The 214,025-nt window shown below is 41.5% G+C and overlaps 3 protein-coding genes across 18 annotated transcripts; 1 reads left to right on the forward strand and 2 right to left on the reverse strand.

The window, feature by feature from the left end:
- Positions 1-1,847: 1,847 nt before the first annotated feature.
- HIPK3 (homeodomain interacting protein kinase 3) lies at positions 1,848-147,145 on the reverse strand. Of its 16 annotated transcripts, none has more exons than XM_005291529.5 (18): positions 147,006-147,145; positions 146,261-146,451; positions 113,908-115,009; positions 38,216-38,339; positions 33,672-33,791; positions 31,479-31,565; positions 29,992-30,176; positions 28,827-28,986; positions 28,310-28,433; positions 27,483-27,590; positions 22,735-22,856; positions 22,396-22,520; positions 22,129-22,287; positions 20,768-21,064; positions 18,016-18,156; positions 14,803-15,038; positions 14,400-14,527; positions 1,848-5,902 (listed from the first exon to the last, which is right to left on the reverse strand). In XM_005291529.5, exons 3-18 carry the CDS (start codon positions 115,005-115,007, stop codon positions 5,426-5,428), a joined length of 3,693 nt encoding a protein of 1,230 aa, XP_005291586.1. In that variant the 5' UTR covers positions 115,008-115,009; positions 146,261-146,451; positions 147,006-147,145; the 3' UTR covers positions 1,848-5,425. The 16 variants fall into 16 exon arrangements, with proteins under 16 accessions (XP_005291586.1, XP_065448321.1, XP_065448327.1 ...); XM_065592249.1 differs by having other exon boundaries at positions 20,768-21,079; XM_065592255.1 differs by lacking the exon at positions 27,483-27,590.
- LOC101949306 (basic proline-rich protein-like) lies at positions 146,217-161,643 on the forward strand. Its single transcript, XM_065594064.1, has 3 exons — positions 146,217-146,351; positions 146,768-148,904; positions 150,822-161,643. The coding sequence occupies exons 1-2, from the start codon at positions 146,217-146,219 to the stop codon at positions 147,704-147,706; spliced, it is 1,074 nt and encodes a 357-aa protein (XP_065450136.1). The 3' UTR covers positions 147,707-148,904; positions 150,822-161,643.
- A 38,879-nt stretch (positions 161,644-200,522) lies between these two features.
- Positions 200,523-203,062, reverse strand: LOC135983025 (uncharacterized). The gene is made up of 2 exons (XM_065592257.1): positions 202,087-203,062; positions 200,523-201,092 (listed from the first exon to the last, which is right to left on the reverse strand). Exons 1-2 carry the CDS (start codon positions 202,661-202,663, stop codon positions 200,617-200,619), a joined length of 1,053 nt encoding a protein of 350 aa, XP_065448329.1. The 5' UTR covers positions 202,664-203,062; the 3' UTR covers positions 200,523-200,616.
- Between the last annotated feature and the right edge of the window lie 10,963 nt (positions 203,063-214,025).

Genomic DNA, 214,025 nt, shown 5'->3' on the forward strand with positions numbered 1-214,025 from the left:
CAGCTACTACTGCATCATCTTTATTTACAGCAACATATGCTATTCTTCAGTTTCCTAAAAATTTGTGGCCTGTTTACAGAAGCATTTATCCATGTCAGGATTTTCCCAGGTTGGTAACAGGTTTTGGCCCTTTGACTTTTTTCTGTCCTTGGCTGGGAGAGTCTCCCCTTTCCTCTCCTTCAGAACAAGGTTGGAGAGAAATATTGTGAGTTAATTCAAATAGTTTGCAACTCCCCTCTCTCTTTAGGATAGCGTTTCCCTATGGGGACTATTACAGTTTAGTGATGCCACAGCTTCTCTTAGCCAGGCCCTTAGTCAAGTAGTGTGGGCATTGTAAATCTGCCCTCAGCTTTCAACTACTAAGAGAAACTACTGTGCCAAAGCAGGTTGGCAAATGAAGTCTCCCCATTCCATTCTCAGTTGAATGGAATGAAGTTGAAGAGGAATAGTCCAGGAATGTCCTTAAAAATATCGTGGGCCTTATCTGGAGAGAACAGAGAGCTGAATAGGATGCCAATGTTTCCTTGCCTATGGGGAATATAATTCCTGTAAGGATGTGTGGTGGGATTCTGCAGCCCTTTCTGAATGCAGAAATAGGTTCACAAGGCGGATAGGAAGCTGAGAGACTTTCCTCCTGAGCAGGGTTACAGTGTCCAGATCATCACTGTGATTGGGTATACCACCCCTTTGAGTCCTGAAAGGAGTTACTTGTTACTTCCTACAGCAGGAAGCAAATGACCTCCTCCCTGAGTGGAGAAGACTTAGCAGACAGGGCTGGGAAACACTTGAAGCCAATTAGCCTCCTGTACCTACTGAAAATAAAAGAAATCAGGTAGGAGAGGGGAGGAACTCTCTGAACAGATTTCACACCAGCAACTAGAACAGATGTTTTTATTTTATTTTAATTCAGTATTTGAATTCTGATTTCAAAGAGGAGGGATATCCATACTTCTTGTTTCATCCTGGAAAGGGCTTTGCAAGCCCACCCTGAGGGAGGAGAGGGTTTGGAGTCTTAGTTGTCTTAACAGGCACAATAACCAAATAAACCTGTTGGGCTGATACATGGCAACTCTTACGCTGATAGCCTTCGTGCATATTGTCAAGCTCTAACTACAATTAGTTACATGTGGCTGAAGATTATTATAGTAAAATAAATGTTTTTCATGGAAATTAGCACATAGGATCTAATGCAAGGCTGGATTAAGACTATCTGGAGCCCTAGCACACCGTAACATGGGCGTGGGGATCCTGTGGCTCCAGCCCTGTGGCACCGACTCCTCCCCTTTGGTGATGGCTGGGGATCCACTCTTCTCCCAGAGAGGCAGGGGTAGTGGCATGAAGCTGCATTCTGCCTCTCATGAGCAGCCCCATTCTTCCTCTCATGGAGCAGGAGGAGTATGCTTTCCCCCTTGGGGGGGGGAGGGGGTGCAGAAAGGAAACTTAGTACTTACCCCAGTAGGTGGAGTATATCTGCTTGAGTAGGAGGGCCAGGCTCAATGCACTCTTCTGCTGCCACAGACCGAAATCTCTGTTGGGGTGGTAATGGTGGGCTACCCCCAAAACAATGGATCTTGAAGTTAATACTCTCTGGAGATGCATGGAAGTGCCCACATCTCTCATAGCTAAAGTCTCTGGCTGTCTGCAGATTCAGGCATTGGTTACATTTGGTTCACATTTTCAGACTTTCCCCTGAGAACCACGAGAGTCAGAAACATACTATTTTTAAATAAAGCAAAGCTTTGTGAATATATCAGAATCTAAGAGCTGGAGCCCTACACACTGGTTTTATAGTGCCTTAATCTGGCCTTGAACTGATGTCGTGAAAAATAAAAGCTGCCAACAACTTCTTTGCTGCAATATATATTTTAATCCAAAGTGAATCTCAACAGTAATACACCATAAATTCTTATTTTGACACTCACCAAAATAGTCACCTGGAAAACCCGCTTTTTGTGACAAAGTACAGAAGGCTTGGTCACATTTAAATCACTGAGAACTAGAGAGAAATACTATCGCAAACTGTAAGAGACATTACATCCATAAAATTTTTTCCCAGTCCTCGTATTGTAATATTGCACAGTGCAATTGCTACATGGCAAACTAGTGTAGCATAGAAACCAAAAGCAAAAAAAAAAGAAAAAAAAAGAAAAAGAAAAAAAAAAGCCACAAGTCTACAAATTGTTAAACAGTAACAATTCAAACTTAATAATCAAGTCTATATCCTTGGGTAGTTCTAAAACAATCTTCCTACCGCTTGCAGTGTGATTTAACTTTTACTTAACACAAACCAAGTTAAAATTAGAAATGCAGAAAATTTAAAAATTTAAACCAAAAGAATTAGTTAATACAGTAGCATAGCTGATTAATAAAAACACCCTGAATTAAAGTTAAAAACTCAATACAAGAAATTCATATAAAATAATTCACAAATTAAAATAGTATGCAAATATGCAATTCTGTAGTCATGCAGTGTTTTATTTAAAAAAGGCATTAAAACAATCTGAGGTGTATATGCTTCACTGATGAGGGATGACTGTTTCCACAGATTTAGGCACCAATCCTGAAAGCAGTTCTATACATATGGACCTTTGGCTCCTGCACAAAATCCCATTGAAGTCAATTGGACTCCACAAGGGTGCAGGAGCTCATTGCAGGATCAGTACCTCACAATCATTTCATTATTCAGAATTTAGGTTGTGGCAGAATCCCAAATATTTAGTTCTTTGAAATTCAAACACATTTCTATTGTTACAATATATAAAGAGCAGCAGGCTTAATTTGGGGCACATTTACAGTACATTTTTCTTGTGAATTTATAGGATTATATTGTGCCATACAGGTAAATGTGTCAATTTAACAAGCATATTAGCTTTACATCCTAAGTACAGTAAAAAGAAAGCACAGTAAATACATTAAAGCAATGGAGATTCCCATGGCTCCAAATAAAGAGAACACAGTAATTTTTATCATCATAATACAAAAGTCAATTAATCGTTTTGTGCTGGTGGTTCTTGGTGTGTCCACTGCCTGCAATGGAAATAACACCAAGAGAACTCAATTCCCAACACTAAGGTGTTAACAGAGGATAGGAATCTGCTAGAACAGATAGTACAAGTTTGAAGTATCAAGGTGTATGACGAATTTACTTGAGTATTTTCTTGACTCCATATATTTAGGCTTTATATATGTGCTGATAAGATTTCAAATTAATCAGGCTACTCTTAGTTTCTAATGTATACTTTAGATATACATTTATATTTGTACAAAATGCATAGAGTTGATTACTAAAAACACTGAATCTTGTGGGAAAAGTTAGGTTTCTTTTGCAGTGTGATTAAAAATGTACTGCTGGTATTGGTTTATGATATAACACTGTTGTATTTCAGTTTTTGTTTTTTAAAAAATAACATCAAATATAGGCACAGTTATTTCATCTGGACATTCATTAAATAAAACACTGCTTGTAGTAATGGAGTAAAGAAAAAAAATCTACCAGTTATTAGCTTATTGACAGAGTTAAACACAAATACTTTGCACTCTTATTCCAGTCAATGCTGCAAATATTGTATTCCAGAATATTTTTGTTTAAAAAAAAGTTAAGTCAAGCCTGCAAGATACAGCTTCTTAAGTGTCTACATAATGCAATATGAAAACATAAAAAATTAAGTTACATACATACATACATACATCCACTTATATGCAGTGATGAGCCCAAAGTTAATGGAGATAAAATACTGATGCAAATAACACCCCAAAATAACATATTCAATTAAACTTCCATCATTTACAATATAGTAGTTACGACACTCCAAACATAAAAGCAAAATAAAAATCAAAACCCCCACTTCTATTTCATGTAATTAGACTTATACAGAAATTAGAAGGCTAAGAAAGAACTAGTTAATCAACTAATTTCACAGCTATCTGAAGTGGCAATCATGATATAGCAGCTTATCTATGATACATTCAAGATAATGATACAATTTATTACTTACCCATAAGCTAACACACAGCCTGTTTAATACCTTCTTTAAATCCCATCTCTACACTACAGTATACTTGAGGTCTATGAAAAAAGTAGCTACCTTTTATAGGAAATGGATGATTAAGTCTTTGGTGCTGCAAAAGCAACTTCATTTGAACAAAAACAAAAAACAAAAAAGACAAAACTTTCTAGGAAAAAAATGCAAAAAGCATGTAATTTACGTCCCTGACGGAATGTATTAAATAAGCAAACACCCCAACAAGCTAAAACAAATACTATAATGAAAAAGGCTAAAATCTCTCCCATGCATAAATGAAAAATTGCACACAAAGAACTCACATCTTTTCAAGCTTCAATAGTAAATATTCTGCTACTACTTATTAAATACTGCATGGTTTGCTCAAGCTAAGATGAAATCACATCGTGAATCAATGAGCATTTTGCTTTTTCTTTCATAATCTAGTCAAAGTCATGCCTACTGCACCTCTAAACATGTTATTAAATCCAATTAGACAAACACTTTGAAAATATACTACTTAGATTGTATTGCAGTTCCATTTAACAGTATAAAATACTGTTTTGTGTTTATCACTAAAAGCTACTGAATTGACTTTTCTTAAGCACTACTAAATTCTTCTCTTGAAGCTAGATCATTCTGAAAAAATCAGACAGCAGAATTCAGCTACAGCAAAACATGCTGCCTCCTTGACAAGGAAAAACACCCAATACTAAAATCATACCACACAAAACCCCAAATGAGCATTACTCTATCAAAAAATCAGAAGATCTGAATTTTAAGTGCTGCAGTCCTCAACATGTATATATAAGTAATAACATTAACAACCTCAAATATTTAAGGCACTATGTGTGGGAACGGTTTACAATGCAGCTGAGATTATTAGGACAACAACATTTAAGAGCAATGTCTAGGCAACTCTTCTTTGCCCATGCAAAAGACACATGCAATGTGAAGAACAACTCAACTTTTTAGATAAGTGACTCAACATTTAAACACCAAGATACACAATACAAACATTTTACTTGTACACTGTACTGCTGACATATGTGCATCTGTTGCTCTAAATCTGTACACTGAATGGCTTCCCAAATGTAGACGTGTCTTGCACTAGTTAGAAGGCAATTTTATAAAAAATAGAAGGAGCAAAACTGGAATTCTGCTCCAGTAAGTCACCTGTCTGGAGTTACTATATAAGAAGATAATATGACCAAAGATACAAGTTATACCAAATGTGCAAAACACATTAAAAGTGAGTTTTGTTTTGTTATTTAAAGCTCAAGGTTGTTTAAATTGCACCCAAGTCTACATGATTCAAAAAATAATTCTCTTGTTGTGCCATGGCTAATTTTTATTAAATACCATGTTTCTTCTTAAATCAAGCGTTTATCATTGAGCTTCCTCTACATACTGTACTCGAGTTCTCACATAAATGGATACTGGCTGAGTTTTGTTGGACTCAGTGGAAATCCTGTGTAAGCAGGTGATGCTGCAATGTAAGAATGTGGTGGAAAAATAGGTTTGTACTGAGTCTGATGAATGGTTGGGGAAGGTAAAAGACGGGGATTTATGCCCACTGGGACTTGGTGAACTATGCCATTGGGATGAGCTATATTGTAGGTTGGATGCTGCAATATAGGTCTTGAGGTACATGAGGAGGCTAGGAGGTGGGCTACAGGTGCAGCAGTACTAAGGGGTGCAGATGATGGATATGGAAGAATAGCAGGCTGTCCTCCAAGGTGTGTACTTCCAGCTAAATGTGCATGCACCGTACTGTGATTTGGACTTCCATGTGGAAGGGAGAACGGATGACTGGCAACACCAGCTGGAATGTATGTCTGCTGTCTTCGATGACTGTAGTTTCCATTCCACTCCTGAGGCCCAGATCCAAAGTGCTGAATCTGTCCACACAGAGAAATTGCTATATGTTAATTTTGAAGTACAGATAGAGTATGAACTCAAACTGGAGAAATGTTTAAAATTAATAAACTTAAATTCTATAAAGAAATAATCAAATGAACAAATACAGAAAGTAGAAAATACTAGCTATTGAAATAGTACCACAAACAGGAAATTTGAAGGTTATAACTCAATGCAGTCCTCTTGCAAGACAAGGACAAAATGGTATTCTGTTTTAAACACAAGTACCATATATCACACAAGCAAGGTGATTATTCCACTCTGCTCAGTTGTGGCTTTCACACCTGGCAAACTGCACTCACTACTCACGAAGACGTACACGCAGTGTGCAGCGGCAGTCAAAAAAGCAAACAGGATGTTAGGAATCATTAAAAAGGGGATAGAGAAGAAGATGGAAAATATCTTATTGCCCTTATATAAATCCATGGTTCACCCACATCTTTAATACTGCATTCAGATGTGGTCTCCTCATCTCAAAAAAGATATACAGGCATTAGAAAAGGTTCAGAGAAGGGCAACTAAAATGATTAGGGGTTTGGAACCATATGAGGAGAGATTAAAAAGACTAGGACTTTTCATCTGGGAAAAGAGTAGACTAAGGGGGGATATGATAGAGGTACATAAAATCATAAGTGGTGTGGAGAACATGAATAAGGAAAAGTTATTTACTTGTTCCCATAATATAAGAACTAGGGGCCACCAAATGAAATTAATGGGCAGCAGGTTTAAAACAAATAAAAGGAAATTCTTCTTCACACAGCGCACAGTCAACCTATGGAACTCCTTGCCTGAGGAGGTTATGAAGGCTAGGACTATAATAGGGTTTAAAAGAGAACTAGATAAATTCATGGAGGTTAAGTCCGTTAATGGCTATTAGCCAGGATGGATAAGGAGATGGATGGCAGGAGAGAGATCACTTGATCATTACCTGTTAGGTTCACTCCCTCTGGGGCACCTGGCATTGGCCACTGTCGGTAGACAGGATACTGGGCTGGATGGACCTTTGGTCTGACCCAGTATGGCCATTCTTATGTTCTTACTATGGGCACCACAATAAAGGCACAACCAGTAGAAACAGGAGAGAAAATTTAGAGGGGAGCAGGAAAAAAAATGAGGAATGGTTTGAAAAATATCTGACACACACACAACTAGGTCTAGACTAATGATCCATAGAATAGTGGTTCTCAAAGCTGGTCCGCCGCTTGTTCAGGGAAAGCCCCTGGCGGGCCGGGCCAGTTTGTTTACCTGCCGCGTCCGCAGGTTCAGCCGATTGCGGCTCCCACTGGCCATGATTCACCGCTCCAGGCCAATGGGGGCTGTGGGAAGCGGCGCGGGCAAGGGATTTGCTGGCTGCCCTTCCCACAGCCCCCATTGGCCTGGAGCGGCGAACCGCGGCCAGTGGGAGCCATGATCGGCCAAACCTGGGGACACGGCAGGTAAACAAACTGGACCGGCCCACCAGGGGCTTTCCCTGAACAAGCGGCGGACCAGCTTTGAGAACCACTTTTATAGAAGATGTGCTAACTGTTTACAATATTAGAGAGAGACTATTAGTCTCATTAAATAAGAAGGATAGAACAAGTAGTAGTGGGCTTCAACTACAGCAGGGAAAATTCAGATTAATTATTCATATATTAATCAGTAAATTAGAAATTAATCATCATAGTAAAGCTCTGCAGTGGAACGGTATTTGTCTAAAGGTTGAGGAATTTGCAGTCTTTGCAATGGTCAAAGTTAGAATAAGATGATCATTTTAGGGCTAGTTTAGGATTAATTAAAATCAATCCTTCCATGATGAGGCAGGGGGATGTACTAGATAATGCGGAGATCCTTTCCAATCTGAATTATTCTAACTAATAATTAATAAGCCTCCTATCTGTATATGGCAGACTTTAATATTTTGTTTTAATATTTACTATAAACAGATAAGCAGGGTTTTGTTTTTAAATGCACTGCCCCTCCAAATACCTAGATGTTATTTAAAAAAGAGTTTTGCTAATGTAGCTACTGCCCAGAAGCTGGGAATGGGCGACAGGGAATGGATCTCTTGATGATTACCTGTTCTGTCCATTCCCTCTGAACCACCTGGCATTGGCCACAGTCAGAAAACAGGCTACTGGGCTAGATGGACAATTGGTCTGACCAGTATGGATGTTCTTGTGTTCTTATGCCCAAAGTAAAATAATTAAAATAACTTAAATTTAGTAAATGTAGTTTTCTATATTATCTATGGGCTAGATCCTGGGCTGCAGCAGACAGATACTTGGTGTAGCATTAAGGAAGTAGTAAATTGGCTTTGTAGCTCTTGATCCTTGGGCCAACCTCAAGGATGCTGTAAATTACACCCACTTACCCAGGGCCACACAAAACATTTCTGGCTGCTGAAGAATTGCTGGAGAAATGGAGATTAGTTACCTGTAACTGGAGGTTCTTTGAGATGTGTGGTCCCTAGCTGTATTCCACGTGGTGCATGTGCACCATGCGCATTAGTCCAGAGATTTTTAGTAAGCAGTGTCTGTTGGTCCACACATGTATAGTTTGTTCTGCTTTGAACTGAGGGCATAAGGGGTCATGCAGACTGATGCCTCTCCAGTTCCTACTCATCAAAAATCCACATATAATCTGCAGCAGAGAGGATGGAGGGCAGACAATGGAATATAGCTAGGGACCACATGTCTCAAAGAACTTCCAGTTACAGATAACTAAGCTCCATTTCTTCTTGGAGTGATGGTTCCTACGTGTAGTCCACAGGTGGGAGATTAGCAAGCAGTAGTCAAAATGGAGATGGGAACGAGGACGCAGAAGTGATAGCGGAATTTAACACTGCTGTCCCTACAGCTGTATCTGCAGGAGAAGACTGAACCAAAGCATGAACTCTTGGTGAAGGTGTGCAAGGAGCTCCAGCTGCTCTACATATCTCCAACATGGTAAGTTTCTCAGAGATGCAGCAGAAGTTGTCTGCACTTTGGTGGAGTGAACCCTCATCCGCTCCGGGGAAGAAATGCGGGCTAGTTGGTAGCCAAGAATAATGAAGCCAGAGATCCATTTAGAAAGTTTCGGCAGAGGTATAGCTTGACACCTTGATCTCTCTGCTATAGAAACAAATAGTTTAGGTGTCTTTTAATAGCTTTTGTTCTTTGTAGATAAAAGGCCAGTACCCTTTAGACACCCAAAGAACATATATTCCTCTATTCATCAGAAGCTTGTGGTTTGGAAAAAAAAAACAATTGTAAATGGATGGTTTGACTCATGTGAAACTCTGAATTTACTTTAGGGATGAATTTCGGGTGGTGGCACAGTGAGACCCTTTCTTTATGGAGGGTAGTATATGGTGGGTCTGCCATGTGTGCTCCCAGCTTGCTGATTCTTCTGGCTGATATTAGGGCAACTAGGAAGGGAACTTTCATTGAGAGATGGGACATAAAACCTGAGGCTAAAGGTTCAAAGTTAGGTCTGGTGAGAGATGAAAGAATGAAGTTGAGGTCCCACTGGAGTGTGAGCTTCACCAATGATGGGAAGGATTGAAGAAGCCCCTGCAAAAATTTAGTTGTTGCAGGATGAGTGAAGATAGTATGGCTGTCAACAGCAGAATGAAAAGCACTGATTGCTGCCAAATAAATCCAAAGGGAACTAAAACAGATACCCAGTGTCTTATGGGTAAGTAGATACTCAAGAATAGCAGTGATCCCAACAGATTCTGGAGATTGGCATTGTTAAGCCCAAGAAGAGAAATGCTTCCATTTAGCTGAATAACATCTTCTGCTAAAATCTTTCCTGCTTTGATTGAGAATGGATTGTACCCTTCTGGAACATGAATGCTGTACATCCGATGCCCATCCAAATACCAGGCCTTGAGTTACAGCGGTTCCGGGTTGTGGTGCCTGCAGGTGCCTTTGTGTTGCGTTAGCAGGTCTGGAAATGGGGAGATGATTATGGGCAGATGAGCTGAGAGCTTCAGAAGATCCATGGATCAGAACTGTCTTAGTCAGTTGGGAGCAATAAGGATGACTCAAGCACTGTCATGATGAATTTTCCATAGCACCTGTGATTTTAATGGGATAGGAGGGAAGGCAAATCTGAGGTGAACCCTCCACGGTAACAGAAGGGTGTCTGCCTTTGAGCCCGTGCTTAATGCTCCTGTAAAGCAATACAGGGGAAATTTCCTGTTCACCTGTAAAGCAAAGAGGTCCCATGATGGCATTCCCCACTGTATGAAGACCTTGTTCAGGACCAAATTGTGAATCTCCCATTCATGGTCTGCAGAAGAATGCCTGCTGAGACTGTCTGATAGGGAGTTCTGCTCACCTGGTAAACATGCTGCTGAAAGGGTTATGTGATGGCTGCTGCATCAGTTCCAGAGGTTCACTGGATGTACACACAGAGGGAGGAATATCATTCCCGCCTGCTTGTTTATTCAGAAGACAGCTGTCATATTGTCCAACATTATTTGGATATGCCAGGATTGGATGAGTGGGAGGAAGACATTGCAGTCCTGACAGACTGCTCTCAATTCTAGTAAATTGATATGAATCCTGGACTCCCGAAGTGCAGTATGATCATCCATATGAGTTCCCCAGCCTAAAAGTGCAGTATCAATAATGATGATTGCATTGAGTGTCAGTGTGAGGAAAGGGATCCCCATCCATACTTTCTCCACCAGATGAGAGTGTCCGGTAACTTGGACACAACAGTCATTTTGACACAGATATTGCCCTTCTCTGGTGAGTAAATGGACAGAAGCCAGCTTTGCAGACAATGGAGATAGATGGCAGCATGTGTCTGAGGAGGGAACAGGCAAGTTTTGACTGAAGTCCGTGGCCTGAAGGTGACCTGGTTTATAAGAGTGCCCATGGTATGCAATCTCTCAATAGATAGATAGGCTCTTGCTGTGGTCAAGTCCAAGGTCGCTCCTATGAAATGTATGGACCTTGTGGGGGTTAATGTGGACTTCTCGTGGTTGACACACATGCCTAGAAAAGGAAGTCGGTGAAGCAACCAATGGGACTTCCTCATATGACCTGCCTGTTGGAGTCAGATGTCGAGGTATGGAAAGACGATGAACCCATTTCTTCTCATCCAAGCTATCACCACTGAAAAAGCTTGTGAAGACCCTGGGTGCTGTGGCCCAAATGGAAGGACCCTGAACTGGCAATGATCTTGACCGAAGAGGAACCTGAGGAACCTCCTGTGGGATGGGTGAATATCTGTGTGAATATACGAGTCTTTCATGTCGAGATCTGCGATCCATGAAACCTCTTCCAGAGATGGAATTATTGACGCCAATATGACCATGCAGAATTTTAATTTTGGGGCAAATATAGTTAGTTGGTGTATGTTGAGAACGGGTCTCCATCTCCTGTTCTTTTTGGAACTAAAAAGTATGGAGAGTACAATCCTTTCCCCTGATGTTGAGGTGGAACTTTTTCTATAGCTCTCCGATGGAGAAAGGAGTCCACTTCTTACGGAGAATTTCCTCATGAGATTGATCCCTCAAAAGGAACTTGGAAGGAGGTTTGTGGGTAGGAGTTGACATACTCAGTCACATAGCTGCAATGAATAATTTCCAGTACCCATTTTTTGACTATTAGAGCCCTCCAGCTGCAGGCAAATTGGGTAAGGCGGCCTCCAAAAAACTGAGTGGGGGTGGGATGATGTGGCATCAATAAAGGGACGTGGGTCTCACCAGATCCGTCAAAACAAATTCCTTAGTTGAGGGTTAGAGTGAGGTGTGGCAGTGGATGTTGCAGGAAATGTGTGTCTAGGACTGTGGATCCTGTATCATTTATTTGCTGAATCCTGGCGGCATTGATAGCAAAAAGGTTGAGAAGATGGTCTTGCTCTGTATCCCTGCCTAAGATACTTTCTCTTACAGACAGTGGTATAGATGCCCAGTGAACGAAGAGTTGTCCTTGAGTTTTTGAGGGAGTGGAGAGACTCATCTGTCTCATGGAACAGATTAACTGTATTGAAGGGCAGATCCTGAATGGCATATTCTGCACCTCCCTAGGAAAATCTGAGCATTGTAACCAGGAATCTTTCAACGAGGGCCGTAACCATCCCTCTGGACGCAGTATCTGCAGCATCTAGTGCAGCTTGGAGGGAAATCTTGGTCACCAATTTGCCCTGTTCAATTAAGGACTGGAGTGGGCTCTGTTTTCCTGAGGAAGCTTGTCTTTAAAATCTAAAAGCTTTGTATAATTGGTGAAATTATGTTTAGCTAGAACAACCCGGTAATTTGAAATCCTGAATTAAAGAGAGGTGGAGGTGAAGACCTTTCTTCCCAGGAGATCGAGCCATTTGCCATTCTTGTCTGAGGAAGTAGTTTTTAGCAATTGCAGCCTGGATCTCTCGGTAGCCACTTGTACCACCAAGGAGTTAGGCAGTGGGAGTGAGAATAGAAACTCTCGTGCCTTAGGTGAAACAAAGAAGTGATTCTCAGCCCTCTTTGGGGTGGTAGCACAAGAAGCAGGAGCAGGCCACAGCCTTTTCACTGCATCCATGATGGTCTGTTGATCAGGAGGGCCACTCAACGGGGGTCCAAGGGCTGCAAAATCTCCAGTAATCTACATTGGGGCTCCTGAACTTCTTCAAGATGTATCTGCAGCTCAGACCCCACTCTCTGCAGGAATTCCTGCTATTGCATGAAATAGCCAGGCAGAGATGGCAAGGATGGGATAACTGCCTCATCTGGGGAAGACAATGAAATTGCTCCCAGAATCATTAGATCTCATTCACCTTCCTCCTCCCAGTACTCTGATGGGGACTGGTTGGGGATGGCCAGGAGATTGTAAATAAGACTCATGTACTGATCCTTGGTGCCTAGGGTAAGGATCCCAAGGGCCCCAGATGTGCCAGGACAAGGGATCAACTGGGAGGGGAGGACCCCATGGCACTGCTCTGTCTCTTAGCAAGTCACATCTGGCTGGAGGATGGAACCCCAATCTTCTAGTGCTTCTGTCCCAGGCCATCCTCTGTCTGGTAAAGTAGAGACTCCTGTAGAGCTTCTGATCCATTGGACTACCAGCGGAACCGAGGGTACCAATGATCAGGCTCACTAGTCGGAGAGGAGGGCAGCCCTGCAACCTCAGACTAGCTTCCTCATCTGGGGTAACTATGTCTCTGAATAAAGGCAAACCAGAGAGGAGGGATGAGTGAATGTAGTAGAGAGCAAAAGTGTCCTCCGGGGAGACACAGATCTCTGACTGCCCTGCTGGAGGCGGCCAACATACAAGGTGATCTCCACGGTCCACATCTGATTGGGGTCTCATGGCCTACTCCATCCGATTATTAAGTCTTAGCTCCCAACCCTCATGAGTTCTGGGAGGGAGGGAGTGGCAAATGCTGCATTTGGCTGAGATGTGAACCTTGCCTGGCCAGTAGAGGCAGCCCTGGTGTTCGTCACTCACAGAAAACGAGCAGGGGCAGGAAAAACAATTCTTGAACCCTAAGACTATGGGCATAATCCTAGCTTTCTGGGAGAATTTCCCCAGAGTGAGATAAAAAAACAACTCACTAAAGGCTATACTAAGTCTAAAAGATTAAAATACCAAAAACAATTTATAATATATTTACAGAATGACGCAATTGAGGAAGAAGCTAGAGACACAGAAGATTCTTACTCAGGCCATGCCGCAGTAAGAAGGAACTGGAGAAACAGCACTCTTTACCCTCGGTTCAGAGCACGAGGAGATCAACTGCTCATGTGCAGACCAATGGACACTGCGTACTAAAAATCTCTGAACTCATGTGCACGGTGCCACATGTATACCATGTGTAGAATACAGATAAGGACCTCACATCTTTAAGAAACATGTACCACGTGTGGAATACACATAGGGACCATCACTTGAAGAACAGGTCCCTTTTTTTCCTCAGCCATGCTCACTACATACAAAAGAGATAGTGAATTACAACTGGGTGCATCAGCTCTACCACATTCTGGGATTCCCCTCAACTAACAGAATTCTCAGCTGGACAGATATGCTGGGTTTCCAGTTGCTTTGTGCCACAGGTGAGGCACAAAGCAGATGGAACAAGATTGAAAATATGGCCCCACACTTAACTCCATGGTACAAATATTTTACCATTTGGAAGGAGGAAAGTGGTCAAGTATATATGATCATGTCTCAGGCTTTTTCTAAATTTAATGTAGGTTGTAACAATTTTTCCAGTGCTGTTTTTCCATCATCTTTACAAACTCATCTGTTCAATCACTACCATGGCTGCTAATTTAGGGACAAAGTGGAAGATATTTCTGACTTGCACAATAGGCTAGAGAAGCCCATTTTTCAGGATTTCAGCAGCTTGACTACAGACGTTGGGCATATTTTTTACTGACTTGAGGCCTGATTTTTCAAACATGTGGAGGAGCCGTAGCTCCCATTTAGTTCAGTGTTGCAGGTGTCCAGCATTTTTTAAAATCAGGCCCTCAACCTTAAGACAGTGAAACAGTTTTGAGCTGTGAATGAATACACATACCTGACTGAAATTTATAGGTTGCTGATGGAATGCTGATGTCAATTTTTGCTGACGGTTACTCACACCAGGAGGCTGGTTTATTCTTCCAGGGACAGATCGGCCTTTTATCAGCGGCTGGCATGTGTTATCTGGCAAATAAAATCAAATACTAGTACCAAGGCAAACCTTCAATGCTTTCAACTATTCAACTAGACAATAGTTGTAAAGTAATAAACCAAGAAACTTAGAAAACATTTTAAAAATTAATTTATGATTAAGATTTAATAATTTAGGTAAAATATATGATTAAATAAGAGGGAGGTAGCTTAAATCTTATGTTTTGTGCATATACCTATTGAATAGACTGCTCAAATTTCTGACTTACTCATTATTATAAAAGAGAACAACTACTAAATTAGTTTACCTGTATTCACCATCTGCTCATCTAAATTTAATCTGTTTTCTATTCTTATTGGTGGCACCACAACAGCGCAGACAGCGGGTTTGGTTTCTGGGTTAACCAAGTTTCTGGTTTCTGTATTTTGATTGGTGTTGTCTACAAAACTGCTTTCTACAAATGGACTGTCATGTCCTGAAGAGTCTGAGGTCGGAGAACCATCCACAGTATCACAGCCACTCTCTTGTTCGTCATCTGACATACTATTAAAAAATATATATATATTGCATTATAAGTAGAGTGTTCTTCCATTAGCATTCTTGTAATGTATGACAACGTTATTTACACAAAATAAGTATTTAAAAATAAAAAACTGCAGAAAGAAAATTTACATTTTAGTTATGTTAAGTGTCTAAAGTTAAAACCACACAAGCTGGGAATTCAGATGGAAGCTAAAAGTCTAAACTCATCTTCCAGTCTTAAATGACAAGTTGCAAGCAGGGGTGGAAAGGATAAGGTCGCAGTTACTTTGTTAAAAGAAATTAGCGAGGGTTATGGTGAGTTGCACATTAACCTTGCTCTAATAAATCCACCTAATCTATTTTAAGTTTTAAATTGTATTCCCACCACACACATGCACACTAATTACTTCATTTTCTTCCTAATTCAAAGAATAAAAGCCTCCCCATGGTTATCACGCCATACGCAGAGGAGGAAATACTTTATGAAGAAAAAATAATGCTTCCAAAAACAAGCCACAGGCCTAGGGAGATTGTGCAAGTGTCTATCTAGCCCAAAGAGATGCAGTGTTATATGTGAGGAATCAGGAGAACACTCCTAGCTAGTTGTTGGATCAGCCACTAGAGAGGAAAAACACTGATATAGGACGTTACATATTGTGACAGACCCAGACCAGTGGAGTACAGGAGTCTGGTAGAGGACAAATATACTGGTCACTGGATGAGTAGTTTTCTGTTCCCTGAGTGACCAGAGCAGGGGCTGCACTAGAGTAATCAGGAACCTACTAGAACCAGTTAAGGCAGGCAGGCTAATTAGAACACCTGGAGCCAATTAAGAAGAAGCTGCTAGAATCAATTAAGGCAGGCTAATCAGGGCACCTGGGTTTTAAAAGGAGCTCACCCCAGTTTGTGGTGGGAGTGTGAGGAGCTGGGAGCAAGAGGTGCAAGAAGCTGAGAGTGCTGCTGGAGGACTGAGGAGCACAAGCGTTATCAGACACCAGGAGGAAGGTCCTGTGGTGAGAATAAGGAAGGTGTTTGGAGGAGGCCATGGGGAAGTAGCCCAGGGAGTTGTAGCTGTCATGCAGCTGTTACAGTAGGCACTATAGACAGCTGCAGTCCACAGGGCCCTGGGCTGGAACCCGGAGTACAGGGTGGGCCTGGGTTCCCCCCAAACCTCCCAATTGACCTGGACTGTGGGTTCTTCCAGAGGGGAAGGTCTCTGGGCTGTTCCCCAACCCACATGGTGAATCTCTGAGGCAAGAAAATCCGACAATAAGTGCAGGAACCACCAAGATAGAGGAAGAACTTTGTCACACTATACAGGAATAGCCTCATTTTACATATAGTATTGCCAAGCACATAGGTTTGACAGATTATTTTTGACAATATTTAGGTTAAGAGGAAAAGCAGAGCCCCATTCTCAAACTATAGTCTGTAGAACAGAGTTCTCAAAACTGTGGCCTGTGGACCACCAGTGGTCCGCAAGCTCCATTCAGGTGGTCCACAGATAGTTCCCTCTAAGGTGCACGCATGGGTGGCCGCACATGAGAGAATGAAGGGCCACCCGCCTAATTAGTGGAGATGCGCAGGTGTGACTCCACTAATTAGGTGCCTGGACCCTGGAGAAGATGCACATGTAAGGTGAGGTGGTTGCCTTGGGGGGAATAGAGGGTAGTTGGGAGGGGACAGTGGGGTGAGAAGGGGGAGCGGAGAATTTGGGATGTGCAGGGCTGCGGCAGCCAGAGAAAGAGGTGACTTTCCCAGCTCCAGGGTAGTGGCTGCCAGGAAGAGACGACCCTCCTTCCCAGCCCCAGCTCTGTGGCTACTGTGGAGTGGGAGAGAGGGCACATCATCACAACGAATGAGGCTGTTGTCTGCAGGCCCCCTGTATCATTTGTTGTGGAAGTCAGAAGGTGTATATAAGAGGAATAAGGTGTGGGATGAGGCAGGGGATTGCAGGCAAAGAAAAAATGGTCTCATGGTTAAGGCTGTTGAATGCTGCCCTGGAAAACGATTCTATCCCTGCCTCTACTACATAATTCCTACACAAGGATAGGCAAGTCACTTAAACTAAACTTTTCACAGGTGGTCACTAAATGCATGTTTCTTGTTTTCTGGGTACCTGACTGGAGACCCTGGGGTCTGATTCTGCAGAACTGCTGAGCACCACTGACAGCTGCAGCTAAATCAATGAGAACTGTGCTTTGAACATATAAAGTGCTCTATAACGCTAAGTACTTTGAAAAAGTCAGGACCAAGGTATCAATCCAGGCACCCAAAATCAGTGGAAACTTTTGACCTTGTATACCATCTCCTTACCTCATAAGGGTGTTATGAATATAAACTAATGTTTGTGAAACATTCAGATACCATAGCGATGAGTGTCACAGAAGGGGCCATGAAGAAATTAATAATTTTGTCTTCAGCGCAGGGTTTAAATAGTGAAGTAAGGAAGGCATGGGGCCATACACTGAACGAGAAAACAAAATATTCAATAGCTTCTCACTAATTGAGCACCATCCATTCTGTGCACTGCATGAGTGAGGTACTATGGAAAAAACAGTATGTGATCAATTAAAGACTGTATTATAATGGATGTGCACAAAGGGCTGAATTAAGGTTGCTTAATTCTGGCATTTCCCAACTTTTGAGTGCTTGACTTTGCAATCAATGTTCTTCTAATGGAGTTTTTTGTGTGTATTTTTTTTTTTTAAACACACTGTATGAATTACTGCCATTCAGTTCAACACTATGAAGCCATTCAATGAGATGAACACAATTTATCAGGAACAATTAATAAACTAGCTATAGTATATAAATAATATATATCATTAACATACATATACATCTCTTAGAATGATATAATTTTTTCAAAACATAAGTTAGCCTGTGAAAGAGAGAGAAATCTGGCGATGTAAAATACAATGAACTAAAAATGTCAGGAGTTTCACTAAAAAAAAGCAGGCTTCCACTGTATACTGGAAATAACATAACTTTTTACCTGTTGGGTCTTTTGCAAGGGGATGGACTAGACTGGCCAGAGGAGCTGGTGCTCAAAGTGCTATCAGGGCTGCTTAACGAACATACACGGTCAATATTCATAGTGCTCTGGCAGGCTTCACAATCTAGGCTACCTTTACATCTGAAACAAAGAAAAAAATTAAGACAAAAATAAATACTACCTGTCATTTGGCATGTCATTCATTTCTTTTACACACAGCTCACCTTAAAGTAATAGAGACAGATCTTTAATATGTTATTTAGTATTACACTGTAAAGGGAATGGAGCCTATCACCCAAAAGATAAAAAGCAATGATTTTTATTTCTGCTTATTGTTCCACTCATACACAATCTAAAGTTTTTTGGGGTCCCTTTGGAAATTTTGACCTAAATTTTTAAACTCTGAAGCCTAAAGTAAGGCTCCTGAATCCATATTTAGGCACTTAAGTTGAAAAAATTTAAAGTTCAGAATTTATGAATCCCAATTCAGGTATTCCTGCAGATACACAACACCGTTTTAATTTTGGTGCCTAAATATAAATTAGGAACCTTAGGCAGTCAAAGTAAAAAACAAAAAAAACACTGGTCATAGCCCAGACCAAATCTTGCAATCTTTACTTAAGTAAGTCTTCTGCTGGCTTCACGAGTTTGTTTTACGAAGAACTGTAGGCTATGGCCCTAGGTAATTTATAAAAAAAAAACCCTCTGTACCATCTCTGCCATAGAAGTAGCTAATTCTTTTCATAATCCCCACAACATGCAATGAAAATGAAATGTGGCATAAGTGGGGAAAGTGTAGATGCAAGCATGAAAAAGATTTTTAAAGCAGTCCAGGGTATTTAGTCACATATCTTCTATTAGAATTAATTTGAGCTGTGTGGCACCCTGGACTGCCTTGAAAAACATCAACCAAATGTGTGTGTATATAAACAAACACACACACATATGCCTACATATTCAATTTGCTGTACACTATCACTAGGCTTGGCAGGATTTGATTTAAATGGATAGATGTTGGTAAACATCTATTTCAGCTGCCACTGAAATCAACAACAAAAAATATCCTTTGGTAAGGATTGGATGTCACTGGCCCTGCGGCAGCGCACAGAGCCATCTGCAACCCTGCTGTCGCAAGAGTGAACGAGTGGGCCCATGACAGCAGAATTGCAGAGGGCTTCTTGGACTGCCATGGGTCTGGCAACATCAGATCCTGGCAGGCAGAATGCGTAAGGAAGGTTGTTGACCTGATGGGTCAGAGCAAAGACCCTCTCCCCCAGCCAGGGTTGCGAGCAGGAGGACAAGCCCCCAGCCCTGGGGGAGGCCACCCTGCTGCTGCATATCTCTGACCATGCATAGGAGCCATTCAGTAATGGGGTGGCCTTCCCCACGGCCGTGGGCTCGTCCTTCTCCTCGCGGCCCTTGCTGGAGGTCTCTGCTTTGACTCACAAGGGCCACAGACTTCCCCTGAACTTGTGCCTGCATGAATCTGGTGTTGCCAGCCCTGCGACTGTGCAGGGAATCTGCAGCTCCACTGTCACAGCCCCACTCGCTCACCAGCCAGGAGTGCAGGGGCCATCCCCGGGCAGGAATGGTCAGTAACAGGGTGGCCTCCCCCAAAGCCAGAGGCTCATTGTCCAACTTGCAGCAGTCTCTACTCTGCCGGGCCAAGACTGCAGCCTCCATGCATCTTGTACCTGGGTGTCTTTGGCCCCTTGGCCATGCAGAGAGCTCCTTGCAGTCCCACTGTCAGTGCTGCACTAACCCCAACCCTACCCCCCCTTAACTCCCCGCAACTGTAAAAATAGTTAAACTGGGGGGATGATAAAAATCTATATAGTCAAAACTTGCAAAAAAAAAAAAAAAAAAAAACCCAAACCCCAAATACTGCCAAGCCTAACTACCGCCACTGAACATAAATGCTGGTATACATACAAACCTTATTTGGACTCAATTTACACATGGAAGTGAGTATTTTATATGTTGAATCTATGGTTTGTGTGCACAAGCAATGTGCAAAAATTATAGGAATTAATTTTACATAAAAAACTGTACACCTACTACAATCATATTTTGAAGATATGGCCCTAAATTTTTATCTTCTACTTGCCTGTTTACCAGTTTCAGAATCACAGCCTGAACAATCAGATGACATTAGACTTCCTCAAACTTATGTTTAAGGAAAAGCCCCTAATTCACAGCCGTAAGGAATGTAAGTGCATTCAAACAAAAATGACATCTTTTCTTTGATTCATAGTAATTTAATATGGAATAATTTATTTAATAACTTATTAGAGAAAAATCATTTTAGGATGGAATTTCTATTGCCTATACTCAACATCCAATTTCATACACAGATACATTTAATGCTACAGAGGAGGGTACGTATGAACAGTGCAAGCCAATATTAAGAAATAAAATCAAACATGCTATACCTAAGAATAGTCAATTTTCAAACTTTAACAACTCATCTACTATTATAAAAAGAATTCTAAACAGTCAGTCCCTGTTATGAATGCACTGATTGCATAGCCATGCAAAGCAGAATTTTACAAGTAGCCTTCAGTTCCCAAACAGGATACTGCCATGGAGTTGCCTTTTCTACCAAAGAGTCGGAAGCATATTAACTGCCATTGTGTCTAAAATCAAATACTGACTACACATAGTAGCTGAACTAGAGAATGTTGCTGTAATCGCTGCACACATTTCTTAGTATAGATAAGTTTAATAAAACTAGACTTATTTATAATCTTACTCTCTTAGTGAATGTCTTTGTCCTGTATCGTCTTCATCTGTATCACTACTGATGGTGATCACACTGACTGCTGGACTTGGAGAATCTGCAATGATGATAGCCTGGCGCTGTTTGTTTGAAACAGATGAATCAGGGTCCTGCCTGACAGATGTTTTGCAACAGTTCCTCTCCTGTCCTTCTGAGTTATGATTGTCCTGTGCTTCTATACAACTTACTCTCTTGACAGCCTTCACATTAATTATCTTTGGAGATATAAATGCTGAATTTTGGATATTGGTATTTTGTAACAGATTACTCCTGTGAAGAAGACACCTTATTAGACAGTTAGTAGAATCTTTGTAACATACTTGAAAACTTAATTCTATTCTTCTCCCCACAACTTAAAAAAGGCAAGTAGACTAAAACATCATCGTTACACATCCATGAATAAAAATAAACAGTAAAATGTAAAGCAGTGAAGATTCAGGTAAATATATTGCGTATGTGGAATTCCATAATAATGATGGCAAATTTTCCAGGTAAGTATTGCAAATAGCCAAATAGGATTGTTCTGGATGCTGCAATATAAGGTCCGAGGCTGGGTTTACCAATTAAATGGAATACAATATGCTGAAAGCACCATTCTCTGATAAAGGAAAGAAGGAATGAAGAAATGCTAGCTTGGACACTACAGATATTTCAGTCCTGATTCATTGGAAAGCTTCTCACTGACATCAATGGGCTTTGGATGACACCTTGTCATAGCAAACACTAGAAAAGGAGTCAAGTAGTACAACCGCTACCATAATTGTTCTTCATAGCCTTGGTTTCTCCATTACTAAAACATCCCATACCTATACAAACCACTTATGTAGTGATGGGGCACATTTTCTCCAGTGAGCAGCTAAAGAGTTTCTCGCTGCCAGCAAAAGAGACTATTCTTAATACTAGTCTAGCCATATTATGACTGCTATTATATAACTTCTATTTATTTTTAATTCTTTGAACCTGATGAGTCCTCATGCACACAGATTTAGGAACATCAATTAGGACTATCTCAATATATTTTTAAACCCTTCCCAAAGTCTAGTTAAGCACGTATGTAGACAAAGCTGCTAGTATCACAGGCGGAGAGTAGATCAAAGGTAAAAAAAGTTTATTTCCATTTCATGTCTCCCATCCTATTTACCAAAATACTTCAGAGAAATTGATACGGCAGCTAGCTAGGTGTTTATTTTCAAAAGGGGCAACAGGACAGTTTGAGTACAGTCAATGACCTTAATGAGCATGCATTATTCATATCCCTCTTATCCACTGTACAAAGGTTGTGAAGCAATGATATCAAAATCTACACCAAATAAAAATAATACCATTTTACCAACCTGTTCTGGCACAGTTTATTTCTCTTGGTAGCTGCAGGCTGTGGCCAGACAACATGTGCAATGCCCACACTAATTGGCTGAGTGGCAGACAAAGTTATTTGATTTAAGAGAGGCTGTGGCATCACTGAATTGTAATGGCTGCCATGAGGAATCACTTTCCTAAGGAGAGAAGAGGGGAGTTATTAGCTGTAAACTCTTCAACTCAAATCCATATTCTTGGTTATGCAAAAGTCCTAAAAAAAGGTGTACAACATTTTTTGGACCTACCCCCAGTCTCCAAATCTTTGTGGACCAGCCACTGGATCAGAGGCTAGAGTTGCAGTAGAAGGAGCCACAGGTGTTATTTGTTGCCAAGCAGGAATCAATATTTGCTGAGTTCGATTAGACCATGGCTGTTGTGAAGTAAAGTAGATTTCATTAAGTGGCAAATGACCGGTATTTATATTAGCTTCTTAAAACTCAGCATAAATATAAAACAGTGATTGAAATGGGACACTTTAAGGATATATCAAATGTAATCTTTACAAATATAAGTTTTCTTAAGTGCCTAGTAATATAAAATTTGTAATAGCCATTTTTAAAATACACAATTCTAAATGAACCAACCTGAGACAGGACTCCTGCTTGTATCTGTAGTGGCTGTAAGGTAGGGGCCTGTGTCACCAATGGAACTGTATTATCTACCCTTAATGAGTAACCAGTAGGCTTACTGTGGTTTGTAGGAATTCCTAATGGGAAAAGGAAAAAACAAATGAATTATACAAGCTTTAAACAAAATATTATGATATAACTTGAGCAAAATGAAAAAACTGATGAGATTTTTAATCAAACTACTCATTTTTCTTGCTATGCTTATAATTTAGTCATACCACTGATTTAGACTTTTCAAACTGGATTAATCAATGTGATTTATCTTAGAGGAGATTTTGTTTCAGTACCTATCTGTTCAAGTGTGTGTTACCGTAATTTGTGTAATCACTATGAGAACACAAACTATAGAAAGAACCAATTATATTTTATCCTCAGCAGAATGACTCATGCCAAAAGTTTTCTACAATGCTGAGAGTTTTACTGTCTATTACAAATTTCCTCAGTTGCAGGGCAGCCAAGCAAAAACAACATCGGGGGGGGAGGGGGAGATCAATGGCTAACTTCCCTGTACCTAAGGAGTCCCATGGAACTCAATCACTTCCTACCCGCTGACATCTTTTCTTTCCACAAGGTGTCCTTATCAATTCCTCTAGTTATGCCTGTAAGGAAACCACATACATGTGACCCCTTCTGTCCATAGGTGGCATATGTGTTTAGTTTGGGAAGGCTACTCCAGGATTGCTGGAAGCACCCTACAAGTGTGGGGCCACCGACATGCAGACTGTGGCCCCGCCCCCTGCCCTACCCCTCCACCCTGAGGCCCCACCCCACCCCTTCCCCCAAGGCCCTGCCCTCACGCTGCCTCTTCCCCCAAGATCCTGCCCACCGCTCTCTCCACTTCCCACTCCCCTCATCGCTTTCCCTTAAGGCAGGAAAAAAGTGAAGGTGAGCCACATCCAGTATTTGCGCCCTGTATGGCCAGCCTTTTTTATTTTGGGGAGTGTTAGCCTCCTCAAGCCTCTTATACATGCCACCCATGCTTCTGTCTGGTTTTAGGATCTTCTGTGGGCAATATTTGATTCTCCCTACAGTCCATAAAATCTTTCCAGGGGAGCCCATAACAGTCAACCACAACCTGCTTCTCTTGTGTGTGTCCTGGCACTGTGAGCTGATGCACACCTGAAATATTACAGCAAGAGCAGTCCAGGAAAGACACCCTCTCTAATGTTCTATGAATGTCTTAATGGCTTGTCATCCCTACTGGGCTTTACCTGACTCAGATGGTCACAGATAAAAAATAGTGCAATGTTTACTCCCGTCAATAATTTTCAGATGGCCTAACAATATAAATAGGGAGGGGGGTAGTAGTTTTTTATTTTTTTCAACAGCGTTTTCTAATAGAACAGTTTTCTTTCACTGCAGGTTCTACTGTCAATGAGAATATACTAATTTTGACTTCTGGTCTTGCCTTTTACATGACTCACACTATAGTCATTTACTAAGCCATACACATATGGATGACAGGAAACTACTGCCTAAGATTATAAATTCATTTATTCATTAAGAGTTTATTTTTTTAATCTTTTATTTCAATCCACCGAAAATCTTTGAGCATGCCACGTTGCTATACTAAGTTTTAACTGTTTGATGAAAGGCTTGGAATTTAAAAAACTTTGAGTAATTTCTTCCACCCAGCCAAATAGAGCAGCAGCCCCTTAACTGCCAAGAGCAGCAAGACTCAGCACTTAGGATATTCTACACAGCAGTCAAATAGGGAATGATGAACAGCACCAAATATTGTTAACATTTCTCTCCCATCACCTCCACACCAGAAACTCAGCTTGTCATGTGGGTCTTGAAACCAATATGTTTGTTCCCGCCCATTCAAGCTATGCCTAAATCAGGACTCTAATTCAGCAGTTCAGCACACAACTGAGAGCAGGCAATGGAATCCAAAGACAACTATTTTTCCTGTACTGTCTCCTTTTCAATATCCAATGTATTAGGTATTACTAAAATAGTAACATGAATTTAAAAAAAAAAAACCATGTACCATTAGCGGATAATAAATTACTTACCTATAATTAGTATACTCAGAAGGAAATAATCTGTGCATAAAGTTATATGTTTGGCTCAAATAGTCTATATCATTTTGGACTGGTGTACTCAAAGCTTTCAGAAATTTCTGCAACCCAGGATAGAGGCAACAGCCATGAACAACATTGTTGGTAATACCTGCTGGCTCTATCTTTATCTTAAAAAAGGGCAAGTTTTCTTGGGCTTTGAATTTAAGCAGAAAGGCTTTTCCTCAGCCTCTGTCTATCAGGGTCTCAATGACTTCCAGCTGGTGAGAAAGAATTAAGCAGGACTTAGGATAATTTACAAAGAACACCTTAACACCTGCAGCTTTCATAATGATTTCATTTTCCCTTTCAAAGCCTGGCCATTTTTCAACAAGAACATGTGCCCTATCAATATAGGTGCATTGCAGCAATGGGTAACCTCTTCAGAGAAAAGACAAAGATGAAAGAATACAACCAAACTGAAATCCAACACCCAAGTGTCACCTAAACCACCTTCTCTTCTCCATAGTTGACAGTGATTTGAGATAAGAAAGACAGTTCTTGTCAACACAGTTTATAGCGGATGGGTTGATTTTAAAAAATACAAACAGCAAAAACTAGAGTCTCTTCACATAAATATCTACTACCAGATTCCAGATACTGTCTAATACAAGTCCTTCAAACAATAAAACCTCTGTTTACATGATGTGTATGTGCTTATTTAGGGAATAAAGCCTAATCTGTGTTCTTATATACATGTACAAAGGTACACATCCCTGTGGTATTCCAGTTATTTTCTAGTCTGCCTCAGAGGAAGTACTTGTATGCTAACATTGGCACTTCATAGGCTACCAAACATTTCCAATAACAGGGTATTAGGCATTATCTGAAGATTTCTTTTAAGGAATTAAAAAAAAATCCATCTCAAACAGATGTTACAAAATTATTATACGGAAAGGTTCTGCCAACTTATCTCCTTCCTGAAGAACAGTGCAATTTAACCAATATCTCCAAAGGTAAGGTGGAATAAATGTTATTGATGGTGCTGCCCTTAGGTGCATATCAAATGCTTAATTTTAGTGTTCATGTGATAACTGTAAATGGTGTTTTAGGTAAAGATAAGAATAAATTACTAAACTTGAAACTGATTGTCTCTCTTCATCTCCCACTTCTATTTTTTCTCTATAAAAATCCATTTTCCTTTTTATGTCCGGTTTGATTTCCCCTCCCCCTTTCTTTTTGTTATTTTTGTCCTCTTCTTCTGTATCTCTCTTGCCCTCCCCGCCCAGCATTCCTCCTATTGCTTTCCTTCCAGGACCCATCCTACCACACTTTTCTAAAACCCCTATCCATTGCTCACACTTACAGAGATAAGCCTTTGAGAGCATGAAGTTTCCTCAAGGTCCACTACCCCAATTTCATTGCTACTCCACGCTCCCAAAGATAGATTCCTGGAGAGCCTAAGGAATCTTCTGGGATAGCCAGTCTCCTTCGCCAGCCCTGCAAGGGCCGCAGGATTTTCTGGCCTGAAAGACCTGTTTTTTCCAGCAGCCCATAAGAGACTGGGATTGAACATGCCAAAATATCATGCAGATACATGAATCATTTGGGACTTGGAATCTCAGACTCCTGTGGGCTACAGTCATAATTCGGCTTTTAAAACATTGTTGGAATATTTGGCTAAAGCTGAATATCAGAATTTTGGTAAAATTCCTACCTAAAGCTGAAATTTAGAACCATCATAAAGCTAATACAGAAGAAATCAAGGAATCAGTTACGTGCTCTAGACCTGAATTTAAGGTTCTCATAGTAAAAGAAAAATTCATTCTGAGGGGGAACTGGACACAGATCCTTACATCTAAGTCACTGGCTCAGATCAGGCTTAGAGTGACTGTTCCTACCATTTTTGTATTTTTCAGTCTATTTACCCAAAAAGTAAAGCATTCTGCACTGAATATTTTGGTCTCGCTCGTTTGGGCGGCTACTAAGTACAATGGTGTCCAATGTTTGACTCTCAAGATTCAAGGTTGCCCTGAGGGCAACTCTGTTAAGATTTGTATTTAATTATGAATTAAAGATATTTTCTGTGAATTATCATTTTTAATCTGAAATGTTTGAATCGGCCATATTGCTACAAGGAAGAGCTAGATGGGTTCCCTACCAAGCTGTGGGAGCCCCTAAGACAGCAGGATAGGTGCTCAACTGGCTCTCCCAGAGTCTAGGGAAGCACCTAGCAAAGGATGGCCCCCTTCTCCTCTACAGTTACCAAATTATAGCCTAAAAGAGGAGAACCAACCACCAGTTTTAGCGCCCTGATCCTATTATCCAGCTCAGGTTAGAGCTAGAGATTGTTCAAATTGTTCAAGCTAGCTACAATCCGCAAGAGACCATGAGCCAGAGAGTAGCATGCTCAAGATACTCCTCTTCTCCACCTGACACATCTTATGCACCAAGGGCCATGGGGGAGGCATAAGAGCTCTATGCACATTGGAGATTCCCCCACATAAACAACACTCTACCCCCACCAAAGGATGCCAGTACACTGTTCATGCTAAATTGGGGACAGAAATCAAATCTTGTTCTCTGACATTACAGAGCACAGTATTATATTATTATTTATATCTATGCAGACATATCTAAAAACAAGAAAGTATTTCAGATTTGTGCTAGAAGCATAGCAGTTCCAGTTCATAGCAATACCTTTTGGCCTGGTGCTAGGATCTCTAGTTTTAAGAAGACAACATCTGCCCTGGAATCCCACAGGTAAAATGAGTGAATGAGCTCCTAAACTGCTGTAAGGAGAAAAAACTGACAATTGGATGTTAGGATATGGTATACAGACCTTCCTTTGGGCTGCCTTAATAGTGGTTTCTGTAACTTCTGAAAGCTTTGAGAGAACTCTAAATCATGTATGCTTAGAGTCACATAACCAAAGCTGAGTATATGTAACAACATTTACCTTCACAAAAATGAACATTATGAACTACACTATATTTTATGGTTTAACATCTGCTATCCCACCAAATGTGAAGGCATAAATGTAAAGGGTCAGAAAATTTAGCATGTATCTCTCAAATAAGATATGTGTGCAATGAGACCGTCTTAGTCAAATCTAGTCTGAACAGAGACCATGCTCTGCTAGTCTTACTCACATCATGAGTTAAAATATCTCAGCTTGATCTATACTACATATTACACTTCAAAAGTACAACAAGGCAGTGGCAGAAAGCTATCAAAACATTTTGGAGGGGCTAATAAATTCCTGTTTTAACATTCAATTTCATTCAGAGGGCTGTGGATTAAAATATGAGGCTAATTCACCTAAAAATGCAATGATAGGACTTCATTATTATCCAGATAGATTTACTTAATTAAAAACATTTCCAGTTTCAGTCTGGGGAGTTTTTTATAGCAGATTTGTAAATTTCTCAGACAAAGTTTATAGTAAAATACAGACAATTAACTACTCCAGTAACAGCTGCTGCTTTTCAAAATTCAGAAAATGAAACAATTTCAGTTAATCCTACCTTGGATAGGTGGGGGGCATATAATCAATGCCTGTTGAAAAGCATCATTGCAACCAAACTGAGCAGTTCCTGCCTGCAGTGGTATTCCATGATGTAAAACTGAATGGGCAGATGCTGTTAATGCCTGAAACAATAAATTTAGCATGGATGACCACATTACATTAATGTATATTTTATTATCATCTATCTCACTCTCTCACAGAGTAAATAATTAATAATAATTCCACTGAAATTGAAGTTTCAAAACATTTTAGATGAAAAAATACCATTTGACCACTGGAGGGCAGTGTAATAAAGCAAACTACTTTTAGGATGACAAGTCAAAATCTCTACATTTTTAAAAATCAGGTTTAGAAAACTAACGTTTTCAAACTGAACAAAGTGAACAACACTAGGAAGGGGGGACAAAATGTACATAAGATTTTTCAGCTACTGTCAAATACAATGATTCCTGGATCATATTTTGAAATCAAAATGAGAAACTAAATCAATAGAGTTAATAGCCAACAGGTCTTACCTGACTCCTCACTGTGCCAATTTTGGTGAAGTTTGCAGTCAGATTAGCAGCACTGCCTGAGGCAACTGGTCTCATAAGTGGTGTTTTATTGCAATTACTTATGTCATATGAGTTAGATCTGTATTTGCAGACATCCATGATATGGAAACAAGATTTCACTCTATTAAAAGGAGAGAAGAGTTAAGTTGTTTTGATTAAAAATTTCCATTTTAAAAAGTATAAAGTAATTCCACTGGAGGAAGGAGAAATGGTTCTGAAAACACAACTTCAAGATTAACATAATCCTGCAATTTGGAAGGGGGTTAGACTAGATGACCCTTGCGATCCCTTCTAACCCTATGATTTTACGATTCTGTAAGGCAAGATACAGCTAGAATTATACTTATGAGCTTCTCTTCTCTAAAAGCCCAAAATTCCTACGATTAATGGTAAACCTATCGAATCTATGGTTTAATATCAAAAAAGATAAACTGTAACTATTTTCTGCTTCTAGTGTCTAACAGTATTGTGGAGTATCTGCTAATAACTGGGGTATGTACCAGGGTTTCTCAAACTTCATTGCAACAAAAATTACTCTAAGACCCCAAGAAGGGGGACCAAAGCCTGAGCCCTCCTGTCCTGAGGAGGGTCCCAAAGCTTGAGGGCTTCAGCCCTGGACGGTGGGGTTTGGGCTTTAGCTTCAGCTCTGGGCCCCAGCAAGTTTAACGACAGCACTGGTGACCCACGACCCACTTTGGGGTCCCAACCCACAGTTTGAGAACCGCTGGATTAGACGTATGAAAAGTTCTCTCCTTTCTTAGATTTCTGTGTATCTATTTTATTTAGAAAACCATTGTTCAAGTATCTATTTCTAGCATTGTAAAAATACTTTAATTGGGCTTGGGAATTAGGGCCTGATTCTGTTAAGTTCTGAACACCAATTCTATGAGAATGGAGGGTACTCAGTTCTTTTCAGAATCAGGCCCTAAGACTATTGGCTCCTCAGCACGGGGAATTTTGTATTCTAGGCATCTCAACACTATATATACTTACAGCATTCTATACATTTTAAGCAACAGAAAAAAATATATATATATATATATACACACACACACCCCAATTTGACTGTAAAGCACTACTGTAGGTCTAACTCAACACTGCTTTATTATTAATGTATATAACATACTGGTTGCTATGTGGAAAATCTAGGAGATGCTTCATGGTAACAAAGGGATGATTCAGTGTCTCAACTGGAGTAATTCTTAAATCAGCATCAATCAGCAACATTTTCTTCAACAGACTGACAAATTCTCTTCTATCTGCCTTCTCTGCCAATAGGTCACTTCCTTCCAAATCCATCACCATGTTCACCTGGCATGGAATAATTAAAAAAAAAAGTCAGATAAAACAAACATGCATATTGATAATACTTCCTTTGGTTCCTTTCATTAAATTTTTCCACTTCAAAAGACTAAAATGTATTGCTTTTAAAAAGTAGTGCCAAATTAAATATTTGGAATTTATTAGCTTGTCCAAACATGTTTGTCTTGGGACTAATGAATCTGACCCAACAAACACCCTTCAAGATTTTACTGTATAAATAACTGCTCTTCTGACAGTATCTGTGCACCTAACATCTATTGAAAGCCTTATACCACCTGCCATTCCAAATTTGGGATTTGGAATTTAAGTCTGTTTAGGAGGTGGAGATTAGAATCCTTGAAAAAGAAACCCAATTATCATTAGTACTGGTGCTCCACCTGCCTCAAATCATCAACCCTGAAGTGTTTTCTTTCAACTGATACATTTTTAATCAGTGATGCTCACTCAGATTAGGGAACACATGTGCCTGACATATGGGACAGATGAGATTCTCTGTCTGCTTCCATGCCACTGGAAGTCTACAGAGGTGGTCTAATCTGTCTCCAGCTCTCAGAACTAAGTAAAAGTTTTTGCCAAGCTCTGAAAATAGAGGAATAAAAGATTCAAAATAACAAAAACCACCAGATCCTCTTACTTATTTTTGTCTTGAAGGTAGAAAATACTAAATAAATGCTAAGTATTACCCCTTTTTGTTTAAGATTGAGAACAGAGCTAGTACATGAAGAAGACAACTCCGAATGTGTATAGTAACACCAGTCCTGAAATGGAATTGAGTATCGTCTCAGGATGTCAAAGAAGAAAGAGGGGGAGGAGATTTCCTTTTATTAGTGATTAAGGCATACAAAGCAGTGGAAGTATAAGGATGCAGTTTAGTTAAAAACAAAAGGGGTTGGGAAGCTGTCAGTGTCTCTAGAGAAAGGATGAAGACAAATGATACTTTTACTATAGACAAAAACCTAGATTTAAGAATCATTTTACCTAGATTGGTAGATGTTACAGTAGAATATGGAATATACTGCACACTATTTAAGATCTTTTTCACCAGGACAAATGTAATTGCACAACAATCACACAACAACAAAGGAAGACAAGATCTATGCATCAAGGAACTAAATAGACAGGCATAGATGGATAGTTTCCACAGGAGCAGACTAGGCAGATATGGATGGATGGAAAATATTCCCAGAATGTATTCTAATTCACAAAAGATAACTGATAAAAGTTTTTAAATAAATCATTGTGCATCTCTCAGCTGTATTGTTTGCAAAGGAAAAATACTTGAATACTCACATGCACTATATCATCCAAACTGTTGAAAATATACTTTCTGGCCTCTTTAGACTTCATCCCTGTCTCTGTCTCATGCTCTTCCAGTGTCTTAAAAGGAAAAACAAACAAACACATTGTCAACTAAAAGGACACTGTTAGTATAAAATATTTACTGTTAGTAATTACAGTTTAGACAACTGAAAGACTTTAATTTGACATTTATTTTACTGTTATGCTTTTTGCTGACTTTTTGTATTTCAGTCAGTTTAGACAACAAAAATAGCCAATTTCACTTCCTGGCTCTTCTGAATAATCACAATGCTGTATTATAGTATCTGGTTTGAAAACAATACAGGAAATAGCTAACACCTAAAAAAACCTGCTTTATGAAAACTTTTTTATTGGTATTTGATTTCGTACATAAAAGATTTTTGTTTGTTTGTTGTTGGTTTATTTTACACATACATGTATCACTAACTTTTGGAACTAAACTAGGTGACAGTATCACTTTAAATAGAATCATGCCCCTTTCAATTTCTCTCTTCTTTTGTTTTGTTTTCAAGTACATTTTATTTGTTCACAGCTACCGTGACAGAGAAAGTATCTGAAATATTAAAACATCATAAACAAACTTGCTTAAAGGACAAGTCTATACCATGACAGTATCATAATGAAACTAACTTTCTGTTATAATTTCTCCAAAATAATATACCAAAATAAGTAAATAAAAAAAAAAGCCCCACCCAAGTCCCACCCTCATCCTGAAGTAGGTACTCTTGCACGATCCCAAAAGAAAACACCACTGCTATTTAAAAGTAAATTAAAGAGACACTTCCTCAGCATACTATCTAGACTAGATTCAGCAATGTTTTTCTTACTATCTGGAAAATAGTTCAGCTGTGATCTCCATACATCAACAAAATTTCCCTTTTCTCTCCCTCCAAAGAGTAGAGCAGGGGTAGGCAACCTGCGGCATGCAAGCTGAATTTCAGTGGCACTCACACTGCCTGGGTCCTGGCCACCGGTCCAGGGGGCTCTGCATTTTAATTTAATTTTAAATGAAGCTTCTTAAACACTTTAATAGCCTTAGTTACTTTACATACAACAATAGTTTAGTTATATATTATAGACTTATAGAAAGAGACCTTCTAAAAACGTCAAAATGTATTACTGGCACGTGAAACCTTAAATTAGAGTGAATAAATGAAGACTCGGCACACCACTTCTGAAATGTTGCTGACTCCTGGAGTAGAGTGTTTAGTCTGGTATGGGAAATTTAACAATCTTAATTTCCAGAGACAGAAGGGTGACTTGTCTTGTATCCAACATAAAAAGATACATTCTCTAGCCAATAAAAGCCTACATTCACATCCATTCATACTGAAAGAGATCAGATGGAAGTTAAAGTGAGATCCAACAGAAATATCAAAGTTGGAGACCAGGAATAACCACACTGAAGCACTTAGAAAGCTCTAACATAATCTGGGCCCAAAAGGCATTCATTTGTGGACAGTGGCACCAACAGTACACCCAGTTAGCAATCCTCACTTTGCATTTTAAACATACTAAGCAAAATACACCAAACAACATACTACGGAATGATATTTTATTTTGCTTCTATTGCTTCAGAATTTCATGACAATTCATCAAGATGTAACTCCATTTGTTATCTGTACTTGGCTCTTTACTCAATACTGCCTAAACCTTTGTGGGTCTCTCCCCAGAGATAACACAGGAGCTACTTAATTCTTTATACAGCAAAGAAATTAAACCACGTATGTCTGGGGGGTTGTCTCACATACAGCGCTACAGTGCAGCTGAACTGCTACAGTGCTTTAGTAAAGATGCTACTACGCTGAAGGGAGAGCTTCTCCCATTGGGGAGGAGGATTAGCTACGCCAAGAGACAGTAGCTATGTTGACGGGAGAAGATCTCCCGTTGACATAACCCTGCCTATGAGGGGGATTAGGTCAGTATAACTACATCGCCTAAGGGTGGATTTTTCACACCCCTGAGCAATGGAGTTATACCAATATAGGTTTGTAGAGTAGAGTAGTTTGTAGAGCTGGCCTACGATTATTTAGATAAAAGACATAATTCTATCTCAGTTTTGCAAATTTGTGAAGATCTCCATGCTGTAAATAAGAAACCTTAATTTGGCTTGTGTATGTGTATGCATTATACTATTTTTTTCAATTATTTTATACTTCTTACCTTTAACCTCCAACCAGAATATGGTGCATCTGTTTCTCTACAGAAAAATCTTGCAGTTTTCGTTCCCATGTTCAACAACTGCTCTCCTGGCAAACCTTGAGTCTGTGAAATGTAACGAATCTGGGGGAGGAAAAAGTAGAAGGAACTTAACTTCTTGTTTTCAAATGATCTACAAAGATAGAAACTTGCACTTCGTCATTTCCCACACTAAAAAACGCAAAGAGGACTGAGAGTGGGCAAACAACTCTTATATAGGAGAGAAACAGCACTTTAAAAAGTTTTGTATTAGTCTCTCCATCTATTAGCAGGAGAAAACCCTAAATATCCAAGCATCTAAACTGGTATAGTTAAACAAGGACATAATTTTGGTCAGCAATGAGTCTTTTATTTACATTACTTACTGGTTCAAAACTACTGCAAACTATGCAATAATCATGACTCCATATGTGTGGAATGCTCTCCGGGAGCAGTTTCACAAAGTCACCACCCTCCCCTCATTCAAATCCTTATTAAGACCTGTACTGAGGCCTTACAGATAAGCTCAGGAAAAATGTTTGTTCCATTCAGAAGAGGACAGAATGACATGAATACTCAATTTTCCCCCTTATAATTAACATACAAGGCACTATTCTTCTAATAATTCAAAAATCGTATTTGAAACCAAGTGATGCATGCGGTCCCAGCACAAGTAACATTTTACAGTGAGATGGGTTAGGTGTATGCCACAGTTCTTTCAACAGGTATTAAAAGAATTTCCATGTTGTTTAATGACAAGACCATTTATATCCACAGTGGTAAGAAGAGTTAATTTTTTGTTCCATTTTCTCCAAACATTCTGATGATTGCCATTTTGCAAACGTGCTATATAAAAATGTTAGACCCCTTTTGATACAGGTGTTAACACCCTACAGTCCAGCCAAATTTCATTTGGCTACTCACATTCTACCCATTTAAAATTGTCCCTGTGTTTTCAGTTAGATACAGTATTCTTTGGAAGTTTTTCATTTCCTTTATAAGTTGTGCTTTGTTACATAGTGAATATGTATATATGTTCCATTCTATGCACCCGATGAAGTGGGCTGTAGCCCACGAAAGCTTATGCTCAAATAAATTTGTTAGCCTCTAAGGTGCCACAAGTACTCCTGTTCTTTTTGCAGATACAGACTAACACGGCTGCTACATTGAAACCTGTCATAGTGAATATGTGTTTCACTCCAAAGAAGGCTGCATTTTCAGCAGTGAGTAAAATTTCAGGATATTGTTTGTCAAGTACTTTGGAATCCTTCACTATATAGGGCATGAGCCAACATCCATTTAGAACAATGGGAGTATCTCTGTTAACTTCAGTGGACATTGTATCAGGTCTATAACTAACTATATACCAAGATGTTTTACTGTAATTATCCATAAATTACCATTAGTGTAGAAGGTATGATGGGTGTTTTTATATATATATTTCTTTTCAAAAGAGTGAATATTATTAACGAGCCACACAATCACACTATAATCATATCATTTCACAACCATTTGTTTCTTTTAGGTACTGCAAATTTAAAATGTTGGATCATCAGAAATATTTAAAAGTGTCAAGGATTTGACTTAAATCCTTAAAAACATGATAGAGTAACCAAAGCTAAGACTGATATTTTTAACTTAACTCACATTGTTGTGCATGAGTATTGTAGGGATCTAAGAACATCATATGATGTTCAATATGTGACTACGTTACAGCCTTCTCTTTACATTTTCTTTCTGTTGTAAGTTTAAATCAGATCTTTAATGTTAGATGAACCTGAATTTTCTGTGTGGCAAATTATAAAAGAGAAAATATGATTTTTAAACCACAACCAGGTACTTCTCCACATTTTGTACATTTCTCATTAACTTTAAAACAGTGCATACAAAGAGGGCAACTGACTGATTCATTCCCCACTCAAGCAGCCTTGTAACCCACTGTTAACTCTATAGGGACACAGGTGAAGTTCTCCAGAATAAAAACTGTAAAATATAAGATTAAGAATTTCAGGTTAATTGGAGTCTGTATTATAGAAATAGATGAGCTGCCAAAAAATCCCAAAAGACCATTATATTTTTTCATTTTTTTAAATTTGCAAACTATATTAACAAACAGCAATAATTTTGGCAGACATCCTTGAGACCATGTAATGATCTGATGTCGGTAACAGTGAAGTTCTGGAATGTGTTTCCACTAGCAATATTCTGTGAAAGTGAGATTGCCATATTGGTATTTAAATCCTCCCTGTTACCTTTGTAATATTTCTAGTTATTTTGGGCCGATTTTATTTTGCAAAAAATATTTACAAATGGTTTGGGGGAGTGGGTAAATATAAAACAATGACAGTAGTATCTAGAAGAGCTCTTTAGGGGATTTTCACTATTCAGTTCTAGAATGCCCTAAATAGTACCTCTGGTCAGCTAAATATTGGGTGAAAAATAAGATCCACTTCAATTTAGGCTTAAACAGTTTCTTTTAGCCTCTATTTTGTACACTTTAAGATGAAGCTATTATCCCATATGAATTTCTTATACATGCAAAAACAGATAAGGCAAGAAAGATAAGAGATCAAATTACTATCCTCAGGGACAGGATGACTCTCTTTAAATCCCTAGTTTCTATGTTTGACTATTCTTCCCATGTCTCCTCCACTCTTTTTTTTGTCAATCACCTATCTTTTACCCCTTGTTCCATAACTTTACCGGGTTACCTCAACTGTGTACCTATCTATTCTAAACTTCTAATTAAAACATTCTCATGCATACATTACGACTAAACTAAACTAATATTTTTGCTTATCCTGCTAAAACTTCCTTTTATCTGTCTATTTCTATCGTCTATTCTCTGCTGTCAATCCCTCTGGTTCCATCCAGTTGCTTTTATCTTACTAGTCTGTTTTTGTGGCCTTGGGTTTTTATTTGTTAGCTGTCTTGGTGAGGGGAGAGGGGTGGGTGTACCTGGAGCTAATAATTCTCTCATAACACTTTCTTCATTCTGATATTTGCATAGATAGAGGATTTTACAGATAAGAGACACAAACCAGGTTTCCTGGTTTACACAACCCTGAAGCCTTTTAAGCTAAGTTCTGAACAGCTGCATCAGCAAAGAGAAATTCAAAAAGCAAAAATTCCTTTATTTTTTAATCATACTATATGTGAATATTTGTTTCTCTAACATTATTTTAATATATATATTCGACTAACAATTAATTACATGGTTTTCTAACATTTCCCTGCCTTGAGGCATCTGACCCTTGGGCAAGTGCCTCACTTTACTCAGAAGTGTGTGGTAAGGTTATATAACCCAGCGTTTGTTTGTTTGTGTCTGTTTAGCAGGTCTTCAAGCATGCATTTCATTTTATGACACAAGTATTAAATCAATAACTGGATGTTGTTTTGTAGATATTTATCTGTGCAGTTAGTGGTAGGGAAAGTGAGAAGTAAACCTGTGTGTCCCCTCTAAGAGTGCTGCAGTATAATGGTCAATATGAGTTCCCCAGTTTAAGAGCAATTATAGTTGCCTCGGGTGTAGGTGTGAGGAAAGCAGTTCCCACTCGAACGGTCTGTGGCTTTGTTCACCAGACAAGAGAGGCTAGAACCTTAGTCAGAGCTGTTATTTTAGCAGTGATGTTGACTTTTTTTAGTGGGCATATGGAGTGAAGCCAGGTTTTCAGGAAATGGAGATGGAGCCTGACAAAGGGCGGCACGTGTGTGTATAGAGACATGTGGCTAAGGAGGGAAAGGCAAGTTCTGACTGAAGTCCAAGGGAATAGGGAACTAAGAGGCCATGAATCCCGACCCCCAAAAAACTACAAAATGAAGTACCAGGAAAGGTACAAAAACCCCTCAGATTTGAGACAGAAAACTGCAGTACAGCTGAGGCATTCAAACACAGCAGCCATAAGTCCTTTAACAGTCAGAAGGAAATCTGGAGGTAATAGCATGTGCTGTGTCTCTACTGCAGAGATGGCGCTCAAAAACAGGGCATAACCCAGAAGTCTAGAGTTTTGCAGTAGGAACACAGACCCCACAGTGGAACAGAGATTTCAGCATGTATCTTTGAAGAAAGGATCTGTATGAAGACTTGCATTTAATTCCAATTAACAGATTGTGGGTTACAAAAATGAGAAAAACTTACAGTATTTTATGAGGGATGTATACCTATTTGTCTCCATATCAACAATATTTATCTAGAATGTTGCAGAGTACAAATATGGTCAAATTATCAGCTGCTTTAAATGGGTATAACTCCATTAAGGTCAATGGGGCTACACCAATTTACAGAAGCTGATAATGCCTACCACAGTACCTCAATACTTTGAACATTTAGTATTTTCCTTTAGAAAATTTTAATAAAAATCAAAAGTAAATTATTTAAGTGGACTCTTTCATGTAATCTAATTCCATTAAACAATGTGGTACAGGTTATCTTGCACATGAGAAAAATCACACCATATGAATTTAGCCTAGAATAAAGAAATGGTGCATTCTTTTAAAATACAAAGTCATTCATGAAGCTATTCTACTACCTGGTCATATTCCAGTGCTCCTGGATACAGTGGCCACCCAAGGAACAGCTCTGCAATCACACACCCCAGCGACCACATGTCTATGGCTTCACAAAACGGCAACCCCAGTATAATCTCTGGTGCTCTGCAAATTAAATAAATACAGTTATTACATTTTTGCCTTTAAAAAATTAAAAATACAATTAGGTAAAAAGTTTATCATTTGAAAATGTGCTATTTATATCTTTAAAAGTAAAACCTTAGGGTTTTTGTTTTTTTCTTTTCAAGACAATCCACATTAGAATATTAAAGTAGCATTGAAGAGACAATTTTTCCATGCAAGACCTATATGTTATGCTTAGGTTATTATATGCCTGCTTTTTCTACTCTGTACTACTGTGTCTTAACTTGCTGTGATTCTTTTCACAGTCTAAAAACTTCATTAAATGTGAAGGCAATCACAGAATCGACTTAGAAATTATTATTCTTGAATGATTTAATACTTTAACATGTCTATTTCTCCTCCAACATCCCCCCACCCCCAATCCAAACTTCCTACAGCTGTAAATACTGTATTCTGGGACATAAGCTTGACATAAATATTTTCTATATAAAATATTCCCTCTGACAATACACATTTAGCCTTTGTATACTACAAAAATGCATTGAAATCAATTTAATTACACAGCTGCAAACTCTAATGCACTTTATCTTGATCACCTTAACCTTGCTTGCACCCACTTAACTTGATCAATTTTTATATCAATTTAGTTAAACCAGTACACTTTTCTAGTGTAGATCAGGTCATCTTTGTTACCTAATACAAATGTATGTATGTGGACAACTACTGCAACCACAGAATCAGGGTTGCCAATCCTTCAGGATTGTCCTGGAGTTTCCAGGAATTAAAGATTAATCTTTAAATAAAAATTGTCATGTGATGAAACCTCCAGGAACATGTCCAACCAAAACTGGCAACTCTACACAGAATATAGAAAAAATTGTTGTAATAACGCTGCAAATGTTACGGGGCTGTCAACATTTCTATTTTCAGGAAACATGACTTAGTATGCTATGTTTATCCTGCAGCACTTACTTTAACCTGTGTCATTTTTTAAAAAGTCAGTTCATCCAAGTTATAAGAGGAAGTGAAAATATATTTACACACAAACACAAAAAAAAGAGCCCAGAGACAGCAAATATGATAAACTATTACACCCCAACATGGTCTAAATTAAAAAGAGCAAAGGATATTAAAAAGGTGATCTGCAAATTTAAAATTAAAATCCACAAAATATTTAATAAGAACATTCAACATAATATTAAAGAAAAAGTAAAAAATGCTTTTCAGCAAATTAGTAACAATGTTTCTGGAAATAAAGTTAACTATTAGTAATATGCTAAATACCCGGTTACCTTTTTATCTAGTACATAATGTTAACTTATTTTGCTTTTCTTTTTTAATTTGCAGGTTGCTTTAACATTAAAAAAACCAACAGAAGCAGCACACAAAACCCACTGAAAGTGCATATACTAGAATTTCTCCCCCTTCCCACAACCATAAAAGATTTTTTTCCAATTCCTTATAAGAAGAACAATAACCTCTGTTTAGATAACCTAACACTTTCCCTTATTAAAAAAAAGCGGTGGTTCCACATTCATGATCTGCAGCAGGACTTTCAAATTTAACGAGGGGGCAGTCCTGAGGTCAGGGAGGTGTCTCCTGCTAGCCTCATGAAAATCCATTCAGATATGGCTGAGTTAAGGCTGTTGGGGGGAAAAAAGATCACTATTTCCTATCCTGTAAAACTGACCCTGTTGCATCACTTCAGCAATCAGCACATGGAGTGGAATCTCTGAACAGTAGGGGCAACCAGGAGATCATGTGTTCTAGATTCACTTATTTTACTAAATGGTAGTAATAATTCTGTAATCTTCACAATCCTCATTATTGAGCATGTTGGAAATACAATCCACATCTCTTATTTGGGAGACCCACTTAGCAACATCTTTCAGAAAGTCTGCCAAACATTTGTCCCTGACTAGGCTTCCTATAAAACAGGACTACTCCTACATATGTAACTCTCTGTTTCTGTCGGTTATATTTTGTCATAAAGTTTGTAGTCCACAGAGAAAAACAACATTCTCTTGAGGCAGGTAGAGCAAGAATGTTTTTGTGGATAAGGCAGTTGAATGCTTTACAACAGAACTACATTTTATCTGTGTCTTTGTCACAGACTTCTTTGGGATGCTGGAACTCAACTTACTTCCATGGGGTGTTGTGATGCTCAATTAGTTAATGTCGATATAGCAGTTTGTACATGCAAGTACTATAAAAATATTTACTCTGAAAGAACAGGCCATAAGTGTCTGAGTATGGGGTGCTATCAGGAAATAAAACTAGGAGACTTTTGCAAATGTTGGCCTTAAAAAAAAAATCCGTGCCTCAGTTTCCTTACTTTCAAATAGGGATAACAGTCTATCATCTAACAAGGAAATTGTGAAGATAATAAACTCATTGATTTTTCTATCCTGTGCATTGAAAGAGGCAGATATCCTGTGAGAAAAACAGTATGTGATTATGTATCACTGCATCACTCAATAGTAGGATTACATAGCTAAAAACTGCACACACACCAAGGGAGTGGGAGGAAGGAATCAAAATTACACAAGCAACCTTAAATTCAGAATTTCCTAACTTTTGAGCATTCAGCTTTGCACCCTAGCCAACACTGTATTAGTAGTTCTTCATGTGTAACAACATATGTACTGTCTGAAATAAAATACATATCAAATAAGTAAAAACACTTTAAATATGTTAAAAACGTTTGACAGCCATTTCTATGGTCAACATTGAGGAATTTAAATAAGCCATTAGCATCCATCAAGTAAACAATTATAAAAGTTGTCACATTTGCACAATAGACAAAGTGGCTCTGCTTCTTTAAACCCTGGTCTATTCTGAGGAGAAAGAAAGATGAATTCATCAAAAGTCATTCTATCAGAGCTTGATAAATCCTCTCTCAGGAAACTTTAATGTCAAGGTGAGTTGTACCGATTACTTTCTGCAGAAATTAAGTTTTCATTAAAAAAAATAAAAATCTAGCACTTACTGTTACAAAGAAACCTACTAAATGCAAAGTGAATGGGAATTGACACTGTGTTACCTTCCTGAATCTACAGAGAGCCAGCCTTTCACAACAGAGATTTGGACTGCCTGAAGCCCAAATCCTGATGTCATTGTGTAACCCCGGTTGTCGGCGGGTACGATTGAACCGGGGACCTCCTTAGTGCATGAGCCTGTACCGCGTGAGCTAAAAGCCAACTGGCTGTTAGCTAAGACTGTACAGCAGACTCATTTAACTCTCTCTAAGGCTTGGTCCACACGGGGGTGGGGGATCGATCTAGGAAACGCAACTTCAGCTATGAGAATAGCGTAGCTGAAGTTGACGTTTCCTAGATCGAATTAAGTTTACTTACTGCGGGTCCACGCGGCGCAGGCAAACTCCCCCATCGACAGCGCTTCCTCCTCTCGGCGAGCAGGAGTTCCGCAGTCGACGGGGGAGTGCTTCTGGGATCGATTTATCGGGTCCAGATGAGACGCGATAAATCGACCCCAGAAGATCGATTTCTACCCGCCGAATCAGGCGGGTAGTGTAGACCAAGCCTAAGTGGTCTTGGTACCACTAGATGGGACAAACCACCACACCCAGAAGGTGTGTGGGTTACAATTGCACACCTTGAGTGGCATCCTGTGTGCTGATGATTCCCTCTGAAAACAGAAAGGGAAAGAATCCTCCCCCTCAGGTTATTCTGTGGTGACACAGTCAAAAGTTTGTTGTTACAGTCAAGAGTCGATGCATGGGTAGCCTCTGTCCTTTTTGTGTACCCATTCATTCCATGAGGGGCAAGTGGAAATGCATAGTAGATGCTGCGTAGAGCTGAATCCACCAGCTCAGGCACTAAATCCCTGCTGTGCATTTGCTTAAAGCCTTCCAATTCTATGGGGTACACATTCCCTGGAAAGATTCCCCAAATTCAGCCCGACCCTTGAACAATGGAACTACACTCCTAAGAGGGCCTCTGTGGCTACAGAATCATAGAAATACAGGGCTGGAAGGGACCTCAAGAAGTCATCTAGTCCAGCCTCCTGAGCTGGGGCAGAATCAAGTAAACCTAGACCCTCCCTGAAGGTGTTTGTCTAACATATTCTTAAACACCTCCAATTACGGGGATTCCACAACTCCACTTAGAAGCCTCTCCCAGTGCTTAACTATCCTTAGAATTAGAAAGATTTTTCTAATATCTAACCTTAATCTCCCTTGCTGCAGATTAAGCCCATTACTTCTTGTCCTATCTACAATGGAGATGGAGAACAACTAATCATCATCCCCACCCCTTAATGTATTTGAATACGGTTATCAGGTTCCCCCGCAGTTTTCTTTTTTCAAGAGACAATATGCCCAGTTTTTTTAATCTTTCCACACAAGTCAGGTTTTCTAAATCTTTTATCATTTTTGTTACTCTCCTTTGGACTCTCTCCAAGTTGTTGACTTCTTTCTTAAAGTTTGGCACCTAGAACTGGACACAGTTCTCCAGGTGATGTCTCACCAGAGTGGAGTAGAACAGGACAATTACCTCCTGTGCTTACATATGTCACTCCTGTTAATACACCCCAGGATGATATTAGCCTTTTTCGCCACTTATGATCCATTATAAACCTCAGATCCATTTCACCAGTACTACCATCTAAGCAGTTATTCCCTATTTTGTACTTTACATTTGTCTTTATTGAATTTTACCTTGTTGATTTCAGATTAATTCTTCAATTTGTCAAAGTCATTTTGAACTCTACTCCTATCCTCCAAAGTGCTTGCAACCACTCCCACCTGGGTGTCATCTGCAAATTTCCACTCCAAGTTTTTAATGAAAATACTGAATACTACCAGACCCTGGACATACCCAGTCTGATTCCACTAGATGCATTCTACCAGTTTGACAGCGAACTATTGATAACTACTTTTTGAGTACAGTCTTTCAACCAATTATGCACCCATCTTATAGTAATTTAATTTAGACTTCATTTCCCTAGTTTCATTAAAAGAATATCATGTGAGAGTGTGTCAAAAGCTTTACTGAAATCAAGATATATCACATCTACAACTTCTCCCATATCCAGTAGGCCAGTAACCTCGTCAAAGATAGAAATTAGATTGATTTGGCATAATTTATTCTTGACAAGTCCATGTTTGCTATTACTTATTACCCTCTTATCCTCTAGGTGCTTACAAATTGATAGTTTAATAATTTGTTCCAGTATTTTCCCAGGAATTCAAGTTAGGTTGAATTGCCTATAGTTCTCCAGGTCCTTTTTGTTCCCCTTCTTAAAGACAGATACTATATTTGACCTTCTCTAGTCCTCTGGGACTCTCCCATCCTCCAGGAGTTCTCCAAAATTACTTAGATATATTCAAATTGGCAGGGCCAATAAGGAACTATAACTTATCTAAATATACTTTAACCTGTTCTTTCCCTATTTTGGTTTGTGTTCCTTCCCCCTTGCTGTTAGTATTAATTTTTTTTTAACTACTCACAAGTAACCTCTTAGTGAAGACTGAAGCAAAATAGGTATTAAACACCTCAGTCTCCTCGATGTCATCCATTGTTAGCTCTTCTTCCCCATTAAGTAGTGACCAACACACTCCTTTCTCTTTCCCTTGCTCCTAATGTATTTAAAGCACCTCTTCATATTACCTTTTACACTCCTTGCTAGGTGCAACTCATTTTGTGCCTAGGCCTTTCGGATATTGTCCCTACATGCTTGCGCTATTCTTTTGTACTCCTCCTTTTTGATTTTCAAGTAATACAAGAGCTCCTTATGCAGCCATATTGGACTCTTATTAGTCTTCCTACCTCTCCTTTCCATTGGGATAATTTGTTATTATGCGTTTACTATTGTCTTTCTTTCAGAAACGGTCAGCTCTCCTGAACTCCTTTATCCCTTAGATTTTCATCCCCATGTGACCTTACCTACAGTTCTCTGAATTTGCTGTAGTGCTTTTTTGAATTCCATTGACCTTATTCTGCTGTTCTTACTTCCTTTCTTTCCTTAGAACATGAAATCTATCGTTTCAAGATCACTTTCACGCAAATTGCCTTCAACCTTCAGATTCACAGCCAATTCCTTCCTGTTAGTCAGAATCAAGTCTAAAATGGTTGTCTCGCTGGGTAATTCCTCCACATTCTAAAACAAAAAGTTGTCCCCAATACATTGCAAGAATTTATTGCAAATGTTGTTTTGCCATGATACTTTTCCAACAAATGTCTGGGTAATTAAAATTCCCCCATTACTACCAAGTCTTGTGTTTTGTATATTATTTATTCTAAAAATGTCTCATCTCTCCTGATGATTTAGTGGTCTAATAGACCCTCCCATGATGCCAATCCTGTCTTTTCCCATTTTATTGTCACCCAAAGACTTTCAACTGCTCTGTCTTCCATCTCCTTCTGGACCTGAGAACAACTGTATATATTCTTGGTATACAATGCAACACCTCTTCCCTTTTTCCCTGCCTGTCCTTCCTGAACAAACTATGACCCCCTCTACATCATTAGATTTACTCATCAAGTCTCAATGATGCCAATTAAGACAATTTAGCTTACATTCCAGTACTTCCCGTTTTTTTTCTTTTTATCCCCCTACTTCTTGCATTTGTAAACAGACATCTCAGATGCTGAGATTTCCCCATTGATTTCCTTCTTGTTGCTCCTATGACCCTACTGTAATTTTCCATCCCCCACTACCCTCCCACACCACTCTCTCAAGGTTGCCTTTTTGTTATACCTTCCTGTGAGTTTTTGTCACTTGCCTCCTTGAAACCTAGTTTAAAGCCCTCCTCACTAAATTGACAAGTCAGTGTCCAAAGATGCTCTTCCCCTTCTTGGTCAAATGAATCCCATCTCTTCCCAGAATAGCATCCTGTGGTCAAGGAAACCAAAGCCCTCCTGTTGACACAATATGCAGAGCAATGCATTCAGCTTCAGGAGGTGTTCCTCTGCCTGGCCCCTTACTGTTTATCCTCCCGGTTGAGGGTACTTGCTACAAAAGAATAGTTAAACTACCTCCATTCATCTCAATGGTTTTAGTTTTCACTGTAAACCCTATGCACACTTTCAGCACTGGCACCCGTAGGATAAGCTTCTGGGTAGTGGCCTACTGGATTATTTCTCAAAGGCTGTCTTCTACTGCTTTCAAAGATTTGACCATGCTGAATGTCTAGAGATGCAACATATGGAATTTTTTTCTGTAATACATTAGGTTATGACATGCAATAAACATTGGTGGTTTTGGCAGCTGAGTAATAAATTAAAAATACCTAGATGCCACAAGACTAGAAATAGTGATAGAAATGTCTACATCCCCAAATGGTGGATGGACAACACCCCATGTATTGCTGTTTATCTCTATTAAAATATTTTTGTATTATATCAGATTACAAATCTGAACTGTCATAATGACTACAGAGCTTCTGAATATAGTGAATTTAACAAATGCATCTGTTGAAACTATATTAAAATATGTTTTATTTAATCTTTCATAGTATCTTCTCTAAAATAGCCACCAGTCAGTCAGTCTGTAGGCCCTTCTTCTGAGGACAAGTACAGAAAGAGAGAGGAGAGGTGCTGAGGTACAGCAGAGAAAGGGAGCTCACTCTAAGGTCCCAAATGTACCAATCTGTGAGTTTTTCAACAGGTACAAACTACTTTTATACTATATATAAAAATGCTAATAAACCATAGAGTGGGAATAATCAAACAGAAAAGGGGAATCTAAAATCCTTTGCTTGTCAGCATCTGTTACTAGAAGAATAGGAAATAAACGGGTTCCCAAAATGAGCTGCCTGACAGGCTAGTAGGGTACCAAAGCAAAAACAAATCTTCAAACAGCTGAAGGCCAGGAAGATGAACATAGTCAGCTGTTATGCTACAATACTTTAAAGTCTGTCGTCTCACTAAAATAAATAAATTTTAAAACATCAGCTCCCTCCGTGTCTGCCTAAAAATTGTCTCCTAAAATGACTTGACTGTCACATGATCAGTATGTTGCTAGGAAGACAAAAATGGAGGTAGAAAAATTATTTTTAATTGAGCTATTTTCTATGTGTTGATTTTAAATAGCTCCAGTACTTTTGAAAGGAACAAATGTCTGTTAACACAATTATACTCTGAGGCACACAATAATTTTCATTATTAGCCATTTAAAAAATCAGTTTGATCTAAAATTGGCTTCACTCTTTAAAATGAGAAAAATAAAGTGCTCTAAAATGGTTTAAAGAGTTCCATAGTTTCATTTTTTAAACTGTAAACTACATGTGATATAAAAAAATTCCTATGAAGAGCAAAATCCTGCACTTACCAATTACCTGTGGAAATTTGGTTAGGAGATAAAGGTGCCAGCTGTCCTAGCACCATCAGGTTCAAAGAAGAATGACTCATGCAAAAGAGAGGAGAGGAGACACATAATAGGGAACCATGCCTTTAGTACTCCTGAGACAAACAAGACAAATGATCATTAACTAGAGGTCTTGAAGACCATAATCTGAATTTGGACTTCAAAATTTTATATTTATATGTATATAAATATGTGTGTATATATCTACATATACACATACAAGTTAATGCACATACTAAAACTGAACTGTATACACAAGTAATAACAACTCTAAAGGAATTACTAATGTTATAAAAAATTCTGCCTGAGTCATGAATAGTTGGGTCATAGTGATTTTTTTTTCCACTTCAATAAATAATTGAGTACAGATTAAGGACAGATTCTGATTCACACTTAAGGCGCCTTTCACTGCCACAGACAGTCTCTTTTGTCCACTCTGTTATTGTTTCCCCATGCCTTAGAATACTTAGAATTCCAAGTATTTTAATCAACTGAATATAGTCACTACCTTTCAGATGGGTGAAAACCTGCTAAGAAAATACTCCCTAATACATCTATACCTTAGGCCCAAGAAATTACCATCCACCTACAGAAGGTAAATTCAGTAACAAAGATACATACCTCAGTGCAAAGTACAGTTAGTTAGTTACCTCTCTGCACTCTGTTCTTCAATATAGGCTCTTGGACACAGAGGAATATTAGGCTTCTTACTAGAGTGCTATGTCCTGGCACCCATCCTTGATATTGGCCATTGCTAGATGTATAGAAAATTGTGAGCTTCTTATTCACTCTTTCCTTTTCTCTCCCCAAATGTTGGAAAGAAGAAACAGTACATCTTCACTATAAAGATCCTGGCTGCCATCTATCAAAATGGTATGATGTGGAGGTGGGAGAGGGGAGAAGGGCATTTTTTGCCTAAAATGAAAGGATGACGACACCTATAAGCAAGACCTAGAGTATGACACTTATGAGGAAAGCTCAACACATACAACACCAACTACCTTCCAATTTAGTAGTGAATTTTCATGATAGCTTATATTTTATTGGTAACTCAGCTATTCTATTCCCACTTCATTCTTAAGCACCTTCCAAATCCTTCTATGAAAACCATCCAGTCCTGATGATTTTCTGCAATTTGTAATTATTGATCATGTGTTCCAGTACTTACTCTTTGAACATTTTGACCTGTGATAATGCCTGATATTTTCAAAGTCTAGCTCCGTACCTCCTACTGTACTCTGGTTAAGACATGCAAAAAGTTATTTAACTTATTTACATTGTCCTTATCCTCTTTGATTGCTCCTATCATATGCCCAGGCCCTCAGCCATACCTCAGTTTCCCCTCCTGATTATATAAATCAGTCCCAAGTCAGACATTACCTTCATTAATCCCTTGTTTAGGGGTGCGCCTTTATTTATTAATAACCAATAAACTAACAAAGAATTCAGTTTCCTCTTCACTGGAGTCGTCTTCTTCTTCTCACCACTGTCAATAAATTGCCAGGAGCACTTCTTGCTTTCCATACTCAGTTGCTCTGTCCCCATCCATGATAGGGTTCAGTCTCTTGTTCTGTTATTCTTCCTTGGAGAGCATCTTAGTTACTTGCTCCCTCTCCAGTGTCTCTCCCTCTTTGCCAGCACACTCTTCATCTTCCTACTCTCTTTCCAAGAGCCAGGCTCAAACCATAAGCCTCAGGAACTCCCCACGGTCTCCCTTTCCTAGGGACTCTGACAGTTCTCTTAGATGTGACAGTAAGAACCCTAAGACATTATTCAGGGCTTGTCCCAACAGAAACCTATTCTACCTCCTGTGGGTTCCTCCAGCCTGCAAGAACTGCAGGGCTTCTCCAGAGAGAGCCTTCCCCTCCTCTGGGCAACTTCCTCTTTATATCGTTCTCCCAATCTCCTCCTAGCTCAGTTGTTCCATTTCTAATTGGCTAAAGGATAGCCAGTTGGAGCACCTCATTGCTCCCAGGTACTCCCCACAAGGTCATCAAGGGCCAGTTAGGCCCTGATACTTACTGAAGGGCCACTGGCCCATTACAGCTCCTTTTATTCCTTAATTGTCTTGCAAACCAACTGAGACTCTTGCAGGCTTCCTCCTTCTAATTAACTTAAATAATATCTTGTTTGTTTGATTTTGTATTTCTGACTAGTTGCTTTTTAAGTCCCCTCTTAACTCTGCAAATTCCCATTGTTGTTGGGGGTTTATACTTTTTTGGTGAGCTGTGCACATCTTCCCCTGCTGAATCAAAGGAACTTGTGTAAATACATCCGATTTGACTTCAGAACCAAAACCACCCGCAAAGATTTCTGACTGGAAGACTGTTTTGGGCTGTAATTACAATTGCAACAAGAACATATAGCTTGTCAAAGAGCAGTCACTGGAAGCTGGCTAATGGTCACCAGAGACACTCAAATTACTCCAAAGACAGGGCTCTTTCCTTGGGCGGATTAGAGGGTGAAGAATAAAAGGCAGATTAGAGACAGCAAAAAAATTAGTAGGAGTTGATCATGGGAGCTCCAGCAGAATGAAGTTCATCCTCTGCAAGCACCAGTCAGTATTTTTGACACAAGGGACCTCAGACTCTCTAAACTACGTTGGGAGGACTTCAGCAAATATTCCAGGCTGGAGACCAGATCCCAAAGCAAAAGAGGTGACCCCCTTTCTCAAGGGATACAGATTACTTGACCCTGTCATCCTCAGAAGCACTTGATTCTTTGCCCCACCTGGGCAAAGTGAGGGGACTTGCATAATGGTAAACAATGGTTTAATTAGGGTAAGATCCAATCCCACAGGAAAGGAGACTTAACTGCTTCCAGAAAGCACTCCACCTCCAACTACATCATGCATCCTCTCATATACCCCTATCACTGAAGTCCCTTACGTGTAGCAATAAGTACCATTATCTACAAACCAACATTTATGTACCCAAGAATGAGGTTTTTTGCTACTAAATGCTCATTAGTTGTAGTTAATATGTTGGCTTTTGTGTAAAGTGGATCCATTCCCTTGGAGCGTTAGGGAAAAATTGAACTGTAGGGTTTTATATAATTAGCCCATTTGCAATGTCTTTGTTTATCCATCCTTTGTTACAGTTTGATATTTTCAGTTTCTTTCTGTTACTTTTTAAATAAAGCTGTTCAGGATAGACTATCCATCTTCTGTATTTTAGTGAGCCCTTAGATTGCAAACACTGTTCTCTTAGCATAAGTAGGTTACCATAGGTTTCCATGATAAAGTTTCCTGGGGAAATAAAACCTGCAATCAGAATGTGAAAATTGTTCTCCCATGTGGACGTACTGTGTGTTCGTCCATATGGGTTTGTGTTTATCTGCCTGAAGAACCCTCACAAGATTCTAACCACGGTTTCTAACCACTGATGGGTTCTAAATAAACTAACTTCCCAAGGAAAAAAACCTAGACTTCTTTGTGGACACTTCAATAAAAGTATCTGCTCAAAAGAGCAGTAAGAATTTAAAATGCAAACAAGATATTAGCATGTATTAAGAAAAAGATAAGAGAATAAAACTGAAATTATTATGTTTTACATAAAAACTGGTGGTATTCCCTCACCTTGAATAGAATGCTCACTTTTGAATTCTGTGTTCAGTTTTGGTGACCCCATCTGAAAAAGGATACAGCAAATAGAAAAGGCCCAGAGAAGGATAATAAAATATCTTAAAGGCTTACAAAGATTTCAACATGAGAAGAAATGTGATTAGGACTATTTAGTTTAAAGAGAACAGGAATGACAGATAAAATATTAGAATTATATAAAAAAATAAAAGCTAGCAAGAAGGTCAATCAGGTGCTTCTATTGCTCTCCCTTGATGATACAAGACCAACAGAATATCCTTTGAAATTAAGGCAAACTTAAAACTGATAAAAGCACATGATTTTCTAACCCAAAACATTATTATCCTCTGGAATCCATTGACACTATTTGAAGCAAATAGGTTAGTAGGATTAAAAAAATATTAGAGATGTATATGGATGAAAATATCCACAGTTCTTCGAGGTAGGATAAAAATTAATGCAATCAAGTTCATAACCATGAACAATTCAGATAAGTAACCCTAAACTACCTGGGATTAAGAAGAAACTTCCATAATAGGCATATTACAAAATAATTTTCCATTATGGGGGATTTATAGATCCTTTAAAGAATTTGGTATTGGCTCTTGCTGGAGAAAAGATACCAAAATATGTGAACCATTGGCCTGACACAGTATGCATCTCCTTTTTTCCTATATCATATTCAAATTTACATTGTTACACATTAAGACAGGTTATTCAAGCACACCTCCTCTTTGCTCCAAGCTAAAAATACATTATTTCAATTTTTCTTTCATGTTTAGCTTCCTTCTGCCATTTTATTTGATCAAGAGCTAAGTAATACCCAAAATATTGTGTCTTAAAAAAACGGTTACTCACCTTCTCGTAACTGTTGTTCTTCGAGATGTGTTGTTCATGTCCATTCCAAGCAGGTGTGTGCGCGCCGCATGCATGCCAGCCGGAAGATTTTACTATAGCAGCATCCGCAGGATCGGCTTCGGCGCCCCCTGGAGTGGCGCCTTCATGGCGCTGTATATAGTGGCCAGCCGACCCTCCACCCCCTCAGTTCCTTCTTGCCGATACTCCGACAGAGGGGTAGGAGGCTGGGTATTGGAATGGACATGAACAACATCTCGAAGAACAACAGTTACGAGAAGGTGAGTAACCGTTTTTCTTCTTCGAGTGATTGTTCATGTCCATTCCAAGCAGGTGACTCACAAGCTCGAATCTAGGCGGTGGGGTCGGAGGTTACTGCAGACTGGAGAACTGCGCGGCCAAAAGCAGCAGCATCTCTGGCCTAGTGTGTGATGGTGTAGTGCGCCGTAAGGTGTGGATTGAGGACAAGGTGGTCGCTCTACAAATTTCCTGCGTCGAGACCTGGGCCAGGAACGCAGTGGAAGAGGCCTGCGCTCTTGTGGAGTGGGCCGTGATAGACGGGGCTGGTATATTGGCCCGACTGTAGCACTCCCGGATACAGGTTCTGATCCAAGCCAAAATTCGCTGTGACGTGACCGGGAGCCCTTTTATCCTGTCGGCCACAGCAATGAAGTTGGGTTGACTTCCTTGTGGAAGACGGTGTACAGGGGTTCAGATGTTAGAGCTCTGAGTTCGGACATCCTCCGGGCTGATGTGATAGCCACCAAGAACGCTACCTTATATGAAAGATATAACAGCGAGCACGAACCCAGCGGCTCGAAGGGAGGCCCTGTGAGGACGGACAGGACCAAATTGAGGTCCCAAGCCGAGACAGGTTGGCGGATGTGTGGGAACAGTCTGTCAAGGCCCTTAAGGAACCGCGTAACGAGTGGGTTCACAAACACAGAGGTACCCCCCTCTCCCGGGTGGAACGCCGAGATTGCAGCAAGGTGTACTCGAACCGACGAGAGAGTTAGTCCCAGATGTCTCAGATGTAGCAAATAGTCCAATATGAGGGGGACTGGGGCGAGCAAGGGGGCCTGACTCCGTTGTGTGGCCCAGAGGGAGAAGCGCTTCCACTTGGCCAAGTACGTGGTCCTTGTAGAGGGCTTCCTGCTACCCAGAAGGACCTGCCTGACCTGATGAGAGCATTGCAACTCCACCGGGTTTAGCCATGGAGCATCCAGGCCGTAAGGTGGAGCGACTCCAGGTTCGGGTGAAGCAGGCGACTGCGATCCTGTGTGATCAAGTCCGGCAGTAGGGGCAACCTGAGTGGCTCCCGCGTAGACATGTGCAGGAGAGACGTGTACCAGTGCTGGCGTGGCCACGCCAGCGCTATCAGGATGAGCCGCGCGTGATCTCTGTGGGCCTTGAGAATTACTCGGTGAATCATGGGAATCGGGGGAAAGGCGTAAAATAGCCCGTCTGCCCAAGAAAGGAGAAAGGCGTCTGTTAGGGACCCCGGACTGTGTCCCCTGAGGGAGCAGAATTGGTGACACTTCCTGTTCTCGGTGGAGGCAAACAGGTCCACCTGGGGATGACCCCAGAGCCGGAAAATTGAGAGAACTATATCCCAGCGGATAGACCACTTGTGACCCTGGAACGAGCGGCTGAGTGTGTCCGCGAGCCCGTTTTGCGCCCCCGGGAGGCAGGATGCTGTCAGGTGAATGACGTTCTGTACACAAAAGTCCCATAATGCGAGGGCTTCCCGGCAAAGGGGAGAGGAGCAAGCACCACCCTGTTTGTTGATATAGAACATCGTTGGAGTATTGTCCGTGAGGACAGAAATGCATCTGCCTGCCAGCTGGGGTTTGAAGGCTATGCATGCGAGACGCACAGCTCGTAATTCCCTGACATTGATGTGGAGCGAAAGGTCCTCTCGTGACCAAAGGCCTTGGGTTCTGAGATCGCCCAGATGAGCACCCCATCCCCGATCCGATACGTCCGTTACCAGGGAGAGGGAAGGTTCGGGGTCGAGGAAAGGAACTCCTGCGCAGACCACCCGCGGGTCGAGCCACCATTGAAGGGAGTCCAGCACCGGCCAAGGTAATGTCACCACCGACTCTAGGGAGTCCCTGACTGGCCGATAAACCCATGCCAACCAAGACTGGAGTGGGCGCAGTCTGAGTCTGGCGTGTCTCACCACGTAGGTACATGCTGCCATCTGCCCTAGTAATTTGAGGCTGCCTCTTGCTGTGGTGGTGGGGTAACGTTGGAGGCCGAGGATAATGTTGGATATAGTCCGGAATCTGGCATCTGGGAGATATGCCCTGGCGTGTGTCGAGTCCAGAACCGCTCCTATGAATTCGATTTTTTGGTTTGGAGATAGTGTGCACATGGCCTCATTGAGTAAGAGGCCGAGCTCGAGGAAGGTTTGCCTGGCAAAGACCACCTGAGCCTCCACTTGTGCCCTGGACCTGCCCTTGATGAGCCAATCGTCCAGGTAGGGAAACACCTGGATCCCATGTCTGCGCAGGAAGGCAGTCACGACTGCCATGCACTTCATGAAGACCCTTGGGGCCGCTGACAGACCAAAGGGCAGAACCGTAAATTGTAGGTGAGCATTGCCCACGAGAAACCTGAGGTAACGCCTGTGCCGAGGGATTATCGCAATATGAAAGTATGTGTCCTTTAAGTCGAGGGCGGCATACCAGTCTCCTGGATCCATGGAAGGAATGATGAAAGACAGGGAGAGCATGCGGAACTTGAGCTTTTTCACAAACTTGTTGAAACCGCGCAAGTCTAGAATGGGTCTGAGGCCCCCTTTCGCTTTCGATACTAGGAAATATCGAGAATAGAAGCCCTTGTCCCGTAGCTCCTGAGGAACCTCCTCTACTGCCCCTGATGCGAGGAGGGACTGAACTTCTTGAAGTAGAAGTTGCTCGTGAGAAGGGTCCCTGAAGAGGGACAGGGAGGGGGGCTGGTGGGGCGGGAGGGAGGAAAACTGGATAGAGTATCCCTCCTCTACAGTGCGAAGCACCCAAGCGTCGGACGTGATCCGGGCCCACGCGCGATAGAAGGGGGATAGACGTGACGAAAAGGTAAGGGTGGTAGGATCCAGAGTTCTGACCGGTAGGTCGTCCTCGACCGGGCCATCAAAATGGTGGTCTAGGCCCCTGTGTAGGCCTTGGTTGGGTAGAAGACTGGCCGAAGGGCTGTTGTTGTTGCCTCCTCCTACCAGTCCTTGGCCTTCTGCGCGAGGCATCCCCTTAATTTTGAGGTTGGTACGGCCAAGGGGCCTGCGGTGGCCTAAACTGTCTACGCTGGGTGATAGGTGTGTGGAGGCCTAGTGAACAGAGGGTGATCCGTGAGTCCTTTAGGCTATGAAGCCTCTTATCGGTTTTCTCTGAGAAGAGCATGGGCCCTTCGAAAGGGAGGTCCTGGATCGTTTGTTGGACCTCATGAGGGAGGCCGGACACTAGAAGCCAGGCTCCACGCCTCATTACCAGACCAGTCGCCAACGTGCATGAAGCTGAATCGGCCGCGTCCAGGGCCGCCTGTAGGGAATCCCGGGTAATCAATCTTCCCTCCTCAAGGGCGGAAAACTCAGTTCGCGACTCCTGCGGAAGGAGGTCCGTGAACCTAGACAAAGCCGAGCACGTGTTGTGTCCATACCGGCTCACTATGGCTTGCTGATTGGCAATGCGCAACTGCAGGCCCCCCGTTGAATAAACCTTGCGCCCGAACAGGTCCAACTTTTTGGCCTCTATTTTTAGGCGTAGCCCCTTGAAACCCCTCTGGTTGGCAGCATCCACCACTAGGGAGTCCGGGGGAGGGTGTGTATAAAGATGTTCATAGCCCTTGGTTGGAACGAAATATCGCCTCTCAGTCCTTTTGGCCGTAGGGGCCAATGAGGCAGGGGTTTGCCACAAGGTGCGGGCTGTGTCCGTAATGGTCTTTATGAGAGGTAGGGCTACCCTGGATGGGCCTGACAGGGTCAGGATATCAATCACTGGATCCGTGTCTACCTTGATCTCCTCAGTCTGGATTGAGAGGCTTTGGGCTGCTCAAGTAAGCAGTTGTTGGAGGATCCTATTGTCCTCCAAGGCCGGTGCCGCTGAGGTTCTCACTACCACCTCATCCGGAGATGAGGAGGAAGAGATCCTTTGAAGAGGGCCTTCATCTACCCCTTCTCCCTCCACGAGGGCCTGCGGCACACGGTACTCAGGCTGCGCGGCCGGTGCAGACTTGGGATGCGGCACCGCAGCCGGTACCGCGGTCGAAACCGAGCGACGAGGTGTGCTGGACGGTGCCTGCGGTGTTGGGAGCAAGGTGCCCGTCGGTGCCGTCATCTGGCTAGGCGGTGCCGTGTCCCTTTGTGGCACACTCCTGTCAGACGGCGGTGCCGGTGGTGGTGGCATTAGCGGTGGTACCGCGGACGCTGAAGAGACGGATGCGGCTCGTGAGCGGGATCCGTATGCCTGACCCACTGACTGGTGGTAGGCCCACGGTGTCCAGAATGGCCAGTGGGGGGGCGGTTGCCACTGCTGCTGCTGCCACTGTGGTGGGTATGACAGGGCACTCATACGCGAGGACGATCACCTACTTCTCAATCTGTTAGAGCAATACGAGTCTGCCTCCGCGTCCGAAGTTTCTGAGTAGGAGGACATAGGAGGCGCGGTACCCACTGTCGCCATAGAGGGTGCTGTCTGCACCGGTGCTGCTAGACTGGCGCGGCGTGGGGAATGCAGCGAGAGCAATGCTGGCTTACCCCTAGATTGATAATGGGGCCGAGCGGTAGCCAGAGGTTCTCTGCACCGGTGCGGCGACGCCGGCACCGGGAGGTTCAAGAGGTCTGAGGTGGCCTTGAATGCCTCCGGCGTCGATGGGAGGCACACTTCCTCCATCATGTCTGGGGATCTGGGCCTTTCCGGACTCGACCGTACCCTCTCCAGGGCAGGAGTCAACGGGATGGCCGGGTGGTTCTGTGGCGCGAGTTGTCCTGCAGTAGACGTGGACGGCGCAGGCCCTTTAGAGTCCCGGTGTGGAAAACAATCCCTCACCAGCCTGTTCTTTTTAACCGACACCGGAGATGGGGAACGGTGTCTCATAGAGGCTGGTTTCTTGTGCGACTCTCTCTGGTGCCGAGGTTTGGCGGCCTTGGCCTCTCGACTCATCTCCGGTGCTGGAGTACTGTGCACCGAGGATGAAGTGCTCGGTGCCGTCTCAGTAGGCCTGGGATCTGATTGCGGTCACAGGGCCGCCTCTATTAGGAGGACTTTAAGTCTCTGCTCTCTATCTTTGAGAGTCCTGGGGCGAAAAGCCCTGCAGATACTGCACCTGTCTTTTTGGTGGCTCTCGCCTAGGCACCTCAAGACGAAGAGTGCGGGTCACTCTTCGGCATGAATTTCCCGCAGTCCCAGCAGAGTTTGAACCCCGGGGACCCGGGCATGCCCCAGCGGGGCGACGAAAACTTGGGGAAACCCCCCCCCCAAGTAACAACTAACTAAGCTAACACTTAACAACAAACTAACTATTTACAACAACGACGGAACACTGCTAAGATTGCAGAAGAGCAAGCAAAGTTCCAGGTAGCCGTCACCAGCGGTAAGAAGGAACTGAGGGTGTGGAGGGTCAGCTGGCCCCTATATACAGCGCCATGAAGGCGCCACTCCAGGGAGCACTGAAGCCGACCCTACGGATGCTGCTATAGTAAAATCTTCCGGCTGGCGTGCACGCGGCGCGCACACACCTGCTTGGAATGGACATGAACAATCACTCGAAGAAGAACAGCACATTTCAGTGAACATGAAAAATCATGGTATTTCTGCAACTGAGTAAATATTTCTTCTTCAGAAAGTCTGGCCGGTTAGGTGTCTCTTGTTTTTAAGTGTATTTGGGCATTAGAATCCAGACTAATGTCACATATTCCCTACACGTTTGCTCTTTGAAATGTTAACAACACTATGAAAAGCCAGAGCTAACCCAGTTTTTCCCGGTCATGTGGGGAGGACTATTATCTTGATCCTACAGAGTCATTACAATTAAACTACTTACACATCCTGGGTTTCTTTTAAGGTGAACAATAGCATATCAATTTGAGTAATAACTTTACATTAAAAATGACAAAACACTGTCTTGTATATAGTTTGTCATTTCTAAATCAAAAACTACTAATACAAAGTGAGAGATTTTGGTCTAAAAGCAAATCGGTTTCAAGGTCCTAACCTCAAGGAAAATCAATACAGTGGGCAAGGGCACGTGTGTGTGAGGTTTCAGGAAGGAACCTGAGTCACTGCTCTACAATTTAGGGGTATACACACCCGATAGCCCAATCCTTAGAAGGAACTGAAATTCAGTGGATCTCTGCTTGAAGGGGCACGAAAAGAAGAGTCCCCACCATTATTGCCTCCGTGCAGGTGTACGGAGGGGTGCAAGATTCTTAGATGCAGAAGAATGGTGAGGAAGGGAAGATGGGAGGAGGAGGCATCATATCCCCTGGAAATCCACAGGACATATGGGGGTAAGTTAATACTATGATATTGTCTGAAATCTTGTACACAATGCATTTTCATCTTGTTGAAAACTTAATTTTAGGACAAAATGACTTTTTCATTAAACCTGATGATACTAAAGGGTTAGAACAAACTGTTAATCATCACAATTCTCAATTTTCATATACGCTCTGACAAGACTATGTCAGCAGATGCCAACTTTGAATCCTGACCCAGATCTGACCTAGAAAGAAAGAAATGTTTCTGATATAACAAAATATAATGAGGCAATCATCCAAAATCTGGATCATTAAGAGAAGCAGTATCTGCAATAAATACATTTTAAAAGTTGGGCTCAATTTTACAACTACACAAAGTGGAAAATTCTGATTTGGAAATCAAAATAGATTATTAGAGTGCTGCAATGGCTGGTTTGGGTAAGGAAAACAAAGTAAAGGTGGAAGATCATCCCCATCCAAGGTTACCAGAACTCACTCATAGTATTGGCTGGAAGGAATTCATGTGGAAATGGCTACTGGAATCCAAATCTATAATTATCCTGCTACTGTTAAGAGAATTACTGAGGACCAGAAATCTCTATTTATAATTTTGCTTGCCTGCACCTCAGTTTGTAACAGAAAATGAATTGAGAATGACAAGACAGGTTGGAGATATAATTTAAAATGACTTCTGTGAGCTTCCTTCCTAATTACTCACCATACCTGGTGAAAAGACCCACCTTTTATTGATAGCACAAAGTGTCTATGTTTTGGGTTTTGATTATGCTTTTACTGGTCTCAGCAAAGGTGCAACTTATCAAGGGATTTATTTATGTTAACTACCCTGAGGATGCAGTTTTGGAAGGCATCACAGCAGGCAATGACATGGAAACTTAACAGGTAAATGCTGATGTGGCAAGTTAATGAAGGAAATAGCATGCATAAACAAGACTAGTCAAATAGTCTATTCCCCAGGGAACTTTTGTAACTTGTTACTGATAAAAAAAAGATGAGCTCTTATATTTGAATATTGTTGCCATATTCTAAATTTTGGTTCTGAATATTCAAAATGTAAAGAGAGGTTACTTACAAGTAACTGTTCTTACAGACTCTCAATTGTGTGAGAGTGGCAAACTGCAAAACTATCTTGAAAAGTCATGTCTCTTTTGGGGGTGCATAAGAGATCTTGTACATCGGCAACATCATCGCCTACTCTATTAAAGAGAGTGCATCTCCCTTCCCCAAACAGCCTTAGTTCTTCTCCCTAACTGCAGAGTTCCAAGGCTACATAGAACTCTGAGGTAAAGCAGAAGGTAGGCAGGCAAGGTGAATGCACAGAGGTGACTCTCGATGAATATAAGTTACTGGTAAGTAATCTCTGGGAGATCAGCAACGAATTACCTACTGGTCTTTACAGGTAAAAAGAGCACCCTCTAAGTTATGAAGAAGAGTTTCTCCTGGATAGGAATAAGGGCTGAGGAAGAATAAAGGCAGGGAAGTACATTGAGATGTGGAAACGGGAGACTTCTTTAGGCGTAATGCTGGGATAGAGCCTCATGATGGCTTTGTTTTTGTTGATCACAGTAGAACAGGGGTCAGCAACCTATGGCACGCGTGCCAAACACGGCACGCAAGCCGATTTTAAGTGGCACACAGCTCCCTGCCACGGTCCCGGCCCCCAGCCCCATTCAGCGCCCCCGCCCACCGCTCTCCCCTGACGGGGCAGGAGGCAGAAGCTTGGTTCTGCGGCAGCCAAGCTTCCCCCCTCCCCCGCTTCTTCCCCCAGTGTGGTACTTTCCTGCCCCTCTTCCTCTCCTTCCCTGCGCCAATCAGCTGATGGCCCTAGTGAGGGGGAGGGGGAGAGGGAGGGAGAGGGGGCAGAGCAGCAGCGTGCACACAGCTCCGTAGAGGACACAGAGAGAGGTAGAGACGGAGCCTGGGGGAAGGGGGTGGAACAGGGCATATCCCTCCCAGCCCTCTGCCATGAGCCGCTCAGGGCAGGGGGCTGGGAGCACCCCCATGAGCCGCTCAGGGCAGGGGGCTGGGAGCACCCCAGCCTTCTGCCCTGCACCCCCCAACCCTCTGCCCTGAACCTCCCACACCCCAACACACACCCCAGCCCTCTGTCCTGAACCCCCCCACCCCAACACACACCCATCCCTCTGCCCTGCACCCCCACAGCCCCATCCCTCTGCCCTGAACCTCCCACACCCCAACACACACCCCAGCCCTCTGTCCTGAACCCCCCCACCCCAACACACACCCAGCCTTCTGCCCTGCATCCCCACAGCCCCATCCCTCTGCCCTGAACCCCCCCACACTCAGCCTTCTGCCCTGCCCCCCCGCCCCCAGCCTTCTGCCCTGAACCACCCACACCCCAAACACACACCTAGCCTTCTGCCCTACACCCCCCACAGCCCCCGGCCCTCTGCCCTGATCTCTGACCCCCCCACACACACACCAGCCTTCTGCCCTGAATCCCCTCCCGCAGCCCTCTGCCCTGACCCCTGAAACACACCCCACCCCCCCTAGGTCTGGGGTCCCGGCCGCAGGCCCTGATCAGCCCTCTGCTGGCCTAGGTGAACAGAACCCCAGGCTGGCAGTGGGCGGAGCAGGCTGGTGGCGTAAGATCAGCATTTTAATTTAATTTTAAATGACGCTGCTTAAACATTTTGAAAACCTTGTTTACCTTACATACAATAGTTTAGTTATATAATATAGACTTATAGAAAGAGCCCTTCTAAAAACGTTAAAATGTAGTACCGGCACACGAAACCTTACATTAGAGTGAATAAATGAAGACTCAGCACACCACTTCTGAAAGGCTGCCGACTCCTGCAGTAGAAGGTGCTGTTGCAGAAGGAGTGCTCATGCTCTAAGTTCCCTCTAAACTGTGTGGCCCGACAGCTGCCCAGCAAGCTATCAAGTGACGCACACTTCAGGTGTCCCTCTGCCCACTGCCATGCTGCTCCTGCCTTCTTCCTTGGAGCTGCTCCTGGGAGCCTCCTGCTTATTATGCAGAGCAGAGAAAGGGGGGAATTGCTGATGTCAGTGTGTCCCCCTCCCTCCACCCCTGTACCGCATCTCTGCGGAGCTGGGGTGGGGCGCAACAGGGCTCAGGAGTGGGACAAGGGAGCTTGCTGGTGGCTGCTGCGTCTGCTTTGAGTGCTGATCTACTTTAAAGGGCAAAGTACAGCAGCAAATCATAGGGCTGAAAAGAAACAGTAACACTCAGGATTTAGTGAGGCTCTACCATTTGGGCTGCATTTTGCCATCGTCTGAAATTCAGTACTTAAATTAAAAACAATCCTTGAGTTTCTATCTTTTTCCATTGTGAATATAGAGTCATAACATTGTAAATTGATGTGTAAACACTAGAATGACAGTAACCTCCACAGAGCTGCCAGTGGTAGAGAGAGAGGGCTGGGTCCTCCGTAGAATAAGAAAAAAAAAGGGCCCCTTTCAGTGAGTAATGTGGTCTGGGAGATATGTTCTCCCACCTTGGATCCATGTTGCCTGGGACTGGGGCAACGGCCTGACCTCTCTATCGGCATGCAGCTCCACGTCAGAGTTGTCAGCCAGGACTCCACATTTTAGGTGTAGGGAAGTTTTAGTCCCATGACTATAACTCAGAATGGGAAGAAGCCACTCCACTTCTCCCAGAACTCAAGGGGATGATGTATATACACACTTCTTCCTCAATATCTTCCTGGTGTGCCCATGTATACACACTGGGGCTTTAAGGAAAAGCACCATATAGCAGTATTGATTACATGAAGGGTGCCCCAGAGCCGCTACAGTCCACTAGGGAGTCCTGCGAGGCTGTGAACGTACTTCTCTCTCTCTCTCACACACACACACACACACACACACACACACACAGTCTCTCTCTCTCTCACTCACACAAGCACACTCACCTCCCAACACCTACTTGTATTATTGTTGTAGTTGTTACTTCTTGACACTTCCTGCAATGTACATATAGTCTCTGTAATTTTATTCTTTCAAAGTGCTGTTTGAGTTTTTTGACTGGTCTATGCATTTCATAATTTTTATTTCACTCTTGCACTTAAATTTAATTCTTTGAGTAGTGAATTCTAAAATGCCTAACCTGTCCTGGCTGAAGTAATTAGCCCTATGGTAACTTTTAAAAATATATATTATATCTAGGTTTTGTGTTTCTACTGGTGGTGCACAACCACACATTATCTACATAACAAAATTAATTCTGCACATGGATTGAAAAAATTAGAGGAACATTGCTTATGCTCATGCTCAGGTCAGTGCTGGAGCTAACCTCCAATGGGGGTTTCACAGAGTCCCATATGTACAGTCACATGAGGAGCTGAAGAGGGCCCTGAATACGGTCCATCCACAGTATCTGGTTTGGAGGCAAAGGGAGTGCACTGGGATCTTGAGGTCGAGTCAGGAATCCTCCAGGCTCATCTATAAAGGTAACCCAGGGAGATTCCAGATCAAGACCAGAGAAATCAAAACAGGCATGGAGTCAAGCAGTGGAAAAGCATGTGATGGGGTGGCTAATAGCCCTGACGGTGAACTCACTCAGGCATGGAGAGAGAGAAGGCATTAGAGATACAAACTGGTGAGAAGTCCAGGTTAATGAGTGCTGACATACAGCTCTGGAAGAGCTTGGAAAAGAGGTGACAGCAGAGCTATTTGAGAGTTAGAAGCCCTCATGGTCAAAGTGTACAAAGGAGAAAAGCATGGTGCTTCTTTTTCTTATGTCCAACTTGTGAGATTTGCTTCCTCTTCTCTCTTTGACCCTAATAAGTACCTACATGGACCTTTGGTGACAAGACAGATGTGTTAGCACCAGAGGATAGGTCCAGAGCTGGTGCCAAGAGTAATGGTGCTAAATGAGTAGGAGCAAGCACTGAGGTCGGTGCTTCCAATGTCATCACCAAGGCTACTAAGGCCTTAACAGGCAATGCCAGTTTGGTCTTTGCTGCTGCTTTTGATTTAGCTAGTGCCAGCGATGCCAAGTCAGATTCGCTTCCAGAATAACATCACTTATCTTATTCTGTTGGACTATTCTGTATTACACAAACTGGGCTGGAGTTTACATTATATATTTTTCTGGTGTTAGTATTCTGTGTTAATAGTATTAAGAGTAAGAATGACATCATGATGAATAACATTCCCTTCAGTAAACTGAAGTTTGTTGACCACAAGTTAGAGTTTTTCTCTCAAAGAAATATTTGTCAGAAGTTTTCATATCTTAAAAGAAAAAGCACTAATTTTAGAAAGCAAAGGATTAAATACTTTTATTACACAGCACTCACAATTTTATATAGTAGTGTTATATTAATTCTTGTGCTATTTGTTAATCACAGTGTATTCAGTGGCATACGTGATCCAAAAATTAGAGATTGAACCAGTCCTAATAAGCTTGCAGCCCAAAAAGATATAAACAAGGTACCTATCGGAGGGAGATGGCATTTGTATTGTAAGTATTCAAAATTAATTAAGATTATTTTTAAAAAATGTGAAATACTGTTACCATAGTTCTCCATATAAAGTTAATGCTCTGTTCACTGAACTAGTGAAACAAGGGATCCATTTCAACGTAGCTCACTTGCATGTTCTCCAATGTAAAGTTTTAACTAGAGCAGTGGTGCACAAACTTTTCCGGTCACTCCCCCGCTTACCAGTAATGAAATCTGTCTGCACCCTCCCTCCATTACTGCACAGTTGGCTCAGCAGAGGAGCTTGGACTGAAGGCAGAGCTGGAAACAGAATTTGGGATGGGTGTGGAGAGAGAATGAGGACATGGCTGACCTGGGAGTGGAGCAGAAAGCGGAGCCGGGGACCGTGGCTGGGGAATGGAGCCATGGTCGGAGTAGGGGACCACATCTGGAGGAAGAACTAGAGGCTGAGGGTCTGAGAGCAGAGCCAGAGGTCAGAGAGTGGAGCTGGGTGTGGGCGGCTCTCCCTCCCTTCCCCACATCAGGGCTGACCTGGGCCCTGCCATGCCCCCTCCCAATGTTCCTCTGTGCCCCCCGGGGGCGGGGCACACCCCACAGTTTGGGGACCACTTAACTAGAGAAACAAGGAGAGTGAAGTAATATCTTTTCTTGGACCATCTGTTGGTGAGAGAGACAAGTTTTCAGGCCACAGAGAGCTCTTCTTCAGGTCTGGGAAACGAATTCCCAGCAGCAAAATGCAAGGTGGATCAGATTGTTTAGCATAAGCAGTTACAATATGCACTAAGGGACCAGCTGGTCCAATAAAAGTTATTACCTCACCCATCTTGTCTCTCTAATATCCTGGGACCAACACGGCTACAACTACACTACATACAAGTTTTAACTAGTCATTTAATAGGTATGTCAGCTGCTACACGGGAAGAAAATGAACAGACATAATAAGTACCTGATGAGGGAGTATCCACAATAACTTGATGGGCTAACTTTACAAATAGAGAACATATGCTTATTTAATATCCATGTTATACAATGACTAGTGTTCCACAGTTATTGTGGATACTCCCTCATCCGGTACTTTATGATGCTTCTGTTCATTTGTGCAGTAAAACATTTAAAACATTTTAAAAACCTTTTGAGCTAGATTTAAATCTACTGCTATTTAATAATTACAAGCATATCTGGCATGCCTTCTAGTTGGGGACTATGGTCCTAAGTCAGCAAAAAAAAAAAACCCAAACCTTAAACATATGCTTAACTTTGAGTACGTGTTTAGTTCCAATGAATTCAAACAGCAGTCAAACATATGCTTAAAGATTAGGTGTGAGCTTAAGTGCTCTGCTGAAATGGGGCCTGTACCCTGCACTAGCAAGCGAATGGAATGGATGATCCAGAAAAACCTTTCCATCTCTAATTTTAATTATTAGAAGTGTGTCTCTGCAAATTACCGTCATTAGGCAAAAAAAACCCAAACGCTCAACTTGTTACTAGTACTGTCTTTCCACTAAGATAATCACTTAAAATCGCCCTTCTGAGACGAGACATTTAAACACTTTGAAAACAGATTTTTACATTTCAGAATTAAAGGAAATACTGCTTTTACATCCTCTGATAATGTTTTGTCAAAATGAAGAAACTTCATGAGACAGATAAACATCCTTTGAAGTTAAACCTACAGACTGTTTGTAAGGAAAATCATTTACCATAAAACTCAAGTCTGTTTTGGTAGCCTAAAATTTAAGCTTCAGCTTTCCAGTCTGATATATTATGTTTGTCACCATATTGTGGAGTTTGCTTACAGAATCCATAAGTAACAGCCATCCCTTCATGCATTTCCCCACTGCCTTCACCCCTACCACTATAAATTTATTTTAATTTTTCTCCCCTCATGTTTCTTACTTACTTACATGTTTTCTCCTATGTGCTTTTCTCCATTTTTCCTTTTTTGGTTTCATGTTTTAATTTATCTTTCCTTTCCCGTTGAAAGAAGAGCTACTCTATTCTTAGAGCAGTTTTAGATCCCAAAATAAACTGCTTAACTATGTATCTATTACAACTGGATTGATGTAATATCAGAATCTGACCACAACATGCTGCAACAGGAATGTGACTACAGTAAAGAAACTGAATATTTCTGCAAGTTCTGTTTTGCAAATATTTTTAAAATTAGTACTTTATGCAAATAAAACGTAGCTTAATTCTTCCTTTGTATCTGTTTGCAAAGTTTATTAAAGCATCTGTTTTGTGTGGGTCTTTTTTTAAATGCTTAATTTTTTTAAAAAAGTATTTACCAAACATCCACAACTCAAGAGCAGCTCAGCAACAAATGAATATAATTGCATTGTGATGGGAAATTTTTGCTAAAAAAATGGATAAGTTTTTGATGGCTATTATAAAAAATGAAAGTTAGAAATTGACAGACTGGTGTAATGAAAGACTGGGAATAGGTCTGAGTGGTTTTCAACTCTGGGTAAATCCTCTGAGTCCAGCCAAACCCAGTAATAATTGGAGGTGGTTACTATTTGATAGCTATGATCTCCATCCAGTTCCTAATATAGTTAGATAGTCACATAACAAAAAACACCCCTTATGACACCCTTGTTGACAGAGGCACCAAAGATCAAATGGTCATGAAGACTGAGCTATCCTCTCACTTCAAAGAAGTGGTCTTTTCAAAATAGGACTCCAATACATTGACAGAACAGCAGCTTATGGTGGTGTTTTATTATGATTCCTTTATCCAAAAGAACATGAATGGAACTTCAGCACCAGTGCATAACTTTATTTTAAAATATAGGGAAACCATTATAAAAAAATACTTTCACTATGTCTTGTGAAACAAAACAAAACAAAACCAACATTGTTGCCAGCTTAAAGTGTAAATAGAAACTTCAAAAATCTACTGGGTTCAAAAGAGTAGACACCTGCAAAAACAGAAAACCAATTACTGAAATAAATACACTTTATAAAATATGAGAACCATTAGGCAGATTGTTGTTGTTTTTAAAACTGATACGGATATAATTTTGATAACTTAAGGAACTCACACACACACTAAGGACCAAAAAAATCCAAACCACATATTCTATACTTCCAAGGAAATGTTCAATTTTAAACTGTTTATAGCAAAGTACACCTACAAAATTTATCAGCTGAACTCTGGACTTGATCTTGATTTACTAAAAATACCACCTGCAGAAGAATTACAGAAATGACAACAATGTTATGTCCTCAGCCAATTTTATACACAATCTGTATCCCTATGGCCAAAGCCTAAACTCTGTTCTAAATGCTAAATGCTTCTGGAAACCTAAGTAGTGGATTTTTAGAACTACTGTTCTTTGATTATAGGGGGAGCAGATGGCAACCCCAATATTTAAGTTGCCTGACACTTTGTTATAAAAGATTCTTGTGATCTTTGTTAGAGAAGTCTAGCATCCCTACAATTTTCAGTTGGTCTTAAATATCTGAAAATTGCTGTTTCCCTTCTGTCACTTGAGTTGCTAAGGGATGCCCTAGTATTGTGCTAGAGGGCACTGTGCTACAGGAAATGCCATCTTTTGGGTGAGAGGTAAAGCAAAGAGGTGTTTACCAATTTGGTAATTAAAGATCACAAACAACTTTTTAAAAAATGAATAATAAAAATGAACCTCAGTGTCTGGCCACATTCCAACTTGGATTTTTATATTCTACCTACCATGCCACATTCTCCTGGCAGTTTCATAGACTCTGACTTTAAGGCCAGAAGGGACCATTGTGATCATCTAGTGAGATCTCCTGCACATTGAAGGCCACAGAACCTCACCCACCTATTCTTATAATAGACCCATAACCTCTGGCTTGGTTACTGAAGTCCTCAAATCATGATTTAAAGACTTCAAGTTTCAGTTTAATATGATAGGGGTTCACCTTCTAGATTAAAAATGTTATGTGGTGACACGGCACTGTTAAATAGTTACTAAATTCCCCTACCCTCAAGATGACTAGATTTCTGTAGGGTTCAAAGTGACTTTATATAACACTGTTATGGACGTGGTCTTCCAAAACCTGCATATTGATTTAAACTTAAAGCCACTGGGATTATTCCAGCTACATAAAATCATGTACATATGTAGATCTTGCAGGATCAGGGCTATGTTTGTAAAGTCTGTTTATTCTTTTAAGTGTCATGAAAAGATTTGACTATGACCCAAGATCTGCACATCTTGTCTGAGTTCCTGCATGTGTTCACAACAGATAGTTACAATTACAATTATAGCTACAATGATAAAATCATTTTTTTTTTTAGAAAGTGTAAAAATCAGTGCTTTAAATGTATTTTCAGATATCAATTCTGAGATCAGCTAGCGGTCGCAGAATTACAACTAATCTGCTTTTATTTTGATACTGTATCATATTTCATATATTACATAAAAATACTGGGCTAAAGCATGCCTGGCGCAGATGGAATTTTCAGAGAATTTAGCTGCCAAACTCTAACAAGTTTCTAGGGTGCAGAGGCCAACTGTGATTTTTCAGGTTTCAGAGTGGTAGCTGTGTTAGTCTGTATCAGCAAAAACAACGAGGAGTACTTGTGGCACCTTAGAGACTAACAAATTTAAAATTGAGATTTTTTTCAGAGGTTCATAACCTAACCTACTTTTGGCAAATTTTCATGAGGAAGCCAAAAGTCACATGCCTGACACCAGACTGAGCCCCCCCTTGCCCAATTTCAAGCCCATCTTCCAAATCATAAGGGTTCTAGAACTTCCAGAAACAGTTGTAAGGATATTGTTTTAATGTTGGAAAGAATGTATTTTTCCCTCCTCTCTCTCTCTCTCTCTCTCAGACATGGCTAAACCATTTCAGCTGGAACATTCAAAAATAATTCAGCCTGAGGCGCATATATCCAGCATAGAAAATTTCAATCCAACTGGCTGAAGTTTAATAAAATTATACACAAATTATGAGTGTCTTATAATGAAAAGTGTTAGGCAACTTTCACTACAGGTAGTGCTACCAACTCCACCTATAAAAACCCAGAAAAAGCCATCTCAAAAACAGGTTTTGTTTTACAGAATAAGGACAGATTCCTATTGCAATATACATCTTCATCTTTGACTGACATTATTACACTAATTCAAAACAGATAGATATTAAACTGAAAGGGTGCATCTCAGATGTTAGAATGAAGATTTTATCCACAGTTGTTATAAATTTCTATATTCAGAGGTTTATACTACAAAAAAAAATCAATTGAAATAATCACACAGGCTCTGAGTCTGGAAACTCTCTTTTCCTATTAAACAGTTTCAAAATCACTTGAGGATAGAGAAATTAATATCTGAATTGCTATTTTTAGCCTTTGTGAGGGAAAAAGCACTTCTGGAAGGCTGCTGTTAAATATAAAAAAAAAAATAATTAGCGCAGAGTTAAGGTTGCCTGGTAGTGTATCTTGTGTTCTTCCAGAATGTCCTTCAGCAAAACTCAAACTTGTGAAAACCAGGAAATACCAGGTTATGGTGAATGCCCATGCAAGCTTAACTCTACGCCCCTGGAACTGGCAATAATTATTGGGAATTATCTGCACTCCAGCTGCATGCCTTGTGTTAGATGTAGCTGTATTGAATGGTGAAGGAATTAGTTGGAGTAGCTTGGAAAAGCAGTGATTGTGTTCAGAAACAATCAGGGGGTAGAGGGTTGTGGTCCTCTGAGGCATATATGTGAACCCCTATCCCTGACCCTTTTGTGTGATCAACGGAAAGAGGTTCATCTGGGCCTCAAGAGATCCGGTATGTCTCATTTCAGCACGGAGTTGTGTAAGTTGTGTCACTAGCAGGGCACAGAGTTCTTGCCATAGGGATTGTCATCAGATGAGTGTGGTTTAATAAAAGGTAAGTGAAAGAACAGTGTTAGATGGCATTGTATGCATCTAAGGGTGAAGGGTTTATAAAAAGGGGTTGAAGAGGTTGTAAAATTTAGCAGATGTCGTGTTTATGTGGAGTCAGCTAATGTTTGAGTGTAGGGTGGGTGTAAATAGCTTGTGTGCAGTACAGAGCAAAGGCTGTCAGTATGGTATATGGGCAAACTGGGGTATCACTCGTAGAGGGCAGACATGAGATACACCATCTTGCTACCTTAACACTGCGTTGGTGAAGCTTTTTGGCCATTTAATTTCCTCAATTTCTGAACAGAAAGGAAAATGTTGTTGGTAGGAGTTAGTGGTCATTTAGACAGTCGTAATTATGTAGCTGTGCAGTTCAGATGCTACTGTGGCAAGGTAAAGATACTAATACCTAGCTCTTAAATAGCGCTTTTCATCATTAGATCTCATGGAGGGAAACATCATTAACCCTAAAGGACAGATGAGGAAACTGAGAGATAAAGAGGTAAAATGAGTTGGCCAAAGTCATCCCACAGGATAGTGACACATCCAAGAATAGAGCCTAGGTTTTCTGAATCCCAGTCCACTGCTGTCTCCAGTGGACCAGACAGATGCTATGTGACTGCTAAGAGTCATCTGTGCTCTCCAAGGCATACACTTTGTTATAATGGAATGTGCATAATGGTTGTGCTTTTAAATGTTTGCAATGTGTAGTTGCTATCATGGATCAGCGAGAGAAATCTCAGACAGTCTATATGTCTGAAGAACCTGACAATTTTATTACAGGTTGGTTACAGGAATTTTAAGCACGTGAAAGAAGATTGATGTCTCTTTCTTTCCTGCCCAATTCCCTATAATATATAGCCCCCCCATCCCCACCACCTTCCAGTTCACCCTCCCCTTTCTATCCCATTAAGCCATTAGCATTTTAGAAGGTATGCACAAAAGGTAGAATCTGTGAACTTTATTAAATGATTTTCCCCCCAATGAGACTGTAACTTGGGAACCCCTTGACCAAATTACCCCAAAAAGCATTCAGAGTAATTGTGCAAATTTTAGAGCACTTAGAAGAGTAAAGCTTTAATCAGAAAGCTGGTCCAGACCTCAACTATAGTAGACAAGCCCCTTACCTGAGGGGATGACTAAGCAGAAGGATTTTCAAGGGTATAGAATACAAACACACACAAGAAGAAATAGCTCATATGCAGAAAGGAAAACAAAACAAAGAAACTCCACTCAAAACTTGAACCATACTGAAGTCCACTAGCCTCTGAAGATCCAAAATCATCTTGCCGAATCCAAAAAGGAAAGAAACGAAATTTTACTCTGATTTTAAATAGCCACGCTGAACCAATCTGTGAAATTGACACGATTATCTTTTTATTTAAGCAATCAGGCTGGCCAATCGTGTCTCCATTCATCTTTTAAAAAAAATAATTGCAGCCCATTTGCTGTGTCAGGCAGGAGTGAGGGTGACATTCAGGTGTGATGTGGGGATGGGAGGGCATAGTTCGTCAGTCACTCCAAAGGAGACATGGTTGAAGCACCCAATAAATAAATAAATAAATAAATAAAGGAGGCACAGAAAAATGTGACCTGTAAGAGTTAAAGAGAAAAACCCATAGGCATCAACTTGTTTAAAAGGTAAATTAAAGACCAAAGTCACTTTTGGGGGGATACCTTGGCAACCACAACCATTTGTATCAATGAGATGTTCTGAACTGAAGAACACCACCCCATGGAGATGAACACAGTCTGCAACAATAGCTCTGGAGATGTCCGAACTGCTCGATTCATGTCAGCGGGCATTTCCCATCCCCATTCCCCAACATTTGGACAGAACCTGTGATAATGCAAACAAACAAATCTGTTCAACTCCTCATGCCACTGTCAGCAGTGTGATCTTGGTGCATGCTCCTAGTATACCTGTTCTCAGTTTCACACCCAGAGGGACAGGGCTCACCCATATCCTGGCTCACATGGGGGAAACGGAAAAGAAGGGTTCTGATCCTCCCACAGAGGGACACAGCCCCATATCTCAGCTCACGTGAGGGGAATAGCAGCAGGTCAGACATGCCTACCCCCTGCCCCCCAAGTTCTGGCATCCCCCAGATCCTGGCACACACATGAAGGTAGGGGCAGGGGCTCAATCCCCACATTTGGCACATCAGACTTAGAACTGCTTGGCACACACCATCTGGAGAACCAAACTTTGCTAATAATGTTGTGATTTGATTTCCCCTCAAAGGGCAAGTGGGAGGCATACACTCTGTTAGGGTAACTCTTGATTGTTTGAGAACCTGGTGTGAGGATCTCGGCCCCGGCACATAGAGGTCTGCTCAAGACTAATTTTTAGGCCTGCCCTAGACCCAACTCAAGTGGGTCTAGTCTTTTTGCAACCCAACACTTCCTGTTACTCTGAACCTGAATGGACACTGCCACTGCTCCTGCTGCCTCCTGTCTATGGGATCAGAGCAGCAGTGACTGTATGCCCTGTTCCTGTTTTCCACCACCCCCTCATGTTCTGGGTGCATGCTGTGGAGTGAAAGGCGCTGTCAGCAATTCCTTGGTACACTCACTCTGCAGCTCACACAGTGCAGTAGGGGACAGTGGACAGCAGGGGCAAGGCATGCAGCTGCTACCACACTGACCCCACAGGCAGGACAAGGAGAACTGACCTGACACAAACCAGAAGGGGTCCAGCTCTTTTCCCACCCAAACTGGAGCTGACATGTGTAGTCAGGTCCCACTTGGCTGCAGGGCTCTACTGGTTTAATCCCTATCTGTGCAAAAAATAAAAGGTGCCAAAATGTGTCAGCCTTTAGAAAAGCTGGAGGTTTGTTTGTTTTGTTTTGGGGAAGGAAGGGGCTGTATCTTTGGAATCCCGTGGTAAAATGGACCCAAATTTGGAACAATAACCAAACCTCATGACCCCATAAGGCACACCAAATATAAAGACAATTTGAGTAACCATTCAGCTTTTAGAGCACTTAGAAAAGTCAAGCTTTAAACAAAAGCTGACCTTAGCCTGAACTAAAGTAGACGTGGTGCTCTGCTAGAATATCAAATACACTGATACATAAAGAAATTTATAATCTATGAAACATGGGCAAGCAACCTTCTAAACTTCTTCAACCCACTCAGTCAATGTGCCCCAATACTAGGCTTTCAGGAAATCTAAAGGGCAAAGAGTCTATCTGATTTATCCTATTAATTACAAATATATGTGAATGCAATTAAATTAAAAAAAACACTTAAACATGACAAAAGCTAGGAAATTTTAAATTAATTTTGATACTGCCTTTCTTCTCTCCACATGGCCTCAGATAAAACCAGTGTAAAGTTTTAACCCAGAAACTGACAAAAGCCAGATACTTCTATTACCACTTCTACATTTTAGATTTCTGTATTATTGACATTGTCAATACATTTTTATCTGATAACCATGTCAAAGAAAAAAAAAGACATTGTGATACTATGTTTACAAGTTCTATGGTTACTTGTAAAGGCAATTTTACTGGCGCATGTGACTATCAATTTGCCTATTTCCCTATGAAAGGTTTTCTACTTAGGTGGATTATCGTGCTATTGATAGCTAAATTCTGCTGATACGGGCTACTGTCAAGTCATCGTTTCTGGAACAAACCTATAAAGCTATTTCTTTATTCAGGATGTCTATTAGAACTAGCTCACCATGAATTTGCTCCAAAAATGCATTTAAAAACAGCTGTAAAGAATATTCAAGAGATGCATGACATAGGATTAGCCATTTCAATGAAATCAGACAGTACAATTTAAAGGGTTTAAATATAATTTGCAGAAAGCAAGAGATTAACACCTCATTTTCCGGTACTTATTCTTTATGTTACAGAAAAGACTGTCCTGTTTTCATATCGCAGAAATAGACTGTAGGCCAGAAGACACCAAATCCTAGATGTTGTACTAGACCAAAAATTTAAAAACTGTATTTTAGAAATGTCATGAGCATCATTACAATTTCTCGTTTTTTAGATCTTTTATGTTTTTCTTCTGACATCTCAAGTTCACTCTGGGTGAAATTTACTCGCACCCCCACAATCCCTCTATCCACTACCCCACACGCAGTGCACTCAAGTAATCAGTTTTTACACAGGGAAGTCAGAAAGGTTGAAAGAGTATAGAATCCACACACCCTAACTCACAGGAAGGTCTCAGAATGGCACTCCCTCTGTACACTGCATATGGACATTTAGGAGTACTGCATAGGCACTGATATAGTAGCTCAGCCCCAGCAGCAGCATCCATGCATGGCCACGCTGTCTGCACCCATCCACTCCTGCAGAATAGTAATGTGGAGCTTAACTGATACAAAAGACCTTTAGTTGGATCTCCTCACTAAGTGAAATTCATCCAAAATTTACTCTAGCTCTCTCAATCTCTCTGGAACTCTTTCAATTTCTTGTTGATTTATTCTCCAGATAGAAGCAGAGATAGATGGCTTCATGTGGTTTAGTCACTATTATCCTTGACAAATATATATTAGAAACTTATCATACTCATTTATATATGAATCAATGAAATAATTCACTGTAAAAAATTTTAATCACAGTAAAAAAAACTTGTTCCAGCCAAATGAGGATTTTGGAGGACTATTCTCCCTCTGCCCCCACCTCCAACAGCACTGTATATCTGCAAACCTGAAAAGCTCTGCTTAAGCTCCAAACTTTCTCTCTCCCACCAATAGAAATTGGTCCAATAAAAGATATTACCTCACTCACCTTGTCTATCTAATATCCTGGGACCAGCAAGGCTACAACACTACTGCTTATAACATTATTAAAGTAACAATTCTCATCTCCAGATACAGGCCTCTACAAACACATGATGAGGGAAAACAGTGTATTAACATTCTCTGTCTAGTGTTCTGTTTGTAGCCAAGGAGGAGTCTCTGTACTCAGTTTTTAATTTGTAGGCAGTAACCAAGTTCATTTAATCACAAATTGAAACTTACAATAAACATTTTCTAAGAAATATTCTATATGAATTCTTGGCAAATGAAATCTAATCTTTCATATAACTTTTGCAGTATAGTGGTCAAGAAAATGAAATAATACAAAGAAACTAAAGATGTAGTACATGAAAATCATTTATTTCTTTACAGCACAAACTTCCTCTTTGACTATGTTACTAATATATTTTATCTTTAATTTAAGCAAAATTATTTGTAGAATCATCTATTACAGATGTTAGTTTCAAGGGATAAAGAATTGTAATTACATTGGTTTGCTGTTTATAGTTACTTTCATGACTACAGGCAGCAGACTGTTAACTCATTGTGCTGAGCAATTATGGATAGCTCTCTAAAACCTGTTAAAAGGTTATCATATTACTGAAGATCAGATGGTGACTGAACAAGAAAGGAGTTTCCTCCAGTTACAATCTACATGCTTAGAGTTTCTTAGAGAATGATGCAATGTGATCATTTAATCCTTTTTAATATCACGGTATATGTAATGGAGAGGTACCTCACATTATAGGGTTTCCATCCTTTTTTTAAAAAGGTTTATACGCTTCAGGAGAGCTGGACAAAAAAAATTGGCAAATAGTCCGTTTGCCAAAATATTCAGTTTTGATCAACTTGAAACTATTCATAAATTCATGTTGGGTTCACTGAATAGTTTTAACCAAACCAAGAAACCAAACTGTTTTGGTAATGTCAAAAAAAAAACCCCAAAAAACTATTTTGACATTTTTCAAGCTGAAGTCATAAAATGGCCAGAGGAGGTAGCAGAGAATGTAAGGTGCTCTCCTTACAACCTTTAGCCTGACTTTTAGGGAAGGGAACTGAACTTGGGTCTTCTCCATTGCAGGATTGTGCCCTAGCCACTGGGCGATGGGATATTCTGGTTTGGGTCTTTCCCAAGGTCTCTTGTTGAAGCTGTTCCACTTTATATAACAGGCAGGCAGTCAGGGACTGGCTTTCACTTGGGTCTCCCATCTCCTAAGTGAATGCCCTAGCTACTTGCTGCCAGTCTCTTTCCCTGGCCCAGTAACTATTCATCCTCCTCATTTTGTGAAATCTGTCTTCCTTAACTTCTCTTTTAAAATGTCCAAAATTGAAATAAAAAAAATTGAGAGTCAGATTGAATGAAACATTCCATTCCATCTAACTCAAAATGTTTTTACTTCAATTCACCAAAAATTTTGTTTTCTGTTTGACCTGGCACTAGACTTTTTTCAATTTTTCAAAACTGCCAGTGAACCAACAAAACTTGCCCACTCTACCCCTTCAGTTTTAAAAAAATGACCTTTGACTGTTTATTATATATGTATTCACATGCATAAAAAGGGTTAAGCTAGCCTCATCTGCATCAAAGATGGAACAGGGAAGCATCTCCATTAGCATACTGAACGAAGAACAGAGTTTCCAACCAAGAACTGCACTGAACTCTGGGACCAGAAAAGCAGGGAAGCACTGCATCATGGGGATCTCTGCTCCAGATGTTAATGAACCTACACCTGCACACATCCAGCTCAGCAGTTATCAAACCAATTCTAGTAATGAATCCTTGATTGATATCCAAAATAGTGAAGCAGCCTAATTGCACTGTGAGCTCCCTGGAAGAAACATCACCATAGCCAAGAGTGATCAGCTCCTATTGTCTAGTCTAAAGAAAACCCTTGAGTCATCAGTTTACCCATAAACAAATCTAGTGTTCTCCCTTGAACCATTATTGTTTCTCTACAAAAACCCCTACCTATGTTCAATTAAGTGTTCTGATGCATGGACCCAAACTCTGCATCAGTTCCACTGGGATGTAGTCTTGTTCTGACTGATCATGCTGGGGGCTCTGCCTGTCTCCAGCACTCAGGACCCTGAGCTACCACCATCACCTGGGAACACCGACCAGTTCAAGCTTCATGGAAGCAGTGAGATCCTCCTCTCTCTCTCTCTCTGTTTTCTTTTCTACCTCAGGTACTAACCTTCAATAATGTAACTGTTATGTTGGTTTAGACTCTCCTTGTGTAGTTATTATTATTCAATAAATAACTTTTATGGTTAAACTGGCTGCTTCTCTTTCTCTCTGAACTTTACTCTTTGGTGTTTTTAGCTTCCCCAATTACTCTGCAGCAATGCTTCTTTTACCTAAGCTAAAGTTCCCTGTAGCGCCCAAAAATACTGTGGGGTTTGCTCATCAAGTGGGTTACTACCAGTACAATTGTGACATGAAAGTGGGGATAGGGATGTGCTGAACCTGTGACATACAAGGGTGGCAGCTTGAAAGTGCTGCTTGACCCAGTCCGCTGAGTACAGGGGCATATAAGGGTGGCAGCCTGGAAGTGCTGTTCGACCTAGCCTGCTCAGGCTTACTCTATTCCAGTGCGGTACCTTTGGCACATAAGGGTGGCAGCTTGGAAGTGCTGCTTGGCCCAGCCTATTAGGGTGGCAGCTTGAAAGTGCTGCTTGACCCGGTCTGCTCAGACTTGGGTGGGTGTGTGTCCGTCCGTCCGTCGGCTGGAAGAACCCAGCCTGGGGCACCTAGGTCCTGCAGGATAGCTCCATTGGGAGGGGACTTGCAGAAGAAGGGGGAAGTAGAACTCCATATGAAAACACACGTGACACAAACAGTACCACTGATAGAATTACAGAAACCCCCACCCCCATCCCCAGAAGAGTAACCCTAATAAATGAGCATACCCCAAAGTAACGGGCAAATCTGGTAATAATCCTCACTGACATACATGGTGCAATCCGTTTTGTTGCATATGCAATGAGGCATTCATTTGTCTCCGTTTTCCAAACCACGAGTAACATGGTTGGCAAAAGTTGAATCTTTTCACAGGGTTACAGTCTAAAACAGAGAAGTTAGCCTCTCTCTGAGACTCCTCTGAAGAAGTTAAACCCCCAGCTTTAATGAAACCCTGGATTCTTCATTTGTACCATTTTAGGATCATCAAAATTGAAAACAATATCAGTGCAGTGCATGTGGCACTAGCTGATAAAAATGAAAATTGATTGCTTTTTGTTCCCCAACTATTCGGGCTCCCCATTCCTACAGTGGGGTTTTCCTTTGCTCTGCAACTTCCAGAAGCAGGCCTGAACTCAGTCACCAGAGAAGGATGCAAAATTAATAATAAATTCATGGGCCTAAAGGAAATGAACTGTAAAAATTGTATCCTATTCTGTCTCCTACCAAGCACACGCTTAATCTGATGTCAATCAAGAAGGGATAGCTTTGAATCCCTGCCTGAGTTTTATCAACAAATCAACACATTAATTACCTACACTTGGTGAGACCCAAGAGTAGGACCCACTATTGGAGACACATCTAGGTCATATAAAACTTGAGAATTAGTGGTTGTAATGGTCTGAATAGGATGGACAGGAAAGCTCCCTAAGATCAGAAGAAGAAATTGCTACACAAAACAACTGCCAAGGTGAACCTCAATGTCTCCATTTGAAAGTTGATGTTTTTACTGACCTATGGAGGTTCTTCAATCCAAATAGCTCAGGTACCTCCAACCCATATGAGAGAAAAAAGAACACAGTATTGGTCCTCCAAGCATCTCTCTAGCCTTGGTGCTGTTTCAATAGCCAGAAAGTAAGAAAATAGTCTCTATCTGCCTGTACTTCACCAGGTTCTGAGATACAGCGGGGGCGGGGGAGGAGGAACATCAGCTGCTGAAACATCAGGAGTCTATGGAATTCTATTGTGCAGCTCTTGCTGACTAGACCACTTCCACTGCCTATCAATCCAGGACAGTGCACTGGGCTGAGAAGTCTACTCCCCAACCTCCAGGAATCCCATTCTCCTCAGAACACAAAGAAAAAAAGAAAAAAAAGAGAGTCAAGCATTCTTGTTGCTGACAGAGGATTGTATGGAAATGTCACTTTTGGACAGCTGGTAGGCATATGGCAGCTGCTGGTCACTGATGCACATCTGGAGACTGTTGGCTGCAATAGTGCTGGACTGCTGTCTGTGCTGCTGCAAGAAACACCTGATGAAATGTTACTCCCCAGGCTGCCAGGTTCCCTTCAGTTTGGAGACAAGCTATAGAAGTTGTTGCTGCATCTGGGGATCCTATCTGGAACACCACTTTTTCCTCACTTCAGAGAGCTCTTAACTCTTACTGGGGAAGGGTTTTCTTGGTTTTAAATTTCTTCCACTGGACATAGCGGCAGACACAAGGCACTTCTGTCTTTCTCTCTGCTGCTGTATATTACGAATCAAACATCCTTTGCCCTGAAGAAAGAGGCTGCTGGAGAATACAGAATAGGTCCCAGCTGGACCAAACAGAGGAAGAAATCTTGATTCAAATTAGAATTAGATATTTCTGATGTCAAGAAGCTCAGGGAAAACAGGAAGCCTGGAGACCACCGGTTGCTTCTGCCAGGAGGCAGAGTACCCTGGGGAGTTTTCCAGAAAGCCCCTCTCTGGTGACTGACAGGTCTGATCCTGTCTCCTGAAGAATGAAGAGCCTGTATATGAAAGATAGCTTTGAGTGTTGTATTGTCACAAGAAAGGGTAAGAATGACAAAAATTGAAGGAATCTACTTGTACTATTTCTACTCCTCATTTTAAAACACAAACCTTTAGATTCCATCTTCGTCAATTTAACACAGAAATAAATCTTCCTAAAATATATCAATTCTTTCCCTACCACCACCAAAAAGAAAGAATCCTCCCCACCTAACCCACTTCTTCAGAAAAACCTTGAAATCAGCCCAGTGTCATAACCTGAAGATCAACAAGCTTTGCTTTTGTCAGAGGGAAGAGGGAAGCTAATTTCAGAGTTGAGTGCCCTTCACTGGAAACACCTTGTCAGTCAAGCATTCCATCAGCCCATTGAAATCTGACACACACAAGGTGGGTGAGGTAATCTCTTTTATTAGACCCATAAAGGAACCAATACAATATATTATCACTCCCACCATGTCTCTCTGACATCCTGAGACCAACACAGCTACAACAACACTGCAAACATTCAAATCTGGGCAGTCATCTTGAACTCCTCTGCTGATCTCAACTCTTGGAGAAGAATCTGAGGAAAGAGGAGATTTCTAAAGTAATTAGGACTTAAACCCCCAGAGACTTTATAAGTAAAAACCAAGGTTTAGAAATACTTCCAGAACTGAATTTGAAAGCCTATGTCTGGAGGACAATTGTATTACCCTTCATGTATCAAATGCACCTTTGCTTCCTGCAGCATTATGCTAGTTGAAACTATTGAATAGTCATCAGATTTAGACTCTGGTATAACTCATTCCAATGAAGATAATTTAACACCTCAATACATTAGGGATTTTGATACATTAAAAATGTATATAGTTTGGCCAATTTTTCTTCAAGAAAATGCACAACTAATTATGGATTTGGATCATTAAGGAAAAATATTCCTATTAGCTCTAAGACCTCATTCCAGACCCCTATGTGGGAGTGGGGCCGAAGAGAAGGAAGTTGAGTTGGGGGAAGAGAATTTTGTGCATCATAGTGAGTCATCATCTGCACCCAGAAGTTTTTTAATGCTCACAAAAGGAACTACGGAATCAGCACAACATGGAGCCTTTAAGAGATTTTTTTATTTTTATTATTTTTAAAAATATTTGGTTTTAATACATGAAAAAGTAAGTTTTTGTTCTGAAGTGCAGAAGTATTCACATTCTTGAAGATTAAAGATCAGTCCAGGCTTACAGACATTTCTTGTCAATTCTATTACAGTCATATCAGATGTGTTTCCTGTGCAAAGGCATTTTGGCTTTCACAGAAAGAAAGCCAAGGTACGTACATTTCCAATTTTAGTGATAGAATAAACCTATTTTCCTTGCATACCCGAAGTTCTACTTCAACAGGTAAGTTTGGGTGTACAGTGAATGTGGGACTATAGTGTAGGCCCCCAACTGGATAAGGTAGGGTTTGCTGCAGGGTTATTTTAAGTCAACAAATTATCCTTCAGTTGCGTAATTATGAAATAATTATATAGATGAGTGAACAATTACCAAAACTCTTCCCTTTCATGCAATTTAGTTGGTTTCTAAAAGCAGCTGAATACACTGCAAATTTAAAAAATAGTTAGCAAATGCAAGTAGTTTCTTGGCAGTATAGAGAAAACACGCATTAATTAGAAAGTAACATGATGAAGAAGCACTGCAAATTACTAGTTTTTTTTAAGTTATTAAAGCAGTTTCTGTAATGAGATTTACATAAAATACACTGCATCACAAAGCAAATTTTCTCTACAAAATATTAAACTGATAAAAGCTGCTATAACAGAAATTATATAAAATGTAATATTAACTGAGCAAAATATTTTAAAGTTAACAAAACAGATACTATTTCTCCAAATATTGCCACTCAAAAAGTTTTAAACAGTCTTTTCTAAATAATCTTGGAACTTATCTACCAACTGGACTCCACTGGCCAGAATACACATCTATTAAGTTTAGTCTAAGCTAGAAGCTAAAAAATATACCAATTAAAAATACACTCACTGCAAGGCTGTGTAATCTTTTGAGTATGGCTGGGAATAAGCCCAATAATGCAAAATAAATCCAGTACACTGAATAGCAAAGAAGTACAATTTTAATTATAAACACAATACGATGGGATCCCTGGGGTGCAACTTGAACTGTGGGACCACTGAGCCCTCTGTCCCTCCAACTTGGGGTATCCCTTTCATACTATGATGCTGTATCAATCCACAAACCTCTGGCAGATACTGCATTTGCACAGACAACCACAGGCAAGGGACACACCTAATGAGTTACATTAATGATCTCTCAGCAACTCATGAACCATCAATAGGGAGGCTCCAGCCAATTCCCCCCAGCTCGTAACCCCTGAACTATACTGTTTTGCCTGGTCTGAAGCCTGATCAATGTACGTTCATTAAGTTCCCCCCTCCCTCAATGTGGCGAGGACACACACTAGCCTTTGTAAACTGAGTGAGATTTCCCAAGCATTTCAACCAAAACGCACTGTTTTAGGTAAAATATAAAACAGAATTATTAACTACAGAAAGATAGATTTTAAGTGATTATAAGTAGCAAGCAAAGTGATCAAAGTTGGTTACCTAAGAAATAAAATCAAATCTCAGTCTAAGTTCTATAAACTAAAAAGGATTTGAATCAAGCAGTGTATCACCCTGGCAAATGGTACAAGCAGGTTGCAGATCTTCCATACACAGGCTGGGACCACCCTCCTCCAGTTCAAAGTCTTTGTTCTCCAGACATGTTTACAGGGTGTTGAGTTGTGGGGGAAGGGAGGCTAAATCATGGTGTCACTTCCCCTCTTTTATAGTTTACAATTTATGCTGTGACATGGTTTCATTATGCCACCCCCATTGGTCAAGCATTCTCCATTGTCTACATGCTCTCTCATCTGGGATGGCTGTTGGGAGAATGGATTCCAATTACTGGGCCATCAGCACGTCTGGCTATTCCATTGTTGTACCTGAAAGGCTGGTGTGACAGTGTACCCCATAAGGCTTTATGGGGAGGGGGTGCTTATAAATGTATGGATGACATAGCTGGATTATGTTTTGTGCTGCCTGTGCCATGTAACATATCTCCGTAAAGGTTATGGTCTACTATATCTATTCATCCTATTTGTACATATATATCATTTTCTACTCGAGGTTAAGAATATGGGCTATATGCTGGCTTGGTTTCTAAGTAAGCTCTGTGAGGCATTTGGTCAGCTTCTTTAGGAAGGAATTCGCCAGGTTAAGTACCTGATCAGGAAACACTTGGGGAACAATGCATCTTGGAATGCTCCAATCCACATGAGAAGTCTTCCTGGAGACATGCAAGATACCCTGGGGACAATGGCTTCAGCCTGTAAAGACTGAGTCATGCAGGGACATGTGACTTGCCCAGGTGACCCCAGAACTCCATCTTGGAGCTGGACTTTGCATAGGAGGGAGGAGTCTCCACCCACAAGAGAGAGTCTATTTAAACCCAGGGGAGACCCCTCCATTTTGTCTTCAGCTGGCTAAAGAAGGAGCCTCTCCACCACCACCCCCAGGATACTTTAAGGAGACTGAAACAAAGGACAGTAACTACAGGGGGTGTGAGTGATTGCTGGACCCAGGCTAAAAGGAGATTAGCCTGTAAAAGGGAGCACTCTGGAACTGGTGAGGAAATTATCTGTATTCAGTTTGATTAGGCATAGATTTGCGCATTTTATTTTATTTTGCTTGGTGACTTACTTTGTTCTGTCTGTTACTACTTTGAACCACTTAAATCCTACTGTCTGTATTTAATAAAATCACTTTCTATTTAGTAATTCACTCAGAGTATGTATTAATACCTGGGGGAGCAAACAACTGTGCATATCTCTCTATCAGTGTTATAGAGGGCGAACAATTTATGAGTTTGCCCTGCATAAGCCTTATGCAGGGTAAAACGGATTTATTTGGGTTTAGACCCCATTGGGAGTTGAGCATCTGAGTGCTAAAGACAAGCGCACTACTGTGAGCTGTTTTCAGGTAAACTTGCAGCTTTGGGACAAGTGATTCAGACCCTGGATCTGTGTCTGGAGCCAGACGGGAGTGTCTGGCTCAGCAAGACAGGGTGCTGGAGTCCTGAGCTGGCAGGGAAAACAGAAGCAGGGGTAGTCTTTGCACATTGGGTGGCAGCTCCCAAGGGGGTTTCTGTGATCCAACCCGTCACAGCTGGTTGTGGGTGTTCCCAACCTCACAACATATTTCAGTAACACACACATAGAAAAACTTCATAACTTCACATACAATGATAACACATGCAATCCAACAGGATATTAATGTTCAACAGATCGAGACTTCTAAAATGATACCTCATAAGGCATACTTTGTACAAAATATATCATAATTATATGACAGTGGTGAATATGAGGATTCCAGGGTGCTATTCTGGAGGTACAGTGTCACACACACAAACCTAGGAAAATCTAGAGACTCAACCCATTTATAGCAAAATATACTCTTTCTGCTACACTTATCTACTGATATATAGAGATACAGAATGCATTGGTATCTGCAATTAAAATGTATACAATTTATCAATATTTGTCAAACTATAAGCACCAGCAATGCGAGTCACTACTACAAATCACACCATTTTCCCTGTATTACATCTATTCTTCGAGGCTGAAGTAAGTTGAAACATTTACTTCACGAAACACTGGATCTCGAAACTAAACAATGAAGTAGTCTGCCTAAGTTTAAAGGAAGCTGAAACTTTTCAACAGCATTTTAACCTTATCTGTATGTGGTAATGAAATACAAACATAGAGGAAACAATATTTTAGAACAGTATGAACTAGCCATGTTTCTATACACCTTCTCATGCACCCAGACTACAGAAACTAAGGAACAATCCAGCCAAGTCCTGGCTATCATAAATGGGTCAGCCTTCAGGAAATGCTTGCTCCGGAAAAGAAAAGACTAGCATAGTTCTCGAAACAATTGCCAAAAGTAAAAAACTATGTTCAGCAACACACTGCTCCTAGTAGAATCCATGGATCTTCAAGTAAAACTGATGAGATTATGGAAACTAAATATGGGTAACTGATTATAGGATAAAAGAGCCAAAAAGATAGCGAAAAAAGGAGGTGGGAGCTGCTAAAACCATGGAAGGTTTATATGCCCATCTTGAAATGAAGGAGGGTGAGACAGAAATCTACAGACTGGCAGTGACTTGCAATAGGAGAATTAAAGACACTGGTGAGAGCAAAGTCATTAAAGATGAATGTGGAAATATGTTAATTGGAACAAGATTAAGGAATGGTGGAGAAACTAATCTGAAAGGTTTATGAATGAAAAGAATCCAAGAGAACCATGCCGTAATATGAAACCAAACCAGAGTCTGGTGGCACCAATCCTAGATGTAGTAGTTGCAGAAGCATTAAGCAACATGAAAAATAAGAAAGCTCTTAGCCCTGACGGCATACCAGCAGAAATATGGAAGTACCTGGAACAAGTAGGCATGAACATATTGACAACTTTTTAAATTTCATTATGAGGACTCAGAAGATATCTGATGCTTGGAGAAAGAGCACATTAGTACCAAATATTAAGAAAAAAGGAGACGCACACGATTGTGATAACTACGGCTGCATTAAACTCATGAGCCACACAATGAAGGTCTGGGTGAAACTTATGGATAAAAGACTATGAAGAGAAGTAAAGGTCAGTGACAGTCAGTTTGTATTCGTATCAAGCAAGTCAACAATGGATTCTATCTTTGACTTAAGATTGCTGTGGAAAAATATAGAGAAATACAGAAAAGGCACCTATTAGTCCTAAAAGTTCCCTTAAAAAAAAAAAAAAAAAAAAAAAAAACTACCCACTACAGTAGATCTCCTCAAGATTTACCTGTCAGTTTTGTGTAGACAATGCACAATCTGCAATCATACAACACAAAACAGAACAAAGAATGCTAAATTTCTTAAAGCATCTATATTTTAATGCATGCTAATTATGAGGCTTATTTGAAAATTCATTCACTACTCAAAGAGTAAGTGCTGTAATTTTGAGGAAGATACAGCATTCTTATATAACAAGACGCTTGAATTCCTTCTTCGAAAAGCACAAAACTCTACTCAACCATAACTCTGGAGCCACAAATGGCATCCCATGGTGGATGGTTGGTGTGTAGTAGTTTGGTGCATTTGGAGGGAGACTGGTAAAGAAAGGGCTAGAAAGATGGCATTCCTAAGGGAACAGAAATAAAGTTGTGGTGTACCACAGTTGTAAGGAGTGTACTTGTTAGTGCAGAAGTAGACAGTGTGTGTTATTAGGTAATGTAATTTTTCATTTCTTTACTTGCGTGAGCAGTGTTACAATCTGACCCAGTGCCACTCTGTGCAGACACCAATCTATTGAAAGTGGATCCAAGCACTGGCTTCAATATGCTTCTAAGCCAACAGGGTTCTTGGTAGGGTCCAGTTACTCTTTCTAGCTCTGGGATTCTAGGGTGCACTCCTAGGCTCAAGCCTCTTGTCCCAAGGAAGGGCTCCAACAAGGGACCTGGCAAGTCCAGCTGCTCTAGTCCCTGAAACTGGTGTCCCAAACCTCCCAGTTGCTTACACACAGTATGCATGAGTTCCACCTAGCTGTGGGAACTCTGACTTCTCGTTTAACATCTCTGGGGACAATAAAGCAAGAAACTCAGGCTTAGCAAAGGAATTGCATAACCACAATCACTTTAAAAAGCACTAGAGAATTACTGATCTTTGCAAAATACCAGAAGTCCTGAGATGCTGTCTCCCCTTCCGAAATTTGAGAGTTCAAAGTTTTGTCAGTGTTTCACACTAGGCAAAGCCCGTCCTGCCCCCTCCCTCTCTCCCCCCAGCCTGATCTTCTTGCATATGGTGATGGGTGGCCCCTTCTAAATAGTCTTGCTCACTTTGACCATGTGCCCAGACTGCAAACTGCAGATCCAACAGCAATGCTGGTGCCCGTGTGTAGAAAATCTACTGTTACATGGGATTGGGCCAGCAGTTGAGAAATAATCCAAACTGAGGATTCCAGATTCCTCTGTGATGGCTTCTCAGTCACAGTACTTCAACTGGATGTCAAGCACCTTTCCTGGGCTGAGAAGCTGCCAAGTATACATCATAACTACCCTGGCCTTGGGCAAGGTGAGAAATGTGTTTAACACACAGCAGTAAGTGGAAGTTGTAATATACAATGGAGTACACAATTTGACCCAGACACATCCCATTCGGTTATGAGATGTTGTGTGTGTAACAACTTAACTGTCACAACAAAGTTATTTTGCCTAGTTCTTTCCAATTTTCAGTGTAAAAGCAATAATGTTACATTCACACGCAAATTCAATCAATCTCTGCTTCTCGTTTCTCCCAGCCTCAGAAGGGAAGCTAGTAGCAGTCTCAAGTAAATACAGTTCCTGCAGACTGCCATAGGGGAAGTCCTCCTGCAGAAAACTATAGGAAGCTTGTAAGACTTAGGACTGGCTAGTCAAGCCCTGAGCTCTGCTTTTAGAGGAGTTTGCCTACCAGTCTCCCCTAGCACTTCATCTTTTATGGGATGGGACAAATCAGGGAGAGAAGAGAAGTGGAGATTGTAATGGAGGAGAATAAGGGAGAGTGAAAGTAGTACTGCCAAATACAAGTTTTCAAAAATCATGAGATTTGAAATGTCACTTATTTCCAGTTCTTCTGGTTTAAGTATTTAGGGCAAAGCTGCCAACTCCAAATTTCAGGATCAAAATTCAACCTTATGTGAACAAACAAAATATAAATTTCTCCGTTCACTGCTTGGAGGAAGTTGCCTAACTGCTATTCTAGCATTCTTTCTTTCAATCCTTCCCCTATCACTAACCTGCCACCTTGACCCACGTAGTGTTTTATCTCATTCATTTTCTTCATCCATGCCCCTCCCCAGTCTCTTGTTTTAATACTTCCCTCAGTCTCATTCCCCTCACATTCTCCCTCTTATTTCCCTCTGTGACACAGGCCCACTGGTCCCTAGCCTCTGTCTGCCAGAAGCTGGGAATGAGCGACAGGCGATGGATCACTTGATGATAACCTGTTCTGTTCATTCCCTCTGGGGCACCTGGCACTTGCCACTGTCGGAAGACAGGATACTGGGCTAGATGGACCTTTGGTCTGACCCAGTAGGGCCATTCTTATGTTGGTTTACTACTCTGTCTCAGCAACATAGCTTGAGATACTCACTACACCTAACCACTATTGACATAATATATACACAAAAGGTGGCATGTAATATATCATTGGAAAACAAATAAATCATTGATCATTAATATTCTTGTGTGATGTGTGTACAGGATGTGTACAAAGTGCTGTGGACAAGAGCTAGAATTATGTTATTAAAATGCGTTTGGGAAGCAACCCATAAATACAGTTTGTCCTAGACAAAAGGATGTGTATTTATTTGTCTGACCAGACTGGTCATCTGGCAGAGACAAAGAAGGCAATATTTACATAATAGGTAAACTAAACCATCAATCTGTAGAGCAGGAAAAAGAGTCTCTTGCAGAGGTCTGAATTGCAAATGATAAATAATCAACGGATTGTATACAATATTACCGTATTATACAAGTATCAAAGTAAGATATTTTCTGAAAGCTACGACACATTGGTGATTAATACTATTGTGAAATGTATATATTAGCACTATATGAGGAAATACGGGTACTTAATGATAGTATGCTTTAAAGTCTGTGGACAAATACAGGGAGAAACAGGTTTTCTCCCACATAGGAGGGAAGGCAGCTATCTATCTGTCTCCAGTGAAGTTAAGCAAGATGTGACCAAGAACAATGGAAGTCCTATTTACATATGAATGAGCAAGGGGATGGGAAGTCCACAGGTGGGGAACAGCATGGGGTCATACCGAGTCTGGGGACAAAACAGTGAGTTTGGAAAGATATACAGAGAAGCCATCTTGGCATTCATCACAAGGGGTCAGAGCACTCACAAGCTGAGAGAGATGGGTCCTTCAACAAGGGAGGTGACGTCTTTGGGAACTGAACATAAGTGAAAAACTTGCTTAGGTAAACATCTTTCACCTAGGAAGACAAGGGAAACCAGTACCTTGTGTATTTCTGTGCAAGCTCCTGAGAGAAAGTCAGCTGAGGCTGGAAAGAAAAAGATTGGTAAGACATCTACCCTGAACCAAGGCTGTAAGCTGCTGAGTTATGTCTTAGCCACTACAAAACGTTTTTTGTTTTTACTTTTATATGTTTTTAACCCTTTTAACTTTATTCCTGCTACTTGGTATCACTTAATCTATGTCCTTTTGTAAATAATTTTTTTATTTTTAAATAAATCAACTCAGTGCTGTGGCTGAAGGGAAGGGTTTATTTAGCCAGTTAAATTAATAAACTGTGTACTTTTGTCTCTTTAAAGGAGCAATGGACCTTATTACTCCTCTGAACATTCCAGGAGAAGGCTGGACATTTCAGGGCAGACAATTTTTGGGAAATTTGGGACTGGAGGTGTGTTGGGGCCACTTGGCTAGTAGTAACTAAGGCGAGTGGAGACGAGAGTGTGGCTGAGGTGTTGTAAGAAGGCTGGTGGAGTCAGAGTTTCTGAACCTAGGCTGCTTAATACACATTCAGTGCATGCTTGTAGGCTGGTTGGGATCACCCAGACAGGGAGCTAACGCAACAGAGCATTCTAAGGCACTCAAGGTTACAAGACAAGTGGTGACCAACTCTCGCTGGTCTGGGTTGCACTCCAGAACATGACACCCTCCCTCCATCCCTTACATTTCTGAGCAAATGCACAAACTAGAACAGTTTCCTATCCTGCTCTATACATTACTTTGTACATGGCACTTCTCCCCCATTTCCATCTCCTGCCCTTTCTACCTCCCACATGTTCATCTGTTTCTTTCAGTATCCCCTCTGAATCCAAACAGACTAAGGAGTTACCATCTTCCCTGAAAGAAGATACCTTCCCAATGGGAGTGAAGTCAATTAGCCATACTTGCTTAGCGCAGTCTAAATTTCCTTCAGCACAATCTGCAGGGGAAAGGTGAACAACTTAGCTGAGTGCAGCCTGAGCTCTCAGCCCCAGTGATAACAGTGGGAGATGACCGCCATTTTGAAAGAGGGAATTACTGGCAAGTTTCTCTGGAGATTTTATGTGCCAGTCTCTGCTCCAGGATAAACTTTCAGTTATGGAAAATAACATCAAAAATGTACATTTAATCCTGAAAATTTATTGTCAAAAACTACCCATTTACCAGATCTACTTAAGATTTACCACTTCACTTTTTGGGTTGATACATAATGTATTTTTTAGAAGTGCAGAAAAATGTTCTTATTGCATAACCCTCAAAAAAAGTAGGTGACAATGCACAAATGTTTTTGGAGAACTCTAAAGTAAGGTGAAGTCAACAAGATGATGTTGCTGCAGCAGACAAAATATTTTTTTAAAAATCTGCACAATTCACAAATCTCAAGCACAGGGACAAAAAGAAAGACTTGAGCAAAAGTTTAAAGATTTTAGCAAATTAACAATTACTCCCTAGCCAGCTCCACATGAATCGGAATATAAAAATGATTGAACACAAAAATACCATCATTTAAATGGCTAAATATTAAGGGGACAATATACTCTTTAAAAGGCAGTACTCCACAAAGTAACATTTTTGTTATGTAGAGCATTGCTTCTTTACAGACCCACAGTCTCTCCTATTCTTCTGAGGAGTCAGTAACATACTCACCTGTAGAGGATGGTAGAAGTTCAAAACAAGACTCAGCTATAAATACAAAATGGAAAATTGTGGCTATTTCATCCAAAAATGGGTATGTTTCAAAGGAAGTTTTTTATTTCTTTTATTATACACACACCACTAAGTAGAAAACTCAGATTTCAGGGGTAAAGTCTAATAGATGCTTTGCACTAATTTTGTCAGTAAGGTGAAAAATTGAAGATACACTTCTGATACTTAATAATCCCAATTTATCAAGTCTTCATTCTCTTTTTGTGACAAGGTCACGTACAGCCAATATACACTATCTGTTCTGGGTAATACAATCTAGACACCAGTTGATACCTGAATTATTTACTGGCCACTGCACTGGCATCATTCCACACAGACCTGCAGAACTTGCCCTGCCAATGGCATCATGGGAGCTAGAATCTGTGCCAATATCAAATGGAAATGCTGAAGTGTCAGGAAACTCACACACAAACACACAATTGCATAAGGGCATGAACTCAATCCAAACCCTGGTGTCAACTGCAAATCGGTTTTGCTAAAATGCCAGACTGGTTTTTATTTTATATTAGAGTGGATAGACCACTTTTCTAGAATAGAGGGGAACAAGTCATTTGATATGGTTTAGAGAACATGCTAAAAGCGTCTCCCTGGATATAAATATCACATCAACAAAACTGAGTTTGTCATTTGTTTGTCGCTACTTAACAGGTATAAGCAATCAAAAAAATTTCTCAGGTCAAACAGACTAATGAAATAAAACTAGCATTATCATGGCTTAAGTAGTTCTGCATTCGTTATGCATTTTACAGCAAGAGAACAGATAATTAATTCTATAACTATAAACTAACTTGGCAGCAAAATAATTTTTGAAGTATGTACTACACCACCCTAGTAATTGTTACTTCAGTGGAACACCCCATGTGACTATTTTTCCCAGCCTCTTTGACATCTGTTAGCTGGTGTTTATCCATCTGTATCTTAAAATATAGAAGTGTTACAATTTTTTTCTGCAGTTAAGTGTCTTTCAATTGTCTAACATCAACATCCTTCCATAGCACTTTGGCCCACAGTTGTCTAAAAAGATTGGTATGAAACTACTAAGTAAAGAATAGGGGTCCAAGCTCAATGGTAATATAAATAGTGGTGTAAGTTACACATTAGGAGTAATACAGTCACAATCGGTGTAAATGGTAAGGTAAGGTAAAAACCAGACTGAGCATATAAAAGTAGTACAGCTTAACACTGGCTGAAGTGGAGGATAGAAGGTAGAAACAATTAGTCATGGATGTCAATAGATGTTTTCTAACAGTGGCATCTATTAGGGCTTTTCACCACAGAGAAATTCATCACCATAATTATACTGCTATAACTCCTCATGTGGACATAATTGTTCTGGAATAAGAGTGTCCACACAGGGAGTTATACCAGTATAACCACAGCAATATAATTATACCAGTAAATTTTACCAAGTAGACAAGCCCTTAGACTGAGGAATAGTGCCCCAACAAAAGTTGCTGAAACCTCATCACTTGGAATAATTTAAAACTAAACTTAACAAGATTAAATGTACAATATAGAATGGGTTTGTAAGGAGAGAAGTAAAGGAAAATCAAAGAGGTTTTTCCCTACCCATTTCTAACATCTATGATTCTAATAACAAAAGGGTTAGATCTTGGCCCCTGCTCCACTCTCTATACACTGCTCCAGCAAAGTGAAGAAGGTGACAATTGATTGCATCTCTGCAGCTGGGAATTCCCCCAGCATGAAGGAGACCCCATTGAGCACAAAACTAACATAGCTAGATCCTAAATTATTCCCCTGCAGTACCTAGTGTAGGGGCAGGTAAAGGGTATGGATGGAGCATGCTGCACTCCAGCTACCCCCAGCTGGAAAAGGCCTGGGTGAGAGCAATTATCATCTGACAATGTAGAGCTGGACTGCTCTATTCTCCACCAGGGCTGACATCTCCAAAAAAGTTATTGGGGAGAAAGGGGAGGGGTCCCAAAAGCCTTGTATGGCCAATAAATTGCTTTATCTAATGCAGCATTTCTCAACCAGTGGGTCGCAACCCAAAACTGGGTCACCAGAATGTGTCAAAGGACTAGCTGGGCTTGGTCCCCGCTCCAGGAGTTAAAAGCTGGTTCATGGGGTCACAGTGTCACTCAAGTTTGGTCCATCCACCCCCCACTTATGAGTTGAGTGGCATTGAGCCTCCATGTGGTAGGTCACAATGCCACTCACACTAATTTGGCATGGCCAGTCCCCCTTCAAGGGAGCCATAGGAAACCTGAACGGTGCTTCTGCCCAAGAAATCACAACACCCAGAGCAAGGAGCTAAGTCTAATCAGCCTTGTGGGACAGGAACCCGGGAGGGAGCATTTGGTGTCTGTTTGCATTAGATGCAGCAGGTCACTCTGGGACATTGTGGGGGGAGATGAGTGGGGGGGGGGGGAGGAGAGCCAGGGATTTGTGGAGGGATGGAGCTGCTCCCATACCCTGCCCCTTCTTTCTGCAAGTGTGGGAAAGAGCAGATTTCTGCTTTAGTTCACAGATAACACATTCTCCAACCAGATCCCTGATGTACCACTTGCCCTTGAGCCAAGCAATGCCCCTTCTTCCATTCCCATCCTGCCCCCCAAGTCCCTCTAAAACAGGCCCCCTAGGACACTCCCTCCCCCACAGCTGGGCAACTCTCCCTCTGTCATACTACCCATCCTGGCACCCAGATCTTCCCCGATTGCACACCCAGACCCTTCTTCCCCCAGTCCCCTCCACTTTACTCCAAGGAACCAATACCCACCCTCCCCCTTTTTACGCTCTGCCTCTCCTAGGCCATGGGCAGGGGTGGGCTGTTTCGACTCGCTGCCCCTCCCCCTTGTGGGTAGTGAGGGCTGTTCACATTTGGCCAAAGCATCTGGAATCTTAGTACTGAAGCACCCCGCAAGAGACCCCAGCAGGAATGGGGAAGCATAGGGTTAGGTGGTGTCTCTGGGCTACAACAGGACGTCAGGGTTTACAAATAGGTGCTGAGCCCAAGAAAGCTGAGAACCACTGAGCTAATACGTGAAAATAAAGCTAGACATTAGACAGAGAGGGGAATGGGATGACGAATGGAAAGGGATTGCCTAAGTATGAAAATATGGGTTAGAAATTAATTTCAAAGTACAGTAATGACATTATCAATGATCCAACAGAAGCACTGGTTGTAGTACGCAGAGCTCTACTAGTAAGAGCAATGCAAGTATTTGAGCACATTAGTCATAAAAAAAACACCCATTGGCAAGTGTAGTCAATGCCACTTAATGCTTGATTATCTATAACTTGTCCAAATTCTCAATGTTTCATATACAAGTAGATTAAAAAAAAGTCAAATGTGTCCAATTTGCTCTCCGATAAAAAACGATAGTGACATTCACCTGAAAATTGCTACCTACATTGAAACTGTATGGAGAGCTTTAAAAAGTATGTAGCTTTAGAACCACTTGTACATAAGGGTTGTAAGTGCATGCAACAGTACATGCATTCTTTCAATTAAACTATGGAATACAATTTAAGATGTCAAAATATGACATTTGCTTTTCAAACAACATTTAAAAGAAAACGTGATAAGGTCAATACTGAAAACTTTATTCCTATTTCAATTTTAGTACCAACTAGTTTATGTATTTAGAAAGAGGAATCAATTTAAATTCCATACCTCTTCTTGTAACACCATTTCAAAAGCCATCCTTAGTTGTTAGTTCAGTTCTTAAGTTTATTCCATAAAACTTGCATGATTTCTTAAGTACTCAAATACAAGTACTTAAATATTAAAAATATTTAATCTCTTAATAACCATCAGGTACAGCAAACGTACAATGCTCTTTAAAAAAATATTTTTTGCTGTTTTCAAATAAGTCAATCAATGGAAGTGCAGTTCTAAATAGGCTCACCATGTTTTGACTGTCAAATTCACAATTGGCTATTGTTTTATTAATAAATGTGTTGTTCTTACCCAGAGTTGGATATTCCCTCATTTGCATTAAATACAAATTAGGTGTTTTTTCTGTTTCACAGAAGCTCTTATACGGCACTCATTGCCATAGTATCAAAGTGCCTTCCATTACCGCATTAAGTAATGTGACTAAAGTGTCATGTGTGGTTTGTTCACTGCCCTCCTCCCTCACCCCCAAAGAGGGAGGAGGAACTGTGCATGCAGAGTCATGTTATGTTTTGGTAGGGATGTGGGAGTTGTTTTTTAAATGTACATGCTGCTAAATGAACAGGAGTACTTGTCGCACCTTAGAGACTAACAAATTTATTAGAGCATAAGCTTTCGTGGGCTACTGCCCACTTTTTCGGATGCCCACGAAAGCTTATGCTCTAATAAATTTGTTAGTCTCTAAGGGTACGTCTATACCCAGCCGCTAGTTCGGCGGCTGGCAATCAAACTTCTGGGTTCGACTTATCGCGTCTTGTTTGGACGCGATAAGTCGAACCCGGAAGTGCTCGCCGTCGACTGCGGTACTCCAGCTAGACGAGAGGAGTACTGTGGAGTCGACGGGGGAGCCTGCCTGCCGTGTGTGGACCGAGGTAAGATCGAACTAAGGTACTTCGAACTTCAGCTACGTTATTCACGTAGCTGAAGTTGCGTACCTTAGTTCGATTTGGGGGGTTAGTGTAGACCAAGCCTAAGGTGCCACAAGTACTCCTGTTCTTTTTGCGGATACAGACTAACACGGCTGCTACTCTGAATGCTGCTAAATGTCTCTTAGATAATACAAGGTAAAAATAAAAAAGCATGCTCTGCACTTGGAGTGGAAGGTAATGAGATTTGTTATGGCCCTTCATTCCTGTGGGATTTCATCCCATAGTCTTGGACATGTCTCTGAGAAAGCTGTCTCCTGAACAGATAAGCTTTAACTATGTGGTAAAGCTCCATTGTCTTGGAGAAAGATAGTTGTCTACCATGATCTTCATCTCAGAGTTTTACTAATATTTTAGATATGGTGGGCCCTGGCCATCAAACTCCTTGAAGATAAGGGCCAAAACTTTGAACCTGATTCAAAAAATATTCTATGGGAAGCCAGTGTAGAAAGTGGAGGACAGACTTGATGGGCTCACAGTAGCTTACCCTGCTAAGGAGATGCACTACCGGATTTTGTAGTGATTAGAGTTTCCTGAGAGCTCATGGCTTCACTCCCAAGTATACAGCATTGCTGTAGTCCAGAAGGCACAATACACTGCTCTCCAAAATTACCTGATTTTGAAATTATCTTTAACAGAGAGACTTTCTGAAGAAACAAGCTTTTTTCAATCCTTTTTTTATTTAAATGGGTCCTTTGGAAAAAAAATTCAACCAACAAGTAATTCTGCAGTAATGAAATAGTTCTCCTGTTTATTGCTAATAAAAGAACTCAGACTTTTGGGAAACACAGAAAAATGAAATGAAGCCTGGTGAAAGGCAGAAGAACTGGTGCGGCTTGACTGAAAAATGTTTATATAAAACTAAGCTATTTCTCTATTGCTTTATTACCTATGGGCTAGATTGTGCTGTTTAGGGGAAGTGTGGAGCCATAGTATCCACATAGAAACGTTGGAAGGCATTCAGCATCAGAGACAAAATGTTTTCCACAGCTCATCCTTTGTGGAATGCAGTTCACTATTCCTCTGTGCTGCTGGCAAAAGCTCTACCAATCAGGATGCGGTAGACATTGCTATGGCCTTTTCCTCTTCCTTGCCCCTTTCAGGACATTGTGCTCCCCAGGGAAGCAGGGATAGTCCCTCAATTTTCCCTTGAGTGCAGAGATCGTACTCATCAATTTCAGAGTCAAGTATAATATGGCTCTATACCTATTTTCCCCCAATGCAGATGCAAAATAAGGTCTCGTGGTATTTTCAGCCTGCATTTGAAGATGAACCTTTATTTCATTTCTACCCTGCATACTCTAATTCCGTTTGTAACCATGTACTTCATTTGTAAACATGCTACACTAATCTGATAATCTACAAACACAATTTGCATACTTAATAATCATAATGAGAGGGGGAAGAAAAAGTTAACTTATCTGAAATCAGTTTCAACTATAAAAATGTCTCTCACTTCATTTGTCAGAAGGTACTTAACAAACCCTTTAAAATTAAAATACATTAGTGTGGTGAAGTCAAGGAACCACTATGATATTAGAAGTGTGAATATTTAGGACAATTTATTTTCATATAAAATTCTAGAACTGTATAATTACTTACCGGTTTACTTTTATGCCAGGCAGAGTCACCACCACTTTTGACAGTTTTGTGTATTTTAATTCTAATAAAGAATATATAATATGAAGTTTTCACATTTTTATTCATATTTTAGGTTATTAGTTTAGACCAATAAAAGTAAGTGTTAAACCAGTCTAAGTGTGTATACATTAGAGGTTTACATTGGTTCATCAGATTTTAGATCTATTTAAATTGATGCACTTTTCTAGCATAGATAAGGCTATAAGACAGAAGTACAGCGCTAGATTTCCAAAAGAGCTCAGCATTGGAAGCTGCTGGGCCCTGTGCACTTTTGAAAATCTGACCTTTAGTATTTACTATTTTAAATTTTTCTAAAATGAATTATAAAACAAGATTTCATGACATAGTAACAGAACATTTAAATTGGTATATAGCTCAAATTACATTCCATTTAAACTGTTCTTATTCTCTTGTTTTTCTGAACTATACCCAAAAGCTACTTCCCATCACTTTTCCTGTGACCAGGTGAGTAGATAAATCATGGTCAGCCTAGCAACGATGTATATGCAGAACAAAGAACTCCAAAGTCAAAGGAAATGCATTCCACTACACAGTCAAACTGTATCGCTCTAAAAACCAAGAAAATCCTCCCATGAATTCTGATTCACAAATCTAATCCCAATAACACTGGTAATTCAGAACCTATGGTGACATGCACTGAAACCCCCAGCAGGTGGGCAGTAGCAGCCATGAAGGAAACAGGAAAAGTTAATGCTCCTTGAAGTATCTAAATTCCATTTGGAAATCCACTAGATCAGAAAGAGACAATGCCACAGAACGAGAGCTTGGGCCCTGCTTCATCCACCCATCCCTGATGGGGAAGATTAATGTGCCATCTCAGACAGGGGAAGAGACACTGCAGACTTGTAACTTCCTCCCCCTTCCACATCACACAAGAAAGATCAATTGCATTTATACCTCTTTACATACAAAAATACAGAGGATGGAGCCCACCCTTAGATTTGGCAGAGACTGTATGACATTGGGCTGAAAACTTACAAATTAACTGAACCGCTTTAGCTGTGATGAATTAAGGTTCCTAGGGCTAGGAGACAGCTAAAGACTTTGCTTATGGCCTGCCAACTGTGAAATAAAAATTTAAATTATAGAGCCAGTTAAAACAGATTGATGAACAAAGCATAAGGAGCAAAGTAAGAAGACTGCCAGGCAATTACAGAAATTTGTTCAGCAGTTAAAGGTTACAGCACTTTCTTATGATAAAGCAATTTGTTTACATCTATACTTCCAGCCCCAACATTTGCAACTTTAGAGAAAAAATTCTTAGAACTGTGAACCTTTCTCTTCAAACTCATGTTACCAGTACCCTTTATTCATACAGAAGCCCTATATATTCCTGACAGTAACCATGCTCACAAGTATAACAGCTGACTTTGAGCATGCTGACCTTGAGCAAATGAACGCCCTTAGCAGTATGTACTTCTGGCTTATTTCACTGCAACAGCGAAACAGCCTCACCATCTATAGTAGTCAACAGTCTCTGGCCACCACTCCTGACTATTTTAAGATATCCCCACTACATTTCAGTGATGCAGAGTTCAAAGTGATAGAATAACATCTGCTACCATGTTCAAATGCAAGTTGTTTACAGTGGAATTTTGGGTTTGTTCTCATACTGTGCTTCCCTTACTTATAAAAAGCAAAACCTGATTTATGAACAGATCTTCACTTCCTGTTTACACTGTAAAATCCAAAAAATACTTTTTGTTCACAGAATACAGGAGACCATGAAATGTGAACAAATAATCAAGCATCGAATGTTTTCATATAAGGCATATTTGGACCAAAACAATGTATGACACAATATCTGGATTTTAAAAGGTAGTAATTTCCTGATGTTCACATTGAAAGCTTATGGCGATCACGTACAAGGTTGGAAGTATATTACTGCCAAGCAGTGGCAGATTAGCCACTGGGCCAACAGGCCCGTGCCCAGGGTCCCCAGTCAATTGGGGGGCCCTGGAAAAATGGATGCCCCCATGCCCCACCAGCAGTCCCTAGCAGGAGTGCCAGGTGAGTGGAGCGGGGCAAGCCCCCGAGCCCCGACCCAGCTCCCCAGCAGGACCACAAAGTGGGGGGGGCAGGGCAAGCCTCCACACCCGACCCCATTTCCCCAGCAGGAGCGCCAGCGGAGGGCGGGGGAGACTGCAGGTGGAAGATTTGGGGAAGAGGGGAGTGGGGAAGGGCCCCCACTTACTCTGGCCCAGGGCCCCACAAAACCGTAATCCACCTCTGCTGCCAAGATCTCATTTTTTCCATTATTCATTTTTCTTTTCAGTTAACATCTCTTGTATTCGCTTGTCATGAGTATTTTATTATGTATGTCAATGGAAAAAACATTTTTATATCTTTATACATTACATTCTTAAACTGTAGTAGAAAATTGAGTCTAGCTGAAAAATTTTTGTCTACTGTATTGTTACAGTAATATTTTCAAACAGCTCAGTACAATTATTATAGAGCATTTTCCCCCATTAACACATTATGGAGCATGCTGATTCTCAAGAAAGGTGGGAAAGGAAGTCCTCTTTACCTACAACAGGTACAGTATTGGCAGTGACAGAGCAAGTTTCCACATACTATTCTGCCAGCCCTGACCAGGAAGAGAGACAAGTGAGAAAGTAGCTCCATCACCCTGCCCATTCAATCTTTGGCCTCTCTACTGAGAACGCCAACAATGTTGATTTATTTTGAGATTTGTAAGTGCTGTCCAACAGACAACCTTTAGGCATATTTAAACTATACATTCACAAAAAAAGCAGACTCCACCTTCAGAAAAGGTGAAGTTTACTTTCTTATCATAATTTCTAAAGTGGGCACCTGTTGCCCCATGATTCAGTACAATTGATTCTCCCCAATCTTCCAAGCACGGAGGTGCCTCCCTATTTTCTTTCCTCCCACTTCCTTAATATTGTGCTTGCAGGGGGAGCTGCTCAGAATACTGCGCGCATCACAAACTGCCCCAACCAACTGCCATAGCTGAAAAGACACACTGTAAATTCTGATTGACTTGTGAAAGATTATTCATTTCTAGGCAGAATCCCTTGTTCTTTTCTATTTTCTTTTCAATAAGAGGAAATCCTAGGATTTCTTCCTCTCTACAATAAATGGTTTCAGAGTAGCAGCCGTGTTAGTCTGTATCCGCAAAAAGAAGAACAGGAGTACTTGTGGCACCTTAGAGACTAACAAATTTATTAGAGCATAAGCTTTGCATCCGAAGAAGTGGGCTGTAGTCCACGAAAGCTTATGCTCTAATAAATTTGTTAGTCTCTAAGATGCCACAAGTACTCCTGTTCTTCTTTCTACAATAAATGTTCCTTAAGGGGTGGGAGGAAGAGAAAGAAAATTATTAAGATATCTCACCCCTCTCTGTAATTCTGAACCCCTGACCTGAAATAAAAACAAATTAGGCAAAACTGAATAGAATCCATTTGAAAAAGGATAAAACCATAGTAAAAAAAAATAATTTTACCTTTCTCCCTCCTAGGCAAGGAAACAAACTTTAAAGAAACAGAGCCGAGACAAAGAGTTCAAAAGAGACATCTTTGAAGGTTTTTATGCAGGAAAACGTATTAAAGACTGACAGACATTTCATCTGATGAGATAGCGATCTATTTTATAGTGCTTGGTGAAAGAATGCACTGAAAACCAGTTTATGCTGTAAACTTTCTTAAATTAAGCCCTGTGCAATATTGCTCAAAGAATGGTCATGTGCCTTGCTGAATCAGTCCTCAGTGAATAAGGGAGACTTATTTGAACTTCTCACCAATTATCTATCCCTACTTTATCTGTGAGGAAATAGCAGATGTGGATCCTTTGCACCCTTCTTTCTAGTCCTAAAATGTCAGATTTTCTACAAGGTTGCTTTTTGTATAAACAGAATCTTTTCTGCTCAGTCAAATTCTAAGTGTGAAACGTTCTCCTGGATGTGGAAGGGCTTAGAATAGCAAATAAACTGACTGGTTAAAACAAAAAGCTATATAAATTTTGTAGGGCAGTAATTCTGGTGTGCGCCTGACAATCATCTCACCTGGAAAAGCTGCATATAAGCAGTCTGGACAGCTAAATCTCCCAAGTTTATTAAGCCTCTTTGCCAGTGTTACTGCTAACTGTACATCAATTTAATGGAAAGCCACCATTGGATAGTCTTTGTATATTCAGAAGGAAGATTGGCAACATCCTGTAGCACCTAAGTGCTCTTCTTCTCTCATGACTGGGAGTTTCTACAGGGATGGAGCTTTAAGGAACTAGGAAACATAAGGGTGCAGCAAAAACGAAGGGACCAAAAGTGGCAGGAAAAAGCCATAGTGCTCCTTACACTAAGATTTGGACCATCATGAAACTAGCTCTCAGATCCAAATACGGCACACCTAGAAAGAAATCCAATACATCACCTTGGTCATGAAAAATAAGTTTCTTGCACTTTCGAGTTCTCAAAATCTCTTGAAACTCTCAGATAAGCAAAGTGTTCTAGATTTTTGAGCACAAAGTCCATGAGCTCTCCTGAATATCCATCCTATTGGATGCAATCCCTCGTGTCCCTGGATCGGAAGGGTCCAAGGATGTAGACCAGAAATCTGTAAGAGTCTGGAAAAACACAGTTGACTGAGCCTCTACATTTCTGCTAACTGCTTGAAGACTCCTCAGTTTACTTCTCATTCTCCTGCATCTATCCATCATCTGCCTGTCCAGTCAACCTGTAGACTGCTCCTTGTTTGAATGTAAATGACTTTGATCAACGTGGTCCAAGACCACAAAAATTTCTTGTTTCATTCAGAGTTGTGGCGAGGTTTCGTTTGTTTATACTTTGCTCCATCCCGGTAATTCCATTTACATGTAATTGTCACTTTTCATATGAACGGCTTTTAAATCCAGAGGGAGTTTTAGGAGTAGAAAGAGAACATCCTACCCTAAACTGCATCTCCAGAAAGCAGTTGTGATGAGATCCCTGGGATGACCAATTTCCCTGAGATGAATGGGGGCCCATCTCAGCTCTCTCAGAGATGCAGAAAATAACATGCATCAGAGGGGTAGCCGTGTTAGTCTGAATCTGTAAAAAGCAGCAGAGGGTCCTGTGGCACCTTTGAGACTAACAGAAGTATAGGGAGCATAAGCTTTCATGGGTAAGAACCTCACTTCCTCAGTACTTGCATCTGAAGAAGTGAGGTTCTTACCCACGAAAGCTTATGCTTCCTATACTTCTGTTAGTCTCAAAGGTGCCACGGGACCCTCTGTTGCTTTTTACAGAAAATAACATGGTTCTTGATTCAGTAAATTTAATTGATAAATCAGGAAAATTTAGAGCACGGGATACAGAAGTACCATGAACCTGTTTCCACATAGGTCATCATCGGCCCAATTAACAGAAGACACTGGAGGTCAGATACCTGAAGAGTTCCCTGATCAAATGCCAGATTTTGTGAAATCTTTCCTTTGGCAATTGGGTTACAACCACGTTTGATAAGAACTGGTGCACCAACAAGTATTCTGGGAGGGCTTCTCTGAAAATGGATGAAGCAGCCTGGGACTCGACATTTAAAAAAGGCCAAGTCGTTACATAAAAATATAATTCCTATACAAATAGTGAGACTATATAAATGCCTTTCTGCCTTAGACTGGGAATCAAAACTACCATCAGCTTCATGAAAACCAAAGGAAAAGAAGAGAGACCAGTGGGCAACACCAGGAATTAGTAACACATCTAGTATTGTTGCTAAATTGAAATAGCATTAGTGGCATAGGCAAATCAGGGCAATGGAGTGAAAATCCTGAGGAGAAAACACTTAATTAGATGTGCCTGGGACTCCATGCAGAAAAGAGGGGTTACTCACTGGTAACTGTTCTGCAAGAACTGCCTCTGTGCATTCACACTAATTTGTCATGGAGCCTCTGGTGTCAAGCTGCAGAACTCTATAAAAAAAAAAAACGTATCTGCTGGGGTATGCAGGGAACACTTGCGTTTGGTTGATACGATCAGCTCCATCTGTGTACCCCATTCCCACCTCAATTCCCTCTCCTTAGACTGAAGAGTTCTGAAATAGAAAGAACTCCAAAGCAGAGAGGAAGGCAGATTGTTGTGAGAATGCAGAGAGGCCACTCTCAAAGAACAGTTAGCCATACATGACCCCCTCTTTATTCTTTGAGGGCCTCTGTGCATTCCCACTAATGGGAGATTAGCAAGCAGTGCCCCCATCAGAGAACAGAAGGCAAGGAGTTCTAGGTAAAAATGGACCGTAGCACCATTTTAGCAATTCAAATATCAGAACAGAATGCCCACTCTAAAGAATAGTGCTTAGTGAAACTATGGATATTGATGTTGCTGCTTTCCAAATCTTTACCAGGGGAACTTGTCTTAGACAAGCTAGGAACATAGCTTGTGGAGTGTCTCTACAGGAGTGTGTCTTGAACCCCATTTGTCCTGGCCTCCTGGCTAAAGAGGAGCAGTGTTCAATAAATCTCTTAATCTAGTGGGAAAGAGATTACTTACAACTAAATTCTCTTCTACATCTCTCCCTGTAATCCACAGTCTGATTTCCCACAGGGTTTGAACCTTTGTAAGCAAGAACACAGAGCTCTTTTAGCATTCAGCGAGTGGAAATGGGACTCCTGGGGGTGAGCATGGGATCTGGGGAAGAAAATGCAGAGGGAGACACATTGCAATGAGAAAATTGGAGACAACCCTAGGCAAAAGCTAAAGTGAGACATCATGACAACTTTTTCTCTGTGTACAACCACATAGGGTAGAGTGGTCATTAAAACACTAAAGCTCACAAACCCTCCTTGCAGAGGTGATGGCTGTTAAGAACGCTGTTTTGATAGACATATATGAAGACTGCCTGAGCCAGGTGCTGGTAGGGTGGACCCATAAGCATTGTCAGGGCTAGATTAAGTCTCAGGTAGGGGAGGTTCTACTAAAGGGTTTACACGTTACTCGATCCCTTAAGCAAATTTGGAACTGTGGGGTGAGAGAATATAGGTTTATCCTGACCAAGCTGTGGTAAGCCAAGATAGCTGTCAAATGAAACGTAAGGGAAGTTACCACTAGCCCCTGAGATTTCTAGTACAACAGACATTCTAAATTGCCGGGATACCCACCCATGACATGGTTAACCCTTTAGTCTTCACCCAACACAAACTGTGTCCATTTCAGTGTGTAGTACTTCAGGGCAGAGTTCTTGCTGGATTGCGGTAGTACTGACTGGACCCTTTGTCAGAACCTTCCCTACCTGAGACAATCTCAGAAGGCAAACCAGCAATTCTCTGTCCAATAGAAGATGATCTGTGGACCCGTTCTGTCTGGGCCACAATTGCTCTGTGCCGTCTGATTTGCCTTATGACTGATGATCAGAGGGTGTAAGGGGCAGTGAGGCATAGGGGAGATAACTGCTCCAATCCAACAGAAATGCTGATTGCAATTTTCTGTCCCTGTAAGCCCTGTTCAATTAGTGATTTCCCCCACCTGAGGAAGAATAATACTGTCACAGACTGGTTCAGCACCATTCATGTTGATCATACAACTTCCCATTTAGTGCATGCGCCTGTACATTCTCTTCCCCTGCTAGGAAGTTATCAGGTAAATATGATGGCAAATACTTTGCCTCCACAGACTGGGTCTGAGTGTGCTCCTCATATATAATACATAGACATAGTATTGTCTGTGGGCATCTATACCATGTGATTTTGTATGGAGGAGCAGAAGACCTTTAGGGCCCATCTCAACACTCCGAATTCCAGGACACTAATGTGGAGTTTGAACTCCCAGGTATTTCACTGGCCATGTACACAGAAGTCCTGGCAATGAGCACTCAAACCTAGATTGGAGGAGTCTGGGGTCATCATAATCACCAGACTCCTGTCTCTGGATAACTGTCTCTGATCTCTCACCAGTGAAGCTACTGAAGAAGGGGGTGGAGAGGTGGGGTTTGAAGTAGGGGGAGAAGATGATTACCTACTTTTTCAAGCTGTGAACACTAAGTATGTAATGTGGGGCCACTCACTGCTGAAGGGGCCGCACTGTTAAGCAGGCAAAAAATTTTACATAAGTTGATGAGGCCATGAGATGCAGGAGCCTTAGGAAGAACTATGGTGTTTGCAAACAGGATTGATCCTTGAGAGTTTGGGGAATCTCTTATTTTCAGAAATCTGTCTTCGGAGAGGAACAGTCTGGCTTGAGTGAAATCCAGGACTGCCCCAATAAAGGTGATTTGCTGTGTAGGTTGAAGAGAGGATTTCTGCCAATTAATAAGGAGCCCTAGAGACCACAGAAAGGATTCAGTGGCAAGCTGGCCTTTAGTAGCCAATAGTCCAATTAAGGGTAAATGAATATTTCCTTGTCTGAGGTGTACTACAGATAACAGGTATTTTGTGAATACTCTTGGCACTGTCGACAATCGAATGGGGGGGGGAGGGGAACATGGAATTTGAAGTGATTTGCTCTCACACCAAAACAAAGGTACTTGATGTGGACAGGTTTTATTACTACTACATGTCTTTTAAGTCGAGAGTGGACAGAGATGTGATATCATCTCCCCACTGTTAGCACCCAGAACTTCAATGTTTTTATATCAATGGTCTGTATTAGTGACTCCTTTCACACAGCAAGTCTCTGAGTGTGACCCCCTCTGATAAATTAAAACTATTTTTATATTGAACACTATATATATATACACACACATATATATATATATATATATATATATATATATATATACTGGAGGCAAAGCAAGGTTTGCAGTGGAGGCTGACAGCTCATGACCCCCAGTTTGAGAACCCCTGTTTTATATTCTGTTGAGGCTTCCAAGGTCCAGGATGGGTCTCAGATCGTCTCCCTCCTTGGGTATTTGGAAAAATATGGAGTAAAATCTATTCCCATTGTGTTGCACAGGAACCGCCTCTGTTTCACACTTTTGAAAGGAACGTATCTAGTCCAGTAGGAGTTTCTTGCAAGAGGGGCTCCCAAAGGGGTGGGGGAAGAGAGTGAGATCTGGTTTGAAATTGGATTGTACAACGGTCTGAAGGTATCTAAAACCCAATGATATGAAGTACTCACACCAAGCTAAGGAGAATGGGAGAAGAGGTCAAAACTACAGAAGAAGTGTATGGTTCTCTAGCTCCTGTCAAAAGTAATGGTTGGGAGGGTAGCTGGTAATGAAGATGAGCCAGGATGAAGATCCTGCTTTTGTATTGCATTCTTTTTACAGGAGCCATTGTAGAAGAGGCTAGAGACTGGGTACTGTGAGACTGGATACTCTGTTGATATTGAACAACAGGAGACTGTCTTTGAAATTGAAAGTGTGTATAATATAGCTCTTTTTTAGCAGTAGATGCAGACTGCAAGAGCCCCAGAGGCCAGGCTGTCGCTGCCAGTTTTCAACTTTTTCAGACTGTCATCCATCTTATTACTAAAAAAGTAGGAACCTTCAAAGGGCAAATCTTCAATAAACTTCTCAGTCTGGGGCCAGGCCTGATGTTCAAACCATGAGCATATTCTCCAAACTGTATCAGTGGCCAGAGCCCTAGTTGTTGAATCTGAGGTGTTATAGGTGGCCCTCAGAGCATGCCTGGCTGATGTTCTCCAATCAGCAACCAAGTTCTGAGCTTTGCTCAAGTAATGAGCCCGGGATGAAGTTAGAGTTCTATAAGGAGATGGGTGATCTGACAAGAGGAAAAAAAACCTTGTAATTTGCCATGTGCAAACCCAGGGAGGTGGAGGAGTAGATCTTTCTTGCAATTGCATCCAACCTATGCCCATCCCTATCTGAGGGAGTCCTAGTACAGAACACAGCAGCACCTTCAACTTCTTGCTATATTGAAAACAGTCAATTTAACTCCTGTTTATTTTCCTCTCTTATCCAGTTTCTGGAAATTTCACAGACAAGGAGAAAAATTCCATTTAAAAAAAATGTAACAACTCTTGTGGTCTAAAAATGCCTTGATCCTGAAATACGTACACACATGCTTAAATATTAAGCAAGTGATGAGTACCATTTACTTCAGTACTTCAAATTAAGTGTGTGTAATGTCTGAAGAATCAGGGCCTATATTCATAATATATGAAAACTGTTACACCTCAATATTTTAACTAATTGTTTATTAATGTAAATTGAAATTTTTTTATTAAAAACTTCAACAGCAGCATATGCAGATACAGTCACGTCTTGTTAATTTACATTTGTTTGGTGGTTTTTGAATAGGCATTAACTTAATATGATTTTACTGACAAGTAAGCTAAATAGTTTTTATGATCTTATATTGAAATTTCAGATAAATTTGACATTGAAAACTGTCATTTTGTAGTTCTACCCATTATTTTTATACAATACAGACTGTATTATGGACAGAATATTTTACTTTTACTTAGGAACTCGTTCACATCACTAAACCATTTGGCTAGGATAGAATTTTCTCAGGATTATATATTTTTCAAAGTAACTTTTTTTTCACTTTAGTAGGAATAGGTTGGACACAAACAAAAATTGGTAATTTGCTTAACAAAATTGACCATTTTCCTAGTTAGCAGAATGACAACAAAAAAGCAGCGAGTTCCCTGAAGTGGTGGAAAGCTGATGAGAAATTTAAGAAATAGAGTGGGTGAGAAAAGCTGATTCACTACCTGTACGGTAACTGTTCTTCGAGATGTGGGCACAAATGTGTATTCCACTCAGGTGTGTGATCGCCCAGCTCACTGATGCCAGAGAACTTTCGCTAGCAGCACCCGTGGGGGTGAGACCCCTGCCCTCTGACCCATCCCCCAGTTATTTATGGCTATGAAAGGGCAGTGCTGCTCCTTCCTCCCTCCCCACAGTTCCTTCAAACTAAACATCATGAGTTGAGACTCCGCTGCAGAGGAATGGAGGGCTGGTCATGGAATACACATTAGCACCCACATCTTGAACAGTTTCCATACAGGAAAATAACAGGCATTTCCTTTGTGGTTGCAGATGAATACTACAGTCTCTTGAAGCTGGATTAGTAGGAGATGGGGCTCAGAGTCTAACTGTCTTCCCAAAGTTTGCATTTGATCTAGACACAGCTGTAATAGCATAATGTTTCATTAGAGTATGTAAAGAAGACCAGCATGCAAGTGCAAATGTCAAATATCAAAAAACCACTGAGAAATGCAATCAGTGTCTCTTGGACCCTAGTTGAATGAGCCCATAACCCTTGTGGAGCTTGTGGTCTGAGCTACTCCATATGCCATTGTAGTTATCCACCTAGAAATTGCCTGGGCAGAGACCACGTGACCCTTCATCCAATCTGCATAGGAGACAAAAGGTAAGGTGATAAACAAAAGGTTTAGTCCTCTCCAAATAAATTGCCAGGCCTCATGTCAAATCCAACATATGAAAGCACTGCTCATCTGTGTTTGACTGTGGCTTAGGAAAGACTACTAATAAGTATATTTGGTTAAGTGGAAACTATGAAAATACTTCAGTCAAAAATTTTGGATGCAGCCTTAGGGTCACTTTGTCCTTGAAAATTGCATACACAGGGTCTCTAACATTAAAGACTGCAGTTCACTTATTCCCATGCACATGTCATAGCAACAAGAAAGCCTTCTTTTCGGCACTGAAAAGACAGAGAACATGTTACCACTGGCTCAAATGGAGAACCCCATAAGGGCAGCCAGCATTAAGGTCCCACAAAGGAACCATTTCTTTCACCAGTGGAAAGAGACAGATGATTCCTTAGATATCTCACCACCATGGAATTTGAGAAAATTGACTTTCCTGGGGTCAAAGGACAAAAACCTGAGATTGCCACTAAGTGGACCTTCAAGGACTGAGACACAGACCAGAAGACTGAAGAGGTAACAGATCCTCCGTTCAGAACATTTTGGAGTCTAGCATTGGTTGAATCCTATGGGCTAAAGAACAAATCAAAAACCACTTCCACTTGACCAATAGGTAATTCTGGCAGAGTTTTCTACTATTGAGTAGCACCTGTCTAGCAGCTTCCAAACAGCATTCCTCTTCTTCATCTATTCATGCAGCATCCATGCTGTGAAATCCAGACTGCTCAGCGCTGGATGCCAAATCTGACCATGGTGTTGAGTCAGTGGGTCGGGAAGAGATGGGGTAAACTCTCTCTCAGGTAAAATTACTTTGTCTAATTAAGAAAATGAACCACAACTTTAAATACAGTGGCTTAAAACATCCCTTAAAATTAAGTGCTGTTTCTTTGCCAATTTGCTAGGAAATTTGCAAAACAGATAAAATTAGTTAGAAGCTGAGTTCTAAAACGTCCTCAAATTCTGTTTTTGATAAGATTAGAAAATCAACACTGTACTGGCCAAGCTGATGGAATCAGATTTCAACTTCAGTTTGAGTGTTAATTTTGGCATGATTCAGCTTCAATTTGAGAATAACCCAAGGAATGAGTGGGACTGGGGGAAAAGCATACATCAAAATCCCCAACTGAGACGGAGGTTAAGGAGCTAGTACTAAGACCCACTTGAGAGCAAAACTGAGGACACTTCTTGTTGCCTTTTCTAACAAACAGATTGATGGTCAGAATGCCCCCATCTACAAAGATGGAGCTTAGCACACTGTTCTTCAGAGACCACTCATGATTCTGGAAAAAATTCCTGCTGAGGTGATTGACCAAATGATTCTGGAGCAGCTGTGGGAATGACCTTCTCCTTGATGGAGAACTGCCAAAACTTTATTGCCTCCTGACAAAGCTGCTTGGAGTAGCTCCTCCCTGCTTGTTCACTTAATACATTGCAGTGGTGTTGCTGGTGATCATATGAACTGCTGTGTCTTCAATAAAAAGAACAGGAGTACTTGTGGCACCGTAGAGACTAAGTCTCTACGGTGCCACAAGTACTCCTGTTCTTTTTGCGGATACAGACTAACACAGCTGCTACTCTGAAATGTGTCTTCAATCTAAATCCAAAAAGTTCTGCATGTATTGTAAATGGCCTGAAGCTCCAGGACATTCACATGAAGGACAAACCTTGGACCTTCACTGTCCTCAGATGCACTCTGCAACCTATTGTGGAGACATCAGTAATTATGGTCTTGATTGGAAGAAGACGAGCAAAGGGAAGACCTTGGCACTGATCCATCCACCACTCTAGGGATTCCAGGATGTGACTTTCCACTAGGCCATCCAAGGATTGAGGATTCAGGCAATATATCAACTTCAACCAGCCCTGAAGGGGACAAAGGCACAATCTTGTGTGCTGGACCATGTAAGTACATGCCACCATATAGCCTAGTAACTTCAGGCATACACAAATTCTAGCTGAAGGGTGAGAGCAGAGACACAGACACAGGCAAAAAATTGAAATCATTCATTCTGTAGAAACGCCCTCAAGAGGGCCAAGGACATTGACGAAGAAGTCACCACAGCTAAATGATCCTGAATTAATGAAGAGTCATGGAAGACAGGCAAAGCAAGTCAACTGGGTGGAAACAGTTGATGATGACACTGACTTCACTGGTATCAGATTCAACGAATGCCCCATGAATGGTACAGAAGTCAATGGTATGGAGTCCAATTGCTCTCGCCTCAGGTCAGGAGAGCAGGTGGACAGTCCTGTTCTATCCCGCGTACTGGAGGAAACACAGTCCCAGTCTGCACTCCCCTTAGAAGAGGAGGAATCTTTCCTAGCTCTGGAATGGCCTCAGTCTGTTTTATGAGTCCTTTTCCTAGAAAAACCAGACGAAGGAGAATGATCTCTCTTCCTCCTGGGAGAGGTATCCGAATCTGATTAAGTAACAGTCCATTCTGGTTCAGACACCCTGTGGCAGGTCTAACAATCGGTGGATGTGTCTGGTGCCACCTGCATCCTCTTCTTATTGATGGAGCACCTTTCTTTAACGTGCCCTTCCCCAGGCACAAACATCAAGTATGGAGGTCACCAGCAGGAATAGCCACCCCACACAAATGGCAATGTATAAAACCTGGCCAAGGCATCAGAGGAGGCTAAATTACACTAAGCTAATTCTAAGGTACTACTACAACTAATCATTTAACTTTATACACAAAAGCACAGAAAATAATGACAGAGAACTGTGAAGTAAAATACCACAAAAATGCTCCAACTCAAGCACTGGGTTGAGGGAGAAGGAACTTAAGGCGACTGGGGTGGAACCACCCTTAAATAGCTATGGGAGGGGCTAAGGGCACCATCCTAAGAGTGCCACTAAGCAAAGTTTTACATCTTTGGTGTGCTGGGAACACACATAAGTGAGTGGAATATGTGTCTGCAACTACTCAAAGCAGCAGCATAAATCCCTACACTCGTTGCACTGTTACTTCTAAAAGGCTGAGCAAGCAAACTAAAGAATTCAAGCAGGCACAGATCCTAGTACATGGGCAAAATGTAGAAACAGATTAGCCCCACTTTCATCAGTAAAGCACACATGTAGGATTAAAAAGGTAGATAAAGGATTAACTAGTTTAGCTTGGCTAAGAAAATATATGTGCTTTGTAGCTTATATAATATGTAGGTGGTTAGCAAAATGTAACAAGGCCTTGAAAATAATATGATCAAAAACTAGGAGAAATGTGGCATCTAACAACCAAAGTTTTGGGAAGGATGCTAAGCTTGTAAAAATCTTGTCTACTCCAGGCTTAAGGAGGGGGTCAACTCCAAACTGTCCAAAACAGTCAATCTTTTAGCTAGGATAAGTGTCAATATGACATCATTTATTTGTTGCATTGTATAAAAGAACCAATCTCTCGAGGGGGTATTTATCAGATCCTACCTGACTATACTGGAGCTAGGCAGGGTGAGGGGATTATCCCTGGGAATAATTCTTGTGTGAATATTCTAATCTAAGGTTTATAAATGTTTGTTACTGTATGGGTGTAAAAACTGCTTATTGCTTAAGCTTTTGGATATGTTAAGAACAATTATACAAATACCATTCAGACTTTAGATTTAATAAAGGGGTTTGGATGAATTGGTGTTATGGTAATAACCTGTATTCTTATTATCATTATTAATAATAATTCCAAAACCATACAACTTTAAAAATAGTATATGGGCAAAGTTTTCACCAACATCTAAGTGACTTGGGATCTTAAGTCCTATTTTCAAAAATAACTATACATCAAGATTGTATGTGCTTTGCTGAGAAATTGGGGCAAGTCTGTTCCTACATTTATATCAAAGCTCTTACAGTACAAACTGCATCTATAGTTCAAAATATACTTAAAAAACATTCTCACTACACTAATATTTGTACAGTTATTTTCTTGGTAAAATATGTTTGTTTGTGAGAAAAGTATCTGGGTTGAATCCAGAATCTCTCTTACCCTGCTTGCCCTGTTGGGCAGCTGTACGATAAAATTCTCCCCAGTGAGAATTAAACATACAACTCATGACAGCAAATGAAAGGATTAGCAAGTGACGAAGGCTTTGCACCAATGTATAATCAACATGATCACAATAAACACAGCAAATGAGAATGTGAGGAGAGAAGAGGGATTAAACTATTAAACAAAGACTCTATTTTCAAATTACTCTTGATGGACAATTCATTAAATAGAACCTCATAAAAAGAGAGCTAATCTCTATCAAATCCAATTACATCTCTATTAAAATTGAATATATTATGTTTGTCTATGTAAATCTAACAGTGCTATAAATTTGATGGAGAAAATAAAAGGATCTAACATTTAGAGAAGGCCACACTATTCATTTATTTATTAAAGATGCAGATCTTGGCCTGGATGGCAAGAGGCACTGTTTATTGTGAAATAAATTGTGTCTACTCCCCCCCACCCGCTCCCCTTTATGTGCTCTCTTATGCCATATAGTCTCTGAACTGCATGTCTCTCCCCTCTACTTCCTTGCTGTTCTCCACTCCAAATTCCCTATTAGAGCTCAGTTCTGTGAGGTGATGAGCACACTTGGTTCCCATTCAAGTCAGTGGGAGTTGAGGGTGCTCAGCAACTTACAAGATCAAGCCATTATCATCTAACATTAGTAACGTTATCTAAGTGCTTGTATAGCATCAAGGGTTATAGCGGTGCTATTCGCTTTAGACAGCAATGCCCTTAGTCAGACAGCATGCCAAGCTACCCAAAAGGAATTTGAATTGCTCAATGTCTATAGTGCTATGCACCCGCAATGCAACCCAACTTATTGAAATGAAACTGCAGTTACTGGAACCAGACAGAAAATTCAAAGTAATAAATTTCAAATCTCTTTCCAAAGGTTAGGTTTCTGGTTGGAGGATTAACACAATAGTTTTAGAATAGTATCAGCATTAACAGGTTTGGGGGTTCCCCCTCCTCTCCCAAAAAAATAAGTCCAATTCTCAATATATTTCAAATATAGATATAGCTATGAGATACAACACAGTATAGATCTGTTATAATTCATTTTGACCCCAATCCTGCAAGCTGCTCCATAGGTGGACTTGTGCTCACAGCGTGAAGGCTGCAAGATCAGTAGATCACACTTATTATCTCTGGAAAAAAAATTATTTTTAAAAATGTTTTAAAACATAGCTTTACAAGATTATAAAACTCTGGGAAGTAAATAATATAATCTTCTACTTTCTTAGCATGTGCACCTACATGCATCTGGCCATCATAATCTTTTGATATGAGGCTAACTCCTTCTCTCTGTGAGAAATTCTTAAAGCGACCTGACACTGTAGGCACACAAAAATCATATACCTACAAAATTTGAGCACTCTTAATTTAGAGATATTACTTTTTTCCTACATAGAAATACTTTTTAAATGCATGTATTCAACAAGCACTATACATACAAGGTACAGTGCTATACAACAGAACTAATATCTAAATTATAACTTGGGTAACAGGTTACATGTTGGTTTTCCAATGTACAGATCTGCTCCACTTGATGAATGTGTCCAAATTCTATGCCATGAAAATAAATATTTATGACAGTCTTACCTTTCCTTGTTTTACATGCTGTAATTTTTCCATATTCAAAGAAAGCTAGAAAAAAATGCTATTCTGATAAGAACTTTCCATAGTCCACATTCTCTCTATGGTGAGAACACAGCAAGTAAATTTCAATGGGTACACGAAAATTATAAAAACACTGTCAATTGGTTGATGTAACCACAAAGAAAATAAATACAAGACTAAAATGTTTAACAGGGAGCAGAATAATTGCGCCAACACAATAATGCTATACAACTGTCAGTGTTTGATGTACAATCTGAATCAGAAGCAGAAAAATGACTTAGTAGTATATCTATACAAGTTTCAGTAGGGTCATCCAGTCTGGATCCATCACTTTTCAAGGCACAAAAAATAATACATCAATAGCCAAAACTATAATATTCTAGCCAACATCAGAGCTAATAAAATCTCTAAGTAGGGAGCTATTCAACACCTTAAAGGATCAGACAATACCTATTGAATTGTGCTCTTAGCTATGCTAGACATCTAAATGTTAAGAGCTTGAGCCCCAGGCATGCTACCTGGGGACTGGCACTCCTGGCAGGTACCAAGTGACCTTTACCCTCTTCCAATCCTGAAGGCTGCCAGGGATTGAATTGGGGAACAATAAAGTGCATGCTTAGGTCACTTAATTTTTCATTTCCTCTCTTTTATGAGTTTGTGTCAGACACATTGTGTGTGTAGCAACTCTTAACTGCTTCCCATTGAAGATGTGTGTGCAGACATTTGTTGTTTTTTTTAGTGCTTAACTGGGGTCAGAGATTAAGCAACGGGGGAACTGGGAGGCGGAAGTGGAACTGCTAAAGGAGAACAGCAGCTATGCATGAGCCTCTCTTTATTGAAGGATCCTCACTGAGAAGATTTTGGGTATGTCTGTGCGTCAATAAAATATCTGCGGCTGGCCTATGTCAATTGACTCAGGTTCGCAGGATTATAGGGCTATAAAATAGCAGTGTAGATGTTCAGGTTTAGGCTGGAGGCCAGGCTCTGGGACCTCTACGAGCCGTATGTACAAGATTCACTTCACCAGTCCCTGAAGTTCACTGAAACTGACTCGAGTTGAGGGCACATAGCATCTAGCATAAGTGTACATATATGGTATTGAAAATATAAAGAAAGGGTATCTATATCTCTTCTATAGAAGATACCACTACAAATGCCAAATTATTTCCAGCTGCTTAAAGAGAGAAATGTGTATATTAGGAAAAATATTAGGAAAAAGGCACTCTGCACAGGAAGTTACGTGTAATTGATACATAGACTTTTGTTTTAATGGTTTTCAATCTAACAAAAAATATACACCATGAAGTTAAAAAAAAAAAAAAAAAAAAAAGTTCTCTTTTAGAAAGTCTCTGCTTGACAAATCAGAGATATTTGCATGTTGCATTAGGAGAGAATGCAACATTCAAATCATAATTCTGTAGGGAACTCACCATAATGTAAAAAACAAACCTACTGCCAGTGCACTAAATACTCTTAAAATCAGCAAATTATATCTAAAATCATGATCAACTATTTTATTTTAGAATTAATGAAATGATTACATGGTCAATTTGAATCAAATTACTATTTACTGTCTGAAAAAGTTGTAGTTTCAAAACACTTTGGCATTATTTTTCATGGAGGAGAATTTTAACATTCATTAAAAAGAAAAAACAAAGCAAAAAAATAGAATAAGCACCTACCTGTAATACCGAGACTGTAAATAGGTTGAACAAACAGTCTTTGACACATGGCTGGCAGATCCAAAGTCTATTACTTTAACCCGGTATGGCTGCCGGACAGGATCTACCAACATAATGTTCTCCGGTTTGAGGTCAGCATGGATTAAACCAAGACTTTTTAGCTTTTTCAGTGCAGTGGCCACCTGTTGCAGAATAGGCCGTATTACTTTTAGTTGTAGAGGGCTGAATTTGTTTTGCTTCAGAAAGTCATATAAATTCTGTTCCAACATCTCAAACACCAAGCAAGTATGGTTACGATGCTGAAAGCATTCATAAGCTCTCACGAAATTAAACTCATCTGCATTTTCAGTACTTAGTCTTGCTAATATGCTCACTTCTATTTGTCCTTGGCGTGCATAAGAAGGATGATTCTTCAAAATTTTGATTGCGACAATCTCATTTGTCCCTCTTGTCCAACATTTTACTACTTGTCCAAAGGTCCCTCGCCCAAGGAAATCCAGGACCTCATAAGTATTTTTCACAGAGCACAACACCTCATGCTGTACTAACTGATAATCTCCATCTCCACTGGTACCACTCTGTTTTGAAGTTGCAGTAGTTGTCACAACCGTCACCGGGTTTCCCATATTTGCTTGCAACATTGCAGGTAATATAGACAGTTCATCAACAATCTGCATTGCGCTACTTTGATTATTCAACTCTTCACTCTTACGCTTCAATCCACTTCGCTGGGATCCATCCAGTAAATCTAACCTGGTTCCCTGTGTACCTGTCTGAGATGCCTCAACTTGAGGTTGTTGCGCCTGCGCTGCTAATACATTTGTAGCACCTACCGTATTTTTTAAAGCAACAGCACTTGTCTGCAACAAAAAGTTCTGTCCTCGAGGTCTGTCAAATGGGTTCTTAGTCTGAAAATAAGTACTAACCCTGTTGGGAGAATGAGCAATTCCAAAGTTTTTACCATTCACATAGATCCGTGGGTAGATTCTTTCGTGGTACACACAACTGCTTGGCTCTACTTTGAGTTTCTTCACACTACAAAAGGCACTTGACTGGGTTTGATAAACATATGGTGGATAGACCAAGACTTGTGAGGCCATACCTGAAGAAGGAAGTTGGGGGGTGGGGGGTGGGGAAAAGAACAAACCACAATTTAAAGTTTGTAGCAATTTCTTCCCCTGAGAAATTAGAACACTCAAATTAACCACTTCAGTTTGCCGTTAAATGGTTTGATACTTAAATTACCCAAGTCAGTGGTTCCCAATTTTTTTTAAAACCAAAGCGACCCACCAACTCCATTTTGTCTATTTTGGCAACCCACACAGAGTCCAAATTCATCATAGGCCAGCATCCTCTCCTCCTCACCCCTCTGAAGGGACACTGACCACATGTGGCAGCATGCTCTGCCTTGGCACTGCAACCCTAATCCCAGCCCAGTGTGGAGAAAGGTTGGAGAGTGAGCCCGCCTCACATACACCCTGAAGCAGAAGCTCCTGTCCCATGAGGCTCAGCCCTGTTCACCAGTATATGGGATGGCAGAGCCATTAAGGTTTAGCCTGGTTTCACACTGCCTCCATTCTCCACCAATGTGTGTAATGCATACAGTTCTACCATTAACATTTCAGGAGTTTAGAGTTGTGGCTACTGTACATTTTGGACTAATTGCACAGGGTGGCACTGGGATGGTTTACAGCAGCTCAATAACACCATCCTTTTTTGGGAAGGGGAAGCTAATCTTCTTGCACTACAGAATCTAAGCTTTAGTTAAAGGAACCTTCTAGCTCTCATTGCTGTGAAGATAATCTTCAAGTTATGAGCAGAGAACAACCTGATACAGTGATGTCTGCCTGAGTCCACAGATAGCCTGCAACAATAGCTCTGGGTGTGAGCATATCCTAATACCCTGAAGTATTAACTCAAACTGGTTAATTTAAAACATCAACATTGCTACCATTTCACTATGATTAATGTATATATGAAAGAGGGATGAGCATCAGCTAACATCAGTGCTATCAGAGCACACAAGAGGTGAATTCTATTATGAAGATCTGCGCAACTCGCTGTAAACGGTATCTTTTTTTTGATGTGTCTAGTAAGTGAGACATGGGCTTTGTGTCCAGGATTTGCAATACACTCATTCTCTCTATTTTATTTATTTATTTATATATACACACACATATATACACACACACACACACACACACACACACACACACACACACACAAATTAAATATTCCAAAAACAAAGTATAATTTATAAATGTACCATCTAATCCTATTACAAAATGTAGATGCTTACTGTACTTCTGAACTATACACAAAAATGTGATTGTATAGCAAACAGAAAATCCCAGCTATTTGTTGTGTAGATAAAATATATAATTTATCTTACAGTACTATCTATTTAGGTGTACCCTAAAAATACAGCAGCACGTAAAACATTTAAATGTACTTTATAACCCAGCATTCCCAAGAAATTCCATGTGCGGTCGTTTTAAACAGACACAAAGGTACTGTACAACGAAAAAAGTTCTGATTTACATATACGCTGCATCAAGTTAAATCTGCCCTAAATCAAAGGTGGGCAAACTACGTCCCGTGGGCCACATCCAGCCAGCAGGACCCTCCTGCCCGGCCCCTGAGCTCCTGGCCCGGGAGGCTAGCCCCCTGCCCCGCCCCTGCTGTTCCCCCTCCCCCGGAGCAATGCTCTGGGTGGCGGGGCTGTGAGCTCCTGGGGCAGCACAGCTGCAGAGCCCGACCTGACCTAGTGCTCTGTGCTGGGTGGTGGCATGGTTGGCTCCAGCCGGGCGGCGCGGCAATAGCACCGCCAGCCACCGGTGCTCCAGGCAGCGTGGTATGGGAGTAGGGGGGTTGGATAGAGGGCAGGGGAGTTCGGGGTGGTGGTCAGGGGGCAATGGCGTGGATAGGGGTCGGGGCGATCAGCAAGCGGGGAACAGGGGTTACATGGGGGCAGGAGTCCCAAGGGGGCAGTCAGGAAGGAGGGGGGGGTTGGACTGTGGGGTGAGGGGCAGTCAGGGGACAGGTAGAAGTGGTGGTTGGATGGGGCAGGGGTCCGGGGGGGGGGGGGGGAGTCAGGAATGAGACGAGGGGTTGGATGGGGCAGCGGGGCAGCCAGGGGTGGGGGTTCTGGGGGCTGTCAAGGGACAAGGTGCAGGGGGGGGGGGGTTGGGGGAGGGGTTCTGGGAGGGCCAGTCAGGGGGTGAGAAGCGGGGGGAGGGGAGGGTCAGATAGGAGGCAGGGACGGGCCAGCCTGGCTGTTTGGGGAGGCACAGCCTCCTCTAACCGGCCTCCCCATATAATTTCTGAAACCCGATGTGGCCCTCAGGCCAAAAAGTTTGCCCGCCCCTGCCCTAAATAATACCATCCTGGTCCATATCTCTAGCTTCGTCTCTTATTACATCCTGGAACACCATCCCCTCTCCTCTGTAAAGAATACCAGCCTCAATGCCTCATTCATCTGTTTCTTCCACAACAACCTCCTTGTTTATGACATGCCTTCCTCAATCAGGGTGGATACAAATAAATGTGGAGTTTTAAATAACATTTTTTAAAATTTAAATTCTGTGTCTTTTCTTTTAAAAATAAACCTATTTAAAATTACATTTTAAAAGTATGACTACCTATCTGTTAAGGTTTAAACTTACCATAAATTATTAAATTATTTAAATTAAATTAAATATTAAGCAGTGCACATTTGCTGCCAAAGTTATAAAGAAAGTCAAGCCACTGAACTGATGGAAGTCAAGGTCTAAGCACACAGAAGCAGAATTTGCTGAAGTGCTAAACCAGCTTTACACAACAGTAACCTTTTATGCAGGTGCAGAGGGACTATTTCCTTCATTTGAGTTTATTCAACTAATTCAGTTCAATGATTAGTTCATTCAAAGTTGAGAAACTGATTAGAAGTTGAAAAAAACAGGAAAGCTTATTTTCTTTTCCAATTTGTGAACAAAAACTAACGATGAAATCTACTATTTCTAAAATCTTGAACATGGTAATCTGAAATAATCAATTCAACTCACTAACTACAGAGGATACTACTTTTGTATAATCAATCTGTTTTAAATGCAAAACTTGTTTTGATAAACTTTTTTCCTTATATGTCTGGCACATTTAAGGTAATTTTATTTAACTAATAAAAAAACTGAAATGCTAGTTTTGTACATTTTTAACTGAATTCTAATTTCCCTGGAAACAGTGCTGGATACAAATCACAAGTAAAAATTAATCTAGTAAATAAAAAAAATGCATCATTCACTATTTGCGAACAATAAAAAAATGTAAAAATTAAGAATCTGAATCAATGTAAATTAAGTGATATAATTGCTTAAACAAATGTTAACAGATATAGTGTATCCTCCTAGGTAGCAAAGGGAAACAACAGATTCAGTGTCGCGATTTATAATTACCGGTATATAGTAAAAATGAGAAAAATAAGTAATTTTTCAGCAATAGTGTGCTGTGACACTTTCGTATTTTTTTGTCTGATTTTCTAAGCTAGTAGGTAAGTGAGGTGAAACTTGGGTAATGCAAGACAAATCAGCCTCCTGAAAGGGGTACATAGCTGCACTCAAAAACGAAACAAAATGCAAAATTTTAGAGCCTACAAACAAGCCCACTCAGTCCTACTCATTCAGCCAATCACTAAGACAAACAAGTTTGTTTACATTTACAGGAGACAATGCTGCCCATTTCTTATTTACAATGTCACCTGAAAGTGAGAACAGGTGTTCGCATGGGACCTTTGTAGCCGACATTTCAAGGTATTTATGTGCCGGATATGATAAACATTCCTATGCCCCTTCATGCTTCGGCCACCATTCCAGAGGACATGCTTCCATGCTGATGACACTCATTAAAAAATAATATGTTAATTAAATTTGTGACTGAACTTCTTGGGGGAGAACTGTATGTCTCCTGCTCAGTGTTTTACCCACATTCTGCCATATATTTCATGTTATCGTAGTCTCAGATGATGACTCAGCACATGTTGTTCATTTTAAGAACACTTTCGCTGCAGATTTGACAAAGCGCAAAGAAAGTACCAATGTGAGATTTCTAAACATAGCTACAGCACTCAACCCAAGGTTTAAAAATCTGAACTGCCTTCGAAAATCTGAGAGGGACAAGCCTTAAAAGAGCAACACTCCAATGCAGAAACTACAGAACCTGAATCACCAAAAAGAAAATCAACCTTCTGTTGGTGGCATCTGACTCAGATGATGACAATGAACATTGGTCAGGCTGCACTGCTTTGGATTGTTATTGAGCAGAACCCATCATCAGCATGGATGCATGTCCTCTAGAATGGTGTTTGAAGCATAAAGGGATGTATGAATTTTTAGCACAACTGGCACATAAATATCTTGCAATGCTGGCTACAACAGTGCCATGAGAACACCTGTTCTCACTTTCAGGTGACATTGTAAATAAGAAGCGGGCAGCATTATCTCCTGCAAATGTAAACAAACTTGTTTGTCTTAGTGATTGGCTGAACAAGAAATAGGATTGAGTGGACTTGTAGACTCTAAAGTTTTACATTTTTTTATTTTTGAATGCAGGATTTTTTTGTACATAATTTTACATTGGTAAGCTCAAATTTCATGATAAAAGAGATTGCACTACAGTACTTGTATTAGGTGAATTGAAATATACTATTTCTTTTGTTTTTTACGGTGCAAATATTTGTAATCAAAAATAAATATGAAGTGAGCACTATACACTTTGTATTTTGTGTTATAATTGAAATCAATATATTTAAAAATATAGAAAACATCCAAAAATATTTACATAAATGGTATTCTATTATTGTTTAATCATGCAACAGCCCTAATATTTAGTCACATCTCTCACTTTACTTCACATGATGGGGGAGGGCCTCTAAGAAGTCTGACAAAATATCTTCCCCCTCTGAGAAGACTGTGCTCAGTATATAACTGTAGAAGTATTGTCTATGTGCCTTCTTTACTCCAAAAAGCTCATTTTATAGTAAAATAAATCCCATAGTCTGGGATCCCTGAAGTGATTGTTTCTTTTTTAATCAGGCATTGTACATACTATATGGCTACTAATCAAGGGAGAAAGAAGATTCTAATTTAGTTCTAATTTTAATACTAAAAATCCTGGATTATTAGCCTTCCTATTCCTAAACTCATGACTATAGTGACAAGAAGTCATGAGAGAGCAAAATTGCTTTCTTCCACTCCTTTACTGCTTTGGCAACATACCACTATTTCCTACATCAGACAAGGACCATGTCTCCATTTTCTCACCTCCAGGATAAACAGCTTCCTAATTATTAACACAAATTGACCTGGATATGATAGATTGCAAGGGCAGTTTGCATTAACAATTTTTGTCCCTTATGCTCAGTCCTGCTTGTGAAGAATTAAAATTTGGATTAGAAAGAAGGTCAATATTAGTAGCAGGATTCAAAACTGACTGCAGTGTGCAGAAAAGAGAAGTGTAAGGCAAAAAGCCTACAGGAGACAGAATAATTCTGGCAGGCATAATAATCTGTTGGCAGAAATCATGTCTATCTTACTGCAAAGGTAAAAGCCCTTGAGGAACTCATACGTGATGCCCCTTTTGCAAATGATTGTGCTTTACTTAGTCAAAGTGACCTTCAGATTATCCTTCACAGGTTCTGAGAGGCAACTAAACAGTTGGACTCACCATTAGCCTTAAAAAAACTGAAGTCCTCATCCATACGGTCCCATCAATGAAACTAAAGAACACCAATAACTTTACCACCTTGGCAGTACCATTTGAAGTGATGGTTGCCTGGATCAAAAAATATCAAACAGAATATGAAAGGCAAGCCAGGCTTTCGGAAGACTTGCCATAGGATACTCAACCAGCATGCTATCAATCTGTCAACAAAAGTGATATACAATGCAGTAGTGAGAGCATCCCTTTTACATGAGTGTGAAACATGGATATGTCTAAGGTAAACTGTCAACAACTTGTACTTGTACTGTCTTTGCTCTATTCTGAAGGTCCACTAGCAAGACAAAGTGTTAAATGTTAATATCCTTGAAAGAGAAAATACAACCAGCATCAAGGCAATGATTATCAAAGCTCAGCTTTGATGGACAGGTCACTTCATTAGAATGGATGATTATAGACTCCCGAAAGAAATCCTCAATGGTGCGCTGAAACTCAGAAAGCGCAGGAAGGGCAGGCAATGTAAATGCTCCAAAGACACCCAGAAGCCAAATCTTAACTCATGAGGCATAAATATTGATAATTTCTAAAACAGAGCAAAAGACAGACCTGAGTGGACAGCACTGCTTCAGAGAGTTAACAACCTTTATTGAAAGACAGGCAGGAAAAACTGATTGATAAAAGGGCAGAGCATAATGCCAAGTCCTCATGTAGCAATGTGTAGGCTCTCACTGAAATCTGTTCACAACCTTGCTCCTCACAGATTGGTTTATACAGCCACAAGAGAACACACAAGATGCGATACCATCATTGGATACAACGGACAGCAATACATATCTATCAAGGTAAAACAAGACTAACTCATTCTTCTGAAGTAGTATACTGAAAGTTCATAAGAATGGCCATACTGGTTCAGACCAATGGTCCATCAAGCCCTGTACAGTAACTCCTCACTTAACGTTGTAGTTCTGTTCCTGAAAAATGTGACTAAGTGAAATGATGTTAAGCGAATCCACTTTCCCCATAAGAATGAATGTAAATGGGGGGGCTAGGATCCAGGGAAATTTTTTTGCCATACAGTACTATAGTTGGGAGGTGCCTCCGCCTTACTCCACAAAGACACAGCCCACTGGCACTGGAGACATTGAGGCAGGCAAGGAGGCTGAAGGTGCTGTAGGCTAGGAGAAGCACGTTGTGCAGCAGCAGCAACAGCTTCCCCCACTCTGCAAGCCCCAGGGACAGGGGGCTCAACCCTCGGCCCACCCACGCCACCCCTTCCCTCAAACCCCCACCCTTAACCCGTCTCTTCTTCTCCCACCTCGTCCCCCTTTACTCCACACGCCGCGTCCTCACTTCTCCCCCCTCCCTCCTGCCCACGGCAATCAGCTGGCTTGCAACGTTCAGGGGGCAGGAGGGAAGGGGGAAGAGAGAGGACTCGGCGCGCAGACTTCCACCTCCCTCCTGCCCGTGGCAACCAGCTGGTTTGCAACATTCGGGGGGGGGAGGGGAGCCTGCGCGCCGAGCCCTCCCTCCGAGCCCTTCCCTCCTGAATGCCACAAGCCAGCTGATTGCCGTGGCCAGGAGGCGGGGGAGGAGGGGGAAGGCGCTGATCTGCAGGGTCTACCGGCAGGTGGGAGGCACTGAGGGGGCGGGGGAGATGATGGGGGGCTGCCAGCTGTGGACAAAGCAGGCAGCCAAACGACGTTATAGCAAAGCATTGCACAACTTTAAATGGAGCACATTCTGTAATTGAGCAAGGACGCAAGATCGAAACAATGTTACGTGAGAGGACATTACGTGGGGAGTTACTATATACTGTCTTCCGACAGTGGCCAATGCCAACTGGTTAAGAGGTAATGAACATCATCAAGTGATCCATCCCATCGCCCATTGCCAGCATCTGGCAAACAGAGGCTAGGGACACTTCAGAGCATGGTTTTGCATCCCTGCCCCTCCAGGCTAATAGCCATTGATGGACCTATCCTCCATGAAATTTAGTTCTTTTTTGAACCCTGTTATGGTCTTGGCCTGCACAACATCCTCTGGCAAAGAGTTCCACAGGTTGATTATGCGTTGTGTGAAGAAATACTTCCTTTTGTTTTAAACCTGCTGCCTATTAATTTCATTTGGTGACTCCTAGTTCTTGTATTATGAGGAGGAGTAAATAACACTTCCTTATTTACTTTCTCCACACCAGTCATGATTTTATAGACCTCTATCATATCCCCCCTTGGCCGTCTCTTTTCCAAGATGAAAAGTCCCAATCTTATTAATCTCTCCTCATACAGAAGTCGTTCCATACCCCTAATCATTTTTCTTGCCCTTTTCTGAACCTTTTCCAATATATCTTTTTTGAGGTGTGGCGACCACATCTGCATGCAGTATTCAAGATGTGGGCTACCATGGATTTATATAGAGACAATATGAGATTTTCTGTCTTATTATCTATCCCTTTCCTAATGATTCCCAACATTCTGTTGGCTTTTTTGACTGCCGCTGCACATTGAGCAGATGATTTCAGAGAACTATCCACAATGACTCCAAGATCTCTTTCTTGAGTGGTAATAGCTAATTTGGATTCCATTATTTTATATGTAGAGTTGTGATTATGTTTTCCAATGTGTATTACTTTGCATTTATCAACATTGAATTTCATCTGCCATTTTGTTGCCCACAGAGTTGTGTGAGATCCCTTTGTAACTCTTCAGTCTGTTTTGGACTTAACCATCTTAAGTAGTTTTGTATTGTCTGCAAATTTTGCCATCTCGCTCTTTACCCCTTGTTCCAGATCATTTATGAATATGTTGAACAGTACACGTCCCAGTACAGATGCTTGGTGAACACCACTATTTACCTCTCTCCATTCTGAAAACTGACCATTTATTCCTACCCTTTGTGTCCTATCTTTTAACCAGACACTGATCCATGAGAGGACCTTCCCTTTACAAAAACCAAGTTGACTCTTCCCCAATAAATCATGTTAATCTATGTGTCTGATAATTCTGTTCTTTGCTATAGTTTCAACCAATTTGACTAAGCCTAACTTCAGTACTTCTGGCTTATAATTGCTGGGATTGCCACTGGAACCTTTTTAAAAAATTGGCATCACATTAGCAATCCTCCAGTCATCTGGAACAGAAGTGAATTTAAATGATAGGTTACATACCACAGTTAGTAGTTCTGCAATTTCACATTTGAGTTCCTTCAGAACTCTTGGGTGAATACCATCTGGTCCTGGTGACTTGTTACTGTTTAATTTATCAATGTGTTCCAAAACCTCCTCTACCGACACCTCAATCTGGGACAGTGCCTCAAATTTGTCACCCAAAAAGAATGGCTCAGATTTGGGAATCTCCCTCACATCCTCAGCTGTGAAGACCGATGCAAATAATTCATTTAGTTTCTCTGCAATAGCCTTGTCCTCTGAGTGCTCCTTTAGCATCTCCATCATCCAGTGGCCCCACTGGTTTGTTTGGCAGGTTCCTGCTTCTGATATACTTTAAAAAATTGTTTTTGCTACTTTGAGTCTTTGGCTAGCTGTTCTTGAAATTCTTTTTTGTCCTTCCTAATTATATTTTTACATTTAACTTGCCAGAGTTTATGCTCATTTCTATTTTCCTCACTAGGATTTAACTTCCACTTTTTAAAGGATGTCTTTTTGCCTCTAACTGCTTACTTTACTTTATTGTTTAGCCACGGTGGCAGTTTTTTGGTCTTCTATATTTTTTAATTTGGGATATACATTTAAATTGAGCTTCTATTATGGTGTCTTTTAAAAGTTTTCATGCAGCTTGCAGGGATTTCACTTTTGGTACTGTACCCTTTAATTTCTGTTCAACTAACTTCCTCATTTTTGTTCAGAAGTATTATTTGTATCATTCATTCTGACTGTATACATACCCCATTTCTGAAGCCAGTAGAAATGAGAAATAGCAATGTTTTATTTTATGAATTGTAAACTTTACAGCAACTCTAAAGTTATGCTTTGATTTATAAAAAGCATCATGTGTTTACTGTAAGAAAACGCTTATTTTAATAATTATTACAGTGGAATACAACTGTTCAGATATTAAAAATTGTATACAGAATTTTCAATGCATCAGGAAGTTTCACTCTTGACAATATACTTAATTCTTAAAAAGGGACAGTAATATCTTACTTGTTATCCAGTACACGGCTGCAACAAGAAATCATCTCCAGGTCTCTAATTTATGTTTTTAGCACCCCTGCCATATTTGACAAAGCTGAAGTTGGTATTTTGAGACAATTTTTCTTAAGTGCTCTCCAAAAATGCCACACCTAACCACCCAGTTTTTTCAGGTTCTGAGTATGCACATTGCTGCCCCTATTAAATCTACAGATCCAATTTGTAATTGCTGACCTTTATATTACCACTGGCAAACAGGAAAACATCCCTTTTCTGTAATTTATTTCAACAGGTACATTAAATAAAATCTGTTCAAAACCTATGCCTTCACCAGTAGAAAGCATAGATATACAAACGAAAGTTCATACAGGACAAAAGAATGTAATACAACACTATCAAAAGCAAGGTAGTAACAGCATTTAGTCCAGTGAATTTGTTTTACAGGCTCACGTAGCAACTGTTTCTAATACACAATGATGTGAGTAAAGATACAAACATTTGGAACAGAAATTTAAACAATCCTTTTAAACCCTTACACAATTTACCTACTTTGGACCAACAGTTAATAACCAAAAAAACCCAATCGCTCTCCCTCAAAAGAGTTAGCCTACCACCTCACTTCATTTATTTGAAAGGACGCTCTCCTACAATGTAACACTGTATTAGAGATCAGAAATGTATACCTTTAATATGACTATGGCACCTTCTGAATTTCTATTTTTACTATCGTTTTATTTTTTTTAACCTTTACATTTCATTAAAAAAATGTTTACAGTTGTTATACTAATCACACAGAAGTTCTACTGAAAGTCTCAAAAGGAAAAAATAAATGTGAAAAGCAGAGATTTGCTTCTTTTCAACTATAACTGTACATAAGACAAAGTTATAATCTGAGTGTTGGATTCTATTAAAATGACCATATATTCATGTAAAAATTAAATTACCTTAATTTAAATATTGGAAAGTTATGGCTTGGTACAATACTGTAATCCTATCACAATACAAAAACTTGAAATTGTGAAACAGATCAAATTCTCTTTGTGATCCAATATATTATTTAGGAAGTGTAAAATATTAATAAAAATACACAAATTCTTTATTTTATATAAGCCATTCAGTTCTTTCACAACAGGTTTTAAGTGTACCATGGCTATGAAACTTTCTTCACTTGTAGGAAACCTTCCTTGCCCAACCTTGTGGTGTTGAGCAAGGGAACTAACACAACAGCATACTGTGAAAATCCTCAGAAGACAGAACACTGTCACTACCATAAAACTGATTAATCAAGGTTCTTGAGCAAACAGTACTATGCACATCTTAAATACTTTGCTGATTCAAGGCCTAGACCAGGGGTGGACAAACTATGGCCCAGGGGCCACATCTGTCTCTTCTGATGTTTTAATCCGGCCCTTAAACTCCCACCGGGGAACAGGGTCCAGGGCTTGCCCTGCTCCAACCGGGGAGCGGGGTCGGGGTCTTGCCCCGCTCTGCGCATGCCATGGTTCTGCACAGCTCCTGGAAGCGGGAGGAGCTTATTAAAAACAATAAAAACCTACACGCATGTTAATAAGCTTACCAGAATTAATCCCAACTCTAACACAGATTCTGGCAGGTGCAGTCCTTCAATGCCCCACTGAAGTGGATTCCTTTGCAGTCACAAGTTCATCACAGCTCCAGCTCAGAACAAGGATTGGGGTCCTCCATGTACCAGAGGTCCTGTCCATTTGCTGGATCAGGAAAAAAGCCATCAGCTAGTTTGAAGCCAGATTATTTATCAAAAAAACCTCTGTCTTTTGGTCCCTGGAAAATCCAATTTGAACTAGTATATGCTTGCCTCTCCAGTGGGGTGGCTTCAAAGGGATGATAGCAGAGGAAGTACATTAGCATACCTCTTTTCTACTAAAGAAGATACAAATAATGTCACAATAACATATACACTTTGCATTTGATACAATGTACCACAAAGGTATTAACCCTATTTCAATAGGGTACAACAATTCAATAAAGTTAATTCAAGGTATTGCAGGACATTGACAGTCTGTCACACCAGCCACTTTGAAGTTTCGAAATTAAGCACAAATATTGTCCTCCTAATTCAGGATAACCTGAGTATCACTAAGATTTGCTCACAGATTCAACACTCTATGGGCTAGTCTACACTGGCAATGCTAAAGCGCTGCCCTGGCAGCGCTTTAACATGCCTTGTGTGGTCGCGGCACAGCGCTGGGAGAGAGCTCTCCCAGATCTCTAAAAAATCCACCTCGACAAGGGGTGCGGCTCCCAGCGCTGCGGCACTGTTTACACTGGTGCTTTACAGTGCTGCAACTTGCTGCGCTCAGGGGTGTGTTTTTTCACACCCGACTGAGAAAGTTGCAGCGCTGTTAATTGCCAGGGTAGACAAGCCTTTAGTCTTGCTAGCTCACCAGGTGTACTCTGCACATAGCTTGTTGAGCCATACTGGGATAGGAGGGGGAGTCTGAAGGATGTGGGGGCCCTCGGCAGGGAATGATAACATAGTCTTTGAATCTTTGAATAGTCTATAGCTGCCATAGCTACACACATACACACATACTGCATCCCAACACAGGCAATGTTTCTAGGGAACCCCAAACGCTTGTCAAATCTCTACAGTCACACTGGTTCCTATGGTCCACTGGCACCCAGCACAATTCTGACCAACATGAGCTGCTATAAACTGCAACAGGAAACCAACCCAGGAGTATCAAGGGGACACAAACTCACTCTTTCCACTTCCCTTTCAGTCTAGTGTCAAACAGCTCAGTTGGAGAAGCCAGCCCTTCAAAACATGTCTAGCATCATCTTAACCTTGTAGACAGTAGTGCAAGATGGACCAGTCATTACAGCCTGAAGTTCACCACTCTGTGGACTCAAAACAGTGCCTCTAGAAAAAAAATCGAGATGTACAAAACTTAATCTCTCAAACTGGCTCAAAAAGCATTTTCAATACTTTTTGTCGTACAATATCCGTGGGAATTTTTTAAAAAAATGTTTAATGCATCAAGCCATACACAGAGCATGTTATAAGGGATTGCAGATAATCTGATATACTTTTGATGCATTCATGAGAGACTGAAATAGCTAACTGTCCATTAAGAAAATGTCATGTTTATCTTAGAAGAGTGAAGGTAGTAGTTAAGCAGTTTCTGTGTATGATATATCTAAAAAAATCCACACAAACCTTTTTGCACCAAAACACAAATGTCTCCCACACAAACTAAGTCTGAAGGTCTCCTTTTGAGACACTAAAATGACTTCGTACATTTCCTCAAACACCATGCCTCTAATGCTCTATTTACCGAAAAGACATGCCAGTAGGAAGAGGGATTCCCGACGGCAATGCCCTGGGTCTAAGTGATCATCTGTGGCCAGACTCCCAGATTGCTAGGAGCGGCCATACTCCAGCCATTTGAGGCTATTAACATCAACTTTTTGACTCGAGTTTGGTTTTGATTTTTGTTACGAAAGTATTAGTGTGAAGGCACCCTTGTAAACCCTCCTCCCAAATGCATGGAGATGGTATCCTTCACCCGTAGCATCTTTTCTTGATTAACATGAAAGAGTAGCAGATTAAGTCACCCAATGCAAGGGATTGCTGGATGTTTCAATTCTGAGAACCCAAAATTATTAATAGGATGACTTTCCTTTTGCAAATACATTAATCCATCCACCCATCCAGAGGACAGCTGCGATAAAATATTAAGCAGACAGGGAATTAAAAAATGACAACACTTCCACCCTCCATGGTAAAAGCACTGAAGATCCCTGTATTCTCTTTTGCAAAGTTTCTATTGTAATTAGTCAAATAGGTCAAAATCAATCGGAAGAAACCTGTGTCTCAAATCTGCATCCAAGGAAGACAGTACTTCAGCAAATGTTGGCTATATGTACTCTATGTTATTCCTCAAGTGAAGCTCTGTTCTTTTCAGCCTATATCAACTAGAAAGCTATTGAGATAAGTGTCTTTTTCAGCAGTCCAAGTAACAGTGTACTGGATTTTAGTATCAACTCAGGGTTGCTGTAGAGTTCTGCAGATGCTACAACATGTTCCAAAATTGTTTAAATAATAAAAGTAGAGGAATTGTTCAAGAAAGTAGATTTACTGGTGAAATTATGCTAAACCATAAGCCTTTAAATATAGCTCTGGCCCTAGTCCAAACACAGGCATAAATGTTTGCAGGAGTGATGGTGTCCCTAGTCTGTTTGCCAGAAGCTGGGAATGAGTGACAGGGAATGGATCACTTGATGATTACCTGTTCATTCCCTCTAGGGCACCTGGCATTGGCCACTCTTGGAAGACTGGATACTGGGCTAGATTGACTTTTTGGTCTGACCCAGTATGGCCGTTCCTATGAGTGGGGCTTGAGTGGTGGCCTTTGTAGACTCCTTTCATCAATCCATTAATAGTTACTAAAATTCTCAGTATTCCCTGTATGCAAGTGTGCATATTTTAAAATAACTCAGTATAAAATTTACTAACTTGACTTCTTTCATTAGGTTTAGTTGTCACCCTCATATGCATGCAAGAGCATTTCATTTTGAATTCCAAAGTCTGTTCAACTTTCCAGCTGCACTGTAACACAGAATCTAGAGAATATACTGACTAAACATATCAGCACGGCTCACTGTTAAATAGATTCATATAATTTAGAAAAATATTTCAAAGTTTGAACAGTAAATAAGTACTGGATTTTTTGTTATACACCTCTACCTCGATATAACGCTGTCCTTGGAAGCCAAAAAATCTTACCGCGTTATAGGTGAAACCGCGTTATAGCGAACTTGCTTTGATCCACCGGAGTACGCAGCCCCGCCCTCTCGGAGCACTGCTTTACCGCGTTATATCCAAATTCGTGTTATATCGGGACGCGTTATATTGGGGTAGAGGTGTAGGTGCTGGAATGTGTAATGCAATCAGTACAAAATATCAGTCAGAAAACTGTTATAAATACAACTAATTTTTCCAAAAAATATTTTATACAATAAAGGCTGACTTAAATAGGTAGCATGACCATGAGGTTAATTAATTATACAGTGGAGAAAATTTATCTTCATAAATTTAAAAAAATGTTAAATACCATAATCTTTTAAATAAAAAATATAAGAGCATTATAGAAAGAATTGAGATTTTTCATAAATGCAACTATTCAACCACGCTTATAAACTAGAAATTGAAAGGTGCCCTGTGAAGGAAAGAGAAAAATTATTTGTTCTACTCTTTTTCCTCCTTTCTTTGTAATGTATAAAGAAAGTCTGAAAGTTGCAAGTTTTTTTTAACCTGAAAATCCTCAAGAATGTTAAGTCCTGTCCCTAGGATAAAAGTCAAGCAAGGGGGAAAAAAGGGTTTTAAAAACATTAGGCCTTCTTTATACAACAGAAAGCAAAATATAAATAAATAAATAAATAAATACATACATACAAACAAGCATGCAGCATAAACCTGTGTTTCTTCTGCAAGTCACCTTTAGGGTGTCAGTATACAACAGATTTTAATTTTCATTACTAGCTTCCCTCATAACATTTATTCAGCAGCTTCCTTACAAACATATCCAAGTAATTATTTCATTATAAAACTTAGTACTTACACAGTGCCTTCCATTTTCAAAACATTGTACAAACACATACCAACCAATCATATCCAAGAGTCCCCAAACTGCTCCACAAAGCAGCAGATTAGAAAGTGATATTGCAGCAACAGCAGGGTGAATAAAAATTGGATTTTTATTGTTAAATTAGGTTTTTCTTTTTAAAAATAAATTTATTTAAAATGGAATCTGAATTTAATATAATATATATATTAAGGCCTAAACTTATTAAAATCTCTTAGAACATTTAAGTAAAAAAATTAATATGCTGAATTCATTAGCCTCTATCAAAAACTTTAGAGTTAAAGGCTGCTTTTCTATAGATAGAAAAAAAATCAGAGGAAAAACATCTAAATTTGGAGGTCAACCTTTATAAATATGGCACAATAGTATAAATAAGAAATATATCATTCACTATTTTCTAACATACTAAAAATGTACAATTAATATGTATCTGAAAATACTAAACTATATCATTGCTTAAATAAATGTATATAGCGATAGGGTACCCTCCTAGGTAACAAAAAGATGTACCATATCTAATGTAAAGGCTCTGTTTAGTTGTAAATCAGTATGTTATAATGGTTCTCAACCATTGAGAATACACCTTTCTTTAAAAAAAGAAGTGAATTACAAATGGAAAAGTTGATTAAAATTGATTATTTAAATCAAGGCTTTCCACTTGGCGATTTAAATCAATCCACACTGAGAAACTCTAGACTAACGTGGGAGCCATTAAGCACCCAGCAATAACTCAATCACAGCCTTTGTCGTTCAAATCTATTTTATCAAGGAAAAGTAATGTCAGCCAAAACACAAGGCTGGGAGAAAACTGCTTTGAAAACAGTAGCACTACTTGAAATCTTGAACCATAACCTAGACAGTCAGTAGAGTATGGTAAAAAAGAATTTGGTTCAGATTCTGACCAAAAAAGCCATATCTATGCACCTGTGGACAAGACAGGGTAAGGGGAAGAAAGGAAATGTTTACACTGTTGTTAGTAGAATTGCGTACAATGCCCACATCAGCCTGTTGTAGGACTCAGACTCACATTCACATTCATGTGGACCTTTTTGCTGAGACTATTAACAGGAGTAATGACTTCTTTGTTTCTTTTCTAAACACTAGAATACACTTCCCCCTACACGGAGTTAGTGTCCATTTTTTATCCTCTTTTTAGATGAGTTTCACTGAGCCTTTGCACATGTCTCTCTTCCCTCACAGTTATTTAAACTAGCATCCACCCTTTTTTGGAACCCCTTCCCTTGCTCAGATACCCTCATCAGCCACCCAAAGTTTCAGGTTACTAGAGAAGCTGATTTTGCTTCTTCCATATCACTCTCAAACCCAACAGTTCTCATTAACTGTCACTAAGCCAACAGAACTGCTTCTCTTCTCAGTCTGTTTGCCCCTTCCCTCCTGTTTTTATTATTCTTCCTTCTGTCTGTATGCCTCATTCACCTCTGCTCTTTCACATTTGTATAGTCTTCCTCCCCTGCTAAAGGAAGAGAATCATACCTATATTCCAGCACACAGATCATCTCTTGTGGCACTGGCATGCACAAACTGAATTAATCTCCACAGTTCATCTTCAGGTTCAAATGTAATAGGATAGGACAAGCCCACACTGGAGCAAGGCAAAAAAGAGTTAATGATCTCCCCTGGAAACAGGAGCTAACATTTACCCTGTCCCACAACACCTGCCAGAAACAATAAGTCTAGAGGGAGGGCCTCTAACTGAAGGAAATAAAACAAAAGAAAGCAGGCTTCAGAACTGGGTCTCCCTGACAGAAGGATTTTGGGTATAAAGCAGAGAGGTGCTGGCTGAGCAGCCAAACCTAGAGGAAAGGGCTGGACTGGTCATTCTACTAAACAAATAGTCAAACCACCGGAAGGCAATGAGTTTTGACCATATACTGAACATGTAGACTGTTTTGGAACAAATCAACTGGAAGAGTCACGTATTCACATATGTTCTGTTCAGGAGCACAAGAGGAATTCTCTCCAGGTTTACAAATTAACAAAAAGAGAGAAACAGGAGGTAGAATAGTACACAGGTCTCACAACCTTACACCAAGTTTGAAGTTTCTGTAGAATTTTACATGCAACTCTCGAACTTTTTACACTATGAAATGGAATACATTATATTGTTAGCTTCTGTACTAGTTGTTTAGGAAAGCTCAGCGGATCCCAAAGTTTATTACAATTATTTTTGCAGTCTTCGAAAAGGCTTAGAAAGTTTGTAAGCACTGCAAACTTGGCAGTCTTTGTGACAACCTTGAAAAGCATGGACTGTTCCAAGTTTTGCAACACTAATTATTAACTTCTTAATGACATTTGATTTCCCTATCCCAGAAAAAAAGAAAACTTATATTGCTGACAATTATGCACTTATATTCAAGAAACTGTTCACACTATTTTAGAACTGCTTTGACTAAAGTATGAACAGTTACTTAATATACAGTTACAGTAATAATCAGGTACAAGTTACTGTTGCTGTGGCAGAAACCATAATAATATGCAAAGCTTAACCACATGCTACAAAGCTAAAACAGTAGTTATACTTTAACAAAAACTTGTTTTCTAACATCTTTCAGACAACTTTTTTATTAGTGAGCATCTAATTCTAAATCATAATTGTTAAAACCATTTTGCTGTGCAATATTACTAAATACCTAAACAGATTTTCCCAGATACTACATTTGTTAACAAATACAAGGTTCCAATTACCATCAATTACTGACAGCTTACTGTTACATTATATTTTAAAACACACTGTACAAGACACCAACCTAGTATGTTATCCCCTATCTTAAAGTCACTTTAAATTTTCCAAAGGCATAATTCAGTTCTACCTTTTATTATGAGTGGTTTCCAAATAGTTTTTGTTCCAATTTAATTATAAAACAGATAGTTAAAATCAGTGTGATCCCTAGCATAGACATAGTTATACTGGTAGAAAGGTGCTGATAGAAGTATTGCCTATTTCACAAGTTTATGAAAATAAGCCACACCGACATGAGTCCCCTACATACTGGTATAACTCTCTACACTAAAGGATTGCACTGATTTAACTTGATCTGTTTCTAAACTGACAATTAAATTGATACAAAAACGAAATGTGACAAATCCTAAAAGATCTCTGGACACAGCACGAGAAATTTGTCTTTGGACATCAAGCAATCATAACAACCTGACCAAAAACGGGGAACAGAGAGCAGATTGCTTTCAAGAGATGTACGTTATTCACTTTTCCTTTCTCTCTGTTAACTACCTTAAAATGCCTTATTTAAGTTTAGCTTATGGAAGACATAAACCCAGATAGTAAGTGAATAGTTATTTCCTGTTTTTAATCAATCTTATTTTTAAGATTAATGTTGTATGGGTAATTTCAGGCAGAGGTCCCCAAAAAGAAGAGAACCTTGTAACCTGCAAGGAGAAGTACTGAAGAGTAAACACTTTCCGGAAACTACACCATCCTCTGATTCTTGGTCAAGGGGCACTAACAAATGTGTCATCTCACAGACATGTTCACCTGCTACAGCCAGATGGTAACACAAGGGGGGAAGCCAAAAGACCAAGCAAGACATTGAGTTGGAGTGGTATTGGTCACAATGTTATATAAAGCAGAGTTTCTCAAACTAGGGTCCGCGGACTACTCCTGGGGTTCGCAAGTCATGTCTGGGGCCGTCAGCCCCGCTGATCATCAACTCCCTGTCCCAGTGCCTCCTGCACGCCATGGAACAGCTGTTCAGCAGCGAGTGGGAGGCACTGGGAGGGAGGGGAGGGGAGGAGCAGGGAGGAGGTGCGCTCGGGGGAGGGGGCGGAAAGAAGCAGGGAAGAGGAGGGGCAGGGGTGGGGCTTTGGGGGAAGGGGTGGAATGGGGGCAGAGCCTGGGGCTGAACAGGGGACTTGGGGGTCTGCGAAAAATTTTAAATCGAAATGGGTGTCCTCGGGTTGCTAAAGTTTGAGAACCACTGATATAAAGTGGTTTAAGTTGAAGAAATACCGGGCTTCTGGATACATCCTCCTCTACATGCAAGCTTGCTGGCTATTCAAGATAACAGTAGTTATGCAAATGAATAAAGGGGATTATATTCACTTATACTTCTACCGTACTTTAAATTCTTTTAAGTTTTTACTCTAATAAAATTATGCAGCTTCTGCCCCAAACTGAAAGAAGAGGTACATGAAGGTGAATTCCCACACTCATGAAAGAAAGAGATGGATGGAAGAATACTGAGACACTATAAAACAAATGGACCATATTATACCCTCCATTTCCATTGGTGGAAGGGTAAAGGGACACAACAGATCCCATCCCAGGGAGATCTGCCTTTGTGCTGTCATTTATCCAACCCTATCATTTCTCTAACTTGGTAGAGGCTCTTTGAGCTTCTGAGACAAGGGCAAATAAATACTGGAGTCCAATCAAAGGCTACAGAGCCTAGTATCCTCCCAAGTCTATGGAGGCTGGTATCTTGGGGTATGTCTACACTGCACAGTTGTCGCCAAAACTTGTCTTTCGCAGGTACTTAAACCCCCACCTGCCCACGAAAGACAAAAGTTTTGCCGACCCAAGCAGCAATGTGAACGCAGGTATGTCGGCAGGAACGCTCTCCTGCCAACAAAGCTTATGCCACTCGCGGGGCTGGAAGTATTTTGTCGGCAAAAGTGCCGAAAAAATACCGCAAAAGTGTCAACACAGCCTTGTCACTAAAAGCTGCGTAGCGTAGACAAACCCTTAGTGGTGCTGAAGAGCCTGAAAAAGCTCCAGGGTCAGGAAATACTTTAGCACATACACTCCTACCTGACTGGAATGCAGGGAAAGACATAAAAGGATACTCAATGCAGGATAAGCACTGAGCAGGTAAAAGAGCCAGAACAGCAGGTGAAGAGATAAAGCTCCTACAGAAAGCTCATTCATTGAAATAACTAACTGGAAGATTATAAGTAGGGCAAGCTAAGAATGAGAGGAGGTGGCATGCAATCACGAGTTGGAGGGGGGAGGGTTATTGGTTTGCACAACTATCCAATACTAATCTCTTAGGGACCAACATCATTTCAAGCTCAAGAGTAGGACTGCGCAGATGATATATTGCATTTATCTCAATATAAAATTCTAATAATTGGTAGGCAAAAACTGATAAATAATCAGGAGAAGGCACAGAATGAGAATAAGGAAATCTGGGCTCTGTTCCCAACTTTGCAACAGACTTGTTATGGGGAAATGGACAAGACACAACCTCAGTTTCCCTATTGGTTAGGTAAGTATAGTATTTATTAACAGAATTAGAATTCAAAACAAATAGGTGAAGAGAATGATTTGAGCCATTCCTATCATGTGATTTTCAGTTCATAGGAAAAGATTAAACATTTACATTTTGAAGTAGACTAAAGTATTTCAATTACTGACAATGAAAGTTCAAATTAAATCAGTCAGAACTCCATTGTCAATACATAAAAAAAAATGTTTTAAATATAACGAGTGTTAAACTAATAAAATATAAAAAGGAAATTTTCACATGACTTAGTGGTATCCTAAATTATTTCTGAAAGTCATTCATACCAACAGTAATATTAAAGAAGGCACAAAGGCATAATCATTATATTCATGCTGTACACACATCAAAAGCTAAACTTTGTGATTCCAATACGACTTTAGTGACAAACACAAATAGGATGAACAAACTTATTTTTTCCATCTTTGCTTGCAAGCAATAAACTAGTATGCACAGTGAGAAAAATGAAATATCTGCCACCAGCTCTGAATCAGCATAGGCTATCCTCAACACAAAAGTAGATCTGAACTAGCTTGTGCATCTACACGCAGACCTATCAGTCTGATCTCTTTTTTAAAAATTAATTTATCCTTCATTAACCTCAAACAGCAGATTTACTGAAATAAAAAATTCTTAAATGACTGGATAGAACCTTGTGTGGGCCCTCTCCTGTATGGGTGAATTTCATCTTAAGAAAATAGCTTACATGGCCAAGAACGAGGCTTGAAAAAATCTCAACCAAAACAAATAGAAAATGTGGACTAGCAAGTGGTCTGAAGAGCTACTTGCATCTTGCATCTGAAGAAGTGAGGTTCTTACCCACGAAAGCTTATGCTCCCAATACTTCTGTTAGTCTTGAGGGTGCCACAGGACCCTCTGTTGCTTTGTATAGAGGGTGTACTCCTGGGGGAATTCTGCATCACTGCGCAATGCAAAAATCTTCCAGAAATCAATGTTGTGCATGCAGAATTTCCTTTCCCCCCACAGAAATGGGCTGCAGTGCTGCTGGCCACCATTAGGGGCAGCTAGACCTGGCAGAGCCCAGTTCACACCTAGAAGACACTGCCGGGGGTCGAGGAGGAGGAGCTGGAGGGTTCCCAGCAGCTGCAGTTCCCTGCACCCCCTGAGGGAAGGAGACAGCAGCACACAGGAAACTCCAAGCAAGCCTGGGACCAAGCATCAGGCTGTTTCTCCCTCTGGATCCCTGAGCTCTGAGAGGTAGGGGGGCAGGTGTGGGTATCTCGGCAAGAGGGGGCCCCATGGCTGGGCTCGGGGGGGGGGGGGAGGAATTGTGAGTATCTGGCCCCCCAGCTAGGCTCTGCAGGGAGGTGGGGGCAGAGAAACAGGAACTGGGTTGTCATAAGGGTTTCTTTAACTCTCTACTCCTGGGGGGATTTGTGTGTGTGTGTCTGTATTGTTACAGACATACTTGCTGACAGATATTTTGAAATAAATTACCAAAATAACAAACTGGCATGATTATGTAGTGTTATTTTGACAAATAAAATTTGCAGAATTTTAAAATACTATGCGCAGAAGTTTTATTTTTTTGGTGCAGAATTCCCCCAGGAGTAAAGGTGGAGAAGTCTGAATATAAGTTAAACATGCACAGCATGAAGGGAGAGGAAAATGGCACATGTTTTTGAGTTGTTGAGGCTAGCAGGCTCTATCCTTAAAATAATAGATGTTGGGTAAATTTAAATTCTAATAAAAAACCAAGATTAAAACCTATACAGTACAGACTATATAGGACACTGATAAAGGTGTTCGTAAATTTCTGCTTAGATTTAATGATAGTTTAATTGTTTTGAGATTTTAGGTTATAACTTTATAATAAACTCTATCCGGTCTATTTTCATTGATTTCTGATCATTAATGGTTATTGTGGTCCTACAATGGGGATTTTTTTTTATTTCATTTTGGATTTAAAATGTTGATATGTATTACTTTCCCAATAACTACAATTTATTTTCATTTTTATTTGCATTTGTTGAGTCAAATTTCACTGCAACAGTTGCATTTTATATGACGACATACTCATTTTAGGCCCTGATCCTGTAAGCTCCTATGTATGTACAGATGCCTGTTCCCCTGCAGAGTATCACTGGCTTCAATAGAGCTCTAAGCAGGCCTAGCGAGTTCTGTCTATGTGCATGAGTTTGTAGGATCAAGGCCTTAGTGATTTCTCTGATTCTAATTTAAAAAGAAAACATCTCTGCAATAAAAAGATTCCACCACATGTGAAGATGGTTATTTATGATTATAAACATTTTATAACTTTAGTTTATCTATTCTTTGTTCTATTTTCTAAGTTTTTTCAATACTGGAACCTAGACATTAATTGCAAGAGTTTCTTTATCATCCCTCATAATGAGCACTGTACAAATGAAATCAGCACCCATTATACAGTTCATATTCTTTACAACATTGCCACCAAGATAAAAACCCTTGTTACGACACAAGACAAGGTCTGTAAAACACCAAATTCCATACTTCGTTTGCCTCAAAACCATGAGCATTTCAGAAAATATTTAGTTCCATGACAATAACATTTCTACTATATATTTTAGATAACTAGTTACTGCTTTTATGTGTGTACCCAGTAAGTTATATTTATGGAAACATGTATCTTTTCTATTCTCTAACAAGTAGTCTACATTGTATGGAAAAGACATAAATCAAAATAGAAAATTAAGTTAAACCACACATTAAAAGTAATTTAAGAGGTACTAAACGGGAAATCATTCCACAGTGGCACATTAATTGTTTGAAAGCTGTGACACCACACAATGAAGATATTCTTTTCCAAAACTATTGATTTATTTTGGTATCACTAAATGGATGAGGGACTGAGATGTGCTCAGTTTTAAAAAATTACATTTTAAATTAAGAATTGTTTCCTGGGGAGGGGTTTAGCAATATATCCAATTTTCAATGAGTATTCTATAGATTACCCATTGCAGAGAAATTTAGCATTTATGAATCACTCTACCTCACTACTTTACTTTTAAAAAGGGCATTCATATTTTTACAGATATGATTACACTATCCCCTTAGAAACTAAAAAATAATATTTTCCCCTACTAATTTTGTTCTAATCCATTTTACCAGCAACTATTTTATTGCTGTGTTTTGAAGGAAGCCAAAATTAACATAGCTGTTTTGTTTAGCCCCAACTACAACTTACACAGCATCTTATTATGCCCAAATATTTTTGGACAGCATGGAATTGCGGGGTTTGGGAGCCAAAGTGAGTCCCCCAATTGTGGAGCAAATTTTAATAGCAATACTAATCATAGCCTTATTTTATAAAGGTATTTTTCTAATCCTTTTATTTGATAAAATAGCCTTAAATATGGAAAATGTTCACTAAGTTTGGAAGTATGTCATGGTAATTTTTCTTAACAATCCCTGGTTATTCAGTCTCACCAGACATACATACACAGAGTTTATTTTTGATGCCTGTGGATTCTGTAGCCATGCATTGCCCAGTTTTGCAGAGCCCTAAAGAATCATTTCTATGCTACCCCAAAAATCCTGAAATTGACTATGAAGCATCAGATAAGCACATGCAAGAATGTCTGATATATATACACAAACATTCAGTCAAGCCAGAAAAGGAACACAATACAATATTGTGGCACTCTGAGCCTCAAAACAGCACCCTGGAACCTCCATATTCACCACTGTCATATAATTATGATATGTCATGTATAAAGTATGCCTTGTGAGGTATCATTTTTAAAGTCTTGATCTGTTGACCATGAATATTCCATTGGATTGTATGTGCTATCATTGTATGCAAAGTTATGAAGTTTTGCTATGTGTGTGCTACTGAAATATGTTGTGAGGTTGGGAAAACCCACAACCAGCCTTTCAGGTACAACAATGGAATAGCCAGACAGGCTGATGCTCCAGTAAAGGGAATCCACTTTCCCAACAACCATCCCAGAAGCCTTCTCAGAGAGAGCATGCAGACAATGGAGAATGCTTAACAAATGGGGGTGGATTTTCCCACGTCACAAGCATAGATCTTTCCAGCAAGCTAGAAGAAACTATAAAGAGAGGAAGTGACATCATGACTTGGCCTCCCTCCCCCCACAACTCAACACCTAGAAGCATATCTGGAGGACAAAGACTTTAAACTGGGGGAAGGTGGTCCCAGGCTGGAAGAAAGTCTCAGCCTGTGTATTGAAGAACTATACCATCTGCCAGGGTTAGACACTGCTTGATTCAAATCCTGTTTAGTTTATAGAACTTAGACTGACATTTATTTTATTTCTTAGGTAACCAACTTTGATCTTTACACTTGCTACTTATAATTACTTAAAATCTATCTTTCTGTAGTCAATAAATCTGTTTTATATTTTACCTCAAACAGTGTGTTTTGGTTGAATTGATTGGGAAATCTCAGCTCAGTTTACAAAGGCTAGTGTGTGTCCTCAACATCAAGGGAGAGAGAGACTGGGTAATGAACTTACACTGATCAGGCTTCTGACCAGGGCAAAATGGTACAGCTCTGGGGTGCAAGGCTGGGAAGCTAGGGGGAACATGGCTGGAGCCTCTCTATTGCTGGTTCATGATTGGCTGGGAGAAGCATTCCTGTAACTCAGTTGGGGGTGTCCTTGCCTGTGGATGTCTGTGTAAGTACAGTATCTTTCAGAGGTTTATAGCTTGCCAACAGCACCACAGAAGGGATACCCCAGGTTGATGGGATGGGATAGAGGGTTCTGTCCCACAATTCAGATTGTACCCTGGCAACCTTGTCACAACTATATTTTAGTAGATCACATAACAGTAAGTCATTTTAAATAATCTCTGAAATAGAGAGGTTTTATATACATACACAATCGATTATGGGTGTACTCGAAATATGTAGTTCTAATTAAGAAGTTAGAGAATGTTCCACATAAGTTTTCAACAGTGTAGAAGTCAGGTCAAATGTTTAATCTAAAAGCCTTAAATAGCCAGAAATATTTCATAATAAAATTGCTGGCTGATTTAAGGTTTTGTTTTTAAAAAATAATTATTTTCTCTTCCACTTTTAAAGCAAAATAGTAAATTAGAAATTAACTTTTAGAACTAGAGAGTGCAGCACACAAGTCATGACAGTTCACAAAATGTTATTTCCTGGGTTTGTCTACACTTAAAACACTGCGGCAGTGCAGCTGCACCACTGTAGCGCTTCAGTGAAGACACTACCTACATCGACGGGAGGGGTTCCTCAGTCAGCATAGGTACTCCACCTTCCTGAGATGTGATAGCCAGTTCTACAAGACAATTCTCCCATAGATCTAAAGTGCCTACACCAGGCTTGGAGGGTTTAACTGCATCGCTCAGGGGTGTGGATTTTTCACACCCTTGAGCAACAGTTATACTGACCTAATTTCCTAATGTAGAACAGGCCCTCCTATTCCCAGAATAGGGTTTAACATGATTGGCTTTATACAGAAAGATGAATTACTTCAGATTACTATGACCCTTCAGAAGAGTAGTATAAAACAAAACTGTAAATGTTTCCTACCTGCCCTCAACCTGAGAGATCACATCTTGAGAAATTTCTGCAAGATGTCAAAAAGCAAATCCCCATTCAATTTGACTGTATTTTCTCAATAAATTGTACAATAGCCTTGTTAGAGGAACATTTTTAAAAGAACAAGCTTGAAGTATATGTAGAAATAAAAGCTTTTTCAAATGAACACCTGGTAGATCGGACTAAGCTTACAAAAAATAAACAAACTGCACCCATACAATATGGCATAAAAGACAAATGCAAAGTGCTCCACTTAGGAAGGAAAAATCAATTTCACACATACAGAATGGGAAAAGACTGTCTAGGAAGGAGTACGGCAGAAAGGGATCTAGGGGTTATAGTGGACCACAAGCTAAATATGAGTCAACAGTGTGATGCTGTTGCAAAAAAAGCAAACATGATTCTGGGATGCATTAACAGGTGTGTTGTGAGCAAGACACGAGAAGTCATTCTTCCGCTCTACTCTGCTCTGGTTAGGCCTCAGCTGGAGTATTGTGTCCAGTTCTGGGCGCCGCATTTTAAAAAAGATGTGGAGAAATTGGAAAGGGTCCAGAGAAGAGCAACAAGAATGATTAAAGGTCTTGAGAACATGACCTATGAAGGAAGGCTGAAAGAACTGGGTTTGTTTAGTTTGGAAAAGAGAAGACTGAGAGGGGACATGATAGCAGTTTTCAGGTATCTAAAAGGGTGTCATGAGGAGGAGGGAGAGAACTTGTTCACCTTAGCCTCTAAGGATAGAACCAGAAACAATGGGTTTAAACTGCAGCAAGGGAGGTCTAGGTTGGACATTAGGAAAAAGTTCCTAACTGTCAGGGTGGTTAAACACTGGAACAAATTGCCTAGGGAGGTTGTGGAATCTCCGTCTCTGGAGATATTTAAGAGTAGGTTAGATAAATGTCTATCAGGGATGGTCTAGACAGTATTTGGTCCTGCCATGCGGGCAGGGGACTGGACTCGATGACCTCTCGAGGTCCCTTCCAGTCCTAGAATCTATGATTCTATGATAATGAGGAGACTAGCCAGGAATATGAGAACATTCACTTTGAGCACCATCTTTATATTTTTCTTATTTGCTTCTGAAAAGTTAATGCCCCAAAAGGAAAGTACAGCATCAATGTGATAAAGACTAAGACAAAAAACAGGCTTTAAATTAAGATTTGTCTATAGACTAATGAGCAGTAGGATTTTTCAAACCACATGCTCCAGTCCAGGTCTGCTTTTGTCTACCTCCTCTTATGCTACAGAGAAAGCAGTTTAAGACATGCTAAAGCTGATAAATTACCAACAAAAAAAACATTCAAATTGCATTATCTTCCTGTGGGAAAAAATATGGAGGGCATCGCTAACAAGTTATGCTAGCTGCAGAAATAGCAAGAAAAAGCTTGAAAATAAAGCTATGCAAGCTGAAGTCCTGTAATATATAATGGAATACTAAACTGTTAAAAACTGTTTTGACTATTGTTACCAGGTATATATGGCCTACTCATCTTCTCTCTAAAACTGCCCAAAATTCTTTCCTACAATATTTCACAACTTGTTTTCTTGAACTTTGGTCTCGTGCAACTGGCTCATTTCAGCCACTGAACACACACTTCCTATTTTCTTTTCTTTCCAGTTCACCTTGTACTACTTCTTGCCCAAAAGTTCAAATACATTCACGTGGTCTGTAATCCTTCCTACTTTAGAATATCTTTCATGCTTCATAAATGTAGAAATGGTGTTCCCCCCACTCGTCCCTCAAGTAACATAAATCCTTTAACTAATTGCATCTTCCTAGTTTTCAATACAAACGTTTTTTAGAAGTAAAATCTTATATTTGTTTTGGAAACAAGTGCATTTGCTTCCACATAAAAATAGTTTTAAAAATACTGTAGAACCAAGTACAATCTGTTTCCACATTTTTAAAATAGCAGTAGAGTTAATATTTAGAACAGTCAGAAATTAGTAGCCTGACCTTCTGCAGACCACATTACCCATCTAAATGACCATCATAATCCAAGTTGAAGAAATAGTACATATCAGAACTCATTCTTCAATAAATTAACTTTAGGGCAATAATCTTAAATTCTCTTGTAACTGTGCAGCAGTCACAACAAGAGCTCCTCAGTGAATTCATCTTAAGGGGGTTTGCAAAGCTACAGATGACTAGAAACTCTTTCTTACACGGAGATATGGGTGCAATTTCATTAATCCCAACATGAAGTACATCATTGAAGAAGATTAATAGTCATTGCCATGTTTCATTTTTGCTCATTAGACTATTCTACCTACCTTTACTACATTTACTGTAGTATAAACACACACCAGGAAAAATAGGGTTGATAAACAAACACACACACACCCCATAACTTGTAGACTGTTTGACAAAACAGTGCAGATTAAAATGTAGACTTCTAAATTTATACAATTTAACTTTATTTTGTGTTTGGTAGTATTTTTCATCCAAACTTCATACCCTCCATGCCTGATGGAGCGTGCACACACACACACACACACACACAAAACCACCAATAGTTACAGTTATTAATCAATATATTAGCTGGAAGTTAAATAGTACCAGATTTCTGAAATTGAAGTTTTTCACCTGCATTTAACATTACTTCTGAAGTTCAGAAAAAATATGCCCAGCCAAGTGTAATCACATCATTGTCCCTGGCAAAAAGACTCATTAACTGAGAACTCTACAAGTGAGGACAAACTTGTAAAAAAAATTTAAACTTCAAAAGTCTGTCAGAATAAATAAGAACATCTTATAATTTATCAGTACAGTGGTAGCATGAAAAAAGAAAATTGTATTTTGATTTTTATTCTCTATACTAACATATTAAGGCCCCAAACCCACAAGCTCATACATGCAGGTGGACCCCTATGAATATGAGCTTGCAGAATCAAGTCCTAAGTTCACAATACATCTAGGGTGGGATTTTCAGAACCACTCAGTGTTGGCCTAACTGGTAAAACTCCTATAGACTTTAATGAGAGCAGTATAAAGTCCACACACTAATCACACCTCTAAGTCATCACATGTTGTTCCTTTAAAGCAGTCTAGTAAAACAAAACAAACACACTTGTCTAAAAATTTTCTCTAATACTGTTATAACTATGATTTCTCACCCTCAATTTATTTACTTTGTATATTTGATATCACTTTGTTTTCCCTGTTTGTGTGTGGGGATCTCACACAAAAGAAAGATGACAGAAGACGACATCCAAATATAAGAAACCACAGAAGTTGGCAGAAGGGCTCAAGGCAGATGTAGCTCCTTAAACCAATTTAATTTTTTTTTAAACTAACCAGATTTCAAGGTGATGGAGTCTGTCTAATTCTAAAATGTTTGGAAATACACAGAATCATATTAATACCACAAAAGCACCAGTCATAACTTCTACTCAAATAAATCAATGAAGAAATAATTTATCAACATAACACCATGCCATTGATGGAAAGCAAAATAGCATTACAATTGAAGTCTCTAACATTTAGCGTAGTAAACAAGCATAACTAGTCTAGCAAATTCTTCTACATGATTAGATAAATCTGGTTTACCATATACTCATTGGATTGTTTAATATACGCTGAGATAATGCAGTCATCAATATCATATCAATTTTCTACATTTAAGTCACCTACAAAAAATTACACATTGCTGTACTCTTTATTTGCAACCTCATCGTGCCACTTCATAATACAGTCCTGACCTATTTTTCAGCTGCTTAATTACTCTGTTTGCCGGCTGACACGCTTGTTAAAGTTAAGACAGTTTTTAGTTACAGTGTGTATTTCAAACATAGTTCCTCCTGTAACAATATTAATTTGCCAAAGGTTTCTATAAACCAAACCTCTGGAGACTAGCCAATATTTTTATTTTGCTCTCACATCAGCTGCTCTGTTTGAACAGACACTTTGTGCAACTGGTGTAATGGTATGTGAAAGTAATATTGAGAAAATACAAAACTATATTTAACTCTAAGTCTTGTTACTAGTGACCTGCAGCTTTAATATCTGTTACCCCCACACTAACAACGTACTTGGCCTGCATTTAAAGCTAGTGATCAAAGCAAAAACACATTTTAAAAATGGTATTTAAAAAACATTTAACATCTGTTAAGTAAATTCAGAAGTCTTAGCTATTGTATTAAATCATAACGTTCTAAGAATAACCTGCTGACCATAGGATGGAAGCGGTATACATTAGTTTCTGGCTTTCTAATTTTAAAAATTAGATATTTAGCATCTAATATCAACAGAACCTGTACAAAAATCATTTTAAAATACTACCTATAGCATTTCTAGCTCATTTAGGGCTTGATATAAAAGGAGTTATCAATATTTATCTTACAAAGTTAACTAATAAGTATGCAATAGCTGTTTTTATATGGTACAAGGGTGATAAGGCACTCAGCACCTAAAACCAAAATGGTGCTGGGATACAGAAATGGGGGGGGGGGGAAGAGTTATAAAAAGTAACTGTGGAGTCTGCTCAAAGTTTTATTTAAACAAGAAACCGGTTGTTGTTTTTTAATAGTAAAATTATAAATACAAGAAGACATTAGCCTACCAGTACTTTAAAAGCTAATGATTGGCAAATATTCCCCTTTAAAAATAAGTGCCTTTGTGATAGGTCAACATAAAATAAAAAGCACCTGAAACCCTGAGAAGAGTTAGTTTTGGCCACTCTCTAATCAAATGTTTAAAGTACAAAGCAGCAGCATATCCTATCTAATTTTTGCCAAGTTCCAATTTCGACTGATTTAAAACAGCCAAGGTATAGCTATTTGAAAACAAAACTGTTAAAGAGCCAACACAACAACAAATAAGCATTTTCGAAACGAGCTCGTCATAATAAACAGAATAAATATACCGTCACCTGGGAACAACAGCAGCATTTCACAGAGTTTGAGAACACCATACAAGGACTAAACTAACACTTATTACTAAATCATAGTGGGGGGAGAAAAAGGGGGAAGAAACCGCAGCAACCTAAGTTCCAAAGGAGCTCCACTGAATTGTCATCAGTCCCACATACCATTTTAAGCTATTCTTTTCCCCCTCTGAAATGGAAATAGACATACTCCTTCCCAAACTACATTTGCAAATTACCTCTGTGTTCCAAAGGGAAGCAATAATCGCTGTAACAAGAGAAGCTCGGCAGCCACGCCTTCCTGCTGGCCTGACAAGTTGCAAACGGAGGGTATCACATTTCTTCGATCACAACAACAATCACACACAGCTCCTCAGGTTAGTTTTACACACGTCAGACAAACCCATCCAAAGGGAAATTGCAGAGTGCACTGGAGAATGGGGCAAAGACAGGGAAAAGAATAAAAGAAGGGGAAGCTTTTGGGCCTAAGAGGAAAGAGATGATAAAAGTGGAACAACGGGAAAACAGAAGGGACACTCGCTGTGGGACCAGGCTGCTTGTTTACCACTAGATTTTTCGCGGGAGCGTCACCTCCTCCCTGGGCAAACTTCAGTGCCCGGGGAGCTGGAAGGGGAACTGCGCAGTACGTGTGCGAGGTGGGGCACCGCCTGCCCCCCGCCCCACGGGCTGAGAAAGAAGCGGGGGGAGGGGGACTCAGCCCATGGTTCAAAGTTTGTTAGCGCCAGAGTCGTCGCCCCCCGCCCCACACCCTGACTTGCCTCGGCAGGAGGCGCCTTCGGGAGCAGCAGGCTCCGAGCTGCTGCCACTCCCCAGAGACGGGGCAAGAAGCACCCGAGTCCTCTCCCGCCCGGACTCTCAGCTGCCACAGCCCCACGCCCAGCGGGGCATTTTGCGGGGGGGGCTCGGCCCCAGCCAGAGAACAGGAGCCGGGTCCCCCCTTCGGCAGGCAGGGCCGCCCCTCACCTTCACAGGTCGGGCAGCGCGAGTGTCCGAGCTGCCGCCGCCCTGGGCATGTCCGGGAGAGTCACGGAGAGGCGCCTCCCAGGCCGGGCTTAGCTCTTTGCGGCTGCTGCTCCTGCGGCTGCCGCCGGCGCCTCGGACGCTGCCATCTTGTCCTGGCGGCTGAGAGGAAGGAGCCCCAGCTCAGCCTGCTCAGTTCCCCAGGCCTCCGCCTCATCTTCCCGGGGAGGGACTCGGCCCTCCCCCGGCCTCCTCCTCCCGCTGCCGCTCCTCTCTCCGGCGGCCTAGGCGCTGGGGCCCATGGTGCACGCGGAGGGGCCCGCGGGACTCGCTGCACCTCAGTCCCGCTAGGACGATGGCTGGGCTCGGTTCCCAGCTATGGGGCCCTCCCTAGCGGAGACTGGGCGAGCTCTAGGCCTCCGCCGCAGCGGCAGCGCCACCGCCCGGGCCCTGCCTGCCGCGCTGCCGCCGCAATCGGAGCTGCTGCCCAGAGCCCCGGCCCTGACCCCCGCTCAGCCCCGCCGAGGGATCAGCCTCCCCGCCTGCTGCCCCGGTTCCCTTCCGCGCCAACCCCTCTGCCAGGCTCCTTGCTGGAGCCCAGGGAAGAGGCCCTTGCTCCCGCCCCTAGGAGAAGGTTGAATCTTTCCCTTTTCCCCTCTTCGGGAGCCCCGAAAGCCCCTTGCTCCCTCTGCAGCCGCGGGTGAGCCCCTTGCCTGCAGGGGAAGTGCAAAGTCAAACTCCCTGGTTCAGCCAGGGCCCTCCCCCGGTGCAGTAACGCCTAAATCTTCTAATCTAGCGCTCTTTCTAGCTGGGGCTATTAAACTCCTTCACAAAGGGGAGTAAACATCATTGGCTCCATTTTACAGCTGAGGAAACTGAGGCACGGGAAAGTGCAATGACTTTCCTGAACTTGTGTGTCGGGTCAGTGGTGGAGCCAGGATTAGCACACAAGTCTCCTGGTTCCAGTCCAGTGCTCTTTGAAGTAGGTCACACAGGACAGGCTGAAATGCCAGTGTGATATATCTACTGTTCATGCCCAGACTGCTGTGGGGTGGAGGAGGACAGATTTGTGCTCACTCTTTAGGGAGCCCCTGACAAATCTGGGTACCTTCCCCTTTACCACAGTCCTAACTGTGGCACCTTTCCCATTCCCACTCCTCTGGCTCACAGAAATAGAGCTCGGGGGAGGAACCCACCGATTTTTGGCTGGGGGGAAGTTTTTTGTTGTAACTTCATTTACATCAAAATGATACATTTGGTCAAAGCAGGAAGCATTACTTAATGTCTGGTCCAAATACACAGACTGGCAGGACACCTAACAGGAATGGCCATGCAGATGGTGGTAAGGACAAGGGATGGATTCTCGCAACTTACAAGCTCAGACAAGAAGAAGATGTAATGCAGGGAGTTCCTGAGTTGTTTAAACCAGCACTGCTGCTTTATAAGCTTCAAGTGTTCATGTTCTGTCAGAGACTTCCCATAGAAAGCAGCTCTCAGCAGCCAGGAGGGTCCACTGCCAATCACCAACTGCCTTGGAACCTTCTGGCTGCACTATTCCATCCCTTCCTGGTTAAATAGATCCCTGATGGCCAGAGAAAGAGAAGTTACTTACACTGTAGCATCTAAAGTTCTCTGAGATGTGCGGTCGAGATCTATATTCCACTGGTGGACGTGGATGTGCATGTGCTCTAGGCACCTGAGACTGGAAGATTCTTACGTAGTAGTGTCTATTAATCTGAACCTACACCCTTCTCATGATGCGAACCAAGAATATAAGGGGCAGCATGGACAGACCGCTTCTCCAATTCCTTCACCACCACGGACCAAGGCAGATGGGAAGGAGGACAGGTAGTGGAATACAGATAAGGACCACACACCTCAAATTACTTCAGGTATTATAAGGTAAGGAACTTCTTTTTCTTCTTTTAGTGCAGTGCCTATGTTCATTTCACTATGGGTGACTGACAAGCACAAAGGATGTCCACTGTGGAGGCTTGTACTATAGCATAGTGTCTCGTGAAGGTCTGAATGGAATGCCATGTAGCCACTTGGCTTATATCAAGGAGTGATGCTTCTTGAAGCAATGCTACTGAAGGTGCTTGTGGTCTGGTAAAATGGGTTCTCACCCCCTGTGCAGGAGGAAGATGTGTCAACTGATATCAGAACAGGATAATCTGAAATCCACTTAGAAAGTCTCTGACAGGAGATTGCTTGACCTCTCATTCATTCCACTAGGGAAACAAATAGTCCATGTGACTTCTGGATAGATTTTGTTGTTTGCTGGTAAAAGGCTGATGCACAGCAAGGAATGGAGTCTCTTATCCTCAACACTGGTATGAGACTTTTTTAGTAGTTGTCTTACCTGATTTACGTGAAATTATTTTAGGAGCTAGTTTCTGATGAATAACAGGGCCCCTGCTTCCTGAGCAATCCCCCATGGCCAGAGTTCCCTATGCAGCTACCTCCTTCTGTTCGCTCTCTTTTTCTTCAGGGCCCCTTAGGGTATGTCTATACTGCAATTAAAAATCCACAGCTGGCCTGTGCCAGCTGACTCAGACTCAGGCTATGGGGCTCTTTAACTGCAGCATAGACATTCAGGCTCAGGCTAGAGCCTGGACTGTGGGACCCTGTGAGGAGGAGGGTCCCAGAGCTTGGGATCCAGCCCAAATCCACATGACTAAACTGCAATTAAACAGCCTCACAAGCCCAAGTCAGCTGGTATGCCCCAACTGCCGGTGTTTAATTGCACTGTAGACATACCTGTAGAGACTCTCCACAGTCTCTTTTAGAAGTCCTGTTGCCCTTCACTTGGGGCTGGTTTAGTGCCCGCAAACCATTTCAAACAGTCCCACCAATTAAGTCCATCACTGCAATCCAGAGATTCATACTGATTTCTAGAGGTTCTGCCTTCCATACTGAGCTCTTCTACCAGCCTACTCTTCACAGGGTCATGTTTCATAGCTGTGTCTCCCTGGAGTTTAGCCTTCTAGCCTCTAACTTCCTTCTCTTACCAGTGTATCCCCCTGTTCTGAGCGAAAAGGCAGTCTATAGACTGCTTTCCTCCAGAGAGCTCCTCCTGGTCGGCTGGAAGACAGGGGAGGCCGTGCCCCATCCTATGTTACATGGCTTCTGATCCGGAGCCTTTAAAGGAACAATGCCTTAGTGTTTTTCCCCATCTGACCACTTCCTCTCTTCCACTATCAGGGCATTTCCTGGGACCTTGTGCATTCAAACTCCCTGGAACAGGGTCTTCTGACCCTTCCACTCTTAACAGTATACCCTGTTACAGGGTCCAATTGCTATGAGACCTTCTCCTTATGGAATACTGTATACAATGGGTCACCCATCAGCGGTCCAAGTTTTTCTATGCTTCTGGCAGAAGTGATGGCCACCAGAATTGGCGATTGTCATAAATAAATGAGACAAACACATTCCTAATGGTTCAAACAGTGGTCTAGTTAATGTTAAGAATACCAAGATAAGATCCCAGGTTAGAGTTGGTTTGGTTATTGGTGGAAAGGTTCTAATTACACCTTTGAGAAAACATATCATCATGTGGGTGAAGATAGTGTGGTTGTTAATTGAAGGGTGTCAGACACTGATTGCTGCCATCTGAACTTGCAGCAAGCTAAGGGAAAGGCCAGCAGACTTGAGGGTGAGGAGATAATCCAAGATAGCAGAAATCCCCACTTTCTCTGGGACATGTGATGATGCTGAGCCCAAATGGAGAATCTCTTCCACTTTGCTATATAGCATTTTCTGGTGGATTCTTTCCTGCTATGGTGAGGATGACTTGTCTTCTGAACATCTCTGTTCTAGGTTTGATGTCCATCCGAATACCAACTGTGAAATGGAGAGTGTGGGGGATGTTGGACCTTGCCATGTCCTGGGTCAAGGACTCTGGAAAGAACTGGATGCTGATGGATGGACAGATTGACAGGTGAAAAAGGCTGGAAAATGGGAGTCATGAGAATGATTATTGCTGTATCCTGTTGGATCTTCTATACAACTTGAGAAAAGAGTGGAATGAGTGGAAAGGCATCCATGAGATTAGCAGGGCAGTGCGCCATAAGCCCTGACCCAGAGTCCCTCTGGAGCAGTACATTTTGCATTTCCTGATCGCTTGGGATGCAAAGAGATCCTAATACAGGGCTCTCCACTAAATTGTGTATCATGGTCGGTCAAGAAATGTCCAATGAGGCTGTCTGCTGAGAACTGTGTTTTCCCAGAAGTGAACTGCTGATAGGGTAGTCTCATGTTGAATGCCCCAGATTCACAGACTGGCTGCTTCTATGTAGAGAGGAGTGGGTCTTGCCCCTTCCTGCTGCTTGATGTAGAACACTGTAGTTCTGTTAACCAGCATCACTAGAATATGATGGGATCATATAACTGGTAAAAAAGCTTTGCAGGCTTCCTGGACAGCTCTCCCTTCTAGTAGGTTTATATGCATTTTAGCCTCCTGAGAAGTCCATATGCTTTGTGCTGTATCCAGGTAGGCACCCTAAAAAGTAGGAATTCATCTGTGTTCAGCATTCTCTTTAGTGTGGGAGGGAGGAAGGGGACCCCTGCCACACACACATACACACACACACATATCGTTGTTCACCTACCACTTTAGAGAATCCTTCAGTCTGGGGGGGATCGTTACTACTGTGTCCATGATGTGTTTTCTTGGCACACAATCTGTTTGAAGCCAAGTTTATAGACATCAGAGATGAAACCTTGCAAAAGATGTCACATGGGTGCATGACACTATGTGACCCAAGAGGATAAGGCAGAAACAAACCGATGTCTGTGGACTCTTCTCGGTTGATTAAATTGTTCATTGACTGGAATCTGTCTAAGGGAAGATAAGCTTTTGCCCTGACAGAGTCCAGAGTTGCTCCGATGAATTCTATAGTTTGTGTTGCAGACAAGATAGACATTTCTAAATTCATACAGTTCCCCAGTGATGCCAGAAGACTCAGCAGAGATTAAGTTGATGTCAGAACTTTCGACCAGAACTTGCCTATCAAGGATCAATTGTCTACATAAGGAAAGACTATCGAGCTGTTGTAACGGACACATGCTGCTTCTACTGAGAATACTTTTGTAAACATTTGGGACTGCTTGTGATATTTCCACCTCAATGCTGATATATATACCCAAGAAACAGGAGGGTTGCTGTTGAGTCTTTTATGCTGTGTCTCCACTACTAGCTACAGGTTTCAGGTTCAGGCAAGTACATAGTCAACTAAGCCATGTCTCCGCTACCCATGCTACCATCCCCACACTACTCGTGCTAGTTCGATGTCAGGCACATGGAATGCATGCGTAAGACACATAAGGACCAGCACTAGAAGAACCTTCTGATCCCACTGTTAAAGTAATATCACCAAAACATTCACAGGAGAGAGCAAAGCAATATTTTTCCCACATGACAATAGCAGCACTTTCTCTTGCTCTCACAGTTCCTGACACAATCACAGGAATGCACACAGGAGGGCATTTTACCTCTCATACCACAATTACCTTGAAAATATCAGTGGCTGGCTGCAGGACTAGCCAACTGCTGCAAATTGGATTCTTGACTCTGGTGGTAACACTCAGCCCACACAGGGTGAAGAGGCAGTAAGAAGGAGGTACTGTTCCTCCAAATAACAGCCAACCCCAAGGTAAAATCTTGGATTAGAGCAAGTAACTGAGTTTTACATACTTATGTTCCCTTTTTTCATTTAATGTAACCTGCAATCTATACACGTAGCCAGTCTATGCAAACATGCGTATCCTTTTATTCTTGTCTTCTCCCCACAACACACTCCATTTTATTTGCAACACCCTCATGCATATTTATTTCTCAGAAAGGTACACCTGTTGTTGAAAATGAAGAACTTGTAAGCTGTAAATAAAAAACACAAGAATGCAAAGCCAAGCTCCCACATATTAACTACATAGGTTTTTGAATCTGCCCTTAAATACTGACACGTTTTTACTAATTTACTTACTTTTTAAGCACTTGATTTATTAAAACTTTTTGACTGACTCAGTGTGAATGTGCTAAAGCTTGGTTGAAGCTGAATTGTGCAGATCTTCTAAAAATTTACAGTATTCTGAGTTCAGCTGTCCTGAGTTCAGTGATTTTTTTTTTTTTAATCTCAGTTTTCCACCATTTTGATGCCACACACTGTGATATGACCTCCTCATAAACAGATTTGGAGTCAAAATCTGGATTTTAAATACTAGAAGAGAAGGAAGGAACTCAGGATTATAAAGCTCTGGGCTTACCTTTGAATTTTAGATCAGTCATTTTGGCTAAGTAATGGAAAGTTTCCAAAGCTTCTCTGCATTGTTTTTCAATGTTGTCCTTATGTTGTTCCAGATTTTTGTTAATTAGATCAAGCCAGATTTCCACTCAAACTACAACAGTATAATCATGAGTAAATAATCTGTCAAATCCCTCTGAAACCTCCTTCAATTGTTTTTTTTAAACATAATGCCTTTCTGTAGAGTCCTTTATTGTGTAAAGTATGTGCTGTGTTATGACTAAAGGCTGCCTTGTGTACAGTGCAAATTTCATCATACTTGGGACAGCTGAACATAAATTGAAGACACAGTCCTCCTGAGAGTTCTCTTGAGTGTTATTGGGAAACTGAAGCATCAAGCTCAGTGCTCTTCTCAAGGCTTATCTGTTTGGGCCGTCCCTAAGAGAAGTAGGTTGAGAGACTTGGGGCTGGTCCACACTAACCCCCCACTTCGAACTAAGATACGCAACTTCAGCTACGTTATTCACGTAGCTGAAGTCGAACTATCTTAGTTCGAACTTACCGCGGGTCCACACACAGCAGACAGGCTCCCCCGTCGAATCCGCTTACTCCACTCACCGAGCAGGAGTACCGGCGTCGACAGCGAGCACTTCCGGGATCGATTTATCGTGTCTAGACAAGACGCAATAAATTGATCCCAGAAGATCGATTGCTTACCACCGGACCCGGAGGTAAGTATAAACGTACCCTTGGAGTGATTGTTACAGGGGATTATTTATGGTGGGATTTTAATGAATTGTTATAGTGGCTTACTGTGTGATTACATAGGCTAAAGTATTTTGTGTCTAGGATATGTGTCCTCTTGTGCTTTCAGAATTGTTACAGGTATTTAGAGTTGTGGTAGATGCCTTAATATATTTAAAGAAATTCCCATGAACAAGACTGTGAGATTTTCAGAAGTGCTTAGCGCTGGCCTAACTCTGCCTTAAAGTATGGAAAGTCTGACTTAAAGTATGGAAAGTTAATTTGCAATGGTGTGCACTTTGAATTAAGTTTTATAAAGGCCTAATTCCTACTGAAATTTAACTTCAAAGGGAGCCGAGTTGGGCCAACGGTAATAACTTTTGAAAATCCCTCCTAAACAAATAAATAGAAAAGCAGGACATTTTAAAGTAAGGTTGCACTTCCAAAGTAAACCACAATCATTCTCAGATAACTACAATCTTAAGTCTGCACCACAGAGACAACTAAAATCAGTCATGCTCAAAACTTACAGAAATAGCATTCCATTACATTGAACAGCCACCAGTAAGTGCAAGTAAAGTGGTCATAATGTTGCATTATGAGTTGGGCCCTACTAAACTTACTTCAAAGTGCACTCCATTGCAGATTCATTTTCCATACACATCCAAAATTCTAGGTGCATACATTCTGTTGCTATGCACGTAGGGAAAACTACTTTCAAACTCAAAGCACTGTGCATTCGTAATTAAGAAGTTACATAATTTATTTTCTTAAGGTATCTTAGCATTAAAGTTATTTGGAAAATACAAGGCTGCATACCATTACAGCAGTCCCATTACTGTAGTGTCTACACTGGAGACACTTTCTAGGAAGGTTGGTAAATAAACAGTATATCAGAAAATAACCTTGAAGATCTCACAGGGTGGTGTTTTTCTATTGGAAAGGAAAACATACTGGGAATTACTGATGTTTCCTTGTTTTCAAAAACAGCATTATGGAAAGACAACACAATTGTAGTCTATAATGTTTTTGTCATAGTTGTCTATCAAGCAACAGAAAGCATGCAGAAAATGAGAGGAGCTTGAATGAAGTGTTAAGCATTGATGTCAAAGATTTCTTTTGTATTACAAAAACAATCACTACTAAAATAACTTCCTCAGATGTATATTTCTTAGACATTTGCCTTTTCAATATCCCTATTCTCTTAATTGTTGAGGACCAGAGTTGTTGAAAATGCCTGGTGGGACATTTACATTTCAAACAGACGATTGGCACCTTGCCAAATGTTACAGTATATTTCACACTGGAATATTGTAGAAATTTTATTTCTATGCATCTGTATCTTGTGTTAATATCACAGCAGTGAGTACTGACTTCGCATGTTTTGTTTTTTACTGTGTTTTAAAATTGATTTTTAGGTGATTTGAGCACACATACATTGGGGCTGTTGAAAATTACAGGCCACTCACAGTGACCCAGAATTATTTAGAGCTGCTCAAATGCTTTGACTCAACCAAGTATAAACTGATTATCTAATTTTGTAACTTGCTACTTTAAACTTTTTTGTTTAAAGCCTTTTTGTGGTATCTATGTATCTAGATTTTTAGGATCCAGAGCCCATTGAGGTCAGTGAACCCTGCATCAGACCCTTAATCTATGTCTGTTGCCCAGCTATACATGGAGATAACACTTACCTACCTTACACTGGTGTTGTGAAGCTAAACCCATAAATATTTGTGAGGCATTCCGATACTATGGTAATGAGGCCCATAAGGAGCAGATAGAAAGACTTCCTAAGTATTACCATTCCTTTTTATTGTTTTTACTCTGCTAAACAACGCAGACAAAAATGTTTTAGTAAAAAATAAATGGAGATGACAAAACATTGTCTCTCTCACCAACAGAAGTTGGTCGAATAAAAGCTATTACCTTACCTCTCTTATCTCTCTATTATCCTGGTACCTACAGCTACAACACCACAGCATAAAACATTCAAATAACATTTTGAACAAAAACAGTCCATTTCCTACTGTGACCGGAGTCCCAGGGGAGCCAACTGAGGTCAGTTAGGGTGAACTGCAAAGAATGGGGCAGACAATCCCCAAAGCTGGTGGATATTCCAATACTTAGATTTACCAAACCAGCACAAAAACGCTTCTATAATACCTCACTGGTTACCCAGAAGCCAACAACACAGTTCCCTTAAAGTAACCCAGCCTTAGACCTCCACCCAAGTCAAATATTATGAGGATTACTGAAAACCTTATTCATCATATAAGAAAGTTCTACCAATCTCAAAGGATTGGACACATTACCTCCGAGGTTAATGAATATTCCAGATCTTACCCAAGTACATGCTTATGCCAATTCTTATTAATTAAACTAAATTTATTAAAAAAGAAAAGAGAGAGAGAGAGTATTGGTTAAAAGATCAGTAAACATACAGACATAAGTACAGTTCTTGAGATTAGATTCATAGTAGAGACGCTGCACTTTGTAGTTGCAAAGAGTTCTTTTAGAAATAGTCCATAGGTTATAGTCCAAAGTTCATATTCAGGGAGATCCAGTCAAGACTGGAGATCTCAGCCTTATAGCTTAAGCTTCCCGTGCATGAAGCATCAAGCAGATCTGAGATAAAAAGGATCAGGACCCAAGGGTCTTTTATACAGCTCCAGGCCTTCTTTGACAGGTCAGAGTCCTTAGGCGAACAATAGGCAATTATGCGGGTTTTGAAGTAGATGTATTTCCTAAGCATCACCAGTAATTAGCTACACAAATTAACATAAGGCAGTTTATCCATTAGGTAGTCTATCACAAACTTTAAAGAGACATATAGACAATGACATTATTTCACCTAAGATTCATCTAAATGTTAATATTCCCTTTTGATCTTTGAATCAATAGCTATAGTGACAGACAGGAACTGTCTGTTTACATGGCGAACATTTAACAAGATATGAGTACACACATACAATTAGTATCACCTTTAATTTCTAACAACATAGGTTTGCATTTAAAAGTTCTAGCCTATGTACCATGGAATGGCCCTAATTACCATTCGCATTCTTTTCTAACATGTCTCTAAAGATTGAATCTGGATCATTTATCCTGCAGAATACTTAGCCCTTTCAAGGCACGTCTCACATTTGTATAAGTTTTGTTGCAATTATATAACGGTAGCTAAAATGATTTGCCTGGTCATATTTTAATTAGATAATGTCACACCTACTGTGTTTACATTACAATAAAGCCATCACAATTGGCACTAAAGTCTACTTTTCTGGTAGTTAAAGCAAAGAGAATAAGGACAAAGTAATGGAGCTTGAACTACACTATCACCCTGACGGTGGTGCCTTCAGAACAGAACTGAGGCTCATTGGTGGGACAATGTGGGAAAGCCTACACTGTTATTTATTTAGTTAAAAAAGTACAGAGAAGATAAGCTCATACCTTTCATGAGCATTCAACTAACTCAAAACAATTAAAAAATTAATGCAAGAAAAAAATTAGAAAGCACCTCAGATAAGAACAAATTTAAATACTACTACTGCTCAGCACTTGTACAGTATTTTGCAACTTCAGAGTACTGTACAAACACGTAGTCTTACAACACAGCTGTGATGTAGGTAAACAGGAATTATGCCTATTTTGTATATGGAGAAATAGAGATAGAAAGGAGAAGTAACCCAAGGCTGTGCAATAAAAGAGTCAGGATTAGAACTCATGTTCTATAGACCATATTGCCACTTTAAAAAAACAAAAAATATAGCTATTTACCTACTGGTATGAAATATGGGACTTTGTTTTACACACTAACAAGTGGTTTGAGCATTGGCCTCCTAAACCCAGGGTTGTGAGTTCAGTGCTTGAGGGGGCCATTTAGGGATCTTGGGCAAAAATCTGTCTGGGGTTTGGACCTGCTTTGACCAGGGGGTTGGACTAGATGACCTCCTAAGGTCCCTTCCAACCCTGATATTCTATGAAGTATGAGTTTATTAAAAAATAATCAGTAAGAAAATCAACTCTGAGAAATATTACAAAGTTCGATTAAAATATTCTTACCTCAAAAAGCAAACTAGAAAAGTACATGAGACTTTTTTCTAAGCAGTAGAGAAAACTGAATGATTAAATCAAAAGTAAAGAAATTTCAGTATAACATCATTGTTGCTTTTGCAATTCTTTTTTATAGAAATAATTGTAATTAATGTTATCTGGAAGTGTCTTCTGCATGTCACACAAAGCGTGACTATAAATAGGAGTGCTCTCCAGTAATATTACTGACCCTCTTTTTTTACTCGTTGACCGATCACATTCTTTTTTTAGTTACTGATCCATAGCGAGATCCAGACCAGGAGACAGGTGAACACCACAACTGTTCCAACTGACCTCACTTTCCTAAATGTATTGTTCCTGAATGTGAATGTTATTAAAGTAGCTGGCATAGGCCAGTCAAATTTTTCAATTAGAGCCTGATCATGTAAAATGTTATTCATGTGAGTAGTTTTTAGTGAGTAGTCCTGACTACTAGTGAGTAGTTTTACTGACTTCAATGACACTACTCATGTGAGTAACAGTTTACAAGAGTGGGCTCTTAGGCCTGATCCAAAGCCCACTGAAGTAAAAAGGAATCAGTTCCTTAGGAAGCACTGTCCTTTGCCATGTGGGAGTCCTAGTTTGGGCAGAGCTTGTAACCTGTTGGTCTGGTAGCAAAACACTGATGTAAGGCACTTAATCTTGAATGGGAATGAGTCACTCTTCAATGCCCCTTGGTAACTGGTTTTACAATATAAGCACATTACAGCATTAAAATAGGTAAAAGAATAGTGAGTACAGTATTCCAGGCACATAGGTCATGTACATTTATTTTGGAGGGAAAATGGGACTAAATAGATACATTGCAAACTGAAATCTGTAACATCTCTGTGAACCTATTTCTAAGGATACATTTGAGAATGGGGAAATATATACTTTCTTACCTCAGAACATTTTAGGAACAGGAAATGTTCCTTTTTCTTTTATTCTGACCTTTTTACTTTATCATCAGACCCCTCATTCTCATGTGTTTCTTAGCATTTGGATCTGTCTGCACAGCAAAGTTTTCCATGTTGAGGCCCCATGCTTTTAATATGATATGGTGTGATCCATTTTACGACATATTTGGGGCATGCCAAACTGTTATTGCCTTTACATGTATAGACTAGGAAGCAAATCCAAAAGGGGCAGTTGAAGGATTCCCCCGTGGAGGTGAATCTCTGGGTGGTATAAAGACAGTCTAGCAAGCTCTAAACAATCTGCTCCCGCCCCACCAAACAGCCAGAGCATTCTGTGTTCCAATGATACAAGGCCTTTGCTCCTGGGACAAGTTAGATTACTTCTGAGGTTGTTTAACTTATGCCCGGGGCTGACCCAATCCAAGCCTCCCATTGTCCCTTTCCCTCCTAATGTATGCCCTAAGAGTAACTGAGGATCTGGTGCTATAACATGGTTACAATAGTTCAATACCATTCCCACACACAAAAACCCTGCTATAATATGTTAGGGCCCTGACAGTAAATTTTGCTGTGTTGACACAGGCCCTTCTTGTTCAGCAGTTCTGTTTGAGACTTACACCACTTTTTCTAATGTACTTGATGTTCCCGAGATGCTGAACTCCTTACTAGTGGTAAAATATATTACTACTGTATGTATTGACTTGTTTTTATAATTTTGAAAAGCTATGTAAAAGCTACCTTAAAGTCACTCACCTTTTTTCCAATGAGATGTCATTAATGAAATATTAGTTAATGAAAACTGCTAGGGCTTCCCATTACAATTCTATAGACTCTCCTTTTGGCAGAAGCAACAACAGGAAAGATTTAATCACACAAGTTATGAAGCCAAGAGACTGACTTGCAAATGCTTAAAAGAAAAACATTTCTATTTATAGTAAAGAGCATATTTTCCTCTAAATTCTTGTTTATTCTGAGTTACAAATATTTTTAAAATACATTTTTCCGATATGTTACAAGATACCGGACAAGATTCACAGAATGGGCTTGTGTTTATGTTTTGTTAATAATTTTCATGTTCCAAACCAACAAGAGTCTGATTCCATTCCAAGGGGAAACGTGATGTCCAACAGCAGTTTAATGAATTGTTTTGACAGAGTGAAATACACCATGTCCACTCTTAGTAATGAGACATTTGGCAAAAAGTATCACATCACAAGAACAATAGCAGCAGATTGTCAGGACAGTCCACAAAATTCTTTAACCTCTATGCAATATCCCTTTAAACAATGGAGGGGAAGCTAGGATTACATTTCTTCCTTGGTTAACTGATTTTTTCCCTAACATTTTAGGTTTATAAAGTTTAGAGGGATTTCACTTCTTTTGGGGAAGAATTAATTTAAGTAGTATTTTTGAAGTTCCTGATCTTTTTTTACATCCTGTTAATAGTAACACTTAACTACATAGATGATTTTTTTTACATAGATTTAGATGTACAGAAACACTTTCTGGACTAAACAACTAATTTTTAAAATATATTAGAAGATCATAACATCATTTAGTGGTATCTGTGAAAGCTATGTTATATCTATGTAACATGATCTAAATTTTTATGGCAGAGTCAGGAAATATGGTTGGGTGCCTTTCTTTTTTATACTTTGATTTAATTAGTGCTCTCTGGCATTTATAAAGTGCGTGCCACATCAAATGTACACTATGTGGTGTTTGACTCTAAAGCAAGATAGCAAAGCAGCAGTGGAAAGGAAAATGGCAAATGGAAAATTCATAAGTAACCATTTAGTTAGATGTTACTTGATGCTCAATGCTAAAATAAATGAGAATAGGTTACAATAGGTGAGGAAATGCATGCATTATCTAACACGGATACACTAGTGAAGGCTATGTAAGAGGTTAGAGTGGGATTTTACTTAAATTGTACATGCAACAACTTTGATGATCTCTCTCAACACTCCACAATAACAATCAAATCGTCCTACTGCTGCTTCTTTTGAGAGGGGATGGGAAACAACTGGAAAATTAACGTCAGTAGACAGAAGCACAAGAGCAGCCCTGTAAAATTATCTTCAGTTTCTATGTGATATAGAGTTCTGGTTTTGAAAAAAAAAAAAAAAAACAGAAAAATTGGGATTCTTGCAAAGATACTATTTAAAGCCACAAATGTTCCCAAATTGACCTTCAAATATTTATGCTTAGACATCAGACGAGTTACAGCTCTCTCCTCAAAAAAGATTGCTTCCATAATAATACAACAATGTAAGCTATTACAAAAATAATGTAGCTCTCCTGGACTAAGAGGGGAAAAAACATGGACTTCCACTCAGTAATTGAAAACTAATTTTGTCCTTTAACAACTTAAATAACAAACATGCACTTTCAGATTTACAGATTTCTCTCTAAACCAGATTCTAAATCAGTAACAAAAATACACATCCAAGAGTCAAAGGCCTGGAGCATTAAGCTGCTTTGGCATTCAGTACAATTTCACAAATGTTAAACACTGTGTATAGTACACTAGGTCCTTCACAACAACATGTATACCATTTCTCATAAAATAGCATTTTACACGTCTGGATATTTCTTCAAAATGCCCCTGTTGTCCGATGGAAAAGGTTATGTATGATCTCAAGAGAGAAGAGCTCAAAAGAAGACACGATATATTAACAGCCATGTATGTAAAATATATTGGAATGTCTTAAGTAACTCAAAGGAGTAGTTTCAGAGAACAGCTTCAAATCGTTTGGTCTTCCCTGCACACGCATTTGGACAAGCGAGAAAACATTATTAACGCAATAGTTGTGGACTTTCCAATCTATTGCTGCTTATACATTTAAAGTAACATTGAATCGCCTGCTTGAAGATTTTAAACTATTATTTAATTTGTTTTGGAGCATTACAAACACTTGGTATACATATACATAAGGTTTTAGTATTGACTTTATTAGTTTGTTTTATATGTTACATTCATATATTAAAAATTGATGCAACACATTTTTTTAAAAGGCAGGGTCTTGCGAGGAGGCTTTACTGAATTTAGTTAGTAAGTGGAAACATCACTTGGATAGTGGCCTCAATGGGAGATTTGCATCTGAAAGTACTGAAGGTTTCCCCATACTACAGATGTTCCACATTGATACAATGGGTCAGTTTTCAGCAGTTTCCATGGCAACAACTATGAGAAATGCACACATAATTCTACATACAGTAGAGAATTGTGAATGTGCCCAATATGTGACACAGGGAATCCTTTTTCGTATTTGCCATATCTCTTCTTCTCTTTACACTTTTCACACAATCTCTCTAGACATCCTGCTTCTTGATAGGTTTTTAATGATGCAACAAGGATTACTGTTATCTTTAACAACATTATTAGCCATTAACTATAGAAGATTTGGGAATGAGCCAGTGAATTAACAGTAATGTGGTTTGAGCCAAGTTCAGGTATAATTTGTATCTTGATTTTAGTAAGGATTTTCACACAGTCCCACATAACATTCCCATAAGCAAACTAGGGAAATGTGGATTAGATTAAATAACTGTAAGGTGGGTGAAAAACTGGTTCAGAGACCCTACTCAGAGTAGTTATCAATGATTTTTAGTTAAACTGGGAGAACCTCACAAAGGTCTCTTCTAGGAAAATATTCAATATTTTCATTAATGACTTGGATAATGGAGTGGAAAGCATGCTTATAAAATCTGCAGATGACAGCAAGTTGGGCAGGATTGTAAACACTTTGGAGGACAGGATTAGAATTCAGAACAACCCTTGACAATTGGAGAATTGGTCTGAAATCAACATCATGAAATTCAATAAAGACAAGTGCAAAGTATTACACTTAGGAAGAAAAAAATCAAATGTTTAACTACAAAATGGATGAATAACTGGCTAGATGAAAAGGATCTGAAGGTTTTAGTGAATCACAAATTGAATGGGAGTCAACAAGATGATGCACTTGGAAAAAAAAGACTAATATCATTACAGGGTGTATTAATAGGTGTGTTGTATGTAAGACCTGGGAGGCAATTGTCCTGCTTTACTTGGTACTGGTGAGGCCTCAGATGGAGTACTTTGTCCATTTCTGGGGGTCACACTTCAAGAAAGAAGTGGACAAATTGGAGCGAGTCCAGAGGAGAGCATCAAAAATGAAAAAAGGTTTAGAAAACCTGAACTTTGAGGAAAGGTTAAAAAAACTGGACATGTTTCATCCTGAGAAAAGATGGTGGGGGGAACTGACAATAGTCTTCAAATATGTTAAGGGTTGTTACAAAGAGGACAACGATCAATTTTTCTCCATGTCCACTGAAGGTAGGACAAGTGGTAATAGATTTAATCTGCAGCAAGGGAGATTTAGGTTAGATATTGGGGAAAACTTTCTAACTAAACTGGAATAGGCTTCCATGAGAGGTTCTGGAATTTTTGTCACTGGAGGTTTTTAAGAACAGGTTGGACACTTTTAAGGAGAGTCTAAATATACTTGGGCCTACATCAGCACAGGGGGCTGAACTAGATGACCTCTCAAGGTGCCTTCCAGCCCTACATTTCTATGATCCTATGATAACTCAAGTCTCTTACTTTCTGAGATGAGACAGTAACATTATCTATCTACAAAAGAGGGTTAATAGATAGCTGTTCACAATATAAATAACCTGGCAATATTAATTATATGTTTATTATTATTTATTTGTATAATCATAGCACCTAGGAATCCCAGTCATAGACAAGGACTCTATGGTGCTAGGTGCTGTACAAAAAGATGGTCCCTGCCTCCAAAGAGCTTACAATTTAAGTATAAGACAAGAGGTGGATATAGGAAGACAGATGGGGGAGTACAAGGAATGAATCAATGAGACAATACTGGTCAGCATAATAGGTAATTGTGGTTTCAGCGCACCAGCACCCTAACTGTCTCACAAGTCCTTAAGACCAGAAGGTAGAGTGTTTGTTTGATCCAGGGTTATTTAGTATTTTATGGATCCCTAAATTTTTTCCTTCCCTGAATGATGAAATAAAAACACTGAGAACCTTAGAGAAATGTGCAACACAGCAGAAAACACTGGGGGTAAAAACTTGCACTGACATAAATGGGAGTTTTGCCATTGACTTCAGTGGAGTCAAGATTTCACCTGTTGCCTCCTTTTTCTCCATAAACAGACTTTACATTCTGATATTGATCATAGGTAAATGCTTGAAAAATATCCCAGACACCCACAACCCTGAGAACTAAACTTACTAACCAAAGTATAAAATGATGGCCCCTAACAGCCACCCTCCACCTACAAGTGGGCAGGTGGATTTTTCAAGCCCTGATCATGACTGTTACTAATGCCAACAGTTCCACACACGTTCAGATCGTTGGCAGAAGCACTAAGTTGGCAGCCAGTAGGCAGTAATTCTGCAGACCTACAAAAGAAATAAGAAAAATAATTTAAACATACGCGTTTCCTGAAATTGCAACTACAAATACCTGTTTGGGATCCCAGCTGCGTTTAGTAGGGTAGACTCAATGTTTCCCCTTTAGCGGTCACAAAAAACATGAAGCTCTCTCCAAATTGGCATTATGACAACTACTGACTTGTGAGTTTAGAAAAAGTATAAAAGATTTTTCTTTTAAAATACAAAAATCTTTGCCAATAATTACTCACACTTACCAATCTTATCAAATGTTATTCTGAGTATTTAATTGCATTTCTTCAATACTCACAGAGATAATTCATCTACTGTATTAGAAACTAATAACTACTTCACAGCAGGGCATGTGTTTTTTCATCCATCTTTTATGAAATAGTTGTATCTATTACATACTGTGTGAAAGGTTGATTTATCTGCTAATTAACAGGTTTTTAAACTAGAATAGCATATTGCTGAGGGGATGATGTTGAAGAGCTCTAGTTAATGTTTAGCAGTAACTACTTTAACACCTTTCTACTTCAATTGCAACCTCAAAATACTATGTTTTAATTCAAATATAGTGGGGAAATGCATACTTAATGCTTACAAATGTGTACTTTTTAGTTATATTCCTGGTACTTTACAAATAATTTTATCCGTGTCAGGGTAGTTGTTTGCAGACACATTTTTATTGTTAATGAATGAATATTACTACTCCCCTGTTGCCTCATAAATTTAAGCTGTTGCCTAGATATAAGTACTTGTCTCCTTGTTTTAAAAATGTTTTCAGCATAAGAGCCTGATCTAGCAAAGAGATCCACAGAGTGGCATTTCTTAACTTTTGAGTGCTTGCTTTTGCAATCTTAGTACTGTAATGTTCTTTTACTGTAGATTTTCTGTGTGTAGTTATAATAATATAATTATAGTATTGACACTCATTAAATGATTCCAGAATTGAAATTATTAGCTTCCATTCTGGGGCTATTTTTGACACACTCTCCCCTCTGACTTTCTGAAAAAGCTAACTTTCCATATTTCTTATGTAGTTTCTTCCCTGGTAGAATTTTTTTTTTTAATTTCAGGTTAATTGGATAAACTGTTTGGGTGTTATGAGGTTTCATAAAGGGATGTGTTTTCACTTTTTGAACATTTTTCTACCTTTTTTCATTTAACTCAACACAAAATTGATTAGTTAACCTTGTTTTTTCACACTAATCCTCAATGGTGCACAGAGGACAAATCAGAGTATAAAAGCTTATGATTATTAGAAATAATCTGTGTGGGGATTATAACTTGAGCTGGTCAAGACTTGGACTTTCTGGTTTATGGGAAATTCTAATATTTCAAAACTTCCTCTTTCCAGAATTGGAATGGAAAGTAAAAATTTTGAAGTTCCCCACAAAAAAAGTTTGAAAATCTTTGTTTTGGAAATTTGGAACATTTCCAACCAGCTTTACTTATAACTTCTCTAAGAAAGTTGGAAAGTGTTACGAACTTCGTTGTACCTAATCTATGCTTTCATTTAAAAAAAAAAAAAAAAAAGAGTGCCACAGAGGCCAAGGAATGAGACAATGCTGCAGCCCATTCAGAACAGGGGAAGCTGAAGGGCACACAGACCCAGTACGGTGACCAGGGCCGTCCTTACCCATACGCAAGTATGCAGCTCCGTAGGGCACCAGGGAATTTGGGGCACCACATTTCCTGGTGCCCTGCACAGCTGCATAATGCTCCAGCCCCCTGCTCCACCTCTTCCCCATGGCCCCCACCCCGCTACACTCCAGCCCTCGGCCTCTTCCCGCCCCTATTCCACCCCAGCCCGTAGGGCACCAAAATGGCTAGGGACGGCCCGGGGTGGGACCCAACCACAGCAGCCTAGCAAGTGTTCAACTCCATCTCAGGGAACTCTACCAAGGCTGAGACACATACTGGAAAAAGATGGGAGGCAGTTTGTTGACCAGTCATTGGCATTTTTACTACAATGACAGCTAGACGTGGATTGCCCTCTTTTAGGAATTCTGGCCCAGATCCTTTGGCTCCTAACTTCCATTTAAATCAATGGAAGTAGGAAGCCTAAATACCTTTGAGGCTCTAGGCCTCTCTTCCCTGCATTCTTTTGTGGGTCTGACCTTTTAAATTTTGCAGAGCCAAGCAGCTGCAATCTTAATGTGGCTATTTTGCAAAAGGTTGCTTTACCTCTCACTATTTCTGCTCATATGTATTTTCACCTTGAGTTATGTTTTTCCCCGTCTTCTCGAGTACAATGTAAGTAAAATCCATTTATTCGTGTCTGAATATTGTGACATCATAGCAGAATTTTTGGAAGCCTTCTGAATCCATTGCTAACTTCCCAAACTCAGCAGCTGACCTCCTAGTGATCTGTCACAAACCATGTATCTATCCATCTCCGTGCTGGTCATTCCCTTCTATGATAATCCACCACCATTCCTTCCATGATAACTTCTGAGTTTATTCCCGTGTACACCTGAAGTGATCATATTCTCAAGTAAGGAAGAGGAATTTAAGACAGAAGAGGGCTTTATTGAATCAGACTTAAAAACATGTACTTTAAATTTTAAAAGTATATGCTGTATATTAGCTAAACAAAATCCAGAATAGATTAATTAGATTTATCACTTTGCAGTGGATAAATCACAAAACTAATTTTACTAAAATTCAGTAGTAATATTCATCTCCGACATACTGCTCTTTATCCATATATCTCAAAGCAGTTGCAAGGAAAGGTAAATTTCTGATTCCCGTTTTCACATGGGGAATCTGAGGAACAGAGTAATAAAATGATTTGCCAGAAGTCATACAGCAAGTCAGAGGGTTACTGAGAATAGAACACAACTTTCCTACTTCCCAGCCTGATGCCCTCTATACTGTCTCAGTTGAATGGAAACTAGGGGAAAATGAACAAAGGTTACCAAAAATACAAAACATACTTTATAAACAGTATACTTTGGCAGTGATCTTATTTCCATGGATGGTGATTTACCCATCTTTGTTACCAGATGGGTATCCAAATACTCACACCATGAGAAGACTATATATTCTTGTACTGTTACTTTGTATTCATGCCCAAAATCCAGAAAATGCAATACTTCTTTTATCTTAAATTATGCATACAAAAATCCCCTTGATGAAAAAGAGCTAATAGTGAGTGCAAGTAATATAAGTTGGATGTATTATTGTTCTTTGCTTTGAGAGGATGTACATTTAATCTATTGTGCTTCATTTTGATGCAGAAAAAGCAATGATGCAGAAATGAAACCAGAGTAATCAGCTCTGACAGGAAAAAGACATTAATAGGAGCAAGCAATGAAAAAATAAACTGGAGATCTAAGTAATGGCTAATCAACCTAAGAGGATTTACCTAATTAATCCTGTGTTGCAGAGCTATCCAGATTGCTTCTCAGTCTACTCCATATGTAACTATTTGTTACTTACTGTTAGCTATCTAGAAAGAAGTAAAACATCTTGTAACCAGGAAGACTACATTACCTATTTTTGAACTGCTTTATTATTCTACTGCACAGGTAGTCCCCAATACGGCTACTGTACAGTCAAAATATTTCCAGAATTTCAGTAATTTTGCAATCATTCTTAATCATAGTCCAAATGAAAAGTGAAGAAAAATAATAATTTTGAGTGTAATATTTTTTATACTATTACCTATTTTCTTTAAAGAAATTGTGAACGAAAACAATAGTTAACTATCAGAAGGCTAGATTGCCTGGGACAGATACAGTTGCAAAATATAACCCTTATAAAAGAAATTTAAACTGTGGTCATTTTTTTTGTTTTGTTTTGTTTTTTCCTTTACATCATTACATCATTTGCTGAAGACAATCTCACAAAAAGTATTTTGTAAGAAAAAAAAGCAAATGGTTAATGTTTAAAGAACATTATTTTTTTTATAAATTTTAAATATCTTACAAAGAAGTTTCAGAATGTGGCAGATGTGTGTCATGTATACTTCTACAATCTAAGTAAAGCAACCATATGAAGAGATTTTAAAAAATAGATTAAGTGTTTTATAACCTTGCCTACACTAGCCAGCTGAAGGCTTTAAATAATTTAATCCCTACAGCAACTGCCAGTCCCAACTGGAATACTGAAACAAGGCCTGAATTCAGTTTGAAACCCAACAGGTGCAGTCTAATAGTGCTTCCTTAATTCAGCTACTGATCTGAGTTTATGCTCATGGAAGACACTATATTCTTAAATTCACCAGGGTATTAATTAAATTAGTCTAAGTGCCTCATGTTTTGTCCCATCTTCCATTATCAAATTTACCTCAAACATTACTCTGTTTTCTCCCCCCTCACTCCTAGAAATGCTTGGTTTTCATGCCAGATGCAATACAAATAGCTTTAAAAAGCTTTTTAATGTTAATATAGTCTTATAATTCTATGCTATTATGATGAATTGGGGCTATAGCTATACAATTTATGAATTCTGGTTGATACTGTGAAAAACTGCTGTGTCGTGAATGCCTATATGTATGTGGCTCCACTATTGCTGACAGGTCCTGTACAGTACACAAAGAGAGAGACACTGGAGTGGTGTTTAGGACTAATAAACAACGGGTGAGCTCCATCCTTAGAAAACCAGCTTTAGCTTAAATCCTCTGAAGGGGTGGAAAAGGCAGGAATGGTGGAAAGTTATCTAAAAGACAGAACAAAGGAAGCTGAGGCAGGGGAGTTGGGGGAGGATGTTAGATAGTAAGTAAATACATGCTCTCAGGGCAGCTTGCAAGTGGGCCCTTGTCTCAGTTTCCCTCAATTCCTGGCCTGAACTCAGAACAGCCTTCAGAGTACATGAACAGCCCTTTTTTGAGAAGTCTTTTTTTACCAAAACTACCACTACCATAAACCAGAATCCCCCCCTAGGGTGACCAGATAGCAAGTGTGAAAAATCAGGATGGGGGTGGGGTGTAATAGGCATCTATATAAGAAAAAGCCCCAAATATTGGGACTATCCCTATAAAATCGGGACATCTAGTCACCCTAATCTTCCCACTCCCAGTACAATGCAAACAGAACATTCATCCCCACATCCAACATCTCTCACCAAATCCCATCTTGGGTACAGATCTGGCATCTCTCTCACCATGGCTCAGCTCAGCTGAGGTATCTCTCACCTGGCTCACCCCAGCTCCTATACCTGGGATCTTTCACCACCCTGTTTCCTTCCCAGTTATGGTTCCAGGCAGCTCTTGTCTGGAGACATCTGCCAGCTCAGCCTTCCATCATTCACAGCCTTCAATGCTCTCTAGTCCTCCAACTTTAGGTCTCTAGCTCAGATAGCCAGCAAGCATCTCCCTCTCCAGCTCTCAGCCTTCAGCTCTCTCCAGCCCAATTGTGGTGTTCTAGCTTGGGCTTCCACTCAGGTGGACAGCACTTGGTGCTGGGCACAAAGTCCTTTTGTAACCTCCCGTTGCCAGGCGGATTATTACGAGTCATGTGACTATTTCCTGCTACAAGTTCCCACCAAACTTCAGAAAGAGCGCCAACTGGGCAATAAAGAAAGGAGACTAACATGGAGGGCAAACAACAACTCAGGCAAATCAAAATGGCGAAACCAGCCAAAATAGTGAAATTGGCCCTACTGAGAGAGAGGAAATCTTCTGGATGGAGTGGGCATGCCATCTGACTGGGAAAGAAAATAGCCTGATGCATGACTGAAGTGTGTTGTGCCCCTTGCAAGAGTCTCACATCCATTTCCAACTGGGAGAACCACCATCCTTTTGCAAGGTGCCTGTTGCTGAGTCATTGGTCCATCTACCTTGGGGGGAATTTATTTTACCTGAACCTGTTTTAAATATAGTTCCCCACTGAGTTCCCGCCCTGCTGAGCAGCAGCAGGAGCTCTGTGCCATTGAATGAGCTTGCTATCCAATCAGATGAGAAGTACAAGGTAGAATTTCATCATAGGCACGTGACCCACCAGCTGGGGGGAGGCTAGCCCCAGCCCTGCCCCTACTGTCTGAGGCCTCGCCCCTTCTACCCCCGCAGCCCCAGAGCCCTCCCCACTGCTGCTACCAGCCCCAAGCCCCACTCCAGGCTAGCCCCTCCAGCCCCGGAGCATGGGAAGGTGGGTGGCATGGGGCCCCAGCCCCCCCAAACCTCCAGTCCCAGAGCGCCAGGAGGGCAGGCGAGTGGTGCTGCTGCAGCCCCTCCAGCCCTAGCCAGAGCACAGGGGGACTGGAGGTTGGCGCCACACGCACGTAGAGCGATGGTAAGCAGGAGTGGGGGGGCCTGGGCATGGCAGAACGTGGGTGGGGCCACGCCTGGCTGTTTGGGGAGGCACAGCCTCCCCCAGCCTAGGGGACCCACCACCCATGGATTTCATTATTTCCATGAGTCAAGTGGCAGACAAAGCCAGGCAAAATCTGAGCTTAAGAATAACTTAATGGAGGGCTGCATGGCCCAGAGGATATATGAAGGGATACCAAATCTTCCCTTTCAGGTCACCAAGTCAGCTCTGACCCTGGTTGGTAACTACCAAAAGTCATGCTTGCAAGATTTATTGTATGAAATTAGTTGGTGGTCTCAGTCCAGTTCCCAGTGAATAGGTTCATATCAGTCTGAGCAGCAAGGCCAAAAAGTAAATGGAGGCTTGTGACGAAGTGGAGATTTCCCCTTGTTATGTTGTATGTGAGTTTTACTGTTGAGCCTATGTGAGTTTTACTGTTTTGCATGAATATGATGTGTGCCTCAGTTTCCCTGTGTGCTGCACCAACACCTCAGTGGTGGGAAGAGGAGTCTGTGACTTTGGCTGAGACCTCTGGGGCAGATGAAGCTGCTCCAGCTGCCTGCACATATGCTATGACCTGTGCCCTTCATAACCTGAGACCCAGGAGGGGGATGCAACCAGGTGACGACCAGGTGACTCTTTGCCCAGGAAGCGAAACAAAGAGAAGGAGGAGGAGCAATGTGGGTGTCTGAGGTCGGGTCACTGGAAGCTGGCAATCTGCTTAGGGGGACTGGAAGAGGGGGAGTCCAGGCCGCCTGGCCCAGGACTCCCCAAGATGGACTTAGCTGAAAGTCACTGATTTCAGTGCTAACACTGAAAGTTCTGTTCTCCGCTGTGTTCCTGTCGACTAATAAACCTTCCATTTTACGCTGGCTGAGAGTCACGTCTGACTGCGGAGCTGGGGTGCAGGGCCCTCTGGCTTCCTCAGGAGCCCCGCCCGGGCAGACTGGGTGCAGGAAGCACACGGTGTGGAAGGGGATGCTGAATGCTCCGAGGTCAGACCCTGGAAGGTTGAAGCTGTGTAAACTTCTTGCCCTGGTGACAGTATGCTCAGAGAGAGGAGACATGTTCCCCCAGAGTCCTGGCTGGCTTAATACAGAGTATTAAGCATTGCCCCGTTGACTCCGTGACAAGGCTGAGCCACCAATCCACAGATTCCTGCAAATCAGGGTGAGATACTAAAATAGAGCAAGTTGGTGCAGCAGCTATTCATGTTATAATATGAACAGAATAGCTGTAGTGACACTGTAGGATTATTAAGAGTCCGAACCCCAAAAGTATAGGCTTCTATCAGCTTAAAGTAAAACTATTTTTCACAAACCACTCCACGGGCAACCTTAAAGGAGAAGGTAAGTTTTGTTCCTAGCAGCTAGGAGGCAAAGGTATCTGGCTTCTTCATGTTTTCTCAAACCCCTTTCCCTTTCTGTTATGAAGAGTCATGAACTTCCTATCAGGGTTTCTGTGGGTGTATCCCCAGCTGGGAAAGTTTGGCCTAAAAAAAATTGCTTTCAACGCAAAATAGCTTGAAGGCTTTTCTCTGCATCTTCATTCAGGATCTTCTTCTTAGATCCCTCTGCCCCCATATCACCTCCCCAGAATCTCCTTTAGCCAAGTTCTAAGGACGTAAAACAGACTTTGTGGATGAGCACTGCTTTTTTTATACTTACAATCCTCCAATATCAGGAATCAGACTTCTTTTCGTTCAGCTGCCTGTGTGCCCAACGAAGGGACACTACTAACTATTCTCTGGTTAACGTGCACTTTGTTGAAATGTGCCACAATTTAAGATACCTGAGACTGCCAGATGATGCACTAAACACATGAAGAGATATGAAGGAAGACACAAACATGTGAGTTGGTTAGCATTACTAACATAAATAATAGCAGTAATTGTTTGTAATGTATTGTTTGTACAGTCCCAAAACTGTCTAGCTGCTTGTATAAACTGAATGTTTTGTTGGGGGTTAGCCAGCTAGTTAGGATAAAATAAGAACTGCCTTATCACTGTGTTATGACCCTAATATTTTAAAGAGACTGTGACTTTACCCAGGGTACAGTCTGGACTGTTGAATGGCTGTATCCCCTCAATCCTTCAGCCTGGGGTGCCTTTTACTCTGCTTTGCTGTGAGAGCAACCACTCCTGGTCTGCTCACACACAGCCTCCAGCATGTAAATCACTCCCAAATATACTGTGTGGGTGCTATGGCCAGCCACTGTTGAGTTACACTGCAGAGCAACACCAGCAAATTCCCAGTCCCACAGTTGCTCATATAAAGTCCGTCATTTTATTAATAGAAAATGATATGGACAAATCCTGTTATACCAAATGGAGTTTCCCAAACTCTTCAGTCCAAGCACACTGGTATTGATAAAACATAGATAAAACAATAAAACAAGTTTACTAAGTACAGAAGGATAGATTTTAAGTTTTTACAAGTAATGAGGCATAAAAGTCAGAATTGGTTACAAGGAAATAAAACGTAAAATGCAATTAACACCTGACTTAACAAGCAAAGTGAATTCAAAGAAAAGTCTCCCTCACCACATGTTCCTCAGGAAGGGCTGAGTCAGTTTAAACACAGCCTTTTGATATCAAACCCCCTTGTCTGTTGACCTCTGGAAAATCCAGACCGAACCAGTATATGCAAGCCTACCTGGGGCTGCCACTCTGGAGGTGCTTACAACCTGAGTGAGTCACCTTACTCAGCCCTCCCCACCGTTTATAGTTCATGGAGGAACTGTGGAAATCTTCCCCATGGCCCAAAGTGATATATAAACCATATATAACCTTAATGCAGTATGTTTCCCCTAAAGAGCCTGCATGTGGGTGTACTCCAAGTGCAGAAGCCCTCCCATCGGCATAGGGAGTGTCTTCACTGAACTGCTACAGCAGTGCGGTTGCACCATTGCAGCATTTTAAGTGTAGACAAGCCCTAGGGTTGCCAACTTTCTTATGGCACAAAACTGAACACCTCTGTCCCACCCCCTGCCCCTTCCTGAGGCCCTGCCCCTGCCCCACCCCTTCTCCGAGGCCCCGCCCCTGCTCACTCCATCTCCCCTCCCCCCTCACTCACTTTCAGGGGACTGGGGTGTGGAAGGGGGCTCAGGGATGGGGCAGGGGGTTGGAATGCAGGGGGGGCATGAGGGTTCCAGCTGTGGGTGCAGGCTCTGGGGTGGGGCTGGGGATAAGTGGTTTGGGGTGAAGAAGGGAGCTCCAGGCTGAGGCCGAGGGGTTTGGAGTGCGGGAGGGGGTGCAGACATGGGATGGGGCTCAGGACTGGGGCAGGGGGTTGGGGGTGTGTGGGGGAGGTGAGGGTTCCAGCTGGGGGTGTGGACACTGATGTGGGGCCGGGGATGGGGGGTTTGGGGTACAGGAGGGGCTCTGGGCTGGGGCTGAGGGGTTCGGGGTGCGGGAAGGAGTGCGGGGTGTGGGGTCCAGGTGGCGCTTACGTAAGGTGGCTCCCAGGAAGCAGCTGGCAGGTCCCTGTGGCCCCTAGGCATACGGGGGGCCAGGGAGGCTCCACACGCTGCCCGCGCCCATAGGCACCACCCCCACAGCTCCCATTGGCCACGGTTTGGAAAGAGTGATGGCCGGAAAGATATTGTGATCAAGGAAACTATCTCCTGTTTGATCCTACTGCAGCAAACCAGGCTTTTGGCATATTCTTTGTAAGTGAAGAGGATTGCAGCACAGACATACCTGACATTTTTATTCTAACAGAAATGAACCACAAGACCTGAATACTCGCTAAATGCAAAAAAGGGTAAAACTATGGAGCTCAGCAATCCCTTTGGGGGAAAAACCTTAGACAGAGAGATGTATTGTGGATATTCCTGAGAAAAACTGAGACAGCTCCAGCAGATCAATGAACTATACAACCTAAGGGAAAGTTACACCCTGGCACAGTAGCAGGTGTGCATCCACTGTGTACCAAGGCATACTGGACTGGCACTAAACTGCAAAATCTAGCCTGAGGTGCTAAGTAGCAAGTAGGAATGAAGGAGGAACCTGGTGTCCTAGCATAGGCGCCGACTCCATGGGGAAAAATTGGTGGGTGCTCTGCACCCACCGGCAGCTCCCCGCCCCACCCCACTGCTCCAGCTCACCTCCGCCTCCACTTCACTCCGCCTCCTCCCCTGAGCGCGCCATGCGCTGCTATTTCCCCCTAGCTCCCAGCACTTGCGCCACGAAACAGCAATTTCACGCGGCAAGCGCTGGGAGGGAGGGGGAGGAGGGGGAACGCAGCGTGCTTGGGGAAGAGACGGGGCCAGGGCGGGGATTTGGGGAGGGGTCCAATAGGGGCAGGGTGGGGGTGGAGTTTGGGCGGGGACTTTGGGGAAGGGGTTGAAATGGGGGCAAGGCAGGGGCAGGGAAAGGGTGGAGTCGGGGCAGGGCCAGAGGCGGGAGGCGTGAGCACCCACCGGCGCCGGGGAAAGTTGGCGCCTATCTGTCCTAGTGCAGCAGGCGCTTTGGCTGTTGCATTAAATAGTGTCCATAGCACAAGTCTCTGCACAGAGCACATAGATGTTGGCTGATGCCCAGGAGAGGGGTGGAGTGTGTTATGCTGCATGCTTTGGCAATATAGGAGAGTGGTGAGGTGGTATGTGCAAGGGGGCAAGTAGTGAGGAGGCATGTGATGTTGGTCCTTGTGTTGTCTTGTGGAGTCATAGGAAGGAAGGCTCTGTTAGAGCCAAAACATAGTTACATAGGAGAGCTATGTACTCCTAGCTGTGTATCTGATCAAGCTGCCCCTAGACTGCTTCCAACCAGTTCTCATTAGCATGTGCTCTGCTCTTAAAGGCATGGTATACACTTCGAAAAACAGTGGCACGGGAACTGGGAGGTGGTTGATTACAACAGGGAAACCACGTGTGGTAGGGTGACCACCTTTTCAAAAGGCAAAAGGGGGACACATTCAGGAGCCCTGGCCCTGCCCCCTGCTCCTCCTTCCCCTCCAAGGCCCTGCACCTTGGCCAGGCCAGAAGACAGAGTTGGGCCCTGGTAAGAACCATCCAGGGAGCTTGGGCCACGGTGGGGAGTCCTGGACCCTCCACCTGCCAAGGGTCATGGGGAGGTGGAGGGTGTCACGGAGTCACCGGGCAATGCTCTGGAACTACTCCATACGAAGCCAGTCAGGACTCCGGGGGAGCATGCCTCCTTTCTGTGAGCAGACTGTCTCCTGGGCAAGAGCTTACACAGATTCAGCCTTCCTGGGTCTGACCTTGGAGCATTCAGCATCCCCTTCCACACCGTGCGCTTCCCACAGCGAGTCCGCACAGGCGGGGCTCCGGGGGAAGCCAGAGGGCCCTGCACCCCAACTCTGCAGTCAGATGTGATTCTCAGCCAGCCAGTAAAACACAAAGGTTTATTAGACGACAGGAACATGATCTAAAACAGAGCTTGTAGGTACAGAGACCAGGACCCCTCAGCCAGGTCCATCTTGGGGGGCAGGGAGGCCAGAGCCCTATCTGGGCCTCCCTCCATTTCCCCAGCCAGCTCTAAACTGAAACTCTCCGGCCCCTCCTCTGGCCTTTGTCTCTCTCCCGGACCAGGAGGCCACCTGATCTCTTTGTTCTCCAACACCTTCAGTTGGCACTTGCAGGGGAAGGGCCCAGGCCATCAGTTACCAGGAGACAGGGTGTTGGCCATTCTCTGTACAGACAGCCTCATACTGGCCTTCTAGGGCTCTGCAACAATCACACACCCTTATCCCCCCACCAAGATAATTAAGAAATGCATAGGGGAAACTGAGGCACCCACACAGTACACAGAGAAAACATTAAGAACAGTCCCACTTCATCACAGAGTTTCCAAGGCTCCCCACAGCAGCTTGGGCTATCTGGGCAGCTCTTACTACTGCCTGGCTCTGGTTGGCTTCCAGCCTGGCCAGGGGGCAGGGCCTCAGCAGGGAGAGGAGGAGCAGGGGTGGGGCCTCATGGTGATAGGGGGCTAAGGCTCACCTCAGCCTCCCCCACCAGGAAGAGGCTAGTGCCGCCCCTGAGCCTCAAGTCGGCGCAGAGCGGTACCGCAGGGAATCCGGGACAATGCAATCCTGGAGTCAGTCAGCCCAGGACTGGGACTTGAACTCTGCATCAAAAATCATGAGTCGGGCCTCCCAAAATCATGACATTTTTAAACAAGCTTATAATATGTGTTTTAGGTGAGTCTCCTGATTTTTGAACTCTCCCTGCCCACACCCAGGGTGTGTGCATGTGACAAATTGTGTTGCCCACTCTCCCATGTACTAGATAAGGTGATTTTGGCCCCCACTGCAGGAGCTATCACCCCTACATCTGCCCAGAAAATAATCGTATCCCCCAGTCTCCCATCAGTTCTGTCCCCATCCAACCCCCATCAATTCAGCCCCCACTCAGTTCAGCCCCCTCAGCCCCCATCATCACAACCCCGTCAGTTCAGCCCCCCATCCCAGCAACTCCCGTCGCCTTCAATTCACTCTCCCAGCACTCACCCCACCTGCTCAGAACCCCCCATCATACAGCCCCCCCTACCCCATCAGCCCCCACCCTCTTAACTTCAGCCCTCCAGCCTCACCTCTGCTCCTTAGCGTTCTTCATTGTCCCCAGGCCTGGGGGGTACTGCAGTGGGGTCCCCTCTCCCACTTCCCAGGCTAGTACGGGAGCAGCCACCCGGAGCTGACAGTGGGAGCCTTTGCTGCCCTGCACCTGGGGCTTGACAGCGGGAGCCTGGCCCTACCATGCTCGAGGCTTGACAGCTGGAGTCTGGCCCTGCTGCCCTGTGCCCCAGGCAGCTGAGTACAGGAGCATGGACCAGGGCTGGCTGACAGCCGGAGCCTCTCCTTGCAGTAGCAGGGGCTCCCGCTGTCAGCCTGCCCTGTGAGGAGGGGATCCTGCACTCAGCCCCTGGCGGCTGACAGCAGAAGCGTGGATCGGGGCTGACTGACACTGGGAGCCCCGGCAGACCGGAGCTGGATGACAGCAGGAGCCCCCTAGCGATTTGTATGTAAAATTAATAATGAATCATGTTCTGGGGCTAGAACTCTCAAATGTCAGGATAAAAAAAAACCAAACAAATCCTGACATTTGAGAGCTCTATCACGCGATCATGAGTCAGGCTTACTTTTACTTAGAAATCGCATCACTCACAAGGAATTTGCGAGAGTTGGCATGTCTGTAAACTCCCCTTTCAGCCTTTTGAACTCTAACTTATAACTTCCAGGGGCAACATCACCCTCCTGATTACACTAAACTAGTGCACACCTCCACTGGAACTGGAGCGCAGTCTGAGCCCTGTTTCCTTTAATGGGCCAGCTACCCTGTTATAAAGCTATACAGGAATAGAATTCCCAGACAAGCAGAGAAAGCATTAGGCAGGAGAGAGAGAGGTTTCCCAGCATATAGCAGCCTAATGGGGGGGAGGGGGAATGTCCTGCCTGCCTTTTTTATCCCAAACTGCTCTAAGAATTCTAGACAACTCAAGAAACTCAGACTCCAACTGAAAAAGTGCCCTGCAGTGGTAAGGAAACTGAGGCAGGGACATACAAAAGTACATTAATGTGTTAGACTCTGCAAAGTGTGTTATATGCTTCACAACTGCTGTGGGTCCCTGAGGGAGTTAAACTATAAACCAGAGGGTTCACTTTTTTGCGGGGCAGAGTTTTCAGAGGGGTGTCTAAGTAACTGTGATATTTTGGAGGTTAGTGCTGGTCTTGGGAGGGTGTAATATAGGTCGATTCTCCATTTCCAAGAAACAGTAATAGACTAAGATTATGTCTACACTATCACTTATGTTAATATAGTTTATGTCACTCAGGGGTGTGAATAAGCCACCTTCCTGAGTGACATAAGTTACACCAACCTAAGCACCAGTGTGGACAACACTGTGTCATCGGGAGAGCTTCTCCCGCCGACATAGCCACCACCGCTTGTTGGGGGTGGATTAAATAAGTCAACAGGAGGGGGAGAGACAAACAGCTGAAGACATTTAAAAGTGACTAAAGATGCAAAGGCTCTAATCTGTGAGGGAAGCCTCATGACTACAAAAGGAAGAATAAACAGAATCCCAATCAGTTGGCATAGTCTTGACTCCAGAAACAGTCTGCAATAGCCACCTCAGCTCTTCAGGGAGCATAAACTAAAAATACTTCTGAAACCTGGTGGGAAAAGATTACATAGCTGTGTAAAAAGGTAAAGAATATTTAAAAATTGAGTTACTGCTGTTCTATTGACTATGTGAAATGAGTTTTGTCCTCTCAGGCCATTTCCCACTTTACAGTTAAATATCTTGAGTCTTACATGTTTGTCACTGTTTTTCATGATTCATGTTAATGCTCATTTAATCTAGTTTTATCTTTTGCAAAGCATTTGTTGATCTCATTTGGAGAGTATTTTACAGGTGCCATATGAACAAACTATTGAAGCATAGATTGTAACCTAGAGAGGATCCAAGGCTGGTGGTACAACTTTACCAACCAGGTAATAAGAACCTGAAATTAAAATTCAGATTAAAAAATGCCTTCTGCATGATCATGGATTTTGAAAGCAAGAAAATAAGAACTGTCATGCAACAAGAAAACAGCAGGGAAGATAAGAGGCCTGCTCTGGGAGAGGCCAGTAAATTATAAACACATTGTATCAACAATTAGATAACTTGGAAAGCTTTATTGCAGAAATCCATGGATCTCAAAAAATGTATAGTTTCAGAGTAGCAGCCGTGTTAGTCTGTATCCGCAAAAAGAAGAACAGGAGGACTTGTGGCACCTTAGAGACTAACAAATTTATTAGAGCATAAGCTTTCGTGGACTACAGCCCACTTCTTCGGATGCATATAGAATGGAACATATATTGAGGAGATATATATACACACATACAGAGAGCATAAACAGGTGAGGTGGTAAGACAACTCCCACCTGTTTATGCTCTCTGTATGTGTGTATATATATCTCCTCAATATATGTTCCATTCTATATGCATCCGAAGAAGTGGGCTGTAGTCCACGAAAGCTTATGCTCTAATAAATTTGTTAGTCTCTAAGGTGCCACAAGTCCTCCTGTTCTTCTTTTTGCAAAAAATGTATAGTAAGTGGGCATATCATCTAGGGCCCAATCATAAAAACACTGACAAGAATAATCCTTACATGAGTATTCCTATTTAAGTGTGATGTGAGTAAGGGATTGTGGCATCAGGCCTATATTGTGTGATAGACATTCTGGGCTTGATTATCATCAGGGTGGATTTTATTTAAATCAAATTGATTTAAGTCACTAGTCAGGAAGACTCTATTTAATCATGGATTTCTACATAAAAGTGCATTCTTGTTGGTTGTTATAACCTTAATACATATTCATCACAACTCAGAGATAGATGTAGATTTCATTTTTAGAAGATACACACTATACATTTTTAACGTGATTTATTTTAAAAACTTTTCAGATTAGTTTTACAGCTATATCAGAAAATGAATGATTATTTGGTTATTTCATTTACCAAAGATAATTGAAGCAAATATTTATGAAGTCCTTGGAAGTTGAACTATCTCCAATTAAACAGATTAATTATTAATATTTGGAGGATTTTCTTGCCATGTTGTATTAGGAGGAGAACATCACCAGACAGACATTTAAATTGTTTTATTTAACTAAAACAACAATGTTATGTATTCTGGATTTTTTTCCTTCAACAGCAAACATATATATTTTAACAAAACAAACATATGAATTTTTGAATTTAATTAAACATTCAAGTCTTTTTAAAATCAGGTTTGTTTTTGTTAAAATTGTTTTTAACTAAAATAGTTAAATGAAATATTTGTATAAAAAACAAAAATTAAATCGGCTGTGTCAGTCAGGTCAACACGAGAAACTTAAAATGTTGACTTCTGCAGCTAACTTAGTCGTCTTCACCTGCATTTTCCTGTTTGTTCATAATCTGGAAAAGAAAAACAAGCTTTCCTGTTCTTTCAGGTCCCAAACGATTTCTCAATTTGGAATGAATTAGTCCAAAGGAAGGAAATAAATATACTTTCTACACTGGCAGAAGAAGCTACTGCTGTTAAAAGTGAGGTTATCACTTCAACAGTATCTGAATCCAAGTGCTTAAGTGACTTCCACCAGTTCACTGGTGTGACTTTCTTTAAAACATCATCAGCAAACTTATATTTCTTGAATGGTTCACCCTTAGCACTGAAGTTTATTATAGTTGGCATTATGGAGGGATGATTTCTGGATGTCCATGTCATAACCAACTCCTCTTCTTCAGCAGTTAAGGTACCGAGTATCGAGAATATTTGCAAGAAAATGAGCTGGAGATAGTGCATGTCCCATTTGTTTTTTTAATGCTTGTAATTTAACTCTGTCATTGCATATTTCTCTTTTTAAGATCTCACTTAGTTCCTTCCAAATTTCAAAAGTGTCAGCAATAAAACAGCTATTTCCCTGCATTTTGTTCAAGGCTAGAGAAATAGGCTTCAGGGTACTCAGCATGTGTTCAACATTTCTCTTAAGCCCAATGTTGAGAACTTCGGCTGTGACAGTGCCATCTATTTTTTCAAGATTTTGTTCACAAACTGTCATCAGATTAGGCCAATTCTTGATAGAGTGCTCAAAACAGTCCACTACTGAGCTCCATCGCACGTCTTGTGGGAGGGTTAGCTTGGTTCCTCCCACTTTTTTCAGAGCAGCTGCTGCAAAGTGGTTGTTACAAAAGTATTTTGCAATTTAAACAACATTAGCCTTTATTTCTGGAACACGGAAGTCTTTGGCTAGGAGGTGCATCAAATGAGCACTGCAACCGTATGTTATTAGCTTCGGACTCTCTTTACTCTCTTCTAAATTTCTTCTCATCTTGGATATATTTGCAGCATTGTCTGTGACCAAACTGCGTACTAGACATTTGAATTTTTTTTCATATTTTGTTATACCTTTTACTGCTACATCTTGTAAGTATTCTGCTGAGTGTGCATTTCCTGATGTATCAATTGTTTCAGGAAGACATTCCCTTCTTCTTTTGTCACACAAGCACATACAACAGGATCATTGTGGACATTGCTCCGCCCATCAAGACTCAGGTTAACAATTTCACCCTCCAGACCTTTTGCACACTGCTCAATTTCTCTTTCATATGTAACCCTTCTGCCCATCTAAATTGGCAGCAACAAGGGCCAGGTTCTGTATCTAGGGGTTCTGTTTCAATAACACAATGCAAAACCGGCTCAAGCCCCCACCCAGTGACCTGGGACAATTCATACCACCCCCTGGGTGCCTCTAAGAGGCAATACTTCCCCTCTCGCAAGCATGGAGTTTGAGTGTAGCAGAAAATGTTTAATAACATGAGGTAAACGACATCAGCATTAAATTGGAAAAACACCACAAACAGGATTCATAACACAAACCATGAGCAAAAAACCCACCCCAGCAAATTGGGCTGTGTCCTTTCCCTTTGGGTTCTTGAGTCCACCCAGAGTCCCCAAAGTCCAACACCCCCAAAGTCTCTTGGGTCCAGCAACCACCCAAAGTCCAAAAAGTCCAACAAACCCCAAAGTCTCTGTCCCTGGTCAGTGCAGCCCCAGAGTAAAGGGAGGGGCACGCAGGGTGTTAAAGAGCACCTTACGTGATCCGAGGCCAGCCGTCTCTCTGTGGGGTTCCGCCACAGCCTTCACCACGAGCCAGTCCACTTCCTGCCGTCCCACGAACTGCTCCGCTCTACAAGCTGCTCCGCTCCGCTCCCCGACCTGTGAGCCGCTCCAGCCGTCCCCGCAAACAGCTCCGCTCGCCGTTCCTTGGGCCGCTCCAACCGGCCCCGCAAGGCTCCGCACCGCTCACTGCTCCTCCAGTCGTCCCCACAAATTGCTCCGCCAGCTGCTTAGCAATACAGCTTCAGGCTCCCCCGCTAGTCAACACAGCACTCAGTGATCTCAGCTCTTAATAACTTTAGCTCTTTTGTGATTTCAGCTCGTAGCGATTTCAGCTCATAGTAGGGGAGCCCCAGTGCTGGTGCACCATTGGCTCAAAGTGAATTCAGCTCAGCAGCCTGTAACTAGACTCCTAATAGAATCAAAGTTAGCTCTGACATTCAACAGTGGAGAGAGGAGATGGTGCAATTGGTGTGTCAAGTCCTCAGAGGAGGCCCATACCATCAGATACAAATACCTGTCCCCATCCTCTCTCCATTCACTGGGTTTTGTAACCCATGCCCCTTGTCAAGCAAGTGCTACTTAGGTAATGGTGAAGGACTCACTCAATCCTTCTGTCATACAACAGTTTCACTGGCCTTGATTCACAGAATCAAGGTAACAAAACTTTATTCTTCCTGCCCCAATAACAGAGAAACTGGGGATCCCACACCAGCCAAAGTAACCACTTTCAGTTGCTGTTGTTTCATGCCAGGCGAGTGGGTGTGCCTATGCAAACAAGAGCAGCCCCTGGAGTTCTTTTCCACACTCGCCATAATTCACCACCAGATGTCAGGGTAGAGCTTATCCTGACTCTGCTTACACATATACTTTATCTAGCAATTTGCCTGTGACATCTGCTCTGTTGGTGGACTGTATCCTGGTCTTAATGGCTGAACCATGTTAATGAAGTGTGGGTTCTCAATCATACGGAAAGGAGAGTTTGTTGCATAAACAATCCGGGCAATCTTTTAATCAATTACCTCTTTTTGCAATCTTCTGGTTCTTATCACAAACATATCTATGTTCCTGAAAAATGCAACTTTAAATGAAACAATGTTAAACGAATCCAATTGTCCCATAAGATTTAATGTAAATGTGGGGGGTTAGGTTCCAAGGAAATTTTTGGGGGGCAGACAAAAGGCATTATACTGTATATTATACAGTACTGTACTGTGGTTGGGAAGTGCCCCTGGCTTACCCCACACAGGCACAGCCCACTGCAGGCAAGGACCTTTGCAGCAGCAGCAGCAGCGGCAGCTTCCCCAGAGAACAGGCTCGGATTTTGCCGGGAATGCTCCAGGCCCACCTCTTCCTGTCCCCGCTCCACTCCAGGCCCACCACTTCCCACCCCCACTCCACCTCCTTTCTGGAGCATGCCACATCCCTCCCCCCCAATGTCCTAAGTGCCGCCAAACAGCTGTTTGGCGGCACTTAGGACATTCTGGGAAGGAGGGGGAGGAGCGGAAACGCCGCCAAACAGCTGTTTAGCGGTGCTTAGGATTTTCTGGGTGGGAGGGGGAGGAGTGGAGATGGGGGGCTTCCCTGCTCCTCTCCCTCCCTCCCAGTACTTCGCGCTTAGGACTTTCTGGGAGGGAGGGGCAGGAGTGAGGAAGCCCCAGAAGTCCCTTCCTCCCAGAAAGTCCTAAGTGCCGCCAAACAGCTGTTTAGCAGTGCTTAGGATTTTCTGGGAGGGAAGGGGAGGAGTGGAGATGTGGGGCTTCCCCACTCCTGCCCCTCCCTCCCAGCACTTTGCATTTAGGACTTTCTGGGAGGGAGTGTCAGGGTCGGGGAAGTCCCATGTCTCTGCTCCTCCCCCTCCCTCCCAGAAAGTCCTAAGTGCTGCCAAACAGCTGTTTAGCGGTGCTTAGGATTTTCTGGGAGGGAGGGGGAGGAGTGGAGACACGGCGCTTCCCCGCTCCTGCCCCTCCCTCCCAGAAAGTCCTAAGCGCTGCCAAACAGCTGTTTGGCGGTGAAGCTCTGGGAGGGAGGGAGAGGAAGCGGAGAAGCGGAACTTGTGCAATGCTCCCTTGTAAAGTCCCTGCTCTTCCACAGAATCTTACAAGCAGGCAGTCAAACAACGTTATAAGGGAGCATTGCACAACTTTAAATGAGCATATTCCCTAATTGAGCAGGGACGTAACATTGAAACAATGTTAAGTGGGACAATGTTAAATGAGGAGTTACTGTACCATAGAGTAACAACTATATTTTTTGCTCAAACAGGAGAATTCAAGAATAGTCCTGAAGGAAGACAGGCAGTCCTTAAGAAAGATGTATAAAATAAAAAAGTTTACCAACTTGAAGATCCTGCATGTTCAGACATGTTCCTTTCATCATCTTCAGTGCAGCTTCCTCCTGAGGAGGAACACTTCCCATAATGTTGTTTCATTCGAGAAACCAGGCCTTTCTTTGTTGCACTGTTTGCATTTTGCATGCATGCCTGTCTTACCCCCAGTTTAGAGGAACGTCATTAAAATATTCCCAAACTGTGTCTCTTTTACAGCCTGCTGCCATTATAGGTTTTCCCTTCTAGTGACAGAATGGTATGGTAGATCTCAAATCAATGAAGGCTACACTCAGAAAGATCTCAAGTCTTCTGGAATATGCTGCTCAAACAGTTTCACTTTTGTTTCTACTACCTGTCCCTCCATCTCACATTTATCTCCAGACTTCTTCTCCTTGTCCCGATCTATTCCGCCCCCAACAATCTTCTATTTATTGAACTTTTTGAAACTTTGCATTTTTAAAGAGAGGTAAGGGATTGACTCTGTGTATACAAATTTGCAGAGGGACAATAGGGTTGAGGTCTGTTATTTCTCACCTCTATATATTATTTATTTATTTGTTTGTTTATTTGTTTATTTTAAAACATTTTTTGCTCTTAACAAGACTGTTATCTCTGGAGACACAAATCCACAGTTTGAGAACTGCAAAACTAAGCATCGCTGATGGTATCTTCTAGACTGAGCACTGAGTCCCATTGGGTAGATAGAAAGATTAACCTAAATAATCTATACAGAAGCCCCTGGAATCCCATAAGATTGGGGCCCTAATCCATGAACTATTGGAACTCATTTACAAAAGTTTTCTTAAACATTACATGAATATCTTGTCTCCTACTATAGAATTAGAATTTATAATCCCTATTCCATGATGAAATATCTTTGAGCTATAATGTATCTTGATTAAAACTATCTTTAGATAGGTTTTTTCCTCAAAAAGCATTTTATCAAAGAAATCCGATGTTTTTGATTTTTTTTTTAAATCATTGATTTTTATCCACCCTGATTATCATGTACACAGAGGTCCCTTTATACTGCAGCAGTGAGCAGGTGCACAGCTCCTTTCCTGAGTCCCTGGGTGTGTGAAAGTTGCACTATCAATAGTGCCCATACCAAAAAAAATCATAACAATGACTTAAACCTCACTAAATTAAAATAATCAGTTGTGGGTTCCTTTTACTTGGCTTCTGGATTTTGAGCCTATAGAGCAGGGGTGGGCAAACTACAGGCTGCGGGCCGGATCCAGCCTGCAAGCCATTTTAAACTGGCCCGCAAGCTCCTTCTGGGTAGCAGGGTCTGGGGCTGTCCCCGCTCTGGCACTCCAGCTGGGGTGCAAGGTTGGGGGCCACACCACATGGTTCCTGGAAGCTGCGGCATGGCCCCGCTCTGGCTCCTATGCACTCCAATGGCCCTCTCCTGTTCTCCAATGGGAGCTACAGGGGCGGTGCTTGCAGACGGGGCAGCGTGCAGAGCCACCTGTCTGCACCTCCATGTAGAAGCTGGAGAAGAGACATGCTGCTTCTTCTGGGAGCCGCTTGAGGTAAGTGCCAATCAGAGCCTGCACCCCAAAGTGCTTTACAATAGTTAGCTAATGGTACATTTGGAAAGATCTTTAAGTGGTCCGCCGAGACCCTCGGCAATTTTCAAGTGGTCCGCGAAAAAGAAAGTTTGAGAACCACTGGTCTAGATAATATTTAGTTCTGCCATTAGTGCAGGGGACTGGACTAGATGATTTCTTAAGGTCCCTTTCAGCCCTAGAATTCTATGATTCTATGTCCCCACCTCCTTTGTGGCAATGTTTGTCCTTTGGGGTCAATGGAGTGAGAAGCTCCTGCTCTTCCCCAAGAGCAGAACTGTGGTTGTCTGGCACTAGTGTGGAGCACACAATTGGTGGGGCATGCTCTCTGTGCCCTCTCCCCCTTGTACGTTCACACAAGAGCCAGGCACAAACTAGCCTTAAATTGGGGAGCAAGGTACTAACTCACTTTTATGTATCCATTAAACTATTTCTGTTTGATTTTGCTATTAATTTGAATGAAAGATAGCACGGATGCAAGTGAGAAAATAACACCACTTGCTAGAGCCAGGCATGATGTGAACAGACACCATGCAGCTTCCCCTCAAAGCTCTGCCAATGCACAGCATTACTGACTAGTCTAGTCCTGGGAACTTCCTGAACAGAGGCTGCCGAACAATGGTGATTCAGCGGCCTAGGTAAATGTCCCAAACTCCTGCCATCCAAGCTACTCTGCTATACTGCAGAATTATTATTAATGCTGTAATCTTCTTTTTACTCTATCAGGTCTGTTTGAAGAGCACAGCCATTGCCTTATCTAATCTGTGATCAGTTTTAATTAACAGAAAGGACCTTGCCCTTCCAACTCCTCAGCTGAACCACAATTATTTATGTGTTGTTTTTGTTTGAGAGTGTTTTGTATGTTTATCTTTTATTCATTCGTTAGCCTTCATTATTGTAAAAGGCTATACAGATACGTGTTGCACATCATGCAGTGAAAATAGTCAGCCCAATGTAAACTGATCTCCAGTTGAAGGCCCATCAGGTAGAATGCTTTGCTCACTCTATTGTATTGTCTTTCTTGTAATGTTTTAATGGTTTATGGCCCAACCTGCAGGGTCCTGCGTGTCCTCAACTCCCACTGAAGTCAGTGGGAAATGAGGCTGCTCAGCCTCTCATAGAACCAACCCTAGAATATTTTAATCTACTTATGGTTTTTTTTAATATTCATTATGTTTTTGCTGTAATTTGTATATATCTCGGAATGATTAACAGATCATTTGAAGTAACAGTGCTTGTACTTCTGTTACTCGTTATAAAAGCTACATCAATGTATTTTAAATACTGTAAATACAGTATGAAATGGCAATAAAAACAACATCACAGTCAATTCCCTATCCATTTTTTGGACTATGAGAGCTCATATGGAAGCAGATGATTCCTCCCCCGGGGTTTCCAGATTTTGTGACAGGTAGTTTTCCACAACCCAACGGGGTGTGCCTAGTCTGCATAAAATAAGGATACTTTATACTTGTAAGGCATCTTTTTTCCAAGTATTTAAAAGAATTTTACAAATATGAATCTATGTATTTTAAGTATTTATAGTAGGGCTGTCGATTAATCGCAATTAACTCATGCGATTAACTCAAAAAAATTAACTGCGATTAAAAAAATTAATTGCGATTTAATCGCACTGTTAAACAATAGAATACCAATTGAAATGTATTAAATATTTTGGATATTTTTCTACCTTTTCAAATATACTGATTTCTATTACAACACAGAATACAATGTGTACAGTGCTCAATTTATATTATTTTTATTATAAATATTTGCACTGTAAAAATGATAAACAAAAGAAATTGTATTTTTTAATTTACCTCATACAAGTACCGTAGTGCAATCTTGTTATAGTGAAAGTGGAACTTACAAATGTAGATTTTTTTGTTATATAACTTCACTCAAAAACAAAACAATGTAAAACATTAGAGCCTACAAGTCCACTCAGTCCTACTTCTTGTTCAGCCAATTGCTAAGACAAACAAGTTTATTTACATTTATGGGAAATACTGCTGATTGCTTCTTATTTACGTCACCTGAAAGTGAAAACAGGCATTCACATGGCACATTCATATGCAGGGCCGGCACTTCCACTAGGCGACCCTAGGCGGTTGCCTAGGGCGGCAGGATTTGGGCGGCGACATTTTGCTGCCCTCGGCGGAAATTCGGTGGCGAGGGGTCCTTCCGCTCCGGGTCTTCAGCGGAAATTCGGCAGCGGGTCCTTCACTCGCTCCGGGACCCGCCGCCGAAGTGCCCTGAAGACGCGGAGCGGAAGGACCCCCCGCCGCCACATGCTCAGAGGAGGAGCGCTGCCAGCTAGGGCGGCAAAAATCCTGGCACCGCTCTTGTTCATATGCCCCTTCATGCTTCGGTCACCGTTCCAGAGGACATGCTTCCATGCTGATGACACTCGTTAAAAAAATAATGTGTTAATTAAATTTGTGACTGAACTCCTTGGGGGAGAATTGTATGTCTCCTGTTCTATTTTACCTGCATTCTGCCATGTATTTCATGTTATTGCAGTCTCGGATGATGACCCAGCACATGTTCATTTTAAGAACATTTTCACAGCAGATTTGACAAAACGCAAAGAAGGTACCAATATGAGATTTCTAAGGATAGATACAGCACTTGACCCAAGGTTTAAGAATCTGAAGTGCCTTCCAAAATCTGAGAAAGATGAGGTATGGAGCATGCTTTCAGAAGTCTTAAAAGAGCAACACTCCAATGCGGAAACTACTGAACCCGAACCACCAAAAAAGAAAATCAATCTTCTGCTAGTGGCATCTGACTCAGATAATGAAAATGAACATGCGTCAGTCCATTCTGCTTTGGATTGTTATCGAGCAGAATCCGTCATCAGTATGGAAACGTCCTCTGGCAGTTGAAGCATGAAAGGAGATATGAATCTTTAGCACATCTGGCACGTAAATATCTTTCAATGCCAGCTACAACAGTGCCATGCGAATGCCTGTTCTCACTTTCAGGTGACATTGTAAACAAGATGTGGGCAGCATTATCTCCTGCAAATTGTAACCAAACTTGTCTGTCTGCGCGATTGGCTGAAGTAGGACTGAATGGACTTGTAGGTTCTAAAGTTTTACATTGTTTTATTTTTGGATGCAATTATTTTTTGTACATAATTCTACATTTGTAAGTTCAACTTTCATTATAAAGAGATTGCACTACAGTACTTGTATTAGGTGAATTGAAATATACTATTCCTTTTTTTTTACAGTGCAAATATTTGTAATCAAAAGTAATATAAAGTGAGCACTGTACACTTTGTATTCTGTGTTGTAATTGAAATTAATATATTTGAAAATGTAGAAAACATCCAAAAATATTTAAATAAATAGTATTCTATTATTGTTTAACAGTGCGATTAATCGCACTATTAATTGCAATTAATTTTTTTTATCGCATGATTAATCGCAATTAATTTTTTTAATCGCTTGACAGCCCTAATTTATAGAGAACATGTAGATGATAGTGTCCAATACTGGCTCACTGAGGTCAATAAGAACTTTACCATTGACTTCAGTGGGTTCAGGATCAAAGCTCAAGTGCTCAGAGGAATCCTGTGAAGAAACAGAGGTATTATTATGCACATTTTATGGACATGGGGACTAAGGTTAAGTGATAATTTAGTATATTTAGGTTCTTATACTATATTCATCACCACAGTATCTGGGTGCCTTCCAGTAGTGCATTCAGTGATGTGACTAACATCTGTCACATGTGGTTTATTCTCCCATCCTATTCCCAGGAGGGGAATTTTGTGTGCAGTCGAGTATTTATTTTGGTAGGTTTGGGAGTTTGTTTTGTTTGAGGTTATTTTTTGGATGGGGGGGGTTGGTTAATGCACAGGTCCGGGGCTCCAGCTGTCTCTGCCGCCTTGGTCCTTTAAATAGCCGCGGGAGTCCCGCTGCTTCCGCAGGGCTCCCGCGGCTATTTACAGGGCCGGGGCAGTAGAAGCAGGGGAGCCGCGGGCCCTTTAAATAGCCTCCAGAGCCCATGGGTAGCGGGGGGCTCCAGGGGCTATTTGGGGGAAGGGATAGCTCAGTGGTTTGAGCATTGGCCTGCTAAACTCAGGATTGTGAGTTCAGTCCTTGAGGGAGCCATTTAGGGAACTGGGGTAAAAATCTGTCTGGGGATTGGTCCTACTTTGAGCAGGGGATTGGACTAGATGACCTCCTGAGGTCCCTTCCAACCCTAATATTCTATGAAGGGGCTCCAGCTGCCTCTGCCGCCCAGGTCCTTTAAATAGCTGCTGGAGCCCCGCCGTTTCCCCAGGGCTCCCACAGCTATTTACAGGGCTCGGGTGGTAGAAGCAGGGGAGCCCCGGGCCCTTTAAATAGCCCCTGGAGTCCCAGGCTGCTGCTGCTGCTGCTACCCCGGTGCGGGGGGGACACTTACCTTACAGGGTGGGTTGGGGCTGGGGCTGGGGCTGGGGCTGGCTCTCACTCCCTCAGCCACGGCCCTTCCACCCTAGGCCCCGCCCCTTCCGGGGACCATAGCTGGCACCAGCGTACCGGTAAGTCACTGGACTTACTTTCACCCCTGGATTCAGTAGGCCAAAGACCTTCAAACCCTTCCCTTAGGGTGGGGACCACCCTTAGACCAGAGGACCTGTCCATTTGCTGGATCAGAAAGAAGGCCCTGAGTCAGTTTAAACTCAGGCTATTTGACAAAAATCCTTTCTTTTTCTGTTGGTTCCTTGAAAATCTAGTTTGAACCAGTATATGTGAGCCTTTCCAGGTGGTGGTAGCTCTCTGGAGTTGTTAACAACCTCAGTGAATTTGCCTAACCACCCCACCACTGTTCTTAGTTCCTGGAGATCTGTGGTTCCCCTTCCCCATGGAATTACATATAATCCCATAATAGTAGGGTTACCATACGTCCGGATTTTCCCGGACATGTCCGGCTTTTTGGGCCTCAAATCTCCGTCCGGGAGGAAATCCCAAAAAGCCGGACATGTCCGGGAAAATAGAGAGGGAAGGGTCGTGGGGCTTGGGTCTGGGCAGGAGACTGGGGCCGGCGGTGCTCGGCCGGGGGCCGGAGCCGCTGGGGCCGGCGGTGCTCAGCCGGGGGCCGGGGCCGCTGGGGCGGGAGACGCCGGGGTCAGTGCCTCTTGGCCTGGGCCAGCCGGCTGCCGGAGGGAGCTGCTCGGCTGGGGGAGCCGGACTGGGCCGCGCCGCGCCCCGCCCCGCCCGAGCCCCATCCCCATCCCCATCCCCAGCTTATCTGCTGCCTCCCTGTTTCAGGCTTCCTGCGAACATTCGATTTGCGGGAAGAAGGGGAGGGGGAGGAATAGGGGGGCGGAGCGTTCAGGGGAGGGGGCAGAGTTGGGGCAGGGACTTTGGGTGGCGGGGAAGGGGTGGAGTTGGGGTGGGGCCGGAGTGTCCTCCTTTTTTAAAATTAAAATATGGTAACCCTACACAATAGTACGTAAACACTGGATTTATATTTTTAATACAATGAACTCCTGAAGTACCTATGCTCAATTCAGAAAGGATATTGTCTTATCTGTCACAAACAGGAACTTGATACTTATTTTTCAGGCCCTAGCCTCCACCTTTTCATGCATGTTGATACACTAAAACCTGCATATACAGGTACTTGGGTCTCGCAACTGTTTGTGCAAAAAATACTGGGTAGAGAAGGAAGTCATTTTGATGCCCCATGTAAAATCTGGCCCTCTTTATACACAACCTACACAAAGGGGATTTGAGGATTATGTTCTGAGCTTTTTGGGAACATATACATCATAGCATATTGTGAGGTGTTTTCTTTTCTTGCTGCACTGACCTCTTATTTAATTTAAACATGAGCATATATATACACACATCTACAAGAGAGGATTAGATTCCTGCAAGGAGTTTGGAGGCTCAACAAGGCCTATGCAGATCAAGAACTTTGCATCCCCAAAAGCAGACACCTCCCCCTGCCAAACTATGGTTAGCACCCCTCTGACCACACCTCTGTTTTCCCCTTTACTCTTGATTTTGCTCCAAAGTGAAGACCGGGCAGCCTGTAGTCACTCAGCAGTAACCTCTATGCACTGGGTTAACACATGCACCTCTGCTTCTTACTCACTGCTGTACCTGGATCCTCTACAGTCCCATGGCCCAGATACAAGTTTTTTTCTGGCATTCAGCTCCTGGATCCCTGTGCCTTTTACTACAGAATCTCATTACGGCCACTGGGGAAAACCATATTCTTTGGGCCAAATGCTGGTATTTGCCTACAGCCTAAGCAAACAGGCTAAGAACATGGGAACTACATGGAGGCTAGGGTACTAGGTTGCAGTGATATCTCAGGTCTCTCTGTATGAGTTTTAGCCATTGGATCCCTGTAGTTGTAGATCTACTAGTCATGCCCCCACCCCAAGTCTCTCCACAGCTGCTTAATTCTCCTGCATGGCCTCTCTGCTCTGTGCCCCTCTCTTTGAACAGTTCTTCCACCCCAGGAGAATTTACTATTAGAAGCATATAACATGTTGTGGCTTTGATAGGCACCAATAAAGTCAGCAGTTATGAAGGATGTCGTAGTCACACATTTTTTTCTTTTTTTAGTAAAACCACAGTGTAATTAATCCACAATAACTTGTATTTGTTGTGCATAAAATACTGAAGAGCCTACAGTATTTACAACCTAAAGTATCATACATGGAGATTATTTGTTTAATTACTTCTGTGAATGAAAGAAATTCTTGCTTGTTTATGGTTACTTGCCACACCTTTGTACAATAATCCATCATATACTGTTTTTGCTGAAGTGTCATATGGTCCAGATCTTCTGACTACTGAGTTTCAGAAACAGCATTAGCAGTATCAAGTCCACTCTAATGTCTCTTGCTGTCAGGGTCTTAGCAAGCATAATGTTCTCTATAGTGCCGTTACCATCACAGCCACTTTAATTATTGTAATCAAAGGTGACATCTGTGTCATTTAGATGTATAAGTGCATTTTATAAAGGTGATGAACAGTTGCTTACGGTAACAAAGGAAGCAACTGGACAGTGCAAAAACAGAGTACAAAGTTAATGGGATCATTAAGATGTTTAACTATGTTCTATTCTGGTGAGCAGAGATAACAACTTACAAAAACATAGAAAAACAAAGGACCAGTATGACAAATGTAACAAGTATCAATCTTCATATTTTCATGTATATTAATGGCTGCCTCTGATGGGATGATCTGACCGTTTAAGAGTAGTGGTGGCTAGCAGGTAGCATGACCCCTTTAAGATTTTGGGAGGTCTGAAATACAAAGACCAAGCAGATATTCCTGGGTCTGCTTCCTCTCTCCCAGTAACTAGTGTTTGGGAAGAATTCCATCACTGTTTCTCTAAGGGCCATGAACCAGGAGCCTTGAAGAGTGGGTTGGGCAAGGCTGGAATGAGCTTTAGGAGGGTGTCACAGGACTGGCCCTGTAAGGGAGTCAGATGCCGAGCCTGCCTGTAACAGGCTCCACTGAAGGGAATGAGCCAACCCAGGTCAATCTGGGCATAGTTGACTGCCTAAGTAGCTGGAAGGCAATTAATTAAGGAGTACCTGTACTTAGAAAAAGACTTAGGAGAGCTCAGTTGAAAAAAAGCACCTGAGGAGGGATGCTTCTAGGGTGACTGAACTAGGCAAAAGCTTTCCAGGCAGGGAGGTCCGGGAGAGGCTGCTGAGCTCACCAGGCAGCAGAGAAGCCTAAGACCTTACAGTAGAAGGAGCTGCTACTGCTGGAACACAGAGACGTGTGAGGATTTTGTAAGTTTTATTTGGGCTCTGAGGTAAGAGCCTTTAAACACTTGCACAAGCACTCCTTTCATAAGGCTTTATTAAAGGGAGAGAAACTGCTGTAGAGTGTTTGACTTCTCCTTCATTGGGCTGTTTATGTGGCCTCATTGTTACCTAATTAAGTGGGGGCACCCAAGGCAGGACATAGAGTCACACTCTACTGCCAGGGGGTGCTTAGGAGGTGAAAGTGCCCCTTCTACAGATAGGGAGCAGCATATATGCTGTCTCCTCCCTCCAACAAGGCAGCCACCAGGAGCAGTAGAGGGAGAAGGGGCCCCAGATGAAGGTGACGCTGGTTAAAGCCCTGCAGGTGCCTTAAACCACAAGCCCAGCTCCAGGAGGATGGCTGGGGGAACTGCCATCTGACAGAAGATGTTAATTGAAACCTTTTATTGGACCAATTTCTGTTGGTGAAAGAGACAAGCTTTCAAGCCACACAGAGCTCTTCTTCAGGTCGAGGACAGATACTACAAGTCTCAGAGCTAAATGTCAGGTGAACAGATTGTATAGCATAAGTAGTTAGCACATATTCTAAGGGAACATTCAAGGCAGATACTTGATACCCAAACATGTGACACACAAAATACAAATATGCTCTGCCCCACCTTGAGCTTTATTTTCTTTTTTAATTACTGGCTATTAATCACTGCTCAAACTATTCTAAGGCTATGTTTACACTGGCAATTGAATGACAAAACTTTTGTCTTTCAGAGGTATTAAAAAAAATCCCGAAAGACAAAAGTTTTGCTGCAACAAGCGCCAGTGTGAACAGTGCGTCCTGCTGACAACACAAAATGCCGCTCACTGGGGGGTGGAAGGAGAGCCGACAAACAGCAGCTACACTGAACAACTTTTAGTGGCACGGATGTAGCGACACACCAATGTCGCTTAAAGCTGTGTAGTGTAGACATACTCAATATTAGGAGCTGTTCCCCCTCTGAGTGACATTCAACCTTTAACATCTGCTTCCTCCCTCCCATATCCCCTCCTTGCTACTTTTATCTCTACCTTGAGTGCAAACAGCTTTAGAACTATCCTTCTGATATAAGGCATAGTTTGAATACTTAAAAAGTGACCCATCATTGCAGGATGAGTGTCCTGGAGGGGAGTCATAGAAAACCACATTCAATGTGACATAGGAATGTGAGAGGGTAGAGTTCTGGAATCTAGATATAAAACCACCAGAAATTACAGAGATTCCATTTTCCCTGTTGGACTATTGCCAGGAATGAGTTGAGTCTCATGACCACATGCTTTCCAGAACTAAACTAAATAGTTTTTGCTGGAGTTATGTTAGTCTGCCATCTAGTGAATAACACTGAAATGAACACTTGCCAGAATTCGAAGGGATGTGAGAAAGAAAAATTTGGTTATCACTTGGTGGGGGTAAAGATATGTTTTAATTACACACAAAAAGAATGTTATTTAGGTTGCAAAGTCTTGCACTCAAAAGTTTGCAAATGCCAGAACTAAGGTTGTCTGTGCAACCTTAATTATGTACCTTTGTGAGTATACATAGTTCTTATTACATGTTCACATACTATTCCCTTTATTTGGTGCATAGGTAAGACAGTGTTGATCAATATTTCTTTTTGCTTTCATCGTGTGATGCTTTATTTACTGCATACCATCCAAAGCTTTCACTGAATACAGAAATACAGTATTAATTTCCTCATGGCCTTTTCTAGTAAGTTCATAATGCCTCACAAATATTAATTAATTTATCTTTACAACCCCACTAAGAGCTAAGAAGATATTTTATCCCTATTTTATAAGTGGGTAACTGAATCACAGAGAGATTAAAGCCAACATTGTCAAAAGTATCCACACATTTTGGGTGCCCAGTTTGAGACATGCAGAGCCTGGTTTTTCAGAGATGCTGAGCTGTATCTCCGGCTTCAGTGGTGAGTGCTCAGCTCCTCTGAAAAGGAGGCCCTAGGTGTCTCAGGTTGAACCTGGGAAATGTGGAGCACACAATTAGGCCCCAATCTTGCAAACATATATGTCTATGCTTAACTTTAAGCATGTGACCATTCCCACTGAGGCAAATGAGACTACTCACTAGCTTAAAGGTAAGGACAAGTATAAGTGATCACAGGATTGCGCCTTATTACTAATGCAAAAGAGGATTGCTCTCTGCCCTCAAATTAGCTGAAAAACATTATATAATTCTCTTTTGTATAGACTCCATTTCACTCCTAAAGATTTCAGTTGAGAGCTAGAATATCTAATTGTTGGCTTAAAGTGGATGTCATGCTGTTCCTGATGTTTAGCAGTCCCTATTCAGTTAAAAAGTGAACCCTGAAAATAAAGTGCTAATAGAAAGACATGCAGCCTTATTTAAGTTTCCAAAAAGGTTTACAAGAACAATGTAAATAAATAATTATGAAATAATAAAAGTTGACTAATATTTGTATAAGAAAAAGAAATAATTAATTGAGTGGAGAAGAGTATTCAAGTAAAAAAGGAACAGGAATTAGAGAGAGAGAAATAAATCTAAATATGGGTGAATTGTATATACTTCCTGGAAAGCTGACCCAAATATTTCTAAGGATGTTCATTTTTATTTCAGTATTGTGCTAAAACACACAACCAGGGTGAAATCCTGGCCCCACTGAAGTCAGTGACAAAAATCAATAAATTCCTTAGTTTATATTATTGTGCTAAACTACATTTAATTTACACATTTCACCCCTTCCTGCACTCTGTCCACTAAGCCATCTCTGACTACTTCTAATATTCCAAATCTCTAAGTATCTTCCACATCCTTTTGTGTACAAGTGTTAAAACATGAGTAGTTCCTGTCTACTCTGCAAAATGGAACCATCCTTTATTCGCATAGTATCTGGGTCCTCTGACAGAAGTATTTCAAAGATTCATAGGTTTTAAAGCCACAAGGTACCATTATGATCATCTAGTCTAATTTCATCCATAACATAGGGCATAGAACTTAACTCATTTGTAATGCTGACAAAACCAATGATAATCACCAACACCTTGAATTGCACCTGGTAGTGAACAAGCTGTGAGCACAAAGACTTGAGCACATATGTTAGATGCCTGCAATGGCCCATTCTGCTCAGAAGGCATCCTGCATCAGATGAAGCTGCTGGCTGATCTTTTAAGCTATCCCTAGGTACACGGGGATACCTGCTGTACTCAAGATTGATGATGACAAAGGAGTGCATGAATCAGAAAGAATCATAGAAATGTAGGAGTGGAAAGGATCTCGATAGGTCATCTAGTCCAGTCCCCTGCACTGAAGCAAGACTAAGTATTATCCCTGACAGGTGTTGCCACCCTTACTTCTGAGCTGCTGCTGGCGGTGGCACTGCCTTCACAGCTGGGCAGCCATCCAGCAGCCACCACTCTCCAGCTGTCCAGCTCTGAATGTGCATAGTAAGTTTCTTTTCCCTAAAGCTTCTCAGGCCCCCCAGAATACATTCTGCACTCCCCAGTTTGAGAACATCTGCTCTAGGTAATTTGTTCCAGTTCTTAACTACCCTTACAGCTAGGAAGTTTTTACTAATGTCTAACTTAAATCTTCCTTGCTGCAATTTAAATCAGAAATAACTATAGTCTTCTGGCCATTATAGATGATAAAAGGGACCCTCACTGTATCTGAGAGTCTGGGAGCAGCAACAGAGCCAATAGCACAACTCAGCTGAATTATTTTTGCAAAAGGTGGCTATATCAAAGGTGTCCATGATTCTTGAAATACCATTAGGTTCTCTGCATTTATAGTGTAGAGTGGAGTGTCAGATGAATTCCATTTTTTAATTATGGTCTGTGGAGATGAGGTATACATTTTGGACTACATTCTTCCTTTAAACCAAAGAACACCCATTGAAATCAATGGGAAGATCGTACAAAGTTCAAGGGTAGAATATGGCCTTTATATAGTAACGGGCCCATCACCACTCTTCCCTAGGTAGACTCTCTCCCCCCACAACCCCTGACCAATGCTTCCTTGTCATCCTACTCAGTAAAGGACTCTGTGTGGTATACCCTGCCAATGCTACTCCAGAAGAACTATGATGGAGTGGGAACAGTAAAGGCTTCCCAAAGAGTCCTCTGATGGGGTGAAGAGCTTTGGGTTTCAGAGGTAACCCATAAAAATTGAACTGGACAGTTCAAACCTCTTAGAGACATTGTTTCAGGCCTGTCTATGCTTAAAATTTAAGTTGACCTACCTACGTCACTCAAGGATGTGAAAAATTCACACTTCTGAGCTACATAGTTAAGCCAATCTAAGCCTTAGGCCTTGTCTACACTACGAGAGTAGTTCGATTTTACTTGCATCGAATTTTTGTAATCGATATTGCAAAGTCGAACGTGTGTGTCCACACTAAGGACAGTAATTCGACTTTGTGCGTCCACACTAACGGTGATAGCGTCGACATTCGAAGCGGTGCACTGTGGTCAGCTATCCCACAGTTCCCGCAGTCCCCTCTGCCCATTGGAATTCTGGGTGTAGCCGGCAATGCCTTCTGGGTAACAAAATGAGTCGAGGGTGCTTTTGGGAAACTGTCGTCATCCGTCCATCACTCCCGCCCTCCCTCCCTGAAAGCGCCGGCGGGAAAACAGTTCGCGCGCTTTTCCAGTCATTGACAGCGCGGACGCCACTGTACTCCGAGCATGGAGCCCGCTGCGACCATCGCTGCAGTTGTGGCCGCTCTCAACGTCTCGCAGCTTATCATAAAGGTTTCCCTGAGGCAGATGCAGAAAAGTCAGGCAAGGAGGCTACGGCACCGCGGTGATGTCCTGAAGTCTGAGAGTAGCACAGACCTGTCAGAAAGCAGGCGACCCAGCGCCGAGGACATCACAGTGGCAATGGGTCATGTTGATGCCGTGGAACGGCGATTCTGGGCACGGGAGACAAGCACTGAGTGGTGGGACCGCATAGTGCTGCAGGTCTGGGATGAATCCCAGTGGCTGCGAAACTTTCGCATGCGGAAGGGAACTTTCCTGGAACTTTGTGAGTTGCTGTCCCCTGCCCTGAAGCGCAGTGACACCCGGTTGCGAGCTGCACTGAGTGTACAGAAGCGAGTGGCCATAGCCCTGTGGAAGCTTGCAACGCCAGACAGCTACCGGTCAGTCGCGAACCAGTTTGGGGTGGGCAAATCTACCGTGGGGGTTGTTGTGATGCAAGTAGCGAAGGCAATCGTTGATGTACTGCTGCCAAAGGTAGTGACCCTGGGAAACGTGGAGGCGATCATAGATGGCTTCGCAGCGATGGGATTCCCAAACTGCGGTGGGGCCATAGATGGAACTCACATCCCTATCCTGGCACCGGACCACCAGGCCACCCAGTACATTAACCGAAAGGGCTACTTTTCCATGGTGCTGCAAGCACTGGTGGACCACAGGGGACGTTTTACCAACATCTACGTGGGATGGCCGGGCAAGGTTCATGACGCTCGTGTTTTCAGGAACTCTGGTCTGTTTAGACGGCTGCAACAAGGTATTTACTTCCCGGACCACAAAATAACTGTTGGGGATGTGGAGATGCCTATAGTCATCCTCGGGGACCCAGCCTACCCGCTAATGCCCTGGCTCATGAAGCCCTATACTGGCGCCCTGGACACTGAAAAAGAACTCTTCAACTACCGGCTGAGCAAGTGCAGAATGGTGGTGGAGTGTGCTTTTGGCCGTCTCAAGGGGAGATGGAGAAGCTTACTGACTCGCTGTGATCTCAGCGAAACCAATATCCCCATTGTTATAGCAGCTTGCTGTGTGCTCCACAATCTCTGTGAGAGCAAGGGGGAGACCTTTATGGCGGGGTGGGAGGTTGAGGAAAATAGCCTGGCTGGTGATTACTCACAGCCAGACAGCCGGGCGATTAGAAGAGACCAGCGGGAAGCGCTGTGCATCCGGGAGGCTTTGAAAGCAAAGTTCCTGAGTGAGGAGGGTAACCTGTGATTTTATAGTTTGTGTACTGAGAAGCTAAACCTGCCCCCGTTTCTTTACCCAGGTAATGTTGACTATCCTATCCAGTTACATACCCCCTTCACCCCCCCCTCCAACACACGTGTCGAAATAAAAATAGTTCTACTTTGTTAAAGCACACCGTTTTCTTTAATACTGTTTTAGCGGGAATTTTTTAAAACTGGGACGCAGACTGTGGTGCGGGGCGGGTCTAGTGTTGTGATGCGAATGCAGCTTCTAAACTCAAGGATTGACAGGCTCCGCTGCGGTGGGATGCTTGTTTCAACGGAGCCTGTCACCCCTCCTGATCGGGACTGTGTGTATGGGAGGTCTATTTGACTTTGTGGCAGGGGGAGGACGGTTACAGATCCCATGCTGTGTGGCTCTGTGATCCTGTCTAAGGACCGGCGCTTAAGATCTGTAACTGCCCTCCCCCGCCACAAAGTCACAGAGCAACCCACCCCCCCCCAACATTACATCAAAACAACCTCCCAGACTAACCGGGGCAACTAGTCACTGCATCACTGCACTGTGTATGTGCCCTGCTGCTGTGCCTGCCCCCGACTATGTACCCTGCCAAAGGAGACTGTCCTGTCCAATTTCCAACCCCCTTTCCCCTCCTCCTCCAAAAGAACATGATTGAAACAGTAGTTAACAGAAACGAATTTTTTATTATCAACTACACATGGCATTGGGAGGTGAAACTTGGACGTGGGCTTGTGTCAGGCGGGAAGGAAAGAACTTTTCAAATTTTGGGAAATGAGAGCCTTCTGCTACTAGAGCTCTCTGCAGGGGTGGAGTGAGAGTTAGCAGGGACTCTGCCGCCTCTCCTTCTTTGCACTTTGGGTGAGGTGGGTATGGGACTTGGTGGCGGGGGAGGGCGGTTAGAGATGGACTGCAGCGGGGCTCTGTCCTCCTGCCTCCGTTCCTGCAGAACATCCACAAGGCGCCGGAGCGTGTCCGTTTGCTCCCTCAGTAGTCCAAGCAGCGTTTGAGTCGCCTGCTGGTCTTCCTGCCGCCACCTCTCCTCCCGATCCATGTTGGCTTGGTGCATTCGGGTCAAGTTCTCCCGCCACTGGGTCTGCTGTGCTGCCTGGGCTTGGGAAGAGGCCATAAGCTCAGAGAACATGTCCTCCCGTGTCCTCTTCTTCCTACGCCTAATCCGCGCTAGCCTCTGGGAGTGTGATTCCAGGCTAGGTTGTGAGACAGTCGCAGACGGGGCTGTGGAAATGGGAAAAAGGGAGTGAATTCCTCTGAAAGATAAATGTAGTTGTGAACAAAGAACATAGTCTTTCTCTGTGAACAAGACCATGCACAGCACCTTTCACATGCGCACTCAGCACAAGGTCGAATTCTCGGCCTTCGCATTCTGTGCCTGGGGTCTTGAACAGCACATTTGAGAAGCGAGGCAGCACAACGGAATTTCTGTTGCAGGCAGACATGGTAAGCCGTACACTTGTGGCAGTTTAAAACTTTTATATTACCACTGGCCTCATTTCACATTTAAATCAATGTCAGTCCCTGCTGCCAGCAATCCGGCAAGCGGGAACTCTGCCCCTGTCCCACCCCCTCGCGGCTGTCCCCGGGAATGATCCCTTTCGGCTGCCCCTCTCCCGCCTCCACCGCGTGGCTGCAAACCAGCGGTGACAGTTCTGTAAAGGAACGGGAAAGCAGTCCCAACACTAACATTCCCCTACCTAATTAAAAGCAGGTCACCATGGCCGACATCACCCTGATGAGGATCTCCGAGAGCGACAAAGAGAGAATGCTCCGGGAAAGCCTCCAAAGACCAGGGCCGTATGCCGCCCTGCTGTGCAGAGCAATGATCCCCGAGTACCTGATAATCTCGTGGCGCGGCAACGTGTCGTACTTCGGAGGACCCAATAAGGCCGCTCTCCCCAAGAACCTCATGCAACGGCTTTCAAGTTACCTCCAGGAGAGCTTCATCGAGATGTCCCAGGAGGATTACTGCTCTATCCCCGCACATATAGACCGCATTTTACTGTAGCTGCAGTAGCAGGGAATACACAGTAGAGCGGCTTGTGCAGGACAATCACTGAAAACCGGACATTGCTAGATTTCTTTTCAAAACTTGCACTGCCCCTTACTAAACCGTTAAGCGCCTAGGGCACACTAATCATGAACAACCCATTCTTTTAATTGTTAATATTCCTGTTTTGTTAAAAATAAATGTTTAGATGTTTACAACACTTACTGGCTGATCCTTCACCAGATTCTGTGTCCGGGGTAATGGCTGGGGACGCTTCGTAGGGGATCTCTGTAAGGGTGATGAAGAGATCCTGGCTGTCGGGGAAATCAGCGTTGTGAGAGCTGCCAACTGCCTCGCCCTCCTCATCTCCTTCCTCATCTTCCCCGTCCCCTAACATGTCTGAGGAACCGGCCGTGGACAGTATCCCATCCTCAGAGTCCACGGTCACTGGTGGGGTAGTGGTGGCGGCAGCACCGAGGATGGAATGCAGTGCCTCGTAGAAACGGGATGTCTGGGGATGGGATCCGGAGCGTCCGTTTGCCTCTTTGGTCTTCTGGTAGCCTTGTCTCAGCTCCTTGATTTTCACGCGGCACTGCGTTGCATCCCGGCTGTATCCTCTCTCTGCCATGTCTTTAGAGATCTTCTCGTAGATCTTTGCATTCCTTCTTTTGGATCGCAGCTCGGAAAGCACGGACTCATCGCCCCACACAGCGATGAGATCCAAGACTTCACGATCAGTCCATGCTGGGGCTCTCTTTCTATTCCCAGACTGCATGGCCATCACTGCTGGAGAGCTCTGCATCGTTGCCAGTGCTGCTGTGCTCGCCACGATGTCCAGACAGGAAATGAGATTCAAACTGGCCAGACAGGAAAAGGAATTCAAATTCAAATTTTCCCAGGGCTTTTCCTGTGTGGCTGGTCAGAGCATCCGAGCTCGCACTGCTGTCCAGAGCGTCAACAGAGTGGTGCACTGTGGGATAGCTCCCGGAGCTATTAGCGTCGATTTCCATCCACACCTAGCCTAATTCGACATGGCCATGTCGAATTTAGCGCTACTCCCCTCGTCGGGGAGGAGTACAGAAGTCGAATTAAAGAGACCTCTATGTCGAACTAAATAGCATCGCAGTGTGGACGGGTGCAGGGTTAATTCGATTTAACGGCGCTAACTTCGACATAAACGCCTAGTGTAGACCAGGCCTTAGTGTAGACAGCATTAGGTCAATAGAAGAATTCTTCCATTAACCTATTTTCCACCTCTCAGAGCTTGGCTACACTTGCAAGTTAGAGGGCATTAAAGCAGCCCCGGGCGCCCTAACTCCTGAAGTGTCCACACTGGCAAGGCACGTAGAGCGCCTGGATTCTGCAGCTGGAGCGCTCCTGGTTATCCACCTCCACGAGAAGCATAAAGCTTGCTGCATGCTGGCTGAAACACCCAGGCGTCAGTGTGGACGAGGTGTTGCATTCAGGGCCGTCTTTAGGAAGTGTGGGCCCCGATTCGAATACCCGGCGGCGGCACTTCGGCGGCGGGTCCTTCACTCGCTCCGGGTCTTCCACAGCACGGAAGGACTTGACGCCAAAATGCTGCTGAAGACCTGGAGCGAGCGAAGGACCCGCCGTCGAAGTGCCGCCGAAGACCCACGGGGGCCCGATTCGTGGGAATGGGGGGAATCGGCCTAAAGCCGGCCCTGGTTGCATTATTGCGCTGTGATTGGCCTCCAGAAACATCCCATAATCCCCTGAAGTCAAGTGGTCACTCTTCTCATTGTTTTGAAATTGGCTGCAGGCATGCGGATATCCCCTTTCAAAGCTCTGTTTCTGACAGCCGGCATGCTTATCTGCTCCAGGACAAAGCAAACCATTAGTGTGGAATGCTGCTGTTGTGAGTGTGTGAGAGAGAGAGGCGGGGGGGAGCAGGGTCTGCTGCTGTCTGAATTTACAAGACAGCATGCTGACACGCTCTCAGCCCCCCCAAAACACACTGTCTCTCCCTCCACATACACACAACACACTCCCTGTCACACTCCACCCCACCCCCCCCATTTGAAAAGCACATTGCAGCCACTTGCACACTGGGATAGCTACCACAATGCACTGCTCTTTGTGGCATTGCAAGAGCTGCTAATGTTGCCATGCCAGTGTGCTTGCAGCTGACAGTGTAAACACACGGCAGCGTTTTCCCTGCTGTGAAAAGAAGAACAGGAGGACTTGTGGCACCTTAGAGACTAACAAATTTATTAGAGCATAAGCTTTCGTGGACTACAGCCCACTTCTTCGGATGCATATAGAATGGAACATATATTGAGGAGATATATATACACACATACAGAGAGCATAAACAGGTGGGAGTTGTCTTACCACCTCTGAGAGGCCAATTAATTAAGAGAAAAAAAACTTTTGAAGTGATAATCAAGCTAGCCTAGTACAGACAGACAGATAGATAACAAGTGTGAGAATACTTACAAGGGGAGACAGATTCAATGTCTGTAATGGCTCAGCCATTCCCAGTCCTTATTCAAACCGGAGTTGATTGTGTCTAGTTTGCATATCAATTCTAGCTCAGCAGTTTCTCGTTGGAGTCTGTTTTTGAAGTTTTTCTGTTGTAATATAGCCACCCGCAGGTCTGTCACTGAATGACCAGACAGGTTAAAGTGTTCTCCCACTGGTTTTTGAGTATTTTGATTCCTGATGTCAGATTTGTGTCCATTAATTCTTTTGCGTAGAGACTGTCCGGTTTGGCCAATGTACATGGCAGAGGGGCATTGCTGGCACATGATGGCATATATCACATTGGTAGATGTGCAGGTGAACGAGCCCCTGATGGTATGGCTGGTGTGATTAGGTCCTATGATGATGTCACTGGAATAGATATGTGGACAGAGTTGACATCGGGGTTTGTTACAAGGATAGGTTCCTGGGTTAGTGGTTTTGTTCAGTGATGTGTGGTTGCTGGTGAGTATTTGCTTTAGGTTGGGGGGTTGTCTGTAAGCGAGGACAGGTCCCTGCTGTGGTCTCTGAAGGCTGGTTTAACTCCCAGTGCTCTACATCTGCAAGTGTAGCCAAGCCCAGAGAGGTGGATTTGCTGATGATGAAAGAACCTCTTCCATCGCTATAGGGTCTACACTACAGTGCTACAGCAGCGCAGCCGCAACTATGCTTCTTTATCACCATTTCTAGTGAGGAACTAGCCTCAGGATTCAGAGTAGCAGCCGTGTTAGTCTGTATCCGCAAAAAGAACAGGAGTACTTGTGGCACCTTAGAGACTAACAAATTTATTAGAGCATAAGCTTTCGTGGACTACAGCCCACTTCTTCGGATGCATATAGAATGGAACATATATTGAGGAGATATATATACACACATACAGAGAGCATAAACAGGTGGGAGTTGTCTTACCAACTCTGAGAGGCCAATTAATTAAGAGAAAAAAAACTTTTGAAGTGATAATCAAGCTAGCCTAGTACAGACAGACAGATAGATAACAAGTGTGAGAATACTTACAAGGGGAGACAGATTCAATGTCTGTAATGGCTCAGCCATTCCCAGTCCTTATTCAAACCGGAGTTGATTGTGTCTAGTTTGCATATCAATTCTAGCTCAGCAGTTTCTCGTTGGAGTCTGTTTTTGAAGTTTTTCTGTTGTAATATAGCCACCCGCAGGTCTGTCACTGAATGACCAGACAGGTTAAAGTGTTCTCCCACTGGTTTTTGAGTATTTTGATTCCTGATGTCAGATTTGTGTCCATTAATTCTTTTGCGTAGAGACTGTCCGGTTTGGCCAATGTACATGGCAGAGGGGCATTGCTGGCACATGATGGCATATATCACATTGATAGATGTGCAGGTGAACGAGCCCCTGATGGTATGGCTGGTGTGATTAGGTCCTATGATGATGTCACTGGAATAGATATGTGGACAGAGTTGACATCGGGGTTTGTTACAAGGATAGATTCCTGGGTTAGTGGTTTTGTTCAGTGATGTGTGGTTGCTGGTGAGTATTTGCTTTAGGTTGGGGGGTTGTCTGTAAGCGAGGACAGGTCCCTGCTGTGGTCTCTGAAGGCTGGTTTAACTCCCAGTGCTCTACATCTGCAAGTGTAGCCAAGCCCAGAGAGGTGGATTTGCTGATGATGAAAGAACCTCTTCCATCGCTATAGGGTCTACACTACAGTGCTACAGCAGCGCAGCCGCAACTATGCTTCTTTATCACCATTTCTAGTGAGGAACTAGCCTCAGGATTCAGAGTAGCAGCCGTGTCAGTCTGTATCCGCAAAAAGAACAGGAGTACTTGTGGCACCTTAGAGACTAACAAATTTATTAGAGCATAAGCTTTTGTGGACTACAGCCCACTTCTTCGGATGCATACAGAGTGCATCCGAAGAAGTGGGCTGTAGTCCACGAAAGCTTATGCTCTAATAAATTTGTTAGTCTCTAAGGTGCCACAAGTACTCCTGTTCTTTTAGCCTCAGGATGTCTCTAGACTCAGGAAGACATAGTTATCCACTACCCTCAGTTCACATTTAATAGGTTTTCTTCAAAATTTATGTTTTTAAAACACTATACCCTAGATTCTGACAATTGGAATAGGTCATGAGGGCCACATACATGAAGTGGACTGAATGTTTGACAGCAAGAAACTTCTGAATAGCTTGAGATTCAGTTATTTGAAAAATAACTCTTACCCTATATTCTGAGGTAGCAGTTAAATATCAACTGGGCAACCAATGATTGGGCTATCTCTGAGAGCAGCTGCCTTTGAAATTTGCTCCACTCTGTGGTCTGCCAGGGTTTGAATTTCACAACCTTCAGGGTGTAATGTAAAGTCCATTTATCTTGTTTAGCATTTGATTGACTGATTCTACTTTAGTTGTTTCTTCAAGCAGCATGTAATTCGTATCTTTAATTTTTGTACTTGAAGCACCTACGGTGCCACAGTAACAGCTGCTATAAATATTGGTACCATACATAAACTCCTTTGCGTTCATCCACTGATTCATAACTCCTGCCATAGTCAGTTATTGAGCAGTGGAGTCCACAGTGAATTACTCAAATAATTCACACCTAGTTGTGTATTTGCCCTTCAGCTTCATGCCCATTACTGAACAAAGCATGAATCACTACAGTGTTGTTCAAATCAGAAATTGTCTTGTTGCTTTAACTATGTGAGCCTTTCAAAAAAATTAAGAGAAGCTCTGTGTAACAAGCAAGCTCAGATCTATAAACTGTTATTTATTCATGTTATTTCCAAACACAATCTATCATTTAAACAACACAGCCCTCGCAAATGCATTTGGGCTGATTCTTGTTAGGTAACAGACTTCACCTCCCACACATAAAATAAAATTCCTTTTTAATCACACTTCCATGAAAGCCCATAAACGTAACTGAAAAATCACTCAAAGCTTCAACCAGAACTTGCAACAACCAAAACATCTACAGGCATTTTTCTAAAGGAATTTTATTTCTGAACTTAGGTGCCTCTTTCAATTCTCTCATGTTGGGCTGTAAAAGAAATAAGACGATGGGGCATGCCCACAATTGGTGTAAATTGTCCTGATTCCATTGAACTTCACTGATTTTAATGGAGCAACAGTTTACACCACTGAAGGATCTGCTCCCATATTTCATACTGGCCTACTTTGTGCCTGGATTATAGTAAGAAGGTAATTCTGTTTTTAAAGGATGGAGTATTATTTATTACCAATAGCAGTCAGTGAACAAAGAAGAAGGGCCCTGAAGAGTTTACAGTCCAAAGACAGGAAAATAAACAAACAGCAGATAGAGAAAAGGAGAACAACAAACATATGGTTATTAGGACTGTCAAGAGATTAAAAAAATTAATCGTAATTAATCATGTGATTAAAAATTAATCGTGAGATTAATCCACACTGTTAATTAGAGAAGACCATTTATTTAAATATTTTTGGATGTTTTCTACATTTTCAAATGTATTGATTTCAATTACAACACAGAATATAAAGTGTAAAGTGCTCACTTTATATTATTTTTTATTACAAATATTTGCACTGTAAAAAACAAAAGAAATAGTACATTTCAATCCACCTAATACAAGTTCTGTGGTGCAATCTCTTTATCATGAACATTGAACTTACAAATGTATAATTATGTATAAAAAAACTGCATGCAAAAATAAAACAATGTAAAATTTTAGAGCCTGCAAGTCCACTCAGTCCTACTTCTTGTCCAGCCAATCACTCAGACAAACAAGTTTGTTTACACTTGCAGGAGATAATGCTGCCCGCTTCTTTTTTACAATGTCATCTTAAAGTGAGAACAGGCGTTCTCATGGCACTGTTGTAGCCGGGATTGAAAGATATTTACGTGCCAGATGCGCTAAAGATTCATATGTCCTTTCATTCTTCATTCCAGAGGACGTTTCCATACTGATGACGGATTCTGCTCGATAACAATCCAAAGCAGAATGGACCGACGCATGTTCATTTTCATTATCTGAGTCAGATGCCACTAGCAGAAGGTTGATTTTCTTTTTTGGTGATTTGGGTTCAGTAGTTTCCGCATTGGAGTGTTGCTCTTTTAAGACTTCTGAAAGCATGCTCCATACCTCATCCTTCTCAGATTTTGGAAGGCACTTCAGATTCTTAAACCTTGGGTCGAGTGCTATCGTTATTTTTAGAAATCTCACATTGGTACTTCTTTGTGTTTTGTCAAATCTGCAGTGAAAGTGTTCTTAAAACGAATAATGTTCTGAGTCATCATCCCAGACTGCTATAACATGAAATATATGGCAGAATGTGGGTAAACAGAACAGGGGACATAAAATTCTCCCCCAAGGAGTTCAGTCACAAATTTAATTAACGCATTATTTTTTTAACAAGTGTCATCAGCATGGAAGCATGCCCTCTGGAATGGTGGCTTGAAGCATGAAGGAGCATACAAATGTTTAGCATATCTGGCACATAAATACCTTGCAAATTTCAATTTATAGTCTATTGTTTAACAATATGATTAAAACTGTGATTAATCACGATTAATTTTTTAATCGCGATTAATTTTTTTAGTTAATCGCGTGAGTTAACTGCGATTAATCGACAGCCCTAAGAGTTATATTCCTCTAACAGCTATTGTGTGAGTGATTTAAGAAACACTAAGCTTATTTTTCTTCCTTTAACTTGTAAATTGGTAGGGGTTATTTTTATTTTGTTTTGCATTCTCTATACTGGAAAATTATCAGAATACTGAGAGACCAGTATGAGACTTAAAATATTCACAATCTCAGTCTTGTTATCTGCATAATTATTTGAATGTGATCTTTAAAATGCTATTTAACTATTTTAGGTGGATATGGAGAAGCAAAATTTGTTTTCAAAGCCACTAACAGGGCTCAAATGGAGATAATTCTGAAGGCCCAGAATACAGTGTGTGTGGTTTTAAGATGTAAATGGTTGTGAGAGTGTCCACGGGCCATGCTCTAAATAGTTCATTTTATACCAGTAATCAAGTAGGATGGGAAACAGGGAAGGTCATTACACTACTGAAGCAGAAATGCACCTATTTTAAAACAAGATTGTACTTATAACCAAAAATCTATTGCACTGAAAGTCATTGCGGAGAGGGGAAATTAATAATCTATATGTTAGGCACATCAGGTAGGAGGAAGTGGTGCAGAACCCAGTGAAATATTAGTCATATAGCTAATGACATTCTTGATTTAGCAATTAGGATGAGCAATTGGAAATTAGACCACTGTCATAAATCCACCATCATCTCTAGAATTCTGAGGTTGGGGCACTTTACCTGTCGGAGTATTCTGATAGTCTGTCTTCGAAGGCTAATGGAACCAGGACTCTTTACGAAGACCCAAAAGGAAGATACTGTTCCTGCCACAGGCTGTTCTACTGTGAGTTGGCTAGGATGCTATATTCATCTTTCATCCTCAGTCAAGTACCCAATGGGCACCTCTTCCTCAGACTTCTATGGTTTAACACAGAGGTCGGCAACCTTTCGGAAGTGGTGTGCCGAGTCTTCATTTATTCACTCTAATTTAAGGTTTTGCGTGCCAGTCATACATTTTAACTTTTTTAGAAGCTCTCTTTCCATAAGTCTAGAATACATAACTAAACGATTGTTGTATGTAAAGTAAATAAGGTTTTTAAAATGTTTAAGAAGCTTCATTTAAAATTAAATTAAAATGCAGAGTCCCCCGGACCAGTGGCCAGGACCCGGGCAGTGCGAGTGCCACTGAAAATGAGCTCGCGTGCCACCTTTGGCACACGTGCCATAGGTTGCCTACCCCTGGTTTAACAGATGATATGTAAAAGATGTGACAGGACAGAAACTGACTAGAATGCCAGTATCAGAAGTCTTTAACTAAAGCTGAGTGACTGTATCATACAGAATTCAGAATTCTTACGTTATTGCTGTGCAGGAGGCAAAGAGAGTTTTGGCTTTCACTTTAGCTAGGGTTCCTATGCTGTGGTACTGTGATAATGCAAATAAATAATAAATAGTGGATTTGTTTCACAAAGTAGAGAGGTTGGTTAATCTAAATTTCTTCCTGTTGTGGAGAAGTTTCTGATTATTTTGCAGATAAAATTGAGCAGATTGAGGGTGAGCTGTCTGGTTCTGTGGCTGCAAAGCCGTATAAATGCTGTCTTCTCTGGATGAGTTTGGGGTAATACTCACTGAGGTACTAGAGGTGCTGGGAGCTCTTCATCCTATAACCTGTCCTTTTAACAGGAGTCCCTTTTGGCTGACGTAGGCCTGCTAGGTGAAAAAATTGATCCACTGCTGGTGGACATTGTTGACGCTTTCCTTAAGGAGGGTAGGATGCCAGCTTATTTTAAGTAAGCTGTTGTGCAGAAGAAGAATCCACATGATTCTAACAAGCTAGTTAATTATTGCACAATATCTAATCATCTAGTTTTGGATAAGACTAGAACACCTATATGTCTGAGGTCTTCAAACAGAAACTGCACTTCTGGTAGATCTCCTCCTAGTGAGGACGATTGGGTTTCCATACTGATAGCATTAAATCTATCAGTTGTTTTTGATATTATTGACTGTGAGAAGTTACTGATTCACCTGCAGACTGTGGCAGACATTGACAGGGCTGCTCTTGGTGGCTAGGGTTACCATATTTCAACAAGCAAAAAAGAGGACGGGAGGAGCCCCGCCCTAGCCCCGCCCCTCCCACTTCCCGCCCCCCCAGAACCCCCAACCCTCCCCCCGTTCCTTGTCCCCTGACTGCCCCCTCCTGGGACCCCTGCCCCTAACTGCCCCCCGGGACTCCACTCCCTATCTAAGCCTCCTTGCCTCTTGTCCCCTGACTGCCCCAACCCTTATCCACACCCCCACCCCCAGACAGACCCCTGGGACTCCCACGCCCCATCCAACCACTCCCCACCCCCTGACAGCCCCCCCCAGAACTCCCAACCCATCTAAACCCCTCTGCTCCCTGTCCCCTGACTGCTCCGATCCCTCTCCACACTCCTGCCCCCTGACAGCCCCCCCAGAACTCCCAACCCATCTAAACCCCTCTGCTCCCTGTCCCCTGACTGCTCCGATCCCTCTCCCCACTCCTGCCCCCTGACAGCACCCCCCCAGAACTCCCAGCCCCCTACCCCCCGCTCCTTGTCCCCTGACTGCCCCCTCCTGGGACCCCTGCTCCTAACTGCCCTCCAGAACCCCACCCCCTATTTATGTACAGGCGTGACTACCTGCCCTTTCCTGGTTACTATACGCGGCCAGTCCGCATCCACATCCAGTAGTTAAAATAAATAAATAAATAAACTAATGATTTAAATTGGAATTTCATCCATTAATAAGTATTTATTATATAATTAAAACCATTCTATTGAAGGGCAGATATTAAATAACACTAAATATGTTAATGTTCAAAACAATATTAAAAATTTGAAAATTTAGAGCATGGAAACCAAAATAGCTAAAATTTAGTTTTGGCAAGATACACGGAATGGAAACTCCGGGATCTTTACCTGTCACTGAATATAGCCATCATACCAATAGTGGAATATAAAACAAGTCTACATATACTCTCCTTAAAATTTTTACTTCTGTCCATTCCCAATAATTGTAACAAATCATTATTACCTTCACTCCACTTGCCACGCGCCCCAAGCACAAAACCAAAGAAGTGGATATTTTTACCTCCCGTTAAGTTTTTAATTTCTTCCTCTAACTCAAGATAATAAGCCACCTTCTCACTGTGGGCTTGTTCCAAACTTCCGGCATTATCCTCCCATCGCACTGTAACATCAACCACCACTGCTGTATCTCCTTTTATAAATATAATATCCGGCTTTCTTAACTCACCCTTACTATTTCTCAAATGGGGCTCTATCATTGCCTTCCACCCTAATTTACCAACCTTATCCACAACTGCAGACACTACTCTATTATGCCTTTTTATCCTAGCATTCTTAGTCTTATAACATTGTCCTGAGATATGGGGAACAGTCTCCCGCACTTTACCGCACCATCTACAAAGAGCATTCACACCTCCTCTTCCTCTTGCTAATGTCTCCCTAGTAGGATAAATATTTGCCCTAAGCTGCAATGCTGCGATATACGCTGACGATTTAACTTTACTAGAGTTTCTAAAAATCGAATTACTAATTAAATCATTTTTAAAATATTTTATCCCTATTCCCTGACATCTCAGTTCCGACCATCTTAAAAATTCCTCTTCCCTCCATTTCTTGGGATGAGATGTTACTGCACTAAATGACAATATTTTATCCACAAGATTTTCTCCTGCATATAGATAAGATAGGTCCATCCAATCATCTCTCGAGACAATATGTCTCCTCCATTTACGAATTAACATATTTGGGATTTGCACACTAAACTTAGTGAGAGCTAAACCACCATCCCTACCTCTAGAATAAAATATCCCATCTGTGGTACACTGAGGTAAATGTAAAATCTCTTTAACTATTTTTCTAACTAACACATCAAGATCGTCTAAAAGATTAAAAGGGGGTTCTATTAAAAGAAGATTATAAAATAGCTTCGGTAAGATGTATGTCTGTAAAATTAATATTTTTTGGGCCGGTTTTAATGGGGCCTTAATTAAATTCTCACTCCAATCTTTCAATTTTTCTTTAAGTACCGGTCCCCCTACACCTATCCAGGGATCTATTCTAGCCCCTAAATATTTTTCAAAATCCCCTGGTTGAACATATTCAATCTTCTCTGACCCTATCTGCCAATTATCCTTAGGATTAACTACATAGGTTTTATGTTTAGTTAAAATATGAAAGCCTTTCGTTTTCTTCACATTAACAGAGAGATTAGTATTTTTACAAAACTCCTCTAAGATACCCAAATTTTTGATCATTCCTTTATATGAGCTACTTAAAATTGCCACATCATCGGCAAAAGCCAATGACGTGACACTATTACCCTTAACATAAAAACCACTTCCTTCTACTTCTAATCTAGTTAAAAGGGGATCCATAGCAATATTAAACAAAATTGGGGACAACGGGTCACCCTGCTTGACCCCCCTCCTAATTAAAATAGACTCAGTAGCTTCATCACCCACCCATACCCTAGTTGTGCAATTATCATAAAGGTCCCTAATAATATCTATAAAATGTTCATCTATACCAAATCTTCTCAACCCGGCTATTATATGTCCGTGTCCCACAGAATCAAATGCTTTAGCCAGATCTACGAACACTATTGCAATTTCATTCCCATTTCGTTTAGCCCCTTTAATCAAATTATCTAATATAGCAATATTTTCCTCACACCCAGGGGCGGATATAAACCGTTTTTGTCTACTACATATCTTAACTGTTTCCACCAGTCTTTTTGCTAATATTTTGGTATAGATTCTAATCCAAACTGACCCAATTGTCAATGGTCTCCAAGATGTTAACTTCTTCATTTCCTCCTCATCTTGTGTCTTTGGTATTAAAATCGTTCTATTTTTCTTAAATTCATCTGGTACCTGTCTATTTTGAAACCATATATTAAAAATTTTTGTAAGTATTAAGGAGTCTAAATTAAAAATATCCCACAAATTGCTCACTTTTACTTTATCTGGGCCAGGAGCACTATCTTTTCTTATTTCTGTTAAAGCTATTCTAATCTCATCCACAGAGATCGGACTCATTAATATATCATTATCCGCATTCTCTGTGGATGATGGCCACCCTATCA

Source organism: Chrysemys picta, chromosome 4 (assembly GCF_011386835.1).
Source record: "Chrysemys picta bellii isolate R12L10 chromosome 4, ASM1138683v2, whole genome shotgun sequence".
Classification (NCBI taxonomy): Eukaryota; Metazoa; Chordata; order Testudines; family Emydidae; genus Chrysemys; species Chrysemys picta.

What these genes read in the sequence shown, in the direction of transcription:
- HIPK3 (XM_065592244.1), bottom strand. Translation starts at nt 120,637, where the DNA reads ATGGATGAGGACTTCAGTTTTTTTAAGGCTAATG. An exon ending in TTACAGTCTCGGTATTACAG is followed by an intron (nt 38,340 to 113,907) that starts GTAGGTGCTTAT and finishes TTTAATTTGCAG; the next exon opens with AGCACCAGAGATTATACTGG. An exon ending in AATAAACTGTGCCAGAACAG is followed by an intron (nt 21,080 to 22,128) that starts GTTGGTAAAATG and finishes CTGTCTAATAAG; the next exon opens with GTGTCTTCTTCACAGGAGTA.
- LOC101949306 (XM_065594064.1), top strand. Translation starts at nt 146,217, where the DNA reads ATGGAAATAGACATACTCCTTCCCAAACTACATTTGCAAATTACCTCT. An exon ending in TGACAAGTTGCAAACGGAGG is followed by an intron (nt 146,352 to 146,767) that starts GTATCACATTTC and finishes TGTTAGCGCCAG; the next exon opens with AGTCGTCGCCCCCCGCCCCA.
- LOC135983025 (XM_065592257.1), bottom strand. Translation starts at nt 202,663, where the DNA reads ATGCAGAGCTCTCCAGCAGTGATGGCCATGCAGTCTGGGAATAGAAAG. An exon ending in ATCTGGTGAAGGATCAGCCA is followed by an intron (nt 201,093 to 202,086) that starts GTAAGTGTTGTA and finishes CCATTTCCACAG; the next exon opens with CCCCGTCTGCGACTGTCTCA.